Raw genomic sequence first — 288,358 nt, forward strand, 5'->3', positions numbered from 1 at the left:
TTGTAGCCTATCCCCGATGTTATTCAATCTGTATACTGAGCAAGCAGTAAAGGAAACAAAAGAAAAATTCGGAGTAGGAATTAAAATCCATGGAGAAGAAAAGCCGGCCGAAGTGGCTGTGCGGTTCTAGGCGCTGCAGTCTGGAACCGCGAGACCGCTACGGTCGCAGGTTCGAATCCTGCCTCGGGCATGGATGTATGTGATGTCCTTAGGTTGGTTAGGTTTAACTAGCTCAAAGTTCTAGGGGACTAATGACCTCAGATGTTGAGTCCCATAGTGCTCAGAGACATTTGAGCCATGGACATTGTACTTCTGTCAGAGACAGCAAAGGACCTGGAAGAGCAGCTGAACGGAATGGACAGTGTCATGAAAGGAGGATATAAGATGAACATCAACAAAAGCAAAACGAGGATAGTGGAATGTAGTCGAATTAAATCGGGTGATGCTGCGAGAATTAGATTAGGAAATGAGACACTTAAAGTAGTAAAGGGGTTTTGCTATTTGAGGAGCAAAATAACTGATGATGATGGTCGAAGTAAAGAGGATATAAAATGTAGACTGGCAATGGCAAGGAAAAATTTCCAAAGAAGAAAAATTGTTAACATCGAGAATAGATTTAAATGTCAGGAAGTCGTTTCTGAAAGTAGTTGTATGGAGTGTAGCCATGTATGGAAGTGAAACGTGGACGATAAATAGTTTGGACAAGAAGAGAATAGAAGCTTTCGAAATGTGGTGCTACAGAATAATGCTGAAGATTAGATGGGTAGATCACATAACTAATGAGGAGGTATTGAATAGAATTGGGGAGAAGAGGAATTTGTGGCACAACTTGACTAGAAGAAGGGATCGGTTGGTAGGACATGTTCTGAGACATCGAGGGATCACAAATTTAGCATTGAAGGGCAGCGTGGAGGGTAAAAATCGTAGAGGGAGACCAAGAGATGAATACACTAAGCAGATTCAGAAGGATGTAGGCTGCAGTAGGTACTGAGAGATGAAGAAGCTTGCACAGGATAGAGTAGCATGGAGAGCTGCATCAAACCAGTCTCAGGACTGAAGACCACAACAACAACAACATATGAAGTTATATTTACAACTTTTTCTTAGTAATAGGTTATATTTCAGCCACGTTTTACCAAAAAATGCATATATTTGTCGTATCTTTTTTGTCGTATCTTTAAGGACACCAGAATAAAAATATGAACGTGTTACCCACATCACAATATTTCAGATGATATTGTCACACATAAACATAAGAATTACCACAAAGCCTTACTTAACCGGACTATAGTAGATAAGCAACATAACACATTAACAGGTTCAATGACGTGAGACATTGTTGCTGGGGCTCGGCAAAACTCTAAGCCAACACAGGCGAGTTCCTACAAAATAAACATTGCACACGGTGTCGTGCAGTTCAGTTTTAATACAAACTCAATCTGGTTCAACATACTGGAAGTGAAGTGCCGCAACAGCATGAAGTATCGAGGTTTTGTTCGTGATTTTTGAGGGAAATTCTTCAGCACTGACGAGGAAATATTACTTTGTAAACAATGTGAAGTAAAAGTTAGTGCAGAAAAATGCTTTAATGTGCGTCAACACTGTAATGGAACCAAACAATATCTGTGCGAAGGGAAGTGCAGAAAATGACGGTAGGCAAACTCCGTTATTTGAGGAGACGGCTCCTTCTTCAACAGTGCAATCATTCTTCAATGACTTGCGTGAGAGGATGATGTCTTGCAGCATCCCATTGGAGGATCTGAAGAATCTACGCTTCATACAGTTCGTGGAGATATACAAAACATATCCAGTTCCAGATGAATCTACACTGATAAAGAACTACTTGTTTGTGTGCTACGAGGAGATGCTCAATGAAATGCGAATTAGAGGTGCTGAACAAAATTTCTGAGTGTCCATCGATGAAACTGCTGATGTGGGTGGGTGTTACTTTGTTGTATGGTGCTCTAAATGTTGATGGGCCTGGAGAAAAAAAATTGTTCAAATGGCTCTGAGCACTCTGGGACTTAACATCTGTGGTCATCAGTCCCCTAGAACTACTTAAACCTAACTAACCTAAGGACATCTCACACATCCATGCCCGAGGCAGGATTCGAACCTGCGACCGTAGCAGTCGCGCGGTTCCGGACTGAAGCGCCCAGAACCGCTCGGCCACACCGGCCGGCGGGCCTGAAGAAATGTTCCTCCTAATGTGTGAAGCTTCCCAGGAAGTACATAACTGGACAACTGCCATTTTGTTCGAAAACTCTATGAAGCTACTGCGACTGGGTGATGTGAACAGAGACTACATTTTTTGTTAGTAACAGATGGTGCTTCTTACATGGCTAAAGGAGCTAAGGGGCTTCAGATTCTTTACGCCAGTATGGTGTACGTTCTTGCCTTGCACATTCGTTACACAGAGTTGCAGAAGAGGTGTGAACAAATTACACTGATGTGGGCAAATTAATTTCCTGTGCCAAGAAAATCAACGTGAAAGCTTCGCTGCGGGTGCTGAAATTCAAGGAGCAAACACCTCCACTGCCTTTCCCCCCTCAGCCTGTTCTTACACGATATGGTTCTTAGGTTAATGCTGCTGAGTATTACTGCACCAGCTACACGAAAATAAAGACAATCTGTGAAAGAGGTCTTTACAGATACCTTGTCGGAAACTTGGCATACGTTAACGCCAACTTTTCAGTGGTGACAAAACCCATCACACGACTGGAAGCTGCTGGTACTCAACTGTGTAGCGCCCTGGATATTGTGCTACGTCTTCTAAACAGCGCATTACCACCGTCTAATTAAAAATATTGTTGGTGAACTGACAACAATAAGATTTACCGACATTTCTGTGTAAGGGAAACAGATTTACTTCGTGGGACACTGGTTGCAGATCTGTTCTGTCTACAATTCTCGTTGTGAAAGTCAATAGCAAAAAAATTATACTCATCTTAATTCTCTTGCAGTTGTCGTAGCTGTTAATGCTCGTTGTCCTGAAATAAAAGGATGTATGATGTCGGTGCAACAGGCCAAGTTTTGTCTCGAATAAGAACAATATTCAGAACTGTTCTTGGCATCAATGTCCTGGCGTAATCCTTTCCTTAAACAATATGGTCAATAATGTAATACTGTTGAGTTCTCAAAATAATGTAAATATGTATACTTCGAAAATTATTGAATGAAATACTTTTTAAAGCACTATTTTTATATTTTTTGCCCCGCCTGAAAGAACACATCTCGACTGCTCATACATTTCATGCATCGATAATACCTTTTACATACATGTCACATGAGTGCAAAGGAGACAAGCTACAATTTCGTCTCGCCACATCCGTCCAACTTCAACACACAAAACAGACTTCCTACCGACTGCCATATTACGACTCTACTACATTCACACTTCAGAGAATAACATAGCCAAAGATACATCAACCAAAGATACAAAAGTTGTGTATCGGTAGTTCACAGATCATAATTTCACTGAAATGATGTTTACGTAGAAGTTACTGTTAAAATCATGAGTACAATTTTTGTAAAATAAAAACTGGTATGTAATTACTGAAAATACCTTTTTTCAAAATACTTTTAATAATTTGTTTTTGCTGAAATCAAAATGAGCTGTTAATACCTCGTAAGTGCGCAGCGGAATCCTGCGTATTCTACAATTTGCAAAATTACTAACAGTCTTTCTGGGAACGCCACATTTGAAGACAATGAACCATAGCTGGCCTGACCTTGTCGCCTTCAGTACTACTCCTGTGACGTCCTGTGATGTGGAGAGAAGCTTTTCCAGGTTGTCTTCAGCGTTTGAAAACGGAAAAACCTGAAAATGCACGTTATGATCCAGTGCAGCTCTGCAGAAACTGAAGATTGACAGGATGGTCTGCAGTAGTGAAAACATTGTTTTATTATCTGGATAAGTGTTATTATTTTCATTGTATTCGTGTATTTTTCTTTTTTTTCAGACACACGCAGACATTTCAAAAATAAGAGCAAGTTAGTTTCAAACACTGCAAAAAGTTAAGTACTATACTCAGAATTTGTTCAGAAGAGAATTTTATATGACATGGTACATAAAAAATTAACAAAACTGTTTTTAAATATACTTATATAAAGTCATATTTAAATTTTTAAGGTCATATTTACAGACGTTTTAGGCCATAGGCTAAATGCTTGCATATTTCGCTGGTTTTTGGGTCATTAAAATCCAGGCCGTAGAGATTGCGGAACACCTAATAATTTTAACAGGAAGGTGGTGGCTGAGAAACTAAACGGTATCTCGATTGCGGTGCTGAAGAAGATGTACAGCACAGTTCCACCAGGGGGAGACAGCAATAACGGACAGCGACAACCGACCACGGGAAACTGCGCTCGAGTTTTCAAAAGCATGTGATGTCACGCGTCTGCGTGGGAGCACGTAGAAACGGAATTTTACTTCATGACGTAGCGAGCCACGGTATGTATCGGAGCTTAGAAGAAACTACAAGCCCCGTTGAAGATATCCTAAGAAGGGGATGAAATCTTCGGTTTCGACAATAAAGTCATCCGACCACGTCATAACAGCACGAAAGTGACATTTGCAGCCGTGAAAGTTGACAGCTTGTCAGAAGTCGTGTGTATACCGAAATACAAGTGGAAACTTGCTACGAACCTCATTGGCCAGGCAAATAAATTCAGTTGCCAGTACTACAATCGCTAATCAGGAAGGGCACCCATAACCTCACGAATCACTAAATGCCATATCGGCAGCATATTGGCGAGGCATTCATCTTCATCGATGACAATTCGCGCCCACATTGCGCACATCTTGTGAATGACTTCCTTCAGGATACTGACATCGCTTGACTAGAGTGGCCAGCATGTTCTCCAGTCATGAACCCTATCGAACATGCCTGGGATAGACTGGAAAGGGCTATTTATGGATGATGTGACCCACCAACAACTCTGAGGGATCTACGCCGAATCGCTGTTGAGGAGTGAGACAGTCTGGACCAACAGTGCCTTTATGAACTTGTGGACAGTATGCCACGACGAATACAGGCATGCATCAATGCAAGAGGACGTTCTACTGGGTTTAGAGGTACCAGTGTGTACAGCAATCTGGACCACCACCTCTGAAGGTCTCGCTGCATGGTGGTACAACATGCAATGTGTGGTTTTCATGATCAATAAAAAGGGCGGAAATGATGTTTATGTTGATCTCTATTGCAATTTTCTGTACAGGTTCCGGAACTCTTGGAACTGAGGTAATGCAAAACTTTTTTTGATGTGTGTGTATTGTAGTATCCACAAAGCTTAGCTTATTCTGTCATTTTACTTTAACTCGAAGTGTTATGCTAACTCTGTACAGTGAATACAGTCACTGATCAATGTTGCCTAAAGTCAAAATAAATAAATAAATAAACAACTGGTCTATCAATGCAATGCGTGAAATTACGTGTAACATTCAGTAATACATGTAATTTGTTTCTGACCATGAAAAGGTATTAATTATTATTCTCTTATTGAAGTCACAGAAATGAGAGGAACCTAATGCAAGTGTTGCATTCAGTTTCATTGTGGTAAGATCGTATCTGAGAATTTAATGTTTCCTATAAATGGTGTTTTCTTGAAAGAACAATTTATTTTAGATTATGTATACATAATCCAAGGTTTGCACTATTTTCAAGGAAGATCTAAATTGAATTAACCATTAGAAAATAAGCAGGAACTGATAAAAATCATTCACACTATAACGAATTACTGTTCATCCGCCACATATGCTGGTGACAGTAACTAACCAAGCTTAAGCAACGAGTGCACATGTTTTAAAACAGTGACAAACACACACACACACACACACACACACATACATTGGTGCACCAATGTGTTTGAGTTTTGCATCAGAAGGAACGCATTAACAGATTGTACTAGTTACGCCTACCCCTGACAATGGAATCGTAGAATTAACGACTTCATAATGCATAGAAAGAGGTGTGAATGTTACTGAACCGTCAGTTTAATAAGTCGAGGTTGCAGAATATTTAGATGAATTAATTCGAGGAGAATGGAAACATTAGTAGAAGCCGCTCTAAGAGGATGTCACTTTGGGTTTCGGAGAAATATAGTAATACCACAGTCTAACATAACAGTCGCGACACTCACTGCTGTAAAAGTTGTTGCCGTTTGACAGATGGAGCGACACTAGCGCTTCAAGCGGCAAGTAAGGTGAACGTCAGACGCGTCGTGAGCATAATGTGTGTTTGCATCCATTTCCTACGTAATTTCCGAATTATTCGAGTTAGTTTCTTGCCTCCCAGAGTTTGTGTAGTATCAGAAAGCATATATGTTTCTAAAAATGATTCTAAAATAAGCGCAAGTATGGACAAAAACCATGAATAGAGTGGCAAGCTACAACACATTCGTGAAGAAACACATGTGACATTGGACAGAATTGCAGCTTACCACGTTGATATCAAAAGAATACAAACACACAGATTCACATGTAAGAAGCACGGACGTGTACCTCTACATGCAAAAGCGATGGACAACTCGTTTATCGTTCTGTAGGCCTACTGTGTTTGTCACTGTCGCCTGTTGCCACAAGTACGACCTTCATCTTTATATTATTCTAAGTAGGACAAGCAACTGACAAATAGTGGGAGAAATATGCTGAAAACATTATAATGAGCTGATTACATTACATTTCACGAAAAACCAAATATTTGAATAATTTTCAAACAATCTGCCTGTAGGCACTTTCCTTGTCCCATAATAGTTTCGCTCGAAGTCTAGCAATCTGAACGTTCTGGCATTTCACACGCTTTTGTAAGACACGAACAGCTGCACTTAATCTAACCACTTCATCGTCAAAGCAGGTCTGTGTTGATGATTCTCACGAATCTGGCACTAATACACGGAGAGTTGAACTGGCTGCTTCTGTGTCATAGGACTGTTTTACACCTTTAGACTGACTGTCGAATCTTTGTGGCAGTTTCCTCTTCGTCAGTTGAGGTGGCTTATTTGGAATGTCAAACAGTGTGGGTACTGCATTCCACACGAGTTTTTATTGTCTGCGTTCATGAACTGGTTTTGTTCGAAATGTAGCGAACAAAACCTAATATTATTATACAGGTAGACCGGGTCTTTCTTCAAAAGGTCTTCTCGTCTGCTATTAACTAGCCATTTATTTGCTCCTAAAACGAAACATTCATCATTTATACACATACATTTGCAAGTCAATCCTGACGACACAGTTTAGTAACATGATGGTATATACCTCTCAGGATCCTTAGGAAACCTAAAAAAGACAGCTGTGGTGTCTTCTTCCTATTGCTGCTGCAATTTATTGCGCTACAAACGCTCCCGATGGTAAAAACCATTGTATAAATCAAAATAAACAATCACTATTCGCTTTCACGATCGCGCCGATCTCACAGTTCAACCTACCGGCCGCTTGGAGCGCTGCTAGCGCTGAAGGCAACAAAATCGAGGCGAAGTGTCGCGACTGTTATGTTAGACTGTGGTAATACATTAACATGTACACCCACAGTCAACAAATGACTATCACAGTGCATGAGAGAGGGTATTTCTCTTTGTACCATTTATTAGGGCTTATTTGCATTCCGTTAACGTATGGAGGGCGGGAAGAATAACTGTTCAAACGTCTCTGTGCACGCCGTAATTAAACTAATCCTATTGTTGCAGTTCCTACTGTAGCGATACACAGGGGGTTATAGAACATTTGGAGGTGCATCACTTAAGTTGCTTCTTAAAACTTCGTAAATAAGCTTTCTCTCAATAATTTAAATCTATCGTCAAGCTCCTGTCACTTTAGTTTCATCTCATCTCCGTCACATTCTCCATTGGGCCAAACAATCCAGTGACCATTCGTCCTAAAATGCGTTGTATATATTCAGTACCTCCTATTAGTCATATTCGGTACAGGTCCCACACGCTTGAATATTCTAGAATGTGAAATTTCCTGGCAGACTAAAACTGTGTGCCGGACCGAGACTCGCACTCGGGACCATTTTTAATCTGCCAGGAAGTTTCATATCAGCGCACACTCCGCTGCAGAGTGAAAATCTCATTCTGGAAATATTCTAGAATGTGTCTGTCGCTCGGGTGTTTTGTCAGCAATCCTTTGTAGACTGATTACGTTTCCCTTGTATCCTACGGATGAAGTGAAGGGCACCACCTTCTTTACCTATGATGGATACCAAGTAATCACCCTATTTCGTACTCCACAAATTGTTACACCCAACTTTATATGAGAGTAGATCGATTTCAGTTGTCACTCGCTCATACTGTAGTCGCAGGATACTTTCATTTTGTGACGTGGCCATTTCTAGATTTCTGAACATTGAACGCAAGTTGCCAATACTCACGCCATTTTGAAATCTTTTCAAGATCGACTAAACATTTGTGCAGCCTTCACCAGGCAGTACTTTATTATACAAGACTGCACGATTTACGAAAAGTATGAGGTTACTATTACAAGGGGTTGCTGAAAAATAATGTCTCCGAAATTCTTATGTGAAAACTCTTGAAGCTTTTTAAGTCAAGCATATATTCTTAACATTCTGCATCATAATCCTTCATGTCTACATATTTATTTCTCAGCAAATTCACCTCGGTGACGAACAAAGTTCTCCCAATGAGAGACTAGTCTGTTGATACCGTCGCTGTACAATGTTTGACTTTGCTGATGGAGCCACAACCTCACCTCCGCTTTCCCCACTTCATCACTATCAAAGTGAAGTCCTCGAAGGTGCTCTTTATGTTTTGGAAACAGATGAAAATCGGATGGAGCAAAGTTGGGACTGTATGGAGGGACGATCTAAGACAGTGAAGCCAAAGCGTCGGAATGCTGCAGATGTCGTAGCGCTCGTGTGTACTCGGCATCGCCATGCTGAAGAGATTGTGCTCTGCATGTGGACTAACATATCTACAGTTAGAAACTCGATTACAGTTGCAAATTACGTCAGCGAAGTGGAGTAATGTGGATGACATGTAACGACTCAACCGATATTGAGAACGGATAAAAAATTCGGAGGCATTACTTTTCAGCACGCTCTCGTAATACTGCCTGCAAGATCATTAATAAACAGCTTGAACATCGAGGGGTCTCTACACACTTCTTTGGAGCACATCCGAATTTGCTTTTACATCTGCCGATGACTCAGTCTCGTCCTCCCTACCAAGAAATCCTCAAGCCCGTTCCAAATTTCGCTTGTAGTGTATGAAAATACAAGCGCGAATCAAATACAAACCGAAATTTTTGTTTCACGAATCTTTGCGTAAACGGAGAGGTTCGCGATCCCTGCTCTTTCTTGCTTTCGTTTCCTGTGAGCTCTCTCCACATCTAAAGAGCTGTCGTGCCGTTTCTTAAGTCAGAATGGCAATATCAGAGCAATACGTACTGTCATCTGTTAGGTAACGAGTTACAATCAAGTTTCTCACAACATTTTACGTAAAATCGTCAATAATTTTGAAAAGGCTTGCGCCACAAATCTCTCTCCTGTGCCAATGTGCCAGCCTCTTCACCTCAGGGTTGCACTTGCAACCTAAGTCCTCAATTATTTGCTGGATGTACTCTGATATCGGTCTTCCTCTACAGTTTTTGCCCTCTACGATTTCCTCTAGTACCATGGAAATTACTCCCAGATGTCTTAACAGATGTCCTAACATCCTGTCCCTTCTTCTCATCCATATACTCCTTTCATCGCTTATTCTCCGGAGAACCTCCACATTCCTTACCGTATTAGTCCACCTAATTTTCAACATTCTTCTGTAGCACTACATCTCAAACGCTACGGTTCTTTTCTTTCCGGTTTTCCCACAGTCTATGTTTCACTATCATAGAATGCTGTGCTCCGATGGTACATTCTCAGAAATTTCTTCGTCAAATTAAGGCCTATCTTTGATACTAGTAGACTTCTATTGTCCAGGAATGCCCTTTTTGCCTGTGGTAGTCTGTTTTTTATGTCCTCCTTGCTCCGTCCGTCATGGGTTATTTTGCTGCCTACGTAGGAAACTTCCTTAACTTCATCTACTTCGTGATCATCAGTGCTGATGTCTGGTTTCTCACTGTTCTCATTTCTGCTACTTCTCATTCCTTTTCGTCTTTCTTCGATTTACTATCAGTCCCATATTCTGTACCCATTACACAGTTCATTCCATTTAACACATCCTGTAAACCTTCTCCACTTTAACTGATGATAACAATGTCATTAGCGAATCTTATCATTGATCTCCTTTCACCTTCAATTTTAACTCCATCCTTGAACCTTTCTTTTATTTCCGTCAACGCTTCTTCGGTGCATAGATTGAACAATAGGTTAGAAAGACTACATCCCTCTCTTACACCCTTTTTAATCCGAGAACTCCATTCTTGGTCTTCCAGTCTTATTATTCCCTCTTGGCTCTTGTGTATGTTGTACATTACCCGTCTCTTCCTATAGCCTACTCCTATATTTCTCAGACATTCGAACATCTTGCACCATTTCACATTGTCGAACGCTTTTTCCAGGTCGACAGATCCCATGAACGAGTCTTAATTTTTCCTTAGTCTTGCTTCCATTAACAACCACAGCGTCAGAACTGCCTCTCTGGTGCGTTTACCTCTCTACAACTTGGAATTATTGCCCTGTGATTTTCATTTCTTTGGTCCACTAAAGGAAGCGGTCGGAGTACACACATTTGACGACGAAGGCGCTGTCGAAGTGTTCGTGAGTAGCTGGCTGCTGTCACAGTCACATTCATTTTACGAAAACGGGATCAAGGAACTACCTATTCGCTGTGGAAAATGTGTTTGCTGTTCAGTAGGCTGTAAAGAAAAGTAATTCATGTGTATGAGTTTTTCTGAATCTTAAACAAACTTAAAAAGAACCGGATTGTATTTGGTTCAGCAGTGTACGCTACTGGCCATTAAAATTGCTACACCACGAAGATGACGTGCTACAGACGCGAAATTTAACCGACAGGAAGAAAGTGCTGTGATATGCAAATGATTAGCTTTTCAGAGCATTCACACAAGGTTAGCGAGGGTAACGGCACCTACAAAGTGTTGACATGAGGAAAGTTTCCAACCGATTCCTCATACACAAACAGCAGTTGACTGGCGTTGCCTGGTGAAACGTTGTTGTGATGCCTCGCGTAAGGAGGAGAAATGCGTACCATCACGTTTCCGACTTTGATAAAGGTCGGATTGTAGCCTATCGCGATTGCAGTTTATCGTATCGCGACATTGCTGCTCGCGTTGGTTGAGATCCAATGACTGTTAGCAGAATATGGAATCGGTGGGTTCAGGAGGTTAATACGGAACGCCGTGCTGGATCCCAACGGCCTCGTATCACTAGCAGTCGAGATGACAAGCATCTTTTCCGAATGGCTGTAATGGATCGTGCAGCCACGTCTCGATCCGTGAATGAACAGATGGGGACGTTTGCAAGACAACAACCATGTGCACGAACAGTTCGACGACGTTTGCAGCAGCATGGACTATCATCTCGGAGACCATGGCTGCGGTTACCCTTGACGCTGCATCACAGACAGGAGCGCCTGCGATGGTGTACTCAAAGACGAACCTGGGTGCACGAATGGCAAAACGTCATTTTTTCGGATGAATCAAGGTTCAGTTTACAGCATCATGATGGTCGCATCCGTGTTTGGCGAGATCGCGTTGAACGCACGTTGGAAGCGTGTATTCGTCATCGCAATACTGGCGTATCACCCGGCGTGATGGTATGGGGTGCCATTGGTTACACGTCTCGGTCACCTCTTGTTCGCATTGACGGCACTTTGAATATTGGACATTACATTTCAGATGTGTTACGACCCGTGGCTGTACCCTTCATTCGATGCCTGCGAAACCCACATTTCAGCAGGATAATGCACGACCGCATGTTGCAGGTCCTGTACGGGCCTTTCTGGATACAGAAATGTTCGACTGCTGCCCTGGCCAGCACATTCTCCAGATCTCTCACCAATTGAAAACGTCTGGTCAATTGTGGCCGAGCAGCTGGCTCGTCACAATACGCCAGTCACTACTCTTGATGAACTGTGGTATCGTGTTGAAGCTGCATGGGCAGCTGTACGTGTACACGCCATCCAAGCTCTGTTGACTCAATTCCCAGGCGTATCAAGGCCGTTATTACGGCCAGAGGTGGTTGTTCTGGGTACTGATTTCTCAGGATCTATGCACCCAAACTGCGTGAAAATGTAATCACATGTCAGTTCTATCATCTGCATTGCTTCTTGGTGTAGCAATTTTAATGGCCAGTAGTGTATATTCTCGCGATGTTGTGGTTTCGAGTATTACGGCTGCCCATAACTGATTGAGGGACGTCGATAAATTGGTAGGTACACAAGGGCAACCGGAGGTTTAGCCGTTTCCACAGAAGCGCTGGCTGCCTAGCGCAGCACAGCAGGCCGGGCCGAGATTCCAGGCAACGCGGTGCGCGCTCGGAGCCATCCCCTTGAAGAAGAGAATTCTCTCTGCGGGAGACGGCTGGGGTGAGCCGAGGGCCGAGGGCCGCCGCGCCGGGTCGCTCCTTAGCTCGCCCCGCCGCCGTCGATAACCTCTGCACAGCCGCCGGAGCTCTCGAGGCTCCCGACACAGGCCGGGGCCGCCCCATCTGCAAATAACAGCGCGCAACAGCTCTCTGCCCACCAGTATTCCCTGGCTCGACACACAACATCACTTGTCATTTCACACTGTATTACTAAGGTGCTAAACACTGGTGCGACGCGTCGAGTTAACCCGGCAGCAATGTTTAGATGTGTGGTACACTCCTTATGACCAATTTCTATAGCTAACTACTCCACTATTAATATCAGAATTTAAAATGGCTTTGGAAGACCTAAGGCAACGGCCTTGCCGCAGTGGATACACCGGTTCCCGTCAGATCACCGAAGTTATGCGCCGTCGGGCGTGGCCAGCACTTGGGTGGGTGACCATCCGGGCCGCCATGCGTTGTTGCCATTTTTCGGGGTGCACTCAGCCTCGTGATGCCCACTGAGGAGCTACTGGACCGAATAGTAGCGGCTCTGGTCAAAGAAAACCATCGTAACGACCGAGAGAGCGGTGTGCTGACCACATGCCCCTCCTACTTGCAATCTCAACTGAGGATGACACGGCGGTCGGATGGTCCCGATGGGCCACTTGTGGCCTGACGAAAGAGTGCTTTGGAAGACTTAAGATCTAATAAGGCAGAATGGACAGATAACATTCCATCAGAATTTCTAAAGTCATTGGGGAAAGTGGCAACAAAACGATTATTCACGTTGATTGATAGAATGTATGAGTCTGGCGATATATCATCTGACTTTGGGAATATATTAATCCACACAGTTCCGAAGATTTGCAAGAGCCGACAAGTGCGAGGCTTATCGCACTATAAGCTTAACAGCTTATCGATCCAAGATGCTTACAAGAATAGTATATAGAAGAACGGAAAACGAAATTGAGGATGTGTCAGATGACGATCAGTTTGGCTTTAGGACAGGTAAAGGCATCAGAGAGGCAATTTGACGTTGCGATTGATAATAGAGACAAGACTAAAGGGAAATCGAGACACGTTCATGGCATTTCTCGAACTGGAAAAAGCGTTCGACAATATATAATAGTGCAAGATATTCGAAAGTCTGAAAAAATAGGCGTCAGCTAAAAGGGAAGTGCGGGTAGTAAACAATATGTACAAGATCCAAGAGGGAACAATAAGAGTGGAAGACCAAAACCAAAGTGGTCGGATTAAAAAGGGTGTAAGACAGGGTTGTAATTCTTCGCCCAACTGTTCAATCTAAAACACGATGAAGCGATGACAAAAATAAAACAGAGGTTCAAGAGCGTAATTAAAACTCAAGGTGAGAGGATCTCAGTGATAAGATTTCCTGATGACATTGCTATCTTCAGTGAAAAAGAAGAATAATTACATGATCTGCTGAATGGAATGAACAGTCTAATGAGTATAGAATGTGGATCGAGAGTAAATCTAAGAAAGACGAAAAGTAATGAGAAGTAGCAAAAATGAAAACAGCGAGGAACTAAACATGAGAACTGGAGATCACGAAGTAGATGAAATTAAGGATTTCCGCTACTTAGGTAGCAAAATAACCCATGACGAATGGAGCAAGGAGGATGCAAAAAGCAGACTATCGCTGGCAAAAAAGGGCATCGGTGACCGAGGCAAGTCTAATAGTATCAAACATACGCCTTTATTTGAGGAACAAATTTCTGAGAAAGTACTTTTGGAACATAGCACTGTGTGGTAGTGAATCATGCACTCTGGGAAAACCGGAAAAGAAGGGAATCGAAGCATTTGAGATGTGTTGCTACAGAAGAATGTTGAAAATTAGGTGGACTGATAAGGTAAGGAATGAAGAGGTTCTCCGCTGCATTTCCGATGAAAGGAATATATGGAAAACACTGATGAGATGAAAGGACAGGATGGTAGGACATCTGTTAAGACTGGGGGAGGAAAGGGTAAAACCCCAAGAAGAGAGTGGGCCGGCCGCTGTGATCGAGCGGATCTAGGCGCTTCAGTGCGGAACCGCGCTGCTGCTATGGTCGCAGTTTCGAATCCTGCCTGTGGCATGGATGTATGTGATGTCCTTAGGTTAGTTAGGTTTTAGTAGTTCTACAGGTAAGTCTAGGGGATTGATAACCTCAGATGTTAAGTCCCATAGTGCCTGGAGCCATTTGAACAGAGAGTGGAATACATTCAGCAAATAATTGACGTAAGTTCTAAGTGCCACTCTTAGATGATGAGGTTGGGACAGGAGAGGAATTTATGGTCGGCCACATCAAACCAGTCAGAAGAGTGATAAACTGCTAGATGACATGTCACACCGCTTTGAAGTTCTAGGCAGCTGCTACGAGATGTCAGTAGAGTGCTACAAGTGCGTTTTTGTAACTTTAATTGAGAATAAGACTTCATGAGATGCTGAAGTAACAAGTCTGAGCAAGTTGGGGGGTTTGTGAACCCCAACGCACCACTCTCATTCCAAGAGAAGAAAAAGTCAAGATACCTGTTTCATTGCATTTTTGTGCATATTTTGCATAAGATATGATACTTGATCGTACAGTTAATAGCATATATTGTTGTATATTATTTGTTATGGGCCAGAGATGGACTAAGTGCGAGCATTGACGTAAAACATACTGCATGAGGGGCCAGTTGATTCCAATGATGGAGATGAAGAGAATGCTGTTATTCTCAGTGATCATGACACACCATCAGAGCAGGAATTATACTGAAACGATGAAGATAAGGGCAGTGGTAGTTATTACCAGCGGAAAGGTGGAACAATTGAATGGAGAAGAGTTTTCAGGATGTAATGTTAGAACAAGGTCGCTTATTATTGCCCATCTTTCAGGTATCATAAGATTTTATTAGATGTATTTTTAGTTCCAATTGATGAGTAGTGAGGAGATCCCCTCGATGTGGAACATGTTAGAAAACAAGAATACACAATAAATATTTAAAGAATAAGAACAGATATGCTAATATACCTTCCGTAGATCCCATATGTAATTGCTCATGTGGATATGGAATCGGTAAAAAAAGAAAAAATCTAGAGAAAATTTACATTTATAAGTATATAAAATTTTTCACCAAATATTAAATGACAATTCTTAGACAATTGTAGCCACGATCATCAGATATAAATAAAATGAAATAAAAATCTTTTACAGCACTTATTTACAGTGATTGTATTTCTACACATAGTTTGCACAGAAGTCAGATTGTATGCAATGTTGAAGAGAAATTAGAACTTATGACACAATTTTAGTGAATAGCGTGTGACTAATTAATAAATAATATTCTGTTTTATTATTGTCACTCTACATTAATAATATGTAATAATACTAACCCATAGTAATAACTCAAAGTTGGTTAAACCACTAATCTCATTATTAAAATACTCAGAATCTGTAAGAAACTAGAGGTTGCGTACTACATCCCACACACTATTTTCATTAGAATACAAGGCCACACTACTGCGAGGTTAAGGGGGGACATTCATGAAAAGCATGCACTACTTTAAAAGATGCACGAAATCCACAATTTTTAAGATACAATAATGAATTTTTGTACTGTGCTTTACATGAATTCAATAGAGTTTGCTGTTAAGTCCCATGTATTCTATATATTTCATTTTTAACGGACTTAAAAAAAAATTTCATTTTCAAAAAATAATATATGTACCTTTTTCCACAAACAATATTTTCTCTGTTTAAACTCTTTGCATATAGTAAGCTTCTCTCAAGGGATTTTTTAAATGTATCAAATAGGAAAAGTTTAATATTTTTAAATTACAAGTCCGTAAGTATAACTTTAAGTTCATGCAATATACCAGGCACCTTCCCCTATACCTCAGCTTACACTTAGACTTTCAGAATTTACCCCTGAGACAACATTTATTGGGTTTATGGAAATAAGTGTACAAAAATTCTTAATTTTAGCCTTCATAGATTCTGAGAAAAATGTAAATAAACTTTAAAAAACATATTTTTGAGAAGCGCATTTTAAAGTTGAGCCTGACGTTTTTTCTTACGTCACCTCTTCAGAAGGTCCCGTACTGAGGGTCCGGTCCTCTTTTCCCTCAAGTGTTTTCTTCTGGTTTCTTGTTTTATGCCTTCTTTTCTTTATCAGGTCTTCAAATGATTTTCAGCTGCAGAGAAGCGCTGTAAATCTAGGTTCTCAAGAAGTCTTGAATGAAATTTCTAGCCCATTCTATCTAATACCTTCATCTCCCCTACGTTTCCATAATTAAATATAAGAATTTCATCATACGTTGCAATTCTGTAACTGTACCAGTTGAAAATGTGGGTTTGGGGCACCGTTTTCATATGAATTAACTTAGTGACTCATTTGGATTCTGGATTTTTCCATTAACTCATAGTTTTAGAAGTTCGTGATCGGTCAGAAACCTCTTAGTGGGTTTGACAACATCCAAGATACAATTTGGAAGTCCTTCCTTGTGAATGTAGGGGTTGTTATCCCTCTGAGCCTGTAGATATCGAAAAGCTGCTTCAAAACATGGGCGTGACAAGAAGGTCAAGACACACGTTTAATTATTTTTCAGGCATTTCGGATGCGATTTCATCACTGAAATCTCGGGAACGTATTTTCCATGTGTTCTACTGATAAATATAAAATGAATTGAAAATTAACATTTTCGATCAATTTTATTAATGTCCTCACTTAACTATCATCATCGATAGGTTTTTGAGTTTCTTACACTACACAGCCTGCACCCGGAGCATATGCTGTAACACTATTTCATCTATTTTGGACTGATATTCAGTACGGTAGTGAAACATGAAGTGCGGGAGAACAGCAACAGAAGAGAATCGAAGCTTTTGAGATGTTGTGCTACAGAAGAATGTTGAAAAATAGGTGGAGTAATAAGGCAAAGGGTGAGAACGTTCTCCGCGGAATCGACTGACAAGAAGGGACAGGTTGATAGGATGACTGTTAAGACGTCAGGGAATAACTTTCATGGTACTGAAGGGAGAGGTGAAGGGAAAAAGCTGTACAGGAAGACGGAGATTGGAATACTATATATCCAGCAAAAAAAGAAAAAAAAGGAGATCACCCTGACTTACAAGGGAACCTCCCCATCGCACCCCCCTCAGATTTAAGCACAGTGGATAGGCCTTGAAAAACAGAACACAGATCAAACGAGAAAACAGGAAGAAGTTGTATGGAACTACGAAAAAAATAAGCAAAATGTAAAAACTGAGAGTCCATGAGAAGATAGGCAACATATTGGGTAAGTTGAGCTCAGGAGCGCCGTGGTCCCGTGGTTAGCGTGAGCAGCTGCGGAACGAGAGGTCCTTGGTTCAAGTCTTCCCTCGAGTGAAAAGTTTTGATTTTTTATTTTCAGACAATTATTATCTGTCCGTCCGATGCGATCACTTTCTTGGGAGTGTTTATCACATCGACAAGAGAACCTAAATCAGGCAAGGTAGAAGAATCTTTTTACCCATTCTCCAAGTGTACAAGTTAGGTGGGTCGACAACATATTCCTGTCATGTGACGCACATGCCGTCACCAGTGTCGTATAGAATATATCAGACGTGTTTTCCTGTGGAGGAATCGGTTGACCTATGACCTTGCGATCAAATGTTTTCGGTTCCCATTGGAGAGGCACGTCCTTTCGTCTACTAATCGCACAGTTTTGCGGTGCGGTCGCAAAACACAGACACTAAACTTATTACAGTGAACAGAGACGTCAATGAACGAACGGACGGATCATAACTTTGCGAAAATGAAGAAAGTAAAATTTTTACTCGAGGGAAGACTTGAAACAAGGACCTCTCGTTCCGCAGCTGTTCACGCTAACCGCGGGACCACGGCACTCCTGATCTAACATTATTCATGTATTGCTTATATTGCACATGGACTACTCAGTTTGTATATATATATATATTTTTTTTTTCATAGTTCCACACAACTTCTTCCTGTTTTCTCGATTGATCTGTGTTCAGTTTTTCAAGGCCTATCCACTGTGCCGACTTATAACTAAATCTGAGGGTGTGCGATGGGGAGGTTCCCTTGTTAGAAATGCGTCGAAGTGTCGTGGCGTGGTACCAACTTTCCAATACCCTCGTCATAGAAGGCAGCCGCTTGCGATTTCCGCCCACTTCACTACGCAGGTCTGCTGCTCGTTGTCTGTGCCGAAATGCTGTCCTCATAGCCAGCGATTCATGTGGTTGAAGAGATGAAAATCAAAGGAACCAAGTCTGGGCTGCAAGCTGCAAGGAGCGTTTTCGTCGCACCTGCAGTATACGGCCGAGAATTGTCATGAAGCAGAAAATGCATGACAGTTACATTACGTTGGCTGCGAAAATAGCTCCTCAGCCGGACTTCACGCTTGGCGGGAGACACTATTTTCTAGGGGTCTTCAAGTGCTCACAGTGCACTCAGAAATAAAAAGTCTGACCTACGATAGACGGGCATTCTAAGACATTGCACAACACATCTGCACAGAGCTTCACTGGATTTTCATTGTGGTTTTAATTTCGTCATCAATCAGAAGTAGGAAAAAGGTAGCCTTATAATATCAAACAAAACAAATCTGTTATCCGCGAGAGTTATACAATTCGTTCTATTGCAATGGCACATTCTGAGCCAATGCATCCTCAAATTCAGGAGTAGCTATGCACATACCCATTGTGTTCAATAGAACATTGTCGAGCATGATCTCAAAACTTGAATCACGTGGTGTTAAAAAAACCATTCATCCGTCTCGAGTACAATACATCTTCTATATAAATGAAGATAGAAATTTGGAGTGAACTTCCGCATAGGCATACGACTATCTATTTAATTCTCTATAGGACCATACGATTTTACAAGATTATATTTTTTACATGCGCCACTATATTGAGGCTCTTTTGACAGTTACGTTTAGGATAAAAGTTTTCATATACTTCTCAAAACATACAACATCTCTACCAATAAGAATTGACGGAAGTGACGACAGCCTGAGTTTTAGACGCTCTCAGAGCTTACAATAAAACAGACCCGCCCGCATGCCGCTGCCGGCTGGTCCACGTCAGTGATGCTGCGGCCTGTAAACCCAGCTGCCTTACCTCAACTGTCAAGTTTTGACATTGCGCTCCCACTACTGATGCATGTTCAGCCTTTGGACGAGATCTGTGCCTGGAAAGAGGTTGGATGGCCAGCAAATACGTACCCAACGCGGCTGGTAAAATAGACTACGTTACTGAGGCCGTGTGTCCTCCAATTAAATTGACATAGATCAATAAAAATTTCAAATAAACCGTACACGTGCACCGCACCAGCATTAAAGTAGCCGTCACGGAAGGCACTAATTGCAAATAATCGTCTCCAGATCGTAACTCTTACGAACTAGGGGCCACAGTGGGATATCAATAAAACATGTTACTATGTCTCAAAAATGAGATCGACAGGAAGAGCAAAATGGCTAAGCAGGGATAGCTAGAGGACAAACGTAATCTGACTAGGGGTAAGATAGATACTGCCTACAGGAAAATTAAAGGGACTTTTGGAGAAAAGAGAACCACTTGTATGAATATCAAAAGCAGATGGAAACCCAGTTCTAAGCACAGAAGAGACAGCTGAAAGGTGGAAGGAGTTTATAGAGGGTCTGTACCAGGGTGATGTATTGAGGACAGTATTATGGAAATGGAAGAGGATGTAGATGAAGATGAAATGGGAGATATGATACTGCGTGAAGAGTTTGACAGAGCACTGAAAGACCCAAGCCGAAACATGGCCCCGGGAGTAGACAACATTCCATCAGAACTACTGATAGCCTTGGGAGAGCCAGTCCTGACAAAACTCTACCATGTGGTGAGCAAGATGTATGAGACCGGTGAAATACCCTCAGACTTCAAGAAGAATATAATAATTCCAATCCCAAAGAAAGCAGGTGTTGACAGATGTGAAAATTACCGAACTATCTGTTTAATAAGTCACGGCTGCAAAATACTAACGCGAATTCTTTACAGACGAATGGAAAGTTGGTAAAAGCCGACCTCGGGGAAGATCATTTTGAATTCCGTAGAAATGTTGGAACACGTGATGCAATACTGACCCTACGACTTATCTTAGCAAATAGATTAAGGAAAGGTAAACCTACGTTTCTAGCATTTGTAGACTTAGAGAAGGCTTTTGAAATTCTGAAGTTGGCAGAGGTAAAATACAGGGAGCGAAAGGCTATTTACAATTTGTACAGAAACCAGATGGCAGTTATAAGAGTCAGGGGCATGACAGGGAAGCAATGGTTGGGATGGGAGTGAGACAGGGTTGTAGCCTATCCCCGATGTTATTCAATCTGTATATTGAGCAAGCAGTAAAGGAAACAAAAGAAAAATTCGGAGTAGGTATTAGAATCCATGGAGAAGAAGTGAAAACTTTGAGGTTCGCCGATAACATTTTACTTCTGTCAGAGACAGCAAAGGACCTGAAAGAGCAGCTGAACGGAATGGACAGTGTCTTGAAAAGAGGAAATAAGATGAACATCATCAAAAGCAAAACGAGGATAATGGAATGTAGTCGAATTAAATCGGGTGATGTTGAGGGTATTAGATTAGGAAACGAGACACTTAAAGTAGTAAAGGAGTTTTGCTATTTGGGGAGCAAAATAACTGATGATGATGGTCGAAGTAGAGAGGATATAAAATGTAGACTGGCAATGGCAAGGAAAGCGTTTCTGAAGATGAAAAATTTGTTAACATCGAGTATAGATTTAAATGCCAGTCGTTTCTGAAAGTATTTGTATGAAGTGTAGCCATGTATGGAAGTGAAACGTGGACGATAAATAATTTGGACAAAAAGAGAATAGAAGCTTTCGAAATGTGGTGCTAGTGAAGAATGCTGAAGATTAGATGGGTAGATCACATAACTAATGAGGAGGTATTGAATAGAATTAGGGAGAAGAGAAGTTTGCGGCACACCTTGACTACAAGAAGTGATCGGTTGGTAGGACATGGTTCAAATGGCTCTGAGCACTATGGGACTCAACTGCTGAGGTCATTAGTCCCCTAGAACTTAGAACTAGTTAAACCTAACTAACCTAAGGACATCACAAACATCCATGCCCGAGGCAGGATTCGAACCTGCGACCGTAGCGGTCTTGCGGTTCCAGACTGCAGCGCCTTTAACCGCACGGCCACTTCGGCCGGCAGGTAGGACATGTTTTGAGGCATCACGGGATCACCAATTTAATATTGGAGGGCAGTGTGGAAGGTAAAAATCGTAGAGGGATACCAAGAGATGAATACACTAAGCAGATTCAGAGGGATGTAGGTTGCAGTAGGTACTGGGAGATGAAGAAGCTTGCACAGAGTAGAGTAGCATGGAGAGCTGCATCAAACCAGTCTCTGGACTGAAGACCACAACAACAACAACATGTGGGGCTTTATACATGAAACGCCAAGGATAGTTCCGATTGTGCTTCATACCGTGCCACACAAGATTCTCCACGAGGACTTTGTTTCTACACTCAGTCGCGACAAGAAGGCCATTTTCAGTTATCCACCACAACAACGTGCATACACACAGTAAGGTAACGACAGTACCCCTCCTTACCAGTACCAGACTGAAATCTGTGAAGTAACATGACACAAAATTTAGTAATTTCATCTAACCACAATTAAACCTGTAGGTAACGTCACAGTTCAAAATATAACTTTTCAGCACAAATAAATTCACATCCAAGGTGACCTTTCATGCTTATACTTTGCAAACATCAGATGAACTAATGATAAAACTCATTGTCCGCTGAGGTGGAGCTGCCGACAGCTACATGGTCTGTACTCAACGATCACTCGCCACCATCTGACAAGAACAAGGGGGAAGCTACACCAATGTGTGACTTTGGCTCTGCCTGTGAAATCAGACACGCCTTCCACACTAATCTCATAATTAAGTAACTTTAATGAGTCATAGCAGTAATCCACATTTACATGCACTCGGAGTTCTTCTTGAGATAATTTTATGACCGATCTGTCTCATACAAATGTATTTTTACGGAAAACTCATATCGTCTCCACCATCTTGGGGGGACAGGGACGAGTCCAGCCTGCTGTTGCCAAGGAATACCTTACCCTCGAGCTATGTCTTACATTTTTGTTTCTATAGAAGTTCCCCAACACCAAAGTTCTTTGTTTCACTCCTTTCCAGGACCTAGCTTCCGCCCCCACTCCAGTGAAGCTGCACCTCGTCGCCTTGTGTGGCATTGGTCAGACAACAAGGCTGCTCCTCACCTCCACGAATTCTGATGCATCGTTCAATTAAAAATCATGTACCTCTCGAACCAGGTGATGTTTTTACATGCCGTTTGCATCAATAAATTGCGAACTTTCAGCAGCATATTTTACGACCTGTTCTACAAGTTATTACATTATATAGGGTTCGTAAATGAGTGTTGACAGGGTAATACTACTCACTGCCAGTCTCACAGTGTATGCAGAACGTAAAAGCCTGCTACGTACATACAACAAAAGCACAATAATCTCTTATGGCAAAACAGTGGTAGGTGTCATTTTGATATCTGAATCGAATGTGAGCGAGCAGTAATGTTGTAAAGCTGTATCACAAAAGTTACGTTAGCATCTCTGATGTGCGCAAGGGCGCAGTGGAGCAGACTATGTTAAGCGTTAGTAGAGTGAGGTGGCTAACAAAAGCTGTGTTAGAGTGAGGAAGCAATGGCATTATTATGTTTCAAATTTAATGTCTCAGTTTATCAATTTATTCAATCAACATGCTTATATCAAAATTGTAACGGAAACTGATTTGTGAAGGAGGAACTCTAATGGAAGGTCAAAGGTAAATATTATAATGATGTTACTTTTTTTTCACTATTGCCATGTCATCGGACTAACTTGGTTACTGTACTGACAGTTGCTAGATTTGGGAGATAGGAAAGTGTATTGTTTGGATGTTAAAAAGTTCATTAAATTTAAAATCTGCCTTAAGCACTTTTTCACAGTATACAAAAAACATAGTGTTGTCATTTATGCTCAAATTTCATTTTTTTACCAACCTTTCTCTTACAGTTTTTAATGGATCATGGAACCAAGTGTGTTCGAAAAACAGTTCGATTTGCAATTAACAGAGAACTCATTGCACCTCTCGAGTGTCTGTGCAGATACAGTAATTCGCAGAGCAGTACTGCAATGCGTTATCCAGATTTGCGCAAAATAGAGGTAAAGACAAAATATTTTGATTTTTTTAATTTATTCAATCAGGGACAACTTATGTCATTCAGAGATAGTTTTTGTGGTCAATTTTGCAATACCAGTTACTGTAGGTTTCATTTCATAGTTCATCATTGAGGCAGTTTCTACTGTTCACAATTCTTGCAGTCAGATTGCTAACTTTTACAGTACGAAAGACTTCTCTTTTTATTACGACAATTAATCATTATTACAATGCAGTCTTGTTTTCACATTACGGCAGTACAAGTTTCATTACCACAGTTCGTATATTATTACAGCTCAGAGCTTACAATCAGAAACAGTACTTGAGTCATATTTTTAATTATTTAAAAGAGAATTGTCTCTGTATATTATTTTTTATTATTTTAAAGAGAACTTTCAGCGGTACCAAATACTTCGTAGTACACAGTTTTCATAGATATTTACTATGTTATTTTATATTAACAGTAAAAAATAATATACCTCACTCTTCCAATTCTTCATTGTTTGTAACGATATAACAATGCTTTTGTAATAATCATCTTCTATGCAGCAACAACAACATGAAATGTTGCACCATTTCACTATTATAACTGCAAATCACCGTTCACGATGATTTTATAATAAAATAAATTTGTTTGATACAATATTACTTGTTTTACTACTGCACAGGAGAAAGACGTTATAGTAATAACCCTAAATCATATATCCACACATGTTTGTTTTGTTGCACTGTTGTTTTCCTTCAAGATAATGAATTTTAAATTAAAAACAAATATTTTAAAAACTTACTCATGCTCTGTTAACTTACTCCACAATTTTCTTCCATGTAGTGCCATACGACAATTTCGATTTTATAACACAGATTCATTCTGTGGATGGTTTCACTCGGCATATTATCGTTAAGATCGCTGTCTATATCGGTTAATACGTAATGTGTTTCCTTCATACGAGCAGCTGTTGCTGATTTAGTGGAGCTGGCAGCATGGTAAGCACTGCTATGTTTAGTCTAAACCTGCTCTAATAGAACTCACACCAGGAATTTTGCATTCAGCCAAAGAACTTTGTACACCCTTGTTTAAATAAAATTTGACTGAAGTAGCATTTGTGTGATTTATTTGAAAATCATAGCACATCACGCATTCGGATACTTACTCGTAGAAGCAACGAAACAAATCAACCTCTATGATAATATGTTAAAGTGTAACCGTGTAAGCTGCGCCAGCGTGCCTACATTTCATTCCATTTTCGAAGGAGGGAATATTAAGAATGTTCCTTCCACGACGAGGTCATCAGAGATTGAAGACAAGGTCTGATTGGATGGGGAAGGAAATCATCCGTGTCCTTTTCAGAGGAACCATACCAGTACTTGCCTTTATCGATCAAAGGCAATCTCAAAAGATAACTAATCTTGATGGGTCGACGTGAATTTGAACCTCGTTCCTTGGGAATACAGAGCCTGAATCAGTGTGCCATCTCTCTCGATTGAAACCGATTGCATCAAAGGTCGGTGTAAATGTACAGACTTTCCTGGCTGAGAAAGTCTAAGGTTACATCTTTATGCTTAGTCTTCGTGAAAACATGTCCTTATGAATTTATCATACAATGCAAGTAACAATATACGACAAGTGAATGTACAACTAACGGGTTATGATGGTGAATCTTTCTCCCACTTTGCGGAAATGATACCATAAATGACTCTTTGAGAATAGGGAGAATTCTGAGACAAGAGCTTCACTTTGCGACAGCTCAGATTCAGGAAATCCATGTAGAGATGACAGTCCTCGGAAACAGTGAACTGTTCCAGTAGTGGGAAGCTTACCCAAAGTATTTCCTGAGGCAACATACAAATGTAACACGAAGAGAAACAGCAGTTTTTACGTAGATGGGACTGAAAAAAGCCTGACTATAGCGTGAATTTGAATGTAACTGTACATCGTCTCTGAACACAACCATCGCCTGAAACAAAACGTTAAAGTCATTACGAATTGATGCTCAATTACACACTCACTACTTGGATTGTCAATTTTACTGCAACGTCAGGTGCCGAATAATGAGCTTTTCCATATGATGTTAAGTTCACTAACATAAGAATGTAATCGAGTTTTCCGACATTGTCGTAAAAACTCCTGAGACTCATGATTGCTACAAGAGAAATACTGCCAGGTTACGAGACAAAAAAAAACTGAATTCAATTTAATAAAAATAATTTGAGAAAGCAGAGAAGTCTAAGGGTCAAAGAAAAAATGTGAGCATTCACAGATAATAATGCACTTGGGAGTGGAACTAAAAATGTATTGTTTGGCAATTCCCTGTCAGACCATAAGACCAAATAATTGGAAGCCCTGATTCTACAACACTAAAGATGTACAAACAGCCGAAGAGAAGGTTCTCAGGACAGAGAAAAGCTTCCAGTACCCTCATGCCAGAAGAGGAAGAAAGATAAGGTTCGGAATCCGTTCGTCTAAGAAGTCATCAGAGACGGAGAAAGGGCTGTGATTGGGAAAGGGCAGAGAAGTAAACAGGTGGTATTCTTCCTACACGACCATCCCAGCAAATAGCTTAAGGAATTTAATATAAACCGTGGAAAACCTAAATGTGCATCTGTAGTTTCTGGAAGGAGGGAGGAGATTTCAGGTCTTGTCCTCTCCACTACAAACCTACACTCTTGCTTATAAACTAAGGATAATTGCAGACCGTGGTGCCACACCACGTGGCACTACACAAAACTGGCGCTAATAGCATAGGCACATAGGGAACACACACGACACAGATCTATAAGTCCACGGTATTGGTGATAAGTTGAGAAAACCGTTCCGCAACACATGTGCTACAAAACGCCACTGTTTCCTGTGCATGTACCCCGACATCAATATGGGATATGATCACCATGCAGACGTACACAATTGGCACAACGGGTTGGCATACTCTGGATCAGGTGGTCGAGCAGCTGCTGGGGTACAGCCCCCCATTCTTGCACCAGTGCCTGTCGGAGCTCCTGAAGTGTCCTTCGTGTTTGAAGACGTGCAGCGATACGACGACCGAGAGCATCCGAGACATGCTCGATGGGTTTAGGTCCGGAGAACAGGCAGGCCACTCCATTCGCCAGATATCTTCCGTTTCAAGGTACTCCTCCACGATGGCAGCTCGGTGGGGCCGAGCGTTATCATCCATCAGGAGGAAGGTGGGACCCCCTACACCCCTGAAAAGGCGGACATACTGGTGCCAAATGACGTCCCGATACACCTGACCTGTTACAGTTCCTCTGTCAAAGACATGCAGGGTTGTACGTGCACCAATCATAATCCCACCTCACACCATCAAACCACGACGTCCATACAGGTCCCTTTCAACGACATTAAGGGGTTAGTATCTGTTTCCTGGTTCACGCCAGATGAAAACCCGACGAGAATCTCTGTTCAGACTATACCTGGACTCGTCCGTGAAAATAACCTGGGACCACTGTTCCAATGACCATGTACTGTGTTCTTGACACCAGGCTTTACGGGCTCTCCGGTGATCAGGGGTCAATGCACTTGCAGGTCTCTGGGCGAATAAACGATGTCTGTTCAGTCGTCTGTAGACTGTGTGTCTGGAGACAACTGTTCCAGTGGCTCCAGTAAGGTCCAGAGCAAGGCTACCTGCAGTACTCCGTGACCGTTTGCGGGCACTGATGGTGAGATATCGGTCTTCTTGTGGTGTTGTTCACTGTGGACTTCCCGTACTGTAGCGCCTGGACACGTTTCCTGTCTGCTGGAATCGTTACCATAATCTTGAGATCACACTTTGTGGTACACAGAGGGCCCGTGCTACGACTTGCTGTGTTTGACCGGCCTCCAATCGCCCTAGTATTCTGCCCCTCATAACATCATCAATATGCGTTCTTTGAGCCATTTTCAACACAAAGTCACCATTAGCACGTTTGAAAACGTCTGCACACTTACCCGCTGCACCGTACTCTGACATGCACCAACACACCTCTGCGAATGTGGACTACTGCCAGAGCCACTGTGCTCGACCGCAGGTCAAATGCCCCGCATGGTCATACCCCGAGGTGATTTAAACCCGCAAACTGCCCACCAGAGCGTTGTTTCACCATGTATCAGCATTATCCTTAATTTATGACCATGAGTGTAAATATAGATCTATGTTCCGCAAGGCACCCTTACGCCGTGCAGCGGAGGGTGCTTTATGTGTTATAATCATCTACACCCGTCCCGTTCCAGTCGCAAGTAGTACACGAGAGGAAGTCTGTGGGTAAGGGGGAACACCCATTTCACAACACTTTCTGCAAACGTGACGTCATTTTGACGTCACGCACAATATCAACAACTGCATCACTTTGTGACGAGGGGGAGTGTAAATGTTATTGCTCTTGGATTCACTCGCAGCAGTTTAAGCTGTCCTTTAGGTTCCCGCCTAATCACAAAAAATGGTTCAAATGGCTCTGAGCACTATGGGACTTATGAGGTCATCAGTCCCCTAGAACTTAGATCTACTTAAACCTAACTAACCTAAGGATATCACACATCCGTGCCCGAGGCAGGATTCGAACCTGCGACCGTAGCGGTCGCTCGGTTCCAGACTTGCACCTAGAATCGCTCGACCACCCTGGCCGGCCGCCTAATCACACACTCGGAAGTCGCCACGAATTTCGGTAATGAAGAGGAAAATATTTATAAGAAGGAAGAAAACGAATTTTATTCCAGCTGTCTTTAGTCGCAGCATTTAAAGCTGTACTCTTAGGCGCCCCCCCCCCCCCCCCATAATCACACGCTCGGAAATCGTTACATATTCGTACATAAACGAGCAATACCCAAGCTTGGTCAAAAGAGTTTTTTTGTAAACTACCCTTTGTGGTTTATGGACTACACTTCCTGAGGATACTTCCAACGAATCTGTCTGGAATCTGTGTTTCCGAAGATTAATTTTATGTGGCCGTTCCATTTTAAATCACTCTATACGCATACCCCTAGATACTTAATAGCTGTTGCTGCTTCCAATCGTTCGGTAATCGTGTCATCATACATTAATAATGAGTCTTCTCCCTTATCTGCGCACATTGCGTTTTATTCATTCATGTTGACGGCCAACTATAAAATCTTGCTCGAAGCGTCGAACTTCAGCAGATTTTCCTGTATTTCGTTACAGTTTTCTGGTGTTGCGACTTCTCTGTATACTCCGCGAAAAACCTCGGAGAGCTCCTGACATTATCGGCTACATCGTTTATACACTCTAAGCGAAAAAAAAATCGAAAAACGACGCACCACGAAGGAATTATCCAAATGGGACAGAAATAAATGTACAGAAAAACAAATAATGAGAATTTCAGAAATCTGGATGATTTATTCAAGAGACAGAACCTCACAAATTAATCAATCCAATAACGCGTCCATCCACCTCTGGCCCTTATGCTAACAGTTATTCAGCATGACATTGGTTAACAGAATTGTTGGAAATGGCCGTGAGGGATATCTTGCCGAATTCAGTCCTACTGGAGCGTTAGATAGTCAAAATCCCCAGATGTTGGAAAGCTCTGTCCATAATGCTGGAACTGTTCTCAAGTGGGGAGAGATCCAGTGACCTTGCTAGCCAAGGCAGGATTTGGCAAGATCGAAGTACTAGGTACTGTCGCTGTGTGCCGGCGAGCATTACATTGCTAAAATGTAAGCCCAGGATGTCTTGCCCTTAAGGCCAATGAAACGGAGCGTCGATGTACTGCTGTACGGGTGTTGCGGGTGACAACCAAAGTGGTCCTGCTATGAAACGAAATTGCACCTCACACCATCACTTCTTGTTGTCTGGCTGTATGGCGGGCACCAGTCGGGCTGGTAACCCACCGCTGTCTGGATATCTCCAGACGCGTATTAGACATGGAAGCTCATTGACTGGAGTGGAATTTTCTTCATTGATGAGTCCTGCTTAGAACTGAGCCGCGATGACCACCGAAGACATGTCTGGAGACGCCCTGGACAGAGGTGGGATACCATCTTTACCATCACCTGCCATATGGACTGACGACCAGAAGCGATGGTCAGGGGTGCCACTTCTTTCCATAGGAGGGTCCCTTTGGTTGTCGTCCGTGCCGCCCTTACAGCACAGCGGTACGTCTACGATATTCTACTTCCCGTTACGTCGTCCTTCTTGGCAGGTCAACCTGGACTTAAATTTCAACAAGATAACGCTGGCGTGCATACGGCGCAGGTTTCTACTGCCTGTCTTCGTGCTTACCAAACCCTGTCTCCTCCAGCAAGGTCGCCGGGTGTGTCCCAGTTGAGAACGTTTGAAGGATTATGGGCAGTGTCATTTAAACAGCTCTGGGACAGAATTTTTCATGATGTCCGTCAGAACGACATCCAACATCTCTGTCAATCAATGCCAAGCCGAACAATAGCTTACATAAGAACCAGAGGTGGATCAACGCGTTATTGACTTGCTCTTTCTCTTGAATAAATCGTTAGATTTTTATGAAATTGTAATCGCTTCTTTATCTGAACGCGTACATTACATCTACCGATACCCGCCCCATTGGGATAATTCTTTCGTGGTCCGTCATTTTTCTTACTTTCAGATCTGAAGATGTTTCTCCGGTAAGAATGACACGCTGTGATCTGTTTGCTACAAACTTTTCAGTCCCACAATAAAGCTGATTTGGTATTCCGTACGTCTGTATTTTGTTCGTTAGGTGACAGTGCGGAACTGTATCGACTCCCTTCCGGGAGTCAAGGGACACGGCATTTACCTGGATGCAGGTATCTACTGCCTTCTAGCTCTCGTGGTCGAACAGAACGAACTGCATTTCACACAATCGTCGTTTGTGGAATGTATGTTTATTCCTACAGATCAGATTTTCGGTCTTCAGAAACGTCATGACATGTGGGGACAAAACATTTTCGATAATTGTACAACTGATGTCAGCAATACGGGTCTATAGCTGTGTGTGCCTGTCTGACGATTCTTTTTGAAAAAAAGAATGTAGTGTCTTGCCACTGCGCGACCTCGCTCAGTATATATACATCAAATCCAAAATATAAAAATCCGCCAAAAAGATAATATTAAATAAGCATGTGTGTGTGTGTGTGTGTGTGTGTGTGTGTGTGTGTGACGAGTACTACGTACTTCTGCGCTACCGGCAAAGATGTCGTTTTGCTTTCGAGTGCCACCACCATAGTCCTCCCACAGAAGAGTCGGGACAGCCATGTTTCTATGCGGAATACTCGCTGTAGTATACCACCCAAGGCGCCTCGCTGCTCCACGAAGTTGTTCTGGCGGCGAGCCACCGCTCTGCCCACGTGACCTTCCTGTTTCGATTACACAGCACTCTTGATGGTGTGGTTTTCTTGAATCGATTGCTTTCTTTATGTGACGTCCATTCATACTGCAAGTATCTGCTTGATGTGTCCCTCACTGTTCCCATTTCTCACCTCAGAGATTTCTGAGATGATGCGTTCAGGCAAGGCTGAAGTGTACTTAGTGCCCGTGACAATAATCCATCAGACGTTGTTCCTTTATCGAGATGTCAAGAAATTAAAAATTGCTTCAACTTCATAAATAATTTCAATCAGCACGTTTGAAATACATTCAATATTTTAGGAATCTTTTAATACCTTAAAAACCATTTGATAGGTTAACTGTTTACTTGTGTTATCGGATGAACGTCTTCGTTACATATAAGGGGCGATCAAGAAGTTTCCGTTCGAAGACCGTTAGGTTCACATTCGGCATGCCAGTCATACAAAATCGCAGTGAGCGTTGAAGCAATCGTCCCACAGAAGCAGCAGCACCCCTTGTCGCAGTTTTCCCGGCCATTTCGGCACAATTTCAGGCCATAATTTCTCCAGCGTTGCGCAGTACCGTTCCCCAGCGACGAAGATACCAGATCCCTTGGAATCAATAAGCGTTGGACCCTGGTGAACATATAACAGTGTATCACGTTTCCTGCAGATGGCTGGCTCTTGACCTTCTTAGGACGACGGGACGATAGATGACAACACTACATCGTCGAAGCTTTCGACTGCAGTTCCCAGTGGCGGCACCAGCTTTAGTCGCCTGCAACAATGCGCTCAAGGAACTTGCCTTCAACATTGAAACACATCAGGTGCTTCAGGCAAACTGCCATCCGGTTTGCTTTTTGTTCCACATTCAGAGCCAGGGGTATCCACGGGGTGCAGACCTCACGGTAACCTGACTCCCGCTGGATAACGTGTTGCACTCTAACGAAGGTGATGTCTGTGATGTCGTAAGTCATACGACCACACCGCCGCCTGAGAGATCGATCCGCCGGATGCGATTCTCTCGATAAACGGAACAGAAGAACGGCTGTGCTAGCCATAAAGTACACAGCCAGTCGCAGTACTTACAAGGGAACCTCCCCATCGCACCCCCCCCCCCCTCAGATTTAGTTATAAGTTGGCACAGTGGATAGGCCTTGAAAAACTGAACACAGATCAATCGAGAAAACAGGAAGAAGTTGTGTGGAACTACGAAAAAAAAAAAAAGCAAAATATACAAACTGAGTAGTCCATGCGCAAGATAGGCAACATCAAGGATAGTCTGAGCTCAGAATCGCCGTGGTCCCGTGGTTAGCGTGAGCAGCCGTCAAACAAGAGGTCCTTGGTTCAAGTCTTGACTCAAGTGAAAAATTTACTTTCTTCATTTTCGCAAAGTTATGATCTGTCCGTTCATTCATTGACGTCTCTGTTCACTGTAATAAGTATAGTGTCTGTGTTTTGCGACCGCACCGCAAAACGGTGCAATTAGTAGACGAAAGGACGTGCCTCTCCAATGGGAACCGAAAACATTTGATCTCAAGGTCAACCGATTCCTCCGCAGGAAAACATGTCTGATATATTCTAAATGACACTGGTGATGGCATGTGGGTCACATGACAGGAATATGTCGTCGACCCACCTAACTTGTACACTTGGCGAATGTGTAAAAAGATTCTTCTACCTTGCCCGATTTAGGTTTGCTTGTGGATGTGATAATCACTCCCAAAAAGTGATGAAAACATAAGAGTTTGTCACATAAACTGAAAATAAAAAATTAAATTTCTCACCCAAGGGAAGACTTGAACACAGGACCTCTCGTTCCGCAGCTGCTCACGCTAACCACGGGACCATGGCACTCGTTAGCTCAAACTATCCTTGATGTTGCCTATCTTGCACATGGACTACTCAGTTTGTATATTTTGCTTATTTTTTTCATAGTTCCACACAACTTCTTCCTGTTTTCTCGATTGATCTGTGTTCAGTTTTTCAAGGCCTATCCACTGTGCCAACTTATAACTAAATCTGAGGGGGTTCCGATGGGGAGGTTCCCTTGTTAGGCTCGCCGTGAGGCGCCGCTAGGCCACTTCATGTGCAGCAGGAGAGTAGTGCAGTTGTGCCAGTCTACAGTTCGTAGCCGCACTCAGTGGTCAGTCAGCGCCGATGTTAGTCATCGTCTGCAGCTCAGTCATTGCTGCCATCAAGTCTTTGTAGCTCCGTTCCAAGTTAGTCTTCAAATTCACCGGATTCGACATTCAAGATTGCGAGAGATTAATTCGTCACTGCAAGATTTGTGACTTGTAAATTATGTCATTCTACAGACGCTTAGTCTAGTCGCGCTTCTATAATTATCAGCCAACTGATCATGGACTACAGCAAAGTTAAGTAATAAATACTTTCTTATTTTGTACTCTTGCTATTTAATTGTGTTTTCCTGTTGTAGCTACCGAGCAGTCTTGGCATAGTAGAACCCACGTTTCCATTTCCTTGGCTACATACACTCCTGGAAATGGAAAAAAGAACACATTGACACCGGTGTGTCAGACCCACCATACTTGCTCCGGACACTGCGAGAGGGCTGTACAAGCAATGATCACACGCACGGCACAGCGGACACACCAGGAACCGCGGTGTTGGCCGTCGAATGGCGCTAGCTGCGCAGCATTTGTGCACCGCCGCCGTCAGTGTCAGCCAGTTTGCCGTGGCATACGGAGCTCCATCGCAGTCTTTAACACTGGTAGCATGCCGCGACAGCATGGACGTGAACCGTATGTGCAGTTGACGGACTTTGAGCGAGGGCGTATAGTGGGCATGCGGGAGGCCGGGTGGACGTACCGGCGAATTGCTCAACACGTGGGGCGTGAGGTCTCCACAGTACATCGATGTTGTCACCAGTGGTCGGCGGAAGGTGCACGTGCCCGTCGACCTGGGACCGGACCGCAGCGACGCACGGATGCACGCCAAGACCGTAGGATCCTACGCAGTGCCGTAGGGGACCGCACCGCCACTTCCCAGCAAATTAGGGACACTGTTGCTCCTGGGGTATCGGCGAGGACCATTCGCAACCGTCTCCATGAAGCTGGGCTACGGTCCCGCACACCGTTAGGCCGTCTTCCGCTCACGCCCCAACATCGTGCAGCCCGCCTCCAGTGGTGTCGCGACAGGCGTGAATGGAGGGACGAATGGAGACGTGTCGTCTTCAGCGATGAGAGTCGCTTCTGCCTTGGTGCCAATGATGGTCGTATGCGTGTTTGGCGCCGTGCAGGTGAGCGCCACAATCAGGACTGCATACGACCGAGGCACACAGGGCCAACACCCGGCATCATGGTGTGGGGAGCGATCTCCTACACTGGCCGTACACCACTGGTGATCGTCGAGGGGACACTGAATAGTGCACGGTACATCGAAACCGTCATCGAACCCATCGTTCTACCATTCCTAGACCGGCAAGGGAACTTGCTGTTCCAACAGGACAATGCACGTCCGCATGTATCCCGTGCCACCCAACGTGCTCTAGAAGGTGTAAGTCAACTACCCTGGCGAGCAAGATCTCCGGATCTGTCCCCCATTGAGCATGTTTGGGACTGGATGAAGCGTCGTCTCACGCGGTCTGCACGTCCAGCACGAACGCTGGTCCAACTGAGGCGCCAGGTGGAAATGGCATGGCAAGCCGTTCCACAGGACTACATCCAGCATCTGTACGATCGTCTCCATGGGAGAATAGCAGCCTGCATTGCTGCGAAAGGTGGATATACACTGTACTAGTGCCGACATTGTGCATGCTCTGTTGCCTGTGTCTATGTGCCTGTGGTTCTGTCAGTGTGATCATGTGATGTATCTGACCCCAGGAATGTGTCAATAAAGTTTCCCCTTCCTGGGACAATGAATTCACGGTGTTCTTATTTCAATTTCCAGGAGTGTAATATTTGCCACCTCCTGTTGATGGACTCGATTATGGTGAAAGATCGAGAGCCATCAATGTCGAGTGATGTCGAGATTCGTTGCTAGCGCACGAATGGTTATCGACCGGCGTCTTGCGAAGAATCGCGACCAGCACGGAACTTGGCGCACCATTCCACAATGGTGGGGTTCAACAGACATGCTGCCCGATGCACATTCTCTGGTAGATGTCTATCCGTGTTTGTCCTTCGGCAGTCAACAAATTAATAGCAGCACGTAGGTTCTGTTTGGTAATAACGTCGCCATAGTTCACGTTTCCACATTTACCGCACGCACGTCGACAAGACACGAACGCCACACTAATTCTTTGCCTAAATGTCGGTGCTTGCATACCCGTATCAGACTCGCGCTACATTCCATATACGCTTCGCAGCAACACCCTCAAACGGATACTCTTTGATTGTTCCTTATATTTTCGAGGCTAAAGATTCGGCATCTGATCCTAGCTTATCCTAAATTTTTTGTAAAGCAACTGGCGCTTCTAATGAAGCTGTGACGGTTCATTTCCGTCTCCAGTACGCCCGGATTTGAACACCTGCTGAGCGAGTGCAGCGTGGCGCGCGCGTGCCGCTGGAGTAATGAACACAGCGGCACCAAGTGCTGAGATGGCGCTTCGCGAACTAGATGAGCAAACACTGCACTCCCGACAGCCGAAGAACTTTCCTGTGGAACGATCAGCTTTGGCATATTGCTCGCAAGAGGACGTCTGTACGGCCAGACCTGACTATTTGCCGCGTTCCCATGGCGAGTGAACCCGTATATTGAGTGCACAGAGCACTTGGTATTGAGAAGCTACTATGTGTATCGAGAGAAGATTGTTCTTGAGTGACTTGGATGCTGTTTCACTGTAACATTCTAACAAATAGAAAGGCATTGCTTTTCATGTTTTGTGATTTATGAGAAAATGAAATTAGAACATTTTGTAACGCAACTCGTGAGACCGGTGTTGATGGCAGATCTTTAGTGATTAGTCTAAGAATGCTTTATCTGTTGTTTAAAGCATCTCTTGGTGTTTTTAGGATATTAGCACTTGCCACGGCACACTGTTTTCTGAGGTCATTCATTCTCGTCTGTGTTGAGTTAATATTCTCGAGGCCCAGTCCTGCACTGTAGCAGAAAAGCCTCACTGGTAGTTAAGAGTACCCAGCGGCAAGATCTCGAATCGTTGAAGTACACTACACACCTAGAGTCAGGCCACTGAAGACATGTAACCGTGTGCGCCGCTGTGAGCAACGGCCTTTTACGAGTTTCACTCGAAAGCCAGCTAAGATGGACCTGGTTCACTGACAGCAGCAATACCAGTCGTATTTGAAACCGAGCCCCAAATAATGTCTCAAGTGGCTCTAAGCAGTATGGAACTTAACATCTGAGGTCATCAGTCCCCTAGACTTAGAAATACTTAAACCTAACTAATCTAAGGACAATACACACATCCATGCTCGAGGCAGGATTCGAGCCTGCGACCGTAGCAGCAGCCCGGTTCCGGACTGAAGCGCCTAGAACCGCTCGACCACAGCGGCCGGCGAAACCAAGCCCCATTGACATGTCATGGCACACGTGCTTGGTTCCTGTCGGTTAGGATAATTTTACGAACAATATTCTTATACCGTGTTACGTAGTTGCGTATAGTGAAACAGTCCTTGCTGACACTGAGAATACTCCGCGTTGATACAGGAACTAACCGGGCAGTTTCATTCATTGTGTGCACATGGGCACGTCCAAACACACTAACTCCATTCTACCCTTCTATCATGTCTCCACGTTGACCCACCTCACTACGTTGACAGCACACAGTATATGACAATGGCACGTAAAGTGCCCTCCAACACACACCGTTGGGTGGCTTGCGGAGTATAGATGTAGATGTAGAAAATCCCAAGTTGGTTGGAGGCCTCTACCCATAATGCTCCAAACGTTCGCTGTTGGTGAGGGATCCGGCGACCTTGCTGGCCAAGGTAAGATTTGGCAAGTACGAACGCAAGCAGTAGAAACTCTCGCCGTTTGCGAAAGGGCATCATCTTGCTGAAATGTAATCTCAGGATGGCTTGCCTTGTAGGGCAACAAAACGGAGCCTAGAATATCGTGGACGTACCACTGTGCCGTAAAGGTGCCACGGATGACAACCAAAGGGGTCCTTCTATGAAAAGAAATGGCACCCCAGACTGTAGCTCCTGGTTGTCGGACAGTATGGCGGGCAACAGACAGGTTGGTGTCCCACCACTATCTGGGGAGTCTCCGGACACTGGCTGCATTCGATGAGATTTCAGGCCGAAGTCTTGGAATGTATTGCGTCCGTTGAGTTTCCAGCCAGTGGACACCACAGACATCAGTAGGACGCAGCCATCAATATGCATCACCCTAGTATGCCCTGGGTAATAGAGCAGTGCGAGATGCGCCAGAGAGGCTGACAGAGAAGCTCCCGGCGGCGGCGCGGTGTTGTTGAGCTTGCGTAATTGGTGGCCCCGGGCGCAGCTACAGCAGGTGCCGTTGTAACGACCGGCGCAGCGCCGCACTGGCTGCGACGGCGTTCCGTCCCGCCGCGGCCGGCGGAGCAGCCAGCGCCTCGTAATAAGGCGTCGTTTGGGACGGTGACGTGGCGCTTTCCACGTGGGCGGGCCCGCCCCCGCCCCCGCAGGTGATTCAGCGCGCGTGGCCAGCGCCACTGTGCGTGGCCGTAGCGGGCCACGCGGGAGAGCTGCTGATGGAGCAACAGTTTTACGTCGAAGGCAGAATACTACTGTTGTTCCGAACGTCTTCAGTCACTCAGTGAAATCGGAACGATGTACACTACTGGCCATTAAAATTGCTACACCAAGAAGAAATGCAGACAATAAACGGGTATTCATTGGACAAATATATTATACTAGAACTGACATGGGATTACATTTTCACGCAGTTTGGGTGCATAGATCCTGAGAAATCAGTACCCAGAACAACCACCTCTGGCCATAATAACGGCCTTGATACGCCTGGGCATTGAGTCATACAGAGCTTGCATTAGCATGTACAGGTACAGCTGCCCATGCACCTTCAACGCGATACCACAGTTCATCAAGAGTAGTGACTGGCATATTGTGATGAGCCAGTTGCTCGGCCAGCATTGACCAGACGTTTTCAATTGGTGAGAGATCTGGAGAATGTGCTGGCCAGGGCAGCAGTCGAACATTTTCTGTATACAGAAAGGCCCGTACACGACCTGCAACATGTGGTCGTGCGTTATCCTGCTGAAATGTAGGGTTTCGTAGGGATCGAATGAAGGGTAGAGCCACGGGTCGTAACACACCTGAAATGTAACGTCCACTGTTCAAAGTGCCGTCAATGCGAAAAAGAGGTGACCGAGACGTGCAACCAATGACACCCCCATACCATCACGCCGGGTGATAGGTCAGTAAGGCGATGACGAATACACGCTTCCAATGTGCGTTCACCGCGATGTCGCCAAACACGGATGCGACCATCATCATGCTGTAAACAGAACCTGGATTCATCCGAAAAAATGATGTTTTGGCATTCGTGCACCCAGGTTCGTCGTTGAGTACACCATCGCAGGCGCTCCTGTCTGTAATGCAGCGTCCAGGGTAACCGCAGCCATGGTCTCCGAGCTGATAGTCCATGCTGCTGCAAACGTCGTCGAACTGTTCGTGCAGATGGTTGTTGTCTTCCAAACGTCCCCATCTGTTGACTCAGCGATCGAGACGTGGCTGCACGATCCGTTACAGCCATGCGGATAAGATGCCTGTCATCTCGACTGCTAGTGATACGAGGCCGTTGGGATCCAGCACGGCGTTCCATATTACCCATCCTGAACCCACCGATTCCATATTATGCTAACAGTCATTGGATCTCGACCAACGCGAGCAGTAATGTCGCGATACGATAAACCGCATTCGCGATAGTCTACAATCCGACCTTTATCAAAGTCGGAAATGTGATGGTACGCATTTCTCCTCCTTACACGAGGCATCACAACAATGTTTCACCAGGCAACGTCGGTCAACAACTGTTTGTGTATGAGAAATCGGTTGGAAACTTTTCTCATGTCAGCCCGTTGTAGGTGTCGCCACCGGCACCAACCTTGTGTGACTTCTTTGAAAAGCTAATCATTTGCATATCAAAGCATCTTCTTCCTGTCGGTTAAATTTCGCGTCTGTGTCACGTCATATTCGTGGTGTAGCAATTTTAATGGCCAGTAGTGTAGTCAGTTTTCGAGATATTGCCTGATAGGTTGTACATCTACATCTACGTGATTACCCTGCAGTTCCCAATTAAGTGCCTGGCAAAGTGTTATCGCTCTACCTGCAGGCTATTTCTTTACCGTTCCACTCTCGAACAGTGCTCGGGAAAAACGAGCTCTTAAATCTTTCTGTGCGAGCTCTGATTTCTCTATCATGATGATTACTGCCCCCTGTGTAGGAAGGCGCCAACAGAATATTTTCGTAATCGGAGGAGAGAGTTCGTGTGGCATCACGTATCAGCCAGACGACCCACTCGCACTTGGAGTCTCTTCGCTACGTGGCGCCACGCAGACGCAACCTAGTCGCTGCCCCGACACCATCCTTCTTACTTCAGGGAACCTCGTCCTTTTTGACACTGAGAGGTGCCCTTCATTCTTTTTCCATTATTTGTAATGAGTCTCCGCTCGCTTGGAGAGAAAGAAGTTGCTGTGTTACCTTCTTCATTAATCATTTCTGCTCTTGAAACTTCCTGGCGGATTAAAACTGTGTGCCGGACCGAGACTCGAACTCGGGACCTTTGCCTTTCGCGGGTAAGTGCTCTACCACCTGAGCTACCCAAGCACGACTCACGCCCCGTGCTCACAGCTTTTACTTCTGCCAGTATCTCGTCTCCTACGAGTTCGAGTCTCGGTCCGGCACACAGTTTTAATCTGCCAGGAAGTTTCATATCAGCGCACACACCGCTGCAGAGTGAAAATCTCACCCTGGAAACATCTCCTAGGCTGTGGCTAAGCCATGTCTCCGCAATATCCTTTCTTTCAGAGTGCTAGTTCTGCAAGGTTCGCAGGAGAGCTTCTGTAAAGTTTGGAAGGTAGGAGACGAATACTGGCAGAAGTAAAAGCTGTGACGACGGGGCGTGAGTAGTGCTTGGGTAGCTCAGTTGGTAGAGCACTTGCCCGCGAAAGGCAAAGCTTTACTACCACAACAGTTGCCGCACCACTGTGTCGCCCACCTCTCGTCACCAGGACGAAGTCGTACACAACTGTTGGCGATGGTACCTCGTGAGAAGATTCTGTCACAACGAAAATCGTGTTTGGTTTAATGATTCACGTATAATGTACGTTACACTTTGTCCTCTATTTCGCGATAATACAAAATGAGCTGCCCTTCTTTGAACCTTTTGAATGTCTTCTGTCAGTCACATCTGATGCGTATGCCACGCCCCTCAGCAATACTCCAGAAGAGGGTGGACAAGCGTAGTGCAAACAGTCTCTTTAATATACGTGCTACATTTTCTAGGTGTTCTGCCAATAAATCCCAGTCTTTGGTTTGCTTTCCCTGCAATATTACCCATGTGATCGTTCCAATTTAAGTTACTCGTAACTGCAATCTCAAAGTATTTAGCTGAATTTATGGTCTTTAGATTTGCGTGATTTATGGTGTAACCGAAATTTAGAAGATTTCATTTAGTACTCATGCGGATGACTTCAAATTTTCATGATTTAGGGTCGACTGCCACTTTTCGAACCATACAGATATCTTGTGTAAATCATTTTGCAAATTGTTTTTAGCATCTAATGCCTTTGCAAGACAGTACATGACAGCATCATCTGGAAACGATCTAAGGGGGCTCCTCAGATAGTCTCCTACGTCCTTTATTTAGAGCAGTAACATCAGAGGGCCTGTAGCACTTCATGGGGAATGGCGGAGATTACTTTTGTTTTACTCCTTTAGTTTCTGTTAATTACTATGAACTGTGACATTTCTGATAGGAACTCACGAATGGAGTCATACAACCGAGGCAATACTCCATAGAAGACTGCTGTGAGAAACGTTGTCACAAGCCTTCTGGAAATCTAAAAATATGAAAGAAAACTTAATAGTTAGTACTGGACACTTTCCCTGTGGTAACACCTCGGCTCTTTCTGTTTGGTTCAAATGGCTCTGAGCACTGTGGGATTTAACATCAGAGGTCATCAGTCCCCTAGAACGTAGAACTACTTAAACCTAACTAACCTAAGGACATCACACATTCGAACCTGCGACCGTCGCGGTCGCTCGGTTCCAGACTGTAGCGCCTGTAACCGCTCTGCCACACTTGCCGGCTGTTTCTGTTTGAACATGACTATTCTTCCAATCACGAAAGCGCAACCACCGGTATATGGCTTGATAAAAGATAAGTAATTCGGATGACTCAGATATACAATCTCAATGGGGTTAGGCAATCACTGTAAACAACACCAGTTTATAAGACCAAAGCGCTCTATAATATCTTCAAGACTAATCTAGAAATTTCCGGGGAATCGGAAGAAAATGTGTGCGAATATCTGTCGCAATTTAGCAAGAAAGTCTTCCAAGGAGGATTAGCACTGTTAGCTGCGAACAGTTCTCGTACGTCATGCACCAAAGGAAATACCCATAAGCAACCCCTCAGAGTTGGTCTCTAGTTTGCAAGAGGGCTTAATCTAGCACATTAATGACCGAGTAAATGATGAACAACACGGAAATAGAGGATCGTGATATTCTGAGAACAATGGAGTAATCAGTAATTACAATAAAGAGAGCAACAGACAAAGTAAGAAATGTTTCTCGGAAATAATATTTGTTGCTCTCTACAGCTTATTAAGTATTGTCCGTTGATGACATGCTAAAACCGCGGCCATGAGTTGCCACGAACACGGATTGCTGGTTTTCAGGGTACTGTTCTTTTGTTTGAGCCATGCAAGTACGCATGACGGACAGATCAACGAAGCAGTTCCAAAGATTGAGGCGGTTCGTGAGACACGATCTGATGACTCAACTAGACGATACCTACCACTCTTAGCAAGGATCCGGTACGGGTTCCACGTCCGGTTCACGGAAACGTGCTACGATTCTAAATATTTTCTCACAATTCTTTTGGCAACATTGCAATTGTTGTCAGGAAAACTTTTAAAAAATCGGCGTGAACGCTGCAGTAAGTGCGGTTCTAAGAGCAACAAATAGCGAAATATATGTGCAGTGGTCTGATCAGACTTCTCAGCTGGAATCGCTGACGTGTCCTTGGAGAATGCTGTAACTGGAACAAATCGGCGTACAGACGCTCATTAGTAACACAAGGAAAGGAACAGCCAGTTTCGCTCAACTGTAAATGTGACTACTAGATGGAGTGCTTTACTAAAGCGCTCCTAGGGTGATACAATGCCTTGTAACATTTCTAGCTGTTGCAGCCAGGACTCTTTTATTGTCATTCAAGCCTTTTATGTGATAGAGTAGGCCACTAGCGTCACATGGAAGTACCGATCAGTCTTTGCCACCAAGGAAAGTTGTAGGTCTGCACACGGCACTACAATTTGGTGACCTACAGCTTTTAGCTGACTTGGATCCGGCGGACAAAATTACTCCTTGATTGGCAACTAGGGTACGGTTTGCAAGAGAAAATTATTAACTTTAATACTCAAATGAAAATTTGGAAACAGTAAAGAATCTGTAAACAGTCTTAACGGGTTTGTCGCCGGATGACGTTGTGCAAATTCCACAATACTTCCTCGGAGCAACTGTCCGACTTTTCAGGTGGTTTAATCTTGCTGGGGGCTAGGTACGACTGACGATATCCGCATGTGGACGCCCCGTATATGGACTACTGGCCATTAAAATTGCTACACCACGAAGGTGACGTGCTACAGACGCGAAATTTAACCGACAGGAAGAAGATGCTGTGATATGAAAATGATTAGCTTTTCAGAGCATTCACACAAGGTTGGCGCCGGTGGCGACACCTACAACGGGATGACATGAGGAAAGTTTCCAATCGATTTCTCATAAACAAACAGCAGTTGACCGGCGTTGCCTGGTGAGACGTTGTTGTCATGCGTCGTGTAAGGAGGAGAAATGCATACCATCACGTTTCCGACTTTGATAAAGGTCGGATTGTAGCCTATTGCGATGGCGGTATATCGTATCGCGAGATTGCTGCTCGAGTTGGTCGAGATCCAATGACTGTTAGCAGAATATGGAATCGGTGGATTCAGGAGGGTAATACGGAACGCCGTGCTGGATCCCAACGTCCTCGTATCACTAGCAGTCGAGATCACAGGCATCTTATCCGAATGGGTGTAACGGATCGTGCAGCCACGTCTCGATCCCTGAGTCAACAGATGGGGACTTTTGCAAGACAACAACCATGTGCAAGAACAGTTCCACGACGTTTGCAGCAGCATGGACTATCAGCTCGGAGACTATGGCTGCAGTTACCCTGGACGCTGCATCACAGACAGGAGCGCCTGCGATGGTGTACTCGACGACGAACCTGGGTTCACGAATGGCAAAACGTCATTTTTTCGGATGAATCCAGGTTCTGTTTACAGCATCATGATGGTCGCATCCGTGTTTGGCGACATAGCCGTGAACGCACATTGGAAGCGTGTATTCGTCATCGCTATACTGGCGTATCACCCGGCGTGATGGTATGGGGTGCCATTGGTTACACGTCTCGGTCACCTCTTGTTCGCATTGACGGCACATTGAACAGTGGACGTTACATTTCAGGTGTGTTACGACACGTGGCTCTACCCTTCATTTGATTCCTGCGGAAACCTACATTTCAGCAGGATAATGCACGACCGCTTGTTGCAGGGCCTGTACGGGCCTTTCTGGATACGGAGATTGTTCGACTGCTGCTCTTGCCAGCACGTTCTCCAGATCTCTCACCAACTGAAAACGTCTGGTCAAAGGTGGCGAAGCAATTGGCTCGTCACTACTCTTGATGAACTGTGCTATCGTGTTGATGGTGCATGGGCAGCTGTCACTGTACGCGCCATCCAAGCTCTGTTTGACTCAATGCCGAGGCGTATCACGGCCGTTATTACGGCCGGAGGTGGTTGTTCTGGGTACTGATTTCTCAGGATCTATGCACCCAAATTGCGTGAAAATGTAATCACATGTCAGTTCTAGTATAATATATTTGTCCAACGAATATCCGTTTATCATCTGCATTTCTTTTTGGTGTAGCAATTGTAATGGCCAGTAGTGTAGCACACGCGCGCGAAGAATGCGCAGGCGCGGAAATCACGCATGCGCAATGATTTGCAAATAGATGGTGCCTTACTCAAACGCCCTCTGCCGAAAATTGCGGAGCGGTCCTCCTGCGCTTGCACTATGCTCTATGTTTACTAACAGTACGGCCAGACGTTACTCACTAGGAAACCGTACTAGACCAATGTTACGATGGGCCTCTTATCGAAAAATCTTGATTTTCCCGTCGTGATTTCAACTGAGCACAGCTTGGAAGCCTGCGTTGACTGCTAATAAATCGATTCAGCACCTCTTCATTTGTTATTCTGTCTACCCATCTTATCATCAGCATTCTTCTACAGCACCACACTTCAAAAGCATCTATTCTCTTCTTGTCTGAACTGGTTATCGTCTAAGTTTCACTTCCATAGAAGGCTGCGCTCCAGACAAGTTATTTTCAGAAAAGACTTTCTAACACTAAAAAAGGTATTTGACGTTAACAAATGCTTTTCTTGCTATTGCTAGTCAGCAGTTTATACCCTCTCCACTTCGATCATCGGCAGTTATTTTAATACCCTAATAGCAAAACTCGTCAACTTCTTTTAGTGTCTCATTTCCTAATCTAATTCCCTCATCAAAGCCTGATTTAATTCGCATACATTCCATCACCGTCGTTTTACTTTTGTTAATGTTCATCTTATAATATCTTTGCAAGCCAGTATCCGTTCCGTTGAACGGTTCTTCCAAATTGTTTGCCGTCTGTCGGAATACGCTGATGGTAATAGCTCCATATTTAGCAACCATATACAACCTCCTACTCGACGAAAGATCCATATCTAAAGACTGAAAGTTTCACGCCGATACGCAAGAAAGGAACTGGAAGCAATCCGCTGAATTATAGACCCAAATCACTGACATAAATTAGCTGAAGGATTTTGAACCACATACTGTGCTCGAACATTATGAAATACCTCGAAGACAAAGATGTATTGACACAAACTCAGCACAGTTTCAGAAAATATCGTTCTTGTAATATACAAATAGTTTATTATTCATACGAAGTAATGAGTGCTACCGACAGGGCATCACAAGTAGATTCCATACTCTTAGACTTCCAGAACACTTTTGATACCGTTTCTCAAAAGCAGCATCTAATCGAACTGCGCGCCTATGGAATATCGATTCAGCTGTGCGACTGGATTCGTAATTTCCTGTCAGAAAGGTCACAGTTCTTAGTAAACGACTTTAAGCCGTCGAGGGGAACAAAAGTGATATCTGACTTTTGTCACAGAAGTGTTGTAGGCCTTCGGCTATTCATGATCTATATAAGAGGTTTAGGAGACAATTTGAGCTGCTCTCTTAGGTTGGTTGAAGATGATGCTGTCGTTGAGCATCTAATAAAGTCCTGAAAAGATCAAAACTAGTTGAAAAATGATTTGTACAAGACATCTGTAAGGTCCAAGAAGTGGCAATTAACACTAAACAATACAACGTGCGAGATTCTGCACATAACTAGTAAAAAGAGTCTATACGATAAATCTCAGAAATTTAAAGGTTGTCGATTTAATTAAATACCTAGGTATTACAATTACGAACAAGTAAAATTGGAATCATCATGAAGAAAATGTTATGGGAAAGGCGAACCAAAGACTGGGGTTTATTGCCGGAACACTTATTGTTAGGAGATGAAATAAGTCTATTAAAGAGAGTGCCTACACTACGCTTGTCCGTCCTCTACTGGAGTATTACTGCCCGGTATGGCACCCCTACCAGATACGACTGAAGGAAGGCATCGAAAATGTTCCAAGAGCGACAGTTCGTTTTGTATTATCGCAAAACAGGATGAAGAGTGTCGCGGATACGCTATCATTAAAACAGAGGTGACTTCGTTGCGGCGAGATTTTTTCACGAAACTTCAATCACCAACTTTCTCCTCTGAATGTGAAAACATTTTGTTGACTCCCACCTACACATGGAGAAATGACAATCGTGATATAAGGGAAATCAGAGTTCTTGGGGAAATATGTAGGTGTTCGTTTGGTCCCGGCGGAGGTTCGAGTCCTCCCACGGGCACGGATGTGTTTGTTTATCCTCAGGATAATTTAGGTTAAGTAGTGTGTAAGCTTAGGGCTGGCTGTGAGCACTATGGGAGTTAACATCTGTGGTCATCAGTCCCCTAGAACTTAGAACTACTTAAACCTAACTAACCTAAGGACATCACAAACATCCATGCCCGAGGCAGGATTCGCGGTTCCGAAATCGAGTGATAATGTCTAAATTGGCACGAAACTTTCAGAACATTTAAAGTAGGACGTGGAACTAAAATGTAGACTTTCACGGCTGGAAATGTCATGTCCATTATAATTATCCGGGCTGTTATGCCGTGGTCGGTTGATGAATTCTGTGTCAGTTCCCAACGTTTCGTCCCCGTCTGCGGGAGACATCTTCAAGGGGGTCTGTAGCTGGATGGAAGGTCCAACACACCCACTGGCTCGCTACTGAGGCGGTAGCGAACCAGTGGGTGTGTTGGACCTTCCATCCAGCTACTGACCTCCTTGAAGATGTCTCCCGCAGACGGGGACGAAACGTTGGGAACTGACAGAATTCATCAACCGACCACGGCATAACAGCCCGGATAATTATAATGGACATGACATTTCCAGCCGTGAAAGTCTACATTTTAGTTCCACGTCCTACTTTAAATGTTCTGAAAGTTTCGTGCCAATTTAGACATTATCACTCGATTTTCTACAAACATCTGAGTATTTCCTTTGGTTTTTTCATATGATAGCAGCACGTCACAGATCAATTAGTATCATCATACATGAATATTTTGTTTTCAAATTCAGTGGAATAAAAATGTGATACAATAGAGAGAGCTTTGCAGAAGCAAATTTAGGAGTAGAGAAAATATGAAAGAGAAATGTAGAAGAAAATCATATGTCTTCGGAAGATAGTTTTGTATCCCTCAACGTAAAACAAAAAGAAGCATGTAAAGTTGAATGTTAAGCAGTTGCAAGTGGAAAATTCGAGTGAAAATTACCATAAACGAAATATACAGATGCAAAGCTATAAATGCAAGTTCAGGCTACAAGCACTATGAGGGACTTTCGAAAGGACGTAAGAAAACTTATTCTTCTAAATGATTGAAACCTTCCTACCGTTTCTTACAACTGAACAAAGGTTCACACAGCTAACTTCTTCATTAACGATTCCAGCCAATGATAAATATTATCATCAGCTGCGTTCGAAAAGGAACATGAAATGTACTCGCTATCTATTAATATCTCTATTTTTTTAACATTTTTTCTCAAAGTGTATGCTTCAGAACAGATTGTGTGTGTCGGCCTAAAGATCTACGTCGTTCACAAAGATATTTACTTGGAAATCTTACCAAAATGTCCCTTGTCTGGAACAATATTCTCTCGCATAATTGAGAATGTTTGCTTAGCATCTCAATTGAAAATACGCAATGAACTTGCGATGTTAGATATTTATAATACAGTTCGCGCTTCCTGTAGGCTACATCGCGTTTTCTAGCACAGGTAATAGCAAACAGTATTTTTCAATTACACTGCCTTGCCTGGAACCAAAGTTCATTAGTCTCCGTATTGACAGTTTCTACGAAAAGTTGAGCATTTCAGTGTTTCCAGTTGCCCTAACAATTTTTCGACAAATGGTTGCACAGGCGTGCCTTACTCCAAAGTCCTGTGTATACACCAGTACAATATAAATTGTTTTCCGTGATGTGTGTATCTTTTCGAAAATTACCGCTAAGTAAAAACTAATACAAATCGCCTAAAGTTATTTTCTGTGGAAGGGCTGCATTTTCCCGAGTTTCTCAGAAAGTTTGGAGTTGTGTCATCCTCGTTTTGGAAACATCTGTTCTCTGCAGCTCGGCCCCCATGTCGGCTGTGCAGAGGCGCGCACGCCACCCTCTGAGGCCAGCTGCGTGGCTTATCGTCTGCAGCGGACTCTTCTGCAGGAGGAAAGCAGCTGCCGACCAACTCCCAGTTTCTGACTTGAAAACCAATTACGGCTTATTGACCAGCTACTGTGAGCGGTTGTCTCGGTACTGGCGCAGTGCGGTTCCCAGAACACGAGAGTTCTCGAGCAAGCTCTTATTTGTGGTTGGTGTAAAGAATGGCAGCTAACTCTAAATATAGATAAATGTAAATTAATACAGATGAATAGGAAAAAGAATCCCGTAATATTTGAATACTCCATTAGTAGTGTAGCACTTGACAATGTCACGTCGATTAAATGTGTGGGCGTAACATTGCAGAGCGATATGAAGTGGGACAAGCATGTAACGGCAGTTGTGGGGAAGGCGGATAGTCGTCTTCGGTTGATTGGTAGAATTTTGGGAAGATGTGGTTCATCTGTAAAGGAGACCGCTTATAAAACACTAATACGACCTATTCTTGAGTACTGCTCGAGCGTTTGGGATCCCTATCAGGTCGGATTGAGGGAGGACATAGAAGCAATTCAGAGGCGGGCTGCTAGATTTGTTACTGGTAGGTTTCATCATCACGCGAGTGTTACGGAAATGCTTTAGGAGCTCGGGTGGGAGTCTCTAGAGGAAAGGAGGCGTTCTTTTCGTGAATCGCTACTGAGGAAATTTAGAGAACCAGCATTTGAGGCTGACTGCAGTACAATTTTACTGCCGCCAACTTACATTTCGCAGAAAGACCACAAAGATAAGACAAGAGTGATTAGGGCTCGTACAGAGGCATATAGGCAGTCCTTTTTCCCTCGTTCTGTTTGGGAGTGGAACAGGGAGAGAAGATGCTAGTTGTGGTACGAAGTACCCTCCGCCACGCACGGTATGGTGGATTGCGGAGTATGTATGTAAATGTAGATGTAGATATCATCCTGTCAGACACGCATTGTATTTCGGTAACAGTCTGGTGGTCTTCAATCCGAAGACTGCTTCGAGGCGTCTCTTCATGATGCCTGTCTTGTACAAGCCTCTTCATCGCTGAATACCTACCGCAACCAGCATCGACCTGAATCTGCTTACTCTATTCAGCCATCTGCAATTTTTACTCTCCCTCCCCCCCTCTCCCCGCCACTCCTCCTTCCGTTACCAAACTATTCCTTGAAGCCTCAGGAGGTGTTCTATCAACCAAACCCTTCATCTAGTGAAGTTGTGGCACAAATTTCTTTTTTCCCCAGGTCGATTCAGCACCTCTTCGTTTGTTACTCGATCTACCGAACTGACCTTCAGCATTCTTCTATAGCTCCACATTTCATAATCTTCTGTACTCTTCCTGTCTGAACTGGCAGTCGTCCACATTTCACTTCCGCAGAAGGCTGCACTCCAGACGAATACCTTCAGAAAAGACGCCCAGACTTAAATTTTTGTTTGATGTTAACAGTTTCCTCTCTTTCAAAAACTCCTTTCTTGCTATAGCCAGTCCGCATTTTATATCCTATCTTCTTCCTCCCTCATCAGTTACTTTGTTGCCCAACTAGCATAGCTCATCTACCATTTCTAGTGTATCTACGATCTTTGGTGTCTCACTTCCTAGTATAATTTCCTCAATATCGCCAGATTTAATTCAACTACGTTTCATTACCCTTGTTTATCTTTATTTGATCTTCATCTTATACCTCTTCAAGAGACTATCCATTCCGTTCAGTCTGCTCTCCCAAGTCCATTGCCATCTCTGAACGGATTACTATGTCGTCGGCAAACTATTTTAATTCCTTCTCCGTGAACACTAATTCCCTTCCCAAATTTCTCCTTGGTTTCCTTTACTACTTGTGCAATCTACACATTGGGTAATATCGGGGTATGAGCTACAACCCTGTCTCACTCTCTTCTCAACAAGCTTCCCTTTCACGTCCTTCAACTATTACAATTGCAGTGCGTTTTCTGTACACGTTGTTGACAACTCTTGTTGCCTTAAGAATTTCGAAGAGTGTATTCCAGTCAGCATTATCAAAAGCTTTCTCTAAATCTTGAAATCCTATTGAAACTTCCCCTTCAAAAATTATGAATGACTGTGCTGGACAGTTCTCTCTTTACTTATTCTGATCATCACTAAACTGACACACAAAATTTTTAGCGCAACGCAATCTGACTTTCAATAATCCATATAAAAGAATGGCCCTGACTAACAATAACCTATACCTTTCATGAATCACTTACCTCACAAAGATCTTCGTTACTCGAACTATTGCAATACAGTGATCGCCAATACTGCCAGCTAAATAAAAGATTCAAACTACTGAAGGCACTAACTACTGATAGGCATATTTAGCAAATGAAAGATTTTGATAGAGAACAAACAATGTATTTACCTTAAAAATATTCAAAAGTCATCATATATATCTCTTTCAATTATTGACACCCATCTTTACAGATTTCGTTTTTCTGGCGGACACACGTCCAGATCGTTCGCTTATAATAATTTCTCAAAACTATGGCATCTCTCGCTCTCCACATCCACCACTGCTGGCGGCTCACCTCCAACTGCGCAACGCTACGAGCTATTCACATCCAACAGCGCAACACTACAATAGCGAATATTCCAAGAATACCAACCGGCCACAGACTCCACACTGCACAGTCAGTGATTTTCATACAGAACGCTACGTGGCGTTACCAGCATGAAAACCTAAACAGCCTACTTACACTATAAACGCAAGTTTTACTTTCTTTCTCGTGTTCCTACATTTTCCCGGAACCACGCTAATCTTCCCCAAGGTTCGCTTGTAACAGTTTTTCCAGTCTACTGTAATTACATAATACGTGTTAGTATTTTGCAGCAATAAGTTATCACACCGATAGTTCCGTAAGTACGCACGAGAAAATTGAAGAAATGACAGATTACATATAGAAGTGAGTTCTGTTTTCGCAACACATACATGCTCTTCACGTAAGTTTTCTTGCCCAAATACATTCACCATATCTGCGCCATCAGCAGTGGGTTCTTATTTATAAAACTTCCATTTTTCATAAAATGGCTGCTTAAAAAATTAAGTTACATTGCGCTAATGAATGCAACAATAAAGTCGGCCAGAGTGGATATTCCTTTGGCGCAAGCGAACAAGTATGAACAAACAAAAAGACGATTGTACTGCTCCTACAAAGCCTTGACCACTGCCTACTGTTGCCTGTTCCGTATGTTGGCAGCGCAACGGGAACTTGACATTACCGCTTGCAACGCTTGCATTTAGGTATAATTTTATTCTAGTTTTATCAGTGCATGTAAGGAGTGTTAAAATAAAAAGGTACGACACGTCGCAACAACCAAACCGGTTGAAACTTACATATGTCGGTTTGGGATAGCGTAGTGAGACATCTAGGGACGCGGATGTTGTGTCCGGCGTGGTTGTGCACTTGTGCAGGCACACGGCGCAGGAGAGAAGCAGGCAGTTGTGTGTTCCGTCCATTTGACGCGACATTGTGTGTGAGGACATCGTGGCCTTCACACTGCAAACTTCGACGATTAAGGAGATGTTATTAGATTTCTTACTGCAGAAGAGGCTAAACCGGCCGATATTCATCGTCGGTTGGAGGCCATTTCTAGTGGGCACTGCATGTCCGACAAGCCAGTGAGAGAGTAGAATGTCCGTTTTCGTGAAGGCCAGGAGTGTATGAGCGATGACCTGAGACCAGGGCAGGCAAACACCGTTATCATGGCAGAACTCGTCGACAAGTTGAACGAACTGGTAAGAAGTGATCGGCGTGTCACAATGCGAATGTTGGCAGTGATGGTGGAGGCCAGTGTTGGAACAGTGAATCTTTTGTGCCAACACATTGGGTTACCGAAAGATGTACGCGCAATGACTTCCGAAGAAACTCAGCAAAAAAAAAAAAAAAAAAAAAAAAAATTACCTGCGTATGGGGCAAGCACTGCAACACCTCTTCCAGTATCATTAAGATCCCGCATTCCTGGAGCGGATCGCTGCAGGTGACGAAAGCTGATGCCATCACTTCGAACCAGAGACAAAGCGGGATAGCATGCAGCAGGAGCATGCGTCGCCACCTGTACCTACAAAATTCAAAGCTGTGCCGAGGGCCGATACTCGTTGAATTCCTCGAGCGCGGAAAAACCATTAAGAGTGACGTGTACTGTAAGGCACTCCGTAGCCTACACAAGTCCATCAAGAGCAAACGGCCTGGGTTGCTTACGAAGGAAGTAATTCTGCTCCAAGATAACGCGCAACCAAACGTCTCCGAGGTCACACAAAGTGTAACGGCTAAGACGTGTGACCAGCCAGAGCATCCGCCCCACGGGCAGGACATGTCGCCTTGCGACTTACATTTGCTTCGTCCGTGAAAAAAAAAAAAGACATCTTAAAGGGAAGCACTTCAGCTCGGACGACGAACTGAAAGACACAGTGGAGTGCTGGCTCCTATCACAGACACACGAATTCGGGGAACAGGAAATCCTTCGGTTTATTAGTCAGTAGCATAGTTCTGCTCGGGCCTATAGTGATTGCTTTTGAATAAACACATCAATTATACCCACATTGTTGTTTCGTAACTTTTCTTTTGCACATCACTCATACATAGTTATATGGCAGGTTTTACTGATTGTATAACGATTCTTGTCCTCTCATCTTTTTTTTCTATAGTCACACAAATGTTGACTAGGGCTGGTTGAAAACGATAATTACATTCTGATACGATTTGCAAAACACAAATTTTTCTTACCTAAGTTTTCTTCATCAAACACTTTCAGGACATCTGCGCTGTCATATATACCGGGTGATCAAAAGGTCAGTATAAATTTGAAAACTTAATAAACCACGGAATAATGTAGATAGAGAGGTAAAAATTGACACACATGCTTGGAATGACATGGGGTTTTATTAGAACCACCCCATATTGCTAGACGCGTAAAAGATCTCTTGCGCGCGTCGTTTGGTGATGATCGTGTGCTCAGCCGCCACTTTCGTCATGCTTGGCCTCCCAGGTCCCCAGACCTCAGTCCGTGCGATTATTGGCTTTGGGGTTACATGAAGTCGCAAGTGTATCGTGATCGACCGACATCTCTAGGGATGCTGAAAGACAACATCCGACGCCAATGCCTCACCATAAATTCGGACATGCTTTACAGTGCTGTTCACAACATTATTCCTCGACTACAGCTATTGTTAAGGAATGATGGTGGACATATTGAGCATTTCCTGTAAAGAACATCATCTTTGCTTTGTTTTACTTTATTATGCTAATTATTGCTATTCTGATCAGATGAAGCGCCATCTGTCGGACATTTTTTGAACTTTTGTATTTTTTTGGTTCTAATAAAACCCCATGTCATTCCAAGCATGTGTGTCAATTTGTACCTCTCTATCTACATTATTCCGTGATTTATTCAGTTTTCAAATTTATACTGACTTTTTGATCACCCGGTATATATGTGTGATCAAAAGTATCCAGACACCCTCCAAAAAACATACGTTTCTCCTATTAGGTGCATTGTGCTGCCACGTACTGCCAGGCACTCCATATCAGCGGCCTCAGTAGTCATTAGACATCGTGAGAGAGCAGAATGCGACGCTCCGCGGACCTCACGGACTTCGAACGTGGTCAGGTGATTGGATGTCACTTACGTCACACGTCTTTACGCAAGATTTCCACACTCCTAAACATCCCTAGGTCCACTGTTTCCGATGTGATAATAAAGTGGAAACGTGAAGGGACACGTACAACACAAAAGCGTACAGGCCGACCTCGTCTGTTGAGTTGACTGACAGAAATCGCCGACAGTTGAATGTGTAATATGCAGACATCTATCCGAACCATCACGCAGGAATTCCAGACTGCATCAGGATCCACTGCAAGTACTATAACAGATAGGCGGGAGGTGAGAAAACATGGATTTCATGGTCGAGCGGCTGCCCATAAGCCACACACATCACACCGGTAAATGCCAAACGACGCCTCTCTTGGTGTAAGGAGCGTAAGCATTGAACGATTGAACAGTGGAAAAAACGTTGTGTGGAGTGACGAATCACGGTACACAATGTGGCGATCCGATGGCAGGGTGCGGGTATGGCGAATGCCCGGTGAACGTCATCTGCCAGCGTGTGTAGTACCAGCAGTCAAATTCTGAGGCGTTGGTGTTGTGGTGTGGCCGTGTTTTTCATGGAGGGGGCTTGCACCCCTTGTTGTTTTGCGTGGCATTATCACAGCACAGGCCTACATTGATGTTTTAAGCACCTTCTTGCTTCCCAATTTGAAGAGCAATTCGGGGATGGCGATTGCATCTTTCAACACGATCGAGCACCTGTTCATAACGCACTGCCTGTGGTTACACGAATATAACGTCCCTGTAATGAACTGATCTGCACAGAGTCCTGGCCTGAATCCTACAGAACACCTTTGGGATGTTTTGGAACGCCGACTTCGTGCCAGGCCTCACCGACCAACATCGATACATCCTCACAGTGCAACACTCCGTGAAGAATGCGCTGACATTCCCCCTAGAAACCTTCCAGTACCTGATTGAACGTATGCCTGAGAGAGTGGAAGCTGTCATCAAGGCTAAGGATGGTCCAACACCATATTTAATTCCAGCATTACCGATGGAGGGCGCCACGATCTTGTAAGTCTTTTCAGCCGGCAGTCCGGATACTTTAGTTCACATAGTGTATGAAGAGTCGTCATGCGAGTTTTCTCTGATGTTTCGGCGGATATTTGCAATTTCCTTTATTTACAATGTGCAGCCAGATTCAGCCCAATCAAATATTGCTCATCATGTGTCGCTCTATTTGTTTCCCATTACAAACAAATATATTTTTATAGCGGTCTTTTAGGTGCCTGTTCCATTTAGCGGTGCAAAATTAGTCTGCTGCGATGTATTTGTATTCCAACAGCGACTCCGCAGCGCTGCTACATAGCGGTGGAAGTTTTCTAATCCCAGAGCGGTGCTCTGGCTGCTGGAGTACCCATCGATAAAACGAATATCGCCCTAGACTAATTTGGAAGCGCTCTATTGAATGACCACGTAAAATTCCGCGTTGAAAATAATTTTGTTTGTAATAGGAAACAAACCGAAGGTTTCCGATGACACTGGGCGTCGTACTAAAGACATGATGAGATGTATTTTTCTGGGCTGATTCCAGGTACACACTGCAAAAACGAACTGAAAATATCTGCCGGAACAGCAGAGAAAATGCGCCTGACGCCTCTTATGAGGGATACATATCAATGACAGTCAATGACAATGATAGACAGTCACAGTATCTGGAGTTTACACAAAGACCTACCGACGGTCGTTCTGCCTGTGCACCATTCGGAAATGGAATTGTAAATGGGGCAAACGACGATTTCCTCCCAAATACCCACCACCACACGCTATTAAGGAGGTTTCGGAGTACAGATGTAAATTTATTGTTGCACAAAACTATCATTTTGTTGTTCCAATTCGCATTGCTTGTATAATTAGCGTGCAGTCAACTTCCTGTTCGACAACTGCACGACTATGGTCCTAACAGAGAGAGTGAGTTTATAACTGAGACAGGCAAATGTGGCTACTGACATCGAGGTATCTGTGAAATGAACTGTGTAAAGAGGGATGTAGAACCCTAAATTTTCTTTCTTTAGAAGAAGGTCGATCATACTGAGGTGGTTAAAAGTTTGTCACCCTGTTGTGTGGCAACTATTTCTAACAACTGGCTAGATATACTCGTGGCTCAATGAGAACGCCCTGGGCTAAGACGCGCTCCTCTGGTTGGTATTTGCCGTTCTGCCTCAAAGGATAACCCGCACCTGCTGCAAGGTGACGTCAAACACAGGAAGCAAAACGTTTGATGGACATAGTATTTACGAGGCAACCACAGCGCGCTAAATAAATGCTTCTTGTCTCGGAAAGGGGGCATCTACGTATCTCTTAGGACTACACCTGGATGACACCCAATATATCTTAAAAATCACCAGCAGACGTAATTTTGATCGTATTAGAAGTTGAAAGCAAATATCATCCATCAAATTCCGTGAAATGATGCCTTTGATTAAGTCTGGTGTGGGGAAATATATCTTCAGATAGACGAAGAGACTCAGATGGTTGTCCGTGGAGAACTACCTCTGGACAGAGCCAGGGAGATTACGTCCTTGACGTCGACGTACGTGTCAGTGCGAAATCTGTAGGTGATGAGCTCATCCTTCAAGATACCAGCAGTAGACCACATTGTATTCGTTTCTTATAAGAATATTTTTAACTGCAAACAGTTCAGTGTATGGAGATATAAGGTTCGATCTTTCCCTATAGATCCCAAAGAGAATATCCAGGACAGTCTCAAGAAGTGTTAGGAGTCATCTTCTCAAAACTACTGTTACTCTGAAAACTGCCTTCCTAGAAAAGTACTGTTCACTTCCTACGACTTTCATGGACACCATTATTAAAAATACCACACAGTGGCGAATATACACCATGGTTCTTACTAACGTTGCAAAACCACCAAAGCGACGTAGATGACGCTGCAGGCAGACCCTACCCTGGCTCAAGAATACTCGCGACGAGGCGTAAATACACACACATAATTTCAGATAGAACACGTGTGAAGGAGTAAGATAAGGAACATGACAGTAACAGAGCACGATTACTGCTACCAGTAATATTGTAGAGGATGATTCTCAGTAGCGTATAAAAACACCCGAGGTGTCGTAGAGGTAATATTTTTTATTTTATTTACCGGTCTCGCTGTCACCGGTGGTTCAAATGGCTCTGAGCACTATGGGACTTAACTTCTAAGGTCATCAGTCCCCTAGCCCTTAGAACTACTTAAACCTAACTAACCTAAGGACATCACACACATCCGTGCCCGAGGACCGAGCGAGGTGGCGCAGTGGTTAGCACACTGGACTCGCATTCGGGAGGACGACGGTTCAATCCCGTCTCCAGCCATCCTGATTTAGGTTTTCCGTGATTTCCCTAAATCGCTTCAGGCAAATGCCGGGTTGGTTCCTTTGAAAGGGCACGGCCGATTTCCTTCCCAATCCTTCCCTAACCCGAGCATGAGCTCCGTCTCTAATGACCTCGTTGTTGACGGGACGTTAAACACTAACCACCACCACCACCACCACCGTGCCCGAGGCAGGATAAGAACCTGCGACCGTAGCGGTCGCCAGGTTCCAGACTGAAGCGCATAGAACCGCTCGGCCTGTAATATTTCTGGCTTAGTCAGCCATCATAATACGCTCCAAGAAGCTGTTCCCAGAGCAGTGGATATGCAAGAAGTATATAGATGACGAAATGTGGTGTGAGGTACCTGTGACAGATGTCAGATTCGGTAACATTCCCGTGAGAAAGACCGCCTGCATAATGCTAGTGCTCTGTGATTGGCTGCTGTGTTCGGAGCAAGGGCGCCAAAACGATAAAGTATAGTTATTATTATTAGTTAAACTACTCATTCGAATGACTTCACTTTTTAATATAAATATCTCTCAACAGTTAACTATCAATCAGTCATTTTAGAATTATTAAAAACAATTTAAATAAAAAGCAAAAGACTGCCGAAATTGCAGACGAAGCACCTCGGAAGCGTTCTGGTCACGCCTTTTCTGGTATGGCGCGCGAAGTGTTTCGGGCTGTTCGTCACTCTGGATTAGGCAGTCGAGTAGGACAGACATGTTGTCTGTCGTAGGACGTGTTTCCAATTTTTGTTTAAGTTCCTGTTCGTCACTCTGGATTAGGCAGTCGAGATGTACAGTCATGTTGTCTGTGGCAGGATGTGTTTGCCAGTATTCAGTATTAAAAGATTCACTCCAGTAGTCATGAGGCACAGACACATGCCACAAATAGTGTAAAGATACATTTTCGTAAACATTGTGTTTGATCATGTACTTTGCTGTATCAGAAGGATTTGTATTAAGATCATGTAGTCTTCTCGTGCGGCTATATTAAAATACGCGAGTGGCATCCCAAATAAGTGATACATTATTTCAGTACAGAACCTCGCCGAAAGTCAGTTTCAGCCTCAAGATACAGAACCTACGACCTGCGTGCTGTTTTCTTCGCTGGGGACATCAACTTGAAGACAGCAGGTTAGTGAACTATAACAGAAGCTTCGTATTCCACACAGTGCAGTGGAAACAACTAGGCGCCTCACGTGTACTGCATGCACAGAACAAATGTGCTCAGTGACACGTCATCTGCAGTAATGCAGAGGAGGTAAAGGAGGATGATCGTTACTAACACCAACAGTCAATTCATTCTTCCTATCTTGCCGTAGGACACAACGGCCGGCTGTCACCGCTGGTTTATTGGGGAGTACAGCATAACAAGAAACTACCGTATTGCGTCACATGTAAATGAGTGTAAGCTTCCGAATTGCGTCGTTACCATTGAGTGAACTCCATTTTACTTATTAAATAATGTCTGTTGAAAAGAAAGAAAGAAAGGGAACGAAAGGAAAGAAACACAACATAAGAACAGCTTTTACTTGGTTACAGCGAAGACAATAATTTTGTAGCGCCTATTTTTACAACAGATCACATTTACAAAAGGTGTTCGTAATTTGCACTGTTGATTCGGAAGCAAGTATTGCATCGCTCAGTCATCCCTTCATGCCCCTAAGCCCAACCGCTGCAAGTGTGGCGAGGTATGTCATCTGGTGACGTCACATGTTCAACGTTTCTCGTCCACTGTTGGGGTATTTCCCGACATTTTTGACCCCATGTGTCTTGTATTAGATGACTCGTCTCAGCGTCATCTACGACGTTTCAGGGGTTTTTAAACGTTAAGCCGTCGGCACACGAACCGTGCATCCGAACGTTGAGCGTTGAGCGAGCCGACTTTCTGACGTCATAGCGTAGAATAGCACGTTCGGGAGTCTTCCCGAACGTGCAGAGCAATATCTGGTATGTCAGACATTCTGAGCGTGCGTCTGAGCGTTGACCAATGAGATGGCACAACCCCACCTACGTCACACGCACGCCGTCTCCCTTCAGTACAGAGTTGTGAGGCGCCATATTGGCATTCATTTCAAGCCTGTATGTATATATGCCGTTTCTGAGCACCATCAGAGTGTGAATCGGTGGAAAACCCGTTGTTAACTGTGTGATTCGTTCCAATAAAATAATGAGAAACATCATATTCGTGGCAAAAGAATTATTCTTACTTGCGTAGTAGGCTGTTTGAAGGCAGCGACGCACTGAAGACCCACACAAAACGCATTGTTCTTGGTGCAATTTGTTATAATTAAATTTCTATTAATAACATAATTATCTACGATTAACGTTTCTAGCAGGGGTTAACATAATATAACTATATTCCAAATGTGAATTGTTGGATTAGCGTAATGAGTAGCGTCACCGTCCATTCATGAATTCATCTTGGGGGCAGTGGTTCGCGTCCAAACCCTACCAAGTTTTTTTTCCTAACATTCCCGTTTTTATTAGGTTCTGATACTTTTTTATTAGTTTACTATAAGTATATGCTATAAAATTTGATGTTATATAAATATAAGTTCACCTTTTTTGAGGGGTGACTTTGTTCGATTTGCTTAATTTACAGGACAGCTTGCACGACTTGTATAAAGATATTTTGCTACTTTATTTTTTTTTACGCTTCGTAATTCACATGTTGCAAAGATTCTGCTACTAGGTAGGAACAGTGATCAAGTAAGACTGACCTTGGGGTTTTTCTAAAACGTGGGAATGATGAAATGATGTTTATCTGATGCGGAGAAGTATTCCAAATTTGTACCGCACAGTTTGTAATGGAACGTTTATAAGCCTGTGTCCTTATTGACTGGACATGGTACTTTCCTTTTCGTGGACGATGGAGGATATGTGCGTTTTAATAGAGCTAACGTGAGAATTTTACGCGCGCCCGTTGAGTAAACAGTGTGATTTACGAACTAGAAACATCCCTCAACTGCCGCTGGAGTGCGTTGCGATCGCATATACTTTTGTGTTGGCAGAAGAGCCAACACCGTGTTACTAGTGGAGGCCGAAATGCACGCGTTTTAGCTCACGCAGGCTAGTGTGAGGAGGGAAGAACTATACTGACGTGAGGTCTGGAACATGACAAGGAATTAGAATTCATAAAACGGACGTAATTAGTTTGATACTTAACTTTAATCCATTAATGATGAACGTCACTCTTGACGGTACATGATTCACAATATTATCTGCTCAGAATACATTCTATGAAGAATATGGCGCCTTGCTAGGTCGTAACAAATGACGTAGCTGAAGGCTATGCTAAACTGTCGTCTCTGCAAATGTGAGCGTATGTAGACAGTGAACCATCGCTAGCAAAGTCGGCTGTACAACTGGGGCGAGTGCTAGGGAGTCTCTCTAGACTAGACCTGCCGTGTGGCGGCGCTCGGTCTGCAATCACTGATAGTGGCGACACGCGGGTCCGACGTATACTAACGGACCGCGGCCGATTTAAAGGCTACCACCTAGCAAGTGTGGTGTCTGGCGGTGACACCACATATACCACGTTGAGCCCTCATACGGTATGCACAAGTCGCATCGTTCCTGAGCGTTCAGCAGCACGTTGAAAAAAAAATGGCTCTGAGCACTATGGGACTCAACTGCTGTGGTCATAAGTCCCCTAGAACTTAGAACTACTTAAACCTAACTAACCTAAGGACAGCACACAACACCCAGCCATCACGAGGCAGAGAAAATCCCTGACCCCGTCGGGAATCGAACCCGAGAGTCACGTTGAACTTGGCACGCTCAACGTCAACGTTCGACAGCACGGTCCGTGTGCCGACGGCTTTAATAAGAATCACCCTGGTAGCAGTAACGTGCTCTGTTACTTGTGGTACCCAAACTGACACTGTCATTATGTGACGCCGCCAAACGTTCGATCTGAAATAACGTGTGTGTTTTATTTACGCGTTGTCGCGAGCGTTGTTGCGCCAGCGGCAGGGCCTGGCTGCAGTCGGCAGGCTCGCTTCCCTTCCCTTCCCTTCCCGCGAGACAGCACACAGCAGCCGGCAACCGGTTCCGGCGCGGCGCTCGCTTCCCGCTTGGCGCCGTTCCAGAACCGCTACAAAACTGTTCCCTGCGCCACTGCGCCGACTGACCCGCTTCTCGGCTTCCTCCGTCAGGTGCCTGACGTAATTAACGATGCCCTCACCGCGACCGTATTAGTCATCTATCACCTCGTGACGGGGAACTCCGCCGAGCGCACCTTCTTGGCGCTTGTCAGGCCTACAAGGGTGCGACCAGTGTGTGGTACTTTGCTCGCTTCCTGCCCGCACCAAGTGAGATGAGTACGTTGATCTACAGGTACTGAGTTCAGCTCCCAATCCGGCCATTCTCACTTTTAGTCCCCATGAGTTCTCCATATCATCTAAATCAGGGGTCCCCAAACTACGGCCCGCGGGCCGAGACCGGCAAACCGGCCCGCGTTAGCTGGCCGGACATCCCCGGTATCCGGCCCGCCAAATATTTGAGGTGGTACCTATACTGCCAACAATTGAGTTTCGAGGCCCATCGCGACCAATACACCGCGACATTAGCTCTGCTACTCGCTACAAGACTACATAACTAAACTTATTGTTGCGCCGCTTGAAATAACAATGTGTTGACATACTCTACCTCTGTTACGTCTTGCAGTAATAGTGCTGCTAACAATGATTTTGAGATTTCGTTAACTTTGCAGGGCGCTTTCGTGAAGAATCTGCACTGACATACTTCTTTGTCGGTGAAATTCGCCAGAATAAAATACGCCAGAATTTCGGTCAGGTACGTCCACCAATCAAAATTATGTAATTAAATAAAAATCGTAGTCCGTTTCAGTGCTAGCTATTCCCACAACCTTAGATTTTTGCGATTTCATCTTTCCTTTAGCCTTACATTACGGTGATCATGGAGTGCTAGGGTGCTTTAATCCCACTAGGTAGATCTTGGCCCTTACGACTTCGTGGAGAAGTCAATGTGGCCCGCGGACTAAAAAGTTTGGAGACCCCTGATCTAAATGATGGAACCATTTTAACCGCTGTAGGCTGTGAGTTTTATCCCTTTAACGCACCATGCATACAGATTACATTACTGGCCAGTTTCCGCTAAGGTCATTATCAAATGTCTGCAATACAGTACCAAAGTACGTGGCGTGCTTTTTAACTAAGTACCGTTTTGAAATTAAAAAAAGACTTGCTAAGATATCTCAATAATTTTATTTTTACATGAAAGCCTGTACCTTAATCTACTTTTCTACATAATTTCCGTCAGTATTGAGGCACTTGTCATAACGTTGTACCAGTTTTTGAATACTCTCCTCATAGAAGTCTGCCGCCTGTCTTGTTAACCACTGCATCACCACTGTTTTGACTTCTACATCTACATCTACATTTATACTCCGCAAGCCACCCAACGGTGTGTGACGGAGGGCACTTTACGTGCCACTGTCGTTACCTCCCTTTCCTGTTCCAGTCGCGTATGGTTCGCGGGAACAACGACTGCCGGAAAGCCTCCGTGTGCGCTCGAATCTCTCTAATTTTACATTCCTGATCTCCTCGGGAGGTATAAGTAGGGGGAAGCAATATATTCGATACCTCATCCAGAAACGCACCCTCTCGAAACCTGGACAGCAAGCTACACCGCGATGCAGAGAGCCTCTCTTGCAGAGTCTGCCACTTGAGTTTGCTAAACATCTCCGTAACGCTATCACGCTTACCAAATAACCCTATGACGAAACGCGTCTCGTGGTCGTGCGGTAGCGTTCTCGCTTCCCACGCCCGGGTTCCCGCGTTCGATTCCCGGCGGGGTCAGGGATTTTCTCTGCCTCGTGATGGCTGGGTGTTGTGTGCTGTCCTTAGGTTAGTTAGGTTTAAGTAGTTCTAATTTCTAGGGGACTTATGACCACAGCAGTTGAGTCCCATAGTGCTCAGAGCCATTTGAACCATTTGAACGAAACGCGCCGCTCTTCTTTGGATCTTCTCTATCTCCTCTGTCAACCCGACCTGGTACGGATCCCACACTGATGAGCAATACTCAAGTATAGGTCGAACGAGTGTTTTGTAAGCTACCTCCTTTGTTGATGGACTACATTTTCTAAGGACTCTCCCAATGAATCTTGAAGACGCTGACCCTCCAGGTGTTTCTTCAAGTGCAGGAACAGACGGTAGTCACTTGGCGCAAGATCGGGGCTGTACGGGAGGAAAATCTAGAGTTTCCCATCGAAAAGATGTGATGAGATCTTTGGTCTGATTCGCCACATGCGGGCGGGAATTGTCTTGCAGCAAAACGATGCCCTTGCTCAACTTCCGTGGACTGTTGCTTTGATTCTGGTGCGACGTAGGCCACCCATGTTTCATCGCCCCTAACAATTTGGCTTAAGAAATCATCAGCGTCGTCGTGGTACCGCTGAAGGAAAGTCAGTGCACTGTCTAAACGTTTGGTTTTGTGCACATCCGCCAACATTTTCGGTACCGAACGTGCGCAAAATTTTCGGTAATTCAAGTGATCGGTCACAATGCCATACAAAACCCTACGAGAAACATTAGGAAAGTCATTCCGCAAGGCGGAGATCGTAAAGCGTCTGTTCTCTCACCTTATTGTCCACTTCCTGCACCAAACTTTCATTAACGACCGAAGGACGCCCACTCCGTTGTTCATCATGCACATTTGTGCGGCCATGTTTAAATGCTCTCACCCACTTTCTTACCATTCCATCACTCATAATGTTTTCTCCGTAAACTGCACAGATCTCACGATGAATATCGATCGCTTTTAGGCGTTTAGCACTAAGAAATCTTATAACAGCCCGTACTTCACAGTCGGCGGGACTCACGATTATCGGAGGCATCTTAAACATTCAGTGCACAACGTAAACAAGGAAGAATCAGACTGTAATGGCGTCAGTGCGTAGATTAAGGTACAGGCTTTCATGTAAAAATAAAATTATTGAGATATCTTAACACGTTTTTTTTATTTCAAAACGCCTTATTTCAACACGCCTCGTACAGCAAAAAAGTAAGACTTTTTGATGGATAACATTGTGCTTGCATACTACAACTGTGATTCAAGTTACTTACATGGTGATGTGTGTGTCACATTTCAAAATATTTGTTGGGTATTATGTGGGGACAGACACGTTCTCACACATACACACGTCGAATGTTACTGGTATAGTTTTGCGCATACCTATCAGCTTACAAGGATCACTTTCGCATCACGTCATGAAGGCAAATACTTACTAACAGGCAGCTTACTGCCCCTTGTACTTTCGTTTAGCAGCGTAACGTGTACTTTTACGCACACATACACACATATACCTGTTAAAAATCGCTCGAAACATGCATCACCCAAACAGCAGGCCAAGACCGATCGTTTTGCACAGACAATGTTGTCGTCACAGGGAACTACAGTCTTGTGATGAATGGGGAAAAGTACACGGTATGTTGCTAAACGAAAGTGCAACATAACACGCAACAAACATTTTGAAATTGTACACACACATTACCAATATCATGTAATTTAAACAACACCTATAATACGCAAGTGCAACGTTATCCACTAATACGTCGTACCTATTTACTGTACTTTTTGGTATCATATTTCTGACATCTGATGATGGCCTAAGGCCGAAACTGACCAGTAATGTAGTTTATATGCTCGGTGCGTTAAAGGAATAAAACCGATAGTCTATGGTGGTTAAAATGGTTCCATCATTGAGACAATACATTGAAGCTGTAGACCTGTACACGAAGAAATTATTCCCGATAAGATCTTCATCTTTTATACTCCGCCGTCCTCAGTTCCATGTAATGTTACGGTATGTCGATGATTTTTACTTTTGGACCTTCTAATTACAACCCCGTTTTCGTGCCATACGCGTTTCGCCTTTATGCTGTAAAAGGCATCTTCAATGGCGTACGGCACGAAAATTGTTTCATTCAGTTGTTATTAGACGGTTCAAAAGTAAAAATTATCATCATACCGTAATATTCCCCATATACTTTCAGATTAATCAAGAGTTTCCTTAAACAAGACCAAAGCCAATTATTTTGATCATCTTGCCCAAACCCTGTTTAAACTGTGTTTCTGACGTAACCGACACTGAGGGAACGTCCTGTGTTTCGTATAAAACTTCCTGATGCAACTCCTGAAATTTTAGCAGTGTGAACGTATTCTCTAGAAAAAGGCTACGCTTCCTTTGGAAACAAACAGCGCTGCATAAACGGGCACCGTAAACTTTTTGTACAGATTATAGCTTACCTCATATCAGGTGGCTAACTTATTTTGTTTTTAAATTCAATCTTCGGTTCTAGGCGCTTCAGTCCGGAACCACGCTGCTGTTACGGTCGCAGGTTCGAATCTTGCCTCGGGCATGGATGTGTGTGATGTCCTAAGGTTTAAGTAGTTCTAAGTCTAGGGGACTGTTGACCTCAGATGTTAAGTCCCATAGTGCTCCGACGCATTTGAACCATTTGAATCTTCGGTAGACGTTTGGAGAGTTGCTCTTCTCCCCTGTTACTTTTACGTCCAGCATTTCATGTTGGTTTCTACCATCGTAGACTGTCAGCGTCCGGAAATCACTGGCTCCATGTTGAAGCGAGCTAGCAACTAGTATGTGTGCCAGAAATCAGGAAACAAAGCTCACTTGACTGTGTAAGTGGTATAGGTACGCCGTTCAGAGGGACAAGAACCAGGGGGAACTCAGCGTTTTATACTGGCCCTCCTGATAATCTCGTTCGAGGTGCTGTCTTCCACTGAAACTGAATATTAGTCAGTGAGACTCACTTCACCTGTTGAGAAACTTGCTGTGTTCTGAGTTATGGGAAGGAAAACAAAAAATGGTAGGAGTCTATCAACCTTCGGCAGTTCAAACGTACGACTAATAATGGCAGCAAGAGACGAGAAGTAACACCATGTGCACTCAATGCGTATGCCGCAGGACCTCATTCAATAGGCTCAGAAAGCTATTCCGGCAATCCAGTGGGGGAGCAGGGTACAACCAACTGCAGATTGTGGCGTACATTGAAACAAACGACGGCAGTCTTCTGGCTTCCGAGGTCACTCTTGATCGTTCCAGCGACTTGTAAACATGACTTGTAAACGCCGATCTTGCTCACGTAGTTTCAATACAGCTCAAAGTCTGTAGCATTATCTCCAGGCAGTGATCCCTTGATTCTGATTCAGGTGGAAGGCTTGAACTAGAGCCAGCAGAGGTTCTGTGACAAAATAGGCTGCGATTTCCTGGACTTCCGCCATAGGGATGAGAACTGTATGGTACCCATAATGGATCAGGTACGTACTACAGATCAGAGGCTGCTACCCACGTAGCTGTGTGTGTGGAGGGTACACAAGATTTTTTTCTAGAGTAAACGGCTCTCCATCCAGTCTAGATAACAATAGTCCAGACCCAGACCATCAATGTAAGATCCAGATAAATTACACCTTCCCCCCTCCCCCCCTTACCTCATAGGCTACAATACCAAAATCCTACTAGTTAACTGAGACCATTCGTAACTAAATGTAAGAGTTTGAAGCGCACCTAAAAGCACTTAAGCTGGTATGATACTAGATACAGAAAGTTGGTTAAAACCCGAAAGGGACATCGGAGAGATATTTGGGGAAAATTTAAGCGTATATCGAAATGATAGACTAATGGGAAATGGAGGTGGTGTATTTGTCGCACTAACAAGACACTCAGGTCATCAAAGACAGAAATTCAAGTAGCTTATGAGATTGTTTGGGCAAGACTCAGTATCAGGGGCGCGCGTACCGGATCCTTCTTTCGGCCACCAAACTTATTCCCTGATATAACCGGAAACATTACAGAATACTACAGCTCGTCAGTATGTTCGTTCCCGAACCATAATGAAATATTTGGAGGAGATTTAAATCACCCAACAATGAACCAAATGCGGTCTCTGAAAATTACCTGGAACATATAATTGGGTGTAGTAGGGCAATGGCGGTGTTGGGAAATTGCAGACTTCAGGGGTGAAGTATATATTCTGGGTCAATGATCCTATCAAACCTTAACCTATAGTTCTTCTTCATGTCATCCCTTAACATATTGTGCATCTACAACTCTTCATATCACATGGATATCATAATAATTATACAAATTAGTTAAATTTGTAAGTAGGCTGTTTAGGTTTTTATATTGGTAACGCCACGTAGCGCTCTGTATGAAAATCACTGGCTGTGCTGTGTGCAGTCTGTGGCTGGTTTGCATTGTTGTTGGCCATGTACTGTTGGGCAGTTGGCTGTTAACAGCGCGTAGCGTTGCGCAGTTGGAGGTGAGCCGCCAGTAGTGGTGGATGTGGGGAGAGAAATGGCGGAGTTTTGAAATTTGTAAGACTGGATGTCATGAACTGCTATATATATTATGACTATTAATGTAAATACATTGTTTGTTCTCTATTAAAATCTTTCATTTGCGAACTATGCCTATCAGTAGTTAGTGCCTTCCGTAGTTTGAATCTTTTATTTAGCTGGCAGTAGTGGCGCTCGCTGTATTGCAGTAGTTCGAGTAACGAAGATTTTTGTGAGGTAAGTGATTTGTGAAAGGTATAGGTTAATGTTAGTCAGGGCCATTCTTTTGTAGGGATTATTGAAAGTCAGATTGCGTTGCGCTAAAAAAATATTGTGTGTCAGTTTAAGCACAGTCATGTACAATTTTTCTAAGGGGACGTTTGTCGGATCACACGGAGAGTAACCCATCATCCCAGCACTCTCTCGATTCCTTGAATAAGACGTCATTTCAGGTACATCGAATTTGTAATCCACACCACCAGAAGTTTTCAGATTGGTTATAAAATGGCAAGACAGAGATTTCGGAACCAGATTTCAAACTGTAAGAAATTTCCAGGGGCAAATTTGAATTCTGACCACGATTTATTGGTTATGAACTGTAGTCTAACACTGAATAAATTGCAGAAAGGTAAGAAATTAGAGAGATGGGACGTGGATAAGTTGGAAGAACTAGAGGTTATTGAAATGTTCAGCCGGAGCATTAGGTGACGATTGGGTGCACCGTGGGAAAGAAATACAGTAGAAGATGAATGGATAACTTTGAGAAATGAAACTGTGCAGCAAAGGATCAAATAGGTGAAAAGACAAGGCCTGTTAGAAATTATTTGATATCACAGGATATAGCGAATTTAATTGATGAAAGGAGAAAATGTAAAACTGCAACAGATGAAGAAGGTGAAACGGAATGCCAACGTCTAATCAATCAGACTGATAGGAAATGCAAAATGGATAAGCAGGAATGACTGCAGAACAAATTTAAAGATATGGAAGCATATATATCTAGGGGAAAGATAGATACCACCTACAGGAAAATTAGACGTTTGGAGAACAGGAAAGTAGCTATATGAATATAAAGAGCTCATGTGGAAAACCATTACTGAGCGAAGAAGGGATAGCTAAAAGATGGAAAGACTATATGGGATAGCTGCACAAGGCAAAAGTACTTAAAGGAAATATTATAGAAAGAGAAGATGACGTAGATTAACACTACAAAGGAGATATGATGCTCTAAGAGAAACCTGACATAACACCGAAATACCTGTCAAAACTAGGCCCCCGAAGTCGACAACATTCTCTCAAAACAACTGATATCCTTAGGAGAGACAGTCATAAGAAAACTATTCCACCTGGTACGCAAGATGTAAGAGACATGTAAAAAATCCTCGGACTTCAGGAAGAATGTAGTAATTCCAGTTCCAAAGAAGGCAGATGCTGACCTGTGAATATCAGTTTAATGAGTCACGGTTCCAAAATTATAAAACGAATTACTTACGGAAGAATGGAAAAACTGGTAGAAACCGACGTCGGGGAAGATCAATTTGGTTTCCGGAAAATGTAGGAACACACGCGTCCATACTGACCCTAGGACTTATCTTTGAAGACAGGTTAAGGAAAGGCATAGCTATGTTTATAGATTTTGTAGTTTTTGAGAAAGCTTCGGACAATGTCGGCTGTAATACACTCTTTGAAATTCTGGTCAAGGGTAAATTAAAGGGAACGAAAGGTTATATCCAACTTGTACGGAAACCTTACGGCAATTATAAGAGCCGAGGGGAACGAAAAGGAAGCAGTGACTGAGAAAGAAATGAGGCAGGGCTGTAGCATATCTCCGGTGTCATTCAATGTGTAAATTAAGCAAGCAAGAAAAATTTAGAGAAGGAATTGAAGGTTCGCCGACGACACTGTAATTCTGTCAGCGAGAGCAGAGGACTTAGAAGAGCAGTTGAACAGACTGGACAGTGTCCTGAAAGGAGGATATAAGACGAACATCAACAAAAGCAAAGCAGGAGTAATGGGATGTAGTCGGATTAAACTGGGTGATGCTGAGGTAATTATTTTAGGAAACCAGATACTTAAAGTATTTTTGGGCAGTAAAATGATTAATGATAGCCGAAGCAGAGAGGATGTATTCGTAAAATGTATGTCAATGGCAAGAAAAGGGTTTCTGAAGAAGAGAAATTTGTTAACATAGAATATATGAATAGATTCAAGTGTTCCGAAGTTTTTACTTGAGGTATTTGTCTGGAATGTACCCATGTATGGATTCGAAACATGGACGATAAAGACTTCAGACAACGTGCTGCGGAAGAATGCTGAAGATTAGACGGTTAGACTATGTAACCAATGAGGACGTACTGAACAGTATTGGGATGAAACGAAATTTGTGTCGTAACTTGACTAAAAGAAGGGTTCGATTGATAGGACATATTCTGAGACATCAATGGATCGCAGTTTAGTACTGAAGGGAAGCTGGGGGTATAAATTGTAAAGGTAGACCAAGATGATGAATACAGTAAGCATATTTAAAAGGATGTAGGTTGCAGTAGTGATTTGGAGTAGAGGAGGCTTGCACAGTATACAGTAGGAGAGCTGAATCCAACCAGTCTTCGGACTGAAGACCGGAATACCAAAACCACCAGTCAGTTACGAAACTACCAAACGCTAGAAGCTTGCGTCAGTTTTGGGGAATGATATTCTGCCAAATCGTACATACGGCAACTTGTAGCTCAGAGCAGCAGATGATGATTACACTGCAAAATTAACGGTGTTGATCATGTGTTTGCTAATGGTGAGTGCCTGTTTCTCCGTCTTCCATCCCTCTTCTTTATCTCCGGCAACAGCTCTCTTCATAGTGATGTTCCCAACTGGTAAAACGCCACGCAAAAGCTTTCTGAGGCATCTGTCTGCTATAAAGCTGCAACAAGGAAACGACTCGTACAGAAGCTGTAAGAAACGAGAGCAAAAGCATACGGCAAACTCTTTTGATGTCGAATCTGAATTCCCTCTTCAGATTTTCTGTCCTTTATAGGGCTCGAATTTTTCTTCCTATTCAGTTTCATATTTCTTCTTTCACTCATTTACACACCGGTGTCGAATTGCATTGTGGTAGTATGGTAGCTGCTGCAGTTATCTTTTCCCGAATCTGCACCTCATATTCTGTTTCTAGCGTTCTCTAGGTGCCTCCTGCATACTCTTGTTCTTTCCTGTAAACCATTTCCCTGTTCGTATTTGTGACCTAGCGACGAGCTATTTCAGTAGTGAAGTTTTGTACCAGCCCGTTTAACGTACGACAGCATATGTTCGTTAGGGATTATCTTTCAGCTTCTCTCCGGTTTTGCTAGATCTGACTTCACACCTCTTCCTCTGTTTCTCTTCTGTTGAAACTGTCAGCAGTTGGATCGCTTTTATTATTATCAGTAGTCAGTGTGTAACCTCCCCCTCACTTATCGACCTTAATGACAGTGAAAAATTAAACCGCGTGTACCTAATGGGAAATTTGGGAAAGCAATCGTCACCGAAGTTAATCTGTCGTTAAAGAGGGAGGAAAGGGTTACATCTAAATGAAAGGAAAAATGCAAATGAAACTGGTAGAAATTAATTTTGAAAAGGGGTAAAGTTAATAAAGAAAGTAAATGTGCGGCCGTTACGTCAACAATTAACTAGCGGTAATTAGATATTTGAGATTTGGGGGAAATCACGGTCGCCAGTCCTAAGGACAATTACTATAGTAACTGAAAAAGAAAGGTTATTACACATATAATTAGCACTAGAAGCGTGGCAACTGAAGGTTGACACGTGTAGTGTGAAAACTGAAAGTTTGTCAGAAGTAATAAATTTCGCTACACTCTGACTTAATTTAGCAAAAGAATTAATAAAACCAGAAAATCGAAAGTTAATTTAATGACTGAAGTTAATAGTGAGCTTTCTTTCTGAAGCACATCGAAATCCAGCAGAATACGGTTAGTCTTGGACTACCTCAACAATCATTTCAAAAGCAACTTGACTCTACGCAATTTAGAAACAAGAGATTTAACTTTGAACTTGAATTAAATGATTCTGAATAATTAACAATAATAAAATTTAGTACGTACCAAGCTGAGCTGCAGTCACAGGTAAGCTAAAATATGCTAACAAAACTCGCACTCTTAATTTGTGCTTGTGTAATCTAACTATTGTAGCCAGCTATGCTTTAACTGCACTTGGAAACTAAAGTAATGAAATGCAATGATAGTACTTTAATGCTGGCGTCTGAATTTCAACGACACTCGGTTTCATTTCGGAAAAGGAAGGGACCCTGCTTGGTAATGCAATTGGGACAATGAGCAACAAAGGTTCATGCTGAGTTGCTGTAATTTTGCGAGGCAAATGGAACAATTTGAAAAGCTGAGGTCTGCCATACAGTTCTAAAACCTTACGTGCTTCCAGTCTTCCTTGTTGGTTGATTGAAGGTTTGAAGCCGTCGATCGAGTACGTGGCGACAGTCACTCATTGTCGGCCGTCGCTGTTGCAGAAGCTGGATGTTGGCGCGCCTTCTTCTCGACACGGTCACCAGGCGAAACGGGCTCTTGATGTGCGCCAGCTAATGCTTCCCGTCCGCGACACCATGTCAGAAACTATCATCGCGAGTCGAGCGCAATTACATGCTGCCAAACCCCGAAAGCGCGGCAACTCGCGGGAGCGTCACTCAACACACCTGCTCCACTCGCTACTCCAGCTAGACTCCAACTGCTCTGCCCGCGCTCCACGCGGCAGAGTTAACACTACCAAAGATCCTACACACTTTGATTCTTCACACGACCTATCGATGTAATCGTTCGATAGCAGTTTTCCCTAGGCAAGACCCAGCGTAAAAATACAAATAATATTTACTAAACAAACCAATTATACATCGACATAAATGCATATATATATATATATATATATATATATATATATATATATATATATATATATATATATATATATATATATATATCGGGGCGGTTAGTAGACCCGCAACCGAGCGCCTCCCCAGGTGGCGGATAGGGGAATGCCTCCTAGATATAGGTGGTACCGAGGAAATGAAATACTCGGGGCGGACCAAAACTACTAGTAGCGTCTGTTCCCACAGTGGGCGGCTACAAAAGGCGTCTGCTCCACATGTCAGTGGCGGCCTCAACCAACCTCCTGATCTGGAAAGTCAGGTTGTAGTCGGCAGCATGCCATACATCCAACTACTAAACATCATGATGGTACAACGAGAAAAATCTCACTACCCCGGGCCCCAGTCAATAGACTGGGATCGTCGTGAGCATCGGATTCCGGGGGCTCACGGACATCATGAGAAGAATCGGAGCTTCTCAAACTCCCTCAAGACCAAACGCAAACACTACATCGGCACACTCAACGTGAACACACTGATGAAGACAGGAAAGCTGAAACAACTGACAGACACTCTCGAAAAATTTCAAATCAAAATATGTGCACTGCAAGAAACACGATTCACAGACGAAGACCATTTCAACACGGAGAATTTCAGAATATACAAAGGAAAACCATCGAGACAACTGAAAAACCTAAGGCTTTTTGGCACAGGATTTGCAGTACACAGGTCCATCACGGACAGCATAATCGACTTTTCGTCACCAAACGAAAGAATCAGCACCATCACAGTGAAATGAGCCAATAAATCCTACACAATAATCAACGCACATGCACCGACTAATGACTACAACAGGAAAAATCCGGACGAAATTGATGACTTCTGGACGACAATGGAAGAAACTATCAGAAAAATTCCTGCACATAGAGTCAAAATAATACTAGGAGACTTCAACGCCAAACTCGGAAAAGAAAAGATATACAGACATATCACAGGAAAACATACTCCACACAAGGACACCAACAAAAACGGAAAACATCTGATAGACTTTTGCAAAAGCCACGACCTCGCCATTATGTCAACAAAATTCAAGAAACCAACACGAAAACTTACCACATGGAAATTCCCCAGCGGAAAGCAAGAACTACAAATCGACCACGTAATAGTGCAGAAAGACTCACAAAAAGAAATTTTGAACATAGACACCCGTAAAGGCTACTTCGACTCAGACCACCACCTACTACAGATCAGGATTCGCCTTTTGCCCAAGAAAAAGCTCCAGAAGAACAAAATTGTTAGACCAGATCCAGAATACGTTACTTTAAACCAGACACAAATATTACACAAAATTAAAATGGAGAAAACGACAGACTGGACACAACTTTCACGAAGAATCCGAGAGGCCATGAAACTAGCACAAGCACCACGAACACGGAAACACCGTTGGTGGAACCACACATGTGACCAAGCTATTGACCAACGAATCAGTGCATGGAAAAAATTTAGTTGCCATAAATCCCAAGAGAATTGGATGAACTTCTTGAAAACACAAAAGCAATCAAGCAAAATCATTCGCAGTGAAAAACGACAGTATGACAAACGGCGACTGACAGAGATCGAATCGGACTTCATGAAGAACAATACAAGAAACTTCTACAGAACGTTCAGAGAAAATATGACTGGATATCAACCACCCAACTTGTGCTTCAGAAGACCGGATGGAACCCTAGAAACCAATACCAAAAACAATTGTGACATTCTGGCAAAGTACTTTGAAAAACTGCTCAACACGGACCCCCCCATTAAAGAAATGATGACAGAAACGAGCACATACAATCCAGATAGTGAACCTCCAACTCTAGAAGAAGTTAAAGAAATAATAAAGTCACTCAAGAATCGTAGAGCACCAGGAGAAGATGGCATCATCGCGGAAATCTGGAAGTTACAAGACCCAGAACTCACCAAAGACATCCACAGGATCTTGGAAGACATCTGGAAGACCATCAAAATTCCTGACGACTGGAAAACTGCCCTGATACACCCACTACACAAAAAAGGTGACAAGACTAACCCGAACAACTACAGAGGAATATCCCTACTACCGGTCACATACAAGATCCTCTCTAAAGCTTTACTGAACAGACTAGAATGCCAAACCGACCACTTGATTGGGGAATACCAAGCAGGCTTCCGTAAAGGGCGGTCTTGTGCGGAACAAATTTGGAACCTGAAAATAATTTTACAACACAAACAGAACCTGATCATTACCTTTGTTGACTTCAAAAAGGCGTACGACTCTATCGACCGGAAAACTCTTCAAAATTCTAGCAGAATACAAAGTAGACAACAAAACACGGGCTATCATAGAGCAAACTTTAACCAACACGACCTCCAAAGTAAAGTTCTGTGGGGAACTATCAGAGCCCTTTGAAATTCGCACAGGTGTCCGACAAGGCGATGGCCTCTCACCTCTCCTTTTCAATCTGGTGTTAGATAATGTCATAAAAGAATGGGAAACATCACAACAGGGGATAACCTTAGGAAACCTACAGATTAAATGCCTGGCTTTTGCAGACGATTTGGCGATTGTCACGAAAGGTATAAAGGAAACAAAAGACGCTATTGAAAAACTGCACGAAATCGCTGCCAAAACTGGACTACAGATCTCTTACGAAAAGACACAGTTTATGAGCACAAAGAAACTCTCATCTCTGAACACAAAGTATGGCACGATTTACAAAACGGCAAACTTCAAATACCTCGGTGAAACACTACAAATGAGTGGACATAACAGAGACTCAAACGAAGAAAGAAAGACTAAACTGGACAAGGCATACAAAGTAGTGTGGAATCATTACAACAAGAAGTCTATCTCACAAAAAGCCAAATTACGCCATTACGACACGGTGGTGCTCCCCGAGGCACTATATGCAGCAGAGACCACACTAATCCTAGGGCATACACGTATCAGACAATTAGAAAAAGTAGAACGGAAAATACTTAGGAAAATATTTGGCGCAACTAACAACAATGGAATATGGATCAAGAAACCTACAGAGGAACTGTACAAACATACGGAGACAATCACAGAAAAGATTAGAAAACGCAGACTACAATTCTATGGACACCTATACAGAATGCCATCACATAGGCTGACCAAACAGATCTTTGACTGGGTAACCACTAGAAACAACAAATGGGTGGCAGAGGTAGAAAACGACCTGAACCAGCTCAACATAACAGCAGACACAATAAACGACAGAATAAAGTTCAGAAACATCATTAAGAAAAGTAAACTACATGAGATACAATGCGACAAACGAACAGGCATAAAATGGACCGAAGAACGCAAGCAAGATCACAGCCAGAAGATGAAAGAAATATGGGCAACCAAAAAGGCAATCAAGATGAAGCCGAAGACACAAAGCCGACAAGAAGCATGGACAGAGGACCGGAAACAGAAACACAGCGAGCGAATGAGGGAAGTTTGGGCAGCAAGGAAGGCAGCAAAAGGAACTGGCCATGTAGTTTAGTCCAAATGCGCTCTGTAAGGGCAAAACACCAATAATATATATATATATATATATATATATATATATATATATATATATATATATATATATATATAGTAAACCAATTACAATATATAAAGGCACAGAAATGTCATATATTCAGGTAACAAATTAAGGAAAAAACTTACAGTACAATAGATGGAAATAGGAGGATATGCATTTCCGGCGTTACACGTGCCCCACATTGTCTGAGGATGTTCGTGTAACCTAAACAGACTCAGAAAATGTCCCAAAAAATAAACAGCGGAAATGCATATGCTCAAAACATCATCAAAATTTAGCATTCGTCTAATTAAGCATAAATCAATTTCTTAGACCAAAAAAATTGAGTGGAGACAGTCCTAATCTTATTCCACTCTGTCATCTTGCACAAAATAAAACAGGTTGACGACATATTAAAATTCATAGAAAGCATAGAAAATGGTTTAGCTATTCTAAAAATCTAAATTCCTAGCAGTATCAAGAAATGGAATACTATTTACAAAATTAATCAGATTACATGGTCATAGAAAACAGGTATATCAAAATACGCAAATTAATTATTAATTACATAGAATACACATTTTATATAACCTTTTCATAATTGTTAACTCGTCATGAGAGTCCACTTGACGCTAAACAAGAAAATAATATACAGTAGATCGACAAAAACATAAATATTGACAGCAGAATTCTTTCACATCAGCTGTCCGGGAAGAAAAACAATTCCGCCTTCCGTACTCGCAAGTACAAAGAATGCCGACAGCGGCACAAGAGCCGACAGCGACCCAAGAGCCGACAGCGGCTCCACCTTGCCAGTATTGTTGCGCCCGCCTGTGCGGCACGCTTTATCTCACTCGCCTGTGTAGCGGCATTTCCAGATCGTCCGTTTCACTGAATTCTTTAGGAAAACTCACTCCCGAGTAATCTCAAGGAGTCCCTTAATACTATCACAGTGGATAACTCAACACTGTCCATCATCACACGCATGTACTAGCCTGAAACTTAAAACAGCGTCTAAGTACATCGGCAATGACTAGTAAAACACACATTCATGAAATCTGACAGCTAGTTACAAAAGCATATTTACATTCCTTAATCTACTGTGACTCAGCTGAAAACTTAAACTAGCAGCTTGGATTTTTCAATTGGTTAAAACGTCTAATCAAAAATTAATTACTTGTTAGTTACAAGTTCTTTAATGACCTCTAGGTCAGGCAAAAGCATCGCAACATGGCACATCCTTAAATCTTACACTTTATATTACATACTGTACAAATTACCCATTCTGTGGTATTAATCAATCCTAGGTTGGTACAATTTCAAGTCTACAATATTCCGTATACCTAATCGTTTTCCAGAGCTTGGATACTCTAAGCAATAAGCATTTGTGTGAGGTATACCAATGACTTTATATGGTCCATTATACACAAACTTAAATTTAGAGATTTCATTGTCTATCTCGCTCGATTTCTCGTGAGCTTTTACAAGAACTAAGTCTCCGATTGCAAACTTAGCAAAACGCGCTTTAGCGTCATGACGACGTATGCGAGCATCGGCTTTTAGCTTCATTACTTCTCGCAAACGATCTTTTTTCACACCAATACTAATGTCAATCCGTGGAGGGAATTTGATTATCTCTTCCACTAAACTTTTACTTCTGTCATTGCCGAGATTCCTCACGTTACGGCAGTTCAAATTCATTCCTACGTCAATGTCATCCGGCCAGTTAACAATGTGTATAGGCTGGTATTGCCTATGCACACAGTCTCCTGCCTCGTCAAAACTAACTACTATTGTTTTATCTGGTGACGTACATGTCAAAGTTTTGCTTTCGCAATTAATCACTGCACGGTACTTTAATAGCCAATCCAACCCGATAATTACTTCCGTAGTTAAGTCTGGCACGACGACAAACTCTTGCTCAAATCGTGCCCCACATATCTCGAAGTTGACAAAAATCTGTTTTGTGACCGGTTTACTGGCCTTCCCAGTAGCACCGATAATTTTCACTCCTGTTACTGGCATAACTACGATACCAGGTCTGTCTTTCAGTAACTCAAATATTTTCCCAGATACAGCACTCAATTCTGCACCGGTGTCAAACAACACGTTTAGTTGTAGGTCGTGCATATTAACAGACACTACTATCTGTCTACACTTGTCCTCGGCTGTTTCTTTATTTTCCCACAATAAATCCTCGTCTATATCCAGGCCATTCCAGAAAAAACCATCCGGCTTTGATCCTAAATCCGGTTTATCTGGCGGCTTTTTCATTCTCTGTTCACATACAGTTTTAATTTCAACACGTTTGTCCTGAGGCTTAGTCTGTAGCTCCGCCTCCAATACCGAAACCTTTTCCTGTAACTCGTCAACTAGTGAGTGTTGCTTTGCTATCAATTCACTAATTGTCACCTTCGTTGATTCCTCTTTAATCAGATTGATCTCATCTGCCAATCTACCTGGAGAAATGTGCCCAGTAGTATCTGCAATTACTCCCTCTGGATCCGCGCAACCCACATTGCTACCGTCCGACCGTATAACGTCAGCTCTAACCTCATACGCGCTGTAATCTACGTGCTTTTCTACCAATCGTGTCCGGCTACCACTAAAATTCTCGTAATCTTTCTCCTCAATACTTTCGCAATGTTTAAACTGGAGTTTTGCGTCGGATGGGTCGGCTACTTCTACCACTGTAACTTTCGGTAAAGTCTGCCGGTTAGGGCCAGAACTTTCCGTTACTACTTCAACAGCCAACTCCTGCGGGACGAAACACGACGAATCTTGCTCGTGCTCCCCATTAACATCAACTATTTCTAGTAAAGTCTGCCGGTTAGGGCCAGAACTTCCTATCACTTCACAAATACTATCTTCCTGTGGGACGAAACGCGGCAAATCCTGCCCGCGCTCCCCATAAACGCTTCTCCCATACAGACCCCTATAATCTCTTAGTTCGTCGTATAAGCGACCGAACTGCCTTAACCAGACCTCATCCCTCTCTGCATCCCCTCGCTCGATGACGGACGTTTTATCCGACATCTGATCTTCTCTCAACACTTGCGAATCATTCTTAAACTCAATCTCCAGTTCCGCTGTGGGTATTACAGCTACCACTTTGTAATCGATTTCCGGAACACTACTTAAATTGTTCTCACTGACAGTGAATGTACTTCCTACTGCCGTGTATACAGCTGATTTACTACCTGTGGGCGCACTCCTTTCTCCTAACACTGGCACACTCTCCGGCCGTTGATTATTCCACACGGAATTTTCATAACGACGACACCTGGGTTTTCTACTGTTATTGGGCCGCCAAAATTTCTCCACGCTCGGTCGGCCCCTCACCGGCGCGGCTAATGGTTTCCCTGTCTCGTCCCAGCAGATACGCTCCCCGGATGCTGCTGAGGCGGCTGATCACACACTCTGGCGTTATTACTATTCTGCGAAGCCCGTATCACGCTAGTATGATACTGGTTTCCGTCATTCCTGTTATTATTTGCAGTGTATCGATTGTCATTACGGCCCGAACCACTATTGTTATTGCTGCCAAGATTGCGGTACGCATTATTCCCATAGTTATGATTGTTGTGGTTGCTGTGGTACCCGTTGTTGTTACCACGGCCTCTACCAGTATCGCGATTATTGCGCCAATTGTCCTCGTCCTCAACTCTTTCCAGGAAATGATTGATTGTCCTGTAATTGCTTCCTACGTAGCGTTTTGTATCATCTGGAAGCTTCTTGTAGAGTTCCCAGACTATTTCGGATTCCGTGCGGCGATCACGCAAATATTCCAACTTGCGGATCCAGCCCTCACAAAACTCCTTCATCGAGCCGCGCGAATTCACATCGAAAGGCCTCGATACGACAAATTCGCGCCAGACACTTTGCTGTTTTTGCTCTGACCAGTATTCAGCCAGAAACAAATTTTTAAACTCGTCAAAGGTCAGGTTCGTAATGTTGAGGTTTAAGCCCCAACGCTTGGCATCACCAGCCAACACATCAATAACCGCATTAATTTTTCTCTCATTAGTCCATGATCTGGGTAAAACTCTTTCACAGTTTTTAATGAAATCCGTCGCGTGTATACCGCCTTTTTTCAAGGGGTCGAACCGCTCCTCTTTCGTCAACAATTCCGAACTATGTGCACAGATTGGCACATAGCTCTGTTTTTCTTCAAGTTTCTTTTCTAATTCCGACACTCTCGTAATCACTTGGCAAGTGGTTGTCGCAAGCGTTTCCACTTCCCTCTTTTTCTCTTCGCAGGTATTAGCCTGCTTCCTCACTTTGGTATCTACTTCGGATACTAAAACCTTTAAAGTTTCCACCTTCTGTTGATCGTCTTTTCTCACTAATTGAATTTGTTCCGTCACCTTATTCTCGATGATCGGAGCAACTGCGTCTCCTACACTTTTCTCGATTCTGCTAATTTCGGAATTAAAACGCGTATTTATGCTCGCAATTCCCGCCTGAACGCCTATCATTTCCTGTTTAAGATTACCGATTTCGGTATTAATCACAACAATATCTTCTTTGATTTTATCAACTTTTGTGTTAACAACTCCAACATTGTTGTTGACAACATTAATAGCTTTGTTCTGATTGTCTAGCTTCCTGTCAATTTTTCCAGACTGAGCTTTAATTTCTGCCGATTGAGTTTCTATCTTGCTAGACTGAGCCTTGATTTCGTTAATCAAAACATTCAATAAATCAGTTAAATTCCCGGAAACTACCGGTTTTACTTCCGTAGCGGCTTCCTCTTTAATTGTCCCCCCGTATTCGTCATCAAGGGATTCCGATTTGATTTTCACTTCCGATTCCGAAACATTTTCTAATGTTTGGAATTCCATTTCTGCTCTTTGTTGCGTTTCGGCGGTCGCGTCTTTCATGCTAGCCGCCTGCCCCTGAACAATGGGTACCGCGGTGCGTGTTTCCCACTGTTCGACCGATTGTTCCGTACCCAAGTCTACCAAATTTTGGTAATTGTTGCCTTCACTCATTTTAATAATTTTCAATATAAATAACAAATCTCAAATCTAATTAGGATTCCTCAGACTAATATTCTCGCTGACGTATCGACCATTTCGTAACCAGTACTTTGTTACGAGATTTGCACAATGCAAAATTCGTGTCCAGAACAACCTCAAATTTGAAGATTGTCCTGTCACCAGGTCGCCACGTGTAACCTCCCCCTCACTTACGACCTTAATGACAGTGAAAAATTAAACCGCGTGTACCTAATGGGAAATTTGGGAAAGCAATCGTCACCGAAGTTAATCTGTCGTTAAAGAGGGAGGAAAGGGTTACATCTAAATGAAAGGAAAAATGCAAATGAAACTGGTGGAAATTAATTTTGAAAAGGGGTAAAGTTAATAAAGAAAGTAAATGTGCGGCCGTTACGTCAACAATTAACTAGCGGTAATTAGATATTTGAGATTTGGGGGAAATCACGGTCGCCAGTCCTAAGGACAATTACTATAGTAACTGAAAAAGAAAGGTTATTACACATATAATTAGCACTAGAAGCGTGGCAACTGAAGGTTGACACGTGTAGTGTGAAAACTGAAAGTTTGTCAGAAGTAATAAATTTCGCTACACTCTGACTTAATTTAGCAAAAGAATTAATAAAACCAGAAAATCGAAAGTTAATTTAATGACTGAAGTTAATAGTGAGCTTTCTTTCTGAAGCACATCGAAATCCAGCAGAATACGGTTAGTCTTGGACTACCTCAACAATCATTTCAAAAGCAACTTGACTCTACGCAATTTAGAAACAAGAGATTTAACTTTGAACTTGAATTAAATGATTCTGAATAATTAACAATAATAAAATTTAGTACGTACCAAGCTGAGCTGCAGTCACAGGTAAGCTAAAATATGCTAACAAAACTCGCACTCTTAATTTGTGCTTGTGTAATCTAACTATTGTAGCCAGCTATGCTTTAACTGCACTTGGAAACTAAAGTAATGAAATGCAATGATAGTACTTTAATGCTGGCGTCTGAATTTCAACGACACTCGGTTTCATTTCGGAAAAGGAAGGGACCCTGCTTGGTAATGCAATTGGGACAATGAGCAACAAAGGTTCATGCTGAGTTGCTGTAATTTTGCGAGGCAAATGGAACAATTTGAAAAGCTGAGGTCTGCCATACAGTTCTAAAACCTTACGTGCTTCCAGTCTTCCTTGTTGGTTGATTGAAGGTTTGAAGCCGTCGATCGAGTACGTGGCGACAGTCACTCATTGTCGGCCGTCGCTGTTGCAGAAGCTGGATGTTGGCGCGCCTTCTTCTCGACACGGTCACCAGGCGAAACGGGCTCTTGATGTGCGCCAGCTAATGCTTCCCGTCCGCGACACCATGTCAGAAACTATCATCGCGAGTCGAGCGCCATTACATGCTGCCAAACCCCGAAAGCGCGGCAACTCGCGGGAGCGTCACTCAACACACCTGCTCCACTCGCTACTCCAGCTAGACTCCAACTGCTCTGCCCGCGCTCCACGCGGCAGAGTTAACACTACCAAAGATCCTACACACTTTGATTCTTCACACGACCTATCGATGTAATCGTTCGATAGCAGTTTTCCCTAGGCAAGACCCAGCGTAAAAGTACAAATAATATTTACGAAACAAACCAATTATACATCGACATAAATGCATATATATATATATATATATATATATATATATATATATATATATATATATATATATAAATAGTAAACCAGTTACAATATATAAAGGCACAGAAATGTCATATATTCAGGTAACAAATTAAGGAAAAAACTTACAGTACAATAGATGGAAATAGGAGGATATGCATTTCCGGCGTTACAAGTGTTCCATCGCATGATGTGTGCGCTTGTCTAGTTACAACTTGAGAACCAGCTCACATAGTCAGTTACGGTTCAAAAATGGTTCAAACGGCTCTGAGCACTATGGGACTTAACATCTGAGGTCATCAGTCTCATAGACCTTAGAACTATTTAAACCTGACTAACCTAAGGACATCACACACATACATGCCCGAGGCAGGATTCGAACCTGCGACCGTAGCGGTCGCGCGGTTCCAGACTGAAGCGCCTAGAACCGCTCGGCCACACAGGCTGGCTAATCAGTTACGGACGAACTTAGATTTTGACGTGGAATTCGAAGCACACCACATCTTTAAGTTTTTTTTTTTCTTTTTTTTCCTTCAGGAATAATTTACCGCAGCTTATAACATGCCGTGTGACGATGGACCAAAATGCAGTTTTATCGGAAGTCGGACAACTGGTGTCGAAACGAGAGAAACATGCTACTGAAGACTTAAATCGATAGTTATTACACTTCAACACGTAACTCATACGCAGCTTTTTAATATTCCCTCACACAATTTGACCTATCGTAACACATTTTATATCTGTCTCCACAGAACATTAGTCAAAATTTCTGTCTTAAGTTTCACTACAGTGTTAAATTAACAAAAGTTACGTTCTGCAATAGTCAGGAGTAGCACAAGACGTCGGTTACGTTGTTGCAACGCAGCCCACGCACTTACCTCGAAGTACGTGGTAATTGTTACCTTCAGTTGTTTAAAATGCCGTCTTTGCATCTCTTCACGCTACACTGGTAATGGCCGCTGATGTTGCAGCTTGCTTAATACTGGAACCGAGTACGATGTACACTGTAGCATTCACGCCGCTGGAGAATTGTCTATCAAGGTAAGGTGGTTATTAAATAAACGCCTGGGGTACGGTGTCGTTGCATAATGCTCCCACCTGCTTCGCGTGGCGCGTACTCTTTGAGCTACAGTTTTCCATTCTGGTACTAATTATGACCATGGAACTGGTTCTCTCCAGCATGGATAGCAAGCTATCAACCAGCAAGCTGCTTGTATCGTGGTCCCCAGTATCAGATACGGTCGCTGATGCAATCTGACTGGTATGCCCGGTGAAGCGTGGAACCTAACCGTGTGTTAACTAGAGTTGCTCGAGGAAAAAGAAAATGGCAATAACTGTGTGGTACGCTATTTCGCGTCATTCGTGCAGGTAAAGCTGCTAGAAGAGCCGAAAGAGAAATCAACAGCGAACGGAGTTCAGTCGCGTCTCGAGCGTTAAGTTTTTACTGTGACAGCGATCTCACTCTTAGATGAAAAATTAACTCGAATTGTTAGTCTTACAACATTTAGGTAATATTTTAATGATTTTTTACGACGTCTAGCCTTCCCGATTATTGCGTTGTATGTCATATTTTATGAATGCAGGTTTTGCTAAAAAATTTTACTTTACACTATTTGCTCTTATTCAGACTAAGTCTTTCGGTCTCTAGATAAATTTCTGGCACAACGCCCTACTTCCAGTGTCTGGCATTTAATATTTTTAAAAATTCTGCTGTTCTCTTTAACAGACATTTCATCACGGAAAAACTGAAAACACTGAAGTGGGAAACTCTTGAAGATAGACGCAAACCACCCCCTGAAAACCTACTTACCAAGTTTCAAGAACCAGCTTTGAGTGAGGAATCTAGCAATATACTACAACGCCATTCGTGTCGTTTCCATAGGGATCGCAGATACGAGATTAGAACCTGTTCAGCGGCGTTTAACCAATCCTTCGTTCCTCGTTCTGTACGTGAATGGAACGGGAACACGCCCTAACAATTACACAATGGGAAATACACTTTGTCATCCACTTCACAGTGATTTGCATAGTGTAGATGCACATTAATAACTGTCGTTAAATTCATCCAATAAGAGCTCTATATTCTTCAGCAACATTTCAAGACAAGAAGAACAAGAACAAAGGGTTGTTTTTTAAACACACCGTCGCCAACAGGTCATTAGAGATGGAACACAAGCAAGAATTTGACATAGATGGACAAGAAAATCGGCCGTGTCATTTTTAAAGGAAGACGTTACCTGACACACGGAACCACTGGATAACTTAAACTGATATGGGAATCTAATAAGAGCAGGCATTGCCTATAGTGGGAGCGACTGTTAAAACTGAGTTTTTATAAACTGCCAAAAGTCGCACTTTTATTTTTTTATTTAGCGGCTTCACTCTTCCACTGGACAAGTATACCATCAGAATATAGACTGTAAAAGATACAAATTGAGATAATACAGAAAATTTACACTGATGTTACGTAAAGTACATACTCTATTTCGAGTATGGTGACTTACGTTTAAAGTTGGCTGATAGCATTAAAGATTGCGTTTAAAATCAACTTTCAGCTCTAAAGATTAAACTGCTGCACTACAGGACTTAAACTTACTTTTGAAGTACAGTAGTAAATGATACTGACAGTTCCAAAGCTGAAACTGACTGTACAACAGTTCTTGTAACGTCCTTGGTATAGTGTATCCAAAGATAATTTACAACTGCGGAAAGCAAAATTTACATTTAGTCAATTCTTTTATGGGCGTGTGTATAAACATCTCATATCTGTACATAACTGCTTATCTTTCAAAAAATGCGAGTACATCTGTAAAAATTTCTTTCAAAATACATTATAATAAAATACATACTTAAAAATGTCTTCACAAAAGTGCATTCAAAACTACAGTTTTTAAAAATATTTCCGATAGGACAGAAGAGGCGATTAAACAGTTAATTTCGTTTTCTGTAGTTGTCAATTAACTTTGGAAACAGTACGCCTTGGTCCTTATAAGTCGATTTCATCTTTGGCACCGCCAATGTCATCATTTATGACCGTACTTTAAACTTGAATTTAAGTAAGCCAAATTTAATCGGAAGTTACCATACTGGAAGTAGGATGAGTACTTTACGTAATGTCAATGTAAGTTTTTCGTATTATCTCAATTTGTTTCTTTTACAGTGTGTATTCTTATGATGCTCTTGTTCATCTGAAGAGTGAAACCGGTAAATAAAAAATAAAAGTGTGACTTGGGGCTGTTTTCGAAACCTGTGAAATGGGATGTTAACCGCTCTCCTCCTGAATTCGACTGCAGTGTCTTAACCGCTACGTCACGTTGCTCTGCGAATTTAATAAGGATTTTGTCCTGGTCGCATAACGGTGGCAAGGACTGAATTAAGTCCTGTGCCAAAATAAATTACATTTGGTTCTCCGGCAAACATGGGTCTGTTTTTTGCTCTATGCTGGTAAAGCTACTCACTTCAGTTTCAGTCATTCAATACACAAACAGTTTAGTACGAAAATGCGGATCAAAGATTACATGATCCATAAATAGAATTTGCCGCTACTATCAAGTCTAGACATCCAGCTGAGCATTTACATTCCTTTCTTCCGATCACTTTAGCATCAGATTAACAGAATAATTTATGAAAAGTCTGAGAGTGCAACTAATGTTATCTGCCAAGTCATTAACATAGAAGATGCACAAGAGTAGTGACTATCTTGCTCTCGCCAGCCAAAACCTAACCTACCCCAATGTCTCCTGAAGCCTCAGTAGCTACTATATAAGAACACAGAGAGACAAGTAAATTTGCCAGCGCTATTTAATTCTTCCCTGGCTTTTGTTCTGCGAGCAGTTAGTATCGTAACGGGACACACGAATTTCTCTTACTTGAGTGTGGAGGAGGAAGTACTTAAAGCAATTCGCGAACTACGAAAATGAAACAAGACTGAGTGACACGGCAATCACTGTCACATTATCATTTGTATCACTGCACAAACGCGAAAGCAAATGAAAATCTGCAGGAAGTTCATCTGAGTTTCATGGGAGACACGTTCCGAGAAACGAGAGTTTTTGCTTGAGCAAAGAACAATTACTGCAGCCGGGATGCTCTAGCAGAACAATTACTGACTATAATTAGGCGTGGATATTACACCTGAAACTCCATAAATATTTCTCCAAGCTCAAGTGTTGTGCGTAAAACTACTTGTTACATTAGTGACGGTAATATTGTGTACACTCTAAGACAGAAGAAACGACGCAACACGAAGCAATTATTCGAATGGGACGAAAATCCGCAGATATGATTTACATGTACAGACAGACAAATGATTACAGTTTCAGAAAAATTGGATGATATATTTAACTGCTTCACAAACTGAGCAAGTCAATAGCGCGTTTGTCAACCTCTGGCCCTTAAACAAACTATTATTCGGCTTGGCATTGATTGATGGAGTTGTTGGACGTTCTTCCGCGGTATATCGTGCCAAATTCTGTCCAGTTGGCGCATTAGAGCGTCAAAATCCCGAGATGGTAGGACTGCCCTGCCCACAATGCATCAAACGTTCTCTACTGGCGAGAGACAGACAATATCCTACGCACCGCTGTTTTTGCCCTTCATGGCCATCCTGGGCTTAACTTCAGCAAAATATTTCCCACCCGCACACGGCGAGAGTTTCTGCCGCTTGTCTTCGTGCTTGCCGAAGTCTAACTCGGCCTGCGAGGTCGCCGGATCTCTCCACGATCCAGAAAGTTTCGAACAGGGCTCTCCAGGCATCTCGGGATTTTGACTACCCAACGAGCCAAATGGACAGAATTTGGTACCATCTCTCATCCAACAACTCTATCAATCAATGCCAAGACGAATAATTGCTTGCATAAGGGCCAGAGGTGAACTGTCGTGTTACTGTCTTGCTCAGTCTGTGAAGCTCTCTCTCTCTCTCTATCTATCTATCTATCTCGAAAAAGTTATTCAATTTTTCTCAAATTGTAATCATGTACATCACATCGACCGATTTCCGTCCCACTCAGATAATTTCTTCGTGGTGCGTCGCTTTTTTTTCCTTAGGGTTATTACGGCACACGGAAAAACTCTATTTTAAGTAAAAAGCGGCATACTGCTTTCCGAGTTATTCTACCAGGCGTCATCTGTATTTACAAATTATTACGCTACGATCATTATTGCAGTTCGCTGTCAGCGAGGAACCGTAGCATTTCTCTGATGAAATCTTTCATAAAACAGACGTAACACATTAAGAAAAAAAATATTAGTGCTCACGAATGACAAACTGAAAATTGCTGAGCTGCGCCGTGGTTCGGAAATTATAGGTCCGGCTATAACTGTAGGGATATCAGAGTTCAAATGTCGGGGGAATGCAAGGCATACCACGACCATGTCTGATTAAGCCTGTTGTGTTCAAACTAACCTTCAGGTTCATGACAGTTTACCTTCTTTTTTCAATGACAGTGAAATCTGGAGGAAAGTAAAGTAAATGTTGCTAAAAACCACCACAACTGTATTTCATCTACATCTACGTCATACTCTGCAAACTATCAAAAGGTGTGCGGCGGAGGGCATTCCTGGTACCACTACCGGATCCGTCCCTACCCTGTTGTACTCGCGAATGGGACTTGGGAAGAATGATTTCATGTACATTTATTATGTCGCAATCGGTCCTAAACATCTTCAGGGGCACCGAATGTCGCCAACCGTCTTAACTAATTTCACGAAGTGGTAGAAGTGTGCTGGTATCGTGACTCAAAACTCTCATGGCGATGCATAACACTGGAAGACACATTCGAGAAGACAGTGAGCACACTGAAACACCTTACGTACCGCGTGACACAAGCACAGCCGTGAATACATGCAGGGAACGTGCTGCACTGTGTGCTCATAATCTTGGCAAAGCAAGTAATGGTCAGGTATACAATGAGGTGACAAAAGTCATAGGATTCCTCCTAATACACTACTGGCCATTGAAATTGCTACACCACGAAGATGACGTGCTACAGACGCGAAATTTAACCGACAGGAAGAAGATGCTGTGATATGCAATTGATTAGCTTTTCAGAGCATTCACACAAGGTTGGCGCCGGTAGCGACACCTACAACGTGCTGACATGAGGAAAGTTTCCAACCGATTTCTCATACACAAACAGCAGTTGACTCAAAAATGGCTCAAATGGCTCTGAGCACTATGGGACTCAACTGCTGAGGTCATCAGTCCCCTAGAACTTAGAACTACTTAAACCTAACTAACCTAAGGGCATCACACACATCCATACCCGAGGCAGGATTCGAACCTGCGACCGTAGCGGTCGCACGGTTCCAGACTGTAGCGCCTAGAACCGCTCGGCCACCAAGGGCGGCAAACAGCAGTTGACCGGCGTTGTCTGGTGAAACGTTGTTGTGATGCCTCGTGTAAGGAGAAGAAATGCGTACCATCACTTTTCCGACTTCGATAAAGGTCGGATTGTAGCCTATCGCGATTGCGATTTATCAGTGGGTTCAAGAGGGTAATACGGAACGCCGTGCTGGATCCCAACGGCCTCGTATCACTAGCAGTCGAGATGACAGGCATCTTATCCGCATGGCTGTAACGGTTCGTGCAGCCACGTCTCGATCCATGAGTCAACAGATGGGGACGTTTGCAAGACAACAACCATCTGCACGAACAGTTCGACGACGTTTGCAGCAGCATAGACTATCATCTCGGAGACCATGGCTGCGGTTACCCTTGTCGCTGCATCATAGACAGGAGCGCCTGCGATGGTGTACTCAACGACGAACCTGGGTGCACGAATGGCAAAACGTCATTTTTTCGGATGAATTCAGATTTTGTTTACAGCATCATGATGGTCGCATCCGTGTTTGGCGACATCGCGGTGAACGCACATTGGAAGCGTGTGTTCGTCATCGCCATACTGACGTATCACCCGGCGTGATGGTATGAGGTGCCATTGGTTACACGTCTCGGTCACCTCTTGTTCGCATTGACGGCACTTTGAACACTGGGCGTTACATTTCAGATGTGTTACGACCCGTGGCTCTACCCTTCGTTCGATTCCTGCGAAACCCTACATTTCAGCAGGATAATGCACGATCGCATGTTGCAGGTCCTGTACGGGCCTTTCTGGATACAGAAAATGTTCGACTGCTGCCCTGGCCAGCACGTTCTCCAGATCTCTCACCAACTGAAAACGTCTGGTCATTGGTGGCCGAGCAACTGGCTCGTCACAATACGCCAGTCACTACTCTTGATGAACTGTGGTATCGTGTTGAAGCTGTATGGGCAGCTGTACCTGTACACGCCATGCAAGGTCTGATTGATTCAATGCTCAGGCGTATCAGCGCCGTTATTACGGCCAGAGGTGGTTGTTCTGGGTATTGATTTTTCAGGATCTATGCACCCAAATTGGGTGAAAATGTAATCAGATGTCAGCTCCAGTATAATATATTTCTCCAATGAATACTGGTTTATCATCTGCATTTCTTCTTGGTGTAGCAATTTTATTGGCCAGTAGTGTATCGTGTCGGAACTCGTTTGCACGGCATAGTGCAGCAACGCGATATGCCATGGACTCAGTAATTCGTTGGAAGTCCCCTGCAGAAATGCTGAGCCTTGCTGGCTCTATAGCCCTCTATAATTGCCAAAGTGATGCCGGTGTAGGATACTGTGCAACGAACTGAGCTCCCGATTATGTCCCATAAATGTTCGGTGGGATTCATCTCGGGCGATCTGGGTGGTCAGATTATTCGCTCAACTTCTCCAGAATGTTCTTCAAAACAGTCGCGAACTATAGTCGCCCAGTGACATGTAACACTGTCATCCACAAAAAGCCTTCGTTGTTTGGGAACATGAAGTCCATGAATGGCTGCAAATGGTCTCCAAGTAGCCGCACATATTTCCAGTCAATGATCGGTTCAATTGGACCACACCATTATGGAGCTACCATCAGCTTGACAGTCTCTTGTTGACATCCAGGGTCCACGGCTTCGTAGGGTCTGCGCCACACTCAAATTTTACCATAAACTATTATCAACTCAAATCGTGACTCATCTGACTAGGTCATTGTTTTCTAGTCGTCTAGGGTCCAGCAGACACGCTCATGAACCCAGGAGAGGCGCTGCAGGCGATGTCGTGTTTTAGCAAAAGCGCTTGCGTCGATCTTCTGCTGCCATAGTCCATTAACACCAAATTTCGCCGCACGCTCCACACTAATTTCTCCGGCTATTTCACGCAGTATTGCTTGTCTGTTAGCACTGACAACTCTACGCAAACGCCAGTCTTCTCGGTCGTTAAGTGAAGACCGCTGCGTTTTCTGTGGTGGGAGGTAAATGCCTGAAATTTGGTATTCTCGATACACTCTTGAACTGTGGATCTCGGAATATTGGATTCCCCATTGTTTTCCGAAATGGAATGTCCCATGCGTCTAGCTCCAACTACCATTCCATGATGAAAGTCTGTTAATCCCCGTCAGCGGCGATGATCACGTTCGGAAACATTTTCACACGAATCGCCTCAGGTATTGAGTATAAATGAGAGCTCCGCCAATTCCCTGTCCTTTTATATCTTGTGCACGCGATACTACCCCCATTTGTGTATGTGCATACGGCTATTTCACCACTGAAATGTTTTTTATTTCAGTGTTTGATCACAATATGAATTCTTTAGACGATGACCGGTTCCAGTCCGTAATGACCATCCTCAGATCTATAATATTCAAATATATACGCCTAGTGAGCAGTGTCTCTTTCAACATAATATAGCAATACGTATAACAATATACTATCATACAACCAGGGAGATGAACAGAAAATACGGTAAAACGTACCTTTTTTACACCATGCCCTAAAGTGATAAGGCCATAATGGCATCGTCAAAATATATAAATATAATCAGCATAGCATCGTCATATAGATCTAAAATAAGGTGTAGAATAGGCCGCATCGTCCACACAGTCATTATTGCAACTGGCTACTGAAGTGCAGTAGCTACTAGAAGTCTGTTTGCCTACATCATCCATAGATGTCGCTACTGTCAGTTTAGATGTAGTTATCATTTACGCAAAAAACATTATCTGATAAAAGCACATTATGTACAATACATGTAGCAGACCTTTAAAATTGATAACTATCATAGAAACTAAATTGTGATACATTAAAAGACGAATACAGTTACCCATATAAAATTATTAAAGGGAAATATATGAATAGAATAGGACCGATCCTTTTTATGGTGAATTTACGGTCAACAATTAATATACCTATTATATTGTCTGTAGCAACCTATAAATTGCATATGAAAGATAAAATGTCTACATGACAGGTGAAAAAGTACATCTCAGCGATCAGCGCCCTATGTTGGGTCGGCCACCAGGATGTTATTTAGGCGTGCACCAATCTTAAGAACTTAACCACTAGAGGGCTTTACATACAACGTTATATATCTCCCACAGGAAACTTCTAAACAGCATATTAACAGTCAATAAATAAAGTTATCTAGTCTGATCACACATGCAATGAGTAGGTAGGACATAATCAGTTACAGGCAAATGGAAGTAATGCAAATGCCTACTGTTCTCGACATAAATCAGCAAGTAAGGCTATGTATAAATACGCGAGGCATTATTTGGTTATCCGTGTGTGCTGCAAGTGGGTTTTAAGTGTGTTGTTCCGGAGTGTTTTCACTACTGTGGCCGACTTTTACCGTGTGCATGTCCATTCAGTGTCTTCTCTGAGTTTTGAAGAATCGCCAACTGTGTTTTTAACTTTCTGGTGACTTTTGTAACTGTCCCCCATAAACGTCTCCATGTTAGTGTAATGTTACCTCCGTTTTCTCCCCTTACTCTGTTTTATGTTCCCCATTTCTATCGCCTTATGTATGTGTCATTTTATTCTTGTTTTAGTTGTCATGTCACTTGGCTGATGAGCGGCGGATTGTGCCGCTGACAGCCCTCCCCTGCCCATATGGGGTAGGAGAATGAAATTACAGTAAAGGAAAAAAAATTGGTTATCGTAGTATGTTATCAAACAAAGCAAAGTAGGCGTTAGGCGCAAAGTGGCTTTGTGCATTTAGCACCCTAGTGGGCTCGTGCTTTTTCGCTTTGTAAAGCTCCAATTCCTCCAACAAGTCAAGAGCGTGACCCTTCTCTGCCCTGTGTAAAATTGTAAAATACGCATGCAACTCTCGGTATTGCCTAGGGTGTGGCCGGTTTCTGCCAAATGCATTCCCAATGCAGTTCTGTTATGTGCCTGCAAATGCGTTCTGAATCTAATTTTAAAAGAACGGCCAGTTTGACCGATGTAAAATTTGTCACAACTACTACAAACGATCTTGTAAACCCCAGAACCGTCAAATTTATCAGAATCTTTACTCAAACTATGTTTTATGAAAACCACATCTAACCTTAGATTTATTCAAACACTTTTCTATTTGTTGGGACATTTTTCCGTCGCCACTGTTGTCAGCTCAATGCAGTGCTTGTGATGCTCAAGGAACATCTGATGATAACAGAACTGCGATGTGGAAATATTGCGACGAGAAATAACAGTGTGACAGCAGGTCCGCGCGAACGTTATACATTCAGCGAGTTGTTTGCACTCTTAACTGTTGGTCCCTTCTCGACTGCAGGCTCGGGCTCGCGCACCTGTTCCCGACGCTGCTTTCCTAGATTCAGTTTCGCATCACGCACCGACCCGGTAATCAAGTCGGCAGGCAGACCGGCGTATTGTCAGGGGCTGGGCGACTCAATTCCAGGTGCACTTTGAGTGCTCGGCCGACAGCATCGTCACTCATCTTGCCACGCCCGTCACCAGAAGCCCAGCAATCAACGGTGAGCGCCAGACAGCTGACGGCGCTCTCTGCCGACTCTCTCGACAACGTTCCGGGAACCATTCCGTAGTCAGTAGTGGCTGACACGACGCGCGGAAATAAATTATTCACTTGCTTATTCCACGTGGACGCATTACGTAGACGAGCTTTTTCAATTTTTTATTTATTTATTTATTTTTACAGAAGGAAACTACGCTCGGCGCTACTTTTGTAATCTTCGGCGCCATTATGTTCAACTATTCGTCTTCAACAGACATCTTCTTTACCCATAACTGTGTTCTTTGTGATCGGAATTTTAAATGTGTGTGCAGGGTTATTCAAAACGCCTACGTGTTTTCAAGTGATTGTAAAAAAGTTTGTACTGACGTAAGGTATGGAAAGAGCAACTCAACATTTTTATGTCATGTTCACAGACGTTCAATGCCTGAACGGCACACGGCACACGTCCAGCCTACCAATTCTGCGTAGAATCGACTCAAAGAGCCCTCATCGATGTCAGTCACAGCTGCCCTGAAATTTTCGTCTCTGCAAAGACATCCTGTTTCCGTAAAGTAGTGTAACCTCTCGTAAGTAGACTGTCAGCTAGGCGAGGCTTGTTAAATATGGCCCTGACTTTCCGACCCACAACAGTTGTGAAGTCGCTCTCCATTATAGGAAATGTCTTTTCAACTGGTGTGGAAGCCATGTTGCTGTAACCAAAAACATTTCTTGACTTACTGTATCCATAAATGTAATCATACAGTATCTTACCTCAAAAAATGTTCAAATGTGTGTGAAATCGTATGGGACTTAACTGCTAAGGTCATCAGTCCCTAAGCTTACACACTACTTAACCTAAATTGTCCTAAGGACAAACACACACACCCATGCCCGAGGGAGGACTCGAACCTCCGCCGGGACCAGCCGCACAGTCCATGACTGCAGCGCCTGAGACCGCTCGACTAATCCCGCGCGGCCATCTTACCTCAACGCGAGGGCTATTCGGAAAGTACGAAATGGAAACCACAACGTAAATCAGATGAAGCTTTATGCATATGTGTTGCGCAGTGTCTCTAGTATGCCCGTTAATTGCATCACGTCACTCTTTTCAGTTCTGAGCGCAAAGAGAGCACCTAAAGATGCCCACCAAGTATGAGGGACAGGTGAGAGATTTCGTCTGACCTCATGTGGTCCACATAAAATGACTGCCATGCGTTTCTTCCTCCATGACAATTCTCGACCGCACTCTGCGGGGGCAGCGTTTTCGATGGGAAGTATTTGATCAGCCACCATACAGTCAGTAATTGGCTCCCCCTGAGTTTCACCTCTGCTCACATGAGCCCCTGGCTCTCAAGACAACATTTTGGCACAGACAACAACCAGCATATCAGCGTAGAGAATTGGCAAAAATAACTGGTGGTTGCCCTCTATGACAAGGGTATGGGAAAGTTTGTACAGTGCTACGAAAAACGTCTCTGTCGGAGCGGTGACTATGCAGAGCGGTAGCTGGAAGGTGTAGTTAACTGTTTTTGATTTTCACAGTGATTTCCATTTCGTGACCGATCGGACCTCACTTTCCAACTAGTCCTTTTACAGACATTTTGATACACTCACTTGAAAGGGTCTAGATAATGTTGAATAACCCTGTATATTTTTTGACTTTTTGGTCAAAGTATTTATATAAAACATTTAATACCTGCAATCTCTGAGCTCACCATGTTGATGCTACGACGTAATCTTCGGGTTGTCGCATTTAGCCTGGGAATTTAATGTCTTCTCTGCACAAGGTCAGAAACGGACTTTTAATCAACTGGAGAAGAATGGTTGAAGAACCTGCCATTGGCTTCTTCATTTAAGCTATCCCAGCGTTGGTCTGGAACGATTTAGGAAAACAACGCAAAACCTAAATCTGTAAGTTCAATTATGCATTTTTTTTCTTATTACATTCCGAAATAAATAATAACACTGTTTTTAACGAATCAACAATGGCGTCACGTGCTACACTGAGACAATGAAACATGTATCCATATATTGAAAAAATGTATGTATATGTGTGAGCCTGTGTGTGTGTGTGTGTGTGTGTGTGTGTGTGTGTGTGTGTTCAACATCTCCTCCTAAACCACAGGACCGATTTCAAACAAACTTGGTACACATATCCCTTACTGTGAGGCAACAATCACATTAGGAGGAGGGGGGCTGGACGGGGGGGTGGTTAGAACCACCTACCTATCATAATTCGGGAGACAGGACGCCATGAACACCGAGATGCGTGAAAAACTGCTGGATTGTACATGACTTTCAAATTTAGTACTTCTTTGCCGTCTATTCGCAACACATTTTGCAGACAGTACCCACATACGCCCCTGTACCTACCCAAATAAGTCATTGTACGAGACATGGTTCAAGAGATATGACGTCATAAACATTGAGATAAGTGAAAAAGCGACGCATCATGCACATAAGTTCTAACACATTTGTTATTTACAACTAAGAGACTCCTGCAGTCGAGTCAACGTAAGGAAATCCCTGACACTCGGCAGCGCTTTTCACAGCTTTCAACTGCGAAATGCAAACGGCTGTAAGCGAAAACAAAAGCCACCCACAGAGCTATGAAGAGGAGTTGCCATAGAGACGTTTACAACATCGCGTTGTAGATACGCGAAGCAGCTACGCCCACCGTACAGAAACTATGCATTTCTAATGGAATATTGACAGAATGAATACACGGGGAATGTAGGGTTTATCAGCTATTATTTAACGACGTTTCTTAATTCTCCAGTGTTTTGCTGTCCATTCCGATATTCTTTGGGTTCAAATCAGGTTCATTCAATATTAACGTCACAGTGATTCGTTCTTTTCTATAAACGGACTGCTGCCTCAATCTTTGTGCATACACATTGCAGGAAAATAAGACTCTCTTGGAAAATGTTTCATGCATCTTAACATAGGTAATCGATCTGCGTCAAGTGAGGAGTACTTAAGTCGGGTTGCCTATCTTATGGCGCATGAAATATTTTTCAGGTGACTCTTTTCTTCCACCCTGTATGTTAACCAGCTGGTGGGTTATCTGGAGTACCGTTTCAAAGACATCGCAAAATTCGGTGGTGTCGATTTTTTTTATTCTTACCTTGTCTTGTACAGTTACTTTTGCCATGACTGATTTTCCCCTGGCTGTATCAAATAGCTGGGTAAACAAAGATAAATGATAGATGAATGCTCGTTTCTTAATACAAGTGCCAACTATTTGAAATTTTGGTTATTTACTGTTCGTTCAAACGTTTTTACAAATTACACTTCCTGGTGCACGAACAGATGCAATTTATAGTGATAGAGCAATAATTCTCCAATCTCAAGTCCTGACATTTAGTCACGCAAGAAGTATGGCCCGTTTCTTATTAAATTTAAAATGTTTAACGGTGATAATACGGATGCTGGATAAATATGTCATAGTTACTGCTTTACTGACGCGTTTCGGGCCTTGCGAATATCAAGTCAGGGAGAAAAACTTCATACAGGCGGCATGGGTTCATGTGAATATCACACATTCCAAAATGTTACTTTCGAAAATTCCCGGGTTCGATTCCCGGCGGGGTCAGGGATTTTCTCTGCCTCGTGATGGCTGGGTGTTGTGTGCTGTCCTTAGGTTAGTTAGGTTTAAGTAGTTCTAAGTTCTAGGGGACTTATGACCACAGCAGTTGAGTCCCATAGTGCTCAGAGCCATTTGAACTTTCGAAAATACTGTAGGACCAGAATTTGATGCCTGTGACAGCCAGGTTTGTATTCGTTCCCCGCCGCGACGATAGTCTCATCGCTGAGGATGAAAACACTAGAATCATGAACCAGCAAGAGGAAATATTAGTTTAACAGTAACAGTAGACATGTAAGGCATGTAAGTAATTACAGTTATATCAAATCAGTAGTTAAATTAAATACTACCATATTATTTCTCCCGCGATTTGTAATACTTACTGGTACATTCAAATATTGCTGAGAAACTACATGTAGATACGCAACACGGAATATTTTGCAGCCTGCTAGGGTGAAATATCCTGCTAAAAATATGTAACAGTAAACTGCCAGATGTAATGGTGTTGTACAGAAAAGTCTCGACTTTGACAATGAAACTACAAACCATACGAACTCACAGTCACAAAGGTTACCGACGGAATATGTACACATGACGCCTCGCTACATACTTCTATCAGAGAGTTATCAAGGAGGTCAGTTTATATTCGCAGACTTTGGTGGTCGTAAGAGATTTTGATAGCGTTGCTGTGCAGTTATCACTCTGTTTACCGTGCAACAAGACACTCATCGCCGCGTACAGCAACATTTCATTTATATGGAACTCTGTTATTCTATATCTTTACTGATCAAACAGAAAAGGAATTAACGTTCAGAGAAAAGAAATAAAATCTCTCAAGTTTGCCGATGACGTTAGATGGTATTTCAGTGAACTGAAACTGGAGTAAACTGAGCTACTATTCTTTATACTCGTGTGTGTCGGTCTTGTAATGCTCAACAATACATGTGCTGTAATTGCAGAAACACTATCTGCTATAAAAATTAGTGGCCAAAACTAGATCTGCATAACTGTTCTTTAGTTAAGAAAGTAATTGTTGTTGTTGTGGTCCAGTGACTGGTTTGATGCAGCTCTCCATGCCACTCTATCCTGTGCAAGCCTCTTTATCTCCAGGTAACTACTGCCAACTTACATCCTTCTGGATCTGCTTAGCGTACTCATCTCTTGGTCTCTCTTGATCATTTTTACCCTTCACGCTTCCTTCCAGTACTAAATTCTTGATCCCTTGATGCCCCAGAACGTGTCCTAGGTATCGATCCCTTCTTATAGTCAAGTTGTATCACAAATTCCTCTTCTCTCTGCTTCTATTCACTACTTCCTCATTAGTTACGTCATCCACCCACCTAATCTTCAGCATTCTTCTGTAGCACCACATTTCGAAAGCTTCTATTCTCTTCTTGTCTAAAGTATTTATCGTCCATATTTCACTTCCATACATGGCTACACTCCTTACAAATACGTTCGGAAAATACTTCCTGACTCTTAAATCTATACTCGATGTTAACAAATTTCTCTTCTTCAGAAACTTTTCATTTCCTAATCTAATTCCCTCAGCATCACCTGATTTAATTCGACTGCACTCCACTATCCTCGTTTTGCTTTTGTTGATATTCATCTTATGTCTTCCTTTCAAGACACTGTCCATTCCGTTCAGCTTCTCTTCCAGGTCCTTTGCTGTCTCTGATAGAATTACAATGTCATCGGCTAACCTCAAAGTTTTTATTTCTTCTCCATGGATATTAATTATTACTCCAAATTTTTCTTTTGTTTCCTTTACTGCTTGTTCAATATACAGATTGAATGACATCGGGGGTAGGCTACAACCCTATTTCATTCCTTTCTCAACTACTGCTTCGCTTTCGTATTCCTCGACTCTTATACCTGCCATCTGGTTTCTGTACAATTTGTAAATAGCCTTTCGCTCTCTGTATTGTACCCCTGCCAGCTTGAGAATTTCAAAGAGAGTATTCCAGTCAACATTGTCAAAAGCTTTCTCTAAGTCTACAAATGCTAGAAACGTAGGTTTGCTTTTCCTTAACCTATCTCCTAAGATAAGTCTTAGAGTCAGTATTGCCTCATGTGTTCCTGTGCAATTATAAAACCAAAACTGTAAACTAAATAAGCTATCCCTGAAACTCTACTGTGCGGTACAGTAAGCAGTGCTGCAAAGAGTGACGTCACAATGCGTGGCTTGCAATTACAACATATAAAGATAACAGAATGAAAAAGCTGCGTAAAATAAGTAATTGAATTTTGAATGGATGGATCTCTAAAACTGCTCTGTGAATTTAGATACGCAATCTGAATGAACAAAATTCCAAACCCTGAATAACACACACGCAAATATAGCACTGCACTGTGAGAATAACTGTCTAGATATCAAATGGAATATGATATATACTTCATCTAAACTGATCTGATGATGAATTTTGAAAAACAAGTCTAGCTGAATGTTAGTATTGTATCGTAAAACTGGCTCTAACATATTTTATGTGGCTTACCTGTGGCAATGGAAAACTTGGTACTGCTCGAAGTGATGAACATAAAATATGCAGGGCAGCAGCAAGCGAGCTAAATAGGAAAGAAAAAGCCTTGCGCAAGTGCAATGCAAGGACGTGCGACTATTCTAAACAGATCATGCTTTGCTTTTACTTCGTCCAGTTGTGTTTCGCTCCGTGGAATGCGGTGACACACAAAATCAAAAAATAAAATTATTTTGTGAGGAGACGGTGCAGGAATTTGAATTTGTTCAATGACTGAATTGAAACATACCTTTGAAAACTGTATTGTAAAAACTAAAGCTGATTGTCCAATCTTTACAAAGTTTACCTTCTGAAATTTGTAAAGGGGTGGTAAAATCTATAACTTCTGAATGCACACCATGTGAGTAGAAAACTTAACTTATTCTCGTCTGAACAATGAAAATGACTAACCCAAACCAACAGAGAAAAATTCCACCAAAACGTTTCGTTATTCAAACACAATATAATTGCGCACAAACTAGCAGTGCAACAACAACTTTACCTCATAATCGACACTTGTTGAAATAAATCATCCTTCTCCACGTCTGTATGTCTGTGCTCTGCAAGCTGTTTCCACCCGCTCAGCAGCATACCAGCACCCGACAACTTCACTAGGTGTAGTCAGGATTCCTACTGTCACGACAATGCTACCGGCAACCAAAGATCACATTGGTTGTACTCAGAACCTCTGTGGCCTAATGTATCGACTACGAAAACTACAGTTTGAAAAATATCCATTATAGATTTGTGAAATATAACATATCGAATGAAAAGGGAGCTTATATAACTTTTCTTGTACACGAAAAATAAATTGGAAAACTTAAAAATTCTGTCACAAACGCCGAAGGACTTGGAACAGCAGTTTAACGGAATCGAGTCTTGAAAAGACATTATAAGATGAACGTCAACAATAGTCAATCAAAGGTAATGGGGTGTAGCGGAATATAATCGGATGATCCTGAGGAAATTAGATCAGGAAACGTGAAAGTAGATGAGTTTTGCTATTTTGGCGGCAAAGTAACTGATTCTGGCAGGAGTAGAGGCTGTTCATAGCGAAAAAAGCATTTATAGAAAAAGAGGAGTCTGCAAACAAATAATATAAATTTAGGTGTTAGGAATTCCATTATGAGTTATTTATCTGGAGTGCAAGCCTGTACAAAGTGAAACGCGGATGATAAGCAGTTCAGACAGGAAGAGAACAGAAGCTTTTGAAATGTGGTGCTACAGAAGGGTCCTGAAAGTTAGATGGATAAATCGAGTAAATAATGATGAATTTAACTGGGAAAACAGAAAATTATGGCACAACTTGAAGGAATCAGTTGATGGATACTTCCTGAGGCATCAAGGATTACTCGATTTGGTAGCTGAGGAAAGCGTGGAGCATAAAAGTTATAGAGAGAGACCTAGGCATGAATACCCATAAGTGCATTCAAATTGATTTAGGTTGCAGTAGTTAGGCAGAGATGAAGAGACGTGGAGAGATGCATCAACCGAGTTTTCCGCCTGAAGGTGATAACATGGAACTTTTAATCTTTTTCTGATTTTCATTTCCAACTAAAGATTTGAATGGTTATACAGTATTTGAGTAAATTTGGTCCTGCATCTGCATCTAAGACACTCACGGAGACCAGGAGGTTTTCTTGTGTACGCTGAGTGTCTTAACCTCATCGAACACCTTATAAAGTCGTGGCAAGGTTGCATGTGTGATTCATCTTTCGTTGCTGCAGCGTGCTGAAAATATATTCTGTATGTTGATCCACAAATCGTTTAAACAGATTTCGGAGCCAGCGCTGTTTTGATCAACTGGTGTGTGTCACATGTACATTAATTTTGTTGTCATGACGCGCTTCGAATAACTGCACCGTCTGATCCTATTAGTCGACAGTAATACGGACTGTGTCCACGCTTCGTTTTTATGACAGTTTGAATGAACTCTTCTGGATGCACTTTCAGTGAGGTAGCTGAAAGTCTGTGCAGGAGTGGCAGCTCATTCTCACTCGAGAGCCGGAAACAGAGAAGGCAGTGATGTGGGACGCTGGCGCCTGGAGTGAAGTCTACGCTGTGACTCATCCAAAAGGTGTTCTGTTGGTTTCAGTTCGGGTCTCTGGGCAGGCCGGTCCATTCCCGGAATATCGCTGACTACAAAGCGTCGCCTCACAAATGTTGTTTAGTCAACAGCTCGTGGTCTAGCGGATAGCGCTGCTGCCTCTGGTTCCTGGGCTCCCGGGTTCGATTCCCGGCCGGGTTGGGGATTTTCTCTGCCCGTGGACTGGGTGTTTGTGTTGTCCTCATCATTTCATCATCATCATCATTCGTGACAGTGACTAGACTGGACTGTGAAAAAATTTGGAATGTGAAGAAATTGGGACTTTGTACGGGCGCTGATGACCACGCAGCTGAGCGCCCCACAAACCAAAAATCATCATCATCATCACAGATGCTGTTTCATGACAGGATGCGTTGTTACTCTGATACAAACTATCATCATCTCCAAACTGTTCCTGTGTACTACACAGTGTTGTAAAATGTGTTGATATCCTTCCGAATTTGACGAAGCGCAATAAAGAAACCACAACCTAGCCACGAAAACCATCCCCATATCGTAACATCACTACCTACGTGCTTTGCTGTTGACATTACACATGATGGCAAGTAACGTTCTCCACACATTCCTCAAACTCAAATCCTTCCATCGGATTGCCATATCGTACAGCGTGATTCATCATCCAGATCACTCGTTTCCAGCCAGCCATTGTCCAGAGGCGTAGCCCATTACGCAATCTCAACATTGACCGCGGAAATGTGTGGGTTATAAGGAGCTGTTCGACCGTTGCACCCCATTCTTTCTGTCTCCCCATACATAGTCATTGTGCTAGCTGAACTACTGGTACGGTTTTGGAACTCAGGAGTGATCCCTTTCGCTGATTTCATGCGATTTTTTGCAACCATCTTCTGCAATGCTCGACGGTCACTAAATGAGGAGATCTGTCTGGTCTTGACTGAGCTGTCTGTGGCCGTTGCTTCACGTTTCCACTTCGCATCCACAACGCCAACAGCCGATTTGGGCAACTTTAGAATGGCTGAAGTGTCGCTGATGGATTTGTTACTCTGGTTGAAACTTCAATATTTAAATGTGTGTGTCAGTACTTAAATTGCTGAATGACTGAGAAGATGAAACTCCTACGTTATTTGATTCTGAAACAGCTGAGTAAAACAACGTACTGAGCCTACTTTCTTTTGACTTTTTTATCATGTCAACACTAACCCACAATATTCTAGCGCAACGCAATCTGACTGCTAAAAAAATTACAACCTGACTTCAAATAATTAATTCAAAATAATGGCCCTGACTAAAAAGAAATCTTACATTTCATTAAGCACTCACCTCAAAAAATCTTCATTACGCGCAATACTGCAATACAGCAAGCGTCAATACTGCCAGCTAAATAAAATATTCTAACTTCTAAAGCCACTACCTACTAATAAGCATGTGGTTGGCAAAGGAAAGATTTTGTTGCAAACCAAATAATGTATTTTTTACCGTAATAATGTGACATGCAGTTCAGACACGAATCTAAATCGTCATTGACATCCAGTACAAAGATATATAATCATGAATAATTTTCAATCTCCAAATCGGATACTTCCAGGTCGTTAGCCTACGCTAACCCTCGGGACCTCTACCCTCCATCAATGCAAACTTCTCACATTTAACATCCATCACTGCTGGCTGTCCACCTCCAACTGCCCAACAGTACTGCCATCACTGCTGGCGACTAACTTGCAACAACGAGTCCAACCAGCCACAGAGTCTCTTACAAAGAAAGCGCAGTCGGACATGCACTGCAAAGTGCTACACAGTGTTGCCAACACAGAAGCAGCCCACTTACATGGTGACATCCAATTACTAGCCCACGTTCGAAGTCACTGAACTACGCTGAGCGACCCACTCTGCTGTTACTCCTCCTATCCTGACAACACTATAATTCCCGCCTCCTTTTATACTGGAGGATCTCCCTCTCATGGCATCTAGTGGTCAATTCCGCATTGCACACCACTGTCCGTATATTTCTGATCACACAGTGTATGCTTTCATTTGGTGGTCTGTTTTGATGAACTGAAGTAAGCAATTTAACAAAGCAGTCTAGTGGACAGTTAATTGTTTATGAGTAGGAGAGAAATTCCACTATTGTAACGGCTGTCCTGTGCATGACTAAGACGTAGCCGAGCGTCGGTCACGATCATCAAACATTTGCTTAGCCTCTTAAGTTTACGTCTCACCGACAAACCGCAGTTACTTTACCACACATAGTTATAATTCTCACCCATCAAAGAATAGCAATGACGCATTTAATGCAGTTTGCTGTTATGAAATCAAGGTGCTGATTTGTATATCCTTTATAGACGCTATAGGGCAATACGAAACATTACTGAACTGCATATTAGCAAACTAATTCTTTTCGAAAGTTACATTCTTCCGTTGTGACAACATAACAACAACAACAACGACGACAACGGCCTAGCCAGTGCAATTCGCAGATGCACATTTATAAATTGTGCACGATGGTTTCCACTGATCTGAATCCTAGTTTTCTCCTGCCCGGTTGTAGTGCGCTTACTCTAACTTTTTGTCATTTTGTAATCGACTGAAATTATTTCTTTTACAGGTAAGACGAATATACCATCACGAATCAAGAAATCTGGAGTAAGAGGTGAATTCCTTGCAGTTACAGGAAATTATTTGCAGCGACTTCGACCTCCCTGCAGTTTTCAGAGGAGATAAGTGAATATTACTTGCTCTCAGTCTCGATGGACTTTGTGTTAGTGTAAATGCCATAACAAATAATGTAAACACAATTCTGCACATTATGATATTGTGTCGCCGCTTTGTCTCTGAAAATAATCCTAACAGCCATCATCACAGATTTCATGGTTTTGTAGAATAACAAATGGGCTGCATCCAAGAAATACATGCCAGTTGTTTATATGTGTTTGCCATTTGCGTCTCTGTGAATTTCAGCTACAAACGCAGCAAAGATAAAGAAAGACTATCCAATCGCCGCGTACAACAGTTTGTAAATAAATGGTAACTTTGTTTTCCATGTCTCTATACTCAAGAGATGAATCTAAAACACATGTACTTGCTAATTAAAATAACTGTCATCCAAAAATAATGCAAATGAGCTGAATGAAGCCAAGTGAGGTACTGGGAAATGAAACTCGTCTGCAGATAGAATGAAATTTTCACTCTACAGCGGAGTGTGCGCTGATATGAAACTTCCTGGCAGATTAAAACTGTGTGCGTGACCGAGACTCGAACTCGGGACCTTTGCCCTTCGCGAGCAAGCGCTCTGCCGACTGAGCTACCCAAGCACGACTCACGCCCCGTCCTCACAGCTCAGGTTCGCAGGAGAGCTTCTGTAAAGTTTGGAAGGCAGGAGACGAGGTACTGGCAGAAGTAGAGCTATGAGGACGGGGCGCGAGTCGTGCTTGGGTAGCTCAGTCGGTAGAGCGCTTGCCCGCGAAAGGCAAAGGTCCCGAGTTCGAGTCTCGGTCCGGCACACAGTTTTAGTCTCCCAGGAAGTTTCATATCAGCGCACACTCCGCTGTAGAGTGAAAATTTGATTCTAGAAACATCCTCCAGGCTGTGGCTAAGCCATGTCTCCGCAATATCCTTTTTTCAGGAGTGCTAGTTCTGCTAGGTTCGCAGAAGAGCTTCTGTAAAGTTTGGAAGGTAGGAGACGAGGTACTGGCAGAAGTAGAGCTGTGAGGACGGGGCATGAGTCGTGCTTGGGTAGCTCAGTCGGTAGAGCGCTTGCCCGCGAAAGGCAAAGGTCCCGAGTTCGAGTCTCGGTCCGGCACACAGTTTTAATCTGCCAGGAAGTTTCGTCTGCAGATGATTGTGTTTCGGTAGAAATGATGAAATGTGGAGGACTGTGTTAAAAAAAGGAGCTTGAAGAATGGAATTCCCCTAAAGCAGAACAACTCTGAAATTTATTATTATTGCATTTCAGAAAAACGAGGAGGACACGGTATAAACAGTATAGGTTGTAAGCCAACCCACCGTAATTAAAGGATATTGGATTTTAAATAAGCGAATTAAGACACTACCTTTAGAACAGGATATAGGACAATAGGCAGACTGCCAGACGGGAACGAAATTATAGAAAAGTGCAATGAGTAAGAATGACCTCTTTAGCTTGGCTTCATAGATCTCGAGAAAGCTTTGGTTCAAATTCAGAAAATCTGTATAAATAGCTTCTAATTAGACCTATGAGAGTATGCTGCAAAATGTATTAGGTACATGCGATTATCATCGATATTTATAAAATATCGGTGTTTGGATTTTAAATATAGATGTTACAATATCGATACTGAATTCTTTGAAATATCCTAACATCCTAACATGGCCAAAAACTAGCATTTTCGTTACCACTACCAATATTTTTTTCGACATTTAAACTAACCTTCCTTTCTGAAGACAACAGGGCTACGGTTAAAGGAGTAGAAACAGAATTTAGAAGAAAAAGTCATATACTGTAATTTGCCAAAATGCTCAATTTGGTAACAATAAATTGTATTAGAAAGACTGACAAACTGCCTGAGTTGATTGCGACTGTGAAAAGGATTGTCGTGTCCAAACAAAATCTAGTAGCAAGCGACGAGCTGAAAAGAGAAGCAGACCTCAAAATAATTCTAGAAATATTCACTAGATTGAATTCCACGATATGTATCATCCAAAGAATTTTATAGCCGTGTCCATTGATTACCCGATGACATCGTGTTTAAATACCCTAGTTGCTGACGCGAAACCAGATTTAACACACATCAGCTAATATGATTGTTTTAGACTGAAGAGCCAAAGAAAGTGGCATAGGCACGCGCATCAAATACAGACTACAGAAAACAGGCGGAATACGGCGCTGCGGTCCGGAAAGTCGATATAAGATAAGTGTCTGGATCAGTTGTTAGATCGATTACTGCTGCTACAATGGCCAGGTTATCAAGATTTACGTGAGTTACAACGTAGTGTTACTGTCGGTGCACGAGCGATGGGACACAGCGTCTCCGACGTAGCGATGAAGTGGGGATTTCCCGAGTATACCGTTAATATTAGGAATCCGGTAAAACATCAAATCTCCGACATCGCTGTGGCCGGAAAAAGATCCTGCAAGAATGGGACCAACGACGACTGAAGAGAATCGTTCTGCATGACACAAGTGCAGCCTTTCCGCAAATTGTTGCAGATTTCAATGCTAGGCCATCAACAAGTGTCAGCGTACGAACCATTCGACGAAACATCATCAATATGGGCATTCGGAGCCTAAGGGCCTCTAGTGTATGCTTGAGGACTGCACAAGACAAAGCTTTACGCTTCGCCTGGGCCCGTCAGCACCGACATTGGACTGTTGTTGACTGGAAATATGTTGCCCGGTCGGACGAGTCTCGTTTCAAATTGTGTCGAGCGGATGGAAGTGTACGGCTATGGAGACAACCTCATGAATCCATGGACCACGCATGTCAGCAGGGGAATATTCAAACTAGTGTAGGCTCCCTAATGGAGTGGGACGTGTGCAGTCGGAGTGACATGAGACCCCTGATACGTCTAGATATGACTCTGACAGGTTAACACTTCCGTAAGCATCCTGTCTGATCACCTGCATCCACTCAGGTCCACTGTGCATTCCGACGGAGTTGGGCAATTCCAGCAGGACAATGTAACACCCCACACGTCCATAATTGCTATCGAGTGGCTACAGGAACACACTTCTGAGTTTAAATCCTTCCGCTGGCGCCAAACTTCTCAGACATGAACATTATTGTGGATATCTGCGCTGTCTTACAACGTGCTGCTCAGAAGAGATCTCCGCCCCCTCTTACTCTTACGGATTTATGGACAGCCCTGCAGGATTCATGGTGTCAATTCCCCCCAGCAGTACTTCGGACATTAGACGAGTCCATGCCATGTCGTGTTGCGGCACTTCCGCGTGCTCGCGGGTGCCCTATACGGTATTAGGCAGGTGTACCAGCTTTTTGACTCTTCAGTGTATATGTGAGGTAGTATGATTTTTGAATACGATAGGCCTCAGAAATGTCTGTCAAATGCAGAGCAATATCACACTTTTTGCACTACTGTGCAAGTTCGCATATTTTTCCTCTGCGACTGCAGCTCGTCATTTTATGCGACTGGGCTAATAATATCATTAACTGGCATGCTAGTGCACCACCGTGCTTACAGCAACAGACGTTGCAGATCTGGCAGATTTTTGTGATATTCTGCGGCCTACAGAAGTGGATGGTCGTGAAATTTGCGTAGAATACGGTCATAAAAGAAACCAAAAAGCGATTGCTACCAACTGAACATATTAATATATTAGCCATATCAACGTTGCTTGATCCTACAATCTAAAACATATAGTTTCAAGATGCCTTTGCATGCTCGAAGGCAATCAAAATCCTCAAGAATTTGCTTGCAGCATTTGAAACAACTATCAGTGAGATCGAGCAGCACGTGGAAACATTCAATGGAAACAGAGAAACTAAATCTTATTTATGGAGTGAAATTTACAAAATAGCACAATAAAAGAATAATTTGCAAAGTGGATCAGGAGCAGTTCTACCATTACACCTCAGTTATTATCTGAAAGACCGTCTTCTGTGTCTTAAACAGGATGCTTTAGAAGTGTGGAATCACAACATCGGTACTAGCTATCCAAAGCTACAAACTGCAGTTAAACTTTTTAGCTGTGAAACCAGATTATCAGCTGCTGAAAGACTTTCTTTGAATAACGCAGTAGAGTGAAGGGCAAATTTCTCTCAAAAAAGTAACTTTTACAGTCTGCAAACAGAAAGTTGCTGTATTCATTGATTAATGAATACGATACAAGATGAATTTTATGTTGCTTTTTGCGCCCGTCTATAAATTCATAGTTTAAAATCGTGAAAAATGTTTTGGAGTCAATTATTGTCGGCTGTCAAAGTTCAGACGTCGATGATGATATCGAAATCAACATCGATGATATGCCAACATCGCCGATCGTTAAAATGTGCACGTTAATGTTACTTCTTCAGTAAAATTCGTTTGCTAATAGGGAAATTTAGAACTGAGAGTGGAGTCAGTGAAGAGAATTTCATGCCACCAAAACGATTTTCAGCAGCCCTACAGAAAACTGTCAAATTCGTAACCTGCAAATAAAACAGAAATATGGGTTAATGAAATATGTATTAACCACCTTTGTTTCGCTGATACCATTCTACTCTCTAGCTGTAGTGTAGATTAACTTATACATCTACTGGAAGTAATATTTTGTGTAGGCAGTGCAGAAAGCTTTAATAAAGGTTAGGATATGGGAAAGGCAATACACAGATACACTTATTTTTATTCTGACAATAGATTTCCTCACAATATAACCATCCTCTGACCCTAGAAGACATATTTAATATTTCGTTTCTCAACTACGATAATTAATCAAAATCTGGATATGCCGCATTTTGGTTATAACTTTTGATATAACTAATCATGTACTTCCGTCTTCCAGTGTAAATCATCAATAGTGTGGTTACTTCACATTGTTAATTTCATTGCTTTGTAAAAACGTGAAAGGCATTCTTCGTAATAATAGAATATGGTGGACCATCAGAGGAAGTAGACACACTAATGTGCATTACTGTACCTTTTTATATATATATATATATATATATATATATATATATATATATATATGCAGCCTACTGTACTAACCACATTAGTTAGTTGACTTGAAGTTTAGTAATTGGCTTGGTTTACAGTAAATTACTATGTTCTTTCACCGGGCAGATGTTACGGAGTGCAAAATATTTACACGTTAGTTCCCGCAGCGCATAATCGGTTCTTCTCCGTAAATCAGTAACTTTTCAGTGTTTACTTAGTCGGCCTTCTCTGTAGCCTGCATCTCGTACATAAAATATTAACTCTTGCCTTATATTAGCACCGAATGAGTGTTGTACGATAAATACCACAAATTCAGTTACTGTCAGTTTGTGCACCTTTTTCTCTCCACAACGTAAGACTGCTAATATTGGTGCTTCGTCTCAAAAAATCCTGCAGCGCCTACAGCAAAACGTGAGAGACAATAGCCAGTACCTCAACGCCTTGTCCGCAGATTGTTGACAGGTGCACCGCTCCGTTCACGACGCGAACAGAACAACGACGTTCCCCCCCCCCCCCCTCCCCCCCCCCACCACTCACCCCTTGCTGTCATGGTCCGTGCGATAAGGGAGCAGCAGCGATTATCAATAAGGGCCAAGTATTACGGAGACAGCCACTCTGCGTAATGGGCCATCTGTGCCCGGTCTGCCTCAAAAGCCTGGACGTTTTGCCCTCATCTGGCATACAGCCGAGGACCGCTCCCTCGGAGCCCACAGAGACTTGAAAATAAAAGGCAGCGCTCTGGGCTCGAACCGGGAGCTTCCCCTCGCGCGGACCGGCGGAGGTGCGCGCGCAGCGCCCGCGACGCCATTGTATTCAAATGTGGCGCGCGCCCCCATGCTTGCGTCTGCTCCCACCACAGTGTGGGCGCGCGCATGCGCATTGCCGCCTGCGTCCTCTGCAGACGCCCTCGGGCGGCGCGCTTCTCGAACCTCTGACCGCGACTCGCCAGCGTCCAGAGACATACTTGGCGATAAATGTAAATATATTTATTGTACCTTGTGACCGCTCGATGTCATTCAATACGATCACGACGACACCCCTCGATCGAAGTTAGCACTCGTGGTGTCACTCGCCTTCATACATGGCAGTGGACGTTTGAAAATTCGTGACGCTAGCTCAAGGGTCGTCAATTGATTTAAATGTTATTCCCGGATGACTCTTAATTCAATTACTGCAAAGGCGGTGAGGAGAAAGAACACATCCTGGTGGTACCAGCATTATGCGTATTTAGATATTCGATTAATCTGAATGGTCTGCAATGTTCCAGCGATTCTATTCGAACTCTATGCTGATGTAGCGACAAGGACCATTTTCGCAGATGAACATGCAAGTACGTGATGGGTGTTCAGTTTCTCAATATAGTTCGTAGCACTCACACATTATACATCCACTGTAAGAACAATTTCATGCAATTACACTTTTGGTGTCTCACAATATTGGTTGGCTAAATATTATGACGATACGTTGTATACAACTTCCACAGATATTGTTTTTCATGTAGTCAACACTACGTAATGAAGCCAAAATTGAAATGTAGTTTGTTTATTAACACTTTTCTTCTCACTAACTAAATATGAAATATGAATCGGGATTGGAGGTGATGATCCTATCCTTGTTTTCAGTATTAGAATGGTCGATATCGTGTTCTGAATAACGCGTGTCATATAATGCCCAAATATCGACACCACCCAGGCTCTCAATACGGCACTTAAATGTCTATTCTTCACTCTCGAAATGTTCAATGTGATTGTCTTTCACACGCAGGGTTCAATTTAACGGTGTATGCACTGTTTTTAGTATTTTAGGTCCCCGTTAATTAATATCTGGTAGTTAATAAGTGAACTATTTTTATGCTGGCGCGTTGTTTGTATCAGTTACCCCCGCAACCGTCGAAGGATAAGATTCTCTTAATGTTCCGCGCACACGCGTTTCACAATTTTAAAAAATGCAGAATTACGAAAATTATAGCTTTCCGTTGTGTACAACTTTCGTGGCTTCCACAACCATAATAGTTTCCCAAGAGTATTTTTCCCAGCTAACAAAAAGTTCGAATTATGTTGTCGGAATCATTTTCACTTCACCCGAGAATAAACGTCTCTGATCACTTCGTCACACATAATGTATTTTAAACGTGCTTGAAGAGTCTTTAAATAATCTCCTTAACGAATTTCGCAGTCGCGTACCACTTTTTCATCGACTAGCCCGATCGCGATAACTGAAGGTAGAGAGCTCAATAATGTGTTACATGTTCTTTTATATGTATTAAAAAACAAACGCGCCCCTATAACTTCCGGACTAAAGCTTTCAGTAAGTATCTTTGTGTAGGTCTGTGACGTACTTTCCCGGCTTTGTATTAAAATCAGATAGGAATACTTAACAAGAATATTAGCTGACAAACCCGGCGTTGGTGGGTATTCATTTTACCAGATTTTCTATAAGAAACGAAAACAAAAAAACAAAAACACTTCCTATACGCTGTCAACGGCGCTGCCAGGTGTCAGGTACATCCTTACACTGACTCGACTATAGGAGTGTCTTAGTAGTGAAGAATAAACGTATTGAAACTTCATGCATGATGCGGCATTTTTCACGCATGTCACTGTTTATGACGTCTGTCTCCTGAACTATGTATAGTACCGTGATGTAATTTTGTAGATGCAGTTAGCTTGATACTGCCTGCGAGTTTTTTTGCGAATAAAGTTAGTAGCACAGAAGTAATAAATTTAAAAGTAAAATATGATGCAGCTTTCACGCATCTCATTCTCTACGATGTTCTATCCCTGAACTATGATAGATATGTGGTCGTTGTCCTCACAGCGATTGTTGCCTGACGGTAAGGAATGTGTGTGCCAAGTTTGGTTGAAATCGGTCCAGTGGTTTGGCAGGAGATGTGTAACATTCTTACACATACACACGTGCATCCATTTTTATAATATGTGTGGATATACCCAATTAACGCTGTAGCTAGAGGTCTGCGCGTATGAGGACATCTGCAATAGTAATTAAAGATTCGATTACAAAAAAAAATCTTCGTCGAAAATTTATATTATTGTGGAGAGCAGTAGAACGTTGTAAATTGTTTCTTTGATAGTCACATTTTAAAGACATGTTTTAGTCTTGTTTATTTGCTTTGGACTTTCTTAACAGATATGAAATAATAATGGTCTAACAACTTTTAGCATTGTACTTGATAACGGCATAAAAACCGAAATCTAGAGAGTAGAAAAGAAAAATATGCTGACATACAGTCAAATGGCGGGTTACTCTTTTTAAACAGTGTTGAATGACTGTGGCTCAATATCATCGAAAACTTTTTTGTTATGAATTGTTTTCTTCTCAATCACACTTTTTATATTACTACTTAAGCACAGCTAAAGAGTTTAACTTACCTTCCATCCTAGCTGCAAATAAAATTTTTAGAAGTATAGTCCTCGCTGACGAAGGCTGTTTTGGTCAGAAAATTTAAGTGGTTTTCTGTTTCACAATTTCAGACTGTGCACCAGAGGTCACTTCTATTGTTCAGTAAGGTATTTGAGTGACAGATGACCTGCAAGAGGCGTGCCAGCGTGCTATTGTACTTTCTCAGTTAACGTTCGTAGAACTGTTGTTAGATCTCAGAAGAATCAGTCTCGACAGATTGCATGCAAAGCGATAATTGACCTCTACATACTGGTAGCCTCGTTACAGTAACACCAGCAGTCAGTGGAACTTTCTGATAAAAAAAAAAAAAAAGCTGTCGAGTGCAAAATGAGTACTAAACAATGAACTTGCTCCGTCTCCATGCACTATTTTGCATTGTTTCGCATTATCAACAGTGATAAGACTAGCCAAACAAGAGCATTGTATATTTTTGAATCAATTATATAGAACTCCGAGAAAGTTGTTCTCCTTGCTTAGATGATGTCGATTGAAAGCATTGCTAGTAACCAATGGGAGCATGATATGTCACGGCATGTGTAGGTCGGTGTCCGCAGAAATTTATCCGGAGCTATGAGGGGAAGACTCTAAAATTACCATTGTTTTATAAATGCCATTGGTCAGCTTCAATTAGTTTAATGCCATTAGAACTATATTTTATAGGTAACATTAGAAATCTTGTTATATCACGGGAACTGATGGCTATCCTCTCAATACGTCAATACAAATTCTTACTCCTATTTCTAGGGATACTCCTTCCATTGGAATCTATGCTTCGTGGTCTGACTCTTGTGTACGTTAAGCGTACGACACAAATAGTGTAAATACATCTTCATACCTCATTAAATACATTTGTAAGTATACAATACACGCTTATTACACTGAAAAATGTAGCACATTAACATGATTTATCATTATGGTGAATTACATTACATTTGATAAATAAAATATATGACTAATTCTAAACATTTTGTTATATATGACGACAGCTTGTAACTCGACTTATTTTGACTGCCCAGTATTATGGTAATGTATCGTAGAAAATTTCACAACATTAGTTTCAGTAACTAAGACAGGAAGTTGTAACTCAAGGTATATATCGAGAATACGACAGGCAATATTATATTTACATGTGGTCAGAGTATCTATCTTCTCAGTCAACGCATTATAATTTACGAAACTAGACTCAGCAGATGAAAATTTAGGCCCGGGGCAAGTCTAAAGTGAGAACGCTGATGAACCGGAGGGGTTAAAGTGGTTTACAAAAATTTGAATATCCACGAATGCGGATGCAGATAAAAAACTTACGGATGCGGATAAGGCGCCCTCATACACGCTTCTCATTCCTCGTAAAAGTGAAAAACTCTAGCTACAACCATTCCATAGGTTCATATCTGGTTTAGTGAATATCTGGAGCAAGTCCTTTAAGTTTTCTTGGTGTGTTTTAGAGAGATATCAGGTTTTTGAAGAACGCAGCGGTCCACATTTTGCAGTATTTCGCCCAGTCAAAAAATTGATGACATCTTTTTATACACTCGATGTTCCTGTTAATTCAAACAGACACGGATACCGAACACTTTTAACAGTATACTAGATGGCCGTGAACGTGTTTTCAAACGATTTCTACTTGCAAACGAACTGCAATTTAAGACATCCTGCCGACTAATCTAAACTTGCGATTCATTTTATTTACAGCTAAGCCTATTTCTTCACTCCATTTCGTATCCGCGTACGTTGTTGCGAAAGCTATACAATTTCATATATATCGTGAAGTGCACACCTTTCCGTTTCAGGATATTTGAGGGACCAACAGAAATCTATAGACAACCCCCGTTGTGTACGAAAAGTGTACAGGTATGAAGTTGAAAGTGACATTATCAGCAAAGCCATCATTGTGTGACTTGAATGGTAGCGGTCCTGCCACCCGTGTAGGAGCAGCGGCCTAACCGAAATTATTTCGTCTGTGGATAACCCTCCAGCATATCTGCTGTTTTGTGACTACTGACAAGTCTATCCAGCCGTACGCAAGGCTGTATATCTGTTATGAAAATGCTTCCTGTAATAGCCGATTGAAGATGCATAGAGACCTGAAGATGGCCTTGTAAGCCGAAAACCGGTTAGCAATAAAAGTAATATTGTAGAACAAAAGCAAACTGGTGCTTTTCATTTACTATTACTAACCTTGTACCACATTTACGAGCTTAATATGTAAGTATTCAAAACAATTAATTGGACAACAAGGTGCTTGCGTGACTGGCTTTTTTTGGGGGAGGGAGGGGGGGGGAGGTTTACAGCGACCACTGACGATACATCTTAAGTTGCTGCACATGCCAGAGATGTTTCCATAGGTTAGCAAAACAGACAGAACATAAATAAGACAACGATGCCTACTCATTGTGTTTTATGCTCTACATCTGCAGATGGACTCCAAGTAAAGCAGTAGATTCGTTACAAGAAAGAACAATCGCATTACGATAAAATCTCATTCGTTTTAAGAGAAATGATTACAGTTGTGAGGCGTGACATTCGATTAGATTTCTATGCCTCATTACACTTCATTTTCATTTTTTTTATCGTTTCTGAGCGTGTTCAGTGTTCCAGGACTATTCAGAACAGAATGGCTTGGTAGTGACGTAACCACGTCGTCCTCTTCCCATATTCACGCAATGTTGTTTGTGGGGTCACAATTTTCGGTTCAAGTGTGTAACGACGCCAGCGACAGCATAAGTCTTTCTGCCGAATAGTTGTTGCCAAGTCTTTCACAGACACCGTTAATATTTAAATGACTTGCTGCAGTTTGCTGATTGAGACAAACTCTCTCCAGTTCGTACGTCCATAATACTGTCAAGAATTTTGAAACCCCACACCAACTTGCGGGCGGGGTAGGTGACAGTACGATGAGGATTCTTGTGACAGAAGCGCATCATTTACACCCTGTACCCCCATTTCACCCCTCCCTCGCTCACCTTTCTTCAAACAATCTCATCAGTTGCAGTTTTGTCCATGTTTGTTTCTTGTGCCCAGTTTCCCAACAACACATTCAGCAATAAGTTGATCCTTTCTTGCCGTTGGTTTTACCAGATCCTGGGTATGTAGACAGCACCTGCAAGATATGTCGTCCGTGATACGTGAAATTGCCTTTATAGAGACCATGACGCCGCACTCCACTTGAAATACGTACGCACTCAGCTGCGAAAGTTAGCAGCTGCCTGTAAAACGACCGATTATAACATAAACAAAGTTTAACTTTGACAGACATCTATGAAAGTTGAGTACAGTGTTAATCAATACGCCGCCGTCATCGAAACGGGGATATAGTTTACACTTCTGACGTTTAGTTCTGGTAAATATGGCTGACAAATTTAGTGCTGAGAAATCTGATAATCAGCCATTCACACAGGCTGTCGTATGCACTTCCATCAACTTGAAAAATGACGTTATGAATGTACTCTAACCTGCAGCTGACTGTTAAACTACAGCGAGCGTGCAAAATGCAATTGCTGCACTTTAACACAGCGCTTGCCAACCTTTCTCAGTCCATTATTCCACAAGGGACATCAGATACTAACTAGTAACCCCTAGCCACACCCCGCGCCATCTACCGTTATCATCATTAGCACCTAACTGTAGTTTGGAAGTAAAAATAATCTTATTTGAACACTTTTATTTTTAAAGAGGTGAAAGATTATATTTAATTTTTGTAAGTGTTTATTAAATCAAGATTTAATTAATAAATGAAAGAGTTGGTACTGCTTTTTCCTAATAACCTTTTTCGTAGAGTTATGAAGCAATTCTTAGTCGATCGAGATATTTTGGGTAGATGTTTTTAATGTGTCAACAGGGTGGCCGGATCACGCAAGTTTTTTTGTAAGTGGTCAGCCGGTCACATTTCCCTGTGCTGTTCTTTTAGCTCTTCTGTGTTTTGTTTTCCCTGTGTTTTACTTTCTTGATTAGCTATTTTGCCTCCTCATTGGTTTTAGTGCATGTGAGAGTGCCTGTGCGATAGAGTAATTGTGTGGTCATTTCGTGTGCATGCGTGTACGACAGTTTTCGTTCTTATCCACATTCGTTCATTTTAATCATTGTTAGAGCGCTGATAACCTCGCCGTTGGACGCCCATAAGATCCCCAAACCACACACGCACACGGGATTACTACCTACAACTCGTAGGAGCAGAATGTACACACTTGTTTCATGCTTCCTCCTCTCCCTAGTGGTACTTGCTTCACTCACAGCCTGCATCCCCGTTTAAAATGTGTACACTATACTTACTGTATGTAAATCAATTGAGTGCTAGACTGCTTATTTCTGAAATAAGAGATGTTGGAAGTGTTGTGTCTAGACAAGACAGCCTAGACACAATGAGAGGAAGCCGAAAGGCACGCGCTTAAACTCACGCAGGCTGGCGTGAGGTCTGAAACAGGATACGTAATGAATGCTATAAAGAAAAGTACGTAGCTTCTGGAATACTTAACTTTAATCCACATTTGTAGAACATCTCTCGTTACGGTACATGCTTCATAATATTAATTATCAATTGAATACGGCGCCTTGCTAGGTCGTAGCAAATGTAGCTGAAGGCTATGCTAACTATCGTCTCGGCAAATGAGAGCGTATTTGTTAGTGAACCTTTCCTTGCAAAGTCGGCTGTACAACTGGGGCGAGTGCCAGGACGTCTCTCTAGACCTGCCGTGTGGTGGCGCTCGGTCTGCAATTACTGACAGTGGCGACACGCGGGTCCGACGTATACTAATGGACCGCGGCCGATTTAAAAGCTACCACGTAGCAAGTGTGGTGTCTGGCGGTGACACCACAGGAAGAATTCAAACTGTCAATGCTTTGCGTCTCACCATTGCCAATAATAATAATAATAGTAATAATAATAGGACCTACAGCAGTGTGGCAGCGATCACGCAGTTACTGTTGTGCTGTTATTTCGTTTTTTGTTGCGAAGTGAATAATGAAGCAGTTTCTGGTCTGTTGTGGAAACTGCCTACTATGCACAGGAGGCATGTTCATGAGATATTTAAGTATGTATGATATGCAGTGTGGTCAGAAACAATCGATATTTAGTGTGGTCAGGAACAGTCTGAAAAGCTTGTAAGGGTGTTGGGGTTTGGTTGAGCTGAGAAATACCTGTTACAAAATCGTTACGTTGCGCCGTTTACGATTTAATTACCATTGAAGTTAACCAGTGAGGTCGCTGCGCGCGCAAATTCAAGCGGGCTGCTAGCGTAGATGACAGGGCGCGAGACTGCTGACCCTTTCGCTCTAGTTCGATCCTTACTCACATCCCGTGTCCAATTCTTGTATTGTTCTCGTGTTCGGTTTTAGGAAACCAAACAAAGAACACGTTTGGCAATGCAATCTCTAGCAGGCTGCTTGAATTAGCACGCGCATCTATCTGACTGGCTAACTTCAGTGCTAATTAAATCGGAAATGGCATAACGTAAGTAATTTTTTTGTTGGCGGTTATTTCTTAGCGCAACCTAGCCTGCAACTTCCTTACAAGCTTTTCAGACTCTTTGTGGGCACACTGTATATATTTCACTTCTCCTATCATAGATGCATGATACAAGTATGTATGTAGTGGGTGTAGTATGTGAGGAAGATGCTCATACATTCGTTGTTACATTGTAACCTCTACTACATTGTCTCGCCTATTGATAATAGTATTTGAAATAAAAAATGCAGTTATTCGTAACTTTCGTAATCTGTATTGTGGCTTAGGAAATATCGATGTTTTAAAAACAACGTAGTTTTGTGGCAGAAAAACAATTCAATTCTTTTGCTTTTATCCCTCAGAAAATTTCATTTTATCCCTAATGGGCTATAGCCTTGCAACAGTCTTGAAGGAGTAAATTGTTTTGCTGTATACGCTGACATTAAGATGACTGTATTTAGAGCTTCCCGCTCAAGGAACGATAATTGTAATTCTTCTGACGTTGGTTGTAATTTCACATATTGCAACTCTTCTCCTGAAAAGAGGTTATTCTCCTTTCCAAATGAAAAGCAACGCGAACTAGATGGAAAGCTTGAATCACGGAATTGTAGAGGAATACAGCTAATCGTAAACAATGGAGTCCTGCAAAACAGTTTCGCGTTTGTAGTCCTCATTTCAACAATGGTCTGTCCACAAGAGAACGTGAGAACCCAGGATATGTAGCAAGATTGCACGTGACACCAAAATTATCTTGGCTGGTGCTTGCAACACACTACTGCGAGATACAAAAGAAGAAAAGGGAGGTTCGAGTCTTCCCTCGGGCATGGGTGTGTATGTTTGTCCTTGGGATGATTTAGGTTAAGTAGTTTGTAAGCTTAGGGACTGATGACCTTAGCAGTTAAGTCCCATAAGATTTCACACACATTTGAACATTTGGAAGAAAGGGGAGACACAGCAGGAATGAAGAATCTGCAGGAACTACAACGATATACTTCTTTGTGATCTAGAACGTCCTAATCAAGTACCCGAGGGAGCGTAGTAATTTAAATCCTTCTACTAGCATAAACAGACTCTTCTGTAGTTTAAAATGTAGCTGTGAAGGCGTAAGTTGAAACAAATTTACAATTGCAATGGGTGGATAAATACTGTATGACGGAGTGTTGTGTAAAGACTGGTTATGGTGTTCAAACTGTGTTAATAAGTCCGACACATATAAAGGTTACACGTCTATAAAAAGACAACGAAGCAAAACTCACCACCACAAATGATACAAAATTAAAAGTGTTTCATTTTTACCATCATTGTTATCTTGTGTTCACTCAAACTGCAAATTGAGCAAAGAGAATTTGCTTCTTCTGTATTTAATGAAAATCGAACCAGGAATTAGTCTTGCCGCTCTTGTGGTATTTTTAACTGTCGCAGGATAACAGTGCCGACTAGTTTCAAATTTATTCTGTGCCAGTTGTATGAAAAAATTAAGGAGTGGATATTTTGGCCTCAAAAATCTACGGTACACAGCACTACGCTAAATTCGTTTAAAAGTACGACGCGTTCCATTTTACATTCTGGAAGCGCACATAAATTAGCCTTGTACTATCGGTCGCGCGAGACATGCACTGGAATACAGATGACCCATTACTCTCATTCATAAAGTTTTCCGCTCGTGTTGCTAGAGGCGCTTGCAGTCACAAATGCTGCCTACGCACGCTCTCAATAAATTGTAGCCAATCGTCACAGTATGAGAAACAACAGAATTTCATTGACTTCGTTCTAGTGACAGCTGTCGACCGGAAGTTTATCATTATTTTTTGACATCTAAAGGTTTATCGTTCGCAGCGGTAACAGTCTCTTGCAGAGTTCTGAGTCCGTTTCATTACTATATTACGAAATCGACAGTGTTACGTGGTCTTTGTACGACTTTCTTTAACACCGACCCGCACACTCGGCCGCGTCAGTCAAGCTTGCTGTTAGTAGGCTACGAAAAGACCAGTGCAGTTCCCCAGCTGTTTTCTCTACGAAAATCAGCAGTCAGTTTCGTTCATCTCAATTCAGTAGTAGGCGTGATGTTTCGTTGTTCTTTGATTGCTCTCAAAACGTATTTTTTTTTTGTCTCCCACCTGGGGAGTTTAGTCTTCACGATCACTTCGCAGACCAACGCGATAAATGATGTGGCGATACTTCCACGTTTTAATAGCCTAGAGAGTTCTTTAATAATACTTGCTTTCTCATTGTAAAAATTTCATCTATTGCAGTGATTTTTCTCATTCCACTTTTTATCTGCTCTTGCTATGTTTACGGTCACTAGGCAACAGCAGAAGTGAGAACATACTAGTTTCACAATTAGCGTGAAATATAAGTTTGCATGCACTCACTTTTGTCCGGTTTAAATCTGCTTTCTCTCGCTAAACACGACTTTTTTCCCAGCGCGCGTGCCATAAAAATCGGCAGCTGGCACATTAATGACCGGCGCACAGCTACGCTACGCTACGTATGACGCAGGTTACACATGTAGCGATGCATCTGGGCGCTCTCGACGTGCCGTAGTAAATAATCAGAGCTATCAGCCGTGACGAAATTTCTGTCAGCGTGACATGCCGTCAAAAAACCATAAAATTGTTTACGTTCATACAGTCAACTACCAACACCCAGATGCATTTAGAGTGTTTCGTTGCCTGACTTATGGGTGAACAGCAAATGAGAAATTATTTTTGTCTGTTCTGATATACGACAGGTCGAAAAAGACCCCGAAACGTATTTTGACTTAAGGGGGGTAGGACGTCAAACGGGCCGACTTGGAGCAGGAGAGTCACCACAGGACATTTTAATTTCTATTGTCTATACTTTTACAAATAAATTCATAAAACTTTGTCACCATGACCAGGAAGGATTGAGGGCTCATACTTATCGCAGTGGAAGTTCAAAAACGTAGCAAAATACCTTTTTATTACATATGAAATTTCATCATTGTTTTCACTTATTACTGGCTGCATTTGTTGCTATAGGTACACTTTTCTTCCTAAGTAAGAGAGATTCTTCGATGAATTTTTCGTAGCATACAAACAGTAGTTACAGGTGTATGAAACTAGAATTTTCCAAATCTATTAAAAAGCTGTGGAAAAATTAAGATAATTAACTATAAAACTTGAGTTTTTTCTAAACATGAAGTTTAAAATGTAACAGTTCATTCATTTTTTCATAAATTAAATAACTTCTAGAGTTTCATACACCAGTAACTATGGTTTGTGTGCTGTACAAAAGTCATCGAAGAATCTCACTTACTTAGGAAGAAAAGTGTACCTATAGCAACAAATGCAGCCAGTAGTAAGTCAAAAAAATGATGAAATTTCATATGTAAAAAAAATGTGTTTCGTTACGTTTTTGAGCTTCCACTGCTATGGGTATGAATTCTGAATCCTTCCTGGTCATGCTATTAAAGTTTTATGAATTTATTTGTAAAAGTATAGACAGTGGAAACTAAAAGGTCCTGTGGCGCCTCTCCTGCTCCAAGTCGGCCCGTTTGACGTCCTACGCCCCTTAACTGAATTTTTTATTACAGTTTTTCTTCTTCTTTGCCCATACTCATTGTGTTGTTATTTATCATCTGGCATTTTCTTCCGCGAACGAATGCAGAAGGCAGCAGACTTTAAAAGCATTGTTAGAGAGTCTGCCTATGATCCCTTTTGGTTCTTAGTCATTTTTTGAGACACAATTTGTTTGGTTCCCGATTGATTCTCTCTCCTAAAATGTTTTACAGCAGTCGAGTGACGACTAATATTACAGTTATATAGGTTAATTACCGCCTTTCGCAACTGTAATAAAAGTCTTATTATGTCCAAACTCGTTTCATTTTAATCTAATGCATCTTCAGTGGTCAGTGCAACAATATGTTCTTTTTCTCTTACAATTGTGTTTGCTAAGATCCATGTTGTTGCACTGACCACTGAAAATACTTTAGAATAAAGCGAAACGCGTTCAGTCTTGATAAGACTTTCATTACATTTGCAAAAGACGGTAATTAGCTTACAAAACTTGTCTGTTTGCAACTGCGGAAAAAATAGGCCAAAAAGTAACGAAGAGAACATGTAGTATTAAAATCGTTAATACTGGAACACGTGAGGCAATTCTGACCCTACGACGTATCTTAGAAAACAGATTAAGGAAAGGCAAACCTACGTTTCTAGCATTTGTAGACTTAGAGAAAGCTTTTGACAATGTTGACTGGAATGCTCTCTTTCAAATTCTGAAGCTGGCAGGGATAAAATACAGGGAGCGAAAGGCTGTTTGCAATTTGCACAAAAACCGGAGGGCAGTTATAAGAGTCGAGGGACATGAAAGGGAAGCAGTGATTGGGAAGGGAGTGAGACAGAGTTGTAGCCTCTCCCCGATGATATTCAATCTGTATATTGAGCAAGCAGTAAAGGAAACAAAAGAAAAATTCGAAGTAGCTATTAAAATCCATGGAGAAGAAAGAAAAACTTTGAGGTTCGCCGATGACATTGTAATTCTGTTAGAGACAGCAAAGGACTTGGAAGAGCAGTTGAACGGAATGGACAGTGTCTTGAAGGGAGGATATAAGATGAACATCAACAAAAGCAAAACGAGGATAATGGAATGTAGTGGGATTAAGTCGGGTGATGCTGAGGGAATTAACTGATGATGGTCGAAGTAGGGAGGATATAAAATGTAGACTGGCAATGGCAAGGAAAGCGTTTCTGAAGAAGAGAAATTTGTTGATATCGAGTATAGGTTTAAGTGTCAGGAAGTCGCTTCTGAAAGTATTTGTATGGAGTGTAGTCATGTGTGGAAGTGAAACATGGACGATAAATAGTTTGGACAAGAAGAGAACAGAAGCTTTCGAAATGTGGTGCAACAGAAGAACGCTGAAGATTAGATGGGTAGATCACATAACTAATGAGGAGGTATTGAATAGAATTGGGGAGAAGAGAAGTTTGTGGCACAACTTGACTAGAATAGGGATCGGTTGGTAGGACATGTTCTGAGGCATCAAGGGATCACCAATTGAGTATTGGAGGGCAGTGTGTAGGGTAAAAATGGTAGAGGGAGACCAAGAGATGAATACACTAAGCAGATTCAGAAGGATGTAAGTTGCAGTAGGTACTGGGAGATGAAGAAGCTTGCACAGGATAGAGTAGCATGGAGAGCTGCATCACACCAGTCTCAGGACTGAAGACCACAACAACAACTACAATATGAAGTCCATTAATATAGTACTCGTGTGTGGCAATTTTAGCTAGAAAATGAACAGTTTCTGGCATTATGCTTTTCTTGTAATGCAGGATCTTCATACTTACCAGGCTTAATTTTTAGCAGCACTGCATGCATCGCAGATTTATCGCTTCACGGCAGTAACACGAATGCAATGAGAATATTCATAGAAATGTATTTATCGCGGGTCAGCCCCTATGTCCGCAATTCTCGTCAGTGTTGGTGACCCGACGTTATGGTATATCAACGGATAGTTCCAATCGGCGCAGAACTGTTTACTCATCAGATCGATACCAACCGTACCCAGTGGTATGCACACCCTAACGACGAAAGTAACTTTCGCGTCATGTGTCACATCCAAGTAACATAGCTTGATGAAATTTGGATTGCTACAGTGTAATACAGAACCTAACTGAAATAAATGCGCAATGACATGAACTGAAATGCCACTTTCACTCAAAGTAAATAATTACACTGAAGTCACAGCAGTTTATGATGGTCCCCTGGACATAACAAAAGACGAGACATGGGTCTTAAATAGGGTGTGTGATCAACACGGGTGGCAGTCAGTGCACAAGACTGGCTATGAGTTCTTGTGGCAGGGCGTTCCATTCCCTTGGAACTGGTGGACGGTAATTGGTGCATGTGGACGAGAACCAATACGTCGCCCCAACGCATCCCACACGTTTAAGTCAGTGGAACGTGCGGGGTCGTCCAGTCGCCCAATACCCTCTCGTTGCGAGAGTTCATCCACCTGCACTGTTCGACGCGGTCGCACACAGCCGTTCGTGGTGATCACACACCGTATTGAGAACGATGTGCTGCCTTTGGTAATGTCCTGGGGACCATCAAATCGCAGTGACTTCAGAGTAATTATTGCTTTGAATAAGTGGCATCTCTGTTCGACTCACTGTATATTTCTTTCAGTTACCTCCTTTACTATGGTGTAGCAGTTCTTTGTGTGTATGGTACAAGCATTATTGAGCTATGTTAGTTGACAGTGGCAATCATTAGAAAGTCACATTCGTCCTTACGTTTAGTACACCAGTCTACATAAGGCTATCACTATTTCCTTGTACTATATTATATCTGATTTGAAAAAAAAACTCATTTTTGCCAAACACTATGTCTGTCCTTTTTCTTATTATTTACCCGTACATGTTTCGAACACATGTGTCATTTTCTGAGAGTCTCCTTTCAGTTTCTGAAGTTATCTTAGTTTAAAGGCTAGGTTCTGCAGCGTGGCCTGCTGTTATGCATTTTATGACTTAACAGAGTAAGCCGCGCAGGATTAGCCGAGCTGTCTAAGGCGCTCAGTCATGGACTGTACGGCTGGTCCCGGCGGAGGTTCCAGTCCTCACTCGGGCATGGGTGTGTGTGTTTGTCCTTAGGATAATTTAGGTTAAGTAGTGTGTAAGCTTAGGGACTGATGACCTTAGCAGTTAAGTTCCATAAAATTTCACTTACACCCACTTAACGGAGTATCATATTTTCATCATTCTGTGCATCCTTCGTGGAAAGTCATTATACACATTACAAATTCTTAAGTTTTCTGTGACGAATTTGTTTAACTATTAGTTTTCTGTGACGAATTTGAGTAGTTATTCATCGTAAAATGATCCTAGTGTACTTGTTGAATCAATTCCCTACGAACATCAACATCCGAACTTTCGACAGCATCCGTCATAACTACGTCACTTACATCTGTGTGGCTCTCTTGCTTCTCCGAAAATCAGTTGATTTTCTGACGATCGCCGGGGTGGATATCGTCGAAAGATGGGATTTTTATAGAAACGCGAAAAGCGGATACAAAAATTCAGTACTAGAAATTGTACACAATTTTTCCACCTCTCACCACTTCACTGTAACTTGCTACCACAAGTTTTCATTAATAAAAGACGCTTAGAAAGCCTTTCGCGCCACGCTCATCGAGAAATGTTGAGGCAGCTGCATAGCCTTTGTTATAAAATAATGTGCCAACTAATTAGTATCTGTTGCTAGTGATCTTCGTCTGTGTATTTAATACGAAATGTCGGTATATTGTTTTACAGTATGATGTGGTCCCGAACTCAGATGAAATTGATGGAGCGTTGTCTTTCCTATCCTGTCTTCACAGTTCTATGCTACAGTACAGAAATCCTTCAGCAAACAGCATCACTCTGTCCGGTGTTTCTGGTCCCCTACAGCTTTTACCAGTTCCTGTTGCATCCCTCCCTAATGAGGTGTCCTGGCAGTACCTCATTCCAAACTGTTTCGTCTCCTCCCTTCCGCCTAACTGCCACAGAATGTTGTGCGGTAGATGACCAGTTTCAGAAATTTCTTTCTTAGTTGTAGGCCGACGATACTGATTTTTCGACTAGGCTACAGTGTGTTTACGACTTCCTTTATCAAGCACTTCATGACTTTTGTTACCCACATAGCAGAATTTACTTCCTTCTCCTGCCGTCGCTTCCACAACTATAGATTTTACAACATATTCTCTTTTCTATTTCTCTTCTTAATTTTAGTCTTTCTTTCATTCAATCATTAATGCTGTTCTTTTAAATTAATAATAACAGTAATCTCGTTCGATTCGTTAAAATTTCGTTCTCAATTGCTTAGGTAGTTACTTCATTGCTCCTTGAAAACGGAACTTAACCAGTAAAGGTAACAGAGAGAATCGCTGTCGTATGATTTCCAATAATTTGCCGTCACACGTTACCCGTTGTTTTTGAGATACTATGAGTACAAAATATTTGATCAGATGAACATCCGCTGAGGACCGTATTGATAGAATAAAACTCAGTTTCTGTTGCTAGTAACTATTTGTTACACGACTGGTTTCGAAGCTTGAAGATGAACCTTTGAAACCTGTCGTGCAATAAATAAGAAATTACTGGCAACTGAAACGGATTTTTACCGTCAGTTTGTTGTGAATGGTATGAGTCTGTTAGTTTAGTTTTAGGTTTTTTCCGTGCTCCGTCTATCATAAACGCGATAACTTGCTGCTGCGTGGAAAGTGCAACATATCACTAGGTTTATAAACATGATACATTTGTCTGAGAAAACGTGGCTACAAACTGACCATTTATATAAATGGAGTATTTCTTTTTTTTCAGCTTTTAATCTATAATAAAATTTGATACATGTTACCAAGCGGCACAAATACTACTACTAATAAATTCCTTGCAGTATGAGGTATTGTCCATTAAAAATGACTTCAATTTGTTTCCAACAATTGCAGTGCATTTTCCTGGCATAAGAACCTCTTTGCTTTTGACAATATCGAGAAAAACATAATAAAGTAGAAGCGTCGTCACGCCAAACACTGCCGCTCTTCGCTCCTTACGGGCTTGGAGCTAGTATCCAGCTGCCTTTCTCCGACTTGACACCAGGCTGATCGCTCAGTTAAAAGTATTTCTCATACATTCTGGTGATGGCCACAAGCTAATCACGTTAACCAGGAGGAACGTCCTACGGCCAGCAGTGAAAAGCTCTTACACCTGCCGAACCGCCAACACAAAAAGATGTAATAAACACTAAAACTGGCACGTCGAGTGTCTTCAAGATCGAACATCGACGCCATACTCGTTGCTGAATTGAGCTAGTGGAGTGGCAATTTGCAATGGTTTCGTGAAGACACTTTAGTACAAATGATTCGCTGGTGGGTTCTACAGTCGCGTCAATGATAGTTCAAGTGAGTCAATGACGGTGACGGATTTGAATCTAGCACACTAGAGCGTTTGTGCTGTTATGGATGCGTATTAAATGAATGCCAGGTCATAGCCTACTTCTCTCTAACAGCAGGGGAACTGCCAAGTATTGTCCCCATCCGACGAACATTACCACAAAAAGTGTAAAAAACCAAATTAATTAATGAATTAGGATACCATGAAGAGATTTGGAATCCAGCGGGACGTGGAATTTGGCGTTCGTAAAGTGTGTGCCATGTTATCTGCCCTTACATTACAGGTCAAAGTCTAGTAATGAAAGTGCCTTGCTCCAGCTGTATTCGAATAGAATAACACGGCAACTAAACTGTGTTAGGGGCTTCAGCTGCTGAGGTTGTCCAAACGATAAGGATCAAGAGTGTTATTTACTTATTCATAATGTATATTACGTTCCGCACTGTTTGGTAGTGCGAGTTACAGTATTTTAGATTCGACCTACAGAAATTCTCGTTTTTTCTTTTTTTTTTTCAGTTAAATCTCAGCGGCCTGTGAGAAAGCAACTCAGAATACTTGGGAATTGTTATTTTATTTTTATTTATTTATCTCGTTCTGTGGGACCATCTAAGTCAAAGCTACTTTGCCATGGAACGAGTCAGTTCATACACAGAATGCTGCTTAGAATATTTATAAAAAAAATAAAAAAATAAAGCGTAAATAAAATGTCAGGGAAAGGAAGAGTATACAAATAACAAAAAAAGCATTATAGAGGAAAGTTATGAACTAAGGAGCGTGCCGCAAGGTAACTTAGATTTGAATAATTGAGGTTTATCAGTCAATTTTTTTCAAGTTTTTCTGGAGGCCTATTGAAAAAGAAGCCTGCCGAATGCGTACAACTTTCTGTACAGTGCGTAAGGAAATGTTATCCAAGTGCAAACCATTATCCCGTCTAGTCCTCACTGAATGAGTCAGTATTCTGATCAACAAATTCTTGCTACTGGTATGCGCATTGTCGGAAAAGTGAATGTACGCAACAGCTGGTCGGCTGGTTCGGTATCACCAAAACCAGTCTGTCGTCGCAGGGGTCGGGCTCCACAATTAGTTTTTTCCCTGGGGAAGGACGGCAGGGCGGTAATCTGGCGCGAGGATCTGGAGCTGCCCAGCTCCAGGCTGGGGGTTTGCCTGCCGCAGTGCCGGTAATTACTCCAGATCCGTCTGGACGCTGGAGAAGGCGCGGCTGGTCCGATAGCCGCGCTGGAAGGCCCGCCGGGCCGCAGCAGCTCGGCCGCCAAGAGGGCCCGTTTCCATAAACTGGCGCGGCAATGGCTTCCTATACACGTTGCTGCGCGGCAATCTCTCATCGTTTCCTTAACAAAGTAGTTACGGCGCCGAAATCGTTGCTGCGAGGCGCAGCCCGTCAGAGCTAAACTGCGTCTACGACCGCTATCTGGAGCACAAGACAATGCGGCGCGCGCCCTCCTAACAGAATGCCGGTCAGCTAATCGCTGCCACACTCGTATCTCCAATTGAAAATCTCGTGTACTTCGAAATTTCCGTCTGGGTCCTGTATTAACGGATGCTTATTGCGAGTCTGGTGTCTCATCACAGCAAAATAAGGTAGTCTGCATCAGTGTACATAACTCACGAAATAAAACGACTGATAATGCGGCAGAATTATTTGCCACATTTCCAGCCACATGCTGTATTGGAAGCTTCCACTCCCATATCCCGATCCGAAGGTAGGTTTGAGCACCACAGTACTAACCACGATATTCCTGCAGGTGTGTACCCCTCGCTTCACTCGACCTGTGGAACCGGTTCTCGCACCCAGTTAAGGAGGACTTACATTATTACAACGAATCTGAAACATCGCAAAACAATGGTGACCGCCCTGCCCCCATCCCCCTCCCCACCCACACAGCGGTTTTGCATTTTGTCTGGGCCAGTGGAGAACATTGTCCCAAAAATAAAATATTTCCACTCATCCGGTCCGACCAAGGTTTTTGGGAAGTTTTCCTTTGTTAGCAGGTTAATGCGCAAAATGGCAACCCCTTCCCTCCATCACTAATCGGGTATCCCTCTGCACTACTAGCATCTCCCCTCGTATCTGGCTGACAAGAAACGAAGCTCTATAGTAGACTTTATATGGAACACCACACGCTGCTTCTTGGAATGGAAAGTGAATTGGGGAAAATTATATTTTCAGAAACAGCCGTGCACAGTCTACATCGTAGATTTGAACTCAGAACGACGAATTTTATGTGAGTGATGAGATGTGTGATAAATCTGCCCGTATAGCGTAACGCTCAGCGCCCTAGACAGGGAAGTGAGTCAGACTCATTTCGAATGGACGCTGGATTAACGAAAGTGGCTGCTGCAGCACGCAGCCTTAGTTTGGTTTTTAGGCGATTTCCCTCACTCGTTTAGTCAAATGATGGCATGTTCCGCAGTTTCCACTTCAGAAAATACGTTAGACAAACAGTTAAAATACCATCACACGAACAAAGTTTACACAGTTCGCAGATAGTAGGCGCACACGACTATCCTGCCTTAGGTACATGGCGACTGTGGCGACAAAGAAGAACATCTGGCCGTAGAGTAAAATTAAAAAAAAATTGCAAAAACTTGTGTGCCGTGGACTCCATATTAGACGGGACAAATAAAAGAAACAGAAAGACACGATGAGAGCTATGACGTGTGCACTGATACTAGGAACATGTGCTTCTCGTTGACTTTAATGAGTTGTTTGGTGCTAACGTGTTATACATGTCATGGCTTTTGGACCGTGACACATGACTTTTGATATTAAAAATAAGCCACTTACTTGCTTTAAAACTGCAATAAATTACGTACAACACTGAACCAAAACTTACTACGACACGCGTCCAATAAGTACTGCAACATATGACTCTTCTCGGCCAATTTCGGTTGAAGAAACGCGTAATTTGTTGTGGGACACCGTGCAATACTCCCGCTTCAGCCCCCTATAGTTTCACGAAGTTCCGATAGGTCGCAGCGATATATGTAACCTTAAAAATGGTGCCTGTGACGGAAGTGCTGTAACGTGCTTAGAAAAATTATGAATGACTGTGCTGGTAAACTTCTACGTTATTTGATACAAAGACAGCTGAGTAAAACTGAACGTACTCAGACAGCTCTCTCTTTCCTCATTCTGATCATCACTAAACTGACACACAATATTTTTTTAGCACAACGCAATCTTTCAATAATGCTTACAAAAGAATCGCCCTGACTAACAATAACCTATACCTTTCACGAATCACTTACCTCACAAAATCTTCGTTACTCGAACTACTGCAATACAGCGAGCGCCAATACTGCCAGCTAAATAAAAGATTCTAACTACCAAAGGCACTAACTACTGATAGGCATAGTTAGCAAATGAAAGTGAAACGTCCCCTTTGAACAATTTATACACGACTGTGCTTAAACTGACGCACAATATTTTTAGCGCAACGCAATCTGACTTTCAATAATCTCTACAAGAGAATGGCCCTGACTAACATTAACCTGTACTTTTCACAAATCACTTACCTCACAAAAATCTTGGTTACTCCCACTACTGCAATACAGCAAGCGCCACTACTGCCAGCTAAATAAAATATTCAAACTATGGAAGGCACTAACTACTGATAGGGATAGTTAGCAAATGAAAGATATTAATAGAGAACAAACAATGTATTTACCTTGATATCATCATATATATATATATATATATATATATATATATATATATATAGCAGTTCATGACAAATTTCAAAACTCCGCCATCTCACTCTCCACATCCACCACTGCTGGCGGCTCACCTCCAACTGCGCAACGCTACGCGCTGTTCACAGCCAGCTGCCTAACACTACAATGGCGAGTATTACAACAATGCAAAGCAGCCACAGACTGCACACAGCACAGCCAGTGATTTTCATACAGAGGTGGCGTTACCAATAAAAAAACCTAAACAGCCTACTTACAAAAGATTTTGATAGAGAACAAACAATGTATTTACCTTAATAGTGTTCAAAAGTCATCATATACATATCTATCAATTCATGACATCCATCTTTACAAATTTCCTTTTTCTGGCGGACAGACGTCCTGATCGTACGCTGATAGCAACCTCTCAAAACTCTGCCATCTCTCTCTCAACATCCACCACGGCTCACCTTCAACTGCCCAACGCTACGGGCTGTTCACATCCAACTGCCCAACAATACAGTAGCGAATATTCCAACAATGAGTCCAACCAGCTACAGTCTGGACACAGCTCAGTCAGTGATTTTCATGCACGTTACCAACATAAAAACCTAAACAACCTACTTACAGTGCGTTCCGAGCAGAACACTGTCACTGGGTTTCATTTGGCGTGAAACCAGAGCATCACAGATATTCATAGGCGCTTGCAGAATGGTTACGGAGACCTGGCAGTGAACAAAAGCACTGTGAGTTGTTGGTCGAGTCGTCTTATATAATCGGAAAAAGTCGCCAGTCCTGTCTGATGTCACGCCTGCCGGCCGGTCGCAATGGTGGAACGTGCGGACACTCTCATTCGAAGTGATCGATGAATCAGAGTCAACCATCTCGCTGCTCAACTGGACGTCTCTTGTTAGTGCTGAGGCTCTCGTCCATCGTTTGAGTACTCGACGGTGTGTGCCTTCTTGTGGTTCCTCGCCGCCAAACAGAAGACCGTAAACAGCAACGAAAGACCATCAGCGCGGAATTAATTGCGCGTTACGAGGCTTCTTAAAAGACATCATAGCCGCCGTTATTAAGAAATATTGTATGACTGTGAATCCCAACCGGCAACGGCCTTGCCGCAGTGGCTACACCGGTTCCCGTGAGACCACCGAAATTTAAGCGCTGTCGGGCGTGGTCGGTGCTTGGATGGGTGACCATCCAGGCCGCCACGCGCTGTTGCCATTTTTCGGGGTGCACTCAGCCTCGTGATGCCAATTGAGGAGCTACTCGACCGAATAGTAGCTGCAGCGGTCAAGAATACCACCATAACGACCGGGAGTGCGGTGTGCTGCCCCACGCCCTTCCTATCCGCATCCTCCACTGAGGATGACACGACGGTCGGATGGTCCCGATGGGCCACTTGTGGCCTGTAGATGGGGTGAACACCAACCATGAGAAGTTAATCGTTTCAAGGCTGGTCGTGACAGTCTTTTGTCGAACATCGTCACAGGCCCTGAAACATGGATTCATCACTTCCATCCAGAAACAAAACGGCAATCCATGGGATGACGCCACATCACCTCTCCTCCAAAGGAAAAGTTCAGAGTCGCACCCTCAGGAGGTAAAGTCATGGTGACTGTCTCCTGGGACTCTGAAGGGCTACTCTGTTTGATATCCCCCCTTACGGTAGGACGATCAACTCAGGAGTGAATTATGCTACCCTCGGAAAGTTGAACAAACGTCTTCACAAAAATGCAAATGAACTTCTGCGTGGCAAGACAAGGCCTCACACTACCTGCATATCCGAGAGGACCACACAAAACATCTTTGGACTGTTCTTCCTCATCCACCATACAGCCCAGATCTCGCACCTTTCCACTTCCATCTGTTTGCCCCAATGAAGGAGGTACACCACGGGAAGCAGTGCGTGGGTGATGGAGTGGTTACTAATGCAGCAAGGCGTTGGCTCCGACGTCGACCATTAGAGTAGTACCGTGCAGGCATACAGGCCCTCCCAGTAGAGTGGAGCAAGGACGTCGTATTGAAGGGAGATTATGTTGAAAAACAGCATTTTGTAGCCAGACAGTGGGGAATAATACACTACTGGCCATTAAAATTGTTACACCAAGAACAAATGCAGATGGTAAACGGGTATTCATTGGGCAAATATATTATACTAGAACTGACATGTGATAACACTTTAACGCAATTTTGGTGCATAGATCCTGAGAAATCAGTACCCAGAACAACCACCTCTGGCCGTAATAACGGCCTTGATACGCCTCGGCATTGAGTCAAACAGAGCTTGGATGGCGTGTACAGGTACAGCTGCCCATGCAGCTTCAACACGATAACAAAGTTCATCCAGAGTAGTGTCTGGCGTATTGTGACGCGCCAGCTGCTCGGCCACCATTGACCAGACGTTTTCAGTTGGTGAGAGATCTGGAGAATGTGCTGGCCAGGGCAGCAGTCGAACATTTTCTGTATCCAGAAAGTCCCGTACAGGACCTGCAACATCCGGTCGTGCATTATCCTGCTAAAATGTAGAGTTTCGCAATGATCGAATGATGGGTAGAGCCACGGGTCGTAACACATCTGAAATGTAACGTCCACTGTTCAAAGTTCCGTCAATGCGAACAACAGGTGGCCGAGACGTGTAACCAATGGCACCCCATACCATCACGCCGGATGATACACCAGTATGGCGATGACGAATACACGCTTCCAATATCGCCAAACACAGATACGACCATCATGATTCTGTAAACAGTACCTGGATTCAGTCGAAAAAAATGACGTTTTGCCACTCGTGCACCCAGCTTCGTCGTTGAGTACACCATCGCAGGCGCTCCTGTCTGTGATGCAGCATCAAGGGTAACCGCAGCCATGGTCTTTGAGCTGATAGTCCATGCTGCTGTAAACGTCGTCGAAGTGTTCGTGCAGATGGTTGTTGTCTTGCAAACGTCCCCATCTGTTGACTCAGGGATCGAGACGTGACTGCACGATCCATTACAGCCATGCGGATAAGATGCCTGTCATCTGGACTGCTAGTGATACGAGACCGTTGGGATCCAGCACGGCGTTCCGTATTACCCTCCTGAACGCACCGATTCCATATTCTGCTAACAGTCATTGGGTCTCGACCAACGCGAGCAGCAATGTCGCGATACCATAAACCGCAATCGCGATAGGCTACAATCCGACCTTTATCAAAGTTGGAAACGTGATGGTACGCATTTCTCCTCCTTACACGAGGCATCACAACAACGTTTCACCAAGCAACGCCGGTCAGCTGCTGTTTGTGTATGAGAAATGGGTTGGAAACTTTCGTCATGACAGCACGTTGTAGTTGTCGCCACCGGCGCCAACCTTGTGTGAATGCTCTGAAAAGCTAATCATTTGCATATCACAGCATCTTCTTTCTGTCGGTTAAATTTCGCGTCTGTAGCACGTCATGTTCGTGGTGTAGCAATTTTAATGGCCAGTAGTGTATGATGCATTGGGATCCTGAATAAAACCAACCTGCTTTCAGAAAAATAATGTGTTGCGTTACTTATTGAGCGGCCCTCTTACAGTAGCTTAAATTAATTCTCCAACAACCCTTAGGCAAAGACACAAATTTTTGTTACGTCTGTCGGGATCTCTTCTGCTACGGTACCCAACTATTTGCCAAAAGCAGGCACGACCACGATAGACTGGGTATCCACACGTCAAAGACAGACGCACAGTCGCGGATCCAGGGGTTGAGGACATTTTACTAAAGGCATTTGCAGAATTAAGCTAGATGAAAACTTCCAGTTTCTAAAATAATTCTAGAAAATTATAAACTTTGTTTAATACAGGACACTTTCCAGTCGCTTGCCTGGAGGCTTGGCCGCATGGATGGCCATTCAGTGTGACCAGCTCCAGATGCAAGAGAAGTCAGGAAACTGTAGCCATTCGCAGGCTTAGTGTAGCGGCCGCCAGCAAGTCACACGCGGTTAGTGAATTCATAAGCTGTACTGGAAAATCACAGTAAGCTGATTAAGGCATGACAGAAAGGGGAAAAAAAAAACAAAGAGTCTGACTTTCCTGAACGTCGAAGGAAACGACTGAAAGAAATAGCATTCTCCTCTTTCTACAGGCTCACACTTGTATAGTTCGCAGACCTGTGTTCACATCACCGAGCGAGGAGGCGCAGTGCTAAGCACTCTGGAGTCGCATTCGGGAGGACGACGGTTCAAATCCCCATCCGGCCAACCAGATTTAGGTTTCCCGTGATTTCACTAAATCGCTACGTGCAAAATGCCGGGATGGTTCCTTTGAAAGGCTCGGCCGATTTCGTTCCCCTTCCCCAAATCATTCTGAGCATGTGCTCCAGCCGGGCCGGAGTGGTCGTGCGGTTCTAGGCGCTACAGTCTGGAACCGAGTGACCGCTATGGTCGCAGGTTCGAATCCTGCCTCGGGCATGGATGTGTGTGCTGTCCTTAGGTTAGTTAGGTTTAATTAGTTCTAAGTTCTAGGCGACTGATTACCTTAGAAGTTAAGTCTCATAGTACTCAGAGCCATTTGAACCATTTTTGAACTTTGTGCTCCATCTCTAATGACCTCGATGTCGACGGGACGTTGAACTCTAACCTTCCTTCTTTCCTGTGTCCACAACTGTTGTGCAAGTGAATTACTGACAATGTGAGTGCACATATCGTGTAAATTATTACATTGTCAAAGTTGCGAGACTTAGCTGCCATTGTAGTTCTTAAATCAATCGTATCACATATTTGAATCTTAAATTTTCAATAAGTTTTTCAGATCATGTGTTTCTCTGAATTACAGTTTCTTAGAAGTAATGTTATAGGGATGAACGAAGAACTGATGTACACAAATTATTATTGTATTAAAAATCGTAGACACCTGTGGGACATTAGCCCAAGCAATACCAACGCATGTTCCATAATCCGCGATACGAAGGAGGAGGGGGGTTGGGGGGGGGGGGGGGGAAGGGTACCTCCAAACCCAAACAACCCTAAAAAAAGTTAAAAAAACTTATTCGTTAATTGTAGTTGACTTCTACACAACATAATTTTTAAAATGGTACTGATTTCTCAGTAGGGTCCAAAACCTGAAAATAAGATAGCAACATCAACGCATTTTCAGTAACCTGTGCTATTAGCCTTGGACGTTTTCTTATAACATACCTTCTGAAGAGATTTTGATGTGTAAGTAAGGTCCTGATCCTGGAAATATTGAGTATGACATTCATAATGTAAAGTGACATCTACTACGAAGACTTAAATTTTTGCGTTAAGTTTAACTGAAAAATTTAAAACATTTCTGGTATTTGGTAGCAAAATTCATTATAAACACGGAATACTCTTTTCAAAATATTAAAATATAAAGTACTGACTAGATTACAGTGTTTTCGAAAGGTGGGCCTACAGTACCTCTCCCCCCCTCCCTCTGTACCGCGACGGTTAAATGCGGGGTCATGGCAGGGAGGGGAGAGGGAAGTTACAAACTGAAAAAAACTGAAACCTGGATCTGCGCTTGCCTTCGCACACGTTCAGCACTTCTTAAGATTGATATGCAACTTGAGAGAGTTGGGAAATCCTAGCACATAGGCCAACGCGTCTGTCGTTGGGAAGCGTACTGTTTGCAGTCCCTTCAGTAGATTTATTGCATCTTCTCAAAGTTCTGCCTTTATAGGCCATAGTAAAACATTCATAGTAAGTAGAGAAATAAATAAATAAAATCATCAACTATGGCTCACTTGAAAAGCTGGAGATTAACAACTAACTAATCCACTTTAGAAACAAAACTCTTCACCAAACAACCGAAAAACTCGCAGAGACAATGAGGAAAAGAAGAAATGCTTTTTGCAGACGCGTCCTCAGACTGAACCCAGACAGAGTAACCAAAAAAATTTAATTTTTGATTGCTGCCGCACAGAGCTGCGCTCATTACAGGCTAGAAGTGACCCCCCCCCCCCCACCCTTATAGCGTGCTTTATGTGCCCGGGACACCTGTATCGGAACACCGGTGTCTTAGAGGAACTGGTCTGAGGACGAGTCTACACAAAGCATTTCTTCATTTTCCTCGTTGTCTCTGCGAGTTATTCGGTTGTTTGGTGAAGGGTTTTGTTTCTAATGTGGATTAGTTTGTTGTTAATCTCCAGCTTTTCAAGTTAGCCATAGTTGATGATTTTATTTATTTATTTCTCTGTTTAATTAAGCTGATAACGTTAGCACCACTACGCCCAATCTTGCATTTAACCAAGCATTCTACGTATAAGGGGTAACCAAAAGAGTTTCCGTTTCAGAGCGTCCCTGTAGCGTGTAGACAACGTAGCGCGACTCTGATGCGGGTATGGGAGAAGATCGGAGCGTTTGCTTTACTGTCTGACAGAGGCTAAACTGCCCGTGTACGTTACGTTGTTTTACTCTGAACTAGTTTTACTAACGTAAATTACTATGAATGATGTTTACTGTTAAGTAACAGACAAGAGGGTATCAATGTAGAACAAAAATGTTCCATAGGTTACCTGTTGAGAGGCCAGACAAACGTGTGGTTCCTGAAGAGGGGCAGCAGCCTTTTCAGTAGTTGCAAGGGCAACAGTCTGGATGATTGACTGATCTGGCCTTGTAACAATAACCAAAACGGCATTGCTGTGCTGGTACTGCGAACGGCTGAAAGCAAGGGGAAACTACGGCCGTAATTTTTCCCGAGGGCATGCAGCTTTACTGTATGATTAAATGATGATGGCATCCTCTTGGGTAAAATATTCCGGAGGTAAAATAGTCCCCCATTCGGATCTCCGGGCGGGGACTACTCAAGAGGATGTCGTTATCAGGAGGAAGAAAACTGGCGTTCTACGGATCGGAGCGTGGAATGTCAGGTCCCTTAATCGGGCAGGTAGGTTACAAAATTTGAAAAGGGAAATGGATAGGTTAAAATTACATATAGTGGGAATTAGTGAAGTTCGGTGGCAGGAGGAACAAGACTTATGGTCAGGTGACTACAGGGTTATAAACACAAAGTCAAATAGGGGTAATGCAGGAGTAGGTTTAATAATGAATAGGAAAATAGGAACGCGAGTAAGCTACTACAAACAGCTTAGTGAACGCATTATTGTGGCCAAGATAGATACGAAGCCCACACCTACTACAGTAGTACAAGTTTATATGCCAACTAGCTCTGCAGATGACGAAGAAATTGAAGAAATGTATGATGAAATAAAAGAAATTATTCAGATAGTGAAGGGAGACGAAAATTTAATAGTCATGGGTGACTGGAATTCATCAGTAGGAAAAGGGAGAGAAGGAAACGTAGTAGGTGAATATGGATTGGGGGGAAGAAATGAAAGAGGAAGCCGCCTGGTAGAATTTTGCACAGAGCACAACTTAATCATAGCTAACACTTGGTTTAAGAATCATAAAAGAAGGTTGTATACATGGAAGAACCCTGGAGATACTAAAAGGTATCAGATAGATTATATAATGGTAAGACAGAGATTTAGGAACCAGGTTTTAAATTGTAAGACATTTCCAGGGGCAGATGTGGCCCCTGACCACAATCTATTGGTTATGACCTGTAGATTAAAACTGAAGAAACTGCAAAAAGGTGGGAATTTAAGGAGATGGGACCTGGATAAACTGAAAGAACCAGAGGTTGTACAGAGTTTCAGGGAGAGCATAAGGGAACAATTGACAGGAATGGGGGAAAGAAATACAGTAGAAGAAGAATGGGTAGCTTTGAGGGATGAAGTAGTGAAGGCAGCAGAGGATCAAGTAGGTAAAAAGACGAGGGCTAATAGAAATCCTTGGGTAACAGAAGAAGTATTGAATTTAATTGATGAAAGGAGAAAATATAAAAATGCAGTAAATGAAGCAGGCAAAAAGGATGACAAACGTCTCAAAAATGAGATCGACAGGAAGTGCAAAATGGCTAAGCAGGCATGGCTAGAGGACAAATGTAAGGATGTAGAGGCTTATCTCACTAGGGGTAAGATAGATACTGCCTACAGGAAAATTAAAGAGACCTTTGGAGATAAGAGAACCACTTGTATGAACATCAAGAGCTCAGATGGAAACCCAGTTCTAAGCAAAGAAGGGAAAGCAGAAAGGTGGAAGGAGTATATAGAGGGTCTATACAAGGGCGATGTACTTGAGGACAATATTATGGAAATGGAAGAGGATGTAGATGAAGATGAAATGGGAGATACGATACTGCGTGAAGAGTTTGACAGAGCACTGAAAGACCTGAGTCGAAACAAGGCCCCCGGAGTAGACAACAATCCATTGGAACTACTGACGGCCTTGGGAGAGTCAGTCCTGAGAAAACTCTACCATCTGGTGAGCAAGATGTATGAAACAGGCGAAATACCCTCAGACTTCAAGAAGAATATAATAATTCCAATCCCAAAGAAAGCAGGTGTTGTCAGATGTGAAAATTACCGAAATATCAGTTTAATGAGTCACAGCTGCAAAATACTAACGCGAATTCTTTACAGACGAATGGAAAAACTAGTAGAAGCCGACCTCGGGGAAGATCAGTTTGTATTCCGTAGAAATACTGGAACACGTGAGGCAATACTGACCTTACGACTTATCTTAGAAGAAAGATTAAGGAAAGGCAAACCTACGTTTCTAGTATTTGTAGACTTAGAGAAAGCTTTTGACAATGTTGACTGGAATACTCTCTTTCAAATTCTAAAGGTGGCAGGGGTAAAATACAGGGAGCGAAAGGCTATTTAGAATTTGTACAGAAACCAGATGGCAGTTATAAGAGTCGGGGGACATGAAAGGGAAGCAGTGGTTGGGAAGGGATTAAGACAGGGTTGTAACCTCTCCCCGATGTTATTCAATCTGTATATTGAGCAAGCAGTAAAGGAAACAAAAGAAAAATTCGGAGTAGGTATTAAAATCCATGGAGAAGAAATAAAAACTTTGAGGTTCGCCGATGACATTGTAATTCTGTCAGAGACAGCAAAGGACTTGGAAGAGCAGTTGAACGGAATGGATGGTGTCTTGAAGGGAGGATATAAGATGAACATCAACAAAAGCAAAACGAGGATAATGGAATGTAGTCGAATTAAGTCTGGTGATGTTGAGGGTATTAGATTAGGAAATGAGACACTTAAAGCAGTAAAGGAGTTTTGCTATTTGGGGAGCAAAATAACTGATGATGGTCGAAGTAGGAGGATATAAAATGTAGACTGACAATGGCAAGGAAAGCGTTTCTGAAGAAGAGAAATTTGTGAACATCGAGTATAGATTTAAGTGTCAGGAAGTCTTTTCTGAAAGTATTTGTATGGAGTGTAGCCATGTATGGAGGTGAAACATGGACGATAACCAGTTTGGACAAGAAGAGAATAGAAGCTTTCGAAATGTGGTGCTACAGAAGAATGCTGAAGATTAGATGGGTAGATCACATAACTAATGAGGAGGTACTGAATAGGATTGGGGAGAAGAGGAGTTTGTGGCACAACTTGACCAGAAGAAGGGATCGGTTGGTAGGACATGTTCTGAGGCATCAAGGGATCACCAATTTAGTATTGGAGGGCAGCGTGGAGGGTAAAATTCGTAGGGGGAGACCAAGAGATGCATACACTAAGCAGATTCAGAAGGATGTAGGTTGCAGTAGGTACTGGGAGATGAAGAAGCTTGCACAGGATAGAGTAGCATGGAGAGCTGCATCAAACCAGTCTCAGGACTGAAGACCACAACAACAACAGGTTACCTGGTACTTTATAAATCCTCACTCAGTTTCTAGACAGTTCACTGCTTCCAGCTTTTAAGGGAATATAGTAAGACACTGATCGCATACGCAGAGAAAGCAGTCGTTGAGAGGTAACACCAGATAGGTATGCAACACACGTAACACACAGGTAACGTGGGTACGACCATAGCTGACTAAAGCTACTAGGAAAACTGTCGTAGTCCCCGCTTACTTGCGATAGTCGACAGTGGTCTAATGTAGTCTTATAACTTCACTTTCGCACAAAAAAATTGGTGTAAGGAAACGGAAAAGGACGTACATGAACAACAAACTACAGAAAAATATGCTCGCAGATAAAAATGCAAAACAGAAAAAAAAATTGTATTTGAGGACTAAAAGAAAGGTTCCAAGTCAAAATCAAAACCAAAAGAACTATCGAAACCTCTGAGGAAGAAAGGAAAGGAAGATAAGAAAGAATGAAAAAATACTAGATAACATGAAGGCACAGCAAGGTAAAAAGTTAGCAATGTAATGTACCCCAAAACCGGATGAAACGAAAGAGGAGATGAAAAATGATGACCAAGTCAGCGATGGGACGCCAGGCTCTGACCTTGCTTCCCCTTTCTCGGCCCCCGCAGTGCGGCTAGTTGAATCACGCTCACGTCGGGCTTCCATTCGGCGCCTCATTTCCTGCTCGCCTGCGTGGGCGGGCCGCCAGCCGCCGCCGCCTCTGCCTGGGACACGCCGAGCCGTGGGCCTCCGCCTCCGGACACCTCTGCCTCGTTCGCAGACGAGTCGGCCGGGCGCCGCCGATGGCGCCACGCGGATTCCTCCTAATTAACTGCCGCCCGCACAAAGGAAACGAAAACCTATTTATTATCCTGCTCATTACAGGCTAAAAGTACCCCCCCCCCCTCATCCGCCCCCCTACTAGCGCGCTTTGTGTGCTCGGGACACCTGTATCGGGACCCCGGCGTCTTAGATGCTGGTGAGATTATTTGCTGAGGGACGGCGTTTCCAGTTTCCCGGTCCTTAGGGCACTCCTGCTATAGCTTCAAGTTCCTCGTGCGAGCCCACAGAACGGGTGTACAATCTCCCTGCGAGCGTTAGTTAAAGGAAGATTTTTGACGCCGTTCTTCGCACATACTCAGAGGTTATCGGTTCACCTTCTAACAACCCTACCACAACAAAGGTCAAAATTAATTATGATTGTAGTGTTGCTCACGCTGCTAAATATTGCATTTTCGGGCAACAGCAAAGTTATATTATGTGGCAGGTGTCATTAGAGTACAGTTAATAAAGTCATTTGTTGAAATAATGGATAAACTAGGCACTCATCTTTTCGTGTTTCCCACGCTGGTCTCGTTGTGAACTCATGGCTCAATCGTCGAAAATCTAGATAGTGATGATTCCAAGCTCGGATGCAAAGAGGCCTAGGTGTTATTCTGCGATATTAAAAAGTTTTATAGATGTGTTTCATAAACCATTCTTGAAGATTAAACTTTTGCAAGTTAGGACAATGGTGATGTAAAAAAGTAATCAGTACTCCGAATTTAAGTTACACTTCTTTTTTATTACTGTGGGGTGCTTACTGTAAGACCTTCGGTACACACACCATCAGATTATTTGACTTGTCGCTCTAACGAAGTAGGCGAGTGTCAGCAATATGTCTTGTGGTCTTATCGTGGCGTGTTTATCTTCTGCCGTTAGGTCAGACGATAGAAATGCCACTTGCACGCTTAGAGTAGCTGATTGACGGTGCCCAGCTTTAAACAGAACTTGATTAATTTTCACACACATTTATTAAAATAATAACAAGCTTAAAAACTACTTAACTTGGTTCTGGATGCTATTTACAATTGACAATCTGAAGTTCCTTTGGTCTTGGTACGTTAAGCTTATTCTCACACATCTCTGATACCTGACCAAGTGTCTATACATTTCTCTTCATGGCTATGTACAGGAATATGATAATCTTATTAGGCGCAGACTGAAACTTGACTACAGACAAATGCAGACTAATGCAGACTGATGCAGACTGAGTAATCAGAGGTCTGTACACTCGTTATAATACCTCGAGCGTTCAGGTATCATTGCGCGAGTGTGATCCGCGAGGAGAAAAGGTTCTACGTTAGCAGCAATCTCATTGGCTGCGTTACATATTAATACGCGGATCGGCGGAAGCAGAATTTGGTCCGTCTCTAAGACAGCGCCATCTCGTAGTGCGGAGACGGACGAGCGCTGCGCCTGCGCTTTTGTGCTTAGCGGGGCGCGCTCTATTGGGAAAGTTGTGTACGCGCTGACTACGCGGAACTATGCACACAACAATTACTTTTGTTCCAATATCACGTAACTCGTTCCAAAACATCACTTCACAATATAAAACATACTTGAAAATATCTTCCTCACTGTTAAAGTTCACATTTCATAAACTGACTACAATTTGCGTCTTTTTAACATGACGACCAAAGCTTGACTCTCCAGTAACCGCTTACGTACCCAAAACTCAGAGTCACAAGTACGTCAAAGATCAGAGTGACAAAAGAAAGAATACACATAAGAATAATATCATTGCAATATATACATATCGATGTATCGAAGTACCTCTACATTAATGAAATCAAATCTGAATTTCGTCACAGAAATATGTTAACTATTTTACAGAAACACAGTAGAATATTGCTGGTATCGAGAGGTTGAGGTGAGGTGCTGCAATGGTTACGTAATTCAAGTACCATTACAACCTACATACCTAAAAACAACCTAAATTGGAACCATCACGGAGAAAATGTTGTGAAAAAGATGGACTAAAGGTTACCTATAAAGGCAGAACTTTGAGAAGATGCAATAAACATACTGAAGGGACTCGCTTCTCCGTCCTCTTCTGGAGTATTGCTGCGAGGTATGGGACTCTTACCATGCGGAACTGACGGATGACATCAAAAAATTCACGGAAGGGCAGCTTGTTTTGTATTACCGCGAAATGGGAGAGAGAGTATCACAGATATGGTAGACGAGTTGGGGTGACAACCATTGAAACAAAGCCGTTTTTCGTTGCGGTGAGACCTTTCCACAAAAATTCAGTCACATCTTTCTCCTCCGAATGTCATTTCCACCTACATAATGACTGAGGACCTTCATAATGAAATAAGAGAAATCGTAGTTACTACGGAACGACTTAGGAGTTCATTTTTTTACGCGCAATTCAAGAGTGAAACGGCCGACAAATACTCGGGAAATAAGAACTTACGCCAAAGTGTGAGTCAGAGGACAGTCATGTACATGTAGATGTAAACACTAGGTGCCTAGCTAGATTGACTATCTGCACATACAGTATAATACATTTCGTCACGTCAGCGGCGAAGAAACTACTCCACTAAGCCTTGCTCCATAAAGGAAATTGAACTCTTTAGATATCCAAATAATTATCCATATAAAACATTTATTACGGTTGTGTAGATTGGAATTTGGACGTTTTCGTTTGTCGGCTTTTCTGTTTGTAATGTGAAACAGAGCGATGTTGTAGCACATATGAAGAAAACAATACAGACTTAGTACGAGGCGTATTCAGAAAGTAAGGTCCAATTTGGAGCGAAATGGTAAGCAATGTGGAAATCCAATGAAGCTCTGCACAGACATGTTGGGCAGTGTCTCTAGTATGCCCGTGGATCGCGTCAAGTGGCTCTTTCCAGGTCAGTTGCATAGAGATGCCTACAACAACGGTGTCTCCTACCAAGTACAGGAGCGTAGTGACAGATTTCGCCTGAAACTATGCAGCCCACATAACGTAAATGGCATGCGTTTCTTCCATCAAGAGAATTCTCAGCCACATTATGTAGGGGCAATGAAGACGCTCCTGCAGCATTTCTGATGGGAAGTGTTTGGTCACCCACAATACAGCCCTTAATTATCTCCTTACAGTGTTTATCTCTAAAATGGCTCTGAGCACCATGGGACTTAACAGCTGAGGTCATCAGTCCCCTAGAACTTTACTTAAACCTAACTAACCTAAGGACATCACACACATCCATGCCCGAGGCAGGGTTCGAACCTGCGACCGTAGCGGTCACGCGGTTCCAGACTGAAGCGCCTAGAACCGCTCGGCCACTCTGGCCGGCAGTGTTTATCTCTACTCACATGAATCTGTGACGAGGGTGCTGGAAAGTTTGTACGACGCTACAACAAATGTCTAAGTCGGAGTGCCAACTATTTAGCTGGAAGGTGTGACTAAGTGTTGTGTATAAAATATTTTTGATTGTGACTGGTTTACATTTCGCGACCGATCGGACGTTACTTTCGAGCAGCCCTCTTATATAGCGCTAGAAAACGCAGTTTCCTGAACAAAAAGTTAAAATTAGGAAAAAACCTCAGAACAAAAGTATATCAGACATCGCTTCAAAACTTCGTCGAGTTTATATGAAATATGTTTCTGTTATTCACAATCAACGTTCGCATTTATTAGTAGTAATAGGAAACTCTTGCCTGTGATCACGATGAACAGCGTTCCATTGAGTACAAAGTAACAACAATAATCATACATCTTTTTGGTGTTTGTGCATGTACTCTGTACCTACATAAAAATATTTGCTTTGGTTACATAAAGACGTAGAAGTTTTATCACTAATAAAATGCAATTTATATTCTGTAAGGATATAAAATACACAATGGACTAACACTGAATGACGTGCGATTCTAATTATATGCAAAACAAACAAACAAACAAAAAACCAATGAGAAGTTGACATCTCCCAGTTTCTCTGTTACACATTCATTTATGTTTCTTTCCCAACCAATACTACCAAAACGACCGGTAATCCTACCATTTACTACGTCATTTATGTACTGTACCAGAAGTACCGAAACGTAGTATTGGTAGAGCGCAGCTCTGTGCGGCAGTAGTCAAAAATTTTTTTGATTACTCCGTCTGGGTTCAGTCTGAGGAGGAGTCTACAAAAAGCATTTCTTCTTTTCCTCATTTGAGTTTTTCGGTTGTTTGGTGAAGGGTTTTGTTCCTAATGTGGATTAGTTTGTAGTTAATCTCCAGCTTTTCAAGTGAGCCATAGTTGATGATTTTATTTATTTATTTCTCTATTTAATTAAACTGACAACGTTAGCACCATTAGGACCAATCTTGCATTTAACCAAGCATTCTACGTATAAGGGGTAACCAAAAGATTTTCCGTTTCAGAGCGTTCCTGTAGCGTATAGGAAACGTAGCGCGACTCTGATGCGAGTATGGGAGAAGATTGGAGCATTTGCTTTACTGTCTGACAGAGGCTAAACTGCCCATGTACGTTACTTTTTGGGGAAACGTTACGGAGGTCATAGCAGAATGTGTTTCTGTTTTTCCCTAAAAGCAACAGGACAATGAATTCTGCGCAGAATGGAGTATGATATGTATTCAAACTTTGCTGCAAGGTACTTGTGTACTTACGCACTGATGAGCCGATGAAGTAGTTATAGCGTACCTAAATTGTCTGGCCACAACGAACCAAACTGGGCTTATGATTAACCTCCACGGTCATATAGATGAATTTTGCGTATGTAACACGCACAAGCATTCATGGATAGTAGTAGCCGCCCAGTTTTTTTACTATTCGTACCGGAATGGATTGCATCGCAAAGGTTCGGTAAAATTAGTGATTGCAGAAGATTATGTAGCAAATTCCTTGAAAACATGTGCCGAAACTTTTTAACGCCAAAGTGTTAAGCGAAAGTGTTCCTACAAGTGGAGACAGTATTTTCTTCCGTGTTGAGATGCTGAACCTCGAAGGGAATATCCCGGTCAATAAATCCCATAGGATCATTTAATTTCATTTTGCTCATCCAAAGTGACAAAGTGCAAGCATGGCAGACAATATTGACAGTAATCTCAGACTTCTCGCATACGATGCATTTATCTACGGTGTCAGAAGATTTAATTTGTCACAACGAAAAAATAAAATTACATAATCAATCTTTTTCTTTGTTCCTCGGTACACGTCTGCAGTACTAGTACACGCTGAAGTCCCTGCGCTGTGGTACTCTAGCACGCCATTAAAGGGAGCAAAAGCAAAATGACTCAGCCGTTTGATATGGTTGGTGCGATAATTGGTTTTCTCCATTTGAAGGTAAGAACGCTGCAACAATCCGAGCTGAATTGGTGGATGTGTAAGACAACAATTCACCATCACATTACACATGTGTTACGTCGTACAAATGCCTCTAGTTTAGTCACAGACGTCTGGGCAACGAAGACACGGAGACTGAAGAGAACCGGGAATCACAGGAGAAATTGAGGCTTTGCTGCTCAAAGATCGACGTGTAATAACCGAGGCGATAATGGAAAATGTGAAAACTCGATCGTGGATCATTCGTCAACAACTAGCACGACATTCTGAACATGACAAAAGTCTCACCCTGCGCTGGGTTCCGTGACTGCTCTGGATTAGCCATACATGCACTCAAATTTTGCCTCCCTCCCCCCCCCCCCCCCCCCCCACGTATTCTGCTGACATGACACCCAGTGACTCGTTCTCCCCTCGCACGAAGAAACCATTGCTTGGCAGCATTTCCAGAATCAGGAGCTGATTTTCCAAGTGTAACATTCTCATGAACAGCTATTGAGTTCGTACATAGGTTTGTAGCGTTTTTGCCTAGGCTGAGGTAACTTTTTGATTCCGCGACTGTAGAAATCACGTGGCTTTGAGGCGAGGAACACGTCAAACCTTGTTCGGAGCGCATTTTCATTCGGAAAAAGGTTCCTTAAAGTTTGCTCGACGGAAAGAATAAAAGGTGAATATCTGAGGACTCAAGAAAAAGATGAATGCGGAATAACTTCCCAACCAAACTCCTGTGTTATCGTGAAGTATCGTTACTTCATGCAGTCTTCCAGGTCGTTGTCCTTGGACTGCGTCTGCAACACCTCTCAGTTGTTGACAACAAATGTCAGTAGTGAGGTTTACACCTCGGGGAAGTAATTCGTAGTACACCACACCGTCGTTGTTCTACCAGATGCATTACATTATCTTTTATGGAAACGCGAAGGTCTTTGTATTGAGGGCTGCTGCTTTGTTTGGGAAAAACCGTTCCTTTCTTTTCTTTATGCTAACATAAAGACACCGTTTTTCGTCACCAGTAACGATACAGCTTAGAATGGTCGACGTTGCTCATAAGCCAAGCAGAGTTTCACATATGGTCACCCGCTGATTTCTGTAATTTTGACTTAGAGCATGCAGTACCCATTCAGCCGATTTTTGAACCTTCTCCATTGCATGCAAATGTCGCACTGTGGTGGAATGATCACAGTTCATGGCATTTACCAGTTCTCGAGTACAATGACGTGGATCGCTGTGGATTAATGCGTTTAAACACTCCTCATCAAACCCCGAAGGTCTTCCTGCGCGTGGAGAGTCACCAATGTCAAAACGATCCTCCTTAAAACGAAAAAACCATTTTCTTGCTGTGCTCTCTCCGTTTTCATTATTGCCATACAAGGAGCAAATGTTTCTGGCCGCCTCCGCTGCTGCCATCTTCTACTGAAGTAGAAGAATATGTCGGAAATGATCCTTGGCACTCCATTTCACAGCTACGCTCACTGTCTCCAAATTACAAAATGACAATGCGTTAACTCAAATAGCAACAGTAAACTACAAATAAAAATGACAGTCGACAGATAAACCCAGCAACCGGAATACCAACATGCAAAATAAAAACGGTACGAACTTAGGTACCAACCTAGTAAAATGCAGGTTTCTAGAACCATGGTCCTTGCCAAGTGATGCGGCCTTGAGAAAAATTTGTACCGATGAATAATAAAGGTGTACTGACAACACCATCCAGTCCTTTTCTTCATTACGACACTTAAAGTTTTACGACTACCCCTCGTATAATGAAGTACTGATTGCAAAGCTACAAACATGTTAATCAAATCGTGATGAAATTTCAAAGTGGCGAAAAGCCTGGTAACTTGCTTCAAATGTTCAGATATGTAAGACTGTCTCTTCATAAAACAGCAATATGATCACAATATCAACGAGGTACCACTGCAGTCCGCAAACGCAAACAAACACGCGTCTGTAACAACTTGTAGAAATGTGAAACGAAATCACAAATTGGCTCGGTCGGTGCTGAAGAAATGTGAAATGAAATCACAAATTGGCTCGGTCGGTGCTGAAGAAAATCGCAGTCTTATAAAACACTCGTGCGACTGATTCTAGAATACTGTTCATGAATAAGCGACCTATACCTAATAGGTCTAACCGGGGTTAACGAAGGTCTACAAAGAAGGGCAACAAGACTACAGTTTGTTTGACCCTTGGGAGGGCGATACAGAGATCCTAAAAGCCGACCTGGCAGTCCTTGTAGACAGGCGCCAAGTATTTCGCGAAGACCTACTTACACAAATTTTCACGATCTAGCATCAAGTGAGGAACCCAAGAATATGATACAGTCCCTTACGTGTCGATCCCGTATGGAACGGGAATACAAGGTTAGACTACTTAAAGCGTACAGAGGGGCTTACAGGGAATTATTTTTTTCATATTCCTTCCACGAATGGAAAATCAAAAATCAGTAATAAATGTTGTAACAGCTCTGCCATGCACTTCACAGTAATTTACAGGTTATAGATGTGGATGTAGAAGAATGGAGGAGGAATTGGGTGTGTCCTTTTCAGTGTGAACATCCTACAATTTGCTTCAGGCTGTTTACGGCAGAAAATCTATACCTTGATAACCGAAGCGGGATTTGAACCAGCGTTCTTCGGAATCCGAGTCCAGCGCCTTAACCACTGCGCCACCTCGCGTCTGTCTGTAGTGACTGAAGGGTAGCAAGCAGCGAAGTATATAGCTCACACGGAGGGAAACCTTGGGCTCTGATCTTCAAAGAAGAATCTGTAAGTATGGAGCACAATGGTGTACAGATACGCAACGCGTGTAATGGTAAACGCGTGTAAGAAGAACCTTGAAAAAATTTTGGTGTATTACTGCGGAGGAATGCTAAAAAATTTAAAGGGCAGCTAATAGACGAAACGAAATCTAAATTTCTCATAACAGAGAAGGGAAGGAATTTTGTGGATAGCGTCTTTCGAAAACAATGTGATATGCCACGAGCATTCTGAAATAGTGCATTTGGCAGTTAATAGCTAAAAGGACGACAGAGACGGAGGTAGGTGGAGTCGAAGAGGGTAGAATAGGACAGAAATCAGTCGAGAACACCACCAAATCAAATGATAAAGTGCCAAATGTAAGGGTCTGGAACGGGATACATCCAGCCTCATGAGTCAGATGAGGATCTGCTTGAATAAATAAGCACCGGTACCATCAGGAGTCATCTACTGGCCATAACGCCAGGAGGGACTGCCGATGGGATGATCACATGCCCCGCGGTCATGGATTACTCCTCTTACTGCAGTGTAGGCAGCAGTCGGCCAGTCGGAGCAGCTAAAATCAAGAAACATATATGAGAAGACGACAATTCAACTCAGTGTCTCAAAAACCTCGAAATGCGGACCGGACCGTCGGACTTGCAAAAAATCATTAGCCGCGCACAGACGAAGAGAGCACTAGAAAAATGTTACCTTCATCGAGCGACACAGTTAACATCTAACTCTTTGAAATTGTTTATTTGTAATACTTTGAAATTGTTTATTTGAAGTATATAAAGTACCGAATAGTGGTGTGTCTTCGTACGCATAATCTGACGCTCGGTGACTAGAGAATAATGAGGAAAATTTGAGCTGTTCGAATGACATTGTTAATATCTCGAATCATTTTTCTTCAGTTGCTTCATAACCTGTTTTTTATCATGGAGATAAGAATAACTAATTCTTGTCTTTCGCAAATGAAACTAGTTGTAAAACCTGAAGAGTAGCTATTCTGATCTACAAGATAAACGGCATGCCAGAAGGCTGTTTGTAAACTTCTGTCTATGCAAAGTAGAAAAAAGTGTTCGTAATCATTGCTATACCAGAAATGAGGCATGGAAAGAACAGAACTACTTACACTGTTTACTGAACCAAGAAAGATTATTACATATACAGGATCAAGATAAACACTCACACTTTAATAAGGGTATAAGGTAAGCAGAGCGTTTATCGTCTCCATTGTGGAGTGAAAACACAGTATAGAATCAGGAAGAAAAAAACACAAGAAAAAAAGACGAATATTAAAATTCATAGACGCTATAACTCGTCTATCTGAACGATGTACAAGACTGAAAATGCGAAGAAAACGACAAATTCTCGGAGTTTAGCTTATCAAAAGAGAGTAAAACGAAGTTATGAACATAATCACAAGAATAGGGAACTGACTTTTCTAAAAAAAAAAAAAAAAAGATTATTGCTTGGGAAGTACAATTACAATTACGCAGGAGATCTAAACACAGAAAAACTGGAAAGGTGAAGGCAAAGAATTTTTGCTTTAACAAAAGTATTTGCTACCAAAATTTACGAATTTTCGGAAGGTGCATGTCTGTTGTCGAACACAGCTTTATGTCCACGGCTAGTGGACAGTGGAGCAGTATAAATAATAATAATATTATAATAATAAAATTATGATAAAATAGCAAAATACGAAGCACGTAGCAGGACTGCGGTACTCAGAAATTCCGAAGTAGAGCACATACAGAAACGTTAAAGTGTAACCAGTCAAAAGAGTACTGTCTAACATGTTGAGAGAAGCGCTCTTCTCGTTCATGGCTTCTGCTACACTGGGACCAAAAGACCTAATGGATTGCTTTTTTGGTTGAGAGAGCACTGAATAATTTTCTTGGTCACTGTCAACCCTTTGTTCATCCATCTTCGCTCCTTTCTGCGTTCTGTTCAGCATCTGTCATGTGTTAGGGCTGCAGAGTTGATAAATGCAGAAACTTATTTATCCACTGCCACATGAAACTACCATCAGATTTCACATACTTATTTGGAGAACTGTCTTCGCTTGATCGACCGTGATAGTATATTTTGCATGATAGGCCGAAATCTTGAGCCTTCTTTTCTCCACAGCTGGTGTGTGGAATAAACAAAGCCATTTCATTTCGACCGTTTGTCACCAAAAATGGTGGCTCAAGTTGCAACTAAATGATGTCTAAAAAATAGATATTACTGAAGTCCTGCAGAGGACACTAAACTTTGTGTAGGCGCTCATTCTGAGATCAACTGGTGTCAAGCCATAGGCATAGCCTTTCAAGTAAATAATTTTAGCACAGTAATATTAATGGCATTAGTTGGATAAGTATGTGCTGTGCAATTACTAGTCACAATGCTGCATGCAACGATATTGGTCCCAATGTCAGATGCCGACGATAATCTTTGACTGCGAACTGTTGGCCTATTGGCCTATTGGCTCACAATTTGAGATGCAGTTTGCTGTGATTAGATCGTTTCTCTACGCTCTCTTTAAAAAGACTGATATCGTAAGTCCGTACCTGTGTAAAAATGTAGATACTTTTTTTTTAATTTTTAATTTTTTTAAATTTTGTTGTTGTTGAAATTAAGGTACTAACCAGCTGCCGATACTTCTTCAGTCTCACTTTACAAAAAAAGAGACCTTACTCACATGAAATTATTTGTTTCTTTAAAACAGTGACAAGTCAATATAGACGGTTACTAGGTGTGGTATAAACTCTATTGTCTTTTCTTGTTACGTTATCACACAGGAGCATAAAGCTGTTGATACGGACGCACATCAGACTGTCAGATATTTCATAAAACAGAGACGTCTGCAAATGCACCTTCCAGGAACAAAATAAGCGGTAATCTATAGTGCATGGGCGCTGTCTTAATTACATCAAAACGCTTTTTGATAATTAATTTTCTAAACTACAGTAACGTTTTACGATGGTACGAAACAGACACGTAAGTTAATGGAACATCAAGTTTTTGGAGTGTGGCTACTGGACCGCCCCGTGATTTTATGTTGAAACAGTGTTTACATACACATAGATTGGTTCTGAATTGGAAAATGTACTCTTTTGGTTCTTTAAATCCGATAGGGAATGACGATCTGCCTAAAGCAAAATTACGATTTGTTTCTGTATCTCAGACTACAATGACCTGTGTCGGCATGGATTAGGCACCCAGTCATAGCGAAGGGAATCCATATTCTGATCTGAACACAGCGCCGTTCTCTATGAACTGACGAACGTGTATGGAAACAATTCGACTAAGAACACACAAGTAGAGTGCCTTACATATAACACTAACGCGCGGTCGGCTGCCACTAAGCTCACACTTCCTGTATTGACTGCTTACAGCAGAGCAAATGGCCCACGTCCGTCGTCCAACAGCTGTTTTTTGTTGCGACCGAGAGAAAAAATTGATAGCCCTACTGAGTTCCTGACCTGAAAAACAGTAATTTGGTCGAGTCTGCAGGGGCAAAAAGCACCGGATGTGTGTGCGTGGGCTATGGGGAGGGTAGGAGAAGAGGGGTGAGGCGCGGAGGGAGGGGCGGTGTAGAAGGGGGGGGGGGGAGGATCCGGGACTAGGGATGTGAGCCCATTGTGCGCACCAGCTGATCCACGCAGAGTGGCACAAAAAATGAAGAGGCCATCCTGGTATGCGAGAAGGCCGAAGGTTTCCCCAGCGCGCCTTCTGCCTTCTGCAGAACTTCTCCAGCGTTAGCGGCCACGTTTATAAATATCTCAGCGATTGCCGTGTTCTTAGCAGCCCTCCAAAAATCTATCGTAAGCTTTTTGTCACAAAAAACTCAGCAACAACCATGGAGTTATCACTGATGATGTTACAGATTCCGCGAATTTGATTACGCAATCGACTGAGGACAGATAAATCCTAACTCACAAAATTTTATTTATAAAATTTGAAGAAGTCACGTTCCACAATCAGTATGAGATACCTTGTATTATGCCCCGTATTTAGGAACCGCGAAGCTCAAATTAACATAATAAGCATTAGGAGTATGTCCCACACAAGCGTTTAACATTATTATGTTTGTTCTGGAACTAAAGCAGAACAAATGTAGATGCTCTTTACAATAATGCATTGCTTCGGCAGAGGGGTTGGATTTGGTTTCACTTTTACCTACGTTGGTATCATGTTTTCTAGATTAGAACGTCCACATTGCGACGCTGTCAGCCTGTGTGTGTTGCACGGGTATATATCTTTGTCAGATTACATTTACTGATGTTTGATAACTTTCATAAACGTACTTCAGTGATTGTTTTGAAATGTCTGGTAGTGTCCTTAGTTTTCATCTGAAAGATACGAATTTCAGTGTTGAAGCTCTAATATTTCATTCCAATTCCTCTGGGTTTATTTATTCGTAACTTCTGGTGGCATCCGACCTCAGGGAAGATCAGTTTGGATTTCGAAGAAATGTAGGAACACGCGAGGCCAATATCGATCCACTACTTATCTTAGATGGTAGGTTAAGGGAAGGCAAAACTATGTTTATAGCATATGTAGACTTAGAGAAAGGTTTTTACAATGTTGACTGGAATACTCTCCTTGAAATTCTGAAGGTAGCAGGGTTAAAATACAGGGAGCGAAAGGTTATTTACAAGATGTACAGGATCCAGACGGCAGTTACATCAGAGTCAAGGGGCATGAAAGGGAAGCAGTAGTTGAGGAGGGAGCAAGAGCAATTTGTAAGCAGTAAAGGAAAGCAAAGTAAAATTTAGAGTGAGAATTATAGTTCAGTGAGAGTAAAAAGTCCTTGAGGTTCGCCGGTGACATTGTAATTCCATCAGAGACTGCAAAGCATTTGGAAGAGCAGTTGAACGCAATGGACAGTGCCTCGAAAGGAGATTATAAGATGAACATCAACAAAACTAAGACAAATACAATGGAATGTAATCTAATGAAATCAGGTGATACTGGAGGAATTAGGGTAGGAAACGAAACACTTAAAGCAATAGATGATTTTTTACTGTTTGGGCAGCAAAATAAATGATGATGACCGAAGTAGAGAGGACATAAAATGTAGACTTCCGAACAAGAGAAATTTGTTAACATCGAATATAGACTTCAGCAATAGCAAATCTTTCGTGAAAGTATTTGTTTGGAGTGTAGCCATATGCAGAAGTCAAACATGGACTGTAAACAGAAGAGAAAAGAAGCTTTTGAAACGTGGTGCTACAGAAGAATGCTGAAGATTGGGTAGCTAGATCGTGTAACTAATGAGGAGGTACTGAATAGACTTGGGGAGACAAGGTATTTGTGGCACAACTTGACTAGAAGAAGGGATCAGTTAATAGTACACATTCTGAGACACTGACAATTTGCTTTAGAGGGAAATGTGAGGAGTAAAAATCAATGGGGGAAAACCAAGAGATGACTACAGTACGGAGATTCAGAAGGATGGAGATTGCAGTAGTTATTCGGAGATTAAGAGACTTGCACAGCACAGAGTAACATGGAGAGCTGCTTCAAACCAGTCTTCGGACTGAAGACGACAACAACAACAACAGCTACAATTTCTACGACCTTACATGGTCAACTCATTCGGCGAAAAAACAGATCATTACTTCGATTTCTTCTAAATCATGAAGGAAATTCCTGCTGACAAAAATCATGCAGGTTAACATTGCATAACGCATTTTTTTCCTGGTACATTTTCACAGAAATTGCTAGTTTCTCAACATTTTCGTTTAGCTAACATGGGCAACGAAGCACAAATGACAGTCAAAAAAATTGTTCAAATGGCTCTGAGCACTATGGGACTTAACTTCTGAGGTCATCAGTCCCCTAGAACTTAGAAGTACGTAAACCTAACTAACCTAAGGACATCACACGCATCCATGCCCGAGGCAGGATTCGAACCTGCGACCGTAGCGGTCGCGCGGTTCCAGGCTGTAGTGCCTAGAACCGCTCGGCCACCATAGCAGGCCAAATGACAGTCATTACACAGTAGAATAACTCATCTGCACTGACAACGGGTTGTCGAAAAATGACTACTAAGCTTATTTTCATTTCAAAGTCAGATTTTTTGGTGTCTTTGTTTATTGTATCTTTTTTGTTTTGTTCTGCCTCAATTTTGCTTCTTCCGAGCGACTAGTCGCTGTGGTTGACCCTGCTCTCATTTTTCGAAAAATCTGAGTGCTATCTCATTTCAGCCATCATTAGGATTTTCTGTGGTTTGTCTAAACCATTTGCGAGGAATGTTGGCATAGTTGCTTAAGGAAGGCCACGGGTGTTTTTCTTCTCTTATAACCTCACCGGCGCTAGCATGTTGGAATCTAATCTCTAAGTTATCCTGTGTTGAGCGTAATGTCACTTGACTCTTTAACCACTAACCACAAGCGAAAGGGAAAGCAAAATCCCATTTGGAAGCGCTAACTGAGACTGTAGTTTCTGAAAGTTCAACGGTGACAGCAAAATATCACGAACCCTGACAAATACAGCAACAAACTGGGTGATTCGATCGAACCTGCTTCTTTTCTTTCTGGTAAGCAGAAGGTTGAATGCAAATGATCCTTGTTCACGTGTCTCCGAAAATGTGACGTAAACACTCTTGTGTTAAAAGTTTTCTTCACAGAGCAGTTGCCGGTTTCGACCGCTTCATCAGACAGTAATACAGGCCACTGATCAAAACAGGCTTCGTGTTTTACAATATTAGTGATGTCCTACAATCATACACTTGCTCACTATCACAATTTTTGTTTACATTTAAGGGGTTTTTCGGGCACTTCAGCGTGTTTCGCGCATTGTTCTTGAGACAGGTCGAAAGCGATACCAACAAAACCATGCAAGTGATTGTTTAATAAGTTGTGTATGGCAGATATATAATAAATATATAATGTATTTAATGATCGACATGTTCTGGTTAAGTAATACTAAGGCTGAAATTATATATCTGCTTCCTAGCGTTATACATCTATAAGAATCCTCTCTTCGTTCTTCATTGAATGACACGAACCCAATTACAGAAGAGACCAAATCGACTTTGCACACGAAAGACGAAAGTCTGCGTTCCCTTACCTGTAGAAACTTTCAAACGATTCTAGTCTACCGGGCTGTGCTAGAGCCGCCAATGTAGGTTTTTCCCTGACGCAATATTTTGTCACAGATATATTTAAATTATTACGTAGCGGCCATTCCGACAAGGAATATCAAGGAGCTCCCAATACTCAGGTACGCCATGCTTCTCGAAGGCTTATTTTATTCATCTGCTGACCGAATGCTGACTGTGTATGGAAAAAAGCAAACCGCAAGGGACTTCGTGCAACGTTTTTTTGCCAAGAGCTTACCTTGCGGATTATATAAGAGTAAAAGAGTGAAGTACGACTCAACGAGTATGTTTTGTTTACGATAAATATTTTAAGATGTCCACTGTTTTTGTTCTACTGATCAATAGAACAAAAACAACGCATTTGTTATTCAAACTTAAATATGGAATTTTTGTACACTGATGTAACGGAAGAATCCATAAATAAGATTTTAAAATGCTATCTGCCTCATCTACAAGTTTAACGTGGGAACGAAACTAACGTGTAAAATATCTGTGAAGAGACGGATGGCAGAATTAAATTGTATATTAACCTTCAGCAATATTTATCATAAGAGGAAACGATTTCACTGATTCTCATGCAGTGTATTAGACGAAAATATAAAACGGCGTTCCCTTTCTCTCGTTGAATGCTGGAAAGAAACAAAGATCTCATCACCAGAAACTGAAGATTGTATGTAAATATTTGACTTCAAAGATCACTTCACCTTTGGTATAAGACCCCTCCTCGGACATTATTAAGTTTCTACAATGCTGGAAGGCTCGAGGTAGCATTGCAGTTGTGGCCTACTTCAAACTCAGTGACAGCTGATGCAGAAGTTGACGATTTTCTGTGTACTACAGCAGCTGGAGGGCAATGATGGTTTATCGGCTCTAGTAATCTGTGTGCAGAAAGCAGGCAACAGTTACAACAGTCGCAGGACATGCAAGAGGGGCAGTAGCTGAGTAGATGGTGAGATAGAGTTGTAACATATCCCTCGTGTTATTTTATCTATAGACTGAGCAAGCAGTAAAGCAAACCACGGAGAGATTAGGAAAAGGAATTAAAGTTCAAGGAGAATAAATAAAAAACTGAGGTTTACTGACGACACTGGGTCTTGAAAGGAGGCTGCAGGATGAACATCAACAAAAATAAGACTGCGGTAATGGTGATGCTTAAGGTCTTATATTAATAAATGAGACACTAAAAGTAGAAGATGAAATCTGCTACTTCAACATGAAAATAATTGATGACGGCCGAAGGAGAGAAGATATGAGACGCTGGCGGTAACAAGAAATCATTTCTGAAAACGTGGCATTCGTTAACACCAATTATAAATTTAACTGTTTTCAAGTCCTTTGTCTGGACTATAAAATTCTACGGAAGTGAAACGTGAACGGTAAACGGTTCAGGCAAGAAGGGATTAAATGCTTTTGAAATGTGGCGCCACAGAAGAATAGGTGGGTGAATCGAATAAAGAAATATTGTATCAAACTGAGGAAAAAAGAAATTTAGGACATAAATTGACTAAAAGAAGTGTTCAGTTGATAGGGCACATTCATCAGTTCTGTCATATAACGTCAGCCTATAAAATAAGCGACTTATGCGATCTTTTTCGGAAAAACTAATGAAGCAATCAAGGTAAAATTTTTTGCACATTGTTTATTGATACTCACTTTACTAAGGTTTGAAGCTTACACAGTTATTGTGTTTGCATAAGGCTGATTTTCAAGACAATCCAATTTTTATTTATTGATTCTTGGACTTTCTTTTTTTTTTTAAAAAAAACTTATTGAACCCCACATTCGAGGAGCTAAAGTTGATCTGTACAAATTAGGTCTGTCCATGACGAAAGTCTTGCAGTCTGCAAATCTCATCTGAAATCAAAAGGCAAACCACTTTCTTAATCTGTAGGATATTATGCACGGAGTAATAGCACAGTTTTTAAAATTTGACAGTGTATTTGAAGCTGACGGAATGGATTACGAGTACACTTTCTAAAATACGGCTGATTTACTCTTCGGGCATGTCCGCAAGTACTAATAGGCTATTATTTATTTTAATTTATTCATTGCTTGTTGCAAAAAAACATGACCAAAACCAAAAGACAAAAAAATGTTCAAATGTGTGTGAAATCTTATGGGACTTAACTGCTAAGGTCATCAGTCCCTAAGCTTACACACTACTTAACCTAAATTATCCTAAGGACAAACACACACACCCATTCCCGAGGGAGGACAGGAACCTCCGCCGGGACCATCCTCACAGTCCATGATTGCAGCGCCTCAGACCGCTCGGCTAATCCCGCGCGGCAAACGACAAAACAACGTCTTTGTTTCAAAAGTCCGCAATTTTATTATTTTGTCGAATTTCAAAAAACTGTGCTATCACTCTGTGCGTAATTTTCGACAGATTAAGAAAATGGTTTCTTTTTGATTTCAGATGAGATTTGCAGACTGCAGGACTTTCGTCATGGATACTCATTTCGGACACAGTAGCTTTAACTGAGGGGCTTAATTCTCAAAATATGTCAGAAGATGTTGCCCAAGAATCAATATATAATATACAAAAATTTTCACCTTGACTGCTTCGTTAGTTTTACCTAAACAACAACATCAAAAAAAAAAAAAAAACGCAAAAGTCGCTTGTATTATAGGCTCACTGAGAAGAATGGACCCTTACTGAAACCGCGGAAGGATGTGTGCGTAAAAGGACCTAATGCAAAAATGAAGAAGCGTTTACAGGATTTACTAGCATGGAGAGCTACAGCAACAACAGAAAACAATGTCCAGTCTAATTTGCTCTATACCAAAAGAGTAATTCTTGAAACCTATTGTTACCCTATCAATATCGTCGATACAAATATCATGAATCACTAGTGATTCCTCCATAAGAAAATGAGACGTTAAGTGTAGCCGAAACGAGATAAGTAAAAAGCCTGTCACGTTTTATGGAACGAAGTATTCTGTAAGGGTTTATAGTAAGCATATGGCGAGCTTCTCGGCAATTGATATGCGTTTTAGTCCGTATTGTGCGAAGACGTATAACATTCAAGATTAAGTGGTTTCAGGACAACATGAAAAGAGGCATTTCCTGAATGGTACCATTACGACGTCCGGCAGCGAGGCAATAACTTTTGCCTTTGTTGTTCCGCAGATCCTTATCAGGTCCTTAAAAAAAAGCTATCAGGGAGGGTGCCTAATGGCGGCATTGTTTCCTGACAACTCTCTGTGGCTGAGTCGCGTATCGGAAACGGGGCCGGTTTCTGTTGCACTGCCGCTAAACGTCGTAATTGTTCTTTATAGGTGCGGCGTACCAGCATACTTGACCCGGATATCCAATTAGCACCGCTGTACGAAGCTGTTTCTCAGGGCAACAGCTGGGCTGTCTCGGAAGTAGTTGGCTAGCGTTCGACGCAAAGTAAGTGATCCACGGGTCGTCTTGCGGAAGTGAGTCCTCGTCTGTGCGGCTCGTTACTGGTTCCCGTGCTGGCTTCGAAATAGACGCTCTCATGTAGTGGTGCAGCGAACGGATGCCTCGTCAGTACTCAGAGTAGATGAAACTGCACTTCCAGAAGGCCGTGTAGTGACAGCGGATTTCCTCTGGTTTGCTAATAGCGCTGCTTGGCTGCACAGATGTGCACAGCGCCTCAGTACGAGGGGAAACGCTCCGCTCGTGCCGTTCATGTGTAGTACTCTGCAGCATAAAAAGATACGGAGGTAGCTCTTAAACCTGACACAGATATGATATCGATAGATGAGAAATTTTAGATTTGTGTGCTTTTAGGCTTTCGTGACCAAAGTAAGTTTACATAAAATTCGTGTAGGTTGTAGACGCCGCCGAATTGTAAAGTGATGAACCAATGATTCGAGCAGTAGTGCAAGTTTCGTTCATCAGGGTGTAAAAGCAAGTAGGCTATGCTGGATTTTGAACTCCGTGGTCGTTGTTCAATTAAATATTTTTGAGGAAGACCTCAGGCAGTTTGAAATACCTTTAAAAAATCTATATTTCATGGTCACCACCGGGTCGGGCCATTGTAACGATATTCGGATGCCTATAGTTTGTTAGTGTCGTCATCAATATGTCATCTACTCCTGCACTGCAGTTAAGCAGTTAACGCCACTTTATATGCCGTTTGATAACATACACATACAAAAATGCAATTCGTTATACATTGTGCAGGTCGTCCATACAACATATTGCTGACTACGCTAACAATTTTATTGATTGGTGACTCCATGTTGTCTTGTGCACTACGACCAGATAACAGGTATACTTGAAAAAAGTGGTCGTATAGGTGATTGCCGTAAGCTTAGTGACAACAGTGCATCCCAATTTAAGTTATACAATTTAGCACTGAAGATGGTCACTCAGTGACAGAAAATCGATTTTGCAATAGTAAAAAATATACGACCAATGCTGTCTCTTTTTTCAAGTATACGCTAACAATGTAATTAATTAACTGTAGCCATGTGAAGGTGGACATAGTGACCCGAAACCGGTAATGCCAGTGAAATAAAGCTTCATTAAAAATATTTCACGGTAGTTGTGGTCTTCTTCAGCAATCTGATTACGGCCACTTACATTAATGCCCCAATTACAGTTTCTTCATTTTGCTATTTAAGACAATCTACAACGCACGAGAATTTTAATGTAAAGTTTTGTTTTCATTGTGTTGATTCATGTTGCGCTACAACAGAAGTTATGTGTCAACTGTACATGCGGAATAGTTGTGTTCATAAAGAATCTAAGGCGGCCGTGTTGAGTGAATTCCGGTCCAGTTCATGAATTGGAATATTTCTTCTATATAATGATGAACTGGAATATTTCTCCTACATCATCGTAAGTTTTTGTTTTTTACGGTTCATTGTCGAACGAAATTCATCCACAGCTGGTCAGGGTTTATCAGAAATCTCTTATTACACTTGCATCAGTTCAGACAGGGACGACTGAACTCAATCGTGAGCACACTTGTCTTGATCATCCACAATATCGAGATAGCGTTCCGTAGGACGATACGTGATTAAAGGTGTATTCTTCACAAGAAAGATTTTGGTACGTTTTGCATGAAAATTTAGCTATGAGAAACCTTAGAACAAGATGAATGCCGTACGCGTTTAATTCTGATCAAAAGCAAATGATCAAATCAAGAGGATTGAAGTCGGTGGCCCTGAACAATATAAGATTATGTCGATTTCATTGGCTGGAAAGGCTGTGGCCAATTATCAACTGCAACTGGAAGTTTTTTTTTTCTTTTCATTACCTTGAAAAGGGGGAAAAACAACTGACATATTTTGTAAGTCTTGTGGACCAACTTGTTACGAAAATTGATAAAACGCTTGAAATACATAAGAAGAAATTAATTTTTGTCAGGACACTGCACCAACCCATGAAGTCGCTTTGGACTAGGACAACTGATTCAACTGATTGAATTTTGTGGCTCCAAGCAGATCGTCTACAATCGTACTTCAGTAAGGGATTTGTCTGCTGGGAAAAGTGGGACAAAACGCAATGGCCTCGAAGGGACGACGTTAAATATATTTCTCATCCAAACGCTGATATGGGCCGAAAATGTCTCTTTGCCCTAGTAATATACAAACCTTCCAGGGTTTCTGATGTCTTTAAACTTTTCTTTGAGAAGACTAACCTAGGTATATAAACCAGATACATATATTATAATATTTTTTTCTGTGCTGGAATAGTTACCGACTCTGCGGTCCAATCTGCCAATTTTAACTTAAAAAGTCGTAAAGAGTAAAGACTGACTTTACTAGCTGACCTGTCTCGGAAACGTTTGAATCGCTGATGAGAAGCCTTTAAGCTTGAAAACGCAAGATCTTGAGAGTGTGTATACCCGAAATAATCCCAAAAAAACTCTTAAATAGCCGTGAGTGATAGCGCGTTATCTTTTTGGGGCAACGTTTGAAGGCTTCTCAGTTTTCTCCAATGTTATTTTGAAGCTGTATGAGTTGTGGCCTATAAATGTCAGCTGTTACGGATAGAGTCCTGGGAAGCAGATTGTAGTGCACAACCTCTTCTTTATCCCAGCAGATGCATAACGTCATCGTCTGCAACGGCGCGGAAACTTTTGTACTCTCTGTCGGTCTATTGTTAAGGGTCAAAACTAGTGTTTCTCATGTTGGCGTGGATACGTCATTTTCCTGTTACATATTTATTTAGAAATGGTCAGTGCTATTTACGAAATACATGAATGAATAAGCAGGGATATTTAATTGGCTATCCACTGATTTTTGTGTGTTCCATTTCGAGTAAAGGCACTCGAACACCAAAAATATGAAAATTGGCTATGGAGTGCAAAACGTCTTTCACTGTTGGGATGACAATATTCATCTCGTCTCGTAGTTCTCTGTTTGACTGACTTGGCTCATCACAGACTCAAGTGTTCGGAAGATCTTCGTCAAGGCTCAACAGTCTACCTCTGTACACATGGCCAAACTTACAAGACAGAGGGTCGCAGTAAAGTATATACTTTTATAGACTTTCAAATCTCCCTCTTCACGGTACGCACATAAGCAGAAGAAGAGGGTGCCGCGCCAGTCCCTGATGTGATTATGACAGCACATAACAACACCTTCGTCGGACCACAACAGCCGCTGCGAGAAACTGGTACATTAGAAACTACGAGGGTTGGCGGTAGTACGCCACGGACGCGCTGCACTGTCGATTTTGAAGAGGACGTCCTCCGTCACGCAGAAGAGAACCCGACGCCGAGAACTGGAAACATCACAGGTCAGAGATCACTGTCTCTACTATGTGCGTACCATGAAGCGGTCGCTCTGAAAGTGATCCGGTTCTGAAACAAATTTTACATCGGAACGTTACATTTCCAAACATGGATTGCTATCAAAACTTCATCTATCAAGTCCTCTCTACAACCCCTAGAAGCCTGTCATAGGAATTTTGTATCACACTGTATATCTGAATGTACACCTCGTTACATTATACAGTACACTGCGGTAGGTGGCTTGTTGTTGTTGTGGTCTTCAGTCCTGAGACTGGTTTGATGCAGCTCTCCATGCTGCTCTATCCTATGCAAGCTTCTTCTTCTCTCAGTACCTACTGCAGCCTACATCCTTCTAAATCTGCTTAGTGTATTCATCTCTTGGTCTCCCTCTACGACTTTTACCCTCCACGCTGCCCTCCAATACTAAATTGGTGATCCCTCGATGTCTCAGAAATTGTCCTACCAACCGATCCCTTCTTCTAGTCAAGTTGTGACACAAACTTCTCTTCTCCCCAATCCTATTCAATACCTCCTCATTAGTTATGTGATCTACCCACCTAATCTTCAGCATTCTTCTGTAGCACCACATTTCGAAAGCTTCTATTCTCTTCTTGTCTAAACTAATTATCGTCCACGTTTCACTTCCATACATGGCTACACTCCATACAAATACTTTCAGAAACGACTTCCTGACATTTAAATCTGTACTCGATGTTAACAAATTTCTCTTCTTCAGAAACGCTTTCCTTGCCATTGCCAGTCTACATTTTATATCCTCTCTACTTCGACCATCATCAGTTATTTTGCTCCCCAAATAGCAAAACTCCTTTACTACTTTAGGCATCTCATTTCCTAATCTAATACCCTCAGCATCACCCGACTTAATTCGACTACATTCCATTATCCTCGTTTTGCTTTTGTTGATGTTCATCTTATACCCTCCTTTCAAGACACTGTCCATTCCGTTCAACTGCTCTTCCAACTCCTTTGCTGTCTCTGACAGAATTACAATGTCATCGGCGAACCTCAAAGTTTTTATTTCTTCTCCATGGATTTTAATGCCTACTGCGAACTTTTCTTTTGTTTCCTTTACTGCTTGCTCAATATACAGATTGAATAACATTGGGGATAGGCTACAACCCTGTCTCACTCCCTTCCCAATCACTCCTTCCCTTTCGTGCCCCTCGACTCTTATAACTGCCATCTGGTTTCTGTACAAATTGTAAATAGCCTTTCGCTCCCTGTATTTTACCCCTGCCACCTTCAGAATTTGAAGGAGAGTATTCCAATCAACATTGTCAAAAGCTTTATCCAAGTCTACAAATGCTAGAAACGTAGGTTTGCCTTTCCTTAATCTTTCTTCTAAGATAAGTCGTAGAGTCAGTATTGCCTCACGTGTTCCAACAGTTCTACGGAATCCAAACTGATCTTCCCCGAGGTCGGCTCCTATCAGTTTTTCCTTACGTCACTGCTAATATTACCGTTTCCTGCTCCACCTGCAAATGGAGCGAGGGAAAACGAATGCTTGTATACTTCCATATGAGCTCCGATTTATCTTACGGTGCTTACGCGAGTTGTACGTTGATGGCAGTAGACTCTTCCTGCAGTCTGTAGCAAATGCTAGCTATCTAAACTTCCTCAATAGTGTTTCACAAAAAGAATGTCTTCTACCCTCTAGTGATTCCCATTTGAGTTCACGGAAGATTTCCGTAATACTCACGTCTTGACCGAACCTACCGGTACCAAATTTAGCCTTTGGGCTGCTTTTCTTTAATTCTATCTGCTGGGGATACCAAAAACTCCATAATTGTAGGACAAGTCCTCTATACGCGGACTCCGTGATAGACACAGATGAAATACATTTCCTAGACTTCTGCCTCCAAACATTTATGCTGTCAATGAGCAAATATCAGGTTACAATTACTTGTAGGTGATTTCAGCAATTAACTATATGTTTATTTGTGCATGTTGACAAAATAATGATGGTAAGCATTTATTTCGAAAAACTCGCGGAAAACATCGTCTGTTATGTAACTCAAGCTGTAAAATACGTAAATTTTTACCAGCTACGACAGTAAAATATTGCACGGAAAGTGAAGTAGGTAAAATAATGCCTTGAATGTGACAAGTTTTATGCTGGAAATCAGACAGAGCAATAACAGTTTTATTATCTGCACGTTGTAACGGAACATATTAAAGGCTTTACTTTAATGAAGTATGCGATCCCTTCCAAATTCAACCAGTTTAACGAGTATTTATGATTATAGAAAAGTTATTGTGTATGTTAACAATGATTGCACAACATGTCTCCATAAACAGTCAACCCATTAAATTATACTGAATAACTGACCCACACAAAAGTTAATATCACTTGATCACTGATACAGCAAATGTCATCATGTAAAAACACTAAATTTATCTTAAATAATGAATATGAAGTACGAAAAATAGTGGCCAACTTAGGTATTTTGGATCTCCTTAAATAAAAATCACCCAGTGAAACCTATTTGTTCACTAGGAGCGTTTTCACTCAGTATTCACGTAATCAATCCTATTTTAGACGAAAACCAATGTAATTCTTCATAATTCACGTTACTTACTTATTTATGCAAATTAGAGAAGTCAATTGACAAACTTCTAAAAAACGACCTTTTTGTAACAAAGAATTATTCTGTCAAGTCAACAAATCTGTCTGTCATTTTAATAACATGTTAAATTATGTCACTCGATGCAAATTAACAACTTTTCTGCACAAATTATGATAACAGATGTACATGTGACTTATAAACTATATCTCTTTTTAGTAGTTCTTTGACAATGTTATAAATACAAGCAGCGAGGAGGGTCGAGAGAGCAGTCGGAGGCAGTAAGGCAGTCGGAATGTCACTTTGGTGAAGTGTGTTTCTGTGTTATTGTTTGGCAAAACAAGGCAAAGAACATGTAAAGGAAGTACTACTTTGTGTTGTGTTATGGTCTTTGGTGGACAGTGGAATTAATATGGCCACTAAAGTAATAAATATTTGATGTTTACATACGTGTTGGTTTCGCTCGTTCTTTATCATCAAAAGCACATGAAAAACACGGAACCTCATGTGTTTACCCTAGACAACCAGATTTAGAGCCAGCATCAGCAACGAGACACAGCAGTGATCCAGCAAGCAGCAGCGATTACTACAATACAATACATTGTAATGGCGCCAACCTAACATCAAGTGCTAACAAGCTCCGTAAATGGGAGTGAAATAGTGCGTTTACAGCAATTAGCAAAAGATATCTACGACGACTTTTGGCGGTCCATTTACAAAAGTGGGGGCTCAGCCGGGATCTTTAAGTGCATCGATGATAATAGTGCAGCGATAAATTTCGTAAGTGCTTAGCATTCCAAAAAAGTTTATTTGTGCAGTGTGGCAACAGTGATAATATCTCAAAAATAAATAAATAAAGTGTGTTTGTGCGACTACGAAGAACTATCATCACACCGCTCGGAAGATTAACGTCTGGATTATGTCAATGGATTTCATCAATCAAGACTTCAGCTTCGATAAAACTGAATAGAAGTGAAGAAAGCCAACAAGAACACCGATCACGACATCATAGCATAAAGCAAGGTATTTTGTTGTTGTCATTTAAAATAATTATTTGTTAAAATGTCTCTACCTGAGAGGGATGAGAGCGTAGGAAATGTAAAAATTGAACCAGGGGAGGGTGAACAATTAAACTTAACAGAGTGGCTAGCAGGGTTTGCAACTCAAATAAGCTCGCAACTTAAACAATCAAGTGAGAAAGTAAGTTTTGATTTTCAACAATTAAGTGAACAAGTAAGTTTGAAACATGAAGAAAACACAGATAGACTGAATAAGTTAAGTTTGGATTCTAAACAAGCAAGTGAGAAAGTAAGTTTGGATTTTCAACAATTAAGTGAACAAGTAAGTTTGAAACTTGAAGAAAACACAGATAGACTGAATAAGTTAAGTTTGGATTTTAAACAATCAAGTGAAGAAAACACAGATAGACTGGATAAGTTAAGTTTGGATTTTGATCTATTAAGTACTCATCTCAATGAGAAGTGTGAGGAAATTAAAACTACCCTCAGCAAGAACACTAGCGAACAGTTGATACACTTCAGAAAAGAATTTCAAGTTAAAGTTGAAAGTTTAAATGAAAACATACAAGCGAACACAGACAGCATTGCTGTCATCTACAACAGAGTAGATACTGAAACTAAAAGATTAGATCAGAGAATAGACAAAACATCAGAAAACCTTAAACAGGAATACAACCTGTACACCACTAATGTAGATACAAAAGTAGAAAATATGCACACTAAATATTCACAATTGGAAGATGCAGTGATGTCCAAACAAACGATTTACAATCAAAATACAATGTATGGGCACATCCAAGTGAAATGCTTTCCTGGTGAAAATCTGCACCCTATTGACTTTATTCACCAATGTAAGGATATGTTTGTTGTAGGAATGTCAGACAACATAAAAATTAAGTTAGTAAAACGGTTTCTAGAAGGGGAGGCCCTATCCTGGGCAAATGAGAATAATGATTCTTGGAATACGTTTGAAGAGTTTGAAGCCAAATTTATTTGTAAATTTTGGTCACAGTCCATACAAGCCAGATTAAAGTCAGAATTTCTAAATGGACCAGTGTATAGAGGGAAAGTAGGGGGAATGCAAAAATTTTGCAGAGATCAATTGAAAAAAACTTGCTCACTTAAATAACTCTTTTGATATTATGACACAAATTGATGTTTTAAAAAGAAGATTACCAGAGAGACTGCAGTGGGAATTGGTCCATGGACCAGACGATTCAATGGAAGAGTTCCTGAAATTTGTAGATAGATTAGATAGGGCCTTGGAAAGAGAAAGTAACCAAAGTTTTGGCTCTGGCAACAACCAGTATGGGGGGTGGAACAGGAATGTAAATAGAGATTATTATGGGAGGAGAGACTTTGAAAATTCTGGAAATAATGCTCCAAATAGGGGAGATAGGAGATATGAAAATGATTTCAGAAACAATACACAGGAGGGAGGATGGAGGAGAGATAACAGGAATGATAGAAATAGGTATTGGGGAAGAGAACCAGATAGAAGGGGGTTTCTTGAAACTAGTGAACAAAATGACAACTACAAGCAGACAGACCGAGGGAACCAGCTGGGAAACGGTGGACAGTCCCACTAGATGTCCGTAGTTTTGGGGCTAGACAATATTATGACAGGACAACACATAACCGAAACTGGAAAAGGAGAGGATACAATGTAAAGAGTAATTACCATGAAAATACTGAAGTTGTTAGAATGAATAAATTAGAATTTAATAAAAGGTTTTGGGATACTATGAGTAAAAGTGATACAGTAAATAAAAACTGTGTTCAAGCACAGGTAGTTGGTGAAAGTGCAGAAGTTGAAGGTATTGCAGAGTTCCATAGTTGGGCTGAAAAGGATACTGGTGTGAATAGCAAGTCAGACACACCACAAGTAGAATCTATTTTGGGGGGTTTATTTGATAAGAAGGGGGATGATGATGTGTTTAATGGAGCCAAAGACTCAATTGCTGAGATTCAGATACATAGGGGGGAAACTGAAGATGGGGTTGTTGTTGTTGAGGAGGAAGAAGAAGTAATAGAGGGACATTTAAATAATGATCCTAAATCAAGTGATGTTATTGATGAGAGTGTAGAGGAAGAAATAAAAGTATTTGTAGAATTGAAAAGTGATGATGAGATAAAGGTAAGTGATGTGACGAACATGGGTAATAATGAGGTTAATTTAAGTGAAATGCAGACTAGGGAATGTGTATCTGAGGACAAGCTATTGCCTATTGGGAACTATGAAACATTAAACTATGAGAATGGTACTAATAAGAATAATATTAAAGAAAATATAAAGGGATTGAATGTAAATGGGTGTTTTCAAGAAAAAGGGGAAAAGTTTTTAGAAGTTTTGTGGAACAACTATGGAAACTGTATAAACAAAGATGTCTTTTGGAAAGAATTAGCAAAGGTAAGTGCAACCTTGTATCCTATATGGTGGATAAAAATCCGTAGTGGACTTTATAAAAAAGGGGGTGAAAACAGTAGGTTGTTAAGTGACAACACAGTGTTAAAAGGAACAGATGAAAACAAAGGTTTATGTTTAAATGTCAATGCTTTGCAAACAGAGAGGGATGTGTCTAAGTGTAGGAAAGAGGAATTAGACTTAGGAACTAAAGGAATTGAAAATGATCTATTGTTTGAAAATACTGAAGTAGACAAAGATGTTGAGCTAGGTTATCTATATGTTAAAGTAAACATTGACATTTGTCCATTTGAAATAAAAGAAAGCCCACGTCCTAATGCGTATAGACTTATCTTTCCCAGATCAAGAAGGTTATTTAGACTAAGAAACATCACTGAATTGAAACCATATAAACATGATTAAGCACATTTCCCTGTTTAAATACAGTTACTTACCCATTTTCCATAAAGCATGTGATCAGCAAAGATTTTTACTGGATGTGTCAAGTAGCAACTACCACTCATACTACAGACCCTGGAAAAGTTCCAGATTTCTGAGAGAATGTTATTAAATTTTTATTGTCACCATTGAATATTAAATTTGGAGACATCTTCTTTACTTGCAAGGGGCAAGTTTAACCATGCACCCAAAGAGGTGACAAACATTTATTACTTTCTTTTTGTATTGTTGAATATGGGACATGATTGCACCAAATAAAAGACAATGTAAAAATTTTGGTGCAAGACCCATCATTGTGTTACTATTGTTTTCTTAGACATAAGATTTGTGGACAATTTTCTACAGCTAATCAGATGTTCACCAAGTTTGATGTTTGTGTTATGTTGTGACCAATTTAAGTGTCCAATTTTGGTATTCATATGTTCTTGTACTATCTTGACTATGTGTCTCAATGGGAGACAAGTTTTTTAAATATTTCATTTTCTTTTTTTTTAAATGCATATTATATTCATACATGTGACTTCTCTAGTGTTTATGTTTATATATCATGTCCATACTTATAATTATGTTCTTTGTTTTCATTTTCTTTATGTGGCTCAAAAAGAGCAGACAGGTGGAATATTTTCCTATGGACATCTGACCTGTCCATCTATGTAATATATTTATGTTTCTTCTATTATCTTGACTAATCTGTGACGCAATGAGAGCTGACTTTGAAATAATTTACATATTTATTTTTTTATATATCTTAAAATCGCATGTGATATATTTGTGTCTGTTTTTTGATCATTTTCCATGTGGCTCACTGGGAGCAAAGATTAACAATTTTTTTACTTTCATATATTACTAAATAATTTTATTATGCTGTCATACTGATTGACATAACACAAAGTGCATTTCAAACAACACAACTAAAATATTTGCAGGAAAAAGTCATTTTGAAACGGTATAACGGTTGTTGTATACATACACATTATGCATAGTAATTGACACATTTGTCCTAGTCGGCTAATATCATTAACATTCTGTAAATGATATTACCCGAGGGGGGTATTGTAACGGAACATATTAAAGGCTTTACTTTAATGAAGTATGCGATCCCTTCCAAATTCAACCAGTTTAACGAGTATTTATGATTATAGAAAAGTTATTGTGTATGTTAACAATGATTGCACAACATGTCTCCATAAACAGTCAACCCATTAAATTATACTGAATAACTGACCCACACAAAAGTTAATATCACTTGATCACTGATACAGCAAATGTCATCATGTAAAAACACTAAATTTATCTTAAATAATGAATATGAAGTACGAAAAATAGTGGCCAACTTAGGTATTTTGGATCTCCTTAAATAAAAATCACCCAGTGAAACCTATTTGTTCACTAGGAGCGTTTTCACTCAGTATTCACGTAATCAATCCTATTTTAGACGAAAACCAATGTAATTCTTCATAATTCACGTTACTTACTTATTTATGCAAATTAGAGAAGTCAATTGACAAACTTCTAAAAAACGACCTTTTTGTAACAAAGAATTATTCTGTCAAGTCAACAAATCTGTCTGTCATTTTAATAACATGTTAAATTATGTCACTCGATGCAAATTAACAACTTTTCTGCACAAATTATGATAACAGATGTACATGTGACTTATAAACTATATCTCTTTTTAGTAGTTCTTTGACAATGTTATAAATACAAGCAGCGAGGAGGGTCGAGAGAGCAGTCGGAGGCAGTAAGGCAGTCGGAATGTCACTTTGGTGAAGTGTGTTTCTGTGTTATTGTTTGGCAAAACAAGGCAAAGAACATGTAAAGGAAGTACTACTTTGTGTTGTGTTATGGTCTTTGGTGGACAGTGGAATTAATATGGCCACTAAAGTAATAAATATTTGATGTTTACATACGTGTTGGTTTCGCTCGTTCTTTATCATCAAAAGCACATGAAAAACACGGAACCTCATGTGTTTACCCTAGACAACCAGATTTAGAGCCAGCATCAGCAACGAGACACAGCAGTGATCCAGCAAGCAGCAGCGATTACTACAATACAATACATTGTAATGGCGCCAACCTAACATCAAGTGCTAACAAGCTCCGTAAATGGGAGTGAAATAGTGCGTTTACAGCAATTAGCAAAAGATATCTACGACGACTTTTGGCGGTCCATTTACAAAAGTGGGGGCTCAGCCGGGATCTTTAAGTGCATCGATGATAATAGTGCAGCGATAAATTTCGTAAGTGCTTAGCATTCCAAAAAAGTTTATTTGTGCAGTGTGGCAACAGTGATAATATCTCAAAAATAAATAAATAAAGTGTGTTTGTGCGACTACGAAGAACTATCATCACACCGCTCGGAAGATTAACGTCTGGATTATGTCAATGGATTTCATCAATCAAGACTTCAGCTTCGATAAAACTGAATAGAAGTGAAGAAAGCCAACAAGAACACCGATCACGACATCATAGCATAAAGCAAGGTATTTTGTTGTTGTCATTTAAAATAATTATTTGTTAAAATGTCTCTACCTGAGAGGGATGAGAGCGTAGGAAATGTAAAAATTGAACCAGGGGAGGGTGAACAATTAAACTTAACAGAGTGGCTAGCAGGGTTTGCAACTCAAATAAGCTCGCAACTTAAACAATCAAGTGAGAAAGTAAGTTTTGATTTTCAACAATTAAGTGAACAAGTAAGTTTGAAACATGAAGAAAACACAGATAGACTGAATAAGTTAAGTTTGGATTCTAAACAAGCAAGTGAGAAAGTAAGTTTGGATTTTCAACAATTAAGTGAACAAGTAAGTTTGAAACTTGAAGAAAACACAGATAGACTGAATAAGTTAAGTTTGGATTTTAAACAATCAAGTGAAGAAAACACAGATAGACTGGATAAGTTAAGTTTGGATTTTGATCTATTAAGTACTCATCTCAATGAGAAGTGTGAGGAAATTAAAACTACCCTCAGCAAGAACACTAGCGAACAGTTGATACACTTCAGAAAAGAATTTCAAGTTAAAGTTGAAAGTTTAAATGAAAACATACAAGCGAACACAGACAGCATTGCTGTCATCTACAACAGAGTAGATACTGAAACTAAAAGATTAGATCAGAGAATAGACAAAACATCAGAAAACCTTAAACAGGAATACAACCTGTACACCACTAATGTAGATACAAAAGTAGAAAATATGCACACTAAATATTCACAATTGGAAGATGCAGTGATGTCCAAACAAACGATTTACAATCAAAATACAATGTATGGGCACATCCAAGTGAAATGCTTTCCTGGTGAAAATCTGCACCCTATTGACTTTATTCACCAATGTAAGGATATGTTTGTTGTAGGAATGTCAGACAACATAAAAATTAAGTTAGTAAAACGGTTTCTAGAAGGGGAGGCCCTATCCTGGGCAAATGAGAATAATGATTCTTGGAATACGTTTGAAGAGTTTGAAGCCAAATTTATTTGTAAATTTTGGTCACAGTCCATACAAGCCAGATTAAAGTCAGAATTTCTAAATGGACCAGTGTATAGAGGGAAAGTAGGGGGAATGCAAAAATTTTGCAGAGATCAATTGAAAAAAACTTGCTCACTTAAATAACTCTTTTGATATTATGACACAAATTGATGTTTTAAAAAGAAGATTACCAGAGAGACTGCAGTGGGAATTGGTCCATGGACCAGACGATTCAATGGAAGAGTTCCTGAAATTTGTAGATAGATTAGATAGGGCCTTGGAAAGAGAAAGTAACCAAAGTTTTGGCTCTGGCAACAACCAGTATGGGGGGTGGAACAGGAATGTAAATAGAGATTATTATGGGAGGAGAGACTTTGAAAATTCTGGAAATAATGCTCCAAATAGGGGAGATAGGAGATATGAAAATGATTTCAGAAACAATACACAGGAGGGAGGATGGAGGAGAGATAACAGGAATGATAGAAATAGGTATTGGGGAAGAGAACCAGATAGAAGGGGGTTTCTTGAAACTAGTGAACAAAATGACAACTACAAGCAGACAGACCGAGGGAACCAGCTGGGAAACGGTGGACAGTCCCACTAGATGTCCGTAGTTTTGGGGCTAGACAATATTATGACAGGACAACACATAACCGAAACTGGAAAAGGAGAGGATACAATGTAAAGAGTAATTACCATGAAAATACTGAAGTTGTTAGAATGAATAAATTAGAATTTAATAAAAGGTTTTGGGATACTATGAGTAAAAGTGATACAGTAAATAAAAACTGTGTTCAAGCACAGGTAGTTGGTGAAAGTGCAGAAGTTGAAGGTATTGCAGAGTTCCATAGTTGGGCTGAAAAGGATACTGGTGTGAATAGCAAGTCAGACACACCACAAGTAGAATCTATTTTGGGGGGTTTATTTGATAAGAAGGGGGATGATGATGTGTTTAATGGAGCCAAAGACTCAATTGCTGAGATTCAGATACATAGGGGGGAAACTGAAGATGGGGTTGTTGTTGTTGAGGAGGAAGAAGAAGTAATAGAGGGACATTTAAATAATGATCCTAAATCAAGTGATGTTATTGATGAGAGTGTAGAGGAAGAAATAAAAGTATTTGTAGAATTGAAAAGTGATGATGAGATAAAGGTAAGTGATGTGACGAACATGGGTAATAATGAGGTTAATTTAAGTGAAATGCAGACTAGGGAATGTGTATCTGAGGACAAGCTATTGCCTATTGGGAACTATGAAACATTAAACTATGAGAATGGTACTAATAAGAATAATATTAAAGAAAATATAAAGGGATTGAATGTAAATGGGTGTTTTCAAGAAAAAGGGGAAAAGTTTTTAGAAGTTTTGTGGAACAACTATGGAAACTGTATAAACAAAGATGTCTTTTGGAAAGAATTAGCAAAGGTAAGTGCAACCTTGTATCCTATATGGTGGATAAAAATCCGTAGTGGACTTTATAAAAAAGGGGGTGAAAACAGTAGGTTGTTAAGTGACAACACAGTGTTAAAAGGAACAGATGAAAACAAAGGTTTATGTTTAAATGTCAATGCTTTGCAAACAGAGAGGGATGTGTCTAAGTGTAGGAAAGAGGAATTAGACTTAGGAACTAAAGGAATTGAAAATGATCTATTGTTTGAAAATACTGAAGTAGACAAAGATGTTGAGCTAGGTTATCTATATGTTAAAGTAAACATTGACATTTGTCCATTTGAAATAAAAGAAAGCCCACGTCCTAATGCGTATAGACTTATCTTTCCCAGATCAAGAAGGTTATTTAGACTAAGAAACATCACTGAATTGAAACCATATAAACATGATTAAGCACATTTCCCTGTTTAAATACAGTTACTTACCCATTTTCCATAAAGCATGTGATCAGCAAAGATTTTTACTGGATGTGTCAAGTAGCAACTACCACTCATACTACAGACCCTGGAAAAGTTCCAGATTTCTGAGAGAATGTTATTATATTTTTATTGTCACCATTGAATATTAAATTTGGAGACATCTTCTTTACTTGCAAGGGGCAAGTTTAACCATGCACCCAAAGAGGTGACAAACATTTATTACTTTCTTTTTGTATTGTTGAATATGGGACATGATTGCACCAAATAAAAGACAATGTAAAAATTTTGGTGCAAGACCCATCATTGTGTTACTATTGTTTTCTTAGACATAAGATTTGTGGACAATTTTCTACAGCTAATCAGATGTTCACCAAGTTTGATGTTTGTGTTATGTTGTGACCAATTTAAGTGTCCAATTTTGGTATTCATATGTTCTTGTACTATCTTGACTATGTGTCTCAATGGGAGACAAGTTTTTTAAATATTTCATTTTCTTTTTTTTTAAATGCATATTATATTCATACATGTGACTTCTCTAGTGTTTATGTTTATATATCATGTCCATACTTATAATTATGTTCTTTGTTTTCATTTTCTTTATGTGGCTCAAAAAGAGCAGACAGGTGGAATATTTTCCTATGGACATCTGACCTGTCCATCTATGTAATATATTTATGTTTCTTCTATTATCTTGACTAATCTGTGACGCAATGAGAGCTGACTTTGAAATAATTTACATATTTATTTTTTTATATATCTTAAAATCGCATGTGATATATTTGTGTCTGTTTTTTGATCATTTTCCATGTGGCTCACTGGGAGCAAAGATTAACAATTTTTTTACTTTCATATATTACTAAATAATTTTATTATGCTGTCATACTGATTGACATAACACAAAGTGCATTTCAAACAACACAACTAAAATATTTGCAGGAAAAAGTCATTTTGAAACGGTATAACGGTTGTTGTATACATACACATTATGCATAGTAATTGACACATTTGTCCTAGTCGGCTAATATCATTAACATTCTGTAAATGATATTACCCGAGGGGGGTATTGTAACGGAACATATTAAAGGCTTTACTTTAATGAAGTATGCGATCCCTTCCAAATTCAACCAGTTTAACGAGTATTTATGATTATAGAAAAGTTATTGTGTATGTTAACAATGATTGCACAACATGTCTCCATAAACAGTCAACCCATTAAATTATACTGAATAACTGACCCACACAAAAGTTAATATCACTTGATCACTGATACAGCAAATGTCATCATGTAAAAACACTAAATTTATCTTAAATAATGAATATGAAGTACGAAAAATAGTGGCCAACTTAGGTATTTTGGATCTCCTTAAATAAAAATCACCCAGTGAAACCTATTTGTTCACTAGGAGCGTTTTCACTCAGTATTCACGTAATCAATCCTATTTTAGACGAAAACCAATGTAATTCTTCATAATTCACGTTACTTACTTATTTATGCAAATTAGAGAAGTCAATTGACAAACTTCTAAAAAACGACCTTTTTGTAACAAAGAATTATTCTGTCAAGTCAACAAATCTGTCTGTCATTTTAATAACATGTTAAATTATGTCACTCGATGCAAATTAACAACTTTTCTGCACAAATTATGATAACAGATGTACATGTGACTTATAAACTATATCTCTTTTTAGTAGTTCTTTGACAATGTTATAAATACAAGCAGCGAGGAGGGTCGAGAGAGCAGTCGGAGGCAGTAAGGCAGTCGGAATGTCACTTTGGTGAAGTGTGTTTCTGTGTTATTGTTTGGCAAAACAAGGCAAAGAACATGTAAAGGAAGTACTACTTTGTGTTGTGTTATGGTCTTTGGTGGACAGTGGAATTAATATGGCCACTAAAGTAATAAATATTTGATGTTTACATACGTGTTGGTTTCGCTCGTTCTTTATCATCAAAAGCACATGAAAAACACGGAACCTCATGTGTTTACCCTAGACAACCAGATTTAGAGCCAGCATCAGCAACGAGACACAGCAGTGATCCAGCAAGCAGCAGCGATTACTACAATACAATACATTGTAATGGCGCCAACCTAACATCAAGTGCTAACAAGCTCCGTAAATGGGAGTGAAATAGTGCGTTTACAGCAATTAGCAAAAGATATCTACGACGACTTTTGGCGGTCCATTTACAAAAGTGGGGGCTCAGCCGGGATCTTTAAGTGCATCGATGATAATAGTGCAGCGATAAATTTCGTAAGTGCTTAGCATTCCAAAAAAGTTTATTTGTGCAGTGTGGCAACAGTGATAATATCTCAAAAATAAATAAATAAAGTGTGTTTGTGCGACTACGAAGAACTATCATCACACCGCTCGGAAGATTAACGTCTGGATTATGTCAATGGATTTCATCAATCAAGACTTCAGCTTCGATAAAACTGAATAGAAGTGAAGAAAGCCAACAAGAACACCGATCACGACATCATAGCATAAAGCAAGGTATTTTGTTGTTGTCATTTAAAATAATTATTTGTTAAAATGTCTCTACCTGAGAGGGATGAGAGCGTAGGAAATGTAAAAATTGAACCAGGGGAGGGTGAACAATTAAACTTAACAGAGTGGCTAGCAGGGTTTGCAACTCAAATAAGCTCGCAACTTAAACAATCAAGTGAGAAAGTAAGTTTTGATTTTCAACAATTAAGTGAACAAGTAAGTTTGAAACATGAAGAAAACACAGATAGACTGAATAAGTTAAGTTTGGATTCTAAACAAGCAAGTGAGAAAGTAAGTTTGGATTTTCAACAATTAAGTGAACAAGTAAGTTTGAAACTTGAAGAAAACACAGATAGACTGAATAAGTTAAGTTTGGATTTTGATCTATTAAGTACTCATCTCAATGAGAAGTGCGAGGAAATTAAAACTACCCTCAGCAAGAACACTAGCGAACAGTTGATACACTTCAGAAAAGAATTTCAAGTTAAAGTTGAAAGTTTAAATGAAAACATACAAGCGAACACAGACAGCATTGCTGTCATCTACAACAGAGTAGATACTGAAACTAAAAGATTAGATCAGAGAATAGACAAAACATCAGAAAACCTTAAACAGGAATACAACCTGTACACCACTAATGTAGATACAAAAGTAGAAAATATGCACACTAAATATTCACAATTGGAAGATGCAGTGATGTCCAAACAAACGATTTACAATCAAAATACAATGTATGGGCACATCCAAGTGAAATGCTTTCCTGGTGAAAATCTGCACCCTATTGACTTTATTCACCAATGTAAGGATATGTTTGTTGTAGGAATGTCAGACAACATAAAAATTAAGTTAGTAAAACGGTTTCTAGAAGGGGAGGCCCTATCCTGGGCAAATGAGAATAATGATTCTTGGAATACGTTTGAAGAGTTTGAAGCCAAATTTATTTGTAAATTTTGGTCACAGTCCATACAAGCCAGATTAAAGTCAGAATTTCTAAATGGACCAGTGTATAGAGGGAAAGTAGGGGGAATGCAAAAATTTTGCAGAGATCAATTGAAAAAAACTTGCTCACTTAAATAACTCTTTTGATATTATGACACAAATTGATGTTTTAAAAAGAAGATTACCAGAGAGACTGCAGTGGGAATTGGTCCATGGACCAGACGATTCAATGGAAGAGTTCCTGAAATTTGTAGATAGATTAGATAGGGCCTTGGAAAGAGAAAGTAACCAAAGTTTTGGCTCTGGCAACAACCAGTATGGGGGGTGGAACAGGAATGTAAATAGAGATTATTATGGGAGGAGAGACTTTGAAAATTCTGGAAATAATGCTCCAAATAGGGGAGATAGGAGATATGAAAATGATTTCAGAAACAATACACAGGAGGGAGGATGGAGGAGAGATAACAGGAATGATAGAAATAGGTATTGGGGAAGAGAACCAGATAGAAGGGGGTTTCTTGAAACTAGTGAACAAAATGACAACTACAAGCAGACAGACCGAGGGAACCAGCTGGGAAACGGTGGACAGTCCCACTAGATGTCCGTAGTTTTGGGGCTAGACAATATTATGACAGGACAACACATAACCGAAACTGGAAAAGGAGAGGATACAATGTAAAGAGTAATTACCATGAAAATACTGAAGTTGTTAGAATGAATAAATTAGAATTTAATAAAAGGTTTTGGGATACTATGAGTAAAAGTGATACAGTAAATAAAAACTGTGTTCAAGCACAGGTAGTTGGTGAAAGTGCAGAAGTTGAAGGTATTGCAGAGTTCCATAGTTGGGCTGAAAAGGATACTGGTGTGAATAGCAAGTCAGACACACCACAAGTAGAATCTATTTTGGGGGGTTTATTTGATAAGAAGGGGGATGATGATGTGTTTAATGGAGCCAAAGACTCAATTGCTGAGATTCAGATACATAGGGGGGAAACTGAAGATGGGGTTGTTGTTGTTGAGGAGGAAGAAGAAGTAATAGAGGGACATTTAAATAATGATCCTAAATCAAGTGATGTTATTGATGAGAGTGTAGAGGAAGAAATAAAAGTATTTGTAGAATTGAAAAGTGATGATGAGATAAAGGTAAGTGATGTGACGAACATGGGTAATAATGAGGTTAATTTAAGTGAAATGCAGACTAGGGAATGTGTATCTGAGGACAAGCTATTGCCTATTGGGAACTATGAAACATTAAACTATGAGAATGGTACTAATAAGAATAATATTAAAGAAAATATAAAGGGATTGAATGTAAATGGGTGTTTTCAAGAAAAAGGGGAAAAGTTTTTAGAAGTTTTGTGGAACAACTATGGAAACTGTATAAACAAAGATGTCTTTTGGAAAGAATTAGCAAAGGTAAGTGCAACCTTGTATCCTATATGGTGGATAAAAATCCGTAGTGGACTTTATAAAAAAGGGGGTGAAAACAGTAGGTTGTTAAGTGACAACACAGTGTTAAAAGGAACAGATGAAAACAAAGGTTTATGTTTAAATGTCAATGCTTTGCAAACAGAGAGGGATGTGTCTAAGTGTAGGAAAGAGGAATTAGACTTAGGAACTAAAGGAATTGAAAATGATCTATTGTTTGAAAATACTGAAGTAGACAAAGATGTTGAGCTAGGTTATCTATATGTTAAAGTAAACATTGACATTTGTCCATTTGAAATAAAAGAAAGCCCACGTCCTAATGCGTATAGACTTATCTTTCCCAGATCAAGAAGGTTATTTAGACTAAGAAACATCACTGAATTGAAACCATATAAACATGATTAAGCACATTTCCCTGTTTAAATACAGTTACTTACCCATTTTCCATAAAGCATGTGATCAGCAAAGATTTTTACTGGATGTGTCAAGTAGCAACTACCACTCATACTACAGACCCTGGAAAAGTTCCAGATTTCTGAGAGAATGTTATTATATTTTTATTGTCACCATTGAATATTAAATTTGGAGACATCTTCTTTACTTGCAAGGGGCAAGTTTAACCATGCACCCAAAGAGGTGACAAACATTTATTACTTTCTTTTTGTATTGTTGAATATGGGACATGATTGCACCAAATAAAAGACAATGTAAAAATTTTGGTGCAAGACCCATCATTGTGTTACTATTGTTTTCTTAGACATAAGATTTGTGGACAATTTTCTACAGCTAATCAGATGTTCACCAAGTTTGATGTTTGTGTTATGTTGTGACCAATTTAAGTGTCCAATTTTGGTATTCATATGTTCTTGTACTATCTTGACTATGTGTCTCAATGGGAGACAAGTTTTTTAAATATTTCATTTTCTTTTTTTTTAAATGCATATTATATTCATACATGTGACTTCTCTAGTGTTTATGTTTATATATCATGTCCATACTTATAATTATGTTCTTTGTTTTCATTTTCTTTATGTGGCTCAAAAAGAGCAGACAGGTGGAATATTTTCCTATGGACATCTGACCTGTCCATCTATGTAATATATTTATGTTTCTTCTATTATCTTGACTAATCTGTGACGCAATGAGAGCTGACTTTGAAATAATTTACATATTTATTTTTTTATATATCTTAAAATCGCATGTGATATATTTGTGTCTATTTTTTGATCATTTTCCATGTGGCTCACTGGGAGCAAAGATTAACAATTTTTTTACTTTCATATATTACTAAATAATTTTATTATGCTGTCATACTGATTGACATAACACAAAGTGCATTTCAAACAACACAACTAAAATATTTGCAGGAAAAAGTCATTTTGAAACGGTATAACGGTTGTTGTATACATACACATTATGCATAGTAATTGACACATTTGTCCTAGTCGGCTAATATCATTAACATTCTGTAAATGATATTACCCGAGGGGGGTATTGTAACGGAACATATTAAAGGCTTTACTTTAATGAAGTATGCGATCCCTTCCAAATTCAACCAGTTTAACGAGTATTTATGATTATAGAAAAGTTATTGTGTATGTTAACAATGATTGCACAACATGTCTCCATAAACAGTCAACCCATTAAATTATACTGAATAACTGACCCACACAAAAGTTAATATCACTTGATCACTGATACAGCGATGTCATCATGTAAAAACACTAAATTTATCTTAAATAATGAATATGAAGTACGAAAAATAGTGGCCAACTTAGGTATTTTGGATCTCCTTAAATAAAAATCACCCAGTGAAACCTATTTGTTCACTAGGAGCGTTTTCACTCAGTATTCACGTAATCAATCCTATTTTAGACGAAAACCAATGTAATTCTTCATAATTCACGTTACTTACTTATTTATGCAAATTAGAGAAGTCAATTGACAAACTTCTAAAAAACGACCTTTTTGTAACAAAGAATTATTCTGTCAAGTCAACAAATCTGTCTGTCATTTTAATAACATGTTAAATTATGTCACTCGATGCAAATTAACAACTTTTCTGCACAAATTATGATAACAGATGTACATGTGACTTATAAACTATATCTCTTTTTAGTAGTTCTTTGACAATGTTATAAATACAAGCAGCGAGGAGGGTCGAGAGAGCAGTCGGAGGCAGTAAGGCAGTCGGAATGTCACTTTGGTGAAGTGTGTTTCTGTGTTATTGTTTGGCAAAACAAGGCAAAGAACATGTAAAGGAAGTACTACTTTGTGTTGTGTTATGGTCTTTGGTGGACAGTGGAATTAATATGGCCACTAAAGTAATAAATATTTGATGTTTACATACGTGTTGGTTTCGCTCGTTCTTTATCATCAAAAGCACATGAAAAACACGGAACCTCATGTGTTTACCCTAGACAACCAGATTTAGAGCCAGCATCAGCAACGAGACACAGCAGTGATCCAGCAAGCAGCAGCGATTACTACAATACAATACATTGTAATGGCGCCAACCTAACATCAAGTGCTAACAAGCTCCGTAAATGGGAGTGAAATAGTGCGTTTACAGCAATTAGCAAAAGATATCTACGACGACTTTTGGCGGTCCATTTACAACGTGATCATTACTGGATGTTGCAGAAGTCTCACTCCGTATTCGCTACGTATGTACTGAGTGAATGTCACGGCTACCAGACAATACAGCTACCAGACACAGGGTCTTATTCTTCACTTGACAAACAAATGGGGAAATCTGAGTGTGCTGGAAGCGTTTAAGATCAACAAACATTTTGGAAACAACCCGTACCTGATTGTGAATGTTCAGATTCGTCATATTACTGTAAGTAGGCTGTTTAGGTTTTTTTATTGGTAACGCCACCTCTGTATGAAAATCACTGGCTGTGCTGTGTGCAGTCTGTGGCTGCTTTGCATTGTTGTAATACTCGCCATTGTAGTGTTAGGCAGCTGGGCTGTTAACAGCGCGTAGCGTTGCGCAGTTGGAGGTGAGCCGCCAGCAGTGGTGGATGTGGGGAGAGAGATGGCGGAGTTTTGAAATTTGTCATGAACTGCTCTATATATATATATATATGATGATATCAAGGTAAATACATTGTTTGTTCTCTATTAGTATCTTTCATTTGCTAACTATCCCTATCAGTAGTTAGTGCCTTCCATAGTTTGAATCTTTTATTTAGCTGGCAGTAGTGGCGCTTGCTGTATTGAAGTAGTGGGAGAAACGAAGATTATTGTGAGGTAAGTGATTTAGTGATTTGTGAAAGGTATAGTTTAATGTTAGTCAGGGCCATTCTCTTGTAGGGATTATTGAAAGTCAGATTGCGTTGCGCTAACAAAATATTGTGTGTCAGTTTAAGGACAGTCCCGTAAAATTGTTCAAAGGGGACGTTTCATACGACGTTTCATTACTTTCCCTCTTTTGAATTTCACCTAACCCTCGCATTTCTCTACCATTCCCATCCTACGTATCCATTTTGTTTTGTATGTATTTTATTATGATTCTTGACATATCTTAGATGATATAGTATTTTGCTTCTTTGCCAGACGCACATCTTCTCTGAAATATAATTACAATGTTAAAATAAATCAAGCTGTAGGGCCTGGACTCTGCAAGTGCATCTTTGCTGCTCCTCCGAATCTTTAATCTCAATTACTTCCCACTTGTATCCGTTGAAGTGAAGGGCAGTTATCTGGAGGTAAATCCCAAAAAAATCTCTTACAGAATTGAAGTCTTACTGGTCCATAGGAAGCTCCAAATAAGATGTAGCGTTCATCGAAGGTTTGCTTAAGCTCCTCAGTGTGTTCGTGACCAGCTCCTCGGGAGTTGGGGTCCGGAAGTCCGGTCGCTTTGTATAGTTTTTCGAGTGGCGTAGGTTTCATGCAATCAAATATTAGCCAGCGTGGTTCATTTAAGTCTACCTCCGAGGCTGTGTGGTCCGAGTAGGTGCCAGCCAAGCAGAAGAACAGTGTTCGATTCCCAGTACTACGAGGGATTTTTCTTTGATGGAAACGGGTGCACTCAGCCTCGTGATACCAAAAGAATAGCTATTTGAGTGCGGAGCAGCGGCTGCAAGATCTGCAAAGACGATAGCGGATGGGAGAGCAGTGTGGTGAGCCCACGCCGCTCCATACTGCATCCAAATGGCGCCATTGGCTGAGAATGACACAGCAGTTGGTCACTTCTGACTGACTCGATTAGCCAGAATGGTGGAGCCTGGTTGTCTCAGCGCCAGTGGTGTGCGTCAGTTATGAGGCCAACCCAGGTATGTCAGTTTACCTGTGTGTTCCAAGGTGGTGCCAGTCAAACATACGTACAGCTTCCGATCTGCTTGTTTTGAGCGATGATGAAACGTGGCTTGTGCTTTTGAGGGATTTGGTTTAAGGGAATTTTCCTGGTAGTATACTGACGTGTTGCTTAGAGCATGTTGTAGGTTTTGTTCTTGCACATTAAAACTCTTTCCTTGCGCTGTGATGGCCAGATCGTTGGCGTACAGGAAGTAGGTCCTATAATTTGGTGTTGACTGGTCACTGGTTCAAATGGCTATGGGACTTAACATCTGAGGTCCTCAATCCCCAAGAACTTAGAACTACTTAAACCAAACTAACCTAAGGACATCACACACATCCATGCCCGAGGCAGGATTTGAACCTGCGACCGCAGCAGTCGCGCGGTTCCGGACTGAAGCGCCCAGAACGTCCCAGCGGCCGGCTGGTCACGGTATACAGGCTGAATAGAAGAGAGTCCTGAACACTAACTTCGGCGAGCTCCGACTTCTGCCGTTGCCATTGGCTCTTTCTGCCTTCGAGCGTGGCATAGACCATTCTGTATTGCAGCTGCGATTTATGCTACCTGATTACGTCATACCGTTTTGAATGGTTGGCTATATCGTATGCAGCAGCCAACGCTACACCTGTTATTTGTTTGTTTTCATGGCGTTTCTGTATGTTGGTTGGTTGGTTGGTTGGTTTGGGGAAGGAGACCAGACAGCGAGGTCATCGGTCTCATCAGATTAGGGAAGGAAGTCGGCCGTGCCCTTTGAATGGAACCATCCCGGCATTTGCCTGGAGCGATTTAGGGAAATCACGGAAAACCTAAATCAGGATGGCCGGACGCGGGATTGAACCGTCGTCCTCCCGAATGCGAGTCCAGTGTCTAACCACTGCGCCACCTCGCTCGGTCTGTATCAGTTGTTCACACAGTTTGTATAGGTCGCAATAGCGATATCGTTCGATAGCCGTTTGGGATTCTGGGTCTTTCTGTGGCTTTAACTGTGCTACGACCTTTGCTTTTCTGCACGTCTTTGGGATCTCGCATGTGTCGAGACAGTGGTTGACAAAATCCAGGATTCACTGTCTGGCTCAATGGCTAAAGTGTTGTATCTGTTCGACACAAACGTCGTCAACCCTGGTTTCTTTTCCATTATTCACTGAGCTTAGTTCTAGGTTGAGCTCTTTTAAGGTAAATGGCACAACGAAGTTATTTGCTTCTTGCTGTGGCCTTCTATTCATTTTGGGGCTCCGACAACTTTTTTCAGTTTTTCATTCAGGAGGAGATGATGGGCAATTTGCTTGACTGTTACTTTTGATTAGCATAAGATCACAGTTCATTTACATGTACACTCCGTAAGCCACATTACGATGCGTGGCGTAGGGTACTTTGTGAACCACTGTCACTTGCCCCTTTTCCAGTCGCGAACAGTTGTCGGGAAGAAAGACTGCTTGTAAGCCTCTGGGTGCGCTCAGATCTCTCCAGTTTTATCTTGCAGTCTTTTCACGAGATATACGTAAGAGGAAGAAATATACTGGCTGACTTTTCTAGGAACGAACGCTCTCGGAACTTTAACAGTGACCCACACCTTGATGCCGAACGCTCCTCTTGCAGTGTGTGCCACGGGATTTGGTTAAGCGTTTCCGTGACGGTTCTCGCTTACTCAGTGAACCTCTAAAGAAACATGCTACTCTTCTTTGGATCCTCTCTGTTTCTTCTCTTAGTCTTGTTCGGTACAGACTCTAGACTGACGCGCAATATTCAAGCACTGGTCGAAAGTCTGTTTTGCAGACTACCTCCTTTGTTGAGGGACAACATTTCCTATGCAGTTGTTAGTCATACAAAATAGGTCTTTCTGTCCGTGTACAAGCAATACGTTAAATTTGCTTACGTTGGGGGTCAATTGCTGCTCTATACACAATTTTCTAGCTTTGCGACTTCCCGACATTATCTACTAAGTCACTTATAAAAATTGTGAAAATTGATGGACCTATAATACTCCCGTGCCGGAAGCCGGAAGTTACTTTACGTCTTATGACTGCTCTCCGCTGAGAATGACGTGCTGTGTTGTGATCACTATAAACTCTTCAGTCCAATCACATGGTTGGTCTGATTTTCCGCAAGCTCGTATTTATTTTGTTCTGTAGGTAGCAGTGGGGAAACTCTATCGAATGCCTACCGGAAGTCAAGGAACATGGCTTCTACCTGGGCGCTTGGTCGCTTGTATCTATTGCTTTCAGAGTCTCGTGGACAAGCAGAACGAACTGGGTTTTACCATGATCATTGTTTTCGGAACCCATTCTGATTCCTACAGATGGAATTTTCGATAACCGGAAATGTCACATTACGCGTGCTCAAAACATGTTACAAAATTCTACAACAGAACGACATCAGAGATATAGTCCGATAGCTGTGTGCGTCTGTTCGAGAATCCTTTTCGGAAACAGGAATGACCTGTGCTTTTTTCCAATAGATAGGAACGCTTCTCTCCTGCAAGGACCTACGGTACACTTCTGCCTGAAGAGGGGCAAGTTCTTTCACATACTCTGTGTACAGGCCAACTGGTGTCTCATCATGTCCAGTGACCTTACCTCTGTTGCGCGATTTCAGTTATTTTTCTATCCTATGGCTACTTGTTCCGACATCTGTCGTTTGTCGGTCACTGACGATTTAGTGAGTAACTACAACGCGATCTTTCTCTGTGAAACTGTCTTGGAAAAAGGCGTTTAGTATTCCGGCTTTTAATATGTCATCCTCATATTCAAAAGCATTATGCCCTCATATTGCTTGGACAGATGGTTTCGATCTGTTTACTGGTTTCTAAGGTTTTTTTGTCAAGTCGGTACGTAGAACTCTGCCATCACGCTTCACCCAAGAAATTTGAGTTTATTGGCTAAGTTCCTGAACATTTTGTTGGTGTGGGTTGTATCTATTCCTTCCAGGGTTTCAATCTGTTTCCTCTGGCAAGATATCTTTTATTGAGAGCGAGAGAAATGGTGTGTGAAACAAACGCTGTGAAGCCAGTGCGTATTTTCTCACAAAACGTTTATCAAATGGTTCAAATGGCTCTGAGCACTATGGGACTTAACATCTGAGGTCATCAGTCCCCTAGAACTTAGAACTACTTAAACCTAACTAACCTAAGGACATCACACACATCCATACCCGAGGCAGGATTCGAACCTGCGACCGTAGCGCTCGCGCGGTTCCAGACTGAAGCGCCTAGAACCACTCGGCCACACCGGCCGGCAAAAACGTTTATCACTTTGATCTAACTTTGTAAATCCTGAGGTGATAGTGTAGTTTGTCAAATGGGCACTCATTGAGCTAACTAATCACAACAGTTGGCCCAGTATCTTTTTGCACGTTATCCAGCCAAATGTCGAAATATCCTTCTACAATCTATCAAAAAGACAACGCCATGACTGCGGTTACTCGCCGTCTTCTGCTACTTAAATGTGTCGACACGTTTGACATAAAATTCCTACCACCAGATTCCCCTAAGTTAACGAACACCGCATGTTATGGTCTCACTGGTGAGAATTTACAAAAGTAAATAACTGTCGCCGAAGAAAAGTACAGTGTTTTGTTTGAACTGAAATACTGTAAATGTAGTGATACGAATCAGCGTCCAGCCTGAAAACTAAGCAGATGACATTTCACAGACAGATAAAGCTTCGCAAGAGACCCCGAAAGGAGACAACGCGTTTCCTTCACTTAACGTTACATACATATATGTAAAGACAGAACATGTCACGTCCCTTTTTTGTTTGAACAAAGGAAAAACGCGGGGATAGGGAGGAAGCAGGGCATCCTCAATCTGGTGCATTATATCTCACCTGCCCATCAAGACTCCTTCAGAGCCGTATAAGCAGCAGAAATGAAGATGGTAAAGGAAATGCAGTGTCCAGCTCGTTGACTACGTGTTTGTAAACATCTTTTAGGGCGCAAATAAGGACATTAACGTTCTAAGCAGTACATTAAATTACCTACTGAACGCTACAAAATAAATAAAGATGTAAAAGTTAATATTTAGGTTGTTATCTTTCTACCGAAACAGAAAAGTTATTTAAACGTTTGTTTTTTCTTAAAATAATGAGAGTTATTGTAAAAGGTATTTGTAATTCAGGGATCTAAATTGTCTTTTAGCAATAAAGCACTCCTTTCATGACCTTTAATAACCAGTTTCCGGTCTGTAATTATTGTTTCAGGTTTATCCAGTTTTCCACTGATGCAGTCATGCAGGTTGTATCCCACAGGACAGGTGCCTTCTTTGGTGAACAGCGTTATATTTCTAGGATCTATGCAAGAGAAAATCAGCTGATCGCAGGCTGTACGACAAAGGTGAAACTTTTCTACCATAGGGTACACCGCGCTATTGAGAAAAGCTTCAGTTATTGTAACCAGTGACGATCCTATGCACACATACTGAGCAGCGTGGTTCAACTGTTGCGACCCCGGGCACGCACTAAGACTGGGGTTCAAAATCCGTTTAGGGAGGGATAAGGAAGGAAATCAGCCGTGTGTTTCCAGAGGAATCATTCATTTGCTTTAAGAAAGTTTGGAAAACCACGGAAAACATTAAGTCACCTTGATCGGTTCGGCTTATGCTTCGTCTCGAATGACACATCTGTTAACAAGACGTTAAACCACAGCCACAGAGGAAAGAAGTAAAGATAAACAAATATCACAGATAGAAATAAGCAAACCAACAAATGATCAATGTCTCTGTACAGAGTCTAACATAATTTACAGAGTAATGCGGAACTTGCGTAGCTGTAAAAATCATAGCGGTGCAAAACAGGATTTTACCTTTGTAGCACTGACTACTTATCTTGGCTGCAAAAAGAGTGTAACAGGCTACATCTTTCTGTGGTGTCACCGCCAGACACCACACTTGCTAGGTGGTAGCCTTTAAATCGGCCGCGGTCCATTAGTATACGTCGGACCCGCGTGTCGCCACTATCAGTGATTGCAGACCGAGCGCCGCCACACGGCAGGTCTAGAGAGACTTCCTAGCACTCGCCCCAGTTGTACAGCCGACTTTGCTAGCGATGGTTCACTGACAAAATACGCTCTCATTTGCCGAGACGATAGTTAGCATAGCCTTCAGCTACGTCATTTGCTACGACCTAGCAAGGCGCCATTATCAGTTGCTATTGATATTGTAAAGAATGTACAGACAAGAGCGACGTTCAACATTAATGGATTAAAGTTAAGTATTCCACCAGCTACATCCTTTTTTTCTAGTCTAACTTCCTTGTCCTGTTCCAGACCTCACGCCAGCCTGCGTGAGCTTAAACGCGTGCCTTCCGGCTTCCTCCAAACTCCGTGGGTTGGTTCCTACCAGTCCACAACACTTTCCATTATAATGTTCCCAATGACTGATACCATCACAAGCTGCGAGTGAAATGTTACTGAGATTATCTTAAACATTTCTGAAAAGATTGTATTCTCTGAACATACAGCGAAAAATTGAGTTACTTTCCGAAAAGAAATGGAGGAACATGTGACACAACGCGGATTCTACGACATATCTTAGAGCGAAGATAGGCAAGCCTACATTTATGGCATTTGTAGATTTACAGAAGTTGATACCGAAACTTCTTACACACGAGTCAAGACAGCCCTGTCTTTCACCAAAGCAACTGAAATTACTACAGCGATGGATGATTTTGGAACCACGGTAGACCATGGTTGGCACACTGACATAGTAATACCGTACTTAACGAACTGTAAGACGTACGTTTTCTTCGAAAAATTGCTTTCAAACTTCAGGTGCGTCTTATACAAAATTAATAGAAAAAATGTTAAGTGTTTGATTTAAAATCCCCGCCTGTCTTAAAAAATGATCATAAGTTCTGTGCCGCGCGAAACCTATCTTTGCCGGCCGGAGTGGCCGAGCGGTTCTAGTCGCTTCAGTCTGGAACCAGGCGACCGCTACGGTCGCAGGTTCGAATCCTGCCTCGGGCATGGATGTGTGTGATGTCCTTAGGTTAGTTAGGTTTAAGTAGTTCTAAGTTCTAGGGGACTCATGGCCCCAACTGTTAAGTCTTATAGTGCTCAGAGCCATTTGAACCATTTGAAATCTATCTAGGATCCAGTTGGCAGCTGCACTGCACTGACGAGCCGACCATTAGTTGCGGGGATTCACAAGCTTACTAACAATGTCTAACTCTCGCCCCGCCATCGCAGACAAAGAACAGTATCTAGTCTACGATGCGTCATTGCAGTCTACGGTGCCAGCGAACTTGAATTGAAAGTTGATTTGTGCTATCGATAACAGTACAATATTTTTGATAGTAACTAATTTCGTAATGAAAAAAAGGGTATTCATATAACGCGAGCTATAAATTGAAAGTTATAGTATATGCTGAAGAACATGGAAACAGAGCAGCTGAGCGGTAAGTCGGCTCTCAATCAACAGGAAAAAAAATTCGTGATTGGCGGACTAGTAAAGGAGAACTGAAAAGATGTGGAAGACTAAATGTGGGGATAGAGGACTGAATGCAAAATGGCCAAAACTAGGAGACGACATACTGAAATGGATTCAAGGATATCGTCAAAATGGCACTGGAATTAATGATGATGATGGCGTGTGACGAGGGCCTCCCGTCGGGTGGACCGCTCGCCTGGTGCAAGTCTTTCGATTTGGCGCCACTTCGGCGACTTGCGCGTCGATGGGGATGAAATGAAGATGATTAGGACAACACCCGGTCCCTGAGCGGAGAAAATCTCCGACCCAGCCGGGAATCGAACCCAGGCCCTTAGGATTGACAGTCTGTCGCGCTGACCACTCAGCTACCGGGGGCGGACACTGGAATTAATACAAAAATTATTCAAATACACGCTCGTAAGCTAGCGCTACAGTGAAATTTAACTAAATTTAAAGTTGGCGTTGCTGGGTGCTACAGGTTTCTGAAGCGTCATGGACTTAGTATGTGAACCAAAACCAAAATATCTCAGAAAATGCCACAAGAGTATGAAGGGAAATTATTATCTTTCCACCACTTTATTATTCAACATCGAAGAACGAAAACCGGTGTGGAACTACGAAGCACTAAACTGTTGTCCTTTCATGTTGTGCTGGCGGTACTAAACTTAATGCAATGATCAGTTTCAAGCTCAAATCAATGCCAAAATCTTCTGAAATATCGCCAGGTGCTGTTGTTCACTTACATGACAGGGGTATATGGACGAGGCTGGTATGAAAGTATGGGTTAACAGTTTGTGGGAGAGAAGGAAGGGTGCTGTATTGAAGAAGAGTTCTCTTGTTGTGCTAGATCAGTTTATCAGTCATTTGAAAATTCTGGGCAAGAGAAATCGAGACAGGGAAACACAGAGCTTGCCGTTGTTCCGAGAGGACTTACATCACAATTGCAAACCTCTTGATGTCTCGATAAATAAACCGTTTAAAGTGTGTATGAGAGAGGAGTTGAAAAAAAGGATGATGGATGAAACCTAACATGAACTCACTCGGAAGAGAGCTTTAATACGACCTACAATCAAACAAGTGTGTCAGTGGATAAACAGTCGTGGTCTACAGTGAGAGAAGACGTCATTGATAAATCTTTCAAGAAGTGCGGCATAAGTAACGCTGTCGATGACAGTGAAGACCATCTTATATAGAGGACAACGGTGATGACAAAGAGGAAGAAGAAGAAGAAGAAAGTTCAGATGTAGATTTTCAGAGCTTTTAAAGGTCAGGTCGGTTTTATAAAGTAAGATTTTTTTAGTCTGGCTTTGCAATATAATAATAAAAATGACAAAAATGTTAATTTTTTAATAAGGTCGCTTAAAAATTAAGGTGCGCCTTATAGTCCGTAGCGTCTTAATAATCCTTAGAACACGGTAATTAATTTCGATTTGTTGTTGTTGTTGTTGTTGTGGTCTTCAGTCCTGAGACTGGTTTGATGCAGCTCTCCATGCTACTCTATCCTGTGCAAGCTTCTTCATCTCCCAGTACCTACTGCAACCTACATCCTTCTGAATCTGCTTAGTGTATTCATCTCTTGGTCTCCCTCTACGATTTTTACCCTCCACGCTGCCCTCCAATGCTAAATTTGTGATCCCTTGATGCCTCAGAACATGTCCTACCAACCGATCCCTTCTTCTCGTCAAGATGTGCCACAAACTCCTCTTCTCCCCAATTCTATTCAATACCTCCTCATTAGTTGTGTGATCTACCCATCTAATCTTCAGCATTCTTCTGTAGCACCACATTTCGAAAGCTTCTATTCTCCTCCTGTCCGAACTATTTATCGTCCATGTTTCACTTCCATACATTGCTACACTCCATACAAATACTTTCAGAAACGACTTCCTGACACTTAAATCTATACTCGATGTTAACAAATTTCTCTTCTTCAGAAACGATTTCCTTGCCATTGCCAGTCTACATTTTATATCCTCTCTACTTCGACCATCATCAGTTATTTTACTCCCTAAATAGCAAAACTCCTTTACTACTTTAAGTGTCTCATTTCCTAATCTAATTGCCTCAGCATCACCCGATTTAATTTGACTACATTCCATTATCCTCGTTTTGCTTTTGTTGATGTTCATCTTATATCCTCCTTTCAAGACACTGTCCATTCCGTTCAACTGCTCTTCCAAGTCCTTTGCTGTCTCTGACAGAATTACAATGTCATCGGCGAACCTCAAAGTTTTTACTTCTTCTCCATGAATTTTAATACCTACTCCGAATTTTTCTTTTGTTTCCTTCACTGCTTGCTCAATATACAGATTGAATAACATCGGCGAGAGGCTACAACCCTGTCTCACTCCCTTCCCAACCACTGCTTCCCTTTCATGCCCCTCAACTCTTATAACTGCCATCTGGTTCCTGTACAAATTGTAAATAGCCTTTCGCTCCCTGTATTTTACCCCTGCCACCTTCAGAATTTGAAAGAGAGTATTCCAGTTAAAATTGTCAAAAGCTTTCTCAAAGTCTACAAATGCTAGAAACGTAGGTTTGCCTTTTCTTAATCTTCCTTCTAAGATAAGTCGTAAGGTTAGTATTGCCTCACGTGATCCAACATTTCTACGGAATCCAAACTGATCTTCCCCGAGGTCGGCTTCTACCAGTTTTTCCATTCGTCTGTAAAGAATTCGCGTTAGTATTTTGCAGCTGTGACTTATTAAACTGATAGTTCGGTAATTTTCACATCTGTCAACACCTGCTTTCTTTGGGATTGGAATTATTATATTCTTCTTGAAGTCTGTGGGTATTTCGCCTGTCCCATACATCTTGCTCACCAGATGGTAGAGTTTTGTCATGACTGGTTCTCCCAAGGCCATCAGTAGTTCTAATGGAATGTTGTCTACTCCCGGGGCCTTGTTTCGACTCAGATCTTTCAGTGCTCTGTCAAACTCTTCACGCAGTATCTTATCTCCCATTTCGTCTTCATCTACATCCTCTTCCATTTCCATAATATTGTCCTCAAGTACATTGCCCTTGGCTCTGAGCACTATGGGACTCAACATCTTAGGTCATAAGTCCCATTGCCCTTGTATAAACCCTCTATATACTCCTTCCACCTTTCTGCCTTCCCTTCTTTGCTTAGAACTGGGTTGCCATCTGAGCTCTTGATATTCATACAAGTGGTTCTCTTCTCTCCAAAGGTCTCTTTAATTTTCCTGTAGGCAGTATCTATCTTACCCCTAGTGAGACAAGCCTCTACATCCTTACATTTGTCCTCTAGGCATCCCTGCTTAGCCATTTTGTACTTCCTGTCGATCTCATTTTTGATACGTTTGTATTCCTTTTTGCCTGCTTCATTTACTGCATTTTTATATTTTCTCCTTTCATCAATTAAATTCAATATTTCTTCTGTTACCCAAGGATTTCTATTAGCCCTCGTCTTTTTACCTACTTGATCCTCTGCTGCCTTCACTACTTCATCCCTCAGAGCTACCAATTCTTCTTCTACTGTATTTCTTTCCCCCATTCCTGTCAATTGTTCCCTTATGCTCTCCCTGAAACTCTCTACAACCTCTGGTTCTTTCAGTTTATCCAGGTCCCATCTCCTTAAATTCCCACCTTTTTGCAGTTTCTTCAGTTTCAATCTGCAGTTCATAACCAATAGATTGTGGTCAGAATCCATATCTGCCCCTGGAAATGTCTTATAATTTAAAACCTGGTTCCTAAATCTCTGTCTTACCATTATGTAATCTATCTGATACCTTTTAGTATCTCCAGGATTCTTCCAGGTATACAACCTTCTTTTATGATTCTTGAACCATATGATTAAGTTATGCTCTGTGCAAAATTCTACAAGGCGGCTTCCTCTTTCATTTCTTCCCCCCAATCCATATTCACCTACTATGTTTCCTTCTCTCCCTTTTCCTACTGACGAATTCCAGCCACCCATGACTATTAAATTTTCGTCTCCCTTCACTACCTGAATAATTTTGTTTATCTCGTCATACATTTCATCAATTTCTTCATCATCTGCAGAGCTAGTTGGCATATAAACTTGTACTACTGTAGTGGGCGTGGGCTTCGTGTCCAACTTGGCCACAATAATGCGTTCACTATTCTGTTTGTAGTAGCTAACCCGGACTCCTATTTTTTTATTCATTATTAAACCTACTCCTGCATTACCCCTATTTGATTTTGTATTTATAACCCTGTAATCACCAGACCAAAAGTCTTGTTCCTCTCGCCACCGAACTTCACTAATTCCCACTATATCTAACTTTAACCTATCCATTTCCCTTTTTAAATTTTCTAACCTACCCGCCCGATTAAGGGATCTGACATTCCACGCTCCGATCCGTAGAACGCCAGTTTTCTTTCTCCTGATAACGAGGTCCTCTTGAGTAGTCCCCGCCCGGAGATCCGAATGGGGGACTATTTTACCTCCGGAATATTTTACCCAAGAGGACGCCATCATCATTTAATCATACAGTAAAGCTGCATGTCCTCGGGAAAAAATACGGCTGTAGTTTCCCCTTGCTTTCAGCCGTTCGCAGTACCAGCACAGCAAGGCCGTTTTGGCTAATGTTACAAGGCCAGATCAGTCAATCATCCAGACTGTTGCCCTTGCAACTACTGAAAAGGCTGCTGCCCCTCTTCAGGAACCACACGTTTGTCTGGCCTCTCAACAGATACCCCTCCGTTGTGGTTGCACCTACGGTACGGCAATCTTTATCGCTGAGGCACGCAAGCCTCCCCACCAACGGCAAGGTCCATGGTTCATGGGGGGAATTTCGATTTAGGGGCTGGCAATGATCGAGGTGATCGGCTCGTCCACCTCTGTCAGAAGGAGGTCTGTACACCTGGACTTCACACGTCGAGAAAAATGTCGAACTGACTACATCATCGTCAACAACCGAGTCAGAAAATCCATAAGATATGTGCAGACATATCCTGGTGCCGATATTAACTCCCACTACAACTTTTTGCCAGGCACAATGAATACGAAAAATAGACAACCATTGCAGCGAACCAATCGAATTGCGATCCATAAACGCCAAGATTCGGTACTGACTTAGGACGGCACTGCGTGCAAAACTAGATTACATCCAGTCAGACATAGATATAAACAATGTTGAAGACATATGGAACCAATTCTACTACATAGTGAATGAAGTGCGACAATAAAAACTAAAGGAGACAGAGATTAAGAAACGCAAGCCTTGGATGAAAGATGAAATCCTAAAAATGTTCAACTTCAGAAGACCGTACGAAAGTAAAGAGAATAGACGAAGGTAACACAAAAGAAGTAAAACAAAAGAACATCTTGCAAACGCATGTAGCATAATAGAAGAACTGGCCGTAAAGCATGAGTCATTCACCTTGTTCAAGAAAGTAACGCAAGCACAGGGGATTTGTAACAGCATAGGTAGTAGTAGGCTTCTCATAAACAAAGATGGCTCAAATGGCTCAAATGGCTCTGAGCACTATGGGACTTAACATCTTAGGTCATCAGTCCCCTAGAACTTAGAACTAGTTAAACCTAACTAACCTAGGGACATCACACACATCCATGCCCGATGCAGGATTCGAACCTGCGACCGTAGCAGTCGCGCGGTTCCGGACTGCGCGCCTAGAACCGCGAGACCACCGCGGCCGGCAAACAAAGATGGAAACGTACTCCCTTGTGCTGAAGAGAGACTGTGTGAGTGGAAGGAATACATTGAAAATCACTTCACGGACAACATAAATGTTTATCATGGCGTCTGGGAGAGCGATGGTATGGACATCACAAGATGCAGAAGTAGAGCATGCCATAAGAATATCAAAGAGTGGGAAGGACCCATGTCCTGATGAAGTGCACATTGAAGTACTAAAGCTTCTCAAGAACGAATGATCTCTTTCGTTACTGAAAGAACCACTAAACACTGTTACTAAAGACAGTAATACCATGGGGTCATGTTTCAACGTAAAGAAGACAAAATCGATGTCAACATGAAAGCCAGGGCACTCTTCCACTCGATAATGATAAGATCTAAAGGGGTCCATCGTCTCTATATTTGGAGTGTCAAATAACAATAACTGCGACTTCTCTCAATAAATTCGATGCAGAATTGATCAGGGCAGAAGTTCTTTGCAGAAAATTCTAACTAGGAATGATATAGGTATTCCGTTTCTCAGTCAACTAATTCGATTCTCGTATTCAGTATCCTACTCTATGAAATTGAGTCATGGATACTTATCACAGTATTAGGTAAGAAATTGGAAGCATCTGAAATGTGGGTGTAGCGAAGGATGTTAAGGATACCACGGACAGATAAAGCCACAAATGTGGCGGTACTGCGGCGTATGAACAAAGATTTGGAAAATTTCAGTATCATCAGGAAAAGAACTCAATTACTTTTGCCGTATAATGCGCAGTGACAAATACAATCTGTTGCAACTCATACGACAAAGAAATATTGTTGGCTTATGCGATCTAGGATGTAGACGATTATCCTCACTGAACAACTTAAGCTATTGGTTCGGATTGAACGCAGAACTACCGTTCAGAAAAGCCATACACAAATAACAAAAAAATGGCTCTGAGCACTATGGGACTCAACTGCTGTGGTCATAAGTCCCCTAGAACTTAGAACTACTTAAACCTAACTAACCTAAGGACAGCACACAACACCCAGCCATCACGAGGCAGAGAAAATCCCTGACCCCGCCGGGAATCGAACCCGGGAACCCGGGCGTGGGAAGCGAGAACGCTACCGCACGACCACGAGATGCGGGCACACAAATAACAGATTATGTTACAGATAGCCTATATTCTTCGAGAACGAGGTATTTTAAAAAAAAGGGAGCACACTCTTTGGAATTCAGAAGTTGTCCGGGATAAAATACAGGGCACGAAAGGTTATGTACAACTTGTACAGGAATCATATTGCAGTCTAAGGACATGAAAGGGAGACAATAATTTCGAACCGAGTGAGATAGGGTTGTAGCACATCCCTCTTGTGTTTCAATCTAAGGATAAGTGAGAGAAGCTCAAGGAATTAAAAATTCATTGTATTTCATGACACTGCGATTCTTGCAGAGACGATCAAGAAACTGTAAGATCGGTTGAATGGGATGGGTGTGGCCTTGAAAACAAATTATGAAATAAATATCGTCAAAAGTAATATAAGGGTTCTGGAATGTAGCCGACTTAAATCAGACGATGTTGAGGGTATTAGATTAGGAAATGAGACACCATAAGGGTGGGTTTTTGCTCGCCCTCCAGGGGAGCAACTGTTTGACACCTGTACTGCCCTACAGAGACAAGCTGGCAGCAGTTCCATTAAACTCTGGGGAACATTCACGTGGGCATCGCTGGGTCCAGAGGACCTCATGTACGGCACCACGACGGCCAAGAAGTATCGTACACTGGCTGCAGACCACGTACACCCCCTCATGACAATCACTTTTCCCGACGGAAGAGGCATTTTTCAGCAAGATAATGCGCCATGTCTCAAGACCAGGAGTATGATGGAGTTGTTCGAGGAACACAGTGGCGAGTTGCAGTCGATGTGCTGGCTCCCCAGCTCGCCAGATCTGAACCCGATCGAACACATCTGGGATGTGTTTGAAGGTGATATCAGAGGTCGTCGCCCCCCTCCCAGCACTTTACGGGAATTAGGTGACTTGTGAGTGCAGATGTGGTGCCAACTCTCTCCAGCGACCTACCAAGACCTAATTGCTTTCATGCTGTAACGCGTTGCCGCCTTATCCTTGCCAAATGTGGACATACCACGCATTAGGTAGGTGGTAATAATGTTCTGGTTGATCAGTGTATTTCAGTGCTACAACACGCACGGACAGTGAAAAGTCGAAATTAAAGGATAGTTCAGCAGTTCTAACAGAAAATTTCTAAGTCGTAGAGCTGGAAATCGAAGAAATAATACGGATAATGTAACACATCTCAACCACTTCCGTTTTACTAACGACATCGTATTGATTGCCTTTAGTGCAGTTAAGCTTCAACAACGAACAGAAGAACTTAAATGGCTCTGGCTCTGAGCACTATGGGACTCAACTGCTGAGGTCATTAGTCCCCTAGAACTTAGAACTAGTTAAACCTAACTAACCTAAGGACATCACAAACATCCATGCCCGAGGCAGGATTCGAACCTACGACCGTAGCGGCCTTGCGGTTCCAGACTGCAGCGCCTTTAACCGCACGGCCACTTCGGCCGGCGAACTTAAATGAATATGTTGTAAGATAAGCTATGATAAACTAAATAAAATACAAAGAACACACCAAAATGAAAACAGTACAAATTAACTATGAAGTTATGGAAGCGAATTATCAGTTTTCGTATTGTAGGAACTAAAGAAAACGACCGGGTGGACAGTAAAAGAAATAAACAGGAAAGTACTGTTGGTTAACTGAATAAGGTTTTCAAAACTATACTTCTTATGTGTCTGAAAAGTAAAGTTTAGAATAAGTGTGTATTTTCGCTTTTGGATTATAGCAGTGGGACACGAAGGAAAGAAGAAGGCAGATTAGGGTTTTACGTCCCGTCGACAACGATATCAGCAGAGACGCGTGGGTCATGGACTTTTAACGCGAAAACTAAAGATAACTTACTGAACAATGGAAAGATGCATTTTGAGAGCTAAATGGGGTGACAGATACGCATTTGTATGGACCATGAATCAAATTAGTGTGGAAGATTTAATTATGTCCGTAATGAAAATGGAAATGTGCTTCCTTGCAGGTAGACTTCAACATTTCGCTCTTAACAGAACAACGTCGGCCGATGTAAAGGTAATTTCAGGAATATCCCAAGGAAGTGTGATATGACTGACTGTTTGGAAAGTAAGGTCCGATCGGTCGCGAAGCGGAATCCACAATGAAAATCCGATGAAGCTTTCCATGGATGCGTTGGACAGTGTCTCTAGTATGCCTGTCGATTGCGTCACGACGCCCTTTTCATTTCAGAGCGCCCTATGAATACATAAAGATGCCTAGGAAATAGTAGCTCCCGACAAGCATGAGTGCCTGCGAGAGATTTCGCCTGATTTTATGCAGCCCACACAACGTAACTGTCATGCATTTCCTTCTTCATGGCAATTCTCGGCAGGAGCAATAAGGAAGCCCCTGCATTGTTTTCAATTGGAAGTGTTTCATCACCCACCATTCAGCCCGTACTTGGCTCCCTCTGATTTTCATCGTTGCTCACATGAATCTCAGGCTACGAAGACACCATTTTGCCACAAATTGCAGATCAGTGTAGAGATTTGGCAGAAAGCGCTGCCGGTTGCCTTAGGCGACGAATGCATTGGAAACTTGGTACAACGCTGCGACAGAGCGGTGACTATGTAGAGAAGTAACTGGAAGGTGTAGCTAATTGTCGCAAATGAAACCTTTTTGATTTTCCATTTCGTGACAGATCAGACCTTACTTTCCGAATAGGCCCCGTATATAAATGATCTAGAGGGTAACGTCGGAAACTCCGTAACACTGTTCGCAGATGATGCGATTGTCTATAAGGAGGTAGCACGGCCACAATGCTGTAACAAATTACAGCGAATTGGTAATTGTTGCTGGGATTGGAAGTTAAACCCGAACGCGGAAAAATGTAACGTACTGAACACAAATAACTTGAGAAACCCATCACTGTCCGATTACACTAATGGCGATAAAGCACTGGAAGCAGTAACTTCTGTAAAAATAAAAAATAAATAAAAATCTAGGAGTAATCATACGGAGCGATCTAAAATGGGATGACTACATAATACAAATTGCAGGAGCCGGTCAGGGTAGCCGAGCGATTCTAGGCGCTACAGTGTGGAACCGCGCGACCGCTACGGTCGGAGGTTCGAATCCTGCCTCGGGCATGGATGTGTGTGATGTCCTTAGGTTTAAGTAGTTCTAAGTTCTAGGGGACTGATGACCTCAGAAGTTAAGTCCCATAGTGCTCAGAGCCATTTGAACCAAACTGCAGGAATAGGAGATGCCAGCCTGAGATTTCTAGGAAGAATCTTAAGAAAATGTAATTATCCGCGAAGGAAGTGGCTTACAAATACTTCTTCTACCGATTCTTGAGTGTTTTTCATCAGTCTGGGACCGTTACCAGATTGTATTAATAGAACAAACCAGTGGATCGACAAACCCATTAGTCAAAAGAGCCATGTTAACAGTCCAACGACGGAAATTTCTTTTGAGAGCTAAATTTTTTTAAAAACTACATAGGTACACACATGGTTATAAACGTCATTAGAACACTCCTAAGCTGGCTTTTGCAAAACTCTCTCAGTGAAGTACATTCGGTGAGGTCGACCCTTTCCAACATTCCCACCCACACTTCACACTCGCCTCGTATACTTGTTTCGTCTACCTGCTTTTGTTCATCCTCCCTATATGTCCAAACAGTCTCACCACACCTTTCTCAATATGCGACGCTATATTTTCTTTCACTGCATAACGATCCCTATCATTAACTTAAGAAACTTTACTTAAAGTTTTAAGTCTTATTTGAACTCTGTGTGCATTGAATGAAACTTGCACTCATACTTAACCACGACATTATTTACTGATAAAATTATATAGTAAAGTATCTACAAAATTAAATCCCGACAATGACTGACAAATACTAATGTGAAGAATGATCTCATTTCTCCTTGGCAAGTGTGGCTAATTTTAGTTAAGGTTCCAGGTTCTCAGCAATTAGACCATTTCTCAGTTTATTCTTCACAAGGTTCATGACTGAAAATGGTTGTTTGCATGAATACGTAGATCCGAATGGGGAAAGAACAGCGAACGCTAGTTTCTTCATTTGGCTTGAGTCAAGAATACTATTCCAGGTGTTAAAGATCAACATATCTTCACTTCAGAGTACGCACCTAAAGATAAATACACGAACACTAAGCAAAACGGAATTACGGAAAGCAGTCATACCTACAAGTATTCTTATTTATTATTGTACAACCTTATGTTCATTTGTCCCTATCGTCGTCTGTTGCACTTATTGCCGATTCGTAATCATGATTAAATAGTTTCCAAATGATTCATCGAACCGCACTTCACGAGAAACAATTCCACAGTCTTTAACGGAATAGGTATTCCTTCCACTACTTTCCAAAATTCGGCACGTTAAAAATTATCTCACGCACCGGGCTTACATTATTCATCCCCCACTTTCGAAGACATTGTCTTAAGCAGAAAAAGCGACACAGGTGGCAGAGAGTGGAAGTGGTCTGTGTCACGTAAACCACCGTCTAACGCCAGTTCTTGCAAATAGACTCCCCCAAGCCGAAAACCTACCTCTGAGCGTAGGCCACAAAGTTTCATTCACACTGTACGTGCGCGCCCACACGTGCTATTTTGTAGAAGAGTCACACTCAAGGTGCCAAACAGCCGCATGTGGCTCGCAAGCCGCGGTTTGCCGACCAGTGGAATAGACGAGCAACACCCAAACAAGAACGAAACATTCTGTCATGGGATCTTAATCGTCACGAGAACATTACGGAAATGCTCAACGAACTCCAGTGGTAGACGCTGAAACAGAAGCTTTGTGCAACACAGGGACGTTTACTGTTGACATTCCGAGACAGTAAGCTCCGGAAAGAGTCGGGCAACATGTAACTTCTATGATGAAGTCTTCTCAGGTTATCAGACGAGTCAAGGGGCAGTTCTGCGGCAACGTTTCAACAAGTTTACTACTTTTCATCTTCAGGAAAAGACTTCGACTGAAGATGAATAGTAGGAAACTTGTTAAAACGTTGCCGTAAACGACGCCTTGAAGCTGAAAAGTAGGAAACTTACTGGAACGTTGGCGCAGAATGACGCCATGACTCGGCTGATAACCCAAGAAGACTTCATCGAGATTCGCCGAGAGAGTCAAAATTCGCATGTAACTGCTTCATACGTACGTCTCGCGAAATGACCACATCGAGAAAACCCAAGAAATTAGAGCCAATACAGAGGTTCACCGACAATCGTTCTTCCTACAGGTCATTAGCGATTGGAACAGGGAGGAGAGTAAAGGTTGCTCTACATATAGTAAGATGACTTGCGGACTATAGATGCAGATGAAACGGAAATAGCTGGGACGTACAAACAGGCAAATGTGTGGTACATTGACCAAGGAAGGTCTCTGATGGACTGCAAGAAACAAGTAAACTCGACTACTAGAAGGTACTCAGGTTACAATAAGGAATATGTAGGATGCACGTAGCTGGAGACCGTAATCCACAGAGAAGCCGACACGAGTGTCTTGTACGCCAGTGGACGTCAAATGACTGCTGATGATGACATCACTGTACACTGTTGTATTGGTTCGCGGTGTAGTCACATTCATTACTGACGTTTTTGGACTACGACAAAGTAAAACACCACATTGCACATCTCATGACGTGAGTACACACTAGTTCCGACTTTAAACCACAGTTTTTGGTAAAATATCTGCAGCTAGTGACAGAAGAATAATAGTGCTCCAAAGCAAGTAGCACAGACAACATAAAAATTACGAATAAAAAAGTTCAAAACGTGAAATTGTGTTTCTGTTTTGTAAGAGAAGTTATAGTGCAACCTCCAGTACGTGACCAGCTGACAGGAAACGCAGATGTCTGCCAAAAACTCCAGTAACTGTAAGTTATCACTTATTTACGTAAAAAAAGAGAACTGTTTTATAATCAACAAATATGGTATATCAAAACGCAACTCTATTATTCTAGATTCCACTGAAGATGCCTTAAAGTAAAAGACGAAAGGCGTCTGGAAAAAATAAAATACACTGCAGCAAGAAAAACGCATTTTTTTATTTTGCTGTGGATGGTGGCTACGCAAACAAACTTGTTGGCGATATGTCCTTCATGTGAAGCCACAGTCATAAAAACCTTACGGAAAGAGAGAACTCCCGTTTGACTGTATGACATGGTTTATTATATAAGCTGGATTTCAGCCTTAGGGTATTTTCAAGTGTTACGAATGTCAAAAGTCATCAGACTTGTGTATACATCAACATCTACATTTATACTCCGCAAGCCACCCAACGGTGTGTGGCGGAGGGCACTTTACATGTCACTGTCACTACCTCCCTTTCCTGTTCCAGTCGCGTATGGTTCGCGGGAAGAACGACTGTCTGAAAGCCTCCGTGCGCGCTCTAATCTCTCTAATTTTACATTCGTGATCTCCTCGGGAGGTATAAGTAGGGGGAAGTAATATATTCGATACCTCATCCAGAAACGCACCCTCTCGAAACCTGGCGAGCAAGCTACACCGCGATGCAGAGCGCCTCTCTTGCAGAGTCTGCCACTTGAGTTTATTAAACATCTCCGTAACGCTATCACGGTTACCAAATAACCCTGTGACGAAACGCGCCGCTCTTCTTTGGATCTTCTCTATCTCCTCCGTCAACCCGATCTGGTACGGATCCCACACTGATGAGCAATACTCAAGTATAGGTCGAACGAGTGTTTTGTAAGCCACTTCCTTTGTTGATGGACTACATTTTCTAAGCACTCTCCCAATGAATCTCAACCTGGTACCCGCCTTACCAACAATTAATTCTATATGACCATTCCACTTCAAATCGTTCCGCACGCATACTCCCAGATATTTTACAGAAGTAACTGCTACCAGTGTTTGTTCCGCTATCATATAATCATAAAATAAAGGATCCTTCTTTCTATGTATTCGCAATACATTACATTTATCTATGTTAAGGGACAGTTGCCACTCCCTGCACCAAGTGCCTATCCGCTGCAGATCTTCCTGCATTTCGCTACAATTTTATAATGCTGCAACTTCTCTGTATACTACAGCATCATCCGCGAAAAGCCGCATGGAACTTCCGACACTATCTACTAGGTCATTTATATATATTGTGAAAAGCAATGGTCCCATAACACTCCCCTGTGGCACGCCAGAGGTTACTTTAACGTCTGTAAACGTCTCTCCATTGATAACAACATGCTGTGTTCTGTTTGCTAAAAACTCTTCAATCCAGCCACACAGCTGGTCTGATATTCCGTAGGCTCTTACTTTGTTTATCAGGCGACAGTGCGGAACTGTATCGAACGCCTTCCGGAAGTCAAGAAAAATAGCATCTACCTGGGAGCCTGTATCTAATATTTTCTGGGTCTCATGAACAAATAAAGCGAGTTGGGTCTCACACGATCGCTGTTTCCGGAATCCATGTTGATTCCTACATAGTAGATTCTGGGTTTCCAAAAACGACATGATACTCGAGCAAAAAACATGTTCTAAAATTCTGCAACAAATCGACGTCAGAGATATAGGTCTATAGTTTTGCGCATCTGCTCGACGACCCTTCTTGAAGACTGGGACTACCTGTGCTCTTTTTCCAATCATTTGGAACCTTCCGTTCCTCTAGAGACTTGCGATACACGGCTGTTAGAAGGGGGGCAAGTTCTTTCGCGTACTCTGTGTAGAATCGAATTGGTATCCCGTCAGGTCCAGTGGACGTTCCTCTGTTGAGTGATTCCAGTTGCTTTTCTATTCCTTGGACACTTATTTCGATGTTAGCCATTTTTTCTGTCAAGTCGGTACATAGAATTTTACTTTCGAATTCACTGAACGCTTCACGCATAGCCCTCCTTACGCTAACTTTGACATCGTTTAGCTTCTGTTTGTCTGAGAGGTTTTGGCTGCGTTTAAACTTGGAGTGAAGCTCTCTTTGCTTTCGCTGTAGTTTCCTAACTTTGTTGTTGTACCACGGTGGATTTTTCCCGTTCCTCACAGTTTTACTCGGCACGTACCTGTCTAAAACGCATTTTACGATTGCCTTGAACTTTTTCCACAAATACTCAACATTGTCAGTGTCGGAACAGAAATTTCCGTTTTGATCTGTCAGGTAGTCTGAAATCTGCCTTCTATTACTCTTGCTAAACAGATAAACCTTCCTCCCTTTTTTTGTATTCCTATTAACTTCCATATTCAGGGATGCTGCAACGGCCTTATGATCACTGATTCCCTGTTCTGCACATACAGAGTCGAAAAGTTCGGGTCTGTTTGTTATCAGTAGGTCCAAGATGTTATCTCCACGAGTCGGTTCTCTGTTTAATTGCTCGAGGTAATTTTCGGATAGTGCACTCAGTATAATGTCACTCGATGCTCTGTCCCTACCACCCGTCCTAAACATCTGAGTGTCCCAGTCTATATCTGGTAAATTGAAATCTCCACCTAAGACTATAACATGCTGAGAAAATTTATGTGAAATGTATTCCAAATTTTCTCTCAGTTGTTCTGCCACTAATGCTGCTGAGTCGGGAGGTCGGTAAAAGGAGCCAATTATTAACCTAGCTTGGTTGTTGAGTGTAACCTCCACCCATAATAATTCACAGGAACTATCCACTTCTACTTTACTACAGGATAAACTACTACTAACAGCGACGAACACTCCACCACCGGTTGCATGCAATCTATCCTTTCTAAACACCGTCTGTACCTTTGTAAAAATTTCGGCAGAATTTATCTCTGGCTTCAGCCAGCTTTCTGTACCTATAACGATTTCAGCTTCGGTGCTTTCTATCAGCGCTTGAAGTTCCGGTACTTTACCAACGCAGCTTCGACAGTTGACAATTACAATACCGATTGCTGCTTGGTTCCCGCATGTCCTGACTTTGCCCCGCACCCGTTGAGGCTGTTGCCCTTTCTGTACTTGCCCAAGGCCATCTAACCTAAAAAACCACCCAGCCCACGCCACTCAACCCCTGCTACCCGTGTAGCCGCTTGTTGCGTGTAGTGGACTCCTGACCTATCCAGCTGAACCCGAAACCCCACCACCCTATGGCGCAAGTCGAGGAATCTGCAGCCCACACGGTCGCAGAACCGTCTCAGTCTCTGATTCAGACCCTCCACTCGGCTCTGTACCAAAGGTCCGCAGTCAGTCCTGTCGACGATGCTGCAGATGGTGAGCTCTGCTTTCATCCCACTAGCGAGACTGGCAGTCTTCACCAAATCAGATAGCCGCCGGAAGCCAGAGAGGATTTCCTCCGATCAATAGCGACACACATCATTGGTGCCGACATGAGCGACCACCTGCAGATGGATGCACCCTGTACCCTTCATGGCATCCGGAAGGACCCTTTCCACATCTGGAATGAATCCCCCCGGTATGCACACGGAGTGCACATTGGTTTTCTTACCCTCTCTTGCTGCCATTTCCCTAAGGGGCCCCATTACGCGCCTGACGTTGGAGCTCCCAACTACCAGTAAGCCCACCCTCTGCGACCGCCCGGATCTTGCAGACTGAAGGGCAACCTCTGGAACAGGACAAGCAGCCATGTCAGGCCGAAGATCAGTATCAGCCTGACACAGAGCCTGAAAACGGTTCGTCAGACAAACTGGAGAGGCCTTCCGTTCAGCCCTCCGGAATGTCTTTCGCCCCCTGCCACACCTTGAGACGACCTCCCACTCTACCACAGGTGAGGGATCAGCCTCAATGCGGGCAGTATCCCGGGCAACCACAGTCTTAGTCCGATCGGGGGATGCGTGGGACGAGCTGGCCGTCCCCGACAAACCCCCATCCGGACCCCCACAGTGATGCCCATTGGCAACAGCCTCAAGCTGTGTGACCGAAGCCAACACTGCCTGAAGCTGGGAGCGAAGGGATGCCAACTCAGCCTGCATCCGAACACAGCAGTTGCAGTCCCTATCCATGCTAAAATCTGTTGTGCAAAGAACGTCTGAACTAATCTACAGAGAGCGCAAACAAATCGACAAAATTTAAACGGTTATTAAAATACAAGATTGCCTAGTAAATGCAGTAATGCTGCTACTTGCGCACTGCTGACACACTGCTCGGCGGCGGAAGGAGACTACGCGATTTTACAATATTCAGGTACTAAAACGCGATGCTACAACTCTCAAATACTATAATACGCCCGAAATTTATGAATTAAACAATGCAAGTACCAAAAACAAGAAAAGAAATTAAGAATTAAACTATGTAACAAATGAGTGAGCTAGGAGTATACGACTTGCTGCTGCAGCTGCTTATCCAACGGCGGCAGGGAGCACACTGACTTCGGTTATGTAAATCATGCGTTTTGAAAGTAAAAGTGAGAACATTTGTGTGATATGTTCATTTGCTAGCGACTTGCATGACATTTAGCAGAATAAGGCAAGAGACGTCAATTAATATATCAGAAAAATGTTCCTATCTTTACTTACGAACATTAGGTTTATGTAACGGGAGATACGGTATAAATTTTAAGGATGACTTGTGTTCTACACAAGTCTGATTATTCTTGACATTTGTAACACTTGAAAATGGCCTAAGGGCTGAAATCTAGATCTGGTAATAAAGTACGTCATACAAACAAAAGACGGTTATATCTTTCAGTAAACTTGTTGTTCATATTCTAAATTCGATTACAAATTCTTTCTACGACATAATACAAAGGATGTTTCAAAGTCTTTGAATCAAACGTTAAGGGGTGACATTTAACGTCACGGGAAACAACTTTTGTTAGAGACAGAATGTTCCACAACGCTTCCCAGTGATTCGAGTTGTACTTTTGTGTTTTTTGTGTCCCTGAGAGACGGAAGGGCGTAGGCACTCAGAGGTGTGTGTATGGTTTGTACGTTGCGTATAATCCATTCGTCTGCTCCACATGAAAATGGGTAGGCCCACCTACGTTAATGTTCCTGATTAGCTTCTAAAATATCTTTCTCCGCTTACAGGCACTCATTCTTAATGTTTTCTTTCTGAAAATCACTGTATCAACTCACTGCGTTAGTAGTACAAACACAGCCGGTTAGCAGACCCTTAAACTTGGTTGAAATCTTGTCACACCAGGGCGCAAATACCAAAGAACGTGGAGCTTCTCCAGGAAGCATCAGCGAACATTTTGTCTCTAAGCATAGTTGTTCCCCATGACACAATGTGTCATCCCTAGGCGTTTCATTCAAAGACTTTGAAATACTCTGTGTAACTGGCAAGCTGCCGTAAAATACAGGGCAAAGGGTACATCGTATCAATACATCGATTCTCCTTCCTACTGCATTCGCTTATTGAGCGAGAAAAATGCCGGGTATTTCAAAATTAATATCGGGGTTTCAAGGGTTTGCGGTTTTTTTACATTCAACTTACAATTATAAATAATACGTTAAATCAAAGTGTAACTCAAACAGTTGTGGCTGTGTGTCTGTGCGCAGAGCAAAGAGTACGGGACGGCCAAGAGTGACCAAAGAACGTATTGAACGAATGAGGAGTGACCAAAGAACGTACTGAACGAGTGACAGCGACTCTCACGTGTAGCGCCATGCTCGGAAGGCTAGTCGTGGATTAGGTGTCCCAGTGACGTCTGTGTGCAGACTTTTAAGGAGACGCTTACAGCTATGTACTTTCGTTTCCTGCTCTAAAGCCTACAGACTACGGTTTATGTGACTACTTCGCGAATGAAATGTTGTTGCATGACGACGAAGATTTTCTCGGTCGTGTCTTCATCAGTGGTGAATCGGCATTTCACCTAAGTGGAAATGTGAAACACATTATGTGTACATCTGGGGGTCAGAAAATCCCCACGAGATGGTACAGTTGCAACGAGGTTCCTCTAAATCGATTTTTTTTTTTTTTTTTGTATGCTACATTCCGGAGGAAAGTTTCGGTGAAGTAACTGCAACTGGTGTTTCTCACCTTGACGTGCTCCAACTTTGGCTCTTACCTTAACTGGAAGAAGCTGAACCATAGAATTTTATTTAGCAACAATACATCTCACTGGCATAATTCAGTACGCCACTGGTTAAAAGACGTTGTTCATGACCTCCGAATTGGCCGCAAGGGGTATTTTTACCTTTGGGGTTACATAAAGGGTCATGTCTCCCTACGTCCGCTACCAGCTAATCTATCCGATTTAAGATGGAGGATTAAAGCAGTTGTTGTAGCAGTTACTCCAGACACACAGATCAAGGTTTAGGAAGAAAGCGCCTGTCAACTAGACGTGTGCCGTGTTACGCGATGCTGCTCACATTGGACACTTGTAAGAAAAACTGAGTTGTTCTTTAATTTCATGTATTATTTTTAAGTGAAAGCAGAATGTAATAAATGGTACAAAGCCTTAAGACCCCGATTTTCGTTTTGAAACACCTGGTATTACTGTCTACAGGCACTAATTTCTCTTACGTTATTGTCACCATCCCTACGCGAGGTTCAGTCAAATGGCTCTAACCACTGTGGGACTTAACATCTGAGGTCATCAGTCCCCTAGACTTAGAACTACTTAAACCTAACTAACCTAAGGACATCACACACATCCGTGCCCGAGGCAGGATTCGAACCTGTGACCGTAGCAGCAGCGCTGTTCCGGATTGAAACGCCTAGAACCGCTCGGCCACAGCGGCCGGCCTACGCAAGGTATGCGATGATGGCAACATAATAGCGTCACAGCCTTCTTCAGGTAAAGGTTACATACATTAATGCAAGAGCACTTCGTGAACGCTACGTTGTTTTTCTACCAGAGATCCCAAGGTCCCAAAGCATATGCGATACATGTTCGTATAGGTTTTACCGACCTAACGATTGTAGCAGCACGTCTCTAACTTCTACATCTACATCTACATCCATACTCCGTAAGCCACCTGACGGTGTGTGGCGGAGGGTACCTTGAGTACCTCTATCAGTTCTCCCTTCTATTCCAGTCTCGTACTGTTCGTGGAAAGAAGGATTGTCGGTATGCCTCTGAGTGGACTCTAATCTCTCTGATTTTATCCTCATTGTCTCTTCGCGAGATATACGTAGGAGGGAGCAATATACTGCTTGACTCCTCGGGTGAAGGTATGTTCTCGAAACTTCAACAAAAGCCCGTAGCGAGCTACTGAGCGTCTCTCCTGCAGAGTCTTCCACTGGAGTTTATCTATCATCTCCGTAACGCTTTCACGATTACTAAATGATCCTGTAACGAAGCGCGCTGCTCTCCGTTGGATCTTCTCTATCTCTTCTATCAACCCTGTCTGGTACGGATCCCACACTGCTGAGCAGTATTCAAGCAGTGGGCGAACAAGCGTTCTGTAACCTACTTCCTTTGTTTTCGGATTGCATTTCCTTAGGATTCTTCCGATGAATCTCAGTCTGGCATCTGCCCCACCGACGATAAACTTTATATGATCATTCCATTTTAAATCACTCCTAATGTGTACTCCCAGAAAACTGCTTCCAGTTGCTGACCTGCTATATTGTAGCCAAATGATAAGGGATCTTTCTTTCTATGTATTCGCAGCACATTACACTTGTCTACATTGAGATTCAATTGCCATTCCCTGCACCATGCGTCAATTCGCTGTAGATCCTCCTGCATTTCAGTACAATTTTCCATTGTTACAACCTCTCGATATACCACAGCATCATCCGCAAAAAGCCTCAGTGAACTTCCGATGTAATCCACAAGGTCATTTATGTATATTGTGAATAGCAACGGTCCTACGACACTCCCCTGCGGCACACCTGAAATCACTCTTACTTCGTAAGACCTCTCTCCATTGAGAATGACATGCTGCGTTCTGTAATCTAGGAACTCTTCAATCACACAATTGGTCTGATAGTCCATATGCTCTTACTTTGTTCATTAAACGACTGTGGGGAACTGTATCGCACGCCTTGCAGAAGTCAAGAAACACTGCATCTACCTGGGAACCCGTATCTATGGCCCTCTGAGTCTCGTGGACGAATAGCGCGAGCTGGGTTTCACAAGGTCGTCTTTTTCGAAACCCATGCTGATTTCTACAGAGTAGATTTCTAGTCTCCAGAAAAGTCATTGTACTCGAACATAATACGTGTTCCAAAATTCTGCTACTGATCGACGTTAGAGATATAGGTCTATAGTTCTGCACTTCTGTTCGACGTCCCTTCTTGACAACGGGGATGACCTGTGCCCTTTTCCAATCCTTTGGAACGCTACGCTCTTCCAGAGACCTACGGTACACCGCTGCAAGAAGGGGGGCAAGTTCCTTCGCGTACTCTGTGTTAAATCGAACTGGTATCCCATCAGGTCCAGCGGCCTTTCCTCTTTTGAGCGATTTTAATTGTTTCTCTATCCCTCTGTCGTCTATTTCGATATCTACCATTTTGTCATCTGGAACTACAGTGCAGTCTTCCTCTGTGAAACAGCTTTGGAAAAAGACATTTAGTATTTCGGCCTTTAGTCTGTCACCCTCTGTTTCAGTACCATTTTGGTCACAGAGTGTCTGGACATTTTGTTTTGATCCACCTACCGCTTTGACATAAGACCAAAATTTCTTAGGATTTTCTGCCAATTCCCTTGGAGCGCACCCGATGTTGCCTTCGTTTATGTGGTACATTCACCGACCAGTATAAGGAACTGGGTCCCCTTAATCAAATAATTCTCGAGTCACTCACGTTCCTGGAGCTCAGAACACTTATCTATGCCCTGCGTCACGTCTTCTACAGTTTCATCACACCGTGAAGCTGCTGTTTGCGGGTGTCCCTAGAGCTACGGACCCAGTGTCGTACTGTAGCGCCCTAGATCTCGTGGTGCTCATAGCGCTAGCACGTGGCAGACATGCGCCGGGATCGATCGTGGCCCGTGGCTCGACGGCGTCCGAACCGCGGTCTGCTGCTACGGCGGCGGCGGCTGAGCCCGCGGCGCAGCGCGAACCTGTTATGGAGATGGCGCCAGACAGCGCAGCACGCAACGCCGGGCCCACGCGCCGGGTTCGCATCTCGCAGGGACACGCCCAACTGCGCCCGCATGTCGCACTATCTGCTGCTCGCACGGATCTCGGTGACGACACTATTCCTAAACTGCCGGTCGTTAAAATTGCAACAGCACGGAGACGGGCGTGCAGCTAGCGTCAAACTGGCATTATGTGTGCTATATCCTTGGATATGCAATTGATTAGCATTTCAGAACTGCCACACAAAGGAAGGAGGAGTAACAGCATCTAGGTTCAGTGCGTATGGAAATATTGACGGGATCCAAACTCCGAAGTCACATTTGAACGTCTTTCGTTTGTGAGGAGACTGTGTTGTGCTTCGTGTAAGAAAGAAAAAGGTCTGCAAGCACGATGTCAAAGTTCCACAGCGACTCGATCGTAGCCTATGGAAATTGCGGTGTGTCGCACCGCGAAATTGGGGTTGACATTGGTCGTGAATAGGGAGAATCGATAGGTTCAAGAGGGCCACACTCAATGCCGTACAGGACCTCAGCTGCCCAAGTAACTAACTCCCAAGACACCCATCGTGCAGGATTGTACAACCACGTCACAAACGTTAGGTGAGGAAATAGGCTCTTTGTCACAAGACAAGAATCCACGTGGACAGTGCAGCAACATCTGCAGCACTACAGAATGTTAGCAACGCGAACATTGTTGCTAGCTATAAAGGTCAGTCAAATTAATACAAGACAAATGGAAAAAAGTAAACCCTTTGTTATTTCCAAAGTAATCGTCGTAACTGTTAATATATGTTTGTTGGGAGAATTCTAGGAAAGTGTAGCTCGTCTATAAAAAAGGTATCCTATAGAAAATTAGTGCGGTCTTTTCTGGAGTACTGCTCGAGTGCTTGGTGTCTCCACCAGGTCAGAATAAGGCAAGGCATCGACACAACTCTGAGATCCACTTCTAGATTTGTTTCCGGTAGGTTCACCCAACACATGATTATTAAGATAATGCTCCTTGAACTCAAATGCGAATCTGGAAAGAAGAAGGTCATTTTGTAAAACACAAAACTCCGCCACTGCAGCTCAGACGTCAGCGTGACTGCTAAGCAGAGAACCTCGGTTCGATTCGCGGTACAGCCAGAGAATTTTCCTTGGTAGGAGGACTGCACGCAGCCTCGTGTTGCCACCTTCGCAGGAACAGGAAGGGCATCAGAAAGACAATTCTGACGTCGTCCTTAATAATGGAAGCAAGAACGAACACCATATCTCAGTCGTTTCAGTTGTCCCCGTACATTTTTAGAAATTTCTTCCTTAACTTAAGGCCTATGTTTGGCATCAGTAGATTTCTTTTAACGAGGACTTCCCTCTTTGCCTTTGCTCGTTATATCCTCCCTGCTTCGTCTGTCATGCGTTATTTTGCTCCCTTCTCTTTTTCTACTCCGTGATATCTGATTTTGATGTTAAGTTTATCCCTACTCTCACTTCTGCTACTCCTCATTAGATCCCCTTGGTATGTTACATTATTAATCCATATTCTTAGTTCATTAGACTTGTTGTAAAACACGAAAGTCCGCCACTGCAGCTGAGTCGTCAGCGTGACTGCAAAGCAGAGAACCTCGGTTCGATTCGCGGTGCTGCCAGTAGAACGTATTCTTGTACGGTATGATCCGCTCATTTGTTGTAGATCTCTATGTACCAATATTATTAGCCAAACAAACTCTAGGATTCGGAAACCACGGGGATGTCAACCTCGTCCCGTCTGTCCCCAGATTGGTCTGCCGCTGTGGTTGCCCCGGTTGCTGCCCGCAGTGGGGCTGAGCCCTCGCCTGTGGTTGATTGGGAGGTCCTTCCAAGGCGTGGCAGGCAGCGAAAGACGTCCCCGGAGGCTGATCAGAAAGCCTCCCCGGTGCCTCTGACAAACAGGTTTCAGGTACTGTCTCTGGCTGCGCCAGATGCAGCTACCTGTCCTGTTTCAGAGGATGATTCTCAGCCTTCAAGGTCCGGGCAATCGCAGAGGGTGGGCTCATTGGTAGTTGGGAGCTCCAAAGTTAGGCGCGTAATGGGGCCCCTTAGGGATATGGCGGCTAAGGAGGGGAAGAAATCCAGTGTGCACTCCGTGTGCATTCCGGGTGGAGTCATTCCTGATGTGGAAAGGGTCCTTCCGGATGCCATGAAGAGCACAGGGTGCAGCCAGCTGCAGGTGGTGGAACATGTCGGCACTAATGACGTGTGTCGCTTTGGATCTGAGGAAATTCTCTCTGGATTCCGGCGGCTATCTGATTTGGTGAAGGCTACCGGTCTTGCTTACGAGATGAAGGCAGAGCTCACCATCTGCAGCATCGTTGACAGAACCGACTGCGGACCTTTGGTGCAGAGCCGGGTGGAGGGTCTGAATCAGAGGCTCGGACGGTTTTGCGACCGTGCTGGCTGCAGATTCCTTGACTTGCGCCAGAGGGTGGTGGGGTTTCGGGTTCCGCTGAATAGGTCAGGAGTTCACTACACTCAGCTGGCGGCTACACGGGTAGCGAGGGCTGTGTGGCGTGGACTGGGCGGTTTTTTAGGTTAGAAGGCCTCGGGAATGCACGGGGTGGGCTGCAATCTCAAAGGATGCATGGCAAATACAGGACGTGCTTGGATCACGGAACAGTCGGAATTGTAGTTGTAAATTGTTGTAGTTGTGCTGGGAAAGTCCCTGAGCTTCAAGCGCTAATAGAAAGCACAAAAGCTGAAATCGTTATAGGTACAGAAAGCTGGCTAAAGCCTGAAATAAGTTCTGCAGAAATTTTTACGAAGATCAGACGGTGTTCAGGAAAGATAGATTAGGCAGAATTGGTGGTGGAGTGTTTGTGTCTGTCAGTAGTGGTTTATCTTGTAGTGAAGTCGAACTAGATACTCCGTGCGAATTGGTATGGGCGGAGGTTATGCTTAACAGCCGAACTAAGTTAATAATTGGCTCCTTCTACCGACCCCCAGACTCCGATGATATAGTTGCTGAACAGTTCAGAGAAAATTTGAGTCTCGTAACAAATAAATACCCCACTCATACGGTTATAGTTGGTGGGGACTTCAACCTTCAGTCGATATGTTGGCAAAAATACTTGTTCAGAACCGGTGATAGGCAGAAAACATCTTCCGAGATTGTCCTAAATGCTTTCTCCGAAAATTATTTCGAGCAGTTAGTCCACGAACCCACGCGAATTGTAAATGGTTGCGAAAACACACTTGACCTCTTAGCCACAAACGGTCCAGAGCTAATAGAGATCATCATGACTGATACAGGGATTAGTGATCACAAGGTCGTTGTAGCTAGGCTCAATACCGTTTCTTCCAAATCCACCAGACACAAACGCAAAATAATTTTATTTAAAAAAGCGGATAAAGTGTCACTAGAAGCCTTTCTAAGAGACAATCTCCATTCCTTCCGAACTGACGATGCAAATGTAGACGAGTTGTGGCTCAAATTCAAAGATATAGTAGCAACAGCAATTGAGAGATTCATACCTCATAAATTGGTAAGAGATGGAACTGATCCCCCATGGTAAACAAAACAGGTCCGAACGCTGTTGCAGAGGCAACGGAAAAAGCATGCGATGTTCAGAAGAACGCGAAATCCCGAAGATTGGCTAAAATTTACAGACGCGCGAAATTTGGCACGGACTTCAATGCGAGATGCCTTTAATAGGTTCCACATCGAAACATTGTCTCGAAATTTCGTAGAAAATCCGAAGAAATTCTGGTCGTATGTAAAGTACACAAGCGGCAAGACGCAGTCAATACCTTCGCTGCGCAGTGCCGATGGTACTGTTACCGACGACTGTGCCGCTAAAGCGGAGTTATTGAACGCAGTTTTCCGAAATTCCTTCACCAGGGAGGACGAGTGGAATATTCCAGAATTTGAAACACGAACAGCTGCTAGCATGAGTTTCTTAGAAGTAGATACCTTAGGGGTTGCGAAGCAACTCGAATCGCTTGATACGGGCAAGTCTTTAGGTCCAGATTGTATACCGTTTAGGTTCCTTTCAGATTACGCTGATACAATAGCTCCCTCGTTAGCAATCATATACAACCGTTCGCTCACCGATAGATCTGTACCTACAGATTGGAGAATTGCGTAGGTCGCACCAGTGTTTAAGAAGGGTAGTAGGAGTAATCCATCGAACTACAGACCTATATCATTGACGTCGGTTTGCAGTAGGGTTTTGGAGTATATACTGTATTCAAACGTTATGAATCACCTCGAAGGGAACGATCTATTGATACGTAATCAGCATGGTTTCAGAAAACATCGTTCTTGTGCAACGCAGCTAGCTCTTTATTCGCACGAAGTAATGGTCGCTATCGACAGGGGATCTCAAGTTGATTCCGTATTCCTAGATTTCCGGAAAGCTTTTGACACCGTTCCTCACAAGCGACTTCTAATCAAGCTGCGGGCCTATGGGGTATCGTCTCAGTTGTGCGACTGGATTCCTGATTTCCTGTCAGGAAGGTCGCAATTCGTAGTAATAGACGGCAAATCATCGAGTAAAACTGAAGTGTTCCTCAGGGAAGCGTCCTGGGACCTCTGCTGTTCCTGATCTATATAAATGACCTAGGTGACAATCTGAGCAGTTCTTTTAGGTTGTTCGCAGATGATGCTGTAATTTACCGTCTAGTAAGATCATCCGAATACCAATATCAGTTGCAAAGCGATTTAGAAAAGATTGCTGTATGGTGTGGCAGGTGGCAGTTGACGCTAAATAACGAAAAGTTTAAGGTGATCCACATGAGTTCCAAAAGAGATCCGTTGGAATTCGATTACTCGATAAATAGTACAATTCTCAAGGCTGTCAATTCAGCTAAGTACCTGGGTGTTAAAATTACGAACAACTTCAGTTGGAAAGACCACACAGATAATATTGTGGGGAAAGCGAGCCAAAGGTTGCGTTTCGTTGGCAGGACACTTAGAAGATGCAACAAGTCCACTACAGAGACAGCTTACACTACACTCGTTCGTCCTCTGTTGGAATATTGCTGCGCGGTGTGGGATCCTTACCAGGTGGGATTGACGGAGGACATCGAAAGGGTGCAAAGATGGGCAAGTCGTTTTGTATTATCACGTAATAGGGGAGAGAGTGTGGCAGATATGATAAGCGAGTTGGGATGGAAGTCATTAAAGCAAAGACGTTTTTCGTCGCGGCGAGATCTATTTACGAAATTTCAGTCACAAACTTTCTCTTCCGAATGCGAAAATATTTTGTTGAGCCCAACCTACATAGGTAGGAATGATCATCAAAATAACATAAGAGAAATCAGAGCTCGAACAGAAAGGTTTAGGTGTTCGTTTTTCCCGCGCGCTGTTCGGGAGTGGAATGGTAGAGAGATAGTATGATTGTGGTTCGATGAACCCTCTGCCAAGCACTTAAATGTGAATTGCAGAGTAATCATTTAGATGTAGATGTAGATGTAGATGTGTTTCACTTGAAAATACCGCTGGACTCCCGTACAAGTTAAGTGTTTTCCAGAAATTTTGCTGTCATCCAAGTTCGTTGTTTGAGATCACAGTAGGCGGTTGCAGTGCAGCTATCAGAGTTCTAAAGGACTCACATTAGTGGAACGGAAGTTGTCATGGTTTACCTTTGCTCGCGGGGCAATTCAAAGTAATACAAGAGGAGTGTGACGAAAAATAAGAGGACGACAGCTGCAGAAGTCAGTATAGAATCGAATGACGCAGTTGCGAACAATGCCAGCATCACAACAACACGAAAGGAGCTCCGAAGGCAGGAAATTGCAGGGCAGAAGGAATTCCAAAACCATTCATCAGTGAAACAAAAGCCGGTAATAGGAAAACGTGCCGCCGAAAGCCATGAAAGCTGGACTATGGAGTAATAGAATGACATTTGGTCAGATGAGTCTTTCTTCACACTCTTTTCAAGTTCTGGCCAAGTTTACGTTTAAAGAATGAAACATGGTGGACGTTCGGCGATGACTGGACAGGCATATCGTGGCACTCCATGAGCCTTATGAGAACTCTGCGAGATCTCATTACTGCTAAGGCTTGTATGACCCTTTTGGCTGATCAGGTTCATCCCACGTTTTCTTTCCCTATGTTGTTGCTGTATTCCAAGACGACAGGCTGCGTGTTCACACACCTCAATCGACCAGGACTGGTTTTTGGGCGCACGAGAATGAATTGTCACATCTCCCCAGGTCAGAACAGTCATCAAATCTCAATATTATCGAGCCCTTGTGATCTACTTTGCAGGGAATGGTGCTTGGTCACAATCCACCATCTCCGTTACTTTGAACTTGCCACTATTTTGCAGGAAGAATGGAATAATATTCCCTTGATAACCACACAGGACTTGCATTTATCCATTCTGAGACGACTGGAAGCTGTTTTGAATGCTAAAGGGTTTCCTACACCGTTTTAGGAATGGTAATATGGCGTCTTTTTGGTGTTTCCATATTTTTGTCCATCCCCTGGAACTGTGATGGTGGTGAGAAAAGAAGTGGATGTGGCCTCTACAGTAGCTTGGAAGATCGATGGTAAATGGCCAAAGAAAGTACTTCTCTGTGTGTCAAGAAGTAAGGAAGGACAATGCAGACAACCAATTGACGGCAGCAGGCTGACGTCAGAAGATATTCAAGAGGAACAACTGATTCGTATCGCTGAAGATCGCAGTGTATGAAAATTTCTATCCTACAGTGGGTATCAAATGCTTGCTAATGATATGTGATGTATCAGAGCCTATTTGAATTTTTATAATATAGATTATTTTTAACAAATTAATTTAGAGTTGTCACTAAATCGTCATCGAACCTATTTTTATTTTACCCCTCAGTAATTTTCATTTTACCTCTTAGGAAGTAATTGCCCCCAGGTTGGAAACACTGGTAGAGGTTGACACGGCAGTCGGTATCTAATAAATGGCCAGTAGACGGACCTATCGCTTTAACTACTAAGAAAGTTTAGAGCACCAGCATCTGACTGCAGAACGATTCCACTGCCACCGACATACGTCTCGCCCAAGGACCACGGAGACAAATTAGGGCTCATACGGACGCATATAAACAGTCGTTTTTCCCTCGCTCCATCTGTGAGTGGAACAAGAAGTGGTACCCACCAATGTGCACCGTACGGTTGCTTACAGAGTACGTATGTAGGTGTAGATGATGAGGCCTACACTGGACTACAATGCCATGAGAAGAAGAGGAAGAAGGAGAACGAGAAGAAGAAGAGTGTTTCACTGATTGAATGTTTCGACGAATTACATCTTCATCATTGTCATTGGCCCCTGAGAACATCAGGAATCCCTGGTAAGAACAAGAGGCACGTTGCCGTAATGTTATGCCAATCAGACACTCATAAGAAACTGAACCCCATGTAGACTAAAGTCGACAACAAAGCCCACGAAAGAAGGAAAAGTTACATTGATTTCGACACAAACCACTTTAATCCAATATCCGTTCTTCACGGTCATAGATTCTTACAGTTGGTTATCAAGAAATTCCTCTTTGATAGGCTTGTAAGAAGTTTCTTTCGAACAGAGAAGTCTACATATTCCTCTCAACAAGCAGACCGGTGTCTTCCTTTTGAAGTGCAAAGCCAACATACAATTGAAGGAAGAATACTCCTTCGATCTATCATTTAGATGCTTCTTTTTTTCGTTATAATGCTGATCTCGGAGAATTTCTGAAATTTCTCAATTTTCTATCATCGGTTACAGTGGCTCTAAGTACCCTACACACGAGTCATTAATGATTTCTGATGCCGAGGTGTTTCAGATCCGCACTTTGGAAAACGTAGTGGCAAATGCAAAGTTGACAAGTGTGTTCGGTCTGCATAAGCTGCAGGCGACAGATGTGCTTCTCTGATGGGTTTCGCGAGACATGTACTGTTTTTTTCAGAACTGGACGCAGAATAAACTTGAACAAGACGAATGTAAAGCCTTGACGGACTGTCGATGAGGGGTTGTACCAAATCTTTCTCCTCTTTCATTTCTTCAGATCTACTAGCTCCATGTTGTAAAAATGTCATTAGAGAGGGAATATCACTGCATAATAATGACGCCTAAAACTTTCACACGCGGTTTACGTTCGGGAATAGCGTCAGACCATTGAACAAAAATGGAACTGGTCTGTTTACGGACCATGTTTGGTGGAAGGTAAAGTTAAAAGGAAACAATTTCCTTTCGTTTGCTGCAGTTATGTGAACTGATCAAAGACGCTCAAAACACTTTACTGTAGCTCTTATGCCCGGTCTGTAAAGAACAGACTTCAGAAGAAAAGGAATGAGATTGGTGCCTATTTATACCTACCGAAGTAATAACTCTCGATGTAAAGTTCTCAAGGGTGCATGTATTTTGCGAGTTTCCGTCCAGCCGTGATATACTCGCAAGTGAATTAGCCTTAAGTGTCAGTAAGATATTTTGTAAATTCAGGTAGGCTTATGTCATCTTTGCTTCATATCCATTGTTAGTCTCACATGACAGAAATACGACTCCATCAGTCAATGTTCTGTTACCTTGAAACTGGCTTAAGGCAATGCCTTTCGCAAATAAACTGTTATATTCCCGTATGCTAAGCATGCGAACTTCTTCTAAAAACCACTTGACCATTTCATTTTATATCCTCACGCATTACTTCGTCTTAATTTGTTAATTTTATTGACTATCTTCTATCAGAGATGGATATTACAAAAATTAGGCAATTCATCAAATGCATTATATGCCTGTAATTAGAAACGTGTTTTTACGCCTAATTATTAAAGCGTTGAATGAGACTTGCTATCGTCCCATTAAGGCAAGAGTGAAACTTTTCACATGCTTCATCTGGCATTCCCTCCTTTTAAAACCAGCCACAGCTTGTTAATTATGATAAAAACACGTCGAAGACCACATTACAGTTAAGACATACAGCAGTTTTTGCTGTCCATACAGTGTTGTTGAAAAGTCGCACTCGAGATGTATCAAGAAATCTGCCTGAATGTTGTCAGGATGCTCCAAGTATTTATTCTAGCCACATCATTTGTCCTCAGTAAAAAGTGATCAGTGTTTAAGTATATGTCAGCACTACAAAACACATAGTTTGAAAACCCGCTGGAGCGATCACGGAGAAAAACAACCGAAATATCAGGAAAGCCATTAGCCATTAGACACGTGTCGATCACAATACGTCTGCAGGGACTGCATGTGGTGCTCAGTGTACATTCGCTCTATACCATTCTGATCACATGATAAAAGTATGGTATGTTTGTTGTACCATGCATATAAACTGGTTTTGCAAAATTTAAGTAACAACGAAAGACTCCGGGTTCACGTGGTGCAGTTCTCTTTTATATTGATAGAGATTCAGAGTAGGGGATCCCGTCTGCGAAAAAAAAAGTGGAATAAACGATTATTCTCACGCCTATTGGTTCGTATAAAGCTACGAATTAGAAATTCTCATCAGAACGTAAAGTGAGCTATGATGGCTGCTTGTTTGCGCAACAAAATGGTAACAAGGCTCTCCGTTGTGATTTCTTAGTATGGGGGGTAGGAATACCTTCGAAATTTTAAATACTTTGTCATGGACGCAGTTACGTGATTTTGATCTCTACGACCTTCCATTCAATAAACTAACAATGAATCAGCACAATGCCAGTTTTGTAGCAAACTGTTGATTGGTCCACTGATGGGAATAAAGTTGTTAAAAAAAAGTGTCGTTTTGCAACCGCGAAGAGATTCGGGCTGCTTCCAAGAAAGAGATGCATGAAGCAGTTGTTTGGCAGGCCTCTTCCCGCTGTGTTGCAACCGAGAACGTTGCCGTGGACCAATGTCAAGTGCGTATTGCTAGTACTCCAATAAAGACGTGCAAGGTCTTTGCTTTTCGCTAAGTCATTTCAGTCTGGCAGCGGAAACATATGAATGCTCTCAAAGCAGGAGGGCGAAGCGAATACGATCTCAACAAAAGAGTAATGATACGACACAAGTGTTGCACGATCCCCTATTCGTCAAATTGTAGGGAAGCAGATGGTACATATCTTTTCTTGCAGTAATGGGGTTTCTACTAGTGTTTATCGGATGAGAATGTTTCATCTTATCATGCCGTGAAAATATTTTAAAACGTTATTTTGCGAAGTGTTCTCTTAAAAATTCTCATGTTATCAGCTACTGATGGTTCATATTTTTAGAACAGAAATGGGTGTATGTTGATTACCAATGAAGAGTCACTAGTATGTCGATTTTATTCTAATTCCAATACATTTCCAGCGACATACTCATCGTCAGCTGTAATTTTTAATACATTTTTAGTGATGTGGTTTCAATTTTTTTCTTCCTTTAACATACACATCATCTGCTACATTTACCAAGTTACTGAAGACAGATAACAGCTATTACCTCAGACAGTTGATCAGGAACAGAAAAGGAATAAATGTGTATATTCCCAACATTTCAATTTGATGGAAAAACATTCGAAATCAGACCTGCATATTTCCCTTCATCATTCAAGAAGACCTCATAGTTGGGTCCAAATCTTCAGTCAGCCAGTATTTGTCTCCTTTCCAAACTCCACGGAAGTATGTAAAAGTGTAAGAGGTGTACTGGCCGAATGAAACTTGGAATCAGGCTATAAGGAGTCCTCGAATGGCTGAGAATTTTTGAACAGTGCTCGAGGAATGTAGCTGTTACTGGCTACGGAAAAATCTATGTCTCTCTAGAGCTTTCTGGAGTCCTACATCGACTCTCTGTATACGGTAAATCATTTTCTGCTAGAATTCACTGAATATTTTCCTTTAGAGACATAAACAATGTATGGCTCTTAGCCTGGTGATACTCTTTCCGCAGACGCGCTTTCAGCTACCGAACTGTAAATTTGGCCTCGCAAGGCCCCCTCCTTCGTCATCGTTATTTTGAGAAGTTTCCAGCCCCAGGATGGGTTTGTTTTGAACATAAGCCTCGCCATGTAGTCCTGTTTTCACACCATCTTTCTGTATAACTCTCATCCAGTCCTCGCCTCTTCAACACACTCCTCCACTCCTTTCAGACATCTGTACCGCGGTCTTCCTCTAGGCTGGTTCCTTCGCATCTCCGTTTCATGCATCTTCTTTGGAAACCTCTTTCAGTGCCCGTGCCGCGCGGGACTAGCCGAGCGGTCTCAGGAGCTGGACTGTGCGGCTGGTCCCAGCGGGGGTTCGAGTCCTCCCTCGGGCGTGGGCGTGTGTGTTTGTCCTTAGGATAATTTAGGTTAACTAGTGTGTAAGCTTAGGGACTGATGACCTTAGAGTTAAGTCCCATAAGATTTCACACACATTTGAACATTTGATTTAAGTACCCGTACCCTCTTAGCGTCCGTTGGCTAAAAAGAGAACCATCTCGTAGCGGGGCACCGAAAATCGAACGTGTCGTCTCTAGGTGAGTAGCCAAGGATATGAATATCTATAAAATGGGGACGGTAGTCTTACTGAATTGAATGGAATTACTTCCCATCAGCAATGTTATTCACAATACTTAAAAAATAATTGAGGACACTGTTCACGTATTTTTCGTGATGAATCTTCATGAAATGATTTATTCAGATGTACATACAATTCCATTAGTAAATACAGTCTATATTATTCAACGCAGGTGTAGCCTGATACGACTTCAACAAATGCTTCAAATGGCTCTGAGCACTATGGGACATACCATCTGAGGTCATCAGTCCCTTAAAACTTAAAACTACTTAAACCTAACTATCCTAAGGACATCACACACATCCATGCCCGAGGCAGGATTCGACCGGCGAAAACCTAACTAACCTAAGGACATCACACACATCCATGCCCGAGGCAGGACTCGAACCGGCGACCGTAGCGGTCGCGCGGTTCCAGACTAAAGCGCCTAGAACCGTTCGGCCACAACGGCCGGCGATACGGATTCACGGCGATGCGTTTTTAGAGAAATGATCACTTCATCACGATTTCTTATTATACCTTGCCGCAAATGTACCAAAATAATTCTCATCATTATTATAATTACTTTCCGAACAAATATGATTGGATGTAGCGGTACCAGTGTTTGTTGCAAGATTAGGGAAAAAAGAAAGGAAACTGATGTGACTGGAGTACGCCGTACGTATGGACCTGTAGTCAGCCGCCTTAGCCGGTTGCGCTAACGCCGCGATCTCGTAAAGTTTTGAACCTCGATTTTTCGAAAACTTTTAAGAAGAATCGTGGTTGTTGTTGTGGACTTCAGTCCTGAGACTGGTTTGATGCAGCTCTCCATGCTACTCTACCCTGTGCAAGCTTCTTCATCTCCCAGTACCTACTGCAGCTTACATCCTTCTGAATCTCCTTAGTGTACTCATCTCTTGGTCTCCCTCGACGATTTTTACCCTCCACGCTGCCCTCCAGTACTAAATTGGTGATCCCATGATGCCTCAGAACATGTCCTACCAATCGATCTCTTCTTCTAGTCACGTTGTGCCACAAACTCCTCTTCTCCCCAATTCTATTCAATACCTCCTCATTGGTTATGTGATCTACCCATCTAATCTTCAGCATTCTTCTGTAGCACCACATTTCGAAAGCTTCTGTTCTCTTCTTGTCTAAACCATTTATCGTCCATGTTTCACTTCCATACATGGCTACACTCCATACAAATACTTTCAGAAACGACTTCCTAACACTTAAATCGATACTCGATTTTAACAAATTTCTCTTCTTCAGAAACGCTCTGCTTGCCATTGCCAGTCTACATTTTATATCTTCTCTACTACGACCATCATCAGTTATTTTGCTCCCCAAATACCAAAACTTCTTTACTACTTTAAGTGTCTCATTTCCTAAACTAATTCCCGCAGCATCACCCGACTTAATTCCACTACATTCCATTATCCTTGTTTTGCTTTTGTTGATGTTCATCTTATACCCTCCTTCCGTTTAACTGCTCTTCCAAGTCCTTTGCTGTTTCTGACAGAATTACAATGTCATCGGCCAACCTCAAAGTTTTTATTTCTTCTCCATGGATTTTAATACCTACTCCGAATTTTTCTTTTGTTTCCTTTACTGCTTGCTCAATATACAGATTGAATAACATCTGGGATAGGCTAGAACCCTGTCTCACTCCCTTCCCAACCACAGCTTCCCTTTCATGTTCCTCAACTCTTATAACTGCCGTCTGGTTTCTGTACAAATTGTAAATAGCTTTTCGCTCCCTGTACTTTACCCCTGCCACCTTTAGAATTTGAAAGAGAGTATTCCAGTCAACATTGTCAAAAGCTTTCTCTAAATCTACAAATGCTAGCAACGTAGATTTGTCTTTCCTTAATCTTTCTTCTAAGATAAGTCGTAGGGTCAGTATTGCCTCACGTGTTCCAACATTTCTACGGAATCCAAACTGATCTTCCCCGAGGTCGGCTTCTACCAGTTTTTCCATTCGTCTGTAAAGAATTCGCGTTAGTATTTTGCAGCTGTGACTCATTAAACTGATATTTCGGTAATTTTCACATCTGACAACACCTGCTTTCTCTGGGATTGGAATTATTACATTCTTCATGAAGTCTGAGGGAATTTCGCCTGTCTCATACATCTTGCTCACCAGATGGTAGAGTTTTGTGAGGACTGGCTCTCCCAAGGCTGTCAGTAGTTCTAATGGAATGTTGTCTACTCCTGGGCCCTTGTTTCGACTTAGGTCTTGCAGTGCTCTGTCAAACTCTTCACGCAGTATCATATCTCCCATTTCATCTTCATCTACATCCTCTTCCATTTCCATGATATTGTCCTCAAGAACATCGCCCCTGTATAGACCCTCTATATACTCCTTCCACCTTTCTGCTTTGCCTTCTTTGCTTAGAACTGGGTTTCCATCTGAGCTCTTGATATTCATGCAAGTGGTTCTCTTTTCTCCAAAGGTCTCTTTAATTTTCCTGAAGCAGTATCTATCTTACCCCTCATGAAATAAGCCTCTACATCCTTACATTTGTTCTCTAGCCATCCCTGCTTAGCCATTTTGCACTTCCTGTCGATCTCATTTTTGAGATGTTTGATTTCCTTTTTGCCTGCTTCACTTACTGCATTTTTGTATTTTCTCCTTTCATCATTTCAGTATCTCTTCGGTTTCCCAAGGATTTCTACTAGCCCTCGTCTCTTTACCTACTTGATCCTTTGCTGCCTTCACTATTTCATTCCTCAAAGCTACCCATTCTTCTTCTACTGTACTTCTTTCCCCCATTCCTGTCAATTGTTCCCTTATGCTCTCCCTGAAACTCTGTACAACCTCTGGTTCTTTCAGTTTATCCAGGTCCCATCTCCTTAAATTCCCACCTTTTTGCAGTTTCTTCAGTTTTAATCTACAGTTCATAATCAATAGATTGTGGTCAGAGTCCACATCTGCCCCTGGAAATGTCTTACAATTTAAATGGCTCTGAGCACTATGGGACTTAACTTCTGAGGTCATCAGTCTCCTAGAACATAGAGCTATTTAAACCTAACTAACCTAAGGACATCACACACATCCATGCCCGAGGCAGGATTTGAACCTGCGACCGTAGTGGTCACGCGGTTCCAAACTGAAGCGCTTAGAACCGCACGGCCACAATTTAAAACCTGGTTCCTATATCTCTGTCTTACCATTATATAATTATCTGAAGCCCTTTAGTATCTCCAGGGTTCTTCCATGTATACAACCTTTTACTCCCTCTTGCTGTGTGCTATACCCACGAGAAAGGTAAACGCATTCGGTAGCGGAGTGGGAGTATCTCTGTTCAATTTGTAGGTGTGAGGACATTTTGTACGTGTTGTAAAGGTTGACCTCCCAGCACAGCGGTGGTCAGCGGAAGCTGTCGGTGCAGGAGAAGTGGTGCCGTCAGCGGGCTTCCCCGGAGCTGCGGGTGACGTAACGGGACCTTGGGCTGTTCTCTGGGTCACACAGGCCGGCATGGCCAGCACTTGCGCATCGATCCGACGCGACCGGCGCCCGGCAGCCGGAAACCTGTTGACGCGCCGCGCCGCGCGGTGAGGTCGCGAGGTGACTACTCGCGCAAGTTGGTCGTTCTGCAGCCGCGGATTTTCGCTAATGCCAACAGCAACTAATTTCGGGCCACACAAAGCACGAGTTGCTTTGCGGTGACGCATTCCTAACCTAAACTGGGTCGCGTACTCAAATGTAAACCTTCTAACGCAGCGAGTACGTATAGAGCGCGGACCTGTCGTTCAGTTCTAGGGGGACAGCAGTTGTCATCTGTCCCTCTCACCCGCCCTCAACCTAACCCCCCCCCCCCAAGCCCCCACCGCACCAAATCCCTAAATAAAACTTGCCGTCACCAGCCCTACTTTTAACGTGCCTTAAATCTACATCTACATCTACATTGATACTCTGCAAATCACATTTAAGTGCCTGGCAGAGGGTTCATCGACCCACCTTCACAATTCTCTGTTATTCCAATCTCGTATAGCGCGCGGGAAGAATGAACACCTATATCTTTCCGTACGAGCTCTGATTTCCCTTATTTTATCTTGGTGATAGTCCCTCCCTATGTAAGTCGGTGTCAACAAAATACACTGCTGGCCACCGTAAATGCAACACCAAGAAAGACAAGAGGTAGCACAACACAATTTATTTTGTAGATAACATGTTGACCAAGTATCAAATGATTACGTTTACAGACGTCTGTGACATGTGGTTCCTGCCAGAATCAGTAGCCAGAGTAGCCGCCATTGTTGGAGATCACCGCTGCCACACGTCTCGGCATTGAGTCAAAGAGACGTTGGATGTGTTCCTGGGGTACAGCAGCCCAAGCAGCTTCCACACGTTGCCAAAGATCATCTGGTGTGGCAGCTGGGGATGTAATCTGGGTCACTCGTTGAGCAACCATGGACCACATGTTTTCTATCGGCGAAAGATCCGGAGAGCGAGCCGGCCAGGGAAGCAATTCAATCTGGTTATTTACGAAGAACCTTTGGACAATGCGTGCCACGTGTGGTCACGCATTATCCTGTTGAAATATGGCTGTGGCCGAGCCCTGAAGGTAAGGAAGGACAACTGGCTCCAGCACCTCGGATATGTAGCGCCGGCTATTTAAAGTACCGGCAATGCGTACTAGAGGCGTGCGAAAGTAATATCCAATACCGCCCCATACCATAATACCCGGTGCAAGACCAGTGTGGCGGTGCATAATGCAGCTGTCCAGCATCCTCTCTCCACGGTGTCTCCACACTCGAATCCGACCATCGTGGTGCTGCAGACAGAAGCGTGCCTCGTCAGTAAAGACAACGTCATTCCATTCTGCCGTCCACATCCGTCTGTCATCACACCATTGGCGACGGAGACGTCTGTGGTTCTGCGTCAATGGTAGACGAAGCAATGGACGTCTTGTGGACAGACCACTCTGCTGTAAACGGCGTCGAATGGTACGCGCAGACACTGGATGATGCGTTACAGACGCAATGTGCTGTGCTATGGTTCGGGATGTCACTGAGCGATCCGTCACTGCCATGCGCACAATTTGCCTATCAGCACGTGCAGTGGTGCACCGAGGTGAATGCGATCGATCACGTCGGTCCGTCGTACCCTCCTGCATCCAACGGTCACATATCCGCATTACAGTTGTTTGGTTTCGTCCAACACGACTAGCGATTTCTCTGTATGATAATCCACAATCTCGGTAAGCCACTATCCTTCCTCTGTCGAACTCGGATACTTGATCAAAAGATGTTTGCTGTTGTCTACGAGGCATAACTGATCGTCTTGTGAAATAACCACAAGGTAAACACACGTGCCGAACGTACACTCGTCGAAATCGCCAAGCCTTAAATGGCGCTATGAGGTGGCGCCTCAGGCGCGTGTGATGTGTGTCTGCGCTGAAATTCTAATCAGTTGCATATCTCATCGCTGCAAACTCATGGTGTAAATTTCACTTGATTCGGATGCTTCCTTCAGGGTGTTGCATTTACGGTGGCCTGCAGTGTATTTTCGCATTCGGAGGAGAAAGTTGGAGGCTGGAATTTCGTGAGAAGATTCCGTCGCAATGAAAAACGCCTTTCTTTTAATGATGTCCATCGCAAATCCTATATCATTTCTGTGACACTCTCTCCCATATTTCGCAATAATACAAAACGTGCCGCCTTTCTTTGAACTTTTTCGATGTACTCAGTCAGTCCTATCTGGTAAGATTCCCACACCGTGCAACAGTATTCTAAAAGTGGACGGACAAGCATAGTGTAGGTAGTCTCCTTAGTAGGTCCGTTACATTTTCTAATGTCCTGCCAATAAAAGGCAGCCTTTGGTTTGCCTTCCCCACAACATTTTCAATGTATTCCTTCCGATTTAAATTGTTCGTAATTGTAATACCTAGGTATTTAGTCGAATTTACGGCTTTTAGATTAGACTGATTGATCGTGTAACCGAAGTTTAACGCGTTCCTTTTAGCATTCATTTGGATAACCTCACACTTTTCATTACTTAAGGTCAACTGCCACTTTTCGCACCATTCCGATATTTCTTCTAAATCGTTTTGTAGTTTGTTTTGATCTTCTGATGACTTTATTAGTCGACAAACGACAGCGTGATCTGCAAACAACCGAAGACGGCTGCTCAGATTGTCTCCCAAATCGTTTATATAGATAAGGAACAGCAAAGGGCCTATAACACTACCTTGGGGAACGCCAGAAATCACTTCTGTTTTATTACATGACTTTCCGTCAATGACTACGAATTGTGGCCTCTCTGACAGGAAATCACAGATCCAGTCACATAACTGAGACGATATCCCATAAGCACGCAATTTCACTACGAGATTCTTGTGTGGTACAGTGTCAAAAGCCTTCTGGAAATCCAGAAATACGGAATCGATCTGAAATCCCTTGTCAATACCACTCATCACTTCATGTGAATAAAGAGCTAGTTGTGTTTCACAGGAACGATGTTTTCTAAACCCATGTTGACTGTGTGTCAATAGAACAATTTCTTCGAGGAAATTCAGTATTTTCGAACACAATATATGTTCTAAAATCCTGCTGCATATCGACATTAACGATATGGGCCTGTAATTTAGTGGATTACTCCAGTTTTAATAATAAAAACAATAAAATATGCATTGAGCTGACGAAAGTCTTGAGATACCTCCTAATATCGCGTCGGCCGTCGTTTTGCCCGGCATAATGTAGCAATTTGACGTGGAGTGAACTCAACAAGTCGTGGGACGTCCCCTGCAGAAATATTGAACGATGCTGCCCCTACAGTCCTCCATAATTCCGAAAGTGTTGCCAGTGCAGGATTTTTGGCACGAACTGACCTCTCAGTTTATATCCTATAAATGTTGGTTGGGATTCATGTCGGGCGGTCTGAGTGGCCAAATCCTTCACTCAAACTGTCCAGAATCTTCTTCAAACTGGTCGCGAACAGCTGTGGTCTGGCGACATGGCGCATTGTCATCCATAAAAATTTCATAGTTGTTTGGGAACATGAAGTCCATACCGAACGAGATGGCGCAGTGGCTAGCACACTAGACTCGTATTCGGGAGGACGACGGTTCAGTCCCTCGTCCGGCCATCCTGATGTAGGTTTTCCGTGATTTCCCTAAATCGCTCCAGGCAAATGCCGGGACGGTTCCTTTGAAATGGCACGGCCGACTTCCTTCCCCGTCCTTCCCTAATTCGATGAGACCGATGACCACGCCGTCTGGTCTCCTCCCCCAAACAATCCAATCCAATCCATGAAGTCCATACTGGCTGCAAATGGCCTATAAATAGCCAAACATGACCATTTAGTCAATGATCAGTTTAGCTGGACCAGAGGACCCAGTCAATTCCATGTAAACACCGCCCACACCACTGAGCCACCACTTGCTTGCACAGTGCCTCGTTGACGGGTCCATGGTTTCGTCGGATCTGGGCCACACCGAACCCTGTCATCAGGACTCTCTGTCCAGGCCACAGTTTTCCAGTTGTCTAGGGTCCAACCGACATGGTCACTTGCCCAGGAGATGGACTGCAGGCGATGTCGTGTTGTTAGCAAAGGTACTCGCGTCGATTGTCTGCTGCCATAGTCCATTAACGCCAAATTTCGTCGCACTGTCGTAAAGGAGACGTTCGTCATACGTCCCGCATTGATTTCTGCGTTTATTTCACACACAGTTGCTTGTCTGTTAGCACTGATATCTCTACGCAAACGCTGATGCTATCTGTCGTTAAGTTTAGGCAGTCGGCCACTGCGTTATCCGTGGCGAGAAATAATGCCTGAAATCTGGTATTTTCACCAGTCTTGACACTGTGAATCTCGGAATATTAAATTCCCTAACGATTTCCGATTTCCGAATTCGAATGTGCTATGTGTCTAGCTTTAACTACCATTCCGACTTCGAAGTCTGTTAATTCATGTCTTTCGGTCATAATCACGTTAGAAAGCTTTTCACATGAATCGCTTGAGTACAAATGACAGTTCCGTCAATGCACCGCCATTTTGGTACCTTGTGTCCACGATGTAAAAATCTATTTACGTAAAGACACATTTTTCTCCGTGACATTGTACTAACGTTTCTATCAATAATTACAAGGCTAAATCATCGCGAATTTTCTCAGTTTCGGAAATCTAATATACACACCAAAAAATGTTTCATCAGTTCGGTTCCGAGAGTTCCGGAACCTGTACAAAAGATTGGAATACAGATCAACACAAACATCATTTCCGCCCTTTTTATTGCTGATGAAAACCACACATTGTATGTTGTACCGCCATACAACGACACCTTCAAAGGTGGAGATCCAGATCGCTGTACATTCCGGTACCTCTAATACCCAGTAGCACGTCCTCTTGCATTGATGCATGCCTGTATTCGTCGTGGCATACTACCCACAAGTTCATCAAGGCACTGTTGGTCCAGATTGACCCACACTCAACGGCGATTCGGCATAGATCCGTCAGAGTGGTTGGTGGATCACGTCGTCCATAAACAGTCCTTTTCAATCTATTCCAGGGATGTTCGATAGGGTTTATGTCTGGAGAACAGTCTGGTCACTCTAGTCGAGCGATGTCGTTATCCAGAAGGAAGTCATTCATAAGATGTGCACGATGGGGCCGGCAATTGTCGTCCATGGAGACGAATGCCTCGCCCATATGCCGTCGATATGGTAGCACTATTGGTTTGAGAATGGCATTCACGTATCGTACAGCCGTTATGGCGCCTTCCATGACCACCAGCGGCGTACGTCGGCCCCACATAATGCCATCCCAAAACAGCAGGGAACCTCCTCCTTGCTGCTCTCACTGGTAAGGCGTTCAGGCTGACCGGGTTGCTTCCAAACACGTCTCCGACGATTGTCTGGTTGAAGGCCTATGCGACACTCATCGGTGAAGAGAACGCGATGCCAATTCTGAGCAGTCCATTCGGCATTTTTTTGGGCCCCTCTGTACCTCGCTGCATGGGGTCATGGTTGCAAAGATGGACCTCGCCATAAACGTCGGAAGTGAAGTTGCGCACCATGCAGCCTATTGCGCACAATTTGAGTCGTAACGCGACGTTCTGTGGCTGCACGAAAAGCATTATTCAACATGGTGGCGTTGCTGTCTGTGTTCCTCCGAGCGGTCATCCACTGCAGTAGTAGCTCTTGGGCGGCATGAGCGAGGCATGTCATTGACAATTCCTATCTCTCTGTATCTCCTCCATGTCCGAACAACATCGCTTTGGTTCACTCCGAGACGCCTGGACACTTCCTCGATGAGAGCCTTTCCTGGAACAAAGTAACAATGCGGACGCGATCGAACCGCGGTATTGACCGTCTAGGCATAGTTGAGCTATAAACAACACGAATCGTGTACCTCTATCCTGGTGGTATGACTGGAACTGATAGGCTTTCGGATCTAATAGGCGCTGCTCATGCGTGGTTGTTTACATCTTTGGGCGGATTTAGTGACATCTCTGAACAGTAAAAGGAACTGTGCCTGTGATGCAATATCCACAGTCAACGTCTATCTTCAGAAGTTCTAGGAACTGGTGTGATGCAAAACTTTTTTTGAAGTGTGTACATCAGAATGTTGTAGAATTTCGAAATCGAATATAGTGAATTTCGATCGTCGAAATGAGTCACAGCTCAGCTCGTTTTCGTCAGTCATATTTTAACAACGATGAAGAGAGAATCAGTCATACTGACAAATAAATTGCGTACTGTCGTTGAAAATCCTGAACACGTCACGCGAAATATACCTGAATACCGTCGAAAATTATACCAATTCAGAATGGTTACGCGAGGGAGTTATTCTAGCGACGAAAAACGAAATTGTGAACAACATCAAGAAAACCACCCAAGAGATGATTCTGGCGGGCAGAGAAAACTTGCATGTCAATCCATATCATGACTGATGAAACTCTACATTTTCCTTCTGGATTTTTCAACTCGTAGGATACTCCACGAATGCCGTTACACTGTCTCAAATTGCAGATTGGTTCGCCACTCATTATACTGCAGAATCTGGATTCACCGAAACCGTGTAATGGTACAAGGCTCTGCATCAAACGGCAGCAGAATGGCATCATGGAAGTATAATGACTGGCAAAGAGAAAGAGCAGACGGTATACCGCGAATAGCTTTAATATCTTCTGTATTGCCTTTCAGTTTATGCCGACTATAATTTCCAGTAATGATGGCTTGCAGTATGACCATCAACAAAGCACAGGACTAAACATTCCGATATTGTGCTGCAAACATAAGCAAACCATGTTTTCACACGGCCAATTTTACGTCACGCGATCACGAGATGGATCACCTCACAATTTCTTCATTTATATTTCGAACAAAAAAAGTACAAATACAGTGTATAAACAAATGTTATGAATAATGAAAATATAAATATGTGTGTTGTTATTGTTTTTGTGGTTTGATGCAGCTCGCCATCCTGCTCTAACCCGTGCAAGTTTACGAGTAACTACTGAAACCTACATCCTTCTGAATCTTTTTACTGTATTCATCTCTTGGCCTCAGCCTACGATTTTTAACCCCCCCCCCTTCCTCCACACTTCCCTCCAGTATCCAGTATTAAATTAGTGATCCCTTGACTTCTCAGAATGTGTCCTACCAACCGTCCCTTCTTCTAGTCAGGTTGTGCCACAAATTTCTTTTCTCCCAGTTCTGTTCAGTGCCTCCTTATTGATTAAGTGACCTACCCTCTAATCTTCAGCATTCTTCTGTAGCACCACATTTCAAAAGCTTCTATTTTCTTCTTGACTAAAGTGTTTATCGTCATGTTTCACTTCCATACATAGCTACACTCTTCGACGAATACTTTCAGAAAAGACTTTCTTACACTTATATCTATACTTGACATTAAAAAGCTTCTCTTCTTCAGAAACGCCTTTCTTGCCATTGTCACTCTACATTTTATATCCTCTCTACTTCGGCCGTCATCAGTTATTTTGCCACCCAACTAGCAAAACTCATCTACTACTTCACGTGTCTCAATTCCTTATCTAATTCCCTCAGCATCGCCTGATTAAATTCGACTACATTCTATTATCCTCGTTTTGCTTTTGTTGATCTTCGTCTTATATCCTGTTTTAAAGACACTGTATATTCGGTTCAACTGCTCTCCCAACTCCTTTTCTGTCTCTGGCAGAATTACAATGTCATCGGCAAACTTCAAAGTTTTTGTTTCATCTTCGTGGACTTTAATTCCTCCTCCAACTTTTTCTTTCGCTTCTTTTATTGCTTGCTCAATATGCAGATTGAATAACATCAGGGATAGGCTACAACCCTGTCCCACTCTCGTCTCAACTACTGTTTCCCTTTCATGCCCCTCGATTCTTATAACTATCATCTGGTTTCTGTACAAATTGTAAATAGCCTTTCGCTCTAACTTTTCGAATGAAGAAGCAGAAGCGATATACCTATGATACAGTCGAAACGGATAGCCACTAGAAGAAGAAGATGAGGGAGGAAGCAACCTAATGCCCAACCCTTCTTGGAACTTATTCGCTCCGAATTTCATTAGTAATATTCTCCGTGATGAACAACGGCTCTCTTGTAGCGTTTGTATTAGAGTTTGTTGACCATCTCCGTAACGCTCTCGCACCGACTAAACGATCCGTGAGAGAGGCGTCGTGCCCATCGATGTATCTTCTCTGTCTCTTTTATGAACTCAGCCTTGATGAGGGTACAAGACTGAGGAACAGTACTGATGAATCGGTCGAACAAGTTTTTTGTAAGCCATTTCATTCGTGGATGAAATGTAATCATGAAAATGTATAGCCAGATTATACTGAGAAATGAATATACAGACTAACAGCAGACACAGACTTTGGGAAGCAGACCAACATCTATTCAAAAAGGAAAAAACACAGGCTCAAATTCTATAGGGATATTAAAATAATGGAACCAACTAGATTAACTGAACAACTTGTGAAACTCTAACAAATTTGCAGTAAAGCTAAAGCTAAAACAGGATAGGTGCAGTAAATGAAACGCTGTAGACAACAGGAATAAGACTACTTGATATACCAGACAGAGAAAATTTTAGGCGGAAAATTCGCGACGGTTGGTTACCCTGTGGACACAAATGGAGCCTTGTATATCATTTTTGAGGATCAAAGTTGACAGTAAGTTCTATCGGCATACGAGGTTCGTCTCCAACTAAAGTAGATCTCCTGATACAACTATGCATCGATCAGAAATGTGATGTGACTGCAAGAAACTCACAAACTCTAACCACGCCCCACGATCTCTGATAGTCTCCCGATGCTGAGAGGCATCATCGAATACGGAAGTTCAGTGTTTGCAAAACCGGATATTAAGATAATATCCACTAATGTCAGAGACAGAAAAAACTAGCAGATTATCACCGATAAACATAGTGACTGTCTTCTTTTCTCTGTATACGAATCTCCAAGTAACAAATTTGATTTCGGTGAAGCGGAGAACATGAAAAAATGACAAATTATGGTCGTAATTGAAGGTTCCAGCGATCATAGTACTGTAATGGACAATAATAATGACGATAAATACGGTGGAAATGTTCTCGAATGGGCCGACTCTTAGCAGCCAACATTAATTTATGACAACACACAACCCGCATCGTTTAATAGTTGCAGATAGAGGTGTGGGTATAATCTTGAACTTTCATTTGTTGACGATAACATTGCTGATCAAAGTGCAAAGCCCGTATGCTCGCCAATCCCAATCACCCAACATCGACCAATAATATGCCACGTTATGTCGGCAATAAGATCACAGGTTGTACCATCCCGTCGAACGGGTACCTGCAGAAAAGCTAAGTGGGAGAAATTCAAAGCCATATTGGATCAGAAGATAATCGAACCAGTCCCCATACCTGAATCCTATTATCAGTTTGTTGAAATAGTACAGAAATGGTCGCAAATGACTGCTCCCGGAGCTGCAGAACAAATTACGTAGGGGGACTAATTCGGAGCGTAAAATAAGAACTAAAGAAGTACCTTCAACTATTCGAGGAAGGCCCACTGAGCGAAGAGACAACTCTAGATGGGCAACTCAATCGTTGAGACCAAAAGAGGAAAGAGAAAGAAACTGCTGGAAGAGCTGGATGTGTCCAGAAGTAGTCGAAAAGCATGGAGAGTGATCAGAAGATTAAATTATGATTCTGCTGATCAAATAGCTATAGTTGGAGTCACGAAAGACGGCATTAGAGTTTAGGCTTGTTCTACTCATTTACGTCACGCATTCTCCGTCAGGCAATGAGCGCTCAGTAGCGTTCTCAGCGCACGGCTGTGTATGTCGTAGCCTGTGTGAGCATCAAACGTGATCGTAGTGAGTTATTTAGAGGATTGTTATTCCATTTGTTGCGAGTTGTCACGCCAGATGGTGGCGGCAAGCGAGAAATTCTACCCAAGCATGCGAGACACATAATTTGCAGTATTCACACTTTCTTCAAGCGCAGAGCACGTGTATGCGCTTACCGCAATCGCCGCCTGGAACCGGCAAAAATGCAGTCCCTGTCCACGTCTCGAGTTGCGCGAACCACCATCGTTCGTCGATCTGTCTATAGTACCCTGCTAAGGATGATGAAGCAGACCGCCACATTCAAAAGTCTTCAACTAAAATATGCCAATCTCCAGAAGAGGAATCGAGCTATCGTTCTTAATACTGAAACGTCTCAGTAGAGCGGTTCCACAAGGCTGTTGCCTGCTGTGAGATTTTATGTAAACATGACATGAATACAAGCGACCTGTGTCTTTTGTATCAGCAATTCAATTGATTATTGATTACGTTCAGACCTGAATCCGAAAAATCTGCCTATCGTGTCCTTTCTTTATTTTACTGTATGTGTGTCTGAATGTGAACGAATGAGTATTTTTTTCGGGGTTCGCTGGATAATAGTAATTGCGTGGAGTGTCGTCGGCTCGGAGCATAAGAGAAGTTGCTTTTCTTCTGCTTTGAATACGGAATGACGAATCTATAGCCCCTCTTACATGAACAGCGAGGTCTACCCTTTACGCATGGGTGTTTCTTATTGTTACGTTGGTGGCGGGAACGCCACCTCTGGTCAGTTCAGTCGGTAATCTGGGGTAGCTGGGAGCTTTGTTCAGAACGGCAGTCTTCGTCTGGTCGCCGGTGAGTATGGTCATAGGATTAAGTAAGCCTTCTGCTGAGTTAGAATATGGTGTTAAGCATGTTTTGCAGTCACTACAGAAATCGTTGAAAATATTTAAGATCCTTCAAGTTAGTTGAAGCGACGTATTTATTTTTCAGTTCACTTTTAGGTTTTGGAGTGGAATATTTTTGTTTCGAAGTTTATCAGTGAGCGAAGCTTCCCGTGTTCCTTTGGAACAATGGGGTGGAATAATCACTAGTAGTTGTGTTTAGTTTGAGCCAGTGACTCAAAATATCGTGTGCATGTGGTGTGACTGAACCTACATGTGTGTGTGCTTTTCTTTTTATGATTTTCTGTATTTATCTGTATGATTTCTGTGTCTGGCCCATACTCGTGTTTGAACTTCGTGTACGTTAGGCGACGGGCCATGGGTGCTGCTCCTACTTTGTAGTTACGTTTATTGATTGTGTTTAAATTTCAGTTGTGTCGGTAGATAATTTGAATTTTCAGATTTGAGTGTTTCATGCGAATTTGTGAGAGCTGCCTTTTTCAGTGGAGATCCACGTGTACTGTGAAACTGTCCTCAGTACTCATTTTTGCAAGGTTAGTTCTCTTACATGTTGCCCAAGATCATTTAATCTTGTCGTGGTTTTAGTCAACAACCGGGATGTGTCAGCTTTCTTGGAAACGTTTCAGTTCGTTTAAACGTGTATGGTAACTTGTCACATAGAGAGGTCAGCTCTCGGTTGTCGGGTGCGATTCATTATGCTTTCATATTACTTTTGGAAACAGTTCTAATCGGGTTAGACCTCTTTGCAGGCTCATGCATGCATTTAGTGGTGGTAAATTGTGTCTTGATCTGTTCTGGCTTGTGAGCGTATGAGTGAATGTTTCCCTGCACTTTATGCTCTTGCTCCCTCACCCAAGTTACAGCATGAAGTGCCTTATCTTACTGTATTATATTAATCCTTTGGTGTTCAGGTGGCAGGTTAGAATGTTAACTCAATATCCCCCCCCCCCCTCCATTTTAATGTGTTCTTACCATGAATAAATATGATTTGTGAAGGTTAACCTCGTGTATACTGTTCACTAATTTACAGTTGTTTAAGTGCCTTTCTCTTTTTCAAACACTGTGATTTTATGCTTCTTTTATATGTCCCATAAGAAGGGCTGTAACCAGATAAATTCATGAGACCAGTATGTTCAGCTAAAGAGGAATGAGTAATATATCAAGCCACTGACACATCCATTACATTCATCAATTGTCCCAATTAATTTAAATGAGATTAATGTTTCCTTTTGAATTAATTATTCAATTGATGTTAGAGTTACGGTATTCTTAATACGTAGAGTGGACTAGGGCTGGTGGCGACCCTGTTTTATTATAAAACTTTCGTCTCTAATAATGGCTTAACAAGGCAATAGTACGGATGTTTATGAAGCTCGCATGTGGTAACAAAAAGGCAGCAAACTTACACAGGGCGACCCCATCAGGATGTGCAACTTACAATACGAGGTGCTAAAGAATGTATAGCTGCTGGCTTAAAGAATCGAATAAATAAAACATTTGGTCCAAAACCACATGAGTGGCTCCTATATTTGTTCAACGATTGTTTCAGTAACTGTTGGATCCCCGAGTTATGGTGGAATCCTCGTGTGTCGCCGTGCTGAAACCAGGCAATCAAGCTGACGATACAAGGAGCTACAGACCAGCCTTACATCTCTACAAGATCTTTAAGCAAATGATTCATGACAGACTCTTAGCAGCAGTTGAACCTCTTCCAGTTCCACAGTAAGCTAGATTTAGACTGGGTAAGGGCTGTACAACACAGGTAATCTAACGCAGAATAATAACAGGTTGTGAGACAAGAAAGGTCACTAGGTTAGCATTTATTGATCTAACAGCAGCTTGCTACACAATCAACTATCAAGTGCTCCTGCGCAAAATGTGTGGAACAACTGGAGATTACCATGTCACAAGAGTACTTCCAGATCTCATTCAGAGTAGGTTCTATGCTTTACGTGGATTTCAAGGTAACTGTAGTCAGTGCAGGGAGCAAAAGAACGGGTTATCACAGGCAGTGATTTGCCACCTCTGTTATTCGATATATATACCAATAATCCACCCCCGGAGTTTCTCCTACGCTGATGATCTCACCCTCTGTTGGCCGATTGAGATCTTTGAACAGACCTAACTAAACCTTAACGACGTTTTGTAGGAATTAGACAAATACTGCTATAAGGACCAGTTAAAACGAAACGCCAGATAAACGCAAGTGTGCGCATTCCATTTGATGAACGGATAGGCCCTCAGGAAACTTAGAGTGACTTTGAGAGGAGTGCAGCTGGAACACTGTTCGCCGCCCAAATGTCCTAGGGCCCCTCCTGGCCGACCACTAACTATCAAGCACCACTGTCTGAATGTAAATCAAAAGGTATCTGCAACAAACAACTTATTGCGGAAAATTACGGAAACATCCTGGGGCGCAGCAGCAGTTAAAATTACAGCTTTATTTTCCTTTTACGTTGCAGGTGAATATGCTAACACTGTTCAGCATAATTCTGACCATGCTCCATGAGTGGGTACTGCTCTTAATGAGTCGTGTAGACTCATTACGGGATGTCTAAAACCTACAGTGCGGGAATACATTCTACTATTTAGCTGAAATTGCGTCACCAGACAACCGGCAAGCTACATGCAGGGAAATGTATAACTGCCTGCGAGAAACACCCATTATATGATCAGCATCCTTATCCTTCACCATTAATGTTCAAGAAAAGTTTCATGAAGACAACAGATAACACCAGAGACACACGTGTCAAAAATGGTTCAAATGGCTCTGAGCACTATGGGACTTAACATCGGAGGTCATCAGTCTCGTAGAACTTAGAACTACTTAAACATAACTAACCTAAGGACATCACATACATCCATGCCCGAGGCAGGATTCGAACCTGCGACCGTAGCGGTCGCGCAGTTCCAGACTGAAGCGCCTAGAACCGCAAGGCCAGACACAAGTGACCCCGGTTTTCTGTGTGGAAGATCAGGCCTGAACACCACTAGGTAACAACATCTAGCAGCTGGATTCACTGAAGAATGACCCACGTGAAAAACTCTGAACAAATTCAGAACTAGGGTCGCAAGGTCAAACGACAATTTAGAGAAATGGAGATACCGCACATCATCAACACTTTGTGATGGTGCAGCCAGCAAGCTACACGGAGTGCATGGTCCGCAGATGACGTGACGTCAACAAGTTGAGAACCCACTCTGACTTACGATTGCCAAAAACTGGGCTAAAGTTGCTTCAGTTATCATCTTTGTGATATTTCTTTTGTGTATCGTTATTTTAATGTACATCAATGTAGATTATGATCTGTAAGGTAGAACGTTTTCCTCATATTTTTAAAAATACCAATTAGTTTATAAACATGATTATATATGAATATGAATTATCTTGTATTCTGAAGTCTGATACTTTGACACGAATAAGTAAATAAAACCAATAGTTATCATGGTTCAGTGTTTTATCCATCCTCAGCAACTGTTGGTGTATACATCGAAATAATCAGCAACCAGATGCGTAGGAGAAATTGAATTTCTTAACCGGTTTCGGGCACTTATTGCCCTTCTTCAGAAAGTTATACCTATCGCATTAATTGCGAATGTTAACAATAAAATGCATACAGCAAAATGCCGCGGTCGTTTGGTTCACAGAGCCTGTATACCATCGTCTCGCACGTGCCTTGTTGACACTTTGGTTCATAGCTTGGTCGGATCTGCGCTACACTCGAACACCGCCATCAGCTCTTATCAAATGAAATGAGGACTCATCTAACCAGGCCTTGGTTGGGAAACACTGTAACATCCTCCGTATAGCCAGGACCTTTCACTGTGTGATTTACACATCTTTGGCGGCCCGAAGACATACGTGGACGTTACGTTCAGTCTGACGAGCAAGCGCAGGAGTGGGTGCGATTGTGGATCCGCCAGCGGCTGACTGCGTTCAACAAAACAGGAACTGATCGTCTCGTCTTCCAGTGGGATAAATGTCTTATAGCGTGTGGTTAATACTTTCGAGTAAAACCAGTCCATGGTCCCGTTGTGGCGGGTGTTCGGATTTCATTTGGTTGCCCGTTATAGTTTGAAACACGTGGTGATATCCAAACCAAAAATAAATTCCTAGGTCTCCCGTCAGCTTGCAGGTTGGACAGCTACTCGTTCACTAAATACAAAATCAACCAGGTTCTCTGATATGCCTCCTCGTTGCAATTATCTATCGCTCGTCAGACCCTCCACACCATACATTTAAAATATTTTTCCTTTTAAATACGTTACAGTCAACAAAAGCAATAATTAGAATCTCTTCTGAAGCGACAGGCAATGACGACATCATTACAATCATGATAAGAAATGTTGCAGAGACTTTAAACCAGCTTCGAACAATATGCTTACATTTTCCTTCGTGAATAGGATATTTCCCAATCAAGGAAACGAAGCTCCTGCGCAGAAGAAGAAAGACCCACTGTCACCTTGTGATTCCCAACCAATTAGTGTTTCACCAGCTCCAGGGAAACGCCTGAAATATTTTGTAAATGACCAACAGACTGAATATTTAGGTACACACAACTTTTTTGACAAATATCAGCACTAACACGACACTACTTACGGTAATTAATTAATTAATACCTATATTATAAATAACAGCGGCACCAGAATATTGGCATTGCCAAACATATGATACAGTTCACAAAAGTGAGACAACTAAAATATTTAGATAGTGGGCTAAGGTAATTTTATGGATAATTTAGCAATAGTGAGCGGCATGTGGCAGTTAAGTCGTCTTGCAAGCATCTTCTCTCAGGAGTGCCACAGTATCAGTTCTCGGCTAGCTATTATTCTCCTTGTGTCTCACTAACATCCAATCATAACTATCCTCCGTTATCACCTTTTCTACGCTTGTCCTTAAGATATCAGTACTATTATACTCAAAATAAATGACGACCTCTCTTCAGTCATCAGACGTGCAGGAAACCTGGGAGTTAAACTAGTGAATGGAAGCCCCAAGTAATTTGAGTTTCTCGTGAAGAGTCAGTTTGCGTGAATTCCGCCAGCAGTGCTCCTACGTTATTGAAGTACCCCAATAATGTAACAGAAAGCGGTGAAGGACCCGTATGTAACTTTGGATGAATGTCTCATCTAGTGAGAAAATACTGTCACCACAAGTAGGAAGACTTCCAATTATCTCTATGTCCTCTAGAAATTTCGGAACATACATCCACAGATCTCTGAGCGGGGATTACTCAGGAAGATGTTGTTACTCAGGAAGATGTAGCCACCAGGAAAAACAAAATTGGCATTCTGCAGATCGGAGCGTGGAATGTTAGATCCCTTAACCGGATACGTAGGCCAGAAAATCTGAGAAGGGAAATAGATAGGTTGAAATTAGACATAGTGGAGATTATTGATGATCGGTGGCAGTATAAACAGGATTTCTGGCTAGGCGAGTACAGGGTTATAAATACAAAATCAAGTAGAGTTAATGAAAGGAGCAGGCCTAATAACGAATAAGAAAATAGGAATGTGGTAAGGTACTGAGAGGAGCACAGTGAATGCATTATCGTAGCCAAGATAGACACAAAGCCAACACCCATCACAGTAGTACAATTTTATATACCAACTAGTTCTGCAGTTGGTGAAGAGGTTGAAAGAGCGTGTGATGGGATAAAATAAATTATTCAGTCAAGAGAGAGAAAAACTTAATAGAGATTCGGGACTGGAATTCGGTAGTAGAAGAGGAAGAGAAAGAAAAATAGTAGGAGAATATGGACTGGGGGAAGCAATGCTGGAGGAAGCCATGCGGTAGAAATTTTCAAGGTGCATCATGTAATTATCGCTAACAATTGGTTTAATAATCACGAAAGAAGGCTATGTGCATGGAAGAGACATGGAGACAAAGGAGGATTTCACTCTGCTTATATAATAGTAACACAGATTTCGTAAGCAGATTTTAAGCTGTAAAACATATCCAGGGCAGATGTGGACTCAGGCCATAATTTATTTGTTATGCACAGTAGGTTAATACTGAAGAATTTGCAAAATGTCGGAAATTAAGGCGGTAGCACTTGGATAAGTTGAAAGAGCCAGATGTTATCGAGAATATTGGAGGGAGCATTAGGCAGCGATTGGCTGAAACAGTGGAAAGGAATGCAGTAGAAGACGAATGGGAAGCGCCTAAAGAGGAATATTAAAGTCAGAAGAGGATGAAATAGATAAAATGACAATGTCCAGTAGAAATCTTTGTTTGTCACAGGAGAGATTGGATTTATTTGCTGAAGCGTTAAAACATTAAAATGCTGCACATGCAGCTGGCAAAAGCAATACAGATGTCTAAAGAATAAGATTGCCAGAAAATGCAAAATGGCTAAATAGAAATGGCCAGAGGACAAATTCAAGGCTACAGAAGCATGTATAACTGGGGGAAAGACAGACACCGGCCATAGGAAAATTAGAGAGACCTTTCGGAAAGCGGCTGTAAGAATATCAAGACCTCAGTTGGAAAACCAGTCCTCAGAAAAGGAGGAAAATCTGAGAGCTGAAAGTAATATCGAGGGGCTATGCAAAGGAAATGAACTTGAGGGCACTATTACAGAAGAGAAGAAGAAGTACTCATAGATGGAGATAAAATGGGAGATATGATAATGGCAGAATAATTTGACAGGACATTGAAAGACCTACGGCAAGTCGGAACAAGGCCCAGGGAGTAGACAACATTCCCTATTGATATCCTTGGGAGAGTCTTGACAAAACTATTCCACCTGGTTTACAAGATAAATGAGACAGGTGAGACCCCCTCAGACTTCTGGAAGAATTTAATAAGTCACGATTGCAAAATAATGACACGAATTACTGACAGAAGAATGTAAAACCTGGTAAAAGCCGACCTTGGGGTAGCTCATTTTTGGTTTCGGAAAATTGCTGGAACACACGAGGCAGTACTGGTCCTAAGATTTAGAAGATAGACTAAGGAAAGACAGACCCACGTATGTCGCTTTTACAGAGTCGGAGAACGCTTTAGATAAAGTTGACTGGAACACTCTCTTGAAATTTCTGAAGACAGCAGGGTTAAAATACACGGAACGAAAGGTTATTTACAAGTTACACAGAAGCCAGAAGGCAGTGATAAGAGTCGAAGGCCATGAAAGGGAAGCAGTGGCTGAGAAGGGAGTGAGACAGGGCTTTAGCTAATCCCCATTGTATTCAGCCTGTACATTGAGCGAGCTGTGAAGGAAAGCAAGAAGAAATTTGAAAAGGGAATTAAAAGTTCAGAGAGAAGAAATAAAATCTTTGCATTTGTAATTCTGTCAGAGACAGAAAAGTACTTAGAAGAACATTTCAACTAATGGAGACTATCTTGAAATGAAACTGTAGGATGAAGATTAAGGACATTAACAAAAGCAAAACAAAGATAATGGAATTTAGTCGCATTAATCAGGCGATACTGAGTGAATTAGATTAGTAAATAAGACGCTAAAAATAGGGCAGTAAAATAACTTTTGAAGGCTGAAGTAGAAACGATATAAAATGCACAATGGCAAATGGTAAGAAAATCAATTCTGAAGAAGCGAAATTTATTAACATCGAATACTATTTAAGTGTTAGGAAGTCTTTTCTGAAGGCATTGGTATGGAGCGTAGCATTGTATGCAAGTGAAATATTGAAATATTAATATTTCATATTGTGTTACAAAACGTGAACGAATACTGCTAGCGTCAGATTCTCATTTCCACGAAGCAAGAAAGCTCCTTCGTCGTTAATTTGCTGTCTTTATTTCACAGGAACTGATCGGTAGATTCTCGCAGTAGGAATGCCGGGAAAGGTCTCGAGTAATATTTCATCACATAACCCTTGTCACCGAACACCCGGAAGATTACCTACTTACTAAACATTTAACAGTCACCAATGACATTAAGCCGCTTGACAATGTGACAGCCAGTTTCTTGGAAGATCGACTACTAGAATTGTTTGTTAGTCACAGCCATTGTGACGGTACACTCGATTTCTGCCGCACGTCCAGAGCCAGTTCAAGGGTATTGAGTTAGCTAGATGTGGAATTCTAGTGTTTGTCCAGTGGAAGTAATTCACTGGATTTAAAAGCAAGTGATACAAGTGCCACCATTCCCACTGATAAGCGGTTGATTCGCAGTGGTAACACGAGGTCCCATGAAAGTGATCCACCTAGTGTCCCTTCTCCTACGAAAGCATGCAGTTCTAAAAACGAAATAACTTCAAATTTAATAAAAATACGTTCTTCTTTCACATCTTTCTTTGTACCGATCAGAACGTTAGCTGTAAACTCAAAGCCGAAGTGCGTAAATATAAAGTTGAGTGTCGGACTTACACTTTATCAGCATTCTTTTGAATCATGAGGAACGGAAGCAATGTGTTCTTTGCTTGGAGATTTTAGCCAATGATAGCTCGAATCCTATAAAACACTAGAGACAAAACATCGAACCACGTAGGTAAACCCGTCGAATTTTCTAAGCGTCATAAGCAACAACTAAAGGGAAACGTCAGATTCCTCAAAAAACGGATGTCAGTTATTGAGAAAGCCCTGAGCATCTCTAAAGGTACGCTAATTAACTGCCAAATCCAAATGACCACACATTATTGGTAAGAAATTAATTCTTCCCTCAGACATCAAAACGTGCAAAATCCTTCGTGGAGAAAGGTTTGGCGAGGATCTGAAGTCGATTCCACTCTCAGACGAAGAAAAATCAATTGCTGCCATGTCTTCGCGATAGCCTTAAATTCGTCCTGCAACTTGATGACAATACTGATGTCGGAAATATTTTCCAACTTCATGGTTCTGCATGCTCCTGTGATGAAAATGAAGTGCACGAGGACTGTCTATTTTGTAAATCTCTGAAAGGAGGACGTTAGGCGAAGATCTATTCTTTCTTGTTAATTTTTTTAATAACAATAATCTGTGATGAACAAATTGTGTTGGTAGATGAGGCGGCAGCGTTTACTGGAACTAAAAGGGAGTTCAATGGCAAGAGCGTGTGCCGTTCATCCTTCTCTAAAATTCACACTCAGGGAGACATTGGCTTCTAAAGTACTGCAACAGGAAGTCGATAAAGTACTGAACGATGCAGTCAGTGTTGTAAATTTTGTAAGAGCACCAGCTCTAAACAGAAGCTGGTTCCATTTTTTGCGAGGAGATAGGTTCTGCTCACGATTCGCTTCTATTGCGCACGGAGGTGCCTTCATCGCATTGTGAAGCTGAAGGATGAACTGCGTATTTCCCTGTTGAACAGAAGTCCTAAACTCGCGGCTGTGTTTCTGGAAGAGAAATGGCTGCTAATATTATGCTGCTTGGACGACGTTTTTGTGAAACTGAATGAACTTTTTGTACCACTCACTCTCTGAATGAGAAAGTAATAGAGTTTAAAAGAAAACTTGAACTTAAACCCAGATGGAGAACGGTAACTGCGAAGTGTTTTCTTGTGTGAGTGATTTCGTAAATGAAAATGAAATAGATGTAGGTAGAACTGGCGTTGTACATATCGAAAACCTTCGTCAACAATTCGAAGGAAAATTTCCATAACCCTCATCTGAGTATGACTGGATTCACAGGCCGTTCGATAAGACCATAACAAACCACGTGTCAACAGTAGAACAGGAGGAGATGACAGAACTCTCAAATGATAGAACACTTCAGAATGAATTTAAATCGAAGTTTCCTGAAAATATTTGGGCCCATACTCGAAATAAATACCCCAACGTAGCAAGAAAAGTGGTGGACATGTTACAACCCTTGCATCAACTTCTTTCTGTTAGTCAACATTTTCCGCAACGGAATAAATCAAGACGAAACATCAGTCTCGACTGCAACTGAACGGAGATCTGCGAGTTGCTTTTTCAGAGATCCAAAGAAGACTGGATCTGTTTTCTTCACAAATTCAAGCACACACACCACACCACATGTGCAAACATCAGAAAACTTCATAATTTTGAACGTGTGCATTTTTACTCCTGTTAATTTCCTATTTTGATGATCAGTTTGGATGCAACAGTTTTTAAATCGGCATTTAAAAGTCGTCTATTTTTCTATCGTCATTTGTAAGTTGTGATCTTTCAAATATTAAAATATTCTAAATGAATTAAAAATAATATAGATGGAAACAGTTAAACTTTAACTAATTTGTGAACTAGTTTCTAAGTGAATATGTACGTAGTGAAGTAAACATACTTGCTAATTTCCACTGCACACATAACCGTGGTTATTTATAAACTAGTTGTAGTAGTTGACTTACATAAATTTTGAATAACACAAATTTAAGATAATTATTAAAAATGCTTAATTCTTGTGTGTTCCAATATTATAATGGACATTGTTGTAACTGAGGATTACAATAATTATGCAGAAGTAAATAGATGCTGTAGGCCATTTTTGTGCCAAAAACTGAGGAAACAAAGAAAAACATGACCTGTTGTTGTTGTTGCGGTCTTCAGTCAAAACACTGGTTTGATGCAGTTCTCCATGCTACTCTATACTGTGCAAGCCCCTTCATCTCCGAGTAACTACTGCAACCTACATCCTTCTGAATCTGCTGAGTGTATTCATCTCTTGGTCTCCCTCTACGATTTTTACCCTCCACTCTTCCCTCCAGTACTACATTGCTAACCTCTTGATGCCTCAGAACGTATTCTACCAACCAATCCCTTCTTCCAATCTAGTTGTGCTACAAATTCCTCTTCTCCCCAATTCCATTCAGTACCTCCTTATTAGTTACGTGATCTACCCATCAAATCTTCAGCATTCTTCTGAAGCATCACATTTCAAAAGTTCCTATTCTTTTCTTGTATAAACTGTTTATCGCCAAGTTTCACATCCATACATGACTACTCTCTATGCAAATGCTTTCAGAAAAGACTTCATGGCACTTAAATCTCTACTCTATGGTAATAAATTTCTCTTCTTCAGAAACGTTTTCATTTCCATCGCCAGTGTACATTTTATATCTTCTCTACTTCGACCATCATCAGTTATTTTGCTGCACAAACAGCAAAGCTCATCCACTATTTTGTCTCATTTCGTAATCTAATTTCCTCAGCATCACCTGATTTAATTGGACCACATTCCACTATCCTTGTTTTGCTTTTGTTGATGTTCATCTTATATCCTCCTTTCAAGACACTGTCCTTTCCGTTCATCTGTTGTTCCGAGTCCTTTGCTGTCTCTGGAAGAATTACAATGACATCGGCAAACCTCAAGGTTCTTTTTCTTCTCCCTGGATTTTAATTCCTACATCAAATTTATCTTTTGTTTCCATTACTGCTTCTTCAATGCACAGATTGAATAACATCAGGATAGGCTACAACCTTGTCTCACTCCCTTCTCAACCATCACTTCCCTTTCATACCCCTCGACTCTTATGACTGCCTTCCGGTTTCTGCACAAATTGTAAATTTTCCTTCGCTCCCTGTATTTCAGCTCTGCCACCTTCAGAATTTTAAAGAGAGTACTCCAGTCAACATTTCAAAAGCTTTCTCTAAGTCTACTAATGCTAGAAAAGTAGGTTTGCCTTTCCTTACTCTATTTTCTAAGATAAGTCGTAGGGTCAGTATTGTCTCGCATGTTCCCACAGTTCTACGGAATCCAAACTGATCTTCCCCAAAGTCGGCTTCTACCAGTTTTTCCATTCGTCTGTAAGGAATTCGTGTCAGTATTTTGCAATCGTGACCTATCAAACTGATAGTTGGGTATTTTTCAAACGTGTCAACACCTCATTTCTTTGGAATTGGAATTATTATGTTCTTCTTGAAGTCTGAGGGTATTTCGCCTGTCTCATACATCTTGCCCACCAGATGGAAGGGTTTGGTCATGACTTGCTCTCCTAACGCTATCAGTAGTTCTAAGGAATGTTGTCTACTCCCGGGGCCTTGTTTCTACTAAAGGTCTTTCAGTGCTCTGTCAAATTCTTCACGCAGTATCATATCTCCCAACTTCACCTACGTTCTCTTCCATTTGCATAACATTACCCTCAATTACATGGCCCTTGTATAGACCCTCTATATACTCCTTCCACCTTTCTGCTTTCCCTTCATTGCCTACGATTGGTTTACCATCTGAGCTCTTAAAATTCATACAGGTGGTTCTCTTTTCACCAAAGGTCTCTTTAATTTTTCTGTAGGCGGCATCTATCTAACCCCAAGTGATATATGCTTCTACATCCTTGCATTTGTCCTCTAACCATTCCCGCTTTGCGTTTTGCACTTCCTGTCCGTCTCATTTTTGAGAGATTTGTATTCCTTTTTGCTTGCTTCATTTACTGCATTTTTATATTTTGTCCTTCCGTCCATTAAATACAATATCTCTTGTGTTCCCCAAGGATTTCTACTATCCCTCGTCTTTTTGCCCACTTGATACTCTGCTGCGTTCACTATTTCATCTCTCAAAGCTACCCATTCTTCTTCTGATCTATTCCTTTCCCTGTTCTTGTCAATCGTTCCCTAATGTCCCCTCTGAAACTCTCTACAACCTCTGGTTTTGTCAATTTATCCAGGGCCCATGTCTTTAAATCCCAACTTTTCGCAGTTTCTTCAGTTTTAATCTACAGTTCATAACTGTTTTAATCTACAGTTCATAACCAATAGATTGTGGTCAGAGTCCACATCTTCCCCCGGAAATATCCTACAATTTAAAACCTGGTTCCTAAATCTCTGTTTTACCATTATATAATCAATCTTAAACCTTCCGGTGTTTCCAGGTCCCTCCCACGTATACAACCTTCTTTCGTGATTTTTAAACCAAATGTTAGCGATGATTAAGTTATGCTCTGTGCAAAATTCTACCAGGTGGTTTCCTCTTTCATTCCTTACCCACAACCCATGTTCATCTACTACTTTTCTTTCTCTTGCTTTTCCTACTATCGAATTCCACTCCCCCATGACTATTAAATTTTTGTCTTCCTTAACTTTCTGAACATAGGCGACGTGACTTTCATACGCACTGTTTTCTTAATTGGTTTGTTAGTCACTGGTGTCTTGGATACCTCTCCTCATGTATCGGATACATATCATCATTCTACAACTGCAAAACGAGATCCGATGCGTCCAAAATCTTAGTCGTACCTATCCATAACATTAGATTTTTCTCCATCTTCTTCCGATTTCAGTCATAATACTTTGGAACAAACAGTTCTTTAGCCTATATCTTAGCTAAAGCCACTCTGCATTCAAAAGGATATCTAAGCCTCTTGTGTTTTCATCGGTATAGCTCCCCTCTTGGCATATCCTAATTGTTTTCCTTCTGTCCAACAGCAAAGCAGTATCTGTGTCACACTCTCAACTATATCCATGCTTTTCTCATCCCTATCTATTTCTATTCCATCTCATCTACTAACCTTACCTTACTGTTTCTCTCGCTTCTTCTGACCAGTCCAGCTTGTTTTCCAAATTTTATTTCTTGTATTCTGCGACCATAGATTTCTGGTAGACGACTGACATTTCTTACATAGCTTACATTCACTATAATATCTATTATTATTATCACTATTATTTTTACTAAGCGCTGCTTACGTAATATGCATATCGTAATATTGACTCACTAGAAACGTCTGATTATATGTAGGAGAGAATGTGAAGATCCTAAATCTGATGGGCAAAATAAATACATAAATAAAGAAATGGACCTTCACTTATTGTTTGTGCGGCTCACACTGCCTATCCCTAGTTTGTATCTAGTCTCGTTTACAGATAAGACAATACGCGGGAGAGATGCAACAGATCAGTTTCACAACTAAGATTTGCGATTGCTTGAATATCCTCATGGTACTCATATATTTCAGCCAACACACCAGAAGCGGTTTAAGGTTAACGTGTCGGTGCCTGTAGATGACCGATAGCCATTTTCCTAGCATTTGTTGCACATCCTGTCTACATGAAATCTATTCTTCCACTTTTACCACAGAATGTTTCCCTCCAAATAGAAGAGGCATGAATTTTGTGCACAGCTGTGCTTCAGAACATTTCAGTCACATCGCTCTTAATGCACAAGACGGTATCTACGGTGACATACTGATAAGACTCAAGAAGATTACTTCTATGGCCAGTACTTTCTCTTGGTTACAATCTTTACTGGTGACAATCCTTACTAGCTGTGGGAGCAGCTAAAACAGTGTTTTCATGTGCAGAAATTCGTAATTCAGAGATCCTTCTTCCACGTGTAATAGGACTTGTCAAATCACTTGACACCAAGCGGTGGATTATGAGCGCCTCCAACAGCCGTTACCTGACCACAGTGTAGCGACAAGCGTAAGACAATTTGAAAATCTTTGTGAGTCTCTGACTTCAGAAATGTGGAAAATATTTTTCCATTAATAACGTAAAAACGAAAGACATAGGTGCATTTTTTGTATGAGGATTTTTCATGTCTCTGCCCCAAATGTTAAAGTGTTTGTAATACGTTCCACAGTAGATTTACGTTTTCAAATTGTGATATAAATCTGATATTTTGTAGGAGAATCGAAATTATCCCGCGGCATCAACACAGACGTGAGCTGCAGCGTCTACGTAACCGATCTTGAATGAAGTTGATCTAAATCAGCAAGAAGTGTATAGTAAACGTAGTGCAACGCTATATCTATAAAAATTATAAAACTGTATCTTTCTGTTTCTTTGAACATGCTAACCTCCAAACCTACTGGACGAGTTTTCATGCGGTTTTCACGGGTAACTTAACAGTAGCTTGCGTTTTATTTCATCGATATCGGAACACGAAAAAATCAGACATCGTAATTTAAAGTTAAAGTTTTACCCAAAACCGTCTACTCAGGTTAGTAGTTTGGATGCTTCATCATCAAGGTGTAGTACACCAAAGAACGAATATATGGCGCTGTATTTTCCAAATTTTACGTCAGTGACAGAATTAAGCGCCACAGTCTTATCTTTGCTGATGCAAACTAACAGAGAATTTACTTGGCTAATATGTACGCATTTATCGATCTCGCTTTGTATACTTAAAATGTTAACGACATTGCTTTGCTTTTTTAGACTGCTTTTATTTACGTTCTTTGCTAGGAAAAACGAATTTATTAAGTCTGCTTTGTGATTTGGGTGCCTACTCAGTATATTTTGATTTCGTTTTGTTTACGAATAAAAATCCCTTGAAAACGGTCGAGTCTTCCTGAATACAACAGATGGGCTAAGATACTGAGGAATATGCGATCTCAGGAATAACAAGGCCAGATGCTGTGTGTTGCAAACATGGATCTTAGTGTGCTTTCCGCAGCTCTACATTGTGCTCTTCCGTGTTAGCTGAGCAAGCAAGCCCTTCATTCATGTGACCAATTGTACTATTTCAAACGTTGTAGGCAAAGGAACTTTATAAGACACAGCTATAAACAAACACACTGGTAACGCCGGATTTCTCAGCTAGTGATAGAAAAATGGAAACTTATCTGCTCCTGTGTGAAAGGATGTAGCACACTGAGACACTCGGTTAAACCAGTGAACCATAACCGAATTGAATCCATACTTCGGGCTAACAATAATCGTCGAGTGCAGCTCTAGCGTACTGCAATTTTTAGGCATTTTTCTACATTGGTTCAGACGGATTCCGGGCTGGTTACCAATCAGCGCCCCAAGAATAGAACACACTGAACTACAACACAAAAATGCACAGAACAAAATTTACCCAAACTGCAGCCAAATACGACATTTTAGGGCAAATATCAATTTGGTAGTAGTAAATAGTAACTTCTAACTGCAAGACCGACAAATAATAGCGCCTGAGTGAGAAAGGAAAAAAACATCGGATTAATTTAAATAACTGCACTGCAAGATCATTCCTTCTATTCATCTGGTGGGTAACAAATATTTTAAATAAAAACGCAGGTGGCAGAAAATATGGTGGCGTACTGTAACGCCATTCTGAGGAGTAAGAAACATCTAGAAAAGTTTTACTTTAAGCATGTCTGTAGCTGCTGAAAATTGCCATTCACTTTGTTGAAGTAGGTGAAGGTACTCGTCTTAATGTAAGCAACGTGCGAAGGTACCAGTCCATAAACTATATTTGTATGTATGTATTGAACTACAGAGGGAGTAAATCTATACCTATGATTCCTTTAATAAAGTATGAATTAGCCTTTTTAATGAACAGTGTTTCTCTCCGTTCTAAAATAACACCCTAGCTACACTACCTTGGCATTAGCGACTGGAAATCATTCCGGGAGGGAAGTGGAGGATCCCGTACATCGCTTATGTATGTAGTGTCTATATAAAAGATACTTATAACCTTGATAGCAAGATTATTATTTTCGAGCGAAATAATAACGACAAGATGTACAGTTGATGGACGACGGATCTGAATACCACTGAACTTAGTATGCTCTTCAGACATCCGCGATTTACTCACATCACCCAGCGATTCCAGTTACAGTTCAGATAGCACACGGAACTGTTACAGTTGCAGCCAAGATCATCGACGTGTAGTCAAGCGTATCTACGAGTTTCCTTGGAGACAAAAGCTACAGACTCCGAAGCATTGCAAGTGTTCACACCATTCTAAGAGATGTGTTTTCAGTTTAATTCACGACTAAGGCTGCTTTACGTCCTCCAAGACGCATTACACAGAAATTTCATCACCGGTTACAGAGGTGTAAAAGACGTTGCCTGCGGACTTGACGACGATAGGGAGGCTGGCCGCTGTGGCCGAGCGGTTGTAGTCGCTTCAGTCTGGAACCGCGCGACCGCTGCGGTCGCAGGTTCGAATCCTGCCTCGGGCATGGATATGTGTGATGTTCTTAGGTTAGTTATGTTTAAGTAGTTCTAAGTTCTAGGGGACTGATGACCTCAGATGTTAAGTCCCATAGTGCTTAGAGCCATTTGAACCATTTTTGACGATAGGTAAGCACCTTGCAGCGTGACGTATCGTGCTACACGAAGAGGCTGTTCCGTGCACCTGCGTGAGGCTGGCACATGCTAGGTGAACGCTTCCTGCCCCTAGCCACTGCTCCTACTGTTACGATATGGTCTCGTGATCTAGTCTCCGTCTGTTGTTTTTATTCTCTGTGAGCTACGCTGTGGTGAGACTGAAACGGCCCTTTCCGTTGCAAACTTGATAATTTCCCTGAATTTCTAGCAAACGGCATTACTGGGGAGTAAGGACAAATGATATGAAAACCAGTAGTCTGCCAGAAACGCGGCCATCAATCGATTTCATCCATCTCCGCATCGTTACCAACTAATTGCCCCAAAACTGTGTTTCGAAAAGTTGCCGGATGCATGGAGGAAAAGAATGGCAAACATTTACCACAGTGTAATGGTAATTCTTCATTGAATATCAGAGACTGAAAAGACACTAACCGATTGATCTAAATCATAATGATGCAAAGACCACTTCATGTAAGCCATTTAGTACGGGTGCTCTGCGATTAATGGTGCAATCGGCAAATGTTGTCACAATTACGCCCCCTCTGTCGTCAATACATAAAGGGAAGATCCTAGACGATTGTAAAACCATGGCCTGGTCATATGAGTCCCAATTTAGTTGATAAGAGCTGATGACAGGGATCGGGTGTGGCGCAGACCCCACGATACCATGGATCAAAGCTGTCAACAAGGCACTGTGAAAGCTGGTGGTGGCTCAGTGGTGGTGTGGGCTGTGTTTACATGTAATGGATTGGATCCCCTGGCCCAACTGACAACACCATTGATTGGAAATGGTTATGTTCGTCTACTTGGAGACTATTTGCAGCCATTCATGGAGTTTACGTTCGCCAACCAAGATGGAATTTTTATCGATGACAATGCGCCACATCACCAGGCAATTGTCTGCGATTGGTTAGAAGAGCATTCTGGACAATTCAGGCTAATGATTTGGCGACCTCGGTCGCCCGATATGAATCCCATCGAACATTTATGGGACGTAATCAGGAGGTCAGTTGGTGCACAAAATCCTGCAACGGTAACAGTTTTACAATTATTGATTGCTACAGAGGCAGCATGGATCGAGATTTCTGCAGGGGACTTTCAACGACTTGTTGAGTCCATGCCACGTCGAGTTTCTGCCGTACGCCATGCAAAAGGATTTTAGTGATATTAGGAGATATCCCACGATCAGTGCCTGTTGCTTTCCAAATATTTTGAAACATTTAAACCCCTACTGCAACAGCTCATGTCTAAATCTCTTCTTCCTCGAAATGAAAAGATAGATCTCTGCGACCACATTACATAATTTCCCTACTAACTTCTCACAACAAACGGCGAACTCCCACCATATTTATTTTACTGTTTAATTACCTCGTTATTGTAGTATCACCAACAGCTCAGTAAACACAAAGTCATCAAAGGTGACGCCGGACACACTACATCTTTACATATTAAGTACAAAGTCTACTCTTGTATGTCATGTAAATGCGCATAAAATTATATCTGGAGAAATAATATCCGCAATGGAATGGCAATATCAATTTGATGCGATAGGTTTATTCATCACTGTTTCTAAGTTTTTGCCGCATTTAGGTGTTACTTGATACATTAAAGCGGTTGTAAAATCTTCTCTCAGTCAAAGCTATTTACTACACATTATGTAATGATTCACGTTGAAGATTAGATGTGTAGAGTGAATAACTAACGAGGAGGAAGAACAGAAATTTATGGTACAACTTCACTTAAAGAAGAGATCGGTTGTAGACCTCATTCTGAGGCACCTAAGAAACGCCTATTTGGTAATGCACGAAATGTGGAGCGTAAAAATTGTAGACGAAGACGAAGACATGAATGACTATAGTAAGAAACCTGGAATGGATGTAGGTTGCAGTAGTTATTGAGATGAAGAGGTTTGCACAGGATAGACTGGTGTGGAGAGCTATATCAAACCAGTGTTCGGTTAACAACAACAACAACAACATCATGAAAACATGCAGCTAGCAGTGTCAATGTGTATGTTTCCTTTCGCAGTAATTATATGTTCACGTAAGTTTGTTCAGAGCGTCAACAAATACAGTTGAAAACTCAGAACGGTGTATTATTGGCAGAACTGTTACACCTGAATGTGTGTGCAGTATGACATTGATTTTGTATATCTGTCTCATAAGAAAACCACTGTAGTTCCCAATTTCCACTCCCAGGTCCTATTATTTGGCAGTGAGACACGTCTGAACTTGGCGTTTCGAAGAAATCAGGATTACAAAATCGTGTCCCCGTAGCTCTTGCAGCTGTTACTGGACGGCCAGTTTGCTAGATGTACAGTCAAAAGACAGAAAAATGGAACGTACTAAGACTTACTAGGTCTTAATAACAAGGAAAGTGATTTTCAGCCACGTACCGGCAATAATAGGGGGCATTAACAAAGTATTCGTATGCGAGTCAAAATAACTGTATAGTTTGATGTGCCAGTTAAATCTTAGGAGAAGCAAAGGTCGATGTAAACCAGACACCGAGTAACCGACCAGTGGCATGCTGTGTTCTTGTCTGACGAGTCGTGTTTGGTATTGATTCTAAAATATCAAGTTTACGTATTGTAGAGAACATAGACACAGACTTATTATTCGGGCTATTTCATCAAAACAGTGAACCAGAAAGGACATCATGATCCAAGTAGCTACTTCGTACTCTTTCTCTGGCTCCATGTTCACAATTGAAAGGACGAGTCTCTGTAGATAGTAGTAACCACAATATACACTGCTGGGCCAAAATACTACGACCACCTGCGTAATAGCTTGTTTGTCCGTCTTTGGAGCGAAATACATCACTGATTCTGCGTATCAGGGATCCGACAGTTTGTTGGCATCTTTTTGGAGGTATATGGCATTAGATGTCTACACACAGCTCATGTAATTCGCGCAAATAATGGGCCGCTGATTAGCTTACGCGGTGATGGCGTCCAGTAGCGACCGAGGTGAGTTCCATCAGGCGAATTTGCTCGCCGAGACTTCAACGAGAGTTCATTATAATGCTTCTCAAACCACTGTAGCATGGTTTTGGCTCCGAGACATAGACAACTATACTGCTGAAAGATGACGTTGCCGTCGGGGAAGACATCAAGTATGAAGGGATGTAGGTGGTTCGCAGCTCAGTACGTCTTCGAGTACTATTAAGGGCCACCTGTAAGCGCAGGAGAAAGTTTCCAACAGCATAATACTGCTCCCAACAGCCTGCGCCCGTGGCACGTTGCACGTGTCGAGCCGCCGTTCACCTCGGTGACGGTGTTTGTAGAGACGACCATCGTCGTAGTGTAGCAAAAATGTGAATCACCGGAAGAGCCGAAACGTTTCCATTGACCGACGATCAATTCCCGATGGTCCCCTAGCCACTGCATTCGTAACTGATGATGTTGTTGGGTCAACATCGTCTGCTGCGGAACTCCGTGTTCAACAATTTACGATGAACGGTGTGCTCCGAAACACTGGTGCATGCATCAGCACTGCACTCTTACGGCAGAGATGCCACAGATCACCTTCTATCCTCCTTTACAGAACAGATAAGCCTCCGGACACCAAGTTATGTGAAGAGTGGTGGACGTACAACCATTTAGCGCCTAGTGGTAGTTTCACTGTCCTTGTACCTCTTTCCGTAGATGCTCACGACAGCAGCACGTGAACATTCGACCAGCTTCGCCGTTTTCGAACTATCCGATCACAGACTCTGCGTAATTATAATCTGCCCTTTTGTTAAAGTCGCTTATACCAATGGATTTCGCTATTTGCAACCCAGATCTTCTCTAGGGTGCTCCCCGGTCCTTACCTGCTCTGCTCTGCTTATATACTTTTGTTACCGCGTCATATGTCTGCAACGCCACCAGGCGGCATCCAACGTCGTGGTGGGCAGTGGTCATAATGTCCTCGCTGACCAATGTACATGGCCATGACGCAGATGATTTAGTTCACATGCCGTCCACTAGTGGTGACTGGCCATCTATGAAGGTCCTTGAAAAACGCAGGTGATTCCTTCCACTTTTCCTGATCTCCACAGTAGCCGCATCTCAGCCTCCATGCTCTGTTCTGGAGAACATGACTCACTTTCTTTGCTTCCGTCCCGCATACCATCCCGAATTTGGCCAATGTATGAAAGCACTTATGTACACTGCTGGCCACCGTAAATGCAACACCAAGAAAGACAAGAGGTAGCACAACAAGATTTATTTTGTAGATAACATGTTGACCAAGTATCAAATGATTGCGTTTACAGACGTCTGTGACATGTGGTTCCTGCCAGAATCAGTAGCCAGAGTAGCCGCCATTGTTGGAGATCACCGCTGCCACACGTCTCGGCATTGAGTCAAAAAGACGTTGGATGTGTTCCTGGGGTACAGCAGCCCAAGCAGCTTCCACACGTTGCCAAAGATCATCTGGTGTGGCAACTGGGGATGTAATCTGGGTCAATCGTTGAGCAACCATGGACCACATGTTTTCTATCGGCGAAAGATCCGGAGAGCGAGCCGGCCAGGGAAGCAATTCAATCTGGTTATTGATGAAGAACCTTTGGACAATGCGTGCCACGTGTGGTTGCGCATTATCCTGTTGAAATATGGCTGTGGCCGAGCCCTGAAGCTAGGGAAGGACAACTGGCTCCAGCACCTCGGATATGTAGCGCCGGCTATTTAAAGTACCGGCAATGCGTACTAGAGGCGTGCGAGAGTAGTATCCAATACCGCCCCATACCATAATACCCAGTGCAAGACCAGTGTGGCGGTGCATAATGCAGCTGTCCAGCATCCTCTCTCCACGGTGTCTCCACACTCGAATCCGACCATCGTGGTGCTGCAGACATAAGCGTGCCTCGTCAATAAAGACAACGTCATTTCATTCTGCCATCCACATCCGTCTGTCATCACACCATTGGCGACGGAGACGTCTGTGATTCTTTCGTCAATGGTAGACGCAGCAATGGACGTGTTTGCGGACAGACCACTGTGCTGTAAACGGCGTCGAATGGTACGCGCAGACACTGGATGATGCGTTACAGACGCAGTGTGCTGTGCTATGGTTCGGGATGTCACTGAGCGATCCGTCACTGCCATGCGCACAATTTGCCTATCAGCACGTGCAGTGGTGCACCGAGGTGAATGCGATCGACCACGTCGGTCCGTCGTACCCTCCTGCATCCAACGGTCACATATCCGTATTACAGTTGTTTGGTTTCGTCCAACACGACTAGCGATTTCTCTGTATGATAATCCACAATCTCGGTAAGCCACTATCCTTCCTCTGTCGAACTCGGATACTTGATCAAAAGATGTTCGCTGTTGTCTACGAGGCATAACTGATCGTCTTGTGAAACAACCACAAGGTAAACACACGTGCCGAACGTACACTCGTCTTAATCGCCAAGCCTTAAATGGCGCTATGAGGTGGCGCCACAGGCGCGCGTGATGTGCGTCTGCGCTGAAATTCTAATCAGTTGCATATATCATCGCTGCAAACCCATGGTGTAAATTTCACTTGATTCGGATGCTTCCTTCAGGGTGTTGCATTTACGGAGGCCAGCAGTGTATATTCTTATCGATGCGTAGGTGAATATACGTCTTCCTGACTGTCAGAGTTAGTTCTCTGCAACGCTACATGACATTTTCCTAACTGATCGGTGTTTTCAATCCTTTATTTAGTAAATTATGCATATAGTCCAAATGATGATGAAATTGTCCGCCCCCGGTAGCTGAGTGGTCAGCGCGACAGAATGTCAATCCTAAGGGCCCGGGTTTGATTCCCGGCTGGGGCGGAGATTTTCTCCGCTCAGGGACTGGGTGTTGTGTTGTCCTAATCATCTTCATTTCATCCCCCATCCACGCGCAAGTCGCCCAAGTGGCGTCAAATCGAAAGACTTGCACCCGGCGATAGGTCTACCCGACGGGAGGCCCTAGTCACACGACATTTACAATTATTATGATGAAATTTACCATTCGCATACACTCAAAGCTATGAAAAGCAGAGCTGTACGTCTCGTCGGTTAATAGAAAACACGTTTAGATTTAACTAGGAATCGATTCATTCTGATTATTATCTACCACTTGTTTAGCTGATAAACATAGCTGAAGGACTTTACTGTAGTGCCTTAAGTACATTTCTCAAGCTATACACGTCTCAGTAATAACTAAAATGCTTTTTATTCTTTTTTCAGGTGAGTGATCGACCAAATGCGACGGGTAAACGTATTGAGCCGTTGCTGAGTTTACAGCTCAGCCGCTGAACGTGGAACCTGGCACGTAACAGAGCAGTGATACCTTGAAAATTATTGAAAGAGGGATCGGCGTTGAATTGCGTCTCCTTGCAGCAGTCTGTACAATGAGCAGTTTTCACGAAGTGGATAGGTAATTGCACAGAGAAGGAATAAATTCTTTTGAAACAACGTATTTCTAAATTCACCAACTTCACCTTAAACACACACACACACGCAGATACATGAAAGGCCATAGCATACTAAACAGCACAGAAATTTTACTATTATTCTTGAAAAGAATGAGTACCAATAGTGACATGTGCGTAAATAAAGAGCATGGCGAAATTTTTTTGAGAACTGAAGGAAAAACAAGGAAAAAAGCAGGTGACACGCCCCTATCAAATTACCGAGAATTGGTTTCTCTGACGTCAATCCTTTATCGGCAAGGATGTTTAGAACGCAAGTGTTAATATCTACCATAAATTCTGCCACTAATAAACCTGCAAGTCAGATTTAGCCTTTCAATGCCATCTCCAAAGATCGGAGTAGAACAATCGTCGTTTGTCAGTCGAAATGATTTTCGAGAGTCTCATCGTATTATTAGATCTAGTCAGGCTCAGCAAGATTCAAGTGACGATTTATTTCCATCTTTGACGATCAATTGATCTATCGTTTATCAATCAGACGGCTTATACATTAAAATGAAAGTTGAACTAACGGCGTATGAAGAGGAATTAGCAACAGTTGTTTGTCTTACTCTTTATGTAACGCTATACATATGGTGTCAGAAAGGTAACGTAAATCAGTAACGATACAAAGAAATTCAACAAACAAACTTGGCGCAGTTCGTCTAATAATTTTCTGGGAAAAAAGGCATTACCGTTTATTTCAGCGTGGAAATAAAAACAAAGTACAATTTTAGAGAATTGCACTTTCTCAACGATGGAGAAGAAGTTGGCGCACGTAAGCACCAGAATCTTTCAGTCCTTTAAAGGTAATATATGCGAGTAATATAACAGGGAGTTGAATATTAAAGGAGATAGCTTCCCTTAGGTCCATCTAAAAAGGTACTCATTAATGGTCTGTAATAAGAAGTCGTAATGAGAACTGCACCAACTTTTGGCCGGTTGAAAGAATAATTCAACAGCGAATTGGAGGCACATTGCTTCCCAAGTCACGGAAACGTCAGAGACTTGAAATTACAGCGGGGTGCCTGGCGCTGAGCGGTCACGCAAAGACAGATGACCTTGCGAGCGGTGAAAAACTGGCCGGATAATTAATTGGGCTGTGATTTTTATTTCGAAATAGATCTTGCAGGTAGGACTTAATGCCTGACAGGTAGACGGAAAAGGAGAAACCGGGCGCAGTATGGGGGACCGATCTCTGTCCCCAACGGACTTGCAACGTGATCAGAATGTATCCGCAGCGTAAAGGCGGAGGTCGACAGAAAATACGTTCTCTTCTACTCATTAATGTCTGTCGCCTCGGCGGTGCCCTGTTTCTCTTCTGGGGAGAAGAGGAACAAAAATCACTGCAAAACGTAATACAAACGCTGTGGAATACGTGTTCCTGAGCAGACACTGTCTGAAATCGCACACAGTTTGGCTGTTCCCGGCCGGGTGAGTTATATTTCAATAGACAAGCCGCACTTTTAACACTTCCACCAGAATCAAGCAGTTGACAAGTTCATCTAAGCCACCTACATAATGAAGGAAAAATAATGAATGTACTGGAAGATAATATGGTGTATTTTGATGAGAACAGATGGCAGCAAATTGGGAGGCGAGCGTCAAACATAAAATTTATCCAGCGCCCGGTTGGTAGCGTTATTATGATCATTCCTTTTCCTCTTTGGACGTGATATCTGTCTTACTGTGCATTTTAATCTTCACCGTACAGCAGTGTCAGCTATCTTTTGTCAGATGGGCCTAAATGAATGTATATACTCACACTCGAACAACAAGAAGGATATGTGCAGTTGAAATGACATTCAAATCAGATATTTAAAGTTAATAACTACACGGTGCACCTGCAGCATACAACGTATCATTTTCACCAATAGCATTTATGCTTGAATCGTAGATGAATATTATGTCGATTCTTTGTATCTTGTGAAATTCTCTATACATTTTCAAATAACATACCCGCCTATACGACGCGGCAAACTGGATATTGGTCCGAGCGTAAGGCAGAATAAAGTAGTAGGATGAAAGTTTTTAATACTGCTCGCAAATATTGTCTATACGGCCAGAGCTACAGGTAAACAACGGAAAGGCCTAATTAATGAATAAATGCAACATCTGAGACAGCACAAAGGAAACACAAGCAAGAGATCGCACGCCAGTGTCTGAAAGACAGCACCTCAGAATGTGGAACTTACAGAAATATGAGGCCATCGGAAGGTATAGGAAGAAAGGAAACGAAGTAATGGGGAAAACTAAGTTTAATATTATCATAAAACCGCTTACTTCATTCTGGGTCATTCGTCTGTATCCAAATTACGGCTTTGCGAAACAACTGAACAACAGAATCTCTTTAAAATATTGTTTTACACGTGGAATTTGAAAACTCATACTTCTCGATTACATCGCCAAGATAACTTTCTATACAAAGATAACAGATGAGAAGAGTGACTCTGGAAGAAACCACTTTGTTGTAAATAGTTTAACACATTAACCAGCGAAAGATAACAATCTGCAAGTAATATATACAGTACTTCTTGTTTCCTGAGCACAGCATACAACCAGTTGTGTAACATATGTTACATTTATCGTCACAGAAATGTAGCAGCCGAAGACTCCTGTCCTCAAAATTTACTTTGTTCAAGTTAAAGAAAATTTGTGTAACGCGTTCTTAAACAAATAAGACCGATACTACGTGTAGAGGACATGATACGGCAGAAAACCTGATAAAACTAACTGCTTAAGCTCATAGATATAATAAATATATACTCTACTCTGCAGTTTATTAACAGTGCACCACATTTGTAAGGAAATGCATGATATCATAAAGAGTCTGATACTTAAGAAGAATTATTTGTTTGCGATAAATGCGAATGTGATCACTGCAGAGGTCATCCACAGACTGGGCAAAGAAGCATTTAAGCGATGAATACGAACACTCAAAGTATACTAAATATGTCATTATTTAAGCGTTATCAAACCAATCAGAAACCTTGTTTTTGAGCGCCAACAAGAAGTTATTCTAAGAACTAGAGAAAATATTAGAATTTTGGAACCCACTTACAACAACAGCATCCACGAAAATAGCCAGCAAACAATGACAAACTGAAGAAAACTTCATGAACCAAGATCACTAAGAAAGCATTTTATTGGATGACCGGTTTCGACAGAGCTATGCTGTCATCAAAGGATAAGATCCGATGACAACAGCATAACTCTGTCGAAACCGGTTACCCAATAATATGTTTTTTTAGCGATCTTGGCTTGTTGCGTTTTCTTCAGTTATCATACACTGCAGATCCCCTACCCCGGACTGCCAATGTCAGGAATATCCAACAAATAATATTCTATATAAACAAGAAACAAAAGCGAATGGAAGAACGTAACAACTTCATGGCGACGTTACACGAAAGAATAGAGCTGCCTGATTAAAAAGATTTCGTATATTTTCAACTTAAAACAAGAAGCGCTAGCACGAAAAAGAGAAAAAAACACCAATCTCTACGAATAACACCTGAGAGGACATTCGGCATAGGTTAACTCTGAAAACAGTTAGTGAGCAGTGAGATAAACGTAGACGAACAAATAAGAGCAGGAGAAGTGCATAGACCATCGGAGTGCCAGCGAACACACACTCATAGGACGAGAGAATTGTGGCCACAAAAGAAAGCAAAATTCATCCCCTCGTGGAATAAGCGTTAGCCATGTCTTAGGTACCACCAATAAATAACAATAACAATTCACATGAATGGTTGTAGATTAAATGCATTTCACCCCGACGTCACTGTAATAATGGAAGTTATTTGCCGAAAGTAAGTTACCGATTTCCTGGTTTGTTATTAGTATGGTCCAGGCTTCACATCTATGCCATGATACGTTTCGACTTTCACAGTGTTCTAACCAAATATCTTTGTATACGCGTTAAGAAGCATCTCCTGAGTTGAGATCAATGTGTCAACATATTTTACTCAACCACTACAAGTGTTTTCCATTCTCAGATATTTTAATCGATTAAGTATTAACTGGGAAAGATCCCTAGAACATTCGTACAGACAGAGGGCTATCTGAGTGCTGCTTACTCAAAGATTTTCTGCAACACAGACTAGTTTCCTGTATTTTGGCAGGGATAACTTTTAGTGCAAACTGTTTCAAGAAAATATGAGATGAAACCAACAGAATTTTTTATATAAAGTCTTCGAATAATGTCACTGGGTTGCATACGTGCCTGTATTTCAAAAATATATAACACAAAAGAAAGTTTTTATCAAAATAAAGCTTGATTTGAACACAGTAACGCTTCTCTTGACTTTCTGCTGACGGATACGGCATTCCGTTTCCTTCTTTGGACACAGGAACAAGCCCATACATCCAGTAAAATATGTAATTACAGGTTAAAGCAGAATCTGTACCGCTTGGCAGCTTTCTCACGCATTAAGTATAACCAGTAACGGCCTCCCATTTACTGTCAGAAATAAATTTTACCAAAAAGAGGGAAATAAATCCCGGAGTTCTATGCATTACTCTGACAAGTAGTCAGCCGAGCTCTCAGAGTACATAAAAATATATTCTTCTTCGCTCTCAGTGAGTAACAAAGTTGGCTGAATTTTTTTGGAAACCTTGTATCATAACGGTATTCGTACAATATAACACGATGGTATCAGTGCCTACTTAATTTCACTCGTACTTCATAAATGTGTGGGAAGAACCATGAAAAGGTTTTCCAGGCTTACTTTTTGTCGGCTTACTTAGTTTACTGAATAAAACAATGTGTTTCGAAGTACAAGTCTCGTATTCAGGCTACAGTGGCAAGACAAAAAACAATTAATACAAGTAATGGGAGACATTAAAGTTGTTTTTTACAGTCTTGGCATATACTGTGGCCATCATGCATAGCAAGAGAAATATAACCTAATACAAGGAAAAACTTACTTCGTTTGTTGCTTTGCTGTTCACATAATAATAATTTAGACAGTCACTCACTTTGTCCTTGTTGTGGTGTGTTCTGTTGCCTACACTGTTGTAGCTCCTTGAATATTGTTAACCACAAAATCAAGTAAAAAAGTGAGTGATCTTGCGAACGGCAAACCAGCATCTTAGCATCTTAGATCATCCTTCTCTTTCTTCTCTGGGTGGTAACACCACATGCCAAGACTTCGAAGAAAAACTGTAATATCTTTGTGTAGTTCTGTTAAATGGTTTTTGTAATTCTATTGCAACCTGGAAATGAGGTTTGTAACTCGAAACATATTGTTATCCACAATGAATGTGTGTGTGTGTGTGTGTGTGTGTGTGTGTGTGTGTGCGTGCGTGCGTGTTTGTGTGTGTACGATTGTTCCAAGCCTCTTCTTAAATCATTGGGCAGAATTCAACCAAATTGGTGCACATATCGGTTACTGTCAGGCAACAATCGCTGTGAGGATAAGAAACGCCTGCCTATCATAATTCAAGAGATATGCCGTCATAATCACTGAAATGCGTGAAAATTGCCGCACCATGCCTGAAGTTTTGATACGTTTATTTTTTACTGCTAAGACACACCTACAATCGAGTCAACTTAAGGAAATCCCTGACACAGTGGCAGCGCTTTTCACAGATTTCAACAGCGAAGTGCAAACGGCTCTTAGCGAAAACAATCACAGTCGATAGAGCTATGGAGAGTTTGCCTTAGGGACGTTTACATTATGGATATAGTTCATTTGTTGTTTTCGTTTCTAATATAAAATTGGCAAAATGAATACCCCGGTAATGCCGGGCTTGTCAGCTAATATTAAATAATGTAAGTAAGCCAACAACATTTGTGACTGATATTGGTCTCTGAAAAACCTTTTCAACTTTTTGAAACAGTCACGCTCTGCTAATACTCAATTTGGATTTCAATCGGAGAGAACTATTATCTCCTCCTCTAAACGTTCACAGAAAAAGCAATATTTTTTGTCAAGTATCATCATTGTCTTGTTTAAGAGCTCGTTTACATCGTCCATTCCATAACTAAAGGACGTAGTAATCAATTGGGTTTTATCTCTTCTACTATTTTAGAATTTGGATCCGACAAGGAGACAAGACGTTTCCTGGTGCATTCATTGAACCATCACGTCTCCGAGATTCAGCATATGGGAATATCTCACTTATAAATATATATTTTTGTTGCGAATCATTAACGGCTAGTTGGTACATTTCGTAGGTCGCTATAAATTTAGAACGCGCATGAATACATTTAATGTTAAAGTTCTGAAATTATTATTGTAGTTGTAATGCTAAAGGAAATGAATTAAGACCACAACCACGCAAAGTCTGTTTTGTTTTATTTTTGTCGCTTCAATGATTTCGAACCTACGTGACTCCTCATGAAACAGAACCCACCCCTCCTGGAAGCTGAGAACACGTTATTAATTGCAGCCCAACGTAAGGTAAGCGGATGCTCCTTTGATTTAGCCAATATTGTCTTTCTTTCTACATTTTTTCGCTCCAATGACACATATTATGTTAGTAGTGTAAACGTATTGAACATGTAGACTCTTAAGTAATCGTAGTACTGGAATAATGTTACAATATAATTAATTATCTGTTGATCCGTTGTTCTTAATTTGGTAGAAAGGAGACAGGTCACACGATTTGCTCAAGTTGATGATCCTTCGATTTCCTTCAATTGCTGGCATAAATCTGTTGTAATACAAACACAATGATTCATTTGAAGGCCATTGAAATTTTTATACACGACAAGGGTAATTATAAACGAATACTAATCACCGCAAACAAATATTGGGGAAGGACGCAAGGATAACAACATTTCTCTAAAGCTGGTGTGGCTCAGAAAAACGTCAGTCTACCGCGACAATTTTTATATAGTTTCCTGACATCAAATGTCTAGGCCACAGCAACACCATTTTCTACAACAGACTGAAGTTTCATCTTCAAAATAGTTTTTCCTTTTTTGTATTCTGAAGTAAATTTTTTAATGAAGAAACTGTAGCATACGCTGTTAAATCCATTACTGTAGTTGTTTATTCGTGCTGTAACTTCACAGTTTCCTGACTGATACACCGTTCGTGCATGTAAGTATCTGAATTCTGGCGATTTTGATCTACATGTAACTATACAGTCTGTGTTTTACAGTGATTTGATTATTCCAGCGATCACATAGTCTCAATAGAAGGTTTCTTTGGTGGAGCACTAGTGAACTACTGTTTATGTACTAGGAACAATGTTAACAGAAAGTGAAACTACTCGGCCTGTATGAGATCCAATAATGGAATAATCAGCCATGAATAAAGAAGGTAGCACGAACGGACACAAGCTTCTTCGATCATCGGGAGGGTAGAACAGAGCTACTGCGGAATCTAAACTGTTGTATATTAAGTTCTAATCTTATGAAAATACCAGGAAAGGATTTCAGAGCGAAATTGAATGTCATCCAACACGATTATTTGATCCCACCAGCATTGTATTTTTCTACCAATTTAATAAACTCAAGACAGAGACTTCAGTCATCAATAATAAATTCTCCTTCATTCTTTACAACAGTCTGCCAACGCTGGGGAAACTTTTGGATTCCGCGACTGTAGAAATCACGTGGTTTTGAGGCAAAGATCTCGTCGAGCCATGACCGCAGCGCATTTTCATCCGGAAAGGAAGTTCCTTGAAGGTTGTTCGATAGAGAGCGAAAAGGTCAAAATCTGAGGGTGAAAGTCAGGCGAATAAGGAGGGTGTGAAAAGACTTCCCATCCCAACTCCTGTAAATAGTTTCTTGCCTGTCTTGCAGAATGCGGTTGGGTGTTATCGGGGAATAGCGTTACTTTATGCAGTCTTTCTGGGTGTTGGTTTTGGACTGCGTCTGTGAGACGTCTCAGTTGTTGACAATAAATGTCAGTAGCGAAGCAATTCGTAGAACTCCACACCGCTGCTGATCCACCAGATGTATACCATTATATTTTGTGGACGCGCTCAGGTCTTTGTACCAGGAGTTGCTGCTTTGTTTGGGCTCAACCATTCCTGTCTTTCCCTTATGTTATTATACACACGCCATATCTCATCCCCAGTAACGATAGAGAATGGTCGGTACTGTTCACAATCCAATTTATGACGAGCAAGAGGAGATGCAAATAAGGCCACCCACTGATTTTTGTGATTTTGACTTAGACCATACACCCGATTTTATAACTTCCCTATTGGACGCTAATGTTGCACGATCGCGAAATGATCACAGTTCATCACATTTGCCAGTTTCTCGAGTACACTGACGTGGATCGTTGTGGGTTGATGCTTTTCAACAATCTGCGGTCGCGAAGATCTTCCTGAACGTGGAGAGTCACCTCAAAACGATACTCCTTTAAACGAGGAAACCATTTTCTTGTTGTGCTTTATCCAATGGCTTTATCCCCATGCGCCGTGCAAGTGTTTCTGGCTGCCCCACTGCTGTCATCCCTCTACTGATCACAGAATATGTCGGAAACGTTCAGATTTCTTTACTCGGCAATCGATTTCCTGGCGTCCACATCTTCACTATCTCCAAATGACAAATTGGCAATATGTAAACTCAGATAGCAACGGTGAATTACAAACAAAAAATGACAACCGATAAATAAACCCAAAGCAGCCGGAATACCAAGATGCAAAATATTAAAAAAAAAAAAGGCTCTGAGCACTATGCGACTTAACTTCTGAGGTCATCAGTCGCCTAGAACTTAGAACTAATTAAACCTAACTAACCTAAGGACATCACACACATCCATGCCCGAGGCAGGATTCGAACCTGCGACCGTAGCGGGCTCTCGGCTCCAGACTGTAGCGCCTAGAACCGCACGGCCACTCCGGCCGGCGCAAAATATTAAGGCTACGAACTACTGCACCAACCTAAACCTAATAGTCCCCTAAATAAGCTCTCTTACTGGCCGTGGGACAAAATTTTTGGAAACACAGCTCGCATAGTAGCACACAAAACAGTTATTATTGCTACACTCTACCCTTTGTTGGACTGGGAAGGAATCATAAAATACAAAGAAAGTAGCTGCCTCTACGAGCAGCTTAGATACAGAGCATGTATTTAAATGTCTCTGTAGCTACAACCATCATTTGCGGTTTATAATTCACCTGACTGCATACATTTATTAAGGCAGTGGGTAAGATACGAGGAAACACGAATATCAGCTGTGGAAAGAATCTGTTGAGCTAAGCTAACGCTCGTTTCCGGCTCCATCCCTTAAGAACTGGCAGCGTGCTCCAAGGCGCCAGGGCAGCGCAGGTCCAGAGGGTATAAATATGCATCTGCCGTAAATTATGGCGGTCTCTAGTTAGTGAGGACTTCAGTTTCAGCAGTTACGTCATGTCACTCCGAACTAAGAGCCGCTTTAAATTGGTCCTAGGAGGGAGGCGTGGGGAAAAAAGTGTAAGAGGAAAGGAATGAAGAGCCAGGCGAGGCCCAGAGAGCTGGGAAAGGAAGTGCGTCGCGAGACTACGGGTCTACGGTTACAGCGGCTGCGCGCTTCTGCTGGCGTCGCCGGGGAATGAGCGTATGCTGGCCAGTCGTCATACACTTCCACAGATTCCCCAATTGCGACATAATCGCTTGTACAAACAGTGATCCAATACTGTAAAATGCCTTTTTATTCCAGTCTCTGATCACAAATGAATTCTTTAGACGATTACCGGTTTCAGTCTGTAATGACCATCTTCAGATCTTTTCTACACCATGTCCTAAAGTGATACGGCCATAATGGCATCGTCAAAAGATATAAATATAATCAGCATAGCATCGTCACACAGATTTAAAATATGGTGTAGAATAGAATGTGGACGATGTGGCCTATTCCACACCATATTTTAAATCTGTGTGACGATGCTATGCTGATTATATTTATATCTTTTGACGATGCCATTATGGCCGTATCACTTTAGGACATGGTGTAGAAAAGATCTGAAGATGGTCATTACAGACTGAAACCGGTAATCGTCTAAAGAATTCATTTGTGTTCAGAGACTGGAATAAAAAAGCATTTTACTTCCACAGATGCCGTACAGAGAAGCTGTCGCCGCTGTACTATCAGTTGCCTACTGCCCCTCTATGGCACTGGTTCTCAACCAGTGGTCTGCGACCAGCAGTGGTCCACAAGAGCTAAAATATAGTCTGTGAAAGATCGAAATTTTATTCGTTATACGAACTTGGACGGGAGGTTTATTGTTTTCTGGATGAGAAAAAAACAAAGTACTTACTAGAGCAGTTTTCTGATCTGACATTTCAGATGCATTTGGCTTATCGTGTGGATATTTTCACACACTTGACTAAACTGAAGGTGTGGTTGCATTGCACGGTCCCAGGAACAAACATATAACTGGCGTTGCAAATATGTTTATGTTTGAAGATAAACTTCGTGCTTTTACTTGCAAACTAATGCTAGAGAAGTTGCATAATACAGCCAGGAAGAGCTCACTGTGTTCCGCATTGACAGAAACCGTAAGGACGCATTTGACTCTGATTCTACTCAACAGTTTCATACACCAAAATTCGAGAAATGGCTTGCACTATCTTATGCTTCTCTCCAAAACTTATCTAAGCGAGCAAGGCTTTTCCGTTTTGCTGGTGATTCAAGGTAAGCGTGTAGCTCTGAACAATAATATTGGCCCCAGGATTAGCAAACTTATATAGAAGATGCTAGCTCAAATACCACATTGATGAAAACCTCATTTTAATTTTCTAGTATAATGCTGTGTTTCTATTATAATACCGTTAATGCATGCTACTTTTGAGTTTAATGAATATGTTGAAACTTTTGACTAAAGATTATTTTTATACTGACATAGTTCATTTTTCTTGAACCTTGCGGTCCTTGCTAGCAAGAAAAAAATCATTGTAGTCCCTTGTCAAAAAGAGGTTGGGAGCCAGTGGTCTATGGACGTAGGAAGAGAGCAGCAGGAGGTCCATAAGCAAGCTTCGACTGTGTTCTGCTTCGGAAATCGCACATCCCTGAAAACTAGCAATCAATAGTCGATTGACTGTCATGTCACAAGTTGAAACTCTATGCCGGACGGGACTTGAACCCGAGTCTACACCTTTCTCAGCCCATGCGTTTCCATTAGTTCCGCCCGACCGCACCTCGCAGACCGAATTAAAAATTCTGCTTTCCACAGCCTTTTACTTTTCACCTCTTATGGGAGGACACTCCCCAGAAAAATAGAGGAACTAAAGTCGGCCCCCGCTCGGGAACGCAGTTATGACTTTTCGCAAAGAAACGCAGCGGGCACACCGCGTAATGAAAGAGAGTTCACTGTCATAGTCTGATATTGGGTTGTCGCACTCGTCTGCATACAGTTCCACTGATCGACACATCTGCTTGAACTAGATGGTAAACGTCAATTTTCAGCAGAGATTATGCAGCCTGTTTTCTCTCTCATAAGATGTAAATATGGCATAACAACTGAAGCCCCTAAAACGAAACTGTGCTTCGAAATGTACACTGATCAATTAAAATCGTTACTGAGAAGACAGTAGACGGATTTTATAATTAGGTTTTCCGTAAATATCTTTCATTCGTTCGTAAGTGTCTAATCACGGGATAAAAACTAAATTCGAAGAAGTAAATGTAAATAGTGTCTGATCTACATCCATATACTCACAGAGAAATGACAAGGACAATAGCTTTCGAAAAATAGACCTTTTGTAAATATAGTTCCCCATAGGCATTTTACGAATTCGAAGGCTCGAGGTATTAAAATCATAAGTCCATAAATGGCCAAACTGGGTTACAATGTACGCTAGAACCCGGTTAAAGATCGTATCTCTAGCGCCACAATTTAAGCAATAATAACAATCTTCAGAATAACGTAATAAGTCACCCAAGAAACTCATCCATTGATGAAAAGAATGGCAAGCTATGTTACGGCGTTTTTCCGGGGAGGGTGGTAGCACGATTAAAACCGTAACTGTAGTTACGATGTTTGTACAGGGAAAGTTTACATTTTAGGACTGCGCGATGTTTCTCGACCTCACTGTTAATTTGGCTACAGTGTCATCTAAGATAGCTTGTAACCAATAGTAGCTATTCCCCTTTGTACACGTGGTCACCAATATGAATGTATCCAATGATTTCGCCTAGAATAATAATTGATACACATCCGCGTGAATGGGTTCAGAGTTCGCTACTACTATAATTGTTATTAGTACTTAAGTTCTTGGCTAATTATGTAATCTAGTGAAACATTAAAAATGCGGAACGTAATGCCACCCGCTCGTCACCACACATGTTTAGAACACGGCGATGCTCAAGGAATGAAAGGAAGACCCGTAACATGAGCAGGAATTCATCCTCATGTATAGTAAAAAGAGCAAAGGAATCCTTCAACACACGTTTGACACAGACAGCCCAAAAGAGTGCTGAAATCGAAACTAGATTGAAGCCTGGGTGCTGTCCCAACTTATGCCGATTGAAATGTCATTATAAGTAACCCAAAGAAAGTGGCAGGATATTTCTTAACAATTTTGGAAGATGCGAGATCATAGCAGACAGCGAGAATTCATCTGTCGAGATGCGAAAACTTTTAGCAGAAAACAGATCTGAAAAGTGACTGAATCGTGAAGAAAATTCAGTCACTTCCAGTACGGATGTAAGAAATTTACGTACGTACAAAAAAATCTGTCAAAGTTGCGTCCAGTATATCTGGAAACAGCATGCGCCCAGAGAATCGTCGTCTACCCCAGTTGACCGCTTGAACACTCCCCCTTGGTACGACTCCTACTTTCGCACTGTTCAGTTCGTGCCTCTTGTGTGTTTCTGTTCATGTAGGTTCGATATGGAAGAGCCAAAGATCATCCGCGGTAAGCCACGAGGTCACTCGTATATCATAAAGAGAACCAAAAGTAGATGTGACACTAGTTTCGTGCTGTCCAAAAGAAAAATCAACGCACTGGCGATGCGTGATTAAGACCAAAAATTGTAAGATGCGTAGCTCAAATGAGCGTCAATGTAGAGATCCTGATGGTACTCCCTTACAAGTGCGTAAGACACAGAATCAGTCAAAGAAGAGGGCACGAGAAGAAGACATTTCGATTTCTAAAGTATATTCCGATGAGTTAGGTGACCTGCACAATCGAGGGTTTTATTTAATGAAATACCAGAACAACAAGCAACGAAGAGCACATAATGCGACCACCAGGCCAAATCAAACAGCAGTCACAAAAATTTTGCCATTACGACAGACAGAAAATTAAATAAATTATGATCACTTCCAAATGTACAAAATTTGGCATTTTAATTCTTGTTCGACGGTCTCCATCCTCTGCACAACGCGCTATTATAAAGTAAAGCACCACATAAGAGCCCTCGGCTCTTCTTCCTACCGAGGAAGTTACGGAATTCGGACAAAAGGATCATTAAACGTTGCCCCGACCTTCTCTGGGCGCAAATTTCACTGCGAATGGTATCTTCCAGTACTGCTTCCATCAATAAAGTTACAACTGACCTCTTAGTCAGCTTAGCTGTCGTTAAAAATCTATACCAATATTTCCGTTAAAAACCGCAATAGGTTCCGTTCGTCGCATAATATCTCTGACTTCTCTGTACCTTCCCCACTGCTTCCAGGAGACATGTATTTTCTTTGCATTCCTATAAGTAATCGTTTTTTAATTTGGTCCTTCCGCGAATCCCTTACCATCTCGTTGCTACAACTCTTAAAATTTTGTCTGTACTTCCTGCGTTAGTCTTTCACTCGTTCGGGCTCCGACACATTTATATTGTTTCATCGCTGAGCCATGATGCAGGAACCCCGTTTCATTCGTCTAGCACTGCTCGTCACTAAATTGGTACTTAATAAGAAAATTGGAAGGCCTCTGAGGTTTAACTTCTCCCTATTATCTTATTGCAGTATTTTACTCGACCAATTGATGCGAATGGAGATGGGCTTAAGACACTGTATTCGTAGTTCGGATGAGAAGGGTCCAAACTCCGACTGGCCAACTTCCTTCACTTGTCCTGTGTTTTTCCTAAATGACTGCAGCCGAGTCTCGGGGAGGTTTCTTAAAGCATTTGTGGTTCCACATACGTATGTAGTCTACCACGCCTACAGGATAGAAACATTATATTTTCCACGAAGTCGTTACACTAATTTGTGATAGAACTAAAGAAAAGGCCCACTGAAATTGGTCTGAGAGTATCGAAACATGCTTGTATACCAAAAAATGAGCAAATAAATATGTTAGTATAAAATTACATAAAAATGAACATCGTGAAAGGAACGTAACCTCCCTTGGTTACACATTTATTATTTTGCAGGCCAAAGAAAACACCCCCACGATCCCATGATATTCGCCATTTGCTGGGAATGTCAGACTTGCACACCTCATAACAAGGTCCATCATGCAACGTGCCTTTGAAAAATGTAGAAAAAATATGGTGTCAGAGACGTAGTTTGTTGCATTACATTGTTCAATCGTGAACTAAGATTCTTCAGGTTTCAGAATCCAAAGTGTGAAGAAGTATACACAGCACAACGTAGAATAAGTATGACAGTTGAATGTTTACACACTGCATCAGCAGAACAAGAATCGTTTTAACATCCCGCTAACACTTTACAGGGCCCGCATCTTATTTTCTCGAACAAGTGCTCTTTTTTCCGTATCACAGCATACGGTCAAATGGCTTTGCACACTAGCTGAGTCTTGAAAGTAGGAAAGTGAGTTTCACTTATACTGTGGGGATAGCGTATTTCATACATACTTGCCAAGTTTCCTCTAATGCGTAACTAACTACTCATTATACTTCTGTTTACGCTCAGTCCGATCACTAATTTGCCTGTGAAGTTATAGGAAATTCAACGGAACTCTCTCTATCACTCTCTCTCTCACTCTCTCTCTCTCTCTCTCTCTCACGCACACACACACACACACACACACACACACACACACACACACGAAAAGAAGGAAGATTTCGGTTTAACGTTCCGATGTTGCAGACATCGGGGTTGGTTGGAGACGGAGCATGACCTTGGATAGGACACGAATGAAAGGAAGAGTTGGAGAGTAGCCTTAGTGAAGAAATTATCCCAACATGCGCCCGAGTGATTGACAGAGACAGGGATCTGTAACACCGTTCTCCTTGCCTTGTACTCTAAAGCCATTCCGCTTGATTTCCCTCTCCCCCTCCTTCTCTCCCTCCCTCTCTCCCTCCCTCCCTCTCTCCCTCTCTCTCTCTCTCTCTCCCTCCCTCTCTCTCTCGTTCTCTCTCTCTCTCACACACAATTCTGCTTACCAACTGCAGCATTCCCTAACACACACCATTGACTATTTCACAATTGCCCACAAGAGAAGGTCTTCCGTGCACTTCCACGCCAGAGTACTTCATAATGATGACACATAGTTATTTCGCTTGCCAAAACTTCCACCCGCTGCGTAATAGGCCATCGGACACTATGGTTTTGTTTATGTTGCGGAACGTATGGTTAGTACGTTTCTTCCGGCTTAAAGCGATGGACACACACACCGACTGCAGGGCTCAGATGCGAGAAGCTCACAGTGCCACTTGGTCGCGGAGACGTAGCAGGCTGGCCGCTACATCGGCCAGCACCAGCAACGCAGTTCGAAAATACCTTTCGATCGCCACCGGCGGCGATCCGCAAGAAAGAGTGTCGCCCGTCCTGTGGCGGTTTTATCCGCTCGCGAACTGCAAGAGGGACAAAAATTGCCGTGATCAACACTGTTAAGTGGGGCCGGCCGAGTGTTGCAAAGGGGGAAGTGCCCCCACTCTGGCGCAGGGGAGGGTCGAAGCCGCGCCCCCGGCGCGCGGTGCAACTGCAGCCAATGAGTGCAGCGGCCGGATCCCCCCTCGCGGTGCACCAGCCCCTGGCCACGTGCCTCTGCCTCTGCCCGGCGCTTACCCTCCTTATTGTTCTGCTGACCCCTTTTTTCCACCTTTTTGTCCGCCTTTCCTACAGCCGTCAGTTGTTTCGCTGCGGGCCTCGCCTTGAGCCCTGCAGCGTTCTTTACCCCAGCTCGGTTTACAGTCCTGAAAAAAAAAAGAAGGAAGAAAAAGAGAAGCCGTTTTTGGTTTATACGCCCCTACGGTCAACGACATTTCAGCCGTTGAAAACTGAGAAACGCTAGCAAGCAGGGTCCGCAAATATACTGTACCGTCAAGAGGATTATCTACTACCTAAACGAATAAGTAACTCCACGCACCTTAGTGGGTATTATGGCTATCATTGCCTTCTTCTTCCGTCATACGTCACGAAGCAGTCTATCCTGGTGGCCGACATTCCCTTGGTCTAGGAGGGTACATACTAGACCAGTGAAGGCCAGTGAACAATTGACCGCTTCGTTGGTCGAAATTTGCATAGTGTGTACGGATGGCAAATAGGAGCCAACGAAACGTTTGGTCTTGGTTGTGGTTCGGACTGCCGGCGGTAACATGTTGAAATGTTCAAATGTGTATGGATTTCTAAGGCACCAAAGTGCTGAGTCCATCGCTCCCTACACTTATGCACTACTTAAACTAACTTATGCTAAGAACACATACACTCATGCTCGAGGGAGGACTCGAACATCCGGTGGGAGGGGCCACGCAATCCGTGACATCGCGCCTCAAACCGGGCGGCCAGTCCGCGCGGCTAGGCGGTAACAGTCAAAGCGTTGGAGGTGAGTTGGGCTTGGGACGTACCTTCTAGGGTGGACGCCAGGTCGAATGTTCGTTTGTTTAGTAGTGATTTACTGTGTCAGTTGAAGGAATATATAATTACTGTGCCTAAAAATGTTGGAGTATTGAGTGGAATACGGAGAGAGCATTAAAGCTGCGAATGGTGGAACCCTACGATATAGGAATGTAAAAAGAAACTGAGCAGATTAGATGCTTAGAGAGAAATAAGTGTGCTGTTATAAAATAATGTGCAACAGATGTGAAGAAGAAAATTGGATCTTTGTAGATATCTTTTTACTGTCGGTACTGTTCTCCTGAGAGAATTGTCATCTTCAGAAATTTTAGGGTCTGCATAATGGAATAACAATTCGAATATTGCAGCTCTCACTCGCAAAACAATTACGAAACAACCCATATTCCAATTCAGCTTTAAGATAGACGATAATTTTGGCCCACCACATTGCTCCCTACTTTTTAAATGAGAGGTCGTCCACCACTGTCGTTTCTTGTTCTACTTCTTTACCTGATGATCAGCCTCTTAAAGTAAAATAAATTCCTGCACATGCGACGATTGACAAATCCTCTTCTTCCCTCATAATTTTAGCCGGTGAAGCTGTTATTAAAGCGGTACTTTATAACAATAACAAAATGAGATCAACCTCTACAACTTATCAGAGCTAACCGCGATTCAGTATGGCCGAATCCCTTGGTCCCAACTCCTTAGTTTGATGCGACCAACATTCACCCGAATCCATTGGCTGTCGTCCGTTTGCGTTGGGCTAGTGCTTACGCACCTTTTCCAGACCTCTACTGTAGGTGGTTGCTATATCCTAGCTAGCACGGGAAGTCGGCTCCACTCCGCTCCATCGCACTCTCTACCCACTTGCGTTATTCGACGGTGGATCAAAAAGGAATCCCTCCTGTGTTGTAAAAAAAATTAATAATGAACATATATCAGGGGAATTACTACAGGGCACTACCGTTCAACATGGTCATCATTACAGTTGCAAAACTACCGTAGGCTACCGTAGACTATCATCAGTAAAAGTACATTACGGTAATTTTCCTAGTAGCTGTGGTCAGTTAAGGTCGTACCCGCGTTCTCTGTCATTAGGTGTGTTGCCTACCTATTAGGCGTTACTTCATAACGATCGCCGTCTTTACGTATGCGATCAGTGGCTTGCTAGATTTCCCTAAACACCGGAAGGGGCTAACCGTCTAGAAACAGTGAGGATATACGTATATGGGCCAGGTAACCTACACAACATTCTGGTTCCACATATTTATCCTCCTGTCTATTAGTCAAAAGTAAACAGTATCCATAGCAAAATCGAAATTGTGAAAGTTTAATTCAGGTTTTATTCGAAAAGTGTTGATTTGTAACGTGAAATACTGGAATGTTGTAGCGAAAAAAGACAATACAGGTTTATCAAATAACTCTAGAAAACGCAGTTTCCTAAACAAAAAGCAAAATTTAAAAAACGCGAATGAAAATATATCAGACATCGCTTTAATACTACGTCGACCCTTTATGAAACATGTTTCTGTTATTCATAAACAACTTTCACGTTTATTTATAACAACAGGAAATTCTTGCCTTTAATCACGATGAAGAACGTTCTATTTGTGCATATAAACTGTACTTACATCAAACGTAGCTGCTTTGGTTACTATTATATAAAATGCAATGTGTATTCTTTAAGGGTGTAAAGCACACAGTGGACTAACACTGAATGATACGCAGTGCTAATTATGCGCAAAACAAACAATCAAACAAATAAAAAGCAAAGAGAACTCGTCGGCTCCCCGTTTCTCTCTTACAAATTCATTTAGGTTTCTTTGCTTTGCACCTACCAATAATACTGGTAAGCCTACCACTTATTATATCATTTATGTAGTGTAGCAGAACTACCGTACCACAGTTCTGATAGAGGGCAACTCTTGTCACCAAGCATTTGTACACATTTGCGTCGTCATTGAACCCAGCAATCAAAACCAGGGTTTTGCTTCTTGATGCATTTTTCTCAGAATGATTGGAAAGATGGTGACTGCAAACTCTCAGTTTGTCTCTCTCCGCGAATCACTCCCTCAGCATGTCCTCGGCTGGCGTCCGTGACATACGTTGTCAGTTGGCCGCTGGTCGGTTTATCTGCGAAGTCCATTTCCCCGTTACCAAACTTCTTCGCCGAGCGCCGCATATTGCTGATGTCCATTATAAAGTCTTCATACATTTCCTTCATGGATGACCTTTAAAATCACGGGTCAAAAAAGAAAACTGTGCATTTCTCCAAACTGGTTTTAATACCTGTGTTCAACGATGGTACAGATGTGTACAGACGCATGCTATATACTACGTTGAATGGTAGTGTTTTGTAGAGGACAGTTCAGCCTACGATTTGCACTAATTCTGCTGTTATTTGTTGGTTATTAAATTTTGTATGACGCAGGAGATATTACTTTTCGATCCACCTTCACACATAACACCGTATATACTTAATCATTATATGCCTTCGTCTGTTGTATTATCTTTTATAGATATTATTTCATCAGTCTTCTGACGGGTTTGATGCGGTCCACGACATATTGCTCTCCTTTACCAAACTTTTCACCACGTGTCGCCTCTGGATCCAACGTGGAAAAATTAAAATCTATGCCTTCCCCTACAATTTTGGCTATCTACATATCCTTCTACCACGGACGTTTTTCCCTGATGTCTTAACACGTGTCCTATCATTTTGTCCCTTCCTTTTTTTTCAGTGTTTTGTGTTTCTCTCCTGACGATTCTGCAGAGTACTTCCTTATTTCTTACCTTATAAGTCCGTGGAATTTTCAAAATCCTTCGACGCTTCGATTCTATTCTTTTCCAGTTTTCCCATAGTCTTTGATTTACTTACATACAATGTTGTGCTCCAAAGGTACATCGTAGACATTTCTTCCCCAAATTACGACCGGTGATATCAGTAGCCATTTTTTGACCAGGAAAGCTTTCTTTGCCTGTGCTAGTCCGTTTTTTATGCCCTCTTTGCATCATCCGTCTCCTGTTATTTTGCTTCCAAGGAAGAAGAATTCTTTCGCTTCGTACTCCCCATTAGTGATATCGCTAACCTCACGTCTTCTACACCTCATTAGTTCCGTCTTTCTTCGGTTTATTCTCAACCCATATTTTGTGCTCAGTAGACCATTCCATTCAACAGGTCCTAGAATAGTGTGTGTTGTCAAATGGTTCAAATGGTTCTGAGCACTACGGGACTCAACGTCTGAGGTCATCAGTCCCCTAGAACTTAGAACTACTTAAACCTAACTAACCTAAGGACATCACACATATCCATGCCCGAGGCAGGATTCGAACCTGCGACCGTAGCGGTCACGCGGTTCCATACTGAGGGGCCTAGAACCGCTCGGCTACACCAGCCGGCAATGTGTGTCGTCCTTAGCGTAAGTTAGTTTAAGTTAGCTTAAGTAGTGCGTAACCTTAGGGACCGAAGACCTCAGCAGTTTGGTCCCATAAGACCTTACAACAAATTTACGAATCCTATAATTTATACCCTTTCATCCTGAATTTTAATCCCACTCCTGAACCTTATTTTATTTCCGTCATTTCTTCTTTGTACAACTCGCATTACCAGACACTTGAAGACACACTGGGCAGGAATGGGGAACGGAATCAGGTTGCCCTTTTTAGAGGAATCATCCAAGCATTTCCCTTAAGAAATTTAGGGAAACCACAGAAAATTTAAATCTGGAAAGCAGGTAGGAGACTGAAACCGTCACCCTACCAGAAGCGAGTCCAGTTTCTTTATCCCTGAGTTAGCTTGCTCCCTCCCGTTTCCGTAAGTCAGAAGCATATAGCTTCGGTGTAGCAAAGTTATGTAGCAATCATGCAAGTGTGTTTCCTTGTTTTGGTGTTCGGAAATTTGTGTTGTTCAGCATATGTGACGATAGTTATTTATTCACATTACGCTATTGGTCACTTTAAGTGCACGTGCGTTGTCTATAGTTGACGTTTGACCTTCGTTGGAGCCTTATTTCGAAATGTATTACATGTTTATCCTGGAAGTTATTACTTCTTTATTACTTTTAGACGAATGGACTTCAAAACGTGAGCTACACATTATTATAGAGGAGCAAGTAACTTTTACTGAATGCTACACTACTCTTCAAAGAGACACAGATACACGACGCTATTTTTCTACATAGTCGCCAACTCTCTGTAAACGACGGCTAGAACGTTACACGGATTGTTCACTTCTCCCACGATATAAATCTGGTCCTTGGTCCTGGTCACATAAGAGAACCGCTGTGTGAACTTCTTCATCATTTGAAAATCTCCTCTCCCCCCCCTCCCCCCGCCCCCAGATCGTTCAGTTTGCCCAGTAGGTGGAAAATCGCGTAGTACAAGATCTGCATTTCCCGATCAACGTCATCCACGTCTGTACGCTCCTGACACCTTTTCACTACGGCAATACGCGACGTTGCATTTGGTCAATATACTGCTAGAATTTAACAGTGAATCCGTGTGCGACTTCCACGTTTAGCCCACAAGAATCATACTGTCCCGCGTACGTTTACAGTAGCCGCGCCACTACTGTAGCACAATGTGATGCATCTGTGATCCATACAGCGGAAGAACTGTATGTGCAAAACACCCTGAACGTGTACTATTTTCTGACAATGAGCCACTCTTGTTGCGCAACGCTCTTAGCTTGGATGACATGTGTAGTTTCCTGTCTCAAGTCGCTACGTATATTGTCCATGAATATTCGTGACATATTAGATGTTTTTGCATATTGTTCTTCTTAATAATTTTCAATTCTTTGTTGAATAACTACTTTCCAGTATAGAATCCATACATATAAAACGTTTGTGTGTATGTATGTGTTTTTGTATGTTCCATGTCCCTTCCTGTACCACTAGTCCGACGTCAGGCAAACTTTCCTTTACTATCAGGCAAAAGTCGCTAGGCTAAGTTCAGAAGACATGAGATCGGAAACAACGAAATGCATAAAACACTCCCTCATCATTCATGACTATAAATGCATTTTGCAGACCGTATCTACACATGCGATGAATGCACCTGTTGTTGTTGTTGTGGTCTTTGATGCAACTCTCCACGCTACTCTATCCTGTGCGAAAACAGTCCTTTTTTTTGTTTTCTAACAGAAAACTGGCAAAATGAATACCTGTGAGATGTCGGGTTTGACAGCTAGTGTACCAATAAAACAGGGCAATTCAGACACTACTGTCCGCAGCTACATCACAATGTTTGAAATGTCACGTGTGAAACGATGTAAATTTTCGTCATTACTTTCCGTTGCCGAAACTCATGTTTCCAAAACAGTGTGCGAACATTAAATTAGCTTTTACTTCTCCTTTTTTAGTAATAGAAAGGGCAAGCACCAAGAGATACGCAATATTTAGGGAAATGAACTGTAATAACAAGTGAAGCAGCTCCACCTGAAGAAGAACGGCTCTGGTTTGAAGCCATTCATGGAACTATAAAGTAATGTACAGTTGAAAAAGAGACCTGTGCAATTTTACTCAAGTATTTAAAAAAATGGTTCAAATGGCTCTGAGCACTGTGGGACTTTACTTCTGAGGTCATCAGTCCCCTAGAACTTAGATCTACTTGATCCTAACTAACCTAATGACATCACACACATCCATGCCCGAGGCAGGATTCGAACCTGCGACCGTAGCGATCGCGCGGTTCCAGACGGTAGCGCCTAGAACCGCTCGGCCACCCCGGCAGGCTCAAGTGTTTCACATCGAAAAATAACGTTCCTGGAGTCTCGGCGAAATAATGTTTCAGTACAACCCCTTTTCGCTGCTAAGGTTTTTCCACTCCTTCAGGAAGTTGTCCGTGTAAATACCACTAAGTCTGGAGAACACGCAACAACCATGTGTTACTCTATCGGTAGTGGTGCGTTGGTAGCAGTCGCACGTTGGTAGTTCTACGTCGGTGCGTGATCAACTAACAGCGCAGCCCCTGTTTCCTTGATAAACCTACGATCCTCTCACTTAGTCGAGAAATCAATTTTCGTTGCACCAGGGACTTGTTTTACAATCTCCAACGGCGAAACCGGGAGTATGATTTTCTGGCAAAGTGGCATTTATTACAATTTCGATATCCCAGGTCTTCTGACTCAAGTTAGCGCCCGTGAAAACGATACCAGCTTTTAGTATGTCTGCTAGTAAATATTCAAATAACGTGGGTTCTGTTCCCATTTAGTTCAACGTTGTTTTCTATCATATGATGGGACGTACACTACAGCTTAATATACCACTTTTGCACGTTATATTTTAGGGCCTAGTAAAGCTTCCTAATATGTATCGTGTCAAACAGCAGTCTAACGACTTAATTAACATCTAAACTGGGTCGACACATTATTAGCGAAAGTGAAAGAATTCTCCCATCTGTGTAGTAAGACGAGCGGCAGATGAGTAGGATAAACAATTCTGTAATGTCGAAAGATATTTTTAGTGGTATTTTGCTTGACAGACTCACACCGATTAAATATCAAGGCACGAGGTTGCAAAGCGACGCGATAGAGAACGAGCATGTAATGTCGGTTGTAGGGAAGGCGAATAGTCTTCAGTATATTAGTTAAAATCTAGGGAAACACGTAAGATCATAACAGCTGTATGATTGGATCGAAGTGTTTCTAGCAAACAGAACACAGCATGTCATGCTTGATAGAAAGAAATCCTCGGACTGAAATTAACTTCAATCGTGTCCCAGGGGGGTATTATGGGTCCATTTTTGCACAACATACATAAAGTGACTCAGTGCCTAATGTCGGAAGTTCCATGAGGGTTTTCGCGGATGATGCTGTTGTATCCAGAGGACTCGCAACGGTAGAAAAACGTAACAGAATGCAGGAAGACCTGCAGAGAATCGAACCTTGTTACAGGCATTGGGAACTGACTCTCAACGTAAACAAATTTAACGTACTGCCCGTAAGGAGACAGTAAGACCCATTCTGTACGATTACACGATTTCAATCACTGGAAACACATCCATAAAATGTCCAGGAGTATACGTACGGAGCGATTTAAGGTGGAAGGATCACTTGAAATTAATCGTAGGTAAGACAGATGCCAGACTGAGATTCGCTGGAAGAATGCGTAGGATATCTAGTCCACCACAAAGGAGGAAGCTTGCAAAACACTCGTTCGACGAATACTTGAATATTACTATCAGCCTTGCATTAGTATCAGACAGGGTTGATAGAGAAGATAGAAAAGATCCAAATAAAATCAGCGCGTTTCGTTACAGGCATGGTTAGTAATCGTGAAACCATAACGGAGATGCTCAGCTAGCTCCAGTGACTGATACTGCATTTCTGCATTTCAGAGAGCTGCAAGAGTCAACCAATATACTGCTTCCTCCTAAGTGCATCTCACAGAAAGTCCATGACGGAAAAATGAGAGAGTTTCTAACTCACACTGAGGCTTACCAGCAATCTTTCTTCTCACGGACAGCTGGCGACTGAAACAGGGAAAGGGGAAAGTAACTGTGGTACACATCTTAGACTCCACCACACAACATAAGGCGACGTGCAGGGTGTTGACGTAGGTGCATACCTCTAAGGGAGAGAGCGTAAAGAACACTTACTCTACACATACCTGAATACTCGTCAACTGTTTCTGATCCGTAAAATGCCGGCTGCTGTGGCCGAGCGGTTCTAGGCACTTCAGTCTGGAACTGCTCGACCGCTACGGTCGCAGGTTCGAATCCTGCCTCGGGCATGGATGTGTGAGATGTCCTTTCGTTAGTTAGATTTAACTAGTTCTAAGTTCTAGGGGACTGATGACCTCAGATGTTAAGTCCCATAGTGCTCAGAGCCATTTGAACCATTTTGATCCCTACCATATCGGAATATGGGAAGACATCGAAGCAATTCGGAGACGTACTGCTACATTTGTTACCGGTGGGTTCGATCATAACGATCGTAACGATGAACACTTGGATATTTTAGAAATGCTCCTTGAACTCGAATGGCAATCCATACAAACAAGAAGGCATTATTCTAACGAAACGTTATTGATAAAATTTACGGCAGCGGCATTTGCGATAGACTGCAGAATGATGTTGTTACCACCAACATCATTCTCGCATAACGGCAGTGAAGACAAGACAAATCGGGGCTCATATGAATGCACAGACCCAGTTTTTCCTTCGCTTCTTTTGCGAGTGAAACAAGAAGGGAATAATTAGCAGTGGTACAAGGTGCCCTCCGCCATGCACCGTATAGGGTTTGTAGAATATGTATGTAGAGACAGATTCAGAAGATTTCACAGGATGGTCTAAGCAAGTATGAATTCGACTGGCATACGTGATGAAAATTTTCTTCGATAAAAGAGTGCGATATGTATCAAATGCTCACATGGAATGAGAAAGAAGTTCTCCATAGTGTTCATTTGCAGTAAAGCATTCTTTGCAAGTGAAATGTGAACAGCCGAAAATCCGGAGAAGGAGAAAGCGAAAGCATTTGATAGTGGCACTGTCAAAGAACGTTAAAAATTAAATGGACAGAAGGTAAGAAATGAAGTTGAATAATAGAAAGATGTGGAAGGAAGTGTGTGGAAGATCCTTACCAGAAGATTAACACGACATCCATACGGCATCCTGGGGTGGTTCACTTGACATTGAAGGAGTAGGAGAAAGGAAAAATAGAGGGGGCAGACAAAAACTAGACTGTACAAAGCAGATTATACAGAATGATGAAAAAGTACTTCCGTATAGTCTGTAACTCCATCTTTATACTGATGTTGTCGGAACGAAACACATTCAGCCGTCTAAATTTCCAGTTTTTATTGAGCAACCACTTTCAGTGCTATATTACGTCATCGTCAGGCCCGCTGACCGACGTGTAGGAAGAATTCCAACTTTGGTCCAATCAAAATAGGGGCCAACATTCGGTGATTGGTATCCGTAGATCGGTGTGTCAAAAATCTACGGTACCAGTAACTGAATACTGGCGCCTATTTTGACTGGGACAGAGTTGGGATTCTTCGTACATGTCGATCAGGGGGCATAAAGATGGCGTAATGTAGCGCTGAAAGTGGTTGCTCAATAAAACAACTGAAAATTTAGACGGATGAAGGTGTTTCGTTTCGAGATTTTTATTTACGACGTACGTAGAGATGAAAAGAGAAGCTCAAGCTAGGAAACGACGGAGGACAGCGTCAAACAACTCGAAAAGCTATACATATTTCTGTACTTTTCTGTACTACAGTGCCATCATGAGTCTGCCTACAAGTTACACCTTTGGCAGCGTCACCCTTGTATGCTACAGATGTTTGGTTCAAATGGTTCAAATGGCTCTGAGCACTATGGGACTCAACTGCTGTGGTTATCAGTCCCCTAGAACTTAGAACTACTTAAACCTAACTAACCTAAGGACATCACACACACCCATGCCCGAGGCAGGATTCGAGCCTGCGACCGTAGCAGCAGCGCGGCTCCGGACTGGAGCGCCTAGAACCGCACGGCCACCGCGGCCGGCTACAGATGTTTGTTTTATCTTTTTCGACAATATGTCATTTGGATAGCTTGTTCGGCCAATTTGTTATCATAAACGCTCCCTGTTTGATACGTGAGCATCTGTGTATAACTTTTCGCTATCGATATTCGTTAATGAGTATTCTTTTCGTTGCTATTTATGATGTTTCTAACGTTAACTGTACCACCGAACATAAAGCGGTTGTGCTACTGAAACGACAATCTGTACGATTACCAGCTAAAAGGATCCTTGTATAGCCCATATTCCGTGGTAAAAACTTATATGTAGTTTCCCACATTACAGACGATGATTTTATAACATACTTACAGAACACACGGTAGGAAGAAAGGTTAGAAACTGACTTTCCGACGACGTGGAAGTTCTTAAAGGCTGAGAGTGGTTGGGCCAGTTAGTTAGTTAGTAACTTGTTCCATTGATCAATAACACGGAAAAACCGTTATAATGTGAAACGTGTCAAATGCACACGAAATGCGCACAGGAAAGGTCTTTTTTTACATTATAGTGTTGTACTTAAATATTTCTATTATCTATCCCATTCCCTTAAATGGCACAAAATGCATATATCTCCTGACTTATTAACTCATATTCAAGAATTCATCTATGGTATAGAAGGAGTTGTCAAGGTGGTATGATTTCAATTTGTTTTTGAAAGTATTACTGTTGTCTGTCAGATATTTTATTTCATCTGGTAATTTATCAAAAAGTTTCATAGCAGAATATTTTACCCTTTTCTGTGCCAAAAATAGGTTAAGTAAAGGATAGTGTAGGTCTTTCTTTTTTATGGTATTGTAATCATGAATGTCGCTATTGATTTGAAACTGGTCTATGTTGTTGAGAAAAAATTTCAATACTGAGTAAATGTACTGTGAAGCAGTTGTAAGATTTTCTAACCTTTTAAACAGATGCCTACAAGATGTGCGACTATGAACCCCACACATTATTCTAACTACTTTCTTTTGAGCAGTGAATAACTTTTGCCTAAGTGTTGAGTTGCTCCAGAATATTATTCCGTATGACATCAGAGAGTGGAAGTATGCAAAGTATGGTAGCTTACTAATTTCTACATCCTCAAAATTGGCAATTATTCTGATTGCAAAAGTTGCTGAACCTAGTCACTTCAGGAGATACAAAATATGAATTTTCCAATTAAGATTCTCATCTATATGTACACCCAAAAACTCGACCTCTGTCTTTTTGAAGGGACTATCTCTGTAATAATCTGAAGTGAGACCTAAATACGGATAGCTGAAGAAGGAATTCAACCCTATTTCTCCTAAATAACCCAGTTTCTTAAATAATGCACCACTACGCACTGTAACAAACTGTAGAGAGAGGAAGCTTAGAACAGCTGAGATAAATAACAATGTAGGCAACCAAGTTTAGAACATAGAATTAAAATAAGCCACCGAAGATGAACCGAGCAATTGGGGGGCAAACGTAAAAGAAAAACCTGCGTCTTGTTTGAGTCATTCGCCTCGAAGAATTTTACTTTAGGTCTGTGTTTATAACAGTAAGCTTCAAAACTGGCAAGATAATCTGCTTAAGATTAACAATAATATCGAAAACTGGATAGGACGCAATAATCTCCAGCGTAGTCTAAACAACAGGCGCGTCAGTTCCGCGAAAGTCATGCTAGCTTTTATCTTTGATAGTAAGGGCCCGCAGCTCATCGACTTTCTGGAACACG

At 42.1% G+C, this 288,358-nt stretch overlaps 1 pseudogene; it reads left to right on the forward strand.

Annotated features, from left to right (window-relative positions):
* Window positions 1-12,846: 12,846 nt before the first annotated feature.
* On the forward strand, window positions 12,847-12,964 carry LOC126237601 (5S ribosomal RNA; annotated as a pseudogene).
* The last annotated feature ends 275,394 nt before the right edge of the window (window positions 12,965-288,358 follow it).

This window comes from Schistocerca nitens, chromosome 2, assembly GCF_023898315.1.
Source record: "Schistocerca nitens isolate TAMUIC-IGC-003100 chromosome 2, iqSchNite1.1, whole genome shotgun sequence".
Classification (NCBI taxonomy): Eukaryota; Metazoa; Arthropoda; class Insecta; order Orthoptera; family Acrididae; genus Schistocerca; species Schistocerca nitens.